Source organism: Pimephales promelas, chromosome 7 (assembly GCF_988280905.1).
Source record: "Pimephales promelas chromosome 7, fPimPro1.hap1.1, whole genome shotgun sequence".
Taxonomy (NCBI): Eukaryota; Metazoa; Chordata; class Actinopteri; order Cypriniformes; family Leuciscidae; genus Pimephales; species Pimephales promelas.
In genome coordinates this window covers 33,413,269-33,701,626 of record NC_142775.1, presented here as the reverse complement: position 1 = coordinate 33,701,626, position 288,358 = coordinate 33,413,269, and the positions used below count along the sequence as shown (strand labels likewise).

The 288,358-nt window shown below is 37.8% G+C and overlaps 5 protein-coding genes across 7 annotated transcripts; 2 read left to right on the top strand and 3 right to left on the bottom strand.

Annotated features, from left to right (window-relative positions):
• The first annotated feature begins 59,656 nt into the window (after window positions 1-59,656).
• Window positions 59,657-180,340, top strand: epha3 (eph receptor A3). 2 transcript variants are annotated; one of them, XM_039683307.2, is made up of 18 exons: window positions 59,657-59,852; window positions 68,365-68,429; window positions 77,102-77,759; window positions 124,439-124,594; window positions 130,158-130,493; window positions 137,370-137,494; window positions 146,297-146,459; window positions 148,659-148,761; window positions 149,254-149,318; window positions 151,499-151,624; window positions 154,014-154,199; window positions 158,384-158,445; window positions 161,512-161,721; window positions 165,382-165,531; window positions 167,471-167,664; window positions 173,344-173,499; window positions 177,039-177,131; window positions 180,233-180,340. In XM_039683307.2, exons 1-17 carry the CDS (start codon window positions 59,768-59,770, stop codon window positions 177,112-177,114), a joined length of 2,916 nt encoding a protein of 971 aa, XP_039539241.2. In that variant the 5' UTR covers window positions 59,657-59,767; the 3' UTR covers window positions 177,115-177,131; window positions 180,233-180,340. The 2 variants fall into 2 exon arrangements, with proteins under 2 accessions (XP_039539241.2, XP_039539240.2); XM_039683306.2 differs by lacking the exon at window positions 177,039-177,131.
• An 80,974-nt stretch (window positions 180,341-261,314) lies between these two features.
• On the bottom strand, window positions 261,315-267,090 carry stx19 (syntaxin 19). The gene is made up of 2 exons (XM_039683673.2): window positions 266,093-267,090; window positions 261,315-263,951 (listed from the first exon to the last, which is right to left on the bottom strand). Exon 2 carries the CDS (start codon window positions 263,864-263,866, stop codon window positions 262,982-262,984), a length of 885 nt encoding a protein of 294 aa, XP_039539607.2. The 5' UTR covers window positions 263,867-263,951; window positions 266,093-267,090; the 3' UTR covers window positions 261,315-262,981.
• An 85-nt stretch (window positions 267,091-267,175) lies between these two features.
• Window positions 267,176-270,967, bottom strand: rsph1 (radial spoke head component 1). Of its 2 annotated transcripts, XM_039683674.2 has the most exons (8): window positions 270,719-270,966; window positions 270,528-270,641; window positions 270,329-270,434; window positions 270,102-270,192; window positions 269,799-269,934; window positions 269,167-269,238; window positions 268,628-268,739; window positions 267,176-267,748 (listed from the first exon to the last, which is right to left on the bottom strand). In XM_039683674.2, the coding sequence occupies exons 1-8, from the start codon at window positions 270,767-270,769 to the stop codon at window positions 267,726-267,728; spliced, it is 705 nt and encodes a 234-aa protein (XP_039539608.2). In that variant the 5' UTR covers window positions 270,770-270,966; the 3' UTR covers window positions 267,176-267,725. The 2 variants fall into 2 exon arrangements, with proteins under 2 accessions (XP_039539608.2, XP_088989490.1); XM_089133364.1 differs by lacking the exon at window positions 267,176-267,748 and having other exon boundaries at window positions 267,755-268,739; window positions 270,719-270,967.
• Window positions 270,968-271,399: 432 nt separating this feature from the next.
• Window positions 271,400-275,116, top strand: cln5 (CLN5 lysosomal BMP synthase). Its single transcript, XM_039683373.2, has 4 exons — window positions 271,400-271,608; window positions 272,299-272,473; window positions 272,544-272,769; window positions 274,194-275,116. Exons 1-4 carry the CDS (start codon window positions 271,508-271,510, stop codon window positions 274,676-274,678), a joined length of 987 nt encoding a protein of 328 aa, XP_039539307.2. The 5' UTR covers window positions 271,400-271,507; the 3' UTR covers window positions 274,679-275,116.
• Window positions 275,117-278,817: 3,701 nt separating this feature from the next.
• fbxl3a (F-box and leucine rich repeat protein 3a) lies at window positions 278,818-286,587 on the bottom strand. The gene is made up of 5 exons (XM_039683577.2): window positions 286,320-286,587; window positions 285,434-285,815; window positions 282,417-282,539; window positions 282,158-282,329; window positions 278,818-279,606 (listed from the first exon to the last, which is right to left on the bottom strand). The coding sequence occupies exons 1-5, from the start codon at window positions 286,337-286,339 to the stop codon at window positions 278,966-278,968; spliced, it is 1,338 nt and encodes a 445-aa protein (XP_039539511.1). The 5' UTR covers window positions 286,340-286,587; the 3' UTR covers window positions 278,818-278,965.
• Between the last annotated feature and the right edge of the window lie 1,771 nt (window positions 286,588-288,358).

Sequence of the window (288,358 nt, the reverse complement as noted above, 5' to 3'; positions counted from 1 at the left end):
ATGAAATAGTAATTTTGGTCACACTTTAGTATAGTTGTCTTTAAAGGGATAGTTCACTTTGAAATTAATTTTTGATATGTTTTAGCTTACCTCAAGGGCATCCAAGATGTAAGTGTCTTTGTTTCCACAGTAGTTTCAATTTTGATATTTTTAGGTCAAACCGTTGTTGTCTATCAGTCATATAATAGAGATTTACGGGACCCACCTCAAAGAGCATGCACAGAGAAGTCAAAATTAAACATGATTTAATGACTTGTGAATGTAAGTACACATTGATGGCCTAAGACACGAAACGAGCGGTTTGTGTGAGAAATCGAACAGTATTTATATCGTTTTTACCTCATGTAACCACAGCCACGTCCAACTGATCTGACGGCATGGGTGCTTCGGTCTGCGCATTGCGCGGGTACGTCACTCATTGTTTACACAGAGATTTCAAAAGTTTTACCTTTCACTGTGAAGTCCCAATGTTGCTTTTCTTTTACCAAAACCAATAAAATAAATTTGACTTTAACAAACTCTTCCTATACAGTCACATGCAAAGCATGCTGGGAGCTGAATTCCCTGGATAGCATTTTGTTTCACTTGTAAGCAAGTGGAATTAAAGTTTAGTAAAAGCAAGACTTTTAATTCCAAATCTAAGTGGTTTACTTGCATCTAGTTAACTTTAATTGAAGGTTGAGGTTGACTTCTTAGACCATTAGCTAACCATGATAACCAAGTTTTAGGGAAATTCATTCATTACTTTGAGGCAACGTTCAATTAATTATCTGGAGACAATTAATTTGAGGCAAAATGTACTCAAACTCGTACCCAACTTGGTCAATTTACAGTGTAGTCTTCAAGGAGAAAAGCTGTTTAGTCTATAGCCCTCCCTCTGAAACCCTGCATATCTAACTTCCGAAAGCTTGTCCAGCTATTAAGACAAGAATCAGGAAGATCATTACAGAGCACTAATCGCTCCAGTAAGTCTAACTGAGGAATTTGCCCCACAAATACATAATCTTCTAGCAGCTTTTAAAGCCTTTTTGTCACATGACAAAGATTGAGCGATGAATGCATCAACACAAACAACTCAAACAAAACAGATTTTGTGGTAATTAAAATATCAATGAAAACAAGAAACATTTTGCAGCATAATAGAAATGTGATGGAGCATGACATTATTCTCGGTGGAGATTTCCTCTCATATTAGACTTTTCACTTTAATTTCACTCCATGCAGTTAATGAACCCCTCTGAATGACTTCCGAAGTTTCTCCAGGGGAAATATATCTGCATAATGTGGACACTTTGCAGTTTCCTTGTGTGTTATCAAAGAATTTGTATGTCGCATCCTGAGATTTTATCACGATGAGAAAATTGTTGCTTCTGTAGCCGATGAAAAGAGAGAGGTTCTTCACTGTAATCTACTCAATCAGTTACTGTTGATGATCAGGAAGGCTTATGTTCTTTCAAATGCTCCAACCCCCCCTTACCAAGCAGAGTCTGAAGTGGGAATCTGCTTAATTTAAGTGCCTCAGTGACTTTAAGAGTGAATACATCTCTCTGTCCTCAAAATTATTTTTACATTGACTTATGAGTGACCTCAGAATTTGCATTTAACACCCTCCAGAATATTGAAACAGCATATTAAATAGCGGGGAGAGAGATAGAAAGAAATTCTGCCCCCACCTTACCGCATCGCCAAACAGATCTCACCCTCAAGAAGATTTAAACCAATTGGTATTTTGTAGAAAAAAAAAATACATGTAATGTATTTTTAATTTATACTAAGCAATTCAGAATGTTTGAGTATATGTTTTGTTTTCTGAGTATATATTCCCACTGTTCAAATTCATTAATGCCCCCCATACTTTTCACACTTTACTCACGGTAACTGTTAACTGCAAACATTGGCCAAAGACCAGGGGTGCTAAGATGTTTTACTCAAAATATAATTTTGTGGTGGATAAAAAAGTTTCTTGGAAACCGTAGGCATGAGCGAACAGATTCAGTATGGTGTGTTATTGCAATTCTTTCAATCTTACCCATTCTTAGACATAAGGAATTTGTCCTCTCCACAACCTATATAATTATTGTGGTTGATATTTATGTAACTTCCTTCTTATAATTCTTTCAAGAGACTCTCTTAGACCGACTAAGTTTTTGCCAGCGTTTTATCATCAGCTATCCAGATAGCTTCATTATCCAGATAGCTTCAGATAGTTGAAATGAAGCTATCTGGATAGCTGATGATAAAACGCTGGCAAAAACTTAGTCGGTCCAAGAGAGTCTCTTGAAAGAATTATAAGAAAGAAGTTACATAAATATCAACCTCAATAATGAAGCTATCTGGATAGTGAATCTGAAGCTATAGTTATATACATTCTTAGTTATATACATTCTTGACTAATTCGTCCTTCAATCTAATTGGTCACCAGAATTAGAAAAGTTCTGATATAAAGTAAATGTGACTTTTCATTGTTTGTAATATCACTCCACTTGTTTGTGCCTACAGTCTCCGCATTAAAGGCACACTATGTATGTTTTCCAAACAAAGGCATATATAGCTTAATGACGCCTTGATTTCGCGGAATCATTGGAGTTGTTGTCTTCACCTCTACAGGTGAAGGGTCGATGAATGTATCCAAACAGTTGCTTACCTGTCTAATCAAACACAAAACATAGGCTATTAAAGTGTCTTTGGTGTTTCCATGCTATCTACAAAATAAAACAAGAAATCGAGGGTGAAACGGCTATGATGTAATTGAAAGGCGATGCACAGGCACGCCCTGTTTCCTGGATAAAACTGCTTATTTATCTGGATTTAAACATTCTTAGAAACATTCTGGATAATTTAAGTATAAAAATCAACAAAAAAATATAACATTGTTCAAGTGGTTTTTGGATATTTTGATCCAAAAATCATACACGGTGTGCCTTTAATTTAGTGGGACATTTTCAGACTCTTTCTGCATTTTATATTGTTATGGTAGAAGGTGACGACAAGGGATTAGCTTGTCAAGAGTGAGTCGTTCATTCAATAGATTTGTTTAAAATGCATATTCATTCAGAAAGTACTAATTTTAGTTATGAGAGTAACTTATAGCTACTAAATCATTCGCTCAACCAGTTAGTTTAAAGACTCTGCTTCATTTAGGAAAGAAAAACGAAAACGAAATTCTTGATATCGTGACACTAAATAATTTAATCGTGACACTGAATCATTGAATCGTGATACCGTGACACTGACTCATTCGACTCAAAACATAACAGCACTGTGTTGTTGGTGTTGTAAAACTTGCAAAGATTCTGCTGTGGCTTTGTCTTGTCTAAACTTTTTCATTGGATGATCAGACTGGCAATTGTGTCTAAAATTACTCTATATTTTTATTTATTGAACTAGTACTCTCTAGGCACTTCAGGGAGAACAAGAGAATCCGGCATTGTTTGTGATCTTAACCTTATTGTCTTTGTGAGAAAAAAAGATGAAAAGTTTTCACATAAAAAAATCAGACACATCAGAGAAAGTTTCAGCCACAGGGTTTAAAACAGAGTCGACAGTGGGAAATAAAACTGTTGGTCTATGGTGATTTTTGGAGACAATTTCTACTTTGATTTGGCAGACTTAACCACTTTCTGGAAAACACGTAGAGATTCTCTTAAAATATCAAACAACACATGCAGGCGGTCATTTAGCCATTTGCATTCTGCTCGTCTACACAACACTTTAATAAATGATTATTGATTTATTTTATTTTTTATAGGATAATTATTTTCAAATGTTTTAAGATTGGCATTTGTTTGTGTTTCTATTTAAAACAAAATGTAAACACATCAAATTTATTATTTATTTATTTTACGTTGTTCATTCTCTCTTTGTCTCCTATTATTTTAGAAATTTGGATATAGTTAGTCTGGACTTAAATCCTGGATAATATTGGTTGTTAATTGTAATGATGAGGTTTAGCCATGGCAGTCTTCTACCCTCTCATGTGCATCTGTGTTTAATGTCATGGGGTCAAATTTAAACTCAGGGTGCAGTATTGTTGGTCTCAGGGTATTTGTCATGGTCCCAGGATTCATCAGTTGTAAATAGAAGGTAAAATCATCTCTCTCCTCAACCTGGTCCTGATTTATGTGTTTGTGTACATGTGTGACACATGATATGGGTGCATGCCCTCTACCCTCTCTCACGCACTATGAGAACCACTCTCTGGACAGGACAGTGGAAAGCACTTTGACCTTTCAATAAAGGAAACTGCTTTAGAGCAGATGAAGTCCCGTTGTTGGATGCTGAAAATTTGGAGCTGTTGTTTTTCTGTATGCTCTTTTAAAATTGCTTTCCTCTGAAATGACATTGCAGTATCAAGTTGGGTTGAAGGGGTCACTGAAAACATCCAATGTTGACACACGGTTCTGCCGTAACCTTAGCAGCCTGGTCTAAGTGAGGCCGACGACTTTTCTGGGATCGCTGGCAGCTAGTGTCCTATCTAATATTCATCACTGTTGCAAAACCTGGCCTTTGCCGTGTGAGAGGAAATATTGATTCCACTGCTGAGCGGGCTGGCATTGAGGTGGCATTCTGAAATGAGCAAACAAAACTAGTGGAACAGCACTGATTTTTTTTTTTTTCTTAGATGAGCCACAGTGATATGAAATCAAAAAGGGCAGGCCCTGTATCTCAACGTCAAACCTGGGAAGCATTCTGCATGGGAGGAAAATAGCTTGTTGCCTTGTGGGAGAAGCCCTGGCCACTCAAGCAAGTAAGGCGACCAATAAACGGAAGTAAAGTTCAGGCGGCACTCCAGGGTACGTCTAGAGTTTCCACCATATTGTTTCCTGACTGACACTGAAAGGCAAATCAGAGTTTAGGAACAGCTGTCAGCACTCTTCTGTAGGGTGGATAGGTGGACACTAAGCAGTAAAATATGTGTTTTTTCTGACAACTTATCTGCAAGAACATAACAAGGCGCTCCCATTTATTTAATTCGGAACTTCCATTAGCGCAAGAAACCAACCCAGGTTTATTCAACCCGATCTCACGGGAATTCTTATGTATTTTATGAGGTGGCTAATGCATAGAAATTCATATGACCTTACTTAATTCGTATGATTTTTACGAGTTGTACAATTCGTATGAATTCGTACAAATGACCCTGACCCCGCTCCTAAATCTCACCCATCGCTGGGGTTTAGCCTCCTCGTTCTTAGTCGTACGAATTGGAGAAACATGCCTGCAGTGACATTTCTGCTAAATATTACGCTGCTTCTTGCAAGTTTCACGACCCTTTCAAACTGAAAAATCAGTTTTAACCAAAACCTGTGAACCAGGCTATGATTTATTACATTGATTGTTGCACATACTTTGTAAATCAGCAAATGCTGATGCATGTAAATAAGTCTATTTATGGATAAAATTTTCCTGTATCTCATAACACAGTCTCATCCCAAGACATCATACAACTGACGCTTTTGACCATACCTCAACATCCGCTGTTTTAGGGTACCCTTTAACGTCAGTTAGGTGACGGGGTAGGTTTAGGTCTGGGGTAGGGTTAGGATTAGATAACCGACGTTTAAGGGTACCCTAAAATGGCGGATGTTGACGTATGGTCAAAAGCGTCAGTTGTATGACGTATTGGGATGAGACTACGCTGTATCTTAGCCTGTGTTGCAGGAAACATTTTGACAATCTAATTAATACTTTCCCCTGCGTCTACCTTCACAGTAAGTCAGGATTTTATATATATCTATATATCTATATATATATATATATATATATATATATACTTGGTTGTTTAACTGGCAATGCACTGAACTTGCATAAAAATTCTGTCTGCTCCTGGGTCGCACTTGATTGGTTCCACAGCAGTTTGCAATTTTTGGCTTGCCTTGAATGTAAACTCAGAACATGTTAGATGTCCAAAGTGGTAGTGTGGTTTCCTTCAAATATGTTCTGTAAATGCGAAACACTCCCGGTTCACTTTATTTTCATTGTTGAATAATTTTGAAATTCATTTGGCAGCCACAGTTTGCTATAAAAAAATGAAAGTCATACAGCTACGTTGGATGTATGTAGTTCACAATATCACAATAGATAGCACAGTGAATGTATACAATGTTTATATGGTTGCCTACGAATGGGACGCAACATTTTATTCAAACATTTTTTGGCTATTGACTGGCTTCGATACATTTAACTTAAATAATACGTGTCTGAGTTGGAGCCTAAGAATCATTGTAAATTATTTAAATTATAGAAATTGATTTAAACTAACAGAGTGTGTCTGCTTCCCAGACAAGACTAGGAAAACTGTTCTAGAGTTTACACGCTCAATTGGAAAAGGATCTACGGCATGCAGTCGATTTTGATATTTTAGGTATTATCAACTGGCCAGAATTTTGACATCGCAAAACGACGTGAAGGACTATAATGCATTAAGAGCTCGCTCAAGAACTGGGGAACTAAACCATTTAGCGCTCTGTAAGTAGCCAACGCATTGTCATGCTAGGGCGTCATCTAACTGACACTTTTGACCATACGTCTAAATCCGATGCATATGGCAACCTTTAACGTCAGTTAGATGACGCTCATTCTAGTCACTTAACTGACGCCTTGGGAAGCATTTGGACATGCTTCAATATCTGACGCTTTAGGCGCCCTTTAGCGTCAGTTAAATGACGCCCTAGGATCGCGTGTACCCTACCCCCACCCCACACCTAAACCTAACCGCGTCCTCTAACTGACGCTTTCCTTTAGCGTCAGTTAGATGACGGCGTAGGATCGCGTCATGTAAGTGACGCTAAAGGGCGCCTAAAACGTCAAATATTGAAGCAAATATTGAAGGGCGCCTAAAACGTCAAATATTGAAGCATGGTCAAAGGTGACGCCTTGGGGTGAGAATGCGTTGCATATTGACGCTAAAGGGTGCCATGTGCGTTGGATGTTGACGCATGGTCAAAAGCGCCTTAGATGACGCCTTGGGATGAGAATGGGCTGAAGTAGCACATGAAGACCTTTATAGACCCAGCACATTGACTTTTGGTTGAACTAATCGACCCCTTGTAATCTGTAATTAGTGCCCTTAAAGAATGCTAGGGACCCTGCTTACTTTTGTGATTCAAAAGTCATAGAATCTTATGAACAGCCAATATTCAATAATTTGAAATCCCAGTAGAACCCCAAAATAAGAATTTAGAAAATCATAGCTTTTCTTTCTTTCTTGGTCAGTATAATTTTGTACACCCTTTTGAGGGAATGCTGATAAGCATACATTTGAATAATCAGTGATTAGAGATGGTTCTCTGATTTCATGCACATTTAAGTTGAGTCGGAATTAATACAGCGTTAAACTAACCTGCTAGAAGAGAAATTGTATGTCCGTGTGTTTTAGAGGGACATGAAGTCATTGCTGTTACCCTCCCAAAGCCTTGTGAGAAGGCCAGGACTGGGGTGAGGACACGTTGCCAGGCCGTCCCCTTTGAAAGGTCTTTAATTAATAGGCTCATTACCTTTCAATCTAGCCTTGCTTTCCCTCAGCAGGAGCAGAAAGAGACTTGCCTGCATAAAGAATACAGCCCCTGGACTGTTAGCAATGGTTCACTGATGGTGTGCAATTGATGTTGCTGTAAGCAAGAGCACAAACAAAGAGAGAGGCTGCAGTGGTGCAGCGGGCCTCCTCCTGCTTGAGCCAATCCCAAGAAGCCACTGAAAGACCATTATCTCTTCATCTTCATGGCGCAGGCGGTGTCAAGCCCTGTTGATGAGATGCAAGTCTATCAGCATGCAGGACACAAGGGAAATTATACCACCCAGATGATGCTTAAAGACAAGGACCTGAAAATTGTGTGTGTGTGGGGGAGGCTCCTCTTGCAAACATTATTATTTTTTTTATCTTAAAGATCTCTGAGGAAAAGCTTCATTACTAGCCAGATTGTTTGCGGTTATTTATGAGGTTGTGTACCGGTTTTCTTCAATTTATCATTATATGCTTTTAAAGTTTGATTAGTCTGCTCTGTGTGATTGTCCTGTTTTAATCAGTGCAAAACCATGTTGACCTTGTCGACAAGCAGATTAATCAATTCGGAATAAATTGAGGCAGGCAAGCTCAATGTTTAAATGACGGCCTACTCAGTGGTGAAACAGATGATTTTGTTAAATGTGTTGATTTATGTGTAAAATTGGTCAAATATAATTGTTATGACTTCCTAAAATTGTCTGTAACAGGGTTCTGTTGTTATGGGAAGAAGAGGCGGGAACCCAACCCGCGAAGATTCGAGAAGTTTAATAATAAAATAAACAAATAAAAAAAATTCAAGTAAAGCCAGCAGCCCCTCACGAACGACTGCTGGCCACAGAAACAAAACATAAAATAAGGCCTGTTCCTCCCTCGATCTGCAAAACAGCGTTGGCATTGGTTTACTTTCTTGATCAAATTGAACAATAACGTCATATACATGAAAAATACATTTACAAAATTAGTACATGTACAAATTCAGGTCCAAAATGTTTGTACGCGTTTGTCGTACACACGAAATATCATAACTAAGTGGCTATAAAGCCAGCCCTGGCATTCGATAAAACTAAAACATTACGTCTGAAATTATACATGCAAATATTTTCAAATTATTAAGTCTTAGCCTACTTACGTACATGTTGTGGCCCAACAAATGCTGCCTCTGGTTTTAAAGTTGGAACTGCTTCATGTTTTATTAACATGAATCCGGCATTGAATTCGTGGAGATTGTGGAAGCTGTCTTCCGTTAAATGCACAGCACAGAGAACTAAATTACTATTAAATTGCGATTGTAATTTTCATGAACATAATCAAACATAAATTGTATCCATTGTTGACGAACTACAACGTCCGTGGGAAGCCGAACACAGAAGACATGACAGCTGGGTGAAGTCGCAGAAATATGGCCATGCTCTTTTTTGCATACTCCAGAGGGAGGGTTGATGCAAATGTGTGGGTTAGTTACGTATAAAACCCGTTGTAGTCCCATTCGAGGCGTTTTTGTAGGCATTAAACTTCCTGATTTTTAAAAGACGATATCTCTGCTTACATTAGACTTTCAGCGCTCCAACTACTGTTCATGCACCAACTGCAATATTACACACTATTTAAAATGAAAAAAAGTGAAATCTCAATCAACCACCCCTTTAAAGGGTTAAATACTAGAAGATGTAGATAAGTGCTCTTAATTATTTTTACTCAAACCTTAGATTGACCCTAAAACCACCCACTTTCTAACTGTCTTCCCGCTGGATTCAGAAGGCAAGGGAACTAATTGTTGGGCTTGTTCCGACCACCCCCACTCGATAAAGACAGACAGCCTGCAGATCCTGAGGGACCATTGGCCAATTCATGGGCTGATGGATTGTTAAGCTTTCTCACCAGACATTTTTATTGGTGCGTCTTTTACTGAAAAGGACACAATCGTGCTCGAGCAGGGTTCTGAGAGACATTGTCCACATTCAGACTGCATTGTGCTTGTTCGTGCGTGAACGTATCCAACACGACTCACTTTGAAGAGTCAACAAAGATTGTGTTTCGCATCGGATGCATCTGACCTCTATTTGCCTGCCGTTGCTGTTGGTTTGAAATGAATCATCGAAGTGAAAACTGAAGTAATATTTGCTACTATTCAGAAAACTAAATGAAAATGCTTAAGGGATTCATAACCATTAGCAAGAGAATATAGTGCAATTCAGATGAGTTCACTTGAGACGTGTGTGGAAGGTAAACAAAGACAAAGTCTGTGCTTGAATATCCACAATAGTGTAATCTCTCTCTGAAACTAGCTAGAATTTTACTGTAAATGAGTGAACAGCTCTTGGAGGGCCAGATCCAGTTGAATAGCTGAATGGGATAGCCTAATTAGCTTTGCACAGTAGAGACAATTAATTTTGTCTTTGATACTTCAGTGGTGCTATTGATGTTCTAAACTAAAGAAATAGCATCACAAGCCGAATATTCTGTATTTATAAGGATCCACCATCTATACACAAGGAAAGAGTTTGATGTGAACATGTTAATAATTCCAATGTGTCACATTTCCTCAGGCGAGTAAAACAGTGCTCTTGTCCTTAGTATATTGGAAGATGGTTTATTGAGGTCAACACAATATGTCAAATATGTTTAGGATCATGGGCAGTTATTTTGCGCCTTTTCTGACTCAACTCTTAAAAAAAATGGGGGTTCATTGGGGTTCTATATATGAAGCATAGGGTTCTTTACTCAACTCCAAAGAACCTTTTATGCTAAAAAAGGTTCTAAAATGACAAGAAAGAACCCTTTTGGCACAAAGGTGCTTTATAGGCTATTATTCATTCATATATATTACATTAAATAATTGTTTATTTAACTGTTGTAGTAACTTAATATCACATTTTAATCATGCTGATTTTTGGAGGAGAAAAACTGAAATGGCACTCTTCGTGTGATATTGATTAACTCTACCCAATCTCACGACCAATTCGTATGAATTCGTACGAGTGATTCAAAAGTGGCTAATTTGTACTAATTCATACGAACTCACTCGTACGAATTTGTACGATTTGTCTAAACCCACGTGACGGTTATGTTTAGGGGCGGGGTCAGGGGTAGGTCATTCGTACGAATTCATACGAATTGGCTAATTCGTAAAATATGTACGATTTAGCAAAACCGTACTAATTCGTACGAGTGAGGTCGTACGAATTGTTACGAATTAGCCACCTCGTAAAATTCGTACGAATTCCCGTGAGATCGGGTTGATTAACTACATAAAATTATATAAATATATACTTTTTTGAACCCCCATATCTTGAATTGTGTGATCATTCACATGCATTCATAAATACATTTTAGGATCTTGATCTTTGTCAATAATATGAAATATTTAATCAGGAAAGGACAAAAAATAATAATGAATGAACCCAAAAGGTTCCATATAGAACGTTTTTCCTGGTTACAAAGAACTCTGAAGAGTTCATATTATTGAACCCTTAAAAAGGGTTCTGTATAGAACCTTTTCTTTTGTGTGCATATGTGTTTTTTAATAGCAGTTACAGTTAAAAGGGGAATTTTTTAAAGAATGAAGCAATCAAATCAGTGAAGTTCAAACAGTTAAGAACAACAATCTTCACGTCATATTTCAGCTTTCGCCAACTGACATTTCAAAGAACATATACAGTAGATGATTGATTATCAAAGCCCTGGCGTGAGAGACCATCTCTCCTTAATATTGTAATTATTACGAGTTGTTCCACACTCAAAGCTGTTGTATAATTTCAGAAGTCTTGAATATAACACAATGGTCACATGGACCAATTGAATTGTTCATTTATAGCACTTTTTGTGATTTTGCAGCTTGCAAGCCCAGTTTCATTAAATGAAAAGACATTTACCTAATAATTCAGCCTTTGTGTACATGGAAAGACCTCCGGGTTTGGAACAACACTGTTATGAACTGCTCCGAGACTGGGAGATGTAGATCCAAATGCAGCTTTATTAAGAATAGTCGTACAGGCAGGGTCGAGAATTGGCAGACAGGACAATGGAGAATAAACAAAGGGAATCCAAGAAACAGGCAGAGGTCAGGGCAGGCAGCAATAATCAGAATCCAAGAACAATCCAAAAATCAAAAACCAGAAAACAAACACGGAAAACGCTCAGAAATGCAGACACACAGTACAACAGGACTTCGCAGGGATTGAACAAATGAACCAGGTATATATAGACAGACAAACAGGATGATACACAGGTGAATGCTATCAGAGAACGAGGTACAGGTGAGTGTGATCAGTGAAGATGAGTCCGAGCAATGAGTTATGGGAAATGTAGTCTGAGAGTGATACAAGACTAATCTGGAGTGCCTTCTGGTGGGTATCAAGGGCACTCCAGCTGGTGACCGTTACATAGCCCCCCCTTTAAGGAGCGGATTCCAGACGCTCCTCAAAATGTCCAGGAGGGAGGTGGAGCAGAGGCAGACCTGGGGGCGGGATGGAGGGCCAGGCCCGTGGAGCGGAAGAGGACCTGGAGACTGCGGCGGAGCTGGCTGTGGAGGCGACCAGGTCGGAGCAGGCTGTGGAGGTGGCCAGGGCGGAGCTGGCTGTGCGGGAGGCCAAGGCAGTGGAGACCCCTTGGGTGGCCACGGCGCCGAAGACCCCTCGGGCGGCCACGGCGGCGAAGACCCCTCGGGCGGCCACGGCGGCGAAGACCCCTCGGGCGGCCACGGCGGCGAAGACCTCTCAGGACCAGACACCGGCTCAGGAACAGACACTACAACAGAAATGGTCACAAGGACAGATACAGACACAGAAACAAACACTGGATCGGCCATCTTGTCCGGAGACACTGGATCGGCCATCTTGTCCGGAGACACTGGATCGGCCATCTTGTCCGGAGACACTGGATCGGCCATCTTGTCCGGAGACACTGGATCGGCCTTCTTGTCCGGAGACACTGGATCGGCCTTCTTGTCCGGAGACACTGGATCGGCCTTCTTGTCCGGAGACACTGGATCGGAGGTGGCCATCTTGTCCTTAAACAGTGGCTTGGAGGCGGTGACGTGAACAGTCTCTAAATTGGCAGAAGTAACATGAACAGTCTCTGAATATGCCTTCTTCTCTATAGACACTGGCTTGGAAGCGGCCATCTTATCCGTAGACACTGGCTCGGAGGCGGCCATCTTGTGCGTAGACACTGGCTCGGAGGCGGCCATCTTGTGCGTAGACACTGGCTCGGAGGCGGCCATCTTGTGCGTAGACACTGGCTCGGAGGCGGCCATCTTGTCCGTAGACACTGGCTCGGAGGCGGCCATCTTGTCCGTAGACACTGGCTCGGAGACGTGAAGCGTCTCTGGCTCGGCAGAAGTGACGTGAACAGGCTCAGACTCGGCAGGGCTGACATGGAACTCAGGCTGGGCTGTCTCGGCGGGACGAGACTCTGGCTGGGCTGTCTCGGCGGGACGAGACTCTGGCTGGGCTGTCTCGGCGGGACGTGACTCTGGCTGGGCTGTCTCGGCGGGACGAGACTCTGGCTGGGCTGTCTCGGCGGGACGAGACTCTGGCTGGGCTGTCTCGGCGGGACGTGACTCTGGCTGGGCTGTCTCGGCGGGACGAGACTCTGGCTGGGCTGTCTCGGCGGGACGAGACTCTGGCTGGGCTGTCTCGGCGGGACGAGACTCTGGCTGGGCTGTCTCGGCGGGACGAGACTCTGGCTGGGCTGTCTCGGCGGGACGAGACTCTGGCTGGGCTGTCTCGGCGGGACGAGACTCTGGCTGGGCTGTCTCGGCGGGACGAGACTCTGGCTGGGCGGAAGTGACGTGAAGCGTCTCTGGCTCGGCAGAAATGACTTGAAGCGTCTCTGGCTCGGCAGAAGTGACGTGAAACGTCTCTGGCTCGGCAGAAGTGACTTGAAGCATCTCTGGCTCGGCAGAAGTGACGTGAAGCGTCTCTGGCTCGGCAGAGGTGACGTGAAGCGTCTCTGGCTCGGCAGAAGTGACTGGCTGGACGGTCTGGACGGTCTCTGGCTGGACGGTCTGGACGGTCTCTGGCTGGACGGTCTGGACGGTCTCTGGCTGGACGGGCTGGACGGTCTCTGGCTGGACGGGCTGGACGGTTTTTCGCTGGACTGTCTGGACGGTCTTGGGCTGAACGGTCTGGACGGTCTCTGGCTGGACGGTCTGGACGGTCTCTCGCTGGACGGTCTTCTTGGCCCTCCGAACTGACATCAGTGGCAGCTGTGTCACAGTGGACATCAGTCCTGGACACCCATAAACGGATGCCATGGCTGGCTTGACGGCTGAAGTAACGAGAAGATTCTCAGGCAGTGCGGTTGTGATAACCTCCTCCTCCACCTTCCCTACGGTGAAGGTGGATCCACAAAACTCCAGGACAAAGTCAATATACTGTGCCAGGGTCCAGCTGGGGTCTTCCTCTGGTAAATTTATCCTAATGTCCTGGTCTAGTCCACTCCAGAAACAATCTTTCATCATTGAATCATCGCCGGGAACAAGATGACTATAAAAAAGAAACTCCTCCACATACTCCTCAATGATGCGATTGAACTGATAAATACTACACAATTCTCTCAGCGGGTCCTGAATGGTACCTGTTAGACTCATGTTGGTCGACAGTGCTGCTGGATCTCAGTGTGGCGAAGTCTTCTGTTTTGAACTGCTCCGAGACTGGGAGATGTAGATCCAAATGCAGCTTTATTAAGAATAGTCGTACAGGTAGGGTCGAGAATTGGCAGACAGGACAATGGAGAATAAACAAAGGGAATCCAAGAAACAGGCAGAGGTCAGGGCAGGCAGCAATAATCAGAATCCAAGAACAATCCAAAAATCAAAAACCAGAAAACAAACACGGAAAACGCTCAGAAATGCAGACACACAGTACAACAGGACTTCGCAGGGATTGAACAAATGAACCAGGTATATATAGACAGACAAACAGGATGATACACAGGTGAATGCTATCAGAGAACGAGGTACAGGTGAGTGTGATCAGTGAAGATGAGTCCGAGCAATGAGTTATGGGAAATGTAGTCTGAGAGTGATACAAGACTAATCTGGAGTGCCTTCTGGTGGGTATCAAGGGCACTCCAGCTGGTGACCGTTACAAACACGAGGGAAAGTAATGATCCCTTTTTATAACATGATTGAGTGGACTGTGTAGTTAATTTATTGAATCGTAAGAATTGCTACTATTATTTTTAAATATTATTATTTAAACAGGGAACATTTCTTATTCTTTAGAGGCATTTAGATGATATATGTATCATTTCAGTATCTATTGGCATTTAAATGTGTATTTTTAGCTGAATGGAGGTAAATGAAATCTTTGCATCTGACATTTTGCACCTCGGGGGGAAATGCCTGTGGTATTTTGTGGTGTACCTTCTTAGCAGGTATGAAAATCCTTCAGATGTTGAATATTTTAATGAGCTGCTTCACTAATGGGGATATCAGTATATTTCAAAATGGAAAATTAAGAAATGAGCTATGTTAACACCAACAAAACTAACTCATTATATATGCATTTTATATAAACTTTAAAAGAGCGAGAAAGGTGTGTTTATGAAATATTTTATTTAAGATTATGTTTTACAATTTGCAAACATGTAATCTCTCTGTCCTGTCTGTTTGGGGGATGGACATTGCTAAGTTAGACCTTATTTATTGCATCGCACTTTATTCATGCTTTAGGTAATTGTTTTATTTGTGTATTATTCATCATGCAACAATACTTAATAATAAACATTTCCATATGAATGATAAGAACTTCGCCTCTGCTCTTATGAATGTTTTTAATCATAACTAAATAAGCCTTCTTCTTGGTCAGTGTTTGCATATTTTATTCTGTAACCTACTTTTTTCAAAAGATGGTAGTGTTAAGGCCTGTTCACACCGGAACGAATTTCGCACGCACACATTCATATAGTTTCTTACAGATAATAATATCAAGACGATTGTTGCTTTTTTTTTTTACTTCCCGAATGTGACATTCTGTCAGCAAGAATCTGCCTTTTTTGAATACTGTCAGTTTAAGTGCAATGAAAACAAGCCACCCCCCTCAAGCCCAAAATCGCTAACCGATATCGCTAACCTTAAGCTGGAACGTCTCATTTTATTAACTTGAAGTGTCACGTTAAGTGGAAAAAACGACTCTCGCTCAAGCCCTGTTTACTCAGTCAGTGTCTCGCAGCGACATGGATCTCCATCCATCATTTTCACACCACAGACATTAAACAATCTAGCACACTGTTTAAACTGAAATATACATGCAGTCACTCATAGGAGGAGTTTTAAATGATTAATTAGTCATTGAGAGAACTTCTGTGACCTCATAGCTGGCTACGGCCATAAATCAATGCAATTTATTTGGGGGTAATGCCCCAGACAACGCCCTAGGTAACTGCTTATCACCTTTGCCTGTATCTAACATTGCTGTTTATTCGAGTCTAAATGTACTAAGGTTTATGTGGGGTATGTTAAATCCAACAGTAATCATTGCATGAGCCAGTTTTTAAGACCACAAATACTTTTCTTAATATTTTAAATGACATCATCAAAACATTATTTAGATCCATGGTTCCTGTCTCCTACCAGCTTATTTTTCAAATAACACCATAAAAGATTCATAAAAGTATTCTATAGGACTTACACATTATATTTCAAGTCGACTTGGGCCATACTGTAAATATCTTGGAATGGCTATATATATATATATATATATATATACGTATATGAAGAGTTCAGATGCAAAAGCCTCTAAATGCCATTTGAAATTTTCTTCTTTAATGATGATTTTTATCAAACTTGTATATTTAAGTTCAGTAATTTCACTTAAATAATAATTAATAGGTAATCATCATTGCCATTTAAGTGAAATCACTGAACTTAAATATACAAGCTTGATAAAAATGATCATTTTAGAAGAAAATTTCAAATGGCACTTAGAGGCTTTTGCATCTGAACTCTTCATATATATATATATATATATATATATATATATATATATATATATATATATTTTTATATATATATATATAATACATAATAATATATAAAAAGCAGTATCTTTTTTTTAAAAGTATGTGCTTATTTTTGTATTTAGATGCACTTTTCCTTTAAGGTATACCACATTTGTCCATTGTTATTGTGTATAGATTTTGTGTCTCAGTCCATTAGGAGCTAAACACCTTATCCCTGATTCAGCTTTGATGAATCATTGCTAGACAAACAAGGAACATGAATCTCAGGATGGTAATCTGAACATTAAAGGATAATTCAGCAGGAAAAAAACAATAAAAAAAACAATGGAGTGGTAGAAAGAACAAAAGAGGTGTTTTGATGAAATGAACAGCCTCAATCTCCAACAAAGTCCTTCAAATCTCAAGAACCTGAGCTTGACGTGAAGTAAAGCAGTAAATAAAAGACTATTGTTGGAGTGATCCTCCCTCAATAAAGCCTAATAGAAAGGCTGGCGTACGTTTATGCCGGGGTTTACTGTGAGCCGTAAAACATTGAGCAGGGTGCTGTAAACGTAGAGTAATGAGATGGGTGAAAAATGGCTCTTCCTCAAAGAGACACATCTGGATAGGAAGGGGAATCTGAGCACTGTTACACCTTGACGTCTGAGCTGATATTCAAAGACTAATATGGCAACTCAATTATCTGCCCGACCCCTCATTAGTTCCCTATGCCCTGCGTGGAGTTACAGACGCTGGTTTTAGCGGCATTATCCTCACGCACCTGCTCTCTGGGGAGCTGTTTGAGCAACTCGGCCCCGGCACTCGAATTCTCTGTCGCCTTTCATTACTCACCCCTATTATATCCAAATCCCCACCCACAGTGGGTAACTGGCAAGCCTGATCACCGTGACGATTTGTTTTCACTGGCAGCCCAGGGTGGGGGCCACTGCTCTTTTTTTCCAAAGAGACTCCGATGAAGACCTGAGATGAAACACTCTTACACACAGCTGTCAGAGCTGTATAGGGACAGTGGAAAAATGGTGCCGCTTGGTTGTTTTTTTGTTGCTGCTAAAGTTTGAGTGCACAATAAATAAGCCTTTATTTCCCCGGTATCCCAGAGTATGAATATTAATACATGTCTTTTGCTATTAATCCACATGTTTGGAGTCAGTAAGCTATTATTAAAAATTCTGAATAATTTGAAAAGTTTCACTCAGAATTGAGACTGATAGTAGCAAACTAGAAGGAAAACAAATGATTTGTTATAGCTCGGCTTCAATGAAGCATATAGGATGGTGTGAAAGAGAAGGGTTGATGCTTGTTTTCCTGCAGTTCCCTATAGAGTTCTCTATGATGCAGGCTGCCCCAGTCTTTTCCCCAGGCAAGGGACTATGAAAGAAGATCACGCCAGGATGGCCACTGTGTTAGATACTATACAAGGGATGTTTCAATTCCCCTGTTTTAGCTTCTGTCAATCCAGTAGGTTGCAAGACATGAGTTCAGGGGTAACTTCTTCTATTGGGATTGGAGTTGGTTACAAGGTCAGTGGTTCTCAATGTGTGACTCCAACTATTAAACAATCAACTATTTTTGATGGTTAAAGCATTTGAATTTGTACAGTCTCATTTGTACATTTTTGTATGATCTGACTACGTCAGTGGGTTTAGGGATGGACCCTCATTTCCTAAAAATCACATCATACTAATACGAAATCACTATGAAATAATAACTTTGTCTCATGAGATCGGGTGCGAGAAAAACAATTCTAAGTGTGGTAGTTTAGGGTCCAATTCTCACTAACTAGTTTATTAGCATGCACCTTACTAGAACATTGGCTGTTTATTAGTAAAGCACATATTAATGACTTAATCTACATCACCATATTCTACATCCCTTAGTCCTACCCAGTGCCTAAATTTAGCAACTACCTTACTAATAAACAGTAATTTGAACGTTAATGGCGAAAGTCATTGTCAATAGGGAAAACTGGACTGTATCACTCTTAGAAGAAAAGGTTCTATATAGAAGCTTAAAAGGTTCTATCAGCGCTATGTATTTGGAACCCCTAAAAGGTTCTATACACTCTTAAAAAATGGTTCCTCTGAGTTCTATATAGAACCCTGGGGTTCCGTACTTGGCCAATAGAACCTTTTACCAAAAAAATGGTTCTATATAGAGGGATGGAACCATTTCTGGATCTAAATAGAACCATTTCTTCTAAGAGTGTATTCTAAAGTGTGACCCTAAATAGAACGCAGTTTACCATATGATCATGTACCAGCTTTGTATCTAAGCTTTCTTTCCATGCTTGTTTCTACAAAACAACAGCAACATGAGCGTGCCGCTAAATGTGACAAAGTTGTCAATGTCTGTCACCATAGTTACTATGGCAGTACGAGCGGAAACCAGGGATAACGCGGATATTACGTCATTGACAGGCTACAATGACCAGGGACAAGCCATTATTTCAAATTGGAATTTCTCTGAAATTAAAAATATTTGGGCTTTTTGGGATATTGTAAATACACAACTGAAGGAAATTTATCACACTATGCAAGTGATTTTTGGATATTTTATTACACAAATCGTACTTATTGTACCTTTAAGACAAAATCTGTTAAGACCCACTCTACACATTAATTCTATAGATGTATCCTGTAGGTGTATAGTTACTAGTTAATGCTATAAGACCTAGCTAGGTTTAGCGCGCTTGCAGCTAAGTTGAGTGATGTAATCATCATGCAATGTCTGGTCTCCTTTATTACTTATGTTATGTGAGCACTTGTGAAGAGAGTGTCTTCAGAGTGTTGATTAAGGACGGTGGGTGGTGGTCTGAGAGAGGGAGAGTGAGAAAGAGTGTGTGTGAAGGGAAGAGAGAGAGGTGATGAAGATGAAGGGCTTGGCAGGGGAGTAGTGGGTGATTCTACAGCTCACAGGCTTGACGATTCCACGGACAAATACAATGCAAATAGGATTTTACACCATGTTGTCAGGCAAAGCTTGGAGCTCCAATCTGGCGAGACCACAGTGGGAACTGGAGGCTAACAATAGCAAACAGTGTTTCACACATAAAGAACCGTATGTTGAGCCAAAGTGAGCGGGCAAGCAAGTTCATAGAAACTGCTGTGAACTTCTCTGTCGAGTTTCACCCAATAAAGAAAACCACTTTTCATGTGTTTACACAAGCTGAACTAGATGTTTGGGGAAAATTAGGTGCAAAAAACATTATGATGTTATGAGATGAAACATTAATAGACTGTGGTTCAAAACTAATGAAGTGCATTGTTGTCTACAAAGACAACTTAACTGAACAAGATCTTAAAGTGACTGATTTAGACACTTAGCGCATAGGTAGCAATTGTGTCATCACACAACTAGTGTTCCTCACATGAAGCACAAGGAAGAATTGTTTTACATTTGATGTGAAAGTATAGTTTGCCATTGGCATGTTGCTAAGCAAAACCGCATAAAATGGTTGGCACACACAAATACTGGGTAAAGTTATTTTAAACACAACTGTTGTTTTAGTGAATTATAAATGAATTAAATCTATAAATTATTATAAAATATACAAAACAGGTAATTTCAGCAACACAATCATCTAGTATTTTTTTAACCTTTACCATCTCTGCAAGAACTTACAACAGAGTTCAGGTTTTAAGCTATAGAAAACCATGAGATAGCCTACTTCCATCTGATTTCTGTCAGGAAATTAATTAAGGTCTCCAACTGTCAGTCAAATCCTACATTACATGCCTATGTGCCCAAACAAATATTATGACTGGATTATATTATTGTTGTTGCAGAGAAGCAATGGAAGTCGGTCTCATTATATGTGACCGTTTTGTATGAAAAAACATAGGGTAAAAATGTCTAAAAAAAAACTGTAAGCTACCAGATGGATTATATAGAAATAATCTTTCCCACTTTATAAATTCAATTCAGTTCAATTTACATTTATTTGTTTAGCACTTTTTACAATACATATCGTTTTAAAGCAGCTTTACAGAAAATGCATGTTTCTACATTACAATTTAGAGTGATCTGTTATCAGAGGTGACTGTGTCCAAGTTATATATTTCAGAAATGTACATAAAGAGTGCGGGAAACTCAAACGCCAACCAGAGAGGACTTTACTTTTAAACGGTGCTATTTGTGAGAGGTCTGGTGTCGCTGTTTGGTTATTGGTGAACCAATATGAGACATCAGACTCTCTTGGGACCTATACACACTTCATTCATAAGGGAGAAAAAGTAACTCAACTTGATGTGGTCAGTGAGGCAAATTAGATTTTGAGTGTGTTGTTTATGAAATTAAATTCCTCACTATCATCAACTATCATTGTAAAGAAGTAACAATGCAGTCTGTTTAGTATCATAATTTGTCAAGTTGTTGTAAGCAGCCACAAATAGTACAAAAATGTCACACTATAAATAAAAACATTCTCCAGTAACTCTTGTTGTTGGCAAAAATTGGGATCATCGTAGCACTTTCTAACTCTTCTCGCATGTTAACAAATCAAACCTGTAAAAAACAGAAGAATCTTGTTGAATCCAACTCCAAGCCACAGACTTTTGACTGAGTTAATCACAGAGCCAGTCATCCATTAGTTACAGCTCTTGCTCAATAGAATGAACAGCCACAGAACGCAGAATCACTTCTGCTGCTTGGGGCGACCCAAATTACAAACAGATTTATATCAGGATACAGGGTTGGTCGTGCAGAAAAAGACCCTGGACTCTTGGTGTGGAGTTTTGTTGTCATAATGGACCATTAAACGGGGTTAAACACTGGAATGTGCGTTGCCTAAACAAACTGCCCAACATTTACGACTCCATGCGATTTGCATAATCAAGGGTTGCTGGTGCTACACAGTGAGTGTAAAAATAATTAGAAAATAATCCTGTTGACATTTCTCCAATATTTAATAGCCACACTAGGATAGTTCATTTTAAAAGGAGGAATCTCACAGGAAACAAATCTCAAAAACACGCTCGTACATCCCAGCTATTTCCCCTTCAACAGAAAAGAGATACAAATGAGTGCAAATGGAGACTTTCAGTATGTGGCATTCCTGTAGAATTTGAGAAGAAATCTCAATCTCAATCAGTTTTTCCAATCAAAAACTCTCAAAACTTGAATGTTTAAAGCATATTTCTTATCAAATTCTTCCAATAGCAAATTATGTGGGATATTATGTGCACAGTAGTGTACTATACTCTAACTATGACTGTTGTCTCATTTGTCTCTAACAAGTGTGAAACAAAGGTCTCGCAAACGTCTCACAAACGTGAAACGCAACATTACTCTGATTATTTCTATTATGATTTTTTTTTTTTTTTTTTAAGGTGAGAACATTGATACTTATAGACTCACTGGTATGGCTTGCTTTCTTTTGTGGAACAGAAAATAAGATATTTTAAAGAATGTTTTAGAAGTTTTTTGTCCATATAATTAAATAATTTGGTGGTCCATGGAAAAAAGTCAGTCATTCAGATTTAAAGTTAGGTAAACTATTCCTTTAAATGAAACTCAGAACTCAATTGTATTATTAAGCCTCAAGTATACTTAGCTTTTTATGTTTATGCTAGAGTATGCGTACAATGTGCAGTATTTAAAATTCATTATCATCATAGTATGTGCATACTGTACCCACACTAGCAAAGTACATATGGTGAGACAGAACAACATCAAACTTAAGTGTAGCCTACTTTGGGCTTATAAGGCTCATTAGACTGATTTTAAAATGAACAACCTCCTTCTGATTTTTCTTTTTCAATTCAACTTTTAATTTTAAAGGCAGAGGTCTCTTTGTAAGGCCGCTAAGGTAATCAGTTCCTGCCAAAGCAAACTAGACAGCCAAATAACTATTTCTCAGACAACAAGCAGAACTGCTGTGAATGACCCACAATACGTAAATTCTGCTTCATTAAAACACCCATCTCTTTAAAAAACAACAAGAGGTAAAACCCATTACTTGACCCTCTGTGTGACTAAGATAGTCCAGCCCAGCACAGCCCATCTACCCTCTCTTGGGACTGGCCCTATTTTCAATGTGAGGAAAGAGAGAGAGAGAAAAAAAAAACTAAGCTTGATGTAGCACAAAATGGACCCCAGAGAATCTCAAACCAGTCTGCATTTAACAAAAACAAACAATTCCTTGAGGCTTGATCTTAAGGTTTGTGAAGGTTGCAGCAGATGGGAGTTAGAAAAGGAGGGTGGTAAGTTTTAAAGGTGCTTGTTCATTAGCTAAATTAAGATGGAGGTCTGGAGGTGACAGTTCAGTAGTCAGTAGATGGTGGGTGGCTCGTGTGTGCTCAAGTGCGATTATTAAAAAGACATGGCTGCCCCTGCCCTGCTTGTACGGTTCTCAACAGTCTGGGCTTCCCCATAGCTCAGGCTCATTGATACCCTTGTGCTTTGTAGTACGTAAGAAAGAGTGCAGTATAACATGTTCATTGAATTCTGTAAGTGTGGAAAGCAGGACCTAACCCAGAGGATCAGCTATAATGCCCTTTTCAACTGAACGTAACCTGTTTGTCTCTGAATGTGGCATGAAATTGCTTTAACTTTTTCTTTGACAATGTCACGTTGAGGTTAGGTTATGCTGATCAACCTTTAACATTACCGAATTCACTTCTTGAAATTCACTTGTACTGTATGGTCTCAAATGTGAGCTTTTGGAAAGCTTTGCTCTTATGCATTTAAATGCACTAGAGATTGAATAAACAGGCTCTTGTTGGGGTGCATTGGTGGTGAACTGTTTAGACTATAGATGTACGGGCATCTGTCCAGTTCATAGCCACTGAGCCGTACCATGCAGTTCAATAGAGACATGTCCAACCACAACTATCTTAGCCCTTGACTACCAAGCCTGTTGAACTCCTCACCCACCCCTTTAAAGGACATTCAATTCTTTCATTAGATAAATAATAGCATGCCTTGACCACCATTTTGTAGGTCAGCTTGCAGGGCTTTTGTGTGGGCTTTTTTGTGCATGTTAAATAACGAAGGGAACCACCTCTATTTAAAGCTGTGAGCATAGGACTAAACACTTCCCTTTTTGAATATGAAACGGCTGTATCCGGTGGGCTATATTAAGCTGTTACTGAGCATCTAAATTGGCCCCTATTTTTCAGAACGGCTTTTGTGACAAGGGGCTTTCCGTATCACAAGTAAAAAATCGACTGAAATGAGATGTAAATCCGACAATTCTTTGGCAATGTGCGTTGTAAGGTTGTATTAGGACCAAAATGCTGCAACATTACTCTGATATACAGACAATGGTGGTAACAAAGTTGTTCATATAAGGCTATTGTCAGATGCTGGCAGGGAAGGAAATCAGCGAAAGTGCCTGAACAATGGGGGAAGGCTGCAGAATGTTGGTTAGACAGACAAAAAGAGACCTATGAGTTGGCAAAGGAGGGAAACCTAAGGTGAGAGACAGAGAGAGCAAGAGCAAGCGAGAGAGAGAGAGAAGAGGGACCTTTGGAGAGGGGCTTGGTAAATCCTTAAGCTCCATTGTACCCTTAAAACAATTATTACTTAGAGCTTGGATTTGCATTTGTAATAGAGTTCAGGCTCCTGTTTGTGAAAGCCTTTGGTTGGGTCTGACCCTGTAGTTCAGCCCCACGTTGACTCACTGTGTATTGCCCCAGCCCCATCCTGCCACAACCCACAGTGCTATCATGGGAAAATTCAGCAACTTGAGGGAGCTTTTGGAAGGCATGGGCTGGAATGAAAAGCTCAAGGCAGCCGCAGTGGTATTTAGTAGGGGAAATTACTTGGGTGTACAATGGAACCCACTGCTGTTAATTACTGCTAACAAGGCTCTCCTAAAAAAAAACTAAAAAAAACGGTGTGACACATGGGCTTGAAGAGAGAAAGGAAATGAATATAATACATACAAGTGAGCCTTAAACCTCTCAAAAGCCCTGTCCTGTTCAGCCTTTGGTCAAACTTCGTTCTCATTTTAGTCTCTGAAGGCTTTGCCGAAGTCAGGAGACACGTCTTTCTGGATTTGCTTCTGTGAACTAAAACATCTAAGAGCTATGGGTGGTATTATGGGTGAAATGCTATCCAATTAGCATGTTCGGCCGTTCTGTTATTATTTCACTCAGAATGAATCTAAAGGAAATATGAGCCAAGAATAAGTTATGCATTTCCCATATCGTGGGATTCTTGAGGTTGAAATCGGTTACACATGTAGTTGCTAAATAGTGTATCCCACTGTTGTTCTCACAATTAGATTGGATTTCAGCCTCAGGAGGAATGATCAGGCCATGCTCAAAATCTGTCAGGCGTTAAGTAAACAGCACTCACTGACTGCCTTGTAGTTGTCATTCAAATATTGACTTATACAATCCAGGGGAGGGGGAAACCAGTGTCTGACTGGTTACTAGCATGATTCAGCGACTGGTACTGTAGATGTCCTAACCACAACAGCTTGCTAAAAGAAACAAGAAGCTGTTTTTCACTTGATGTTCATGCTTTTTTTGGATTGTTGTCGGGATGCTGTTTGCATTGTCTCCCATGAGGGAGACATACAGTGGTAGATACTATTAGTACTGTTATAGACCACTTTGATGGTAATGGAAAATCCTATTTTATTCTAATTTCAAACAGTTACATTTAAAAGGATGTGCCTATACTGTAGTGGCGTTGTTAGCCTTCAACCCCTTTAGCTTAGCCTGGCATGCCAGACCTACATCAAGATGTTAGGTCTGGGAACTCATCATTGACAGGGCTCAATCTGAGGGGCGGGATATATGGTTTTCTTTCAAATTCTCTCGGCACGCAATTGGATAGTGCTACAACCAATCAGAGCAACAAAGAAGGTAACGGCTGAATCCCATGCGTTTTCCCACCAGCTGAGCAAGATGATATATTAATCGTTTACCGTATCCAGTCAGCAAAACTCCAAACACATCTTTTGTTTTGTTTTTTAAAATGACTCCAGTGTCGTTCTTTGTTCTGGTTTCAAAGAAAAGCTTAAGTTCAAATCATCCAGAGTAGCGGTCAAAGCCGAATGGAAAGATAGCTGTTCACCAGCAGCAGCCATTCTTTGTTTTCAACCGTCGCAACTCTGTCGTCATTATATGAAGCCCACCCGTCGACTCTATACATGATGTGATTGGCCTGACCAGAGTTTGGTTTTTCCAGCTAAAACGTCTATGGAGAGTTGTTAGACCACACTGGCTACGAAATAATTTTTGCTGCCGCTAGGGTGCGTCTAGATTTCTAGGCTACCTTTAGCTATGACTGTATGTCAAATTTACATCTGATAGCCTTATGTGTCTTCTTGATGATGATAAAATATCATGCACACGCATTTTTAGAAAAACTATTTATTTTAAGCGAATTCTTTAATGTAATATTTCCACTAGATGAAATGACATGTAATTTTGACTTGTGATGTAATCTAGTTGGTCTCAAATGGCACTTTTCCTCCACCAGTACCAGCTCGACTCGACTCGCCGAAGCTCTCGCTGGATCCTCTCTTTGGCAACCAAACAAAGGAAAGTCTGCAACTCCTCTTTTGACCACGGTGTATTCTTCCGAGTTGCCATAATAATTTTGGTAAGTTTAGTAACTATCTCTGGCCAAACTATTTAAAAATGGTAGGGTTATTCTGGATACTCCATCTGGCATGTGCAATTACGATGCAGCGAATGGTGATGATTCTCTCTGACTAATCAGCAGTCGGCATTGTTTTCACGTCACATTTTAGTATCGGCCAAGCTTGCCTTTGCTCGCTCAGAACCTCGCTGGTGGTGATACAAAAACAAAATACATGAAAGCAGGTAAAGGTACAACTTTTACACAGTGGAAAACCAAACAAAGGCGAACCGAGTCGAGTCGCGCTGGTACCGTGTAGTGGAAAAGCAGCAATTGTGATGCATCAGTACTCAGGACCCGAACTATATGTTCTATTACCGGTATTCCTTATACAATTTAATACATTCTGATAAATTACCTTTGACCCAAAGCGAAACAAAATGTCACACAGACATTAATACTGTTATAATTAAGAATTATTGTTTTAAAATTAATTATTCTAGAATTGGGGAAATTAAGAGAGTGCCACACTGTCATTCTCCTGCAAACCCAACCGTTTAAGTCTGGATATTTTCCAGGGAATCTTTTAATTACATTGAGTGAATTGAACTGTGCTGCGTGGGCAAGATAAATAACACACAGCACAGGCAGTATATGAAACAATTAAACTAATCTATATATTTAATTAAAATAACACATCTGGGAATGATTGTTAGTAATAGACAAGTGCCTCACAAATCGAAGTGTTTAACACAATCACTTCAAAAAGCTTGCTCATAAAGCATTCCAATAGACAAATGGGACAGTCTCGTGGGCCTGATTTAAACACATTACTTCACTAGGTGAAAGCACTTTTATTTAGAGCATTCACATGCAGGCCCTTTTGTCATGAGTATTTATGAGTCTGGATGCACACTGCACTAAAACGTTCTCATGATTTAATACTAAAAGTAAAACTCTTGTCAAATTAGTTTTATTTTATCCTCACTCTCATCTCAAGTTAGAAAAGCAACAAAGCATTTTTATAGAACGTTGTGAATGATGTAGCTCTGGTCATTTACAGTATATAAGCACTGATGCTGATAATAATAATAATAATCAAATGTTCACCTAACATGTTTGTTCTTCCTGAAACCTATTTCTGTTGGACAGGCCCTTTTAGTCGCCTGAGTAGAAACAGACTGCACAACTGAGACAAGCTAAACAAAATAATTTATTAATCATCATTTAATGCAGAGCAGTTCATTTCTTTATTACATTTTTTTATAGTATTTTGGTAGACCCTTTGAGAGTGCTTCATTTTACACAGTACCTCCCAATAATTTCTCATAATTGTGTTGCAAAAGTGTTTAATAATGTGTAAAATTCATTACATTTTTTTTATAAATAAAAAAACCCTGTAAATTCCAAATATTTAGTCCAACTGCCTCATTCTACCAAATGCATCATTGTTTAATCGGGTTAGTTATCTAGAGATATTACTGTATGTGTTTTATTGATTTTTTTCTTAGTACACTGTACAAAACGATTTTAGTTTAAAAAATAAACAAAAATAAAATAATAAAAAAATGTTTTTTGTAGTTTTTGGTCTTTTTTCAAGTAAAATATCAAAACAAATGTAAGACTCAAAACTGTGTATATGCATACACAGACATGTTCATACACTTGTAGTTTATATTTATTTTGCTTCTTAGTAAATTGATCTTTTACAGATTATTACTGAAAAACAATAAAAAAATCCAGAAGATACAAACACTTCCATTTAAATAATAATAAAAAAAAAAGTCAATGGATAAACCCTAGCTCAATTGTTGTCCGTTCACTTCTGCAGACAATTCTTTCTGATCTGCATAGCAGCAACATCAAAACTATGGAGACCCGCATACAACTCACAGGAAATATTTCTGTGCACCCTATGGGGTCTTGTTTTGATGAAACTTTCAAGGAGTATCATGCTGCATTGCAATTCCCCACCTTATACTACGCCCTAAAAGTATGCACTCTTTTTGTGAAGAAAAAGTAGATACTTTTGAGTGTGTAGCAGAAGAAACAAACTTTGGGACACACTATCACGTCATACATTTGCATTTTTAAGGGTTGCTCTCTGTCGCATCCTGACATTGTAAACTGGTCTGTCAGTCATCTTGTCAAAGACAAAATCCTCCATTTCATTTCCTACCATATCAGAGAGAAATGCAGAAGCACGTTGATCTGCAGTCGTGGGTCTGTCATGCAGAGAACTCTCCTCATATTAATGAATAATGATTCATTTAAAAGTTAATGGCCAAACGAATCTTTATAAAAGTCCACATTGTTATTATAGATTAAATATATTTTTTATCAGGTTAAACTTTGATTAGTCACTCTAAACCTCTCACCATCGGTCGTTCATCCGCCATGTTTTGTATTTTTTAACACTTTTTACATGTGTTTGTAGTTCCTCCTCTAAAGCATAATGGGTTGTGGGCGATATTAGCCTTGAGTGTGTACTGATCCACATTTTCGAAAATCCAGCGGAAATACAGTAGTCGGCATACCCTTTTCAACATACTATACTTTGGGACACACTTGTTTTAATCTCAAATACAATTTAGGATGGATTGTATGGACATTAAGATGCAGGGTTAGTCTACAATAAAATTACATTAACAGCAGTCGCACAAAGCCTTGGTTTGTGAGGTGTGCAGGAAGGACACTTTTGTCTGCAGACGCCCACAGCAGAGCATGTAAATGATTCCCCATACTACGCTTTGACTGAAGTGCATACAGAGGCCCAAGGTGAGTTACCGCTAAGTGTCTGAGGGCAGACAAACCCCTCAAACTATTATTGCAAGGGCCGACTCTGACTGCATTTTCTCAGGGAGCCGATGTCCACCGAATGAAAGAGCAATTTGTGCCATCTGTGGAGAACTGGACATGTGTTTCCCATTCTCCAGGCCTTTTGAGCCAGTCAGAGACTGCATTAACATAAAAGAGAAGGTACGACTGTTCTACTATTTAGCCCCAATCCTCTCAGGTTGACGAGAGAAGGCAGGCTCCTAAATGATCGAATTTATTATTATTTAAATCTTATTTACTTTCCGTAGAGTGCATCAGAATGAGGGAGTGCGCGGCAGCTCCCGGGTGTCTGGCAATCGCACCGAGGGTCTCGTTAACCTCGGGTCTGATGATTCCCTCCCTCGTTTTCTTAAACACACTCCTACAGAAGCATACCACAAAGTGGCGACCTAATGGTCCAGTTCCTGACTTAGCCATCCATGTACGGGTACCACAGGAAGTAAGTGAAATGGTTCTGGGCACATGCAGAGGCCCTGAAATGTGTAAAACTAAAACCTAGTCGGACACGAACACTTTTATCCTTGTTCTCGCCACAGACCTGCTTTAACTCTTAATTGCATGCTTTCAGCATGTGATATTGATGCTAAAGCAAATTTGCTTTGGCTAAAGATCAAGTTCAGAATTAATGGATGTTGCAGAAGTTTATTAATGAACATTTATGGGAACATTTACAATGATTTGTCTTTCAGAATGATGGGATAATGGGAAAACATTAGCATCGTTTAAAGCCAAGTTAGCTTTATCCATAGTTTACTGGAATAGTTCACTCTGAAATGAAAACCTTGTCATTATTTATTCAGCTTTATGCCATTTTAAGCTCATATCCTGTTATTTTTGTCAGTCGAACACAAAAGGACAATTTTTTCAATCTAAATTTCACAGATGTACGGCAACTGCTCATGGTGAACACAGCTGTCAAGCTCCAAAAAGGACAAGAAGTCCATTTGCCTTGCACTATATTCCAAGTTGTCTGAAGCCATGGTTTGACATTGATGCAAAATGCATTTTGTTGTAGCTGAATGTTACAGACGAGTTTGTATATGCAGCTATATATAGATGATAATTGTGCTCTTTCAAGCATTTTAGCTCGACAGATTTGGTCACCACAAACTGCCGTGATATGGAAGACAACAGTGTCTTTGTTACACGTTACAACAGTAAATGATTGCACACTGCTAACCCTAAAGCAAACCCTAACCCTACAGTAAACTGTTTTAAGTAATTGAATAATTAATATTATTTAAATCTTAAATGAATACTGTAATTACACTGTGACAAACAACTGCATTCATTGGAGCAAAAAACAAACAACAAAAACATCAACTACATTAAATAAAATATAATGTAGACATTTTTGGACATGATGTAAAAAAAAAAAACTTTATATAGACATTTTTTAAAAGTACTAAAAATGAAAAAAAAAAACATACTAAAACTTTAACTAAAATTAAAATAAAAACTGAAAATACGAAAACCAATTAGAAATATTAATATCAATGATACTTAGTCATTCATTCATTCGTCCTTTTAACAGTTACATATAGTTTTATCTTTTCCCAAACAACAGTAAAAGTAGGCTATTACTTTTTACTAAATTATTCAGTGCAATATTTGGACCTACTTCATATTCAGTCTTTACTGTACTGACACTTGAATTAAAGGGGTCATGAACTGGCTTTTTATTTTTTATATGTATTGTTGTCTGAGGTCAACTTATGACTTTCGCCTGGTTTTTACATTAAAAAACATTAAAATGAATGAGTAATAGGCTATTTTTTTAGTTTTGAGACCAGCTCAAAAACGCTGGGTTTTTATGGGCATTTTGCATTGAAGACTTGGAAGTAAACGCCCACTGCTGTGAGTGGACAACAGTTTTGCATATTATAATGAGTTTCACTCTCAATTCGGTTTGTCAACACAAGGTAGGAAGGCCTATGTTATTTAGCTATGCGTGTAATGCATGAATTGGCGGGCGGGGCTAAACCGGCCGTGTTGAAGTAGGCGTCGATCTTCTTCTGCGGGGGTGGTGTTTTATCCTCTTTGACATCATAGTTCCCCACTTTGAAAAAACGTGTCGTTTGCTGAGCCTGGTGTCAATAAAAGCTTTTATTGGACTAACAAGGACGTTTTCAGTTCTGAAACTTAGGATATTCTTATAATATGAGGACCTATTAGATGTCAAAAGCTCAAGGAAAATTTGGTTTCTCAGTTCATCACCCCTTTAATACTTTTATAGAATGCCCATACACTGGGTTGAAAATGATGGGTTGTTTCAACCCAAATTTGGGTCCAGAATGTTGGGTTAAAAATGTAATTAAAAAAATTACAGTTGAGAGTGAAAGTTGAAGTTGGGTTCAAACTTTAAATTAAATTTTTAACCCAACATTTGGGTTTGTCCACATTTGACCCAAATTTGGGTTGAAACAACCCAGCATCTTTAGAGTGTATATTGTGTACATGTATGTTTTAAAGTTGTACTTTAAAAAAAACTGATGCATCTGTAAATGCATCTACAATTAAGTGTGACCCAATATTTTTACTATTTTACCAATGTGGGGTTTTCTTTAAAACTGCTCTGTGTGTGTGTGTGTGTGTGTGTGTGTGTATCAGGCCGCCAGTAAGAGGGAGAACCGGCTCCTCACTGTGCCAGTCAGTGCCCTCTCCTGGACAACCTGTGGCAAACGGGCAGGAGCGAGTCAGAACCGAGCCGCACTATACTAAAGAGAGACTCAGGCGCTTTAGTGTAAACCCCACTAACATGGACTGAAGGTAGTCACTTCTCTTCTTCCTTTGTCAGTGCTACCCACCTATGTGCTTCTTCTCAAACGAAAACCACACTTCAAGTAAAGTAAACTTGAGCAGGCAGAAGTGCTAAAGTCATTTAAACAAGAGAACAACAATAATGTACTATTCAAAATACATTCAGTTTAAAAGCAAACCTCGCAAGACTTGACAGAAGTAAAACGAAAAAAAATCCTTTTGCATAATGTCAAAGATGAACAACCTTGGTCAGAAGTCATTACCATATGCAGCAGTGAATTTCACCTTCACAGCTCCGCAGAGGAAGTTAGCGTTCAGTCAGATCACCTCTCTGGCGGAAGCACTTACGCTGTGTGCCTGCCAGCTAACAAGACAGTAGGAATAAATGAGCCTTTTGTCAGAGAGTAATGAATAGAATTTTTTGCAGTTTGATTAAATCATAATGTGTTTCGTAATGAATCTTCTCCCCCAATTCCATTATTCTGTGTGTTATCAGTGCTAAATATAGCTGTGTGATAGATTCATTTTTCCCTCTGCTTTACTCTGAGGTGATTCTTTTATGCATGTGTCAGGTATATTTAACCACACAGAGAACCATCCAGATGCAGAGCTAAGAAGGTCTACATCTGAAACATTGTCACATGCAGAGTACAAATCCATACAGAGGGAAATATTATCTGTTATGGTAAAATTGTTCTATTTACAGTCTCCTTAAAAAAAAATATTCAGAAATCACCATTGTGTGTTTCATTTTCAAAGAGGTATGTTTTGTTTAATTATGTTTTTGTTTCTATAGTTACACAGTTCTCCTTGTTTGTTGCCTTAAGCATGTATAGAAGTACTCCTTGTTTTTCCATTCCTTTGTCCGTTCTCATTCAGGAATTCGTACGAATTTAACGCAGTGGCTAATTCGTAACAATTCATACGACCTCACTCGAATGAAGTAGTAAGATTTTGCTAAATCGTACATATTTTACAAATTGGCCAATTCGTGTGAATTCGTACGAATGACCTACCCCTGACCCCGCCCCTAAACCTAACCATCACGTGGGTTTAGACAAATCGTACGAATTCGTACATGTGAGGTCGTACGAATTAGTACAAATTAGCCACTTTTTAATCACTCGTACGAATTCGTACGAATTGGCCGTGAGATAGTAGTTTTCTCCTGTTTAGCTTCAAGATATCTCCTAAGTGCTTATTATTCTAATTAAAGACTTTATTTGTGGAACTGTTGTGCGATTTCTGTAAAGCACAGTTTTGTTAAAGCTATTTGGGTTTCAGTATACAGGCATGCAACATTTTCGGTCAGAATTAATTTATTTATTCATTTATTTGAGAAGAAAAAACTTTTATTCAGCCAGGATGCATTACATTTATTTGTGTTAGTAAATCCATTTACAATTAAAGATATGTTTTTCAAATAAATGCTTGAACTCAACTCTATGCTTGTTCAACAAAGAATCCTGGAAAAAAAGTTTCTTTGAAAATTAAAAGTTACTATTCAAATTGCTGGATTGGAAAGTTATCGTAAGTACAAAACATTAAAGAAGGATTTCATGTTTGTTTTGATAATTTAGTAATCGGGCAATTAGCAATTTGATGTTAATCCTGTATTGTCTGCCGTGGATACGTGTCTGCTAAATGAATAAATATATGTGTAGGGGTATATTTAAATTGCATACTTAATTCTTTTTTGGGACGTTTGAAGTTTCTGATATTTTAAATTACATTGTCACAATTTCTAAACCAGAACCTCATCATTATTGGCCTGTTATCAGCAGTGCAGTGCTTGAGAAGTGACTGTCTGCTTTCCCGTGATGTGAAGGCCCACTTGCCAGTGATACCGTCAGGACGTTTGTAGTTTTCTCACGTCCCTCACTTCCACATTCCGAGAGGCTCTCTGGAGACTCTGATCTCCAACCAACCACCCTCCCCACTCAACCCCCACTTTCCAGCCCACACCTGCTGTTTCCCCGGCAACAGAGCAGGTGCTCCCTTGGTGTGGCCGGGTCGTCTCCCTTGACAGCCGGCCCTCCCAATCTGTATCAGCCTCAAAAACAACAACAGATTGGCCACACAGCCTCTGCACATCAGCAGAGCCAACCCAATGTCAGATCGTTTAAACAACTGGACAAAGTGAGAACCAATGTCACCTACATACATGTGCACAGCAGGAAACTTTTTATCTGTCATTTAATTATTCATTACCTTAGCAGAGAGGTTCTCAGGGATGTTATTTAGGTGGTGTTTTACATACAGCCTACTGTACATCTGACCGATCCCATGATATATATTCTGAGAACAGACTTTTTCCAAGGATAAGGTGTTTGGTTCTGGACTGTACTTTTAAAACTTAAGGTTCTTTTATAGGCATCTATGATTCAGTGAAGATCAGATTTTTTAAATAAAACTTCACAGTAAAAAAGAAAAGGTTCCCTGCAACCAAAATGGTTATTATATTACTATGAAAACCCACCTCTTAGAACCTTAATTTTCCACATGGTAGATGTTCCTTTCCATGTTTATTCTTGTTTTTTATTTTGTTAAAATATTGTCCTGTTCTAACCTTGCATGCCCAGAAATAAATCCAAAGGAGACCTGCTGTTAGTTCAGAAGGGGTCACTGGTGGCCTGTAGTGTAATGAGAAACAATAGCAATTTAACATACAAAAGTGTTGCGCAAAGATTATAAATACATAATACACCTTCTGTATTAGCAAGTTTTATTGGGTTATTGGCCTATTTCAGATACAGTGCAATAAACAGCAAATGGGTGAACAATGAATTGTTTTTAAATGTAAGTGTAGTGTAAATAGAAATGCTCTGCTTCAGTCACAGCTTTCAGAGTATGCTTATTTATTATCATTACTATTATCTGTATATAGACCATTAAGATTCAATGAGCCCAACTTACATTCAGAGAAACAAATAATATGTCTGAATAATAAGACATTTATTAATGCTTAGAGACAGAATGATTACTTTGCACTGTTCCAAAATATTATGTAAGCAGCATTGTAAAGCATCATAGGTGTGCTACATTCATTTAGGAGCTAATGGATCTCACGCACATTTGTTTTTTAAAGTCAAACTTAATTTAGATTCTAAAAATGTGTTCCTCATGATGTGAAATTACTAAATAACAGTGAGACGTAGTCAACACACTTCAATGGCAATTTGTAACAAAACTTATGTTTTGGCGAATTGGTGGTTAATTTGAATGAATTTGTAAACTTGTAATTTTTTTTACTTTCAATTTGTACTTTCAACTTGTCCCACTGACATTTAGGGGTTAGGATGTTGTTGGGAGTGGACCTTTATGCTTGCCTTTTTTCTAAAAATCATACATTCCTGTACGAATCACATTATAGAAGATGTACGAAATCAACACCTTGTGAAATAGGTCAGGCTGGACATGGTATAACAGCCAAAAATGTCCGCCAAGAACACATTTGCATAAACCAATAGCAGATATTGCTTTTTTGAAAGCAACGAATACTTTTATTCAACAAGGAAAAATATAGACAAAATATTCCTATTTGGGGAATATTTGAGCTCAGGAAAAAAAAAAAAAAAAAAACATACCATGTTACCTAAAATGTGATGTGATTTTTATGTTTATTAGAGTATCACATTGTTAGCTTAGCAACATTCTAACGACAAACACTTTTAAACTCAATTGTAAGATGAATCTCATGAGAATTTTACCTTTAGGAGTGTATGCATTCTGTGACTCTGTGTTGCTTTATATGTGAAGTGTTTCATATCAGTGACATATCAAGTTCCATGACAGTTAGCAGGCTTTGAAAGTAAATGCTTACGTACAGTGGGCAGTAGACAGCAATTCAGCTCTCTAGGTTTTGGAACAGATCCTTTGTCCTGGGGTCCTTGTCTCTCTCAATATTAAAGAATGTAAATGGAGCCAGTGTTTTCACTGAGGTGAGTGTGGGTCAGCAAGACCATAACCAGCTGGATGCACTGGGAAGATTTGTGCATGAACCTTAAGGGGCATCCTATTGCAAGGTCATCGTGAGGTTATTACCCTAATATGGGATGGAGTCACACCAGCAGCATGTTTTTTTTTACAAGGCCAAATGAGATCAGGGGACCTGGGGCCATCATCTGGCCCCACTGTTGTGATAGGCAGCATGTTTGTTCCCTCAGGAGCATGGAAGCTTTTCTCTGGGGTCTCCTATCTGAGTATGACCGGGACTGGGGTCAAGCCCTGTGATAAGGGCATTTCTTTCCCTCCTCAGGGGTCAGAGGAAGTCTGGAGATTGAGATATTCTACATTGGCCAGTCATATGCAGGTGCCTGTTCGTAATAAGACCAAACATTCATCATTTGCTGTTTGCTTTTTGCCTTCAGCAAGTAAAGTCTGCAATAGATAAGTGTGTTTGTCCAGTCTTGGGTTTAGACAATGAGATTTACATAATACATTCTGGCAGTGATCAGAATATATAGGGTCAATGACAAAATTCTCAGTGCTTCGACTAGATCTAATAAATCATTTGATCTTACTTTAACATGACAGGTTACGTGATGAATGTTTGTTCAATTTATGAAGGTTTGCAGGACTTAAATGTCTGGATGGTGTAACTGTCTGGTCTGAAGAATGTAATATGTAATAAAATATGTACAACCAACATACCAGAAGCATTCCAGGTGTAAGAATTTCTTTTTCTCTAAAAATGTCACATGGTTATACAAAGTGTTCATACCACTTGACACGTTTGGAGTCACGAAACCACATTTTTATGGAGCCCCTAAGGTGATAATGATGTCAAAATTATGAATTGGGAGGGGAAATTAATATTATTATTCAAAAACTTTTTGTGAGAATTCAATAGGTTTGCAAGTGTACGTAAACCGTCCGAGTTTTTGTTGAAAATGGTTTACTTTAAAATAGCTTTTTCTTCACTATTGAACATCCTTTTTATTGTCATGAACCTATTAGTTTTGCATTGGGAAAGACTCACCAAACATAATTTTGACTTTGAATTTAGCACTTCATGACTGCATTGAAGTGGGTTGAATGGTGCTGTAAATAATCACATAGAGCTACACTTTGGCTCTCATTTCTTCAATACTTGCTGTGTCTGAATTATTCATTGGTCCTATTTCAATACTCTCCTTCCTGCTATATTCTAAGATATAGTCACCATAATGTTATGTAGTGTGGTGTTTCTACACAGACTGAGTTCCTCCCCTCTATTAAGACTCTCCAAAACAAGAATATTTTTGCTTCTTGGAAAGCTGCACTTTATTTTGGCACTTTTGTGTATTTTTTACTACAGTTATTTACAGAAGTGAAAGCACAAGTTCGATTTGGTAGGCCAAACAGATGTACAAAGTGTCTGTCAGGAAGTATTTCCCTCCCCTCAGGACTTAATTAATAGAAAGTGTGGTGTTAGAGAGAAAGAGATAAACAGAGAAACAGCGAGCGAAAGAGGGAAAGGTGAGGTTAGGAGATGCACAGCGCTGACAGACAGGAGAGCGAATTAGTGAGTAAAGTGAGAAATATGCAGAGTGATGGAGGAGAAAGTGTGTGTGTCTGTGTGAAAAAGAGGTGAGAGGACGACAGCTGAAGGTAATGATGAACTAAACTAGAAAAGGGAGATGAGAGGATGAGATGAAATGGGTACTTAGGTGTGGTGGCTGACAAGGCAGACAATCGGGGCTGAAGAATTCTCATTCTGATGATATGAATACAGTGAATACTTAATACAGGGCAGTCGCCCTGTCTCATGTGCAGAAAAAACACCCCCAAAGCATGATGCCACCACCCACATGCTTCACAGGGATGGTATTCTTGGTATGGTACTCATCAGTGGTGTGCGGGGATTGATCCGAAATGAGCGGGTGCCTGCGGTCACCCGCGGTTACCCGCAGTTACGGGTCATCCAAAAATGTTTTTAATGATATTCGGGTCGCGGTCGGTCGGGTCGTTTGAAAAAAGATGCCAATTAAACATTTGCGTATAGTACTAGACACAATTTTTGATGAAATATACAGCCCTACACATTATTGGCTGAATAACTGGCACGAAGATAACACACAAGCTCAGTCTAAACAGTTCTCGGTTCTATACTGGTGATTCGAGAACCGCTGTCCCTGTGCGTTCGGTATACGCAGTATCAGCTGCTCGTGCTCATCAGTTCTCTCAACAGTGGCACATGTCTCGGTTCAGTGAACTGTTGGAGTTACTGGAGTAAAATATAATTCAGGATATTGATTTATTTCGATTCGTAGGCGACTGTCAGGCATGTCGGAAAGTAACTTTAGTAACTTCTGGATCAGCACTGACGCAAGACGCGAACTGTTTCGAACGATTCAGTGTACTGGTTCGACCGGTTCACCAAAAAGAACCGGTTCAAAAGAACGATTCGTTCACGAACCGGCCATGTCTACGATCACTACAGTCTGCAGAGAGATGGAGGCGGCAAGAGTAAAGGTGAAGACTGGGTTGTGGAAATACACTCCGTAAATACACAAATAGAAAGAGTAAAAGTGTGGGAGACATTTGCTGAAATAATGAAAGATGATGACCAAAGTGCTGGCTTTGCCTTTGTTATGTGTAGGCCTACGTCTTCTTGCGATGCTGTGTTGTTACACGTCTATGGCCCAATAACGCTCCGATGAACATTTACTAAAAAATGTGGTCAGGAAGCGGGTCGGGTACAATATATTTTTTTACTTTTTTTGCGGTCCGAGTTGCGGGCGGGTAGCTGAAAACGTTGGTCGGTTGCGGGTTGTTTATACATTGACCCGCGCATCACTGGTACTCATCATTCTTCTTCCTCCAAACACGGTTAGTGGAATTATGACCAAAAAGTTCTCATCTGACCACATGACTTTCTCCCAAGACTCCTCTGGATCATCAAAATGGTCATTGGCAAACTTAAGACGGGCCTTGACATGTGCTGGTTTAAGCAGGGGAACAGAGATTGTGTCAACTCTCCCCTGTGAAGGCTTCATCGACACGACAGCCGTCGGCACTGATCCTCAACAAAGCCGTCTCCATACCGGCGTGACTCCGATCTTCAACCAGATGGAACGAATAATATTCTGATTGCTCCAAACCAATCTGACTTCTGACCTATAATGCTGCCTGAATCATAATCATACCCTGTTTGTTCAATGGCCAGAGGCGAAGCTCAAATATATATATAAAAAAACGGTGTATTTTCTTTCCAGCCATGTTGACTATAAACTGTGGTTCTATAAGTTCTGTGTGAAGATTATTCAAAACACTTCCACAGAAAAGTCATGGTTCAGATTGAACAATATGTGGACAGAGAAATAAATGACAAGACTCCCCATTTGGGTTGAACTATTCTACAAATCACTGAATACACATTCCAGTCCAGCCACCCCAGATTTTAAAATGCTTACAACAGACATCACAACCTTAGCTTACCTCGCAGCTTTTGGCTGTCAATTATATAATGCTCAGCTCCCCATAGAGACTGAATTAGAAATGCCGCTCTTCCTCTGCTTACTCTTTGGATCCATATGTAGATCATCTTCATTGTGTCTTCCCTATCTACATGAATTTTAGTCTTACCTTCTCTAGAGCTGTGGCGCCAGTTCTCGTTTATGTTTCTCCTGCCAGTCATTAACAAATCACATCTATAAAGGTCATGAAAAGAGTCAAATAATCCTTGTGGAGCTTTGAACTCTGACCCCTGAATTAAATGATCAGTTTTAAACTGGAATGAATATGACAGTAGGGTTAAATACAGTGGTGTTGATAATTCTTTGTGACAAGTTCCATGACCCTAACTGACATATATTTAATGGTTGTCTGTTCTCATCCCTGCTCTTAATTTTCAACCCCTTTCTTTGTTTCTAACATTAAACGCCTAATGGCTCTTTTTCAGTGCAGTTTTGATCGTTGCCTTCTCGTTGCATCCAACAATCTGACCATTTTGAAGGATGTCAATCTAACATGTTAATTTGTTGATATTAATTTCATGTAGTTAAATTAATTGAATGATTAAATTAAGTGGTCATTAATTGTATTCTATAAGCAATATTTAAAAATTTCCTATCATTTCAGTAATTTGAGCTTGATGTTTTTGGAAGGCGATAAACAGTGCAGCTACAGTTGCTACCACAGGGTGTGTACTTAAATGAAAAAAAAAAAATAAATCAAACTTTTTTTTTTAAATTTAGACAGCAAGACATAAGCCTCCTTGTGTCCTCCACCAAAATTGGACGGTTGAAGACTGGACAAATATTGTCTTGTCTGATGAGTCTCAATTTCTGTTGAGACATTCAGATGGTAGAGTCAGAATTTGGTGTAAACAGAAGTAGAACATGGATCCATCATGCCTTGTTACCACTGTGCAGGCAGGTCGTGGTGGTGTAATGCTGTGGGGGTCACACTTCGGGCCTCTTAGTGCCAATTGGGCATCGTTTAAATGCTACTGCCTACTTAAACATTGTTTCTGACCATGTCCATCCCTTTATGGCCACCATGTACCCATCCTCTGATGGCTACTTCCAGCAGGATAATGCACCATGTCACAAAGCTTGAATCATTTCAAATTGGTTTTTTGAACATGACAATGAGTTCACTGTACTAAAATGGCCCCCAGTCACCAGATCTCAACCCAACAGAGCATCAGAACGGGAGCTCTGATGCTATCCTATCAATATGGGCCAACATTTCTAAAGAATGCTTTCAGCATCTTGTTGAATTAAGGCAATTTGTTCGATCAATTTAATTGATTAAGTTTGCATTAAGATTGCATCATTTACAGTAGTAGACATTCAACAGGGTGAAAGACATTTTCACTACTATCATCAGCCTAAACTTTAGCACTCTTTCCTCTAACAAGGATAAGTACTGAAGAAAATGCAAATGACATGAAGGATCTACTTTAAGACATCAACATGCCAGGATTTCAAAAAATCCTGCATATTTCCAGACTCCAATAAGTTCAGCAGGATAACCTTGAAGTCCTCATGGATTGCATTAAAGTGCACAAAACCATGTAGCACAAGTCACAGTCTCCACAAACAATAGTCAGGTCTGCTTGAAGCTATTATGTGGTTCCGTGCATTATGCACGTCTGAACTTGATTCATTGAAATTGTATTGAAATGATGGCATGGTAGTTCTAAATGCACATTTTAACTCTAATGAGAAACAAATGTCCATTTGCTCCTATAGGGATAGAGTGAGCAAACATAGCTCCCCTGAGAGCAGGGTGAAGTTTCTGCAGTGTCAGGGGCAACGTGTCCTTTGCCGAAACGCTGAAGTCAATTATCTTCAGGCAAGTTACATGAATAATGGATAACAATCCCAAAATAAGAAAACCTGGGACTAGTGTGACCAGAATCATATGGACATATGGACATCTACATATTCATTTTGTAAACATCTTACAGAGATATGAAAAAATGTGAATTTAATCGGATGCACATCACCAATACACTACAGGTATAGGTACAGTTTTCACAAGCTTAAACACATCCTGCACAGCCAAAGACATCCTTTTAGTGCATGTTTGCATAACCTAGCAATTACACAAAATGCATCCTGTGTGAACAGCCTCTAATGAGCATCAACAACACAGTGCCGGTGTTGATGGCGGTTTACTAAAAATTGCCAGATGATATGCCTCTGGTTGCTAATATTACTTTAGTCAAAATAAATGCAACACCAAATAGGGTAAAATGTTACCATCCATGTTTCTTGTTTACAGCTGCAAGACAGCATAAGTGTCAGCATGTAAAGCTCTTCTATTCCACAAACACGTAACAATTTACGTGATTACTATACAAACAACTTTCAATTCTCAAAGTCTGAAACATGGTCAAGTTCCCACTATTAAGACACTAAAGGTACCTCTTCCTGTTGCTTTAGCATTGAACTAGAAACTCATATATCATTTTGACACACACAGACATATATATATATATATATTGATATTAGGGTATGATTTTAAAAAGCACAATAATTACAAAAACATTACACTATTTAGACATCATGAGCACCCAATCTGACTCCTACTGTTAAACATAACCATTTCTCAGAATAAACAATTAAAACATAGGATATGACAGGTGGATATAATTAGTCACAATATTTTATTCAGAAATTAGAAATATTCCATGTTTTCCATGGCCAAGTGATTTCTTTGTGTGAAGAAAGTGCCCGAAAACTTCAGTAGTGCCCGAATCTTCAAAAATTGCCACCTTCAGCAAATTAAAACCTTAAATATTGTTTTACTATGTATATATATATTAATTTGCTGAAGGTGGTAATTTTTGAAGATTTGTTTTCATGCTTAAAAATATATGTACTCAAACAATTTATATATGTACTAAACAGACATTTTAGCCAAAATTATACATAGACACATAAAGCAAGCAATTGAAAACAAAGAAATTCAAAATTTGTTGATATTTCGACTCCCAGCTATATCTTTGGTGTTTTACCAGTGAGATGCAAGGTGCTTGACCATGTTTCACTGTTCATTGGGTGTGAGACCAGGTTGCAACTATGTGCATTACTTAACTTTGTGTCTGTACAGGCTCCTCCTCCCTCTATCCCAACTTCAATCTGAAGTTTCTAACACCCATTAAGTGGTCTCGACAGCAGGTTTAATGGAGAAAGCTGTTAGTCTGCCTGTGCCTACTGAGTGCACTGGTGTGGCCTAAGATTGCCTTAAATACATCACCCAGTCACTGCACACATTGGACTAATTGCTGTATTGGTCACCTAATCATTTGCAAGTCTCTTCGACCACGGTTAATCGCATGGACTGAGAGACTGAACTAATTATCTGTTCAATGTTTTCCCAACATTGGCGAGTAAATTGGCGGCAGTTGAACTCCTGCAGTTCACTGCCAAATGCAAACATGTAGACTGACCCAGTAACTACGGAGGCTAACGATCGAGCTTAGCGGCTCTAACCCCCAACCCCAACTCATACATCAGCAGCAATTTACTTTATAACCAGTTCAATATGACTGACACTTTGGCCTGCATTTTTTTGCTTGTTAAGGTATTAAGATGTTGACGGCTAATTGGAAAGTGGTTGCGGTTTCATACAATGTAGAAGATTAGTAATGATTCTCGTAATTATACAATGCATTTTTTCAAATGGAGGTGCACAGTCAGAGTATTTGACCCGTATGATGTAGTATAACATGCAGATATGTTGGTTTAATTCTCAGTTAATTAACTCTGACATGTGCTAGCTATTATGTTTTTTGCAGAATGAGAATCCAGATTTATCAGACATAATCCAGGAGTGTAATCAATCAAAATAGAGGGGTCCCCCCCACACACACTTACCTTGCATGAGAATATCTACTTAAACTATAACTTAGCCTGTACTCTTTCCAACGCAAGGTTTTCTGAGCTAGACCGAACATTGTATTTATCTCATTACATACACAAGTTTGGAATCATTAAGATTTATTATTGTCACCAAAGGTTGAATTTATTTAACAATATGCTGATTTAGTGCTCAAGCAGTGGTGTGTATTAAAGTAAGGTAGGCACACTAAATTGTAGCGGGGAACCCCTCCTGAATATTTTTTTTATTATTATTTTAATGGTCTTTTTGGTCACTTTTAGACGGAAGGCAAACGACACATTCAGCATGGCAATATAAGTATAATTTCACTTACCTATTCTATTACTTGAAACAAAAATCCATCTTTCTGTCATTTAAATGGCCGAGTTAATTAAATTAAATTCACTAAGCACTTGGCTGTTTAGTGAAACTAATTATTGCAGCCTATATCTAACTCTAGAGTGTTCCTTCATTATTAATTTGTGGATGCTGTTCAAATGACAATTTGGTAATTTTGTTGACAATCAATATTCAGTGGGCCCTATTTTAACAATTTAAAACGCAAGTGTTAAGCGCAAAGTGCAAGTAACTTTGTGGGCGGATCTCGGCACTGTTGCTATTTTTCCGGCGGGATAAATGACTCTTGCACTCGACGAAAATATAAAAGGGGTTGGTCTGAAGTAGCTTCATTATTCATAGGTGTGATTTGGGTGTAACGGGAAACAAACCAATAAGAGCGTCATACCACATTCCCTTTAAGAGCATGATGAGCACGCTTGTTCCATGGCGCATTACTATTATAACAGCGCATTTACCAGGCACGCTTCAGAATCAGTTCACAGCCGAGGAGATCGATGTTCTTCTCAGGGCTGTGAAAGAAAGAGAAGTGACATTGGGAATGGGACAAACCCACCCAAATTAGCTTCGGTTAAACATGCATATAATAATTTGGGTTAATGTGTCAACTTTATGCATATTCTTCCCTCGTGTTTTAATGTTTTTCCTTATAATAATGTATCATTTGCAAAAAGTAAAATGCATGTATAGATAAGAGAATCATATACAGTGTATGCGCATTGTTCACACTCTGTATAATGGCCAAGCATGTGCAACGCGCCACTGACTTTAGACTAGTTTTTTTTTTTTTTTTTTTTTTCTGGTGGTGCAATTGTTTTCTGGAGCTGCAAAATAGCACCAGGGATTGTTTTGCGCTGAACCACCCAGGGAGTGCAAGTTTATTTCCTAGTTTGCCGGTGTGCGTCTGTGGACGCTTTGAACGGGTGCAAAATACAAATGATACATGCGTCAGTGTGCAAAGTCAATTGCGCCGGGAGCAAGATAGGGCCCAATATCTCTTCTCTACATAATCAAGGTAATTATTACTAAGCGGCAACATTCTAATCTGAAAAATGAAGCCTACCCAGAAGTGCGAAAAACTGCAATACATCTAAAATCCGCTAGAGGGAGGTCCCAAAAGGGAGCAAATATCCATAGACGTTTTCATAGCATACATTTATATGTTTACAGTTTGGTCCCATGGACTTTTATTGTATTTTTCGATAGGTTTCGAGTGCCTGACAACTGTGAGGGGGGTGATTTTTTTTCTAACTCGTTAGTTTAGATCATAATTAAATATAAAATGTATGACAAATAAGGGCGGTTAACTTTGATTGACGGCTGCGCCACGTGGAATTTGACATCTCGGCCATGATCTGACACAACACATCATACCACCTCTGTATCCTTTCTGAGCATTTGTATTTTGTATTTCCCAAGATTTTCCAGTATGGCGCCGCCCATACCCCCCATAAACAACCCCAAACTCATTCTTCATAGAGTCTATGGGTGACGTCACAGACGCTATGTCCATATTTTTTACAGTCTGTGGTTACATTCCCAGAACTAGCAGCTCAAACTAATTTCACATATTTCACATCTCTACGATGATTGGTTGGCATACCATGGAAGACTGGTACCATGGAAAAATACTAAGCAAAACTGTTTTCAGATTGATAATAATAAAAAATGTTTCTTGAGCACCAAATCAGCATATTAGAATGATATCTGAAGGATCATGTGACACTGAAGACTGGAGCAGTGATGCTGAAAATTCAGCAGGAAATATAAAAATAGTTAAAATCAAAATCTATCACAGAAATGCACGCACATACAGAGTGAGAGACTTAATTTCCTGTGAGCCTTGTAAACAGCCGTGGTTTGGCGACTGGATTTTCGAGTGATAACAAGGCCACAGAGAAGTTGTTAGAGCTGCACGGTTTTGTGACAGTCACGCCAGGCCCTATATGCATCTGTCACAGATGTCCGGAGCATGCTCACACGGCTCTGCTTTGAGTTATTACGGAGATTTGCGCTGTGGGACATTAAAGCCTTATAATGGGAGGTTTGTGATAAAATGCCCTCGGCACCTCCACTTGTCTCTTGCCTGGGTACAGCCGTTTGAAAAAGGAGCTTTTCTCTGGCCTCTCCACAGTCACTCCTCCCCTGTGAAATTTTTAAGCTTAGAGTGCAATAAAAGGGTTATTACATGCTGAAACGCATAACCGAGCCTCTCCGCTCTATTCATGACGGGGGCCGATGCAGCACAGTTGAACTCTGCTCTACTGGTTATTCTGAACAAGAACCACCTACTTTGACAGGAAGAGACTGTTTGAATGACATATAAAGAGACCAACCAACTTTGGTTTAGTTTTTGTTTTCCGGTTTATGGTGTTTATTTGATGTAGTTGACACTACATAATGGACAGCATTAGAATAAGCAGAAATACAAAGTAGTCACTTTTTGTTTATTTTTCCATTTTTCCTTAACTACCCATATGAAATATCACTTGAACATTTCTGTGACTGTATGAGGCTCTTTTTTTCTTCAAATGATTTTCTTCAGGTTTTGACAGGTTAATATTGTTCAAAAATGTGGGGTCAGTAAATTGTTCATTCTTTTTTGTTTTTGTTTTAAAGAAATGAATACTTTTATTCAACAATGATTCATTGTTGTAAGATTACAAAAGATTTATATTATAAATAAAAGCTGTTCTTTTGAACTTTCTATTCATCAAATATCACATTTTTAACAAAAATATTAAGCAGCACAACTGTTTTCAAAATTGATAATGATAATGATAAATTACTATAAGGTTCATTAGTTAATAATAGTTAATGTATTTTCTAACATTATCTAATCTTGAGCTATACATTTGTTACAGTATTAATTAATAATTAATTTTTTGTTAATGTTAGTTAATAAAAATAGATCATATAAATTACTGTGTGATGGATTTGGAATAAGGCACAAGCCTGCGAGCAAAATAAATAAATAAAGAGCGCAATGGCACGCTTACAGGTTAGCAAATTAATAGCGTGTTGTGCAAGCAACGATTTAGATTGAAGCTACCGATGTCAGGTTAAGATGTGAAGGTGAGAAAGTTATTTATATCAGTATAAACAACAGGGACTGATAGTAAATAATGATTCAAAAAACAGAAAGCAGACGCAGATCAACTCAACAGCAGGCAGACAGGAGCAATCCTGTGAAAAGTGAATAAAGTAAAAAGACACCATAAAGTGTAACTAAAAGCCTTTTTTTTCCAGGTGGATTGGTATACTGAGAAAGTTGAGTAAGAAACCAGCCAATCTGATTGGCAATATGCATCAGCCAGCCAGTTAATGAACTGTGTGTGGCCCATAGGTGTGCTAAATGTCTGAGACTAGTGTTTTAAGCCAATGCACAACTATCATCACTGGCTTAGGGCAATAGTTCATATACAATGAAATATTAATATTATCCTGCGTTTTATCACAAAAAGAGACGGTAAAACAAACAATCGGTTGTCACTGTCTCCGACTAAATGTAGCTTTGCATTCAATCACTCAGTGTATTGTTTCACGTATTCATGTATATGAGAAACACGTTATATTGAGCTGCCAATTTTGAATAATGCAAAGGGTCTGTGTTTGTTCTACGATAGATCCATACCTTTCTATGGCTCTTTTCATGCGGCAGGAGCCACTCAGGCTGCCAGATTGTAAGTGAACCAAAACAAACTGAGGTGATAATGAAAAACTCTGACCTTGGGTTCCATAGAGGTATCTGGGTTTTGATTTGGTGATTTCCTGTTCATCTTTGGCTGTGTGAGAGGTGTGGAGTGTCTGACTTTGGCACAGGCCGGGTGTGCTTCTCATTAGTGGTGTTGAGGAGCGGTGGATGAGTGCCATCATAGACAGACGCTAATGGAAAGACCCATGCGTGTCATCAGGCTTAGCAATATTCTCTCGGCAGCATGTATAAATAGAAACAGGCAGATGTGATTTGTTTACTTTGTACACAAATGTTTTTTTTTTCTAAACATACTTTGCTGTGCAGCATTATACGCAATTGCTTACATTGTGTTACATGGAGAAAGTGCACTTTCAAATACTTTAGGTGTTTTTTAAAGTAATTTTGTAATTTTTTGTCTTTGAAATATATATATATATATATATATGACACACATTGTGTATATATATACGATATATATATATATATATATATATATATATATGTGTCATTTGCATTTGTTGTGATGAAGCAATTTAATTATTTTTTTTTATTAATTAACTGATTAACTTAAAATGTAATATCAAATTACACCCTTCAGTTAAAATTAAAATCAAGTTCTTTTCATGTGCTTTATATTAGTCAGAACATAAAAATAAGTGTATTTCTTTAAAGCATGACAACATAATATTAAAACATGACGTACTACAAAGTGTACTTAAAATCTCTTCAATGGCCCTTTATTTCTATATCTTTAAGCACACTTCTTTTCCACAAGGGTAAAATCATATGAGCAGTATGATAAAAGGGGTCATGACGAGAAATCAAATTTGTCTTGATCTTTTGACATATAAGAGGTCTTTGTACCATTAAAACACCCTAGAAATCTCATAGCTTAAAATGTCTTCCTCGTTATAAACAATGCATTTATTAAATCAAGCTCCAAAAATGGCTTGTTTTGATACTGCGGGATCTGTAATGTCACTTGAGAAAATACATTTACATACAGTATGCCTGCCTCCTGAGCAAGACATTGACATCATCACATCATAGGCCCCGCCCACTAGAATTAATTGGCTTAACGGCTGACATTTGCCTACTCTTGATGTGAGTGTCATGTCAAAGCAAAGAAAAACCATTATAATCACAGATGCTGTCTACACTAGATACAATACTGATATGCATTCAGTTTCTGATATACTCCAAATTGCTTGTGTCAAAAACAGGACAAATGGAAGAGTGAAAGAACGTTTGGTATATGTATATACGTTGTATATATGATAAATGTTGTCATATTCCAACATTATAATACAGGATAAAAAATAATTTAATATTCAAGTATATTTCTGGGTACTCTTTCATACTGTATTCAGATTTAAAGTCACTCAAATCGTTTAAATTCTCGGTGAAATGGCGTTCACTGAAACAATTTCGGACCTTGAATTCACCAGAGAACGACGTGCATGATTTACACTGCGTTTCATTTCCGAACTCTCTTGGTGACTGTTGCCGCCAGACTTGTCACTGACATCTGAGGTGTCCTGAAATAGACTAAGGAAAAATTGTGTGAGGGCTGAAATGAGACATGATGACTGGTGTCGCTTTGAACTTGGTGAGGTATATTCTCTAACATAAACTGGATTCTTGCGTGCGCTGTATGGCAGATTCTGGGCAAAGTGGTTTGGCAGGACGAGAGCTTCTGCCATTGGCGGCACACCCAGGTTCTCACTTCATCCATTCTGACTAGCCAGCTAGCATTATACACGCATCATTTGCCCCCAGCGCATCCCATACGGCCGCAGGACAAGAGAATAGAAAGACAAAAGAGCAAATCCTGCTGCAAGGTCTCTACCGTGGCAACTTTTAATCATGTGTCATTGGCAAGCACTCTGTGTAGGGCTTTATTTTGTGGTGAAATGTCTTGATGGAGGTAGGGAGCATTAGGGAAACAGTGCAAGAGTTTGACAGTGCCTGAGGTGCGTGCTTGAGAGCTTGCGTGCAATTGTCTGAATGCGTGCAGTCTGAATGAAAGAGCTGAGTTGGATCATTAAACCGTCCCGTTTCAAACCATCCTATTTACTACTATAAGCCAGGATAAGACTCCTATTTAAGCTCAGTCAGACACACCTTGAAATAACACACCCTGACATGTAACCTCAGGTCAGGGAAAACAGACTTGAAGCTATTATTTCCCCATTCATTTAGCATTTTCTCCATTAACAGGCAGTCAAAAAATATTATATTATATTATATTATATTATATTATATTATATTATATTATATTATATTATATTATAGAGCTCAAGTGATTGGCTCTAAAACTTTATTTTCATTTTGCTCATTTTTATTATGATTACATATATGTCTAAATATTATTAGTTTAACATCATAGTTTATATAGCATTTATGAGTATTCCTAAAATGAATCATGTTACAGTATATGTGTAAGTAAGACTCCAGACTCCATGGGACGTTTTTAAAAATAAATTTGTCACACCCTAGGACTATTTAAAATGATCCAGTGATTTTAAATTTAAAAAACCATGAAAAACATGAACAAAATGATAACCAGTTATGGAACTATACACTTATGCATTCATATAAATTCCATTACTTTTAAATATGTATTCAAATTCTTATTATCAATAAATGCTTCTTTGAATAGTCAGGTTTTGTCTCTTATTTAAAATATCAAATGCTTGACTATTTTTGACAAAGATTTATGACAAACATTCTAACCATCACAGCAAGTCTTGGAAAACAAATTAGTTGTAAGTCTTGTTGCTGACCTTTAGCCATGTCAATACTTCTCCGCTCCAAGAGAAGAAATGTCAAGGTGAAGCCCTAGGACTTCAGAACTTCCTGGTTCTCTGTTGTGTTGTATTTGCAGGCCATGCGGGCAATTACTTCAGCCTCCCACGAGCGGAGGCGAGGGGCAGTATTCTAATGTGCTAGTGAAGATAAATACTAGTAATCTCCTCCCTGTCGAAATGCATTGCTGTTGACTGGCCAGGGTGCTTTAATGTTTGCTCAACAGCCTTCTGCAGGGAAGCAAATCCACAATGCCTGGAGACCCTGATATACCATACGTACACAAACACGAAATGATGTCTGGTTATTAGCAGAATGGCTCAGCATATCAGCTGCGGTTCTCAAACTCATAAAGATATAGGAACGGTTTAGCACTTGGTCTCCATATAAAACCTGTTTTCCATTTTTCTTCAGTTGTGGGATTGTCACGACTCACGTCTCAAGTTTTTTTTTTTTGTCAGTTGAAGTTGGCATGTCTTTTATTTTGTACATTGTCAAAATAATGGTTAATTTCTAGTGTCATGCGACTCCATCTTTTTCTCATGTCCTCATAAGAGCCCAACTAAAACAAACACTGATCATCATAATGGTGATTTCAAACGAACCATTCAATAACCATCAACACCTAAACCTCTGTTAATTCTCTATAAGAACTTTTGAAGATATAAATCAGAAATTAAGTCAAACTGGTTAATAATAAGTGCCAATTCAAATGCTGCATCCTTCTAAGGACTCAAACTTCAAACACCACACCTTCGAAATGCCACAAAGTGTCAGACTGAGCGTTATTAAATGGGTCGGTCCTATACAGGACTGTTCTTGTTACCTAGCAAATGTGACAGCTGCCATTGATGAGTGACTATAGCCAAACTTTATAGCCTTTAAAATACAATCACAGATGAGATGACCATAGATATTACAGCTAAATGTTTTTATTTGAACATATTTTATGAATGCTTGTTTCCAAACCTAAAAAGAGCCCAATGGAATGCTTGGGTTTGCTATGGGATGTTCCTGTTAGCGGGTGATGTCTTTAGTGGTTTTCTCAGACAGCAACCCCACATTTGGCATTTCTGGCCTCATTAAAGTGCTCTGTCACTGGCGTTGGGGTATGGAGAAGGGGCTGCCACTGTAAGACACCCCCAGTCAAGCCCAGCCAAAAGAGCAGTGCAAGACAGCTGTAATTACGCTGTATTCGGTTAATTACCCCCTAAAACCCACATCTTTAGCGGAGGTCTCCTTGAATATGCAGATGCCGCTCTGTTGTAATTAACTCTGCTTTGTAGGTTTTCAAGGGCTTCTCTTTTCTTGGCCTTTGATCGAGAGGAGTATATCCTGCTATATTTAGAGAGAACTCGAAGGCTTCTCGCTGAAAAAAATACAAATCGCTGAGCTTTGCTGTCATCAGCACAAGTTTAAGGTGTTTTGTGAATCTGTGTTGTGTTTCAGCGCGCTAATGCACTCACCCACTCGTCTAGTTTGATAAATGCGAGTGGTTTTAAATTGGCAACCTATAATCATACACCTGACAGCCACTCATTATTCGTTGATACGATTACTTTCAAATGAGCACAAATTATCATTTGCTTGAAAAATTGTTTTGGCGTGAGTGGGAGAAAAAGCTTTTAATTTGTGTGTTGTGTGTATGTGTGTAAAAATGCAGGTATATTTAGTTCATTCTTTTCATAATGTACCATTTTATTTTTCAGTGAGATATTTATTTTAATTATAGTCATCCTAAAAAGTACTTAGACCCTGATACTTGAGTCACTCTGATCTGAATGTAATTCCATTTAATTTAAAATATAGATATGACAATCTAAATTTATAAATAAATAAAGATTTTTTAATAAAAAATGTATAAATAAAAATAAATAACAAAATAACTACATATACATAAGAACACACATGATATTTGCACAATATGTTAATATATATATATATATATATATATATATATATATATATATATATATATTCAAATACTGCATTTAATGATTAAACAAAAATAAAAATAAAAAATATTAATGTTCTACATTTGACAAACACAAAGTGTTGCAATACTTTAAACACATTTAATTTTGTTAAATTCTTTACTTGCAAAAAGTGTGTATCCTTTTCACTAATAAATTTGGAGCAACTACCAAATTAGTGTTGTGTAAATGTCCAGAATTATATTTTATGTTATTTGTAATATTTTATATGAAGTAATGTAAACAAATTATATGTATCATTTTTTTAACTCTTTATATGCCATTTAAATTCACTTTTGATTCATATTTGTGTGCGTGTATTATTACTCAGCCATCTATTATCTAAAGCAATAGCAGCATGTGTGTTAATGTGTGCTCAATAATGTGAGCCTGCACGCTTGCTTGTCCTTGTTTTGCTCTTTCTTTACAGCAGTGTAGATCTCTGCCATTTGAGTTGTGAAAGTTGTGAACCTCCAGTCAGAATCCTGCCAGATTAGATTTTGTGTCAGGGCCGTAAGCCTAATTATGGGAGCAATTACACTTAGCTCTAAATGTGAAGTATTGACACAACTAATTGCTTCCGAGAGGTCTCTGTTTTCCTAATAATGTACCTCCAAAGGGGTCTGGCATAAGCCTATTTTATTTTCAATGAAAATACATATTACAGAGTCAATGAGTGCTTAATTTTCTTGTGAATTGGCACCAGCGCAAAATTTGCTCGGCAGATTCTGCGAGTTTGGATTGTGCGCTAATAACGCAATTGTCAGAGAGAAATCATTGTAGTATAACTGAAGCCTGTCATCTGCAAAGACTGCCTTGTATCAGTTTTTCCCATCTCTGTTTTATGCTATTGCAGCTGCATAGCTGCGATTCATTCAGCTGCAATTAAAGGCCGTGATTAATGAACTCACGAGGGCAAACTCTCTGACTTTGAGCAGAGGCCGATCGTGTGTGTGTGTGGCGTGTGTGATGCAAGCTTGTCTTGATGCAGTATCGTAACACTAGGTCTGTGGTATAGGGCCCCCCTGCTTTACAGTCTAGACTACACAAATGTGTTCACTGAACAGAGCCCTAATAAGCCAGAGACCAATATCGTGCTATTAGACAAAGTGCTCATATACATCTTTTGCACACATGAGGCCTGTGCTATATCATATACCCCACTGTGATTAATCTAGAGCGTGTTTTATTTTAGGCCATTTTTCAAACACAATACAGCATTATAATTCCCAATGTTGTGCTTGCATTAGTCCTCGATGGGTAATTTGTCAGTTCCTAAGATGTATGACATGCACATATCCAGGCTTTTAAAAGTTAATGAACTGTGAAAAAATAATACTAGATTATTATTGGTCATTTACTGTGGCTTTATAAAGTTTATAAATGTTTTATGGAACATAAAAGATGATATTTTGAGAAAAGTCTTTCTTTCTTTTTTCTCCTACAGTTCACAATGGAAGTCATTGGTCATCAAAACTGTTTGGTTACGAACATGGTTACGAAGACAGAATGTCATCCAGGTTCATTTCTTCCTTCATTCCTTCCTTCCTTCATTCATTCATTCCTTCCTTCCTTCCTTCCTTCCTTCCTTCCTTCCTTCCTTCCTTCCTTCCTTCCTTCCTTCCTTCCTTCCTTCCTTCCTTCCTTCCTTCCTTCCTTCCTTCCTTCCTTTCTGGTAACCGCCAGAAAGAAAAAAAAAACAGAAAGAAAAGAAAGAAAGTCATCCAGGTTTGGTCCTTCTTTCCTTCCTTCCTTCTTTCCTTCCTTCCTTTATTCCTTCCTTACTTCCTTCACTCCTTCCTTCCTTCTGTTAACCACCAGAAAGAAAAAAAACAGAAATAAAAGAAAGAAAATAATCCAGGTTTGGTCTTTCTTTCCTTCCTTCCTTCCTTCCTTCCTTCCTTCCTTCCTTCCTTCCTTCCTTCCTTCCTTCCTTCCTTCCTTCTTTCTTTCTTTCTTTCTTTCTTTCTTTCTTTCTTTCTTTCTTCCTTCCTTCCTTCCTTCCTTCCTTCCTTCCTTCCTTCTGTAAACCACCAGAAAGAAAGAAAAAAACAGAAAGAAAAGACAGAAAGTCATCCAGGTTTGGTCCTTCCTTCCTTCCTTCCTTCCTTCCTTCCTTCCTTCTGTTAACCGCCAGAAAGAAAAAAAACAGAAGGAAAAGAAAGAAAGTCATCCAGATTTGGTCCTTCCTTCCTTCTTTCCTTCCTTCCTTCCTTCCTTCCTTCCTTCCTTCCTTCCTTCCTTCCTTCCTTACTTCCTTCACTCCTTCCTTCCTTCTGTTAACCACCAGAAAAAAAAAAAACAGAAATAAAAGAAAGAAAATAATCCAGGTTTGGTCTTTCTTTCCTCCCTTCCTTCCTTCCTTCCTTCCTTCCTTCTTTCCTTCCTTCTGTAAACCACCAGAAAGAAAGAAAAAAACAGAAAGAAAAGACAGAAAGTCATCCAGGTTTGGTCCTTCCTTCCCTCCCTCCTTCCTTCCTTCCTTCCTTTTGTAAACCACCAGAAAGAAAGAAAAAAAAACAGAAAGAAAAGACAGAAAGTCATCCAGGTTTGGTCTGTCCTTCCTTCCTTCCTTCCTTCCTTCCTTCCTTCCTTCCTTCCTTCCTTCCTTCCTTCTGTTAACCACCAGAAAGAAAAAAGTCACCATGTTTAGGAATAAAATGTTGTATAGAATCAGGCGAGTTATACATGAACAAACTCGAGTTTGGTGTATGTAAATGCTACTGGTGTGGATGAGAAAAACATTCATGTTGAGAAAACGGCCTTAAAAGGTATGGGAATTGAAATCTACATACACAAATAGATATGGTGCAATAAAATAGACTGTATTTTGGATGTTTTCTTTTCAACTTATCTGAAACAACACATTATGAAAAGCCAAATAGCCCAAAATGGTGTATGGAAAAATCAACAATGATTTTGCACTTAGCGTCTTGCCTTAAACTCAAGTGTCCTATTATAAAGCTGAAGAAACTGCATGCTTCATAAGTGATGACCCATTTCATGTGTACTTTTTGAACTATTTGTGCATTCATCTGAAGCTATGCAATGACCCAAATCCCTGCAGTTCAATTTTGATGAATAATGTGTACTCAGCTATTTGCAAGGCTGTAGCCATAGCTCGCTGCGACTTGCCAATAGCATTTGTGGAAAGAATGCTAAACAAAGCATTACAACTCTGGGTATCATAATGCATGAATAATATATCAATTTCAACACAAATTGTATAAATAATCCTCATTCGCATGTATATAAAGCCACCATAAACACATATGTGGAGGCAATATATACTGGCCGCACATTTGCATTTTAGATTCATTATCCTACTCATTAAATTCAGTGGTGTATCTAACAAGTATGCAGCACAGATGATTCATGGTATGCAATAGCAAACTGCCCAAATAGGAAACTCATCCTCTGTGAAATGAGAGATAGGTGCGGCCTGAGGGAAAATCTTCAGCCGACCAATTGCAATGCAACTGTTATGTTGGCTGGCAAGACAGAGGTGCCATTCCAAACTCTGATTGGCATGATCCAGGAGCAGATGGTGGAGGGACGGCATCCAAAACTGGCACCCAGAACACAACATGGCTCTTCAACAAAAACAGCAAAGTTGTTAAAGTGCAAGACAAAAGAAAGGCTTTACGGAGAACTGGAAAACTCTACAACTCAGACTCATGCTGGGCTGCTTCTTTGTTAGACATTGGCAGAATTGCAATTGATTACAGAATGTTTTTTATATTATACAAAAAAAAAATTATGATATTAAAAACAATGATAAGAAATTAATTTTGACGTATTTGTGTGAATTCATTTGATGAGAAAATTAGAGGCAGTATTATCTTATGAAGTGGTGTCGGGTTTTCCCGTTTAAGTTTTTTCGACTGTGATGAGATCAGCAAAAAGTATTGCGTTTAACTTTCACACGCTATAATAAGGGCCACACATCGAGGCAGCGCATGCCTCAGACAAAACCTCAATGGCACTGGGAAAACCAAATGTTGTTTCTCTGTTTTTAATCGCTACTTCAGTTGATTTGTCTCTTTGTTTTGCCATTCTATCCACTAAATCATGCTCCAGACGTATTTACTTGTTAAACATACTGTTAAATCTGGGATTTGCTTCATCATGTTTGCACTTTTGTAGTGGGAATGGGATTGAATTTACAAATGCTTCATCTGTAGAAACGTATATCCCTTTAGACTGTCTGGGCTTTAACTCAGGTTTGATGTAGAGTTGAAACTTCATACTCAAGACAGAGAGTCGGTGAGACAATGGCTTTAAATGATGTGTTTTTATCCTGCCAAATTATTTGACAGCTTCTGGGGAAGAAAAAAGAAACACTGAATGAAATGACTGAGTAGAGCCCAACGCTGTAAGAAACAAAATGAAAAGTGTATCCTCAATTGACAGGAAAGGGCTTCCCATCCTGCCATTAAATATTGTAGCCTATTTGTATTTTGCATAGTTTTTCTCTGTAGCTGCAGGGATATATACTAATATAGAAACATCTGCTTTCTCTGTTTTTGTAAAAGTGAAGAATGTTGTTCTTCCTCTCAATGTATTTAAGTCGCATTGGAACGTTAAATCAATACTCAGACTTGATTGCGGTGACAGAGAGTTTTCCAAAAAAGATCCAAAAGTGCAGCTAAGGAACCAAAAAAATGCCTGTACTATAAAAGCGTTTACATTAGTCCGACAGCTTATATCATATCCAGTGTGGAAAAGGGGCCAGTGGGGGAAAAAAATAATGAAATACAAGTTAACAACAGGAGAAAGTAATATAATTGTCAGCAATTGAAATCACAGTTCTTGTATATACATTTTCCACTTTCTAATCTAATTTTATTCCTTTTAAAGTATTAAATTGCTCTGAAAAATAAATGTAATAAAATCATTTTTCACCACAAGTACGGGCAGGCAAGGATTAAATATTTCTGAGCCAGATTGGAAGAGCTAGGGAAAAAACAGATTTAATATTATAGTTTTATTTCATTTTTATTTTTTTGCTTGTAAAAACATTCAGACATTAAGCATCCATTGATCCAACACTATCTCACGACCAATTCGTACGAATTCGACGCATGATTAAAAAGTGGCTAATTCGTACTAATTCGTACGACCTCACTCGTACTAATTCGTACGATTTGTCTAAACCCACGTGATGGTTAAGTTTAGGGGCGGGGTAAGGGGTAGGTCATTCGTATGAATTCATATGAATTGGCCAATTCGTAAAATATGTACGATTTAGCAAAATCGTATTAATTCGTACGAGTGAGGTCGTATGAATTGTTACGAATTAGCCACTTTTTAATCATTCGTCGAATTCGTACGACTTGGTCGTGAGATCGGGTTGATTGATCATGATGTTAAATTGGATTAAACTTTTGGGCCCAGTTTGTCAATAAAGACAATTGTACATTGTTACAAACAAAAGCAGTATATGCTGTCATATTGCCATGAAGAGTCTCTATTTCTTTCAAGCAAATATTATTTCCCTACATATTCATGTTTTACAGGGCATGCTTAATTATTTGCAGTGTAAGGTAAGGCTTTTTATTTAAAGCTGACTATTACTATTTTAAAAACAGCGAGACTAAGCAACAGTAGAGCTGTTCTGCAAACTTCTCATTTCCCAAACAATTTATTCGATTTTTTTTTTATTTTGTTGTTTTGAAGTTATTTTATTATTTAATTATATTCCTGTTATTTTACTGAAGAAAAGTACAATTTAAAATTGACTAAAATTAACTTATTAGTATTAAAATAAAACTTGCATTAATAAAAAAAATTATAAATATTAATTAATAATAAATATTATACCTAAATGCAAACATTTTGGTTTTAAATGAATTTATTAACATCCAATATCAAGAAACATATTTCAACAATTATGTCCCCATATTCAAATGGAGAAATCTCCCCAGTCTAGTCACCTCCTGTTAGGGTTTTCATTGAAACACAAGTGATGTTTACTTCCTTTCTAAGTGTCTCTTGAAAGTTGTTCCAGTCGGTTGTATATATGATGCCTGTCCAGGCTCGATCAGCCTCTACAGGCCGGCTCTCCACCCAACAGCTGTTTTAAAGGCCTGCTATAACAGCAAGTAAACGTAGAGTTTTTGTACGGGAAAAAATAATGAATACAGACAGTGAATGTTTGAAAGATATTTGCTGAGAGTGCAGTATTGTAATCATAAAAATAATCCGGGAATTAAATGTAAAAAAAAAAAAAAATGAATTTACAGGATTAAAGAGTATTTACAATAAATGTCTGGTCAGAAATTTACCATGAAATAAATGGTGGATGCTGGGTCATTTTCTTACAAATGACTGTGAATCAGCAGCAGAATGATGCTGACAGGACATCACAGTAATTTACTGTAATTTCACATTATAATGTTGTCTTCAACCATGACACTGTAATAAATGTATTCTTTACCACTATAATTGTTAATTGTTTTTCAGTTACAGTGTAACTTTGAAATATGTGACATCATCTTGTAAACATAACCTAATGATATACAGACATCAATAGCCTACTTGATATACAAAACACAACAAATAATAATAATGATAATACAAACCATTAACCACCATTACAACAACAACAACAACAACAAAAAGACTGCTAAAGGTGAAGCAAAAATAAGTTTAAATCAACAAGAATCAATAAACCACACTGCATGCTGGGTACCTTCATAGTACACTGTAATGCAGTATAATGTTGTTTGTTTACAGTAAATTGTGTTTTCCAAAGTAACCCTATAAAACAACATTTTTAGTGCAATTAAGATACAAGAAAAGTCCTACTGTGAAATTACTGTGAAAGTAATGCAATTATTAACCTGTAATTTACTGTAATTGCATGCTAAACTGTTTAACAGTGCAGAATAAACAGAATTGACAGAAGTGTTTATATGTTACGGTCCATGTTGTTGTCTTACAATACATATTTTCATCATTGTTGTATAACATTCCATCAATTTAACTTTTTATAAAATATACTAAATATGATGTACAGTATTTACAGTATTTGCAGTTACAGTCAGGCTTCTTGAACAAGAAAAGATGTAGAGAGGGACTTTCCCACTTTCTTTGGGAATTTATTGGATGGTTGGATCATTGCGGGTTACAGTTTATGGCATCTCATGTGAGTGGAGTGTTGTCTCGCCCTCGTGCCCGTCAACACGTCATCAGAGGAGATATATATTTTTTGAAAAAAAAATTATGAGGGCACATTAATTAAAGAATAAAAATACTAAATTTCAGATAGGTTGTTTATTATTTGCAATATTCCATTAAAAAAAATAGCACGATGACTTGTATTGCCAATGTCAGTAGGCTATAGATTGTGTGTATAATACTAACAAAATGTATTTGCAATCAGCTCAATAAAATATGTTCAATATATATGTTTTTATTTGTATATTCAGTTCTCATGTAGTACACTGCAGTGTAAGTTTGTGACCATAACATTCATTTGCCCATACTTCTTCGAGTTGTTACAGCTCAGGCTTTGAGCTGATGTGATGTGACAAATATATTATGTAGAGCTTTATTTTTGTTTTATTTTTCGTAGCTTTTTGTATTTTTTAAGGCAAACGAAGTGCACAAATTCCACAGTGTGACATATAGTAACTTGAATTTGATGAGCTGCTGATGCCTGATGTGTTTTTGTCTCCTCTTCAATTTCCGAGAGATGACATGACCTCTGTTGAACCTGTGGGTCTAATAAACGGCTCTGTCTGGCGTGTATAGGACCCAGCGAAAAAGGGAAGCTCCCGGTGAGAACTGGAGAGAGAGAGAGAGAGAGAGAGAGAGAGAGAGAGAGAGAGAGAGAGAGAGAGAGAGAGAGAGAGAGAGAGAGAGACTCCTCCTCGTCTCCACTGTCAAACTTGACATCAGCCTCTGAGCCGAGAATGGTAACTTGTGTCGGAACAGAAGCCCTCACATGAGTGGCATGCTTCACGGAGTTATGTACCTTGTTTTACCCCCTGAACTGCTATCATGGATTTCAAAACATTAATACTTTTCCTTTTTCTCTTCACGTTTATTTCCAGAGCAGAATTCATTATTCATCCGCCCAATGAAGGTAAGATAACGTCTGGAGTGAGGGACATATACCTTCATCTTGCTCAACTGTAGCGTGACTGTCCTAACAATATTGTCAGTTGATTTGAGCTCGTTCATTCAGGGTTGTTAAATCTGCGTAGCGTTAGCAGAGGAAATGAAATTCAAGTGAAATAGTTACCTGCCTTTTACCTCCGATGCTCATCCAATAGGCTAAGCCGCGGCGAATTTGATCATATTGGCTAATCGCTCGCTTATTCAGTTTATGTCAAACCCGCTGCTTCAAATGAACAACCGATTTGTTCTGGGAATCAATAATATCACAGTTGCGCGCGAGACGCATTGACTTGATTTCGCGAGAAATCGCTAGAAAGGGATCGCTGCGAATCAAACTTTGAGTGTTGTTTATTATTGTTTGTAAGGGTCACAGCTGGATATACGATATGAACATATTTTGAAACGATCGATCGGTTGGGAAAGCAAGAACGCGCACCGGCTGAGCGCGAAATTCAGTCCGAAAATCTGCCGACCATACAGCATAATCTTCATATGGGCTGTTGCCTGTGTTTAAAGACTCTTTGTGCAGTTTGTGTATTTGCACTGTCTTGATAATTAAGAAATTGCTTTAAATATTTTGTATTTTTGCTGTATAGGCTAAATGATAGCTAGCCTGCCATGCGCTGCAAGTTTGTGCGCCGAGTTTATTACACTTGCGCTTTTGTTGTAGCCTACCTAATAGCCAAATTAAATGCTTCAACTTGCTGAATAGCTAATACTGAATTCCAAAATGCACCATTTGGACAAGCAGAGATTTACGTCGTAAACAGGTGGCTATTTGTCACATAGGCCTATTTAGATGTTCTGCGTTTTATTTATTTATTTTATTTATTGACATAAAGCACACGTTGAGGTTGGCTACTTAAAGCATATTTTGAAATAAAGCTGCTTACAGTGGAGGGTATGAATAGCCCAAATATATACATCTGAGTTTATTACCGACATTATTTAAAACCTAATGGCAATTGTCTTAAGTTAATCACACGAGTTATTAACTAAAACCTATTGGCACATATGCTGCCAGATTTATTTTTATTTTTCAATCGCATATGGCATATTGAATAATCTGTATAACTACACTATAGGCGTACAATAATGAGATTTCAAATAAAGTGAACAATCAAAATAACGGTATAGGCTAAATTAGGCCTTCTGCAAAGTAGACTATAATAACTTAGAATCTAGCCTATTAATATTCGGAGCCAGCAAAGTTATAGGGACAGTAGCAGCACTCACATTTTTCACAAAACACTTAGGAATACTATTTCTAAGACAACGTGTTTGTATTTTGACATCTAAACGTCCTTTATGAAACACTTGAATAAGCGGCGCAGTCGAGATATAGAAATATGCCCAAACAAAGATGTTGTATGCTATTTTATAAGGCCTATATTTGATTGAAAAACATGTGCATTCTGTTTGCATGTAGGCTATCCCCTCATATCCATAACTGTTTAGTTCACACAGTGTTTAAAATTGTGTCCCGCTCAAGTTTTTGCAGTCGTTCGGGAGGGGAAAAATTACGTGTATTGCCCTAATTGCAAAAGTTTCCGTGTTGTCGCATATTCATTATAGGCCTATATATATATATATATATATATATATATATATATATATATATATATATATATATATACACACACACACACACACACACACACACACACACACACACAAATAGGCTATAGTTGGTAATCTCCAAAGTTTCATTTGTTCTTTTGGCCTAATTAGAAAATGAGAGACAGATTTTCGCTAATCGTATTCAATTTTGACGCGATATGACGCATGATATGGATTGATTCGTTTGGTGAAATAGCCTATGGCTTTTCATGTTTAAGATTAAATATTCAGGCCCATTTGGTATTATTGAGTTTTGAATTCATATGTGTGTATGGGAGTTTAGAATCTGATCTGTGTAGAAAAGATGAGAAAATAAATGCTGTCAACTCAAGGTGATCTTCCTGATGTTGGAAGCTTAGCTGTCTGTTCTGTGTAAGAGAGGGGCTTTTCTCTCTTATTGTGATTTATGGGCTGTGAATTACCTTTTGCTCAAATAGTATGTAATGGGACGTGTTTTTCACCAGAGAGTGTCAGTATAGAGCCGCGGCTATTGATATCATTTGGAGCAAAGTGCTTTTTTACCTCTTGAAGTCGCTTAATCAGCTCAAGTGTAATGTTTATAATCTCTTAATATGAATTTAATGATCAATAAAAGGTCTGTTTTTTATTATTAACATATATGCCTATATAAATATTAAATAAAATATTAAAAGTGTTAAACGTCAAGGCCATGATGGCCTATAGGGCAATCGCCGTTAACATCCCGAGATGAATATTCATTAACGAGCATTCAGGTAAAAAAAAAAATAAATAGACTCATAAATCCTTTTAGAGGTTATATGTGATTCAAAAGTTATATCGATGCGAAGAGAGACTAAATTAATATATTTCCATTTATTTTTCCCAGGAAATAGCCCAAACTAAAGTTTGCAACGTTTTCATCTTTATTTATTTTTTTATTCATGTTAAATGGGACACTTTTTCCAATCTTTATTTAATTTGAATAATATTTAATCACAGGCTAACTCTCCTTGGTAAACAAATCCCATAGCCTAACTGTTGACCTGACACTTATTGAGTGTTCTTCTTCTTGAGCTTAAATGGGCCGATTTACTACATGACCGTGGACTTTCACCCTAAACACCAGCTCGTAAAATAAATAATAATAATGGGATAATAGAAACTTTAAAGGTAGCCTAAGTTTTTATTACATTAAATTAATTTTAATAACCAAAACATTATAAAATGTACCGCATCGCGACCTCGTTTGTGTCGGGTCCAGTGTGTAATTAGCATATTTGTCGTTAGAGATGGAAGATAAAATAATTTATTTATTTTTTTTCTTTTTACCTACTAAGCAGAATAAAACATTAACATAATTTTTAAACAGCCATAGCTGATGGTTTTTATTGACGATTGGAAAGTAGTGGGGCAATTTAACAGACAAGTAGGCTACTTAAAAAAACACAACAACTATAAAACAATACCTGCATATAATGATAATGATAATAATAACAATAACAATAATAATAGTATTAAAAAGTTGACTGACCAATTGACCTCTGTAATTTTTTTAATGTGCGATATTTTCTGGTATAGGTCTTTCTATTGATTATCACAGTGATAGTCTAAAACTATTCTATTATTTATTTATTTATTTTTTAATTTTGTCTTCTTCTATTGGCTGTTTGAAAACAACAAGTATCCACTTGAGGCCTACTTACACTGTCCTGTCTATAGATGCAGATATCATGCAATCTCCCATTTAGTTTAATTTAATATTGCTCAGGACACAGTGTTTCTATTAAAAAATAAAATCAATTTATTTTATTTATTTGTTTATTGTCTCATTTTTCAAATTCTAAGCATAAATTAAATATTTAAGCATAAATTAAATATTTGAAAATATCCACATTTGACTTTATTGGTTTAAGTTTTATTTAACAAACATTGGCAATTGTATTCATTAATAACATTGAGTTTAATGCCAGCTTAAATATATATACATATATATAACACATGAGAGAGAGAGAGAAAAAAAACATGGAATTTATTTTTTGAAGGGGATCTGGGCAAACTGCCTAGTGAAACATACATCTGTGTAAAGAAGCAAATTAATTTTTCTGCCATTTAGCTTGACCTTTGTAAGTCAAGCTTGTGGTGGGTAAACTTACAGTCTACTGTAATGCATATCGCCTATTCTACCGTCAGTACACTTACGGCAGACAGTTTTCCGAGCATGCGGGATTACAGCTAACAGTTGACCACATCCTTATAGGATGATTTCAACGAAAATAACAAAGGTCTCATTGAAATATCTCAGGAAATCTTCACAAAGCCGATCAGCTCCAAAATAAAGCATCTGCCAAAAACCTAAATACAGATGTAAACGAATCATACAACACAATTCCGTTACTAGGGTTTCCATTTTCTAACTTGTGGCTAAAATGGCGCAGTGCTCTCCGCTCGCTCAGACTACGTGATGGCAGCACCACGACATGGTGTGGTGTGATGTCATGGTGCACTAGTTTCCAGCCGGGACGTCTAATGTTTTGTGAGTGACGTTACTTTTCGGATGTGTGGAGATTTGCTTACACATATGAACGCATCAATACCCCTACAGTTTCATTCAATATTACAGTAATGTGCATGGTCATGCTGATGTGTTTTGGACGAAGCTGGTGTGCAAAATAAGCTGTGGTGATTCAGAGGGGCTGAGGCAGACACCCTGAGACTCGACTGAATTATTCATAGTGTAGAGGTTAATACTTCATTGCCATCTTGCAACCATGGGCGGAACCTTCGATCAAGCCCAAGCCCTGTAATTTGCTATTGTTTTCCATTTTGTTTATTTTTGATAGTTAAGTTAGGGAAATGAAGTGCCAGATGTTGTGATAACATCCCTTACGAGCATTGACCTCTCGGAGAGTTATTTGCGATGCACTTGTGGGGTTCGCCGTGACCCTTGGGGTGTCTGTGGAGGTACACCAGCTGCACGAGAGGATCTAGTGTGGGTGAGAAAAGGGATCATTGGAGCAGCAGTGGGTATTTTGGACACACATTGAAGCCTGTCGTGCTTACTCGAAAATAATCCCCAAGTCCGACCATGTGTCTTATACACCCACAGTCAGATTTTAATAAAGCCAGGCATCGAGTCCTCTGCTCTCCGAGGTGTTCAGACACCAGACTCTCATCTTAATTCAATAACAGATTTAATGAACTACCTGAGAGGTGAAGAGGACGCAGAGAAGAGAAGGCAGTGTGCCATTCACGGGCCATATGTTCTTGTGCAAACCTCATTCAGATCGTAATCGACAGCATGTTCACTGATATGTTTTAGGTTAGTGGCAATATTCGGAGATCTCTCCATCCCTTTCGCTTAAACACAGAAAAAATCTTATGTGCCGATATATAGCAATTGTAAAAGGGCAGTTTGAACCACACAAAAATATTCACAAACAAGATGTCAAAGAAATGACATCTAGTTTTATTTTTTGACTAATATATATATGTATGTGTGTGTGAGTGTATAAATGTTAATTTTATTGTATTTTTAGTTTAGTTTCACTAGTTAATTTTAACGGTCCTGCCGTGTGACAAATTAAAAGTACAAATATTCAGTGTAGTTTTCAATGCGATGTCATAAAAGCTGCTTAGTATTTAAACAATGTGAGACTTTTGCTTAAACATGTAAAACACTGTAAAAATGATTTGCTATAAGACTTTTTTTCCTTCGTCAAACCAACTTAAATGATTAATGTGGTTCAGATAACAATATGTTGTGTGTACCAACCTCCTTCAACGTAACTAAACATTTTAATTTCAATGACTTCAATATTTTAAGGCAACCAACTTACTTTTTAAGTTAAACCAACACTATTTTCTTTAACAGTGTGGATTTTCACAACATGAAATTTCAACTTATCTATAGTATTTCATGTCAAAAATGTTTTTATCTATTTAATCAATAGATTGATGGGTAAAAGTAATAGGGCAGTTTTAATACTGATTCCTTGTCTTCTTTGTATATATATTTCACATGAGCTGTTCTTGATAGTTTGTGAATGAAACATTACCAATGTCTCCATTGTCAGCACTGTTAATGTATTCGATCAGTGTGCCATGTGCTGATGAAAGAAAAACAATAGCTAGTAGTGCAGGGATGATACATTAGAGAGACACCCCTTGGCGGCCTGTGGTTGGAATCCTAGATTATTGTCTGACTCCTGTATTGATTTACCTATTTTGTCTGGTGTGGTTGGTTGGATGAAATGGCCGTTGAATCAGCTGTTCATAATTAGCCCTTTGTTTTGTGCTTAGACGCGTTGCTTGACGCTACGGTTCTTGTGGAGGGGTTGGGAATGACGTTGGCTGTGATTTCCTTCTCTTACAGCTGCAGAATTTGCCTCATCCATGTAGCTATCTAATTTTATGGTCTCAAATTTCCCTGGTCGGCTCAATTTGAGATGCCGGCTCGGCTCATTGAGAAATTTAAATTGGAAGCAACGGAGCTGGATGCGAGCTGCCATTATCTGACATAAGCAGATAGCTTTATTACTCTTAATAGGGATCATCGACAGTATGAGAACAGCCAGCTGTTTGGCCAGCACTCAGGTGCGGTGCCGGTTTGTGCTGGAATTTGATAATGGGGTCTCCAACAGACTCTCCTCAGAGCCCCTGAAATATACCTGTCAGAATTATGGAAGCACCTGACTGATGTAATTTTTTTTTATTTTTTTTTTATTTTTTTGTGATCCAAAAAAATGAATTAAAACATATTATTAAAGACTTGAAATTAGTTTTATAGATACACCGAAAAATAGAAATTGTCCCAGTGTAATTTATTTACAAAACTAAAATGTTAAATTAAATTAATGGAATTTAATTTAATTTAATTTAATTTAATTTAATTTAATTTAATTTAATTTAATTTAATTTAATTTAATTTAATTTAATTTAATTTAATTGTATTTAATTTAATTTCTTTTGTTTTGTTTTTTTCAAAAATGGATTACTTAAAAAACGTTATTACTCTACGACCTGTATGACATCGTCAACCAATGTGGTTAAATGACAAATTTGAAAGTCATGACTATAGTTGATTTCTTCAACAATGCATCGTACTATAGTAGTTAAGCAACGAGTTACGTCATTGTATGGAAAAACGCACCAGAAAATAAAGGTAAACAATGGAAATTCTCCAGCATAAATGTGAACTACAACACTTTTTAAAGGCATCTCATTCTCCACCATAAAGGTCATTGAGTAAATGTCCAGAGTGTTCAGAGCTGAAATCTAACCCCAAAAAATAAAGAGATTCAAAAAAAATTATACATACATTTTTTGGCCACTACCAAATTTCCAGAAGTAAATTTATTTTTTTAGTTTTTATTATTTTTAAATTTATTTCAGAATAGTAAAGTCATCAATTGTGAGATAAAAAAAAGATTTAAAAAAAAATTAAAAATTTGCATATAGACTTTGTAAGGTGTACTGTCTCTGACTCTGACTCAAGCTTTGTGATAATAATATTGTGGTAAATAAAGGTTTATGTCATCCATGTCATATGTCCATTTGTGATTTGGCTGGATGTCTCCTTGCCATCGCTGTAGGGAGAGTGAGTGACACAGCTATTAGTCGAGGCCGTAGACGCCATGCTGAGTGCCCACATGTCATCTGGGATCATGCGTTAACTGTACTCCGACGGAGGCTTTTGTTCTTTTCCTTTGTGCCCGTAGAAGCCTTGCTCAATCAAACAGGAGTCGTTGTTACGAGAGCAGGAGACACTGAGATATCCAGAGCTTGTCACGACCTTCTCTGCTGCAGCACACCATGCCGGCAGCCATACGTTTTAAATAATGCAGAAATATTTCCTCTCTTTGTCGTCTCCCATTGTTTTATTTTTCCTTCTCTTTTGTGTTTTTTTTTTTTTTTAGTGCTGGGCAACGATTAATTTTTTTGGTCAATATGCAATGTATATTTAAGAAATATTTTCATGTATATACTGCATATATATATATATATATATATATATATATATATATATATATATATATATATATATATATTTAATTTATATTATATATATAAAAAAATCAAAAAATCTCAAATATACACATGCGTGTGTGTATATTTATATATTCAAAATAATTATGCACATTACACACATATAATAGCCGTGTAAACGCAAATGTAAAGGCAAGCTTTTATTTTGGATGTGATTAATCGCGATTAGTCGTTGCCCTGCACTAGTTAAAAAAAAATCTTTTATTGTTGTTTCTATAATTTTAAATTAATTGGATTTGATAATGTGTTTAATAAAAATGAAAATGTCTACAAAAACAGAAATAAATATTACAGACTAAACATTGTCCTAATAAAACAATGACATGAATTTTTATTTTGCATGAATGAGAAAAAAACCCAGTAATAAGTCAAATATGAATTGAAAATAAAGGATATGTCCTTTTATTTATTAAGTGATAGTAAAAAAAAGAAAAGGAATCATGCTCACATGTGGTGAGCAACAACCTCTTATCAACATATCGGAATCCATTCGGCTTGTCAGATGAAAGAAAGCATTTTTGATTTATTTTCCTTAACGATGCCTATCACTGTGACACACACAAGATCAGCGTTTGGTCAGACATTAAAGACCCCGTGCACGGGGTAACAAGGCTAACTTTTCTCCGTCCAGTTAAAGCTAGTGCAGCGTACTGAAAAATGTTGTTTTGAAGGATGAGTCCACTGACTCCATTGTTTGTTTAATTGGATTGTGGCACAAGAGCAACACAGCTGAGTAAATACTGTGTTGATCGGGACGCTGCACACTGAGAGCTGTATCCCGCTCCGAGTGGGGGTGAAACCGGATCTAAAAAGAGATAACTGCTCATTTGTTTCTCTCCCCTTCTCTACAGTTAACCTGTTGGACTCCAAAGCAAGTCAAGGGGAACTGGGCTGGATATCATCGCCATCCCATGGGGTGAGTGTTGCAGACATAATCCATATTTTTTAGTGGAAAAGAAGAGAACAGAGATTTCATGCTTTGAGGATGTTGTTGGGGAGCCAAAACAATGCACATAGTTTTTTTTTTTTTTGGAAACTATAAGGCTTACACTATAATTAAGTAGATTTTAAAGGATGAAATTAGAATTCAATTAATATAAATCATTCGGTAAAATTTTACAATAAGGTTAGTTAATGTATTAACTAACATGACAATGAGTGAAATATTTGTTACTGTATTAGTTCATCTTTGTTAACTTAATACAAATACAGCTGTTCAATGTTAGTTCAGTGTTAACAACACAACCTTTGATTTTAATAATTTATTAGTAAATGTTGAAATTAATATTAATAATTAATGCTGTAGAAGTTTTGTTCACTCTTAGTTCATGTTAACTAAGGTAGTTAACTAATGAACCTTATTGTAAAGTGTTACCAATCATTCTAATATGCTGAGGTGCTGTTCAAAAATCATATTATTATCAATGTTGAGTTTTTGCCGATTAATAAGTTTCAGAGATCATGATACACAACCATTCAAAAGTTTAGCTAAGTAGTTTAGATCAATTAAAAGTCAATTCATACTTTTATTCAGCAAGGATGCATTCAATTGATCAAAAATGACTAAAGATGTATGTTACACAACATTTCTATTTCAAATAAATGCTGAACTTTCCATTCATCAAAATATCTTGAAAAGAAATCTATCATGATAATAAACCATTTAAAAAAATTGAGCACACATAATAATTATAATGTAACGCTAGCATATACGAACGATTTCAGTGTGACAAAATGTTGACCAGCAATACAGTACCGATAACATATATCATAAACATATAAGCCCAAAGGTATGTTTTTCATGTCAGTGTAGAACAACTCTTGGTTCTTTATTTTTGTCGTCAAAACCTCAAGGTCACAACTTCCGATAATAACCCTGTTTATTTGTCGAGTTGTACAGGTATTGGTCTCAAGGGCTACTCAGACCAAATCATTCTTTCAACTTTATTATGTGTTAAAATGACTTGTTGGCAGTTGCTAAAGGTAATCCAGTAATTTGTTCCATATAGCTGCCAAACCTAGTTTCCCCTCGTTCTTTTTTACTGTTGGCACAGTAAAATGTGAAGCTTTCCTTTCTTAGATGCAAGGGAGAAGAAAAGCGTACAAGTAAAGAAAAAGAAAAACATGAAGCAAAAAACAAAAAAAAAGCTCTTGAAAAAAAAAAAGTGCTTTTTAATGTAAGAGAGCATTTATGGAAAATTGAGTAATTGCACTAATTTGCTAGATTAATTTCTAAACGTTCATAAGTTCAACAGAGAAAGCGTCATTAATCTTTACAATAGCCATAAAGGTGATTTAGGATGAAAAAAAATATCCCTCGCAGATATGTGCCGAATGCTCTGGGATTTATTAAGTCGACGTGTAAGCCATTGTCACGACTGCAGCGAAGATCAGGTTCTCAAGGTGAATTAACTCTAATTACTCAGGACTTCTCCCTAGTTTGGAGCGATAAGCATTTTGCCCCTGAAAGCAATGCCCTCAAAAATGAGTTGAAATAACGTGGCGCTGCAGTGCTGACACTGACGGATGGGCCGCCCGCCTTCTGCCAGTGTAAGCACAAATCGGCCCGGTTAAAGCAAATTAAGAGCTAAGCCCATCGGACGCTCAGATAAGGCCCGTAAATATAAATGGGCCCTGAACAAAGCTCTTTAAACATGCAGCGCTGTTTAGTATGGCCTTTCCAAATTGCATCAGGCCTCAGCCTGGGATTCATTACCACCGGCAGTCGGATTACTCGGTCTGCCCGTATGAAGCTGCTGCGATCTGTTGCGTTGCTTTGAGGACCCTGCGCAATTGTTATTGGAGTTGTTAAAAGCATCTTTGCTGTGACGTCTGTGGAGACACCGATTAGAGCTTGACTGGTGGTTGTAGTTCTGGGGTTTGGAATGCCTTGTTTCTCCTCTGGAACAGAAAGAGAAGTGCAAATGATTCTTGAACACCGCCTTGGCCTGGCATTGGCATTGTTTTTAATTCCATTTAAGATTTTGAATGAATCGTCTCTCGCTGAGGGAGTATCGGGGGCTGTACTGGATAGTTGGCCTGGCCAATACACTGTAAAAAAATATATATTTTCACGATTTGTAATCACAACAATTTTTAAATTGTCAAATCAACTTAAATAATTTATGTACTTCAGACAACATACATTTTGAGTTCCTGATGGTTAAATCAATCTCCTTCATTGTATTAACTCAATTTGTCCATTTCAATGAACTTAAAATTTTAAGGCAACCAGGTTACTTCATTTTTTAAGTTAAACCAACTATTTTTTTTTTTTTTACAGAGAGCTGCAAAATAGATTGACTGAATGGTTTTCATTGGTTAGTGTAGCAGAACTAGTTTTTGAAATTCTTATGTACTATTGTCTTTTTATTACTAACTAATTGCAGTCGTAATACATGATTATACAGCCAATACGTTTTAAATAATGCAGACATATTTCCTCTCAGTCATCTCCCATTGTTTTATTTTTCCTTCTCTTTTGTGTTTTATTAGTGCTGGGCAATACATGACACAGATTTGAATATGATAATCTTGTATAAAAAAATGCGAGAACTAAAAAAGTATGTTATGTTGAAAATGTGCCATCAACAAAATGAAGAGCATTAAATATTATACCAGGGTTGTAAAGAAACTGCTTTTTTAAGTTAAATAATACAAAATTTACTATCATCTAATTACAAGTATATCATTTTTTAGATCTGATTATATAATCCAGATTACATATTATCAGTTACTATCCAGCAATGTATATATGATTTGATCGATTTGTCCAAATTAATATATTATGCTACACACACACACACAGACATTAAATGTTATTTTTCTATTTTATTTAGAATTTAATGCAAAGAAAACATTATTTAGAAAATTATTAATTTCTTTGTTTGAACCATATTTTGCATCTGAGCAAAAAAATATAAGTAAATAAATAAATATAAACTACACATTGTGCACGTTAACATCCCTTCATAACATTCTTCCTCGTCTTATTTTGGTCTCTAAAAATCTGCAGTAGAAGCTCCAGATCTCAAGCATCGTAGCATAATCAACTGAGACAAATTCAGTGCAGCAAACCCACACTTTTCATTATGCATTGGGTAAGTCACACTCTGCCAGTGCCCGCAGCGAAAGACAATATTTCCAACATGATGCTGAAACTCATTTAGTTCCCCCGCCCTGAACAGAAAGTGTGAAAGGTCTCCAGCTGTACAAAGTGCAAAGAAAACCCCCTCTATAAAGGTGGATTAGCACGTCATATGGCCACAGCGGGCGAGCAGGCAGCACACAATGTGTTATGGTAAAAGCTGTGATGAAAAGGTATTGACTGATCACGTACAGTTGTTGCTGTGCAGGAAATCCTAGATGGTGAAGCACTTGTCATTTCTAGTGTTTCCTGCTATATTGTGGGAATAGGAAGGTCACGGATAAACAAAAGTCTTTTTTCGTTTATTCGTGTCTTAAATTTAGTTAGGTGTTTGCAATATAATGTGTATGTAAGTTTATGGTTCTTGAACAGCGTTGGGTAAACTGCTTTGAAACTGTAGATTCTTAAGATACCTACACATAAATTAAGGTCATTTAGTAAGCTAGTAGTTAGCTACACAACAAGCAATCTTCGAAAGTAGCTAATTACACTAAAGATAGTTTACAGTACATTCAGTGTTCTTTCTTTCTTTCTTTCTTTCTTTCTTTCTCTTTCTAGATGTGTCTATAATATTGTCTATAATATGTTTAATTATACTGAATGTAATGTACTTCAAATCACTGTATTTGCATGTATAATATTACTAAAATCCCACTTTAGATACTTAAAGAGAGGACACATTCACGACTTTAATGACACTCATGTTTCTTAACACACTTAAGTAGACATTTATACAAGTGTGCTCAGTAATAATGTTAAATTAAAGATTGTACACTTTAAATCATTGTTTTAATCTTTTCTTGCATGTGCTTTAAAGAAGTGACTAACACTTAGCACATGGAAGTACTTATAATTTTAACAGTACTTTGTTATTCAATATTTCATTTAAAGTCGGAATGTATTTTATAGGTTAATATATTATACATAGAAATGGCATAACAGTATTTTTTTTTATTTACCATTCATCCTTGTCATTAAATATGGCAGTGTACTTTAACCATATTTTAAAGACAATAGAAGTATGAAAGTCCTACCTAAGTGGGTCAAAAAAGCACTCAAAGTCTAACCAATAGTTTTTAATATGAATTTAAACAATAATATAATTTAATATAATTGCATGCAATTAAGTGTTCAGAACTTTTCCATTCAGTTTTCACTTGTATATTCTTTTAAATTATATTATTCAAGTATAAAGTAGTTGCTGAAGTGTACTTCTTTTTCACTATATAGGAACTAGAGCAGTATTTGCCAGATAACAGTTTACGGTAGCATTTTATTTTACAGTCAGGTGCCACATACATACTATGTGCTTATTATAGTGATTACAATAACTGGATAATAACAAGATTCTAATACTAAACCTATACCCCTAAACCTAACCTTAAACTATGTAGTTACCTGATATTTCCCAGTATTTTCTAAGGCAAGTACACTGTAAGTACCCATTTTGCTAAAAAGATGCAAAATGATTTTTATACACACAAAGTTTCAAACTATTTATGTGTATAGGGGAAAATATTGTGTATTTGATTATTAAATATTTTTTCAATACACTAACACAAAACAGTAATCTATTTTTTTTGTGATTTTTTTTATCGATACTTGTTGGGGAAAAATTAGCTTGTTACAAGAAAAACTACACTTTTGAATGTAGTTAGGTTACTGTTAAACTACTGAAAATTGAAAATTGTTCCCTAACACTACTATTAAAGAAAGAAAATAAATGTTAAATTCATTTAAATGGTTTCCAATTCCAAAAAAAAAGTGTGTTACAAATAAATAACAAAAGCTAGCATTAGCTTGCAGCCAAATCATGCCACTTACAATTTAATGTCACTCCAGCTTGAAATGATGTGTTTTCATAGTGGATATCACGCACTCACTGCACAAGTTGTGTCGATTAGTACAAATGTGTATTTTTACAGCAAGCAATTTCCTTCACTACATATCCTGTGTACCCATAAGCATATCCTCTATTGCCTCAACGGCATCCCAGCGCTCAGACCGGTTTTGTCCATTATAGTGAAGAGAGCGGGATTTGATCTAGAGAAACTGTGCGCACCTATTCAGGAAATGTGCATGTGATAGCAGCAAAAGGCAGCAGTATATCTCAGTCTTCGCTAACTAATGCAATTCCATTGTAATATGAGCGAGGAGGATTATCATTTTATTAAATATCTGTCTGAAACATAAGCTCTGCTCCACTTTGTCCACAAATGCCAGGGAATCTATTAGTTTAAAGTACCAGTTGGCCTGTGTACACACACTGAGTGTACACATGGGGAAGTTGGGCCGCAGCCCTGTCAAATGTACCAACTGCTGATTTCCTCGTTTCTCTGCTGCTTTCCTTGCTGGAGGGGGATTATATTGTAAAGTGATATTCGGAGAAACCCAAAGTCATCTTCAGTCTGCCCGTTGAGTGTTAAGTTGCAAAGCGCAGGGCTGACGTCTCCTGCTGTGGAGAAGGAAATAAAGATTGGTGTCCAATCGTAGCCTGGCGCTCTCCGAGAAATCAATGCAGCCTTTAGAAGCTGCTGTCCGTAAAAGAGATATCCAGGCAAGGCTTTTACAGTTTCCCCCTCTCTATAAGCGAGTGTTATGCATTATAAAGTACAGTTATTTGAAGGAGATTGGCTTGTGCTGGTAATGATGTCATTCATGGCAGCAGACAGTCCACACTATATTCTCAAGTGTGTGTGATTTACACATCGTATATGATGTTTCATTTATTTTGGCAGTCACGGTTTCAGTACAGTCATTCTTTATACAGTTTGATAATGCGACACAGCCGAGGCACCTGGACTTCATTTGGAGCATCAGCTATGCTGGTGAACACCGGTTGGCTCAGCAAATAACCCTGAGACAAATGACCAGCTGAAATTTCCATTGATTTATTTCAATTTGCATCATATTTGTTCACTTCACAACTTCATAAACACAATATCAGAAGCAGATTCCATTGTTCTAGCATCATAACGCCTCATTTAGATCCTGCCTTAAAGCCAGGCCCGCAAATTTCGGAATCGGGATATTCATAAAGTAATACTCCATTCATTTTCGTCAGATCGGTCTTTCGGTAAAAAGTGCTTTCTATGTGAATATATATATATATTAAACTGTTGACTGTAAACGATGATTTGATGCTCAAGAAAGATTTCTCATTAGTATCATTGTTGAAAAACAGTTATTTACATTTTTATTTCAGGATTCGTTGATGAATAGAAAGTTCAAAAGAACATAATTTATCTAAATTAGAAAGCTTTTGTAACCTTAAACACTACTGTTCAAATATGCTTTAAGACAAACCTTGTGTATATACATATAGAGGGAATGCATTGACGTCACTTTCCCGCCGGAACAACCCTCCTCAGCCTGACTGAGTGGCAAAAGATCTGCTGCGTGACTGGATTTAATAGGGGAAACTGCGAAAATGCGACTAAAACGAACAATTTTATCAATTTAAACTAAATGTTGGACTCAATATAGTGTTCCTTACAACTTACTAAAGATCCAGTGATCCATGGATATTGACATGCAGCCAGGAATCGAGTTGCCTGACATTTATGTTGGCCTGATTTCGACACCGGGGAAATAAAAGCAATATAGACCTAAACATAAAGCAAATTTGCCTGTGAACACTTTATATAAATACAATATAGGTAGGCCTAAATCCGGCTGATCACTTATCTGTGCTATATATAGCCTTTATATCGTCCAGCCCTAAAAATGTATTTATTTATTTATTTTTTTGGTCAGCGTTTATTAAAAAAACATCTAATAATGCCGAATATACAATGATAAATATTTAATTGATGAGTTGTTAATATACATAACAATACAAAATATATGGGTATGGTTTTACACTAAATTCGGCATATTGACACATGATGATAATGACAAATCCACCTTTCGCTGACTGGAGTCCAGTTATTTAAGTGATTTGCTGCGATCCATTTGCACCTCTTTCTATAGCAGTCTGTAAAAATATACCTCTGATTTTTTGTCAAATCTTGTCGTACGGTCAATCGCAAAGCTCTTTCCCACTTTATTTATGTTTGTTTTTCGCGGCATTCACGCTGAAAACAAAAACAGCCGCTCAGTCTTTTTGCCACTCACTGCGAGTAACTGCAGGCACTCTGGCTGACGGTGACGTCACGCGCATACCCTCTATAGGTGCATTTCAGAAATTTGTTTTCCACATAGCATTAAAGGAGAACTCCGGCGAACAATGAACCTTTGGTCTAATAAAACATCGGTACCTTACCTAGTCAATCGTTCTCTGAGTTTTGTTTTCATGATAATCGAATGTAAAGAGTTTTATCTCTAAAAACTGTTTAGCGTATAATGCTAGTAATGGGGGCATTGACTAAGTAAAAAGAAATCGCTAGTTTATACCACTAACAAGGCTCAAAATAGCCCCACACTAACGCAGTAACATAATGAGGCTCCATACATGCAAAACGAAGCATTGAGAACTTTGTAAGTGTTCAGACCGTTTAATAAGAAGATACTTTATGAAGACAGTTCACTTCACATATACAGACAGGAGCCATCTTAAAAAATAGTCTCGATAAGTTGATCCCCGAACGCCGTTTATACAGTTCAGAAGTTCGCTGAACTTCATAGAGTTCAGATCACTCACCACGACGTTCGTGGTTTGACTTATCGAGACTTTTTAAGATGGCTACTGTCTTCATAAAGTATCTTCTTATTAAACGGTCTAAAGTTCTCCTTTAATTCTGAAATATCCCACAATTTGCTTTAAAATATGTGGTTGGAATTCCAGCTGTCAATGAGTTCAGTCAGTTTACTTTTCTTCCAAAATAAAGGCTGTGTATCTAACAATGTGACCCAAAACGGTACATAAAAATCTTGAGGTCTGAAAAAACTCAACTTTTTTGGGTGTTTCATTAAGCACCCTCACAGTTGAAACACAAATAGGCAATTCTTCAGGCTCAGGGCACACTTGTTTGGCCTGGTAATGAACAGCTCGCAGCCACTCCAGAGGCCTTGTCTCACTCAGCCAAGGGCTTTTATAAACTTCAGCTTGACAGAGAGCCATATACTACCCCATTATTGTAATAGAAAACACTGCCTCTCAGTTCATCATTTATTCTGCTTTGTGTACGTTAAACCCCAAGACTTCTGGCCGCATTGTGACTCCGGACACCCCAAGTGACAAAACAAAATGATTTGTCAAGGTCGCCTTACAAGGGAGAGTGCTCAGAGTGGAAGGCCTCGTTAATTACGCCCCACATTAATTATACGAGCAGGGGAGATATCAACTTGAAACGATTCATTATTCAAAATGTGTTTGAGAAATAAATAAGCCCGCTGTTCAGGTGTTTTACATTTGTCTCGCTTCCGCTGAAATGTAGGAGTACAGTAGCCGTTCGCTTTCCTCGGAACAGATTTGATTAACTTCTTTCTCGTTTTTGCAGTGGGAGGAAATTAGCGGTGTGGATGAGCACTACACACCCATCCGGACCTTCCAGGTGTGCAACGTGATGGAGTACAGCCAGAACAACTGGTTGAGGACCAACTGGATTCCTCGTAATTCCGCGCAGAAGATCTATGTGGAGCTGAAGTTTACCCTGAGAGACTGCAACAGCATTCCCATGGTCCTGACCTGCAAAGAGACGTTCAACTTACACTACCTGGAGACGGACGAAGACCAGGGAAGTAAGTTCCGTGAGCACCAGTTCTCCAAAATAGACACCATCGCCGCCGACGAGAGCTTCACTCAGATGGACCTAGGCGACCGCATCCTGAAGTTGAACACCGAGGTGCGTGAGGTGGGACCCATGACTAAGAAGGGCTTTTACCTGGCTTTCCAGGACGTGGGAGCATGCGTGGCCCTGGTTTCGGTGCGGGTGTACTTTAAAAAATGCCCCTTTACAGTGAGGAACCTGGCCATGTTTCCTGACACGGTGCCCACGGACTCTCAGTCGCTGGTGGAGGTTAGGGGCTCCTGCGTCAACAATTCCAGGGAGGAGGACCCACCAAAAATGTACTGCAGCACTGATGGAGAGTGGCTGGTGCCTATTGGGAAATGCCTGTGCAACATAGGTTACGAGGAGCGGGGAGTCACATGCCAAGGTAGAGTTTTTCTCTCACATGCACACTTTTCCCTTTTTCATTTCACGGCCCATTTTCTTCCTTTCATCAGCGTAATGTACTAGCACCAGCTCTGTAGACAGCAGCTCTAAATAGGACAACTGAGTGTGTCCCTGGAAGACCATTCATTTGTTTATGCTGCTCATTGTCTGTAATGGCGAAGCATTTGGAAATGTTTCTAAACTCCATGGTGAGTTGAGTATCTGTCCCGCACTCTGAGTGCAAATGGATTTTTCCCAGATATGGACACACCTCTGATCTGTCAGACATGCTCTGGAGAGAGGAATATGAGAGTTCTGTGTAACCGAGGACAGAGAAGATCTGTGGTGCAGACCCCCTTAAAAGGCAGCTTGAAGCAGTTAAGCTTGTGAAATACTTCTCTGCATCACCTCATCAGACACACAAATAGATGGACGTTAGTCATTGAAGATGGATAAGTGTGTGTGTGTGTTTGATGTAAAGCATGTGAGACTTCCACTGTGAAATTTCTATACTCTAAAGACACCAATTCTCGTCATATACCCATATTTAAACATTCTAAACTAATGAAAAGAGAATATCTTGGCAATCTGTCTTTGTCTCGCATTAGATTCATAGGATCAGAATGAGTTGTAGTGCTAGAGTTTGGGTTTAGATGTAAATGCCGTTTGTGCAAAAATGGGTACAACAACTTGTCACTGGGGCAGTATCCACTTAGAGGTACCTTATTTATCCTTAAACGGTTCAAAGTAGTACTTTAAAGAGACGCATATTACTATTGTAAGTGACTAATATGCACCTTTAGGGGTAGATGAGGTACAGCGTTGTCCTCTCGAAGGGTACTGCCCCTGTGACAAGCTGTTGTACTCCTAATGGTTCAGATTGTGGACACTGTGTTTTATATCAAGTTAACTTTAAAAGAAGTTCAATTTAAAAACTAAGACCCCTACGTTTGATCTATTTGAATCCAAGAATATGTCCTGAATGGTGCAGTTTGCCTTTTCTGAACCACTATGGCTGGTCCTTTTACACTATTTGCATCATTAACATTGTTAATGCCCCTGTGAATTTACCACCTAAATTTAATACGTGCACAAAACCACATTTGCGTTTGTCTGAACCAGATGCATTGAAAGAATGCAGAGCTGCTCTCAAACCTTTTTTTTTTTTTCAGAGAGAAGTAATCATGAGAAATAACCAGGAACATGCTCTGGAATGGGAATGCGATCATAGCGATTCATTTCCATAAATTATGCTGTTATTGCGCATTATACCAATTATGAACTCTACTACTTTTTTTCATAGACCACCTTTTCAACTGGACACCCAAGTTTGACAATCTTTTTTCATGCCTAAAAGCTTTTAGTTTGAAAGTGCCCTAAGAACATTTTGTCTGGTGTGTATACACATGTGAGTTTTGCTGTGGTTCAGGGAGCTGATAATAGATTGGCTGGCAGCTGGTTTGAGCACTGCAGTCCTGCCTATGGTTTTATTTGAGTTACGCCGTCTCCCAGGAGAAATCACTTTTGCTCTTCCTAAAATGCCTCTGTAGTCCAGAACTACTCAGAGATGTTTGAGATTTTCCCCATGTTCTCTGTCCAAATGTACTCTTGATGTGAGTGTATCCCTGATTGTCAGCTTGTGTCTGTGTTTGTGTGTATTTATGTGTCTGTTATGGAATACTATATGTGGAACAGCTGCAAAATGGGTCATGAGGGTCTTTACATCAAGATGCATCTGTGGCATGCCATAGGCGAAGTGATGAGGAAAACAAGACCACACCACAGTTTTCCCTGCTCTAAAAACGACAATGCTGTTGTTACTGAGATTGTATTAAGCATAGCAATGATAGGCTAAATTTGACCTCTTGTTCTAGTATTGTTATTGGCCCGTGTAGTCGGAGGAAAGCGGTTAAATCATTAAGGATCTGTGACCTCTGACCTAGTGCTTTAAGTTTAGGGATGACATCCTTCCCTGACATTTCATCACTGATTATCATCACACTCTGCTTGTAATAATTGCACTTTAAATGTGTTAAATGGCTAATTAAACTGCAGATAAATGAACATAATTCGAATGTGGTTATTTTGATTGACAGTCAGATAAAATGTCAAATATATACATATATATTTATTGTATTTATCAACTGATGACTAGATTTGAGAATCGAACTTTTTCGAAAGTTCCTCATTAATATGCGTAAGCAGACAATATTTCTTTCCTAATCCCTTACTCATCAAAATGATTTATATGAAACACATGTGATTTTGGCGTTTCTCGTTTTACCCCTTGAGTGGAATGAAACGTGGGATCAGCCAAAACACGATGAAACTGAATACAAATGCTGATGTCTGAGGCCTGACCATACATTTCAAATAGTTGTGCATGGTCATGCATTTTTGCTGGCTAGTTTTCTTGCCTGTGGTTTGGCAGGAGAAATGCAGGACTGATGCCTCATGAAGGTGACTGCTCCATACAATTTATCAATCCAAACACCCATTTGTGGTGTGTAGAACCAGACGCCTGTCAAGTGATTCAGTGTGTCTCTAGGATGTAAATGATAATGACAGGGCAATGGTAGGGCTTTGATAAGCACATAAGTGAATGAGTGGATGAATAAACAAGTGATGTAATGAAAGAGTAAATGAGATGAATGAGCGAATGATTTGAATGAGTGATTGAAAGAATGAGTGAGCCATGATTGTTTTTATTAACTAAATCTAAAACTATTAAAAGTAATTTTGTAATTTGGAATATACTGTTACCTTGGCGTCTAACTAAAAGAAGCACTACAAATTACTTACTGGAAATAAATCATATCCTGATTTATAATAATGATATGAATAATGATATTCTGATTAATATTATACATAATACTAATCAAAATTACAGAAGCACACAACAAAATACTTAACTAATATACTTAACTGATGACTGATAATTACATTAAAACGGAAATATAAAAATGAAAGTGAACGCAAAATATTAATGAAAACTATATAAGGAAATAAATAATATAATATATGATTGGTTGGTTGGTTGGTTTATTGATCGATGGATTGATTAATTGAATCGGTGAGCGACTGAATGATTGAGTGAATAAATAGGTGACGAGTGAATGTGTGAGTGAGTGAGTGATAGATCAAATGAATGTGATGTCATAGAATAAATCTCAGCATCATTTTGTGTACTTAACAAGTAGATTTTTATTTTATTTTTATCTCGTCAATAAATCTCTACTCTTCCTCCTCCTGATCACCCTTTAATGGAAGTCATCATGTCGACAAGCTTTGCATTAAGTGCATGATTCACCATGCCCTTCTGTTTTCTGAAGAGTTGTGTGAATGTTTGGATGTATTTGACAATCTCTTATTAGTTTCAGTGCAGCCTAATGGACACTAATAAGGGCTTATATTACCAGAGTGTGACAGCTGCTGCGTCGTACACTCATGTGCAAGAAAGGGTCTAAGTCACAAATCTCTTGGCAGGCCCGCTGTGCTAACGGATTGATTACGGCAGAGAGCCCGAGTGTGACTCTGACAGAGATATTTTGAGGTGTGCAGACTTCCATTTCAACACTTCAAGTGTGGATGAGTCATATAGCGGGTTTTAATGCTTTGTTGAGGGAGTCCCTCTTAAATAATTAATAGCTTTTTTGTCTTTGTGGAGTACAAACACTGCATCCGGTTTCCTGGGGAATGACCTTTGAAATGTTTGGACTGAGAAGTTTTACTTGAGATGCAAAAGAGTTAACATTTTGAGTGTTGGATTCAGTATCTGAACTGGATAGCTCATATAGCACACAATTTATCTTAGAAAATAAAAAGGATTATTTTAATGTTTAATATTTTTAAAATAAATAAAGACAAAACAATACAACTGGAATCGCAATCTGATTATCACAAAGTGTGATTAGCTTAGTGTCATTATCAAATCTGGGATTTAATTAAATAACATGTGCTGTGTTTCAGAGTGAAGCATGGCACTGTGTTCATTTAGTACAGCCGTTTTGCAATTAGATTTTAAAATAAAACTTTATTGGCACGATAATAATAAATAAATTCATTCATTCATTCAGCTCAAACTGTTTTCTCATTTTTTCATTTATTCAAATATATTAGTAAAACTATTTGTGAGTAAACATTGCTGTTTATTCCTATGTATTGTTATTTTGGTTCATATGAATAAAAATTATTAAAATGTAAAAATTGTTCATTTATTAGAAAACATGGTTAGATTATGTTTAGATTATTTTTTCTATGGTTCCTTTGAAGTAGTTGGCTAATGAGATTTAGGAATTGGATTGTGAAGGCTTAAAAAAATTATGAAGTTTTTAGTACTATATTCTGCCTATAGCTGTAAAAGGAAGTGAGAACCTTAATATGCCTGTAATATTTTTTTAAAGGGATTTGCTTTCTGAATTCAAATGAACCGTTTCTCTAAATCACACACAAATGCATGTGCACATGTGGGTGTGAGCTTGTGTGAATGAGTGTGATTTTGTGCGTTAATATGTGTGAACTTGTGGAGAGAAGTGATATATTTCCAACAGATGAAACGAAGGTTACTTTAATTATCAGCATCGGTAGAGCCTTAGACCTTGGGGTGATTCTTAAGTGGATTTTCTCATGTTCATTATCGCCAACAGAATGACTCCACAGTAACGGTGTCAGCCCTCAGAGTGTAGAAATATTGCACCACACAAAACCATGCGCTATTATTCACATATTCTTCGTCCACCTTTTGCCGTATGGCTGCTGCATTGCACTGTTTAGTTAAATTAGTCCAGGATTGGAAATTACAACTCATTATGATAATGAAATGGAGCGAGTCAGTGGTTTAAAATCTGTGTGAAATTCCTCTAACCATAATTTGATCTTAAAACAGCAAATAAATGGAGTATTTGAGCCGGATGTCTGTCTGTTTTGCGAAGCTTCCCATGTTCGCAGCTGCCACGGGGCTCCTTTGAGAGTGGCAATGGTTTACATTCCGGCTGGATTTACCAAGATATACAATCCCTGTGCTCGCTATCCCTGATTAGTTATCAGATCTTATTAATGCGGCGGCAGAAAGTGCAATGGGTTATTTTAACAAGCCCTTAAAGCTGGATGGAAACCTCTGAGCCAAAAGCTGGATTTAATACAGCCTAACAGAGTCTATTCTTGGTTTTCAGGCAGATTTGGGGGCTGATCTGGTTTAGTGATGCATCACCTCAAATTAGCTGTGCTTCTGTCCTGATGTAGGTGTCCCTCACTTTTGAAAAGAATAATTATGCTACAAACCCAAAATCCCACCAGTTTAGCAATGTACAATGTTATAATTTTTCACAACTAGTCAATCCATGAAGAAGTAGTTCACTTTTAAAAAAACTTTTGCCGACAATTTACTCACCCCAATGTCATCCAAGATGTCCACGTCTTTCTTTCTTCAGTCGAAAAGAAATTAAGGTTTTTGATGAAAACATTCCAGGATTTTCTCCATTTAATGGACTTCAATGGGAAACAAATGGTTCAAGGTCTAAATGAGAGTTTCAGTGCAGCTTCAAAGGACGTAAAACGACACCAGACGATGAATAAGGGTCTTATCTAGGACCCTTCGAGTTATGACTCAAAAAAAGATTTGTTCATTTTGATGAACGAGTTTGAACAGGAGAGTCACGAACGCTCATCACAGAACAGAGATAGGTGAGCATTTGTGCTTATAAAACTTAAACTTTTTTATTTATTTTTGAAATGACCGATCGTTTCGCTAGATAAGACCCGTATTCATCGTCTGGTGTCGTTTATACCCCTGTGAAGCTGCACTGAAACGGTCATTTGGACCTTGAACCGTTTGGTTCCCATTGAAGTCCATTATTATATGGAGAAAATCCTGGAATGTTTTAATCTAAAACCTTAATTTCTTGGACATCTTCTTGGATGACATGGGGGTGAGTAAATTATCAGTTTTTTTTTTTTAAAGTGAACTACTTTAAGTACAGTCACATTAGAATCTGACCATTTAAATTGACATTGGAATATCAGTCTTGAAATCTCTAAAGTTCACCAAGGCTGCATTTATTTAATCAAAAATACAGTAAAAATAGTAATATTGTGAAATATTATTACATTTTAAAATAACTGTTTTCTATCAAAACGATATTTTCAGCATTATTACAGCAGTCTTTAGTGTCATATGATCTTCGGAAATCATTCTAATACTCTGTTTTGCTTCTCAAGACATCTCTTATTATTATCGACGTAAAAAAAAAGTGAAACAATTGTTTTTTAGGATTACATGAGGAAGAAAAAGTTCAAAAGTACAGCTTTTATTTGAAATAGAAATCCTTTGTAACATTATACATGGTTTTATTGTAACTTTGGGTCAGTTAACGTGTCATTTCTAAATAAAGCATTCATTTCTTTTAAAAATAGACCAAAAACTCAGAATGGGATTTCACCTATACAACATAGTCAAGTTTAGGCTTAGAACAAGTGTTTGCTTCTACATCAGTTTTATTCATCTTGAAATGCACTGTAGAAGATGGTGGGTTCGTTACAAAGGCGCTTTGATGACTGTAGCGGCGGATGCTTTAAAGGGAATGCATTTATAGACGGTTTGCTTCATTGAACAGTATTTCAAAAACCAAACCGCTCTCGCTGAGGTTGTGTTGTTTGTGTGTTCTGAGTGGTGAGTTTCCTTTTGAGTCAGTAGTGGTGATAATGAGGCTGAGTTTTGCAATACCCAAAACATGAGGCTCAGTTGGGGAACGTGTTCGCTTGCCCGGCTTTGTTTCAAATCGCAGCAGCAGGACAGCTCATTAATTTTATGCACTGATTGCTAAGCCTGAAAGTCCCTAAGGAGCTTTCAGTCAGTTAGGATAGTTTGTGCTCACCTCGATGGACAATTAAAAACACTCCTGAAAAAGCTTAATACAGCAGTGAGGCCTCCTTTAAGGGTCGTGCTCTCTCACTCAAGCAGATGATGGGACTTTAATAGATCTTCATCTGTGCAGATTTTTCATTTCGTTGCACAATTAGTACACCATAATTGTAAGCAGTTTGAATATAACGGCAGGACAGGGAGTCCAGAGTGTTGTTTTTTCCACCTCTGGATTCTGACCGATTCACCATAAGTGGGTTGAAATAGTGTTCCGTCGTCTTGGTGGATGATTGTCCTGGCTTGTGGATCAAAGGCTGTATTTGCATGCCTGTCGAGCGATCCAATACCACGTGTTTTACATAACTCTGAAATCTTTCTCTGAATGTGATTTTGAGATCCCCACTCACCACCCTGTCATCCGCACCAGTTCTCCCGAAATAATGGCTATTGTAGGTTGCATTGGCCAGGGGTGCGTTTCCCGAAAGCATCGTTAGCCAACTATGGTCGGAAGTTCCGTCGTCATCAGCATAGTTCAACGAGTCGGTTTTTCCCGAAACATTCGTTCCAACGAACATTCGCAAACAGCATCGCAAATTTGTGTGGTTTGAACGATAGCTCTCGACCTGTGGTTAGAGGCATAGTTACTATATTGCATCACATTTGGACGTAATAAATCCTTATCTTGAGCAAAATAAGCGAGCTGACATTCAGTACAACCCGTGCCTTTTATTTTAGAATTCATACAAATGGAATTTACGTCTTTTAGTTTTTCAAAATATTTAAAGTACTGATTTTGAAGAGTGCGCATGTGCGGACGTGCTCTACTATGTAAGAACGAGCCAAATATTGAGTCTGGTAATAAAGCAAAATTACAGAGAATAATCTAAAATGGTCCTCAGATGACATGTCTGTAATTTATATGTGAAAAAAATCTAGCGTTAATTGGATCTCAAACAATTTCATTAAAACTAGTTATTACTTCACCATGTGCAAAACCAACGATACTTTGCGACAATGGGTTTCGGGAAACAGTCGTGACTAGCTAGTTGATTTCTCCAACGATGCATCGTACTATGGTAGTGAAGCAGAGAACTACGTCGTTGGACGGGAAACGCACCCCTGATCTCCCCTACTTGCAATTAGAAAACGTGTTCCTAATGTGCTGCTTTTTGGCTCATTTCTTTTGGGTGTTTGTTGGGGCATTGGCAGTAATGAGTGGACAAAATGGGGCTTCAGACATGACCTGGATTTGCTCATGCATCAGAAAATGCACTGCACACTGCACATAATCGTTGGGACTGACATAATAAAGTCCCAGAAATCTCAATTTGATCAAGTCAAGTCACTTTTATTTATGTTGTGCTTTTTATAATACAGATAGTTTCAAAGCAGCTTTTCAGTGATAACAGGGAAATAATGCAACAAAGTTTGTTTCTAGAGGAAAAAAGCGCCACAGTCCAGCTTAAGTAAGTTCAGTGATGGTTCATTGTTGTTGTAAAAAAGTTATTAATTCAGTTCATTTATATATTGCCGCTCTGGAGAAAACCGTGATGTCATCGTCCAGCTCAGTTCAGTTCTCACATAATGGTGTCAATGCAGGCAGATAAGTAATATTGTTGAATATTGTTGAATATGAATTGTCCCCTTAGTAACAGCCCCTTTTTCTGGGAAGAAGAGAAGGGTTTTTGGGCATCTTTGTTAATTGAAATAACACAGTTTATCCTTATGCGCTATACGTTCATTTAAAACACTTTGGGTCATTCGAATGGGTGTGTAGTGTTCATTATGTAACCTGGGCATTTTCTTCATACGCAACTCTTGGGAATGTGTCCTTGATATTGTCTCCTTTAGAAACAGGAGGGCAGTGGTTTGTGCTATAATTCACTATGACAGAGTGTCAGACCCACTAGATAAGCATAGGGAAAAGTAGGTGACTCAGAAGCATGTCGATCTGTTTAGTGAGGGAAGCCCAATGAACCAAGTTATTTGGAGAACTTAAAGTAACTCAGAGAATCTATGTAACAGTAGCAGAAAAGAGATTTGTTTTATCCTTTAAAATAAGATGACTAATAAGACTTGTACTTGGGTTTTTTTGTGGTTTCACCTGGTCTGGTAATCGTTTAACACCTTTGCAGGACAGACTGGCTTTTCGCACACATGACCGAAGCTTTATTCTTAAGAGCGCTGTCATTTTCAGGTTTGCTGCGGGCCTTTCATACTGGAATTATCCTGTGTAAACTAGGGCCAGGTCCCAGATGGAAGCTATTATTGTACCTCTGACTCATTGCATTTGGTTTTTCTATCATTTTCAAGCGAGGGGACACTCACTCCCTGAGTATTTTTCTAGCTGGTTTTCCAACGAATATGTGACCCCAAAGCATTTTCCACCATAAAGTCTCAGTCTTGACATTTTCCATGGCCAAATGATGTGAGATTACTTCGGGATGTGCTTGCAACATATAAACCATGAGAGGTAACTTATCCAAATGGTCAAGACAAGAAAAAAAAAGCAGTTCAGCTGACAGCAGATGGTAGTAAAACATGGGATAAACTAGGGGTGGGCATTGGGCAATATGTACAAAATCTTATTTCACAATATAAGAAAATATTACAAAATTATTTCATGATAATAGTATACATCACATTTATTTTTAATTAATAATGAGAACAAAGAAAATTACAAACAATTGGACAAATATAATAGAACAAAGTGAGGTAAAGTTTTCAGTTTTAAAATTAATTAAGATATACTGAAGAATTTGAATAATCAAATGCTTAGTTTTCACTGTGAATTACATAGAAATTGATTTTTATTAAAGATAAGACTTTTTTTAATGATTTTCAGTGTGTCATTATTGTTTGATTAACAATAATGACACAGATGGGAGAAGGTATATTAGGCTGCTGTCACTTTAAGACCTACCACGGGTCTAATATACTGTCTAATATGCTGTCACGGGTCTAATATACTGATGATATATTTACCCATTTGTTTACATTCACTTGAGACATAACTGACTGTGATATTTTTATTTTTTTTTAATACGATTTTGTTGTAAATTTAAATTTGAAAGTTGAAATTTGTTATCTGATCACGTAATTTGCGTTACTTGTAATGCATTACCCCCAATTCTGCATACCATGATTCAAAAGAAATAGAAAAATCTCTAACGATAGACACTTTAGGTAGTCACCCCAATATATCGTCATATATCATCATATGGCCCAGTCCTAGTATAAATGCTATTTATTATTCCAGGTCAATAGTGCTGTCCGTATAATCCAATTCTGAAACCAAAAATGTGTTGTTACAGTGCAAAAAGTCAATTAATCCTGCAAACAAATTAATTCAGCAGTGAGTTATTTGTTTAGTCTTCCAGCTGCATTTTTCCTGATGCATCCGAGTAAACACCCAAGGAGATATTTGACTTTTGCAAATCCCATCATTCCACTTTCTACAACAAAAACTAATTAAATCTCAGAAACCCCTGTAGCAATAATACTGTTTCCACCAAACATCAGCAGAGCAGGAATCTTGTGGGAAAGCAGCCGTCTAAATAACCTGCGTGGGTTTACAGATGATGCGGTTGTATTGAAGACACCATTCTGAAGTCCTAACCCAAGAATTAATTAAAACGAAGAAAGCCACAAATCACAATGCCCAAGACGAGTTCTACAGTGCCAGAGTCTTTTCAGGGCGTCAGAGCTTGTTTGCTTTTCCAACTGTTCCTTTATGGCCTCACCTTCCCAAAGCGCCGGAGTAAGAGGCAGTCGGAAGGGGAAGAGGACTCTTTCTAAAGCAGACCCAGTGCTTTTCACTTCAAAGTTGGTTTCTGCAAGCCCTGGAATGCAGGCCCCAGGCGGCAGATAGGGCTGTTTATGCGGCATGGACCCCCAATGGTGGATGGGACACGGACTGGAAGGGGGTGTGACTGTGATCGATGAGCGTGGTGCTGGCCTGACAGCAGGACAAGGCCTTTCTGACAACCACTGTTCCAGGCCTGCTTCGGACTGAGAAGCCCCCTCTCCCTCTCTCTCTCTCTCTCTTCCCACACAGGGGGAAGCTCACCATTCACAAGGACAAACACAATGGAAGCCTCTCTGAGTGTTGCGTGTCTGTTTTTCTGAAATCATACTTGGATTTTGACAGCACTGTTATTAATGAGTTCCTGACGAAGGCTATGCTCCTTTATTGCTCTCACATGTTTCAGGAAAGCACCCACATGTTTCTTGTGGTTTTTGTCATGTTTTCTTGAAAAAAAAAGAAGCCTCTTCAAAAGTTTGAGGTCAGAAATGTTTGTTTTTTTTTATTGAAGGAAATTAATCTTTCAAAAGTTGATGTAAAAACATTTATAATATTACAAAAGATTTCAAAGATTTTTTTGTTATTTTGAACTTCCTATTCGTCATAGAATCCTGAAAACGAATAAAAAATATTAAGCATTGATAATACTAATAATTACGAAAGAGGATTAGGGCCAAGCAATAATAAAAAAAAATAAAACCATCTCGAGATTAAAGTAATTAGAGAGTTTTTTTCTCGAAACACAACGACTTTATTCTCAATATTTAATGAGTTTATTCTTAAGATTATATTTCGACTTTTTTTTCTCAAAATTTAACGAGTTTAATCTGGCATTATAATGAATTTAATCTCGATATTTAATGAGTTTATTCTCAAGATTGTATTTCGACTTTTTTTCTCGAAATTTAACGAGTTTAATCTCGCATTATAATGACTTTAATCTCAAGATGGTTTTATTTTTTTATTATTGCTTGGCCCTAATCCTCTTCTGTAAATAATAATAATAATAAATATTATGCTTTCTTTGTATATATATATATATATATATATATATATATATATATATATATATATAATTTATTTGAGCAAACACGTTTACTTAAGAAGCAAAATTGAAATAATAAGACTTACTAAATAAATTTCTAGAAAATATTGTAGTTAATTACAACAAACTAGCAAGTTACATTGAATTAAACATGACATCTTTAAGTAGAAAGACTAAAATATATCTATATTTTTTTAACGTATTTATATTTCATTTTGAAACTGAAAAATATTGTTTTGTGTGTCTATATATATATATATATATATATATATAGGCCTTATATTGCATGTCAGTGGCTCATGCGATCCGTCCAATCCGATTGCGAGGAACCTTGCCAGCCATACAGCGAGGGCAAATACAAGTGGGCCATTCTTTAAATTCTCATGCTGTCACATCCTCTGACACTTCTTCTGGAGAGAAGTTTATTTTAAAACAATCCGAGGCTACGCTGGTATTTCTAAGTCAGACCTTGTGTTCGCTCGGTCATTCATGTCACTGAGCTCCCATAGCGGAGCACTCGGAAGAGCGCGCTAAAGTCCTTGACAGTGCTCTTTGAAGTTAGATGTGGGTTTGCTTTGTTTGTGTTCGAGTGCTTCATTTTAATCACAGCGCTGGGCAATGAGACCTCAGAATGTCTGCCGGGGATTCATTTGTGTGGCGCCTCAGCAGCGTTGTCGATTCGGTCAGATCATTATAGTTAACCAGAGAAGAGAGGGCAAATGTGATGCACATGACAGCGTAACCTTTGTCTCTCATTAGGCCTTAAAGTGCACTTCTATTTACACCGCAGACATTTACAGTACTATTACACTCTTTATATCCTCCTGAGCCAGACTGTTTCTTTCAGCGGAACTGTTTCTGGCAATTATCCTGCACCGTAATCACTTTATATACATTGTTTATGCTTTAGGTACTAAAAGTGCTTAATACTACACCTGCATTGTCCTGCACATGTTTGTTGCTTTTGTAAATGAGCCCATGCAGCAGTATCCCATGGGTCTCCACATGCTTTTTTTTTTTTTTTTTTTTTTTAGTTATCCTGGCAAGGGCAATGGTATTGTCTGAATAATGGAGGGACACAATATAAAACTTATCTGCTTTGCACATGAATATTTGTTATGTGATGTTCACCTGGTAGTATTGGAAAGAATACGCCTTTGTGTAAAGTTCACAGATTTCTGCATAATTGTAACATTTTTTTGTACTAAGCAGATTTAATGGTTGCATATTTTTGCCAAGCAAAATGAAACTTTTAAATTATAGTAATTATCTCCCAAATATTAAGGAAGACATCTCCCCTCCCAGTTGTATTGGTTGCTACATCATTGCCTCCTGGGATAGCCTCTGGTGTCCATGTGATGAAGTGGGCAAGCTGTTCCCCACCCCTCTCCCTGCAAGGAAGAGGCAGGCATCCAACAGCCAGAGTTTCCCAAAATACTTGATCCTCAATAAAGCTGTATTTCCAAAGGAAATACACAATTTTGTGCAAAACTTGATATGCCATGATACCAATGTTTTTCCATGCAGTTGCTAAGGTGCTATGGCACATTGTTATGTGATTTCTAGGATGTTCCAGCTTCTTACATGGTCTCATTTGTTTACATTAGCTAATGCATTAGTTAACATGAACTAACAGTGAGCAATATATTTTTACAGCATCTAGTAACCTTTGTAAATGTTTGTTAAAAATACAGCTGTTCATTTTTTGTTCATGTTACAGTAGTACAGTTAACAAAGTCTCATCCCAAAAAGTCATATAACTGACGTCTTGGGACGTCTTTTGACCATACGTAAATATACGCCTTTTTAGGGCCCCCTTAAACGTCGGTAGATGGCGATCCCGGGCCGTCATACAACCGGGCACTTTACCTTCAACGTCAGTTAGGTGACGGGTTAGGTTTAGGGTTAGGTTTACTGTAGGTATGGGGTAGAGTTAGGATCCCATAACCTCATCTACCGACGTTTAAGGGGGCCCTAAAAAGGCGAATATTGACGTATGGTCAAAAGACGTCCCAAGACGTAACGTTTTGGGACGTCTTTTGACCATACGTCAATATTGTGTATGGTCAAATCTTGTCCTGCACCACACTCTGTTATCTCGCGGGTCAGTGTAGAATCCCTAAATATGACTCTCCTTTATTTTAAAATTAAAATATTAAAAATTCCTTTTCAGTCGAAAAAAAATTAAGGTTTTTGAGAAAGCATTCCAGGATTTTTCGCCAGTAGACTTCAACGGGAACCAATGTTTAGGGCCCTTTGAAGCTGCATTGAAACTGCAATTTGGACCTTCAAACCGTTGGACTCCATTGAAGTCCACTATATGAAGAAGAATTCTGGAATGTTTTTCCTCAAAAACCTTCATTTCTTTTCGACTGAAGAAAGAAACACATGCATATCTTGGATGACATGGGGTGAGTCAATTATCAGGAAATTTTAAGTGAACTAATCCTTTAAGTCATCTTTTTTTATATATATATATCAGCATGTCTTTCCTTGACCAGCCACAAAAATGCCACACACGTTACACAAAAAGTTAAATTAGGAGTTCTTTTCAAATCCCAGTGACCCAATGAAATGCACACAGATGGCATTCACAGATATCTCTGACCTTGCCTAAAGGGCATACCAGTTGAATCTACAGTATGCTGATTACAGTTAATGTACCTCTATCGCACAAGTTTGGACACAAGTTTGTCCAATGAGGTGAAGCTGTCCAAAATGCCCTCCACCAGCCCTGAAAAGCATTCGTTTCAGGACAAACATGGCAAAGATGAGAAATGCAGGAGGAAACCAGGTCCATAGTTCACACAGGATAGTTATGCGTCGCCCCCACCAGCTGGAGAAGTAGAGAGGTCGACATCTGAGAGACAAACACACACACACTTCCTTTTACACTGTAGTGTGGATCAGTCTGGTGAGTCCATGCATCATTCCAGAGAGACCACAATTTCTGCACCCTCAGCTTATTAAAGCATTTCAAGCTCCAGTGCACTTGTACTGCTCTCCAACCTTTGAGTCTGCTCTCCACCTTGAATGCCAAGCATAACACTGGATATTCCAGAGCAGCAGTGCGTGGAGGCTACAATAGCCACCCGGAAAAAAACCTTGTGCTCTTAGGCTTAGAATGATGAAAGCCGGGAGCGTGAATCTGAGCCGAGATTCAACAGAGAGACTTTTTTTCATTAAAGATGTTCAGTGGCGATGCTATCAGGAGGTAAAGCTGTAAAAGTACAGCCCCGAGGCGTCATTTTGCTCTTTAATTTATCCAGCACATCTGAACTTGTAATCCATCTGTTGCGGAAAGCTCCAAACATCACGGACCGCTCTTTGATGCCTCTGCCACTTAAAGAGGGGACAAAAGAGAAGACCTTTAAAGGTTGTGGGATGCCTTTGAGATGTGCATTGACCTTTCAGGAAGCCACTGTCTGTGAGCCGTGTCTTTAAACACATACGGGCGGTGCTCGGGACTGTGGAGAGTGACTCCAAATGCCACAGAGACCAGTCCACTAAGATTAATATACCCATCATGGAAAATTGACCGAGGACATTTCCAGGCTTGGTTTCCTTTTAATCTCCAGACTTTTTGTTCCGCTAAGATTGTTACTGTTGAGGTATTTGTCAAGGAATGAAACAGAACCCATAGAGGGTTCGGTGACTGTTTTTCAAGGGGTTATGATCTACCTATACTGGATTCCTGAGCCGTCTTGGTAGAGTTTTACAGGGTTCCCATGATTTGCATCCCACTTTGACAGAAAAAAATCTGTCCAAGTCAATTGCAAAATGAAGAATCTTGGATTGCATTGTTTTAGATGCCATTTAGGGGAATGTTTATTCAATGACAACAATAAATAGCTAAATATAATTCTGCTTATACAATTGTTAGTTTCAGTCCAGCATTTATTAAGTCCAACAGCATTTTGACTTTTCACTGATTGTGTCAATCAACTTGTTTGTCCAGACATGTTTTCAGCCTGTATATTAGTGATTGGGAGTCTTTAGTGACTCTTTCTCTGGGTTACATTATTACGGCATTATTCACTCATCCGAATTGTTTAAAAAAAAACGATGATTCATTTAGAAACTGTCTTTGACTCATTCACTCAACTGATTTATTCGGTAACTAAACAAGTGACTATCTTTATGAATGAGTCATTGCATAATCTATTAAACAGATTCAGTCATAAATGCTGACTGATTCAGGAACTAAATAAGCAAATGTCTTTATTATTGAGTCATTTGAATTATTCACTCAACCAATTTGTTCAAAAACGCTTTTTAAAACCAAGTTGTTAAAACCAAGGCATTATGTCATTTATTTAACAAATTCATTCAGAAATGCTGATTCAGTCAGGAACAAAGCAAGTGATTGATTTAAATGATTCTTTCAAAACACAGATTCATTTACGAAAAAACAAAACAAGTGCCTGTCTTCATGAGTGAGTTATTGATTTATTGCTTCAATAGTCATTCAAAAATGCTTATTCATTTGAAACACAGCTTCAGTGTTTCCAATTAAATTCAAATGTATTTGTATCGCACTTTTCACAATACATATTTTTTCAAAGCAGCTTTACAGAAAGTGCATTTCAGAAATGCACAGTACATAGAAAAATACAGTTAGTTAATCATGTATTAATTTAGGGCATAACATATCACCGGCGTCGAGTTGTTTCTTCACAGGCGTTAGTTATAGTGTATTTTCATTGACTGAGTAAAAACTAAGTAACTGTCTCTGAAATGTATTGGTTACTCAATTATAAGTTTTTGTTTATTGAACTGTTACTGTATATAAAAGCAATTTCATGCACTGGCTGGCTCCTTGTTAAAATTTTTCTTTCTCTTGACTGACAGTGTGGATCTTTAATCATCACCACTGAAATCTGTTGAACTGATGAGATGCACATTTTATCCGTCTTTAACTTTCCTTGATTCTCTGGGCTTGCCAGTGGAATGCCAGCCCAGTTGCCAAAGGCCACTCACCGAGACAGTGTTACACTATTAAACCATAAAGACTGTGCTCATTTATTGTGTTCCTTAGTGATAATAATGCCAAAGAAAAGACTCACTCCCAGAGCAGGGCAATAAAAGCATGACATCAGAACCTCTTCATTTCCCAGTAAAAAGACTCGCAGCGTTTACACAGCTGAATCCGACTTGTGTTATAGAGAGTTGTATCTATTAAACAAGTAATAGTCATGTTTAATTGTGCATTATATCGGTGTTTTGACACTCACCATACATTAAGACTTATCAGAACAGTCAGATGAATGACTGGAGGCCGCAACAGCGTAGTACAATGACTCTAATAAGAAATGGAAAACAGATTATGAGGTATGCACTATTAACAATTTTCAGACAGTAGTTTTTTTCTTCTTCACAATTTAGAAAGTAATAACATTTTGTGATGGCAGACATAGCCAAAACCAAATTAAATTGCTCAAAGTTTCCTTTCAGAACTCAGGAGACTTGCATTGTCCATTTGCAGACTTTTTAATCTCACTTCTGTCTTGGAGAAACCATTGAGATATTAATTAATGCGATTTTTCTTTCGTCTGGGTATTGACGTCAGCATTAACAGCCTGCCATGTTTAATGAGGACAGACCTATGAATGCATTGATTTACATTTAAATAGATATGACTGCTTGTTAAGTGTCATTTGCATGTAGTTATTAATATGCAAATGAGTAATCTCATAGTGATAACTGATCACACTGCATATGATTGTTGAACTTTAAGTGTTAATCACAGTATCATACATAAAACATGCAGGTTTTTAGATCTTTTAATACCTTTATGCAAACTTGAACTTGTTTAGTCTGACACATATGTTGTGTTTCCCGTTGTTTCCCACGGTGGCATTGCAAGTATATGTTTTTGACACACACCAGCTCTGTGCAACCGTCACTAAAGGAATACTAATCTTGTATAATTGTTTGCTCAGTGTAAATTACAGCTGAGATTTATAGAACAATGTGCAAATGGAAATTGCATGCTGTGGATCAATGGTAATTAATGCACCATAGTGTAGAGCATCAGAAAATTGTCTCCAGGTGTATGAATAATCGGCATGTTATTACTCATCACTTTAATTGGGCTAATTATGATTGCTGCTGTATTTAGGATAAATCAATGCCAGAGGAGGTCTCGAAATACATTAAGAGAGCTGAGGAAAGTTCATCCAAAGCCAATATTTTTGCCAAGTGAGGTCCATGCCAACAAATAGACGCCATTTATCATCATGGCCCACTCTTATACCAGTTGAGCCGTAGGGTCAGTGAATCTGCGTCAGGCTCTATTTATGACTCCGTGAAAGCCATTTACATGGATGTTCATTATGCATATTACATGTAAGCATTGGTTGGCCAAAAAAAAACAAAAAACATCCAGATTGAGGCTATATCGTTTTGTCCTGCTGGATGTAATGTGTGGACGCCAAATATCTGCATGGCACAAAGGCTCTCCAGGCAGAGTTATGGGGCCCACTGGCTCTCTGACATGGTTTTTGCAATCCTGCACCAGTGAGAGTGGTCATGGGCTTTGCAGGGCTCATTGTCCAAGCCACAGCAGTGAGCGAGGAGAGGTGGAACAGAGCGAAATACCATGTGTGTGCCCAGTAGGGGGACATTCCTCCAATCCTACGATTTCCTCATCACATTCGTCCTCTGGAAGCCCCACTGTAATTGCATTGTTCTGGGCCTTAGCCCCCTAACAACCCCCCTAATCAGAAGCATGTCGACTCCACCACCCATGTTACATTGTGAAAGAACAGAAATGTTGTGGATCCATCAATGTATCAATAATTCCTCTCCACATAACACCTCTGAAATGATTGTTATGCGGGGCCAGATGGAAACTACAGGGAACAGGAGAATAATGCAGAATGGATTATTAAAATACCAATAAAACCCAGTAACAAAACATTAAAATCAATTCTGTAGCAAATTGGAAGCCAGTGCAAACAAAGTGAAACCGGAGTAATCACCAGTTACTATTTACAGACGGGAAAGAGATGCTTGATTAATACCCACATAAAGGGAATTGCAGTAAGCATTGTAGTACAGTTTTTGGTCATGGAGTATTGCAGAATTTATTATAGATTATGTATCCATGCACATCTCTGTGCTCTCATAGTCACTAAAAAAACACCAACTTATTAACACAAAAATTACTGAAAATCTGTCACAGGAAAATGCTACTTTTTTTTTACAATGGTGGCAATTGCGTATGAATTCACTGTGAATTGTAAGGTCACAAGGTACAAGATGTTAGGTCTGGGGACTCACAATTGGCATACCTCAATCCGAGGGGCGGGATAAAAGGTTGTCTTTCAATATCCCTCTGCACGCCATAGGATAGCGCTAACCAACCAGAGCAACGAATGGCTGAGCGAGTCCCATGCGTTTTCCCTCCAGCAGAGCTATTGATATATTAAACTTTTGCCGTATACGGTCGTCAAAACTCCGAACATATCTTCCTTTTTAAGAATGACTTAAGTGATGTTCTCTTAACTCCAAGTCACCCAGAGTCGCAGCCAAAGCCGAATCGAAAGGCCGCTGTTCGCCAGCAGGATCTCGTTTGTTTTCAAGTAGTAGGGAAATCACCTATGGAAACCGTCACAACTCTGCCGCCATTGTGTTAAGCCCGCCCACCAACTCTATACACGATGTGATTGGCCTGACCAGAGTTTGGTTTTTCCAGTTGCTAGAGTTGCTAGAACACACTGGCGGCAAAATTATTTTTGCTGCCGCTAGGGTGCGTCTAGATTTCTAGGCTACGAAAATGTGTGATTTTTAAAAAAAATAAATAAATAAGCATGAAGGACCAAGGGTCGTCTTTGGTATTTGTTTAGTGTTCATTTGTACAGTTATCTCTCATAATAATCCAAAATATGGTAGTTCGGTTAATGATTCACTGGTATAGGGACCAATTAGAAGGCAATTGTTCCCTTGTTAGTTTCTCATCTAACGTTAAGTATGTACTTATGCAAATGGGATATATTTCACCAGAAACAGGGTACTATTTGTAATTCAGTAAAGTGAGTTGAAGCAATGGTAGTTTATGGACGGAATAGTTTTGCAAGGCATATTAATAGAATATACAGTATGTATTTTTAAATATACCATAATACTTTTCTGTAATGTCAGTTTATAACACACTAAGAAAATAATATCTTAGTCTGCAATCATCAGCTGTGTGAAAAAAGAAGGAATTTTCCTAACAAAACTGCCTTTCAGGCATCCTAATGGCCATTTCTTCAGCATTTCGTTCGCTTTCTTCCTTCAACACACATGTGGGAAAGACAGCGTGTGTGCATGTGTATATGTTGGCATGTATGTGTCACGCTGTGTGCTCGCCACAGTGTGGTCCGACAGCATCTCTGTGTGTGCTGCAGCAGAGCCTTCAGAAGATCGATGGGAGGCTTATGGGGAGGGTCGCTGTCAGCTTGTCTGCTGTCTGTTCCTCAGCGCCAGCCAATCCAAGTGGCCCAGTCCTGACAAGCCCTGTTTGAGTGTGCATCGATCAGGCTGTGGTAGAGGGGCCCGCCGAAGGGATTGTTTTTCACAGTAAAGTGTGTTCTAATCTCCCCTCTGATGTCTTAAGAGATCTATCAGTGTAACTAATAGTGAGCTGCTAAAGGCCAGAGACCAAGGCTGCTCCCTCGATAGGCCTCCATCTATAAAATCTCCCTCGCTTCTCGACTTTACAAACCTCACACACTCACACCAAATGGTTGGTTATCAGATGAGTTAAAGGAATGGATTGGGCTCTGTTTAAGCTCTATTTGATCGCATTTGTGGTCAATTATTACAGAAATTAGGTTTTAGTGGCACCCCGTTTTTTTTGTACATGTAGGTCTGATGTACAAAAATACGTTGAAGAAATGAGTAGAGTTATGTGTCTAGAATACAGTACACTATACATTACCCTGAATATCTTTCAAAGATTTCATGCGGGTTATTATTCATTCCGCAAAAGCACTTATTGTTCAAACTCGTTCATTTGTAACCACAATATTGTTTCTTGGCAGACTGGTCAATGCCAATTAAACATGGCTTTCATTAATGTCTTGATTAATGTCAGTGCACAGTGCACTGAGAAGAACTGAAAAGTGTCAGTGCATTTTTTCCGTTTTACAGAAAGAGCCATGATGTATTGTAGCAGCGAAGATTAAGCCATTGTTTCCCACTCAATCCAAGTTTATGCCGACGTCTCAAAACTTCCCACAAAATGATTCTTTATCTAAAGTTGTGTTCTGCTGTATGAGCGTTTCTTCGGGTAGCAAGAACCCTGAGGATACGGGAAGAGACAGAAAGAGAAATTTAGAGTCTAGGTAGGTTGTGAGATTGAATCTGGGAGATGTGTGAGTTTATAACAGTAATTTAGCGAGACTGTCTTGAGGTGTGATGTATTATCTCTGCACTACAAGGTGGTTAGATTGAAGGGTGAGCACAAAAAATCTGAACACTGGGTGTAGTGATAAGAGGCATAGCCTCATGTCCCCTTTTATATTAAAAATCCAGATCAAATTTAGCAACAACTAAAGTCTAAAGTTTTTTTTTTTTTTTGTGGTTTTGGTTCTCTTACTTCTGTTTCAAAACTCATTGAGTGCGTTTACATGCAGCATCATAATGCGATTATAATGAGATTTTGGCAACATTTCGATTTAACTTTACCTCATGTAAACAAGCAATACTTCAATCAAACTAATGTGATTAAGATCATAATTGGAGTAACCATATTCGCATTAAACTATGCCAATTGTAATCGCAATAAACAGCATGTAAACACCTTAATCGCATTATTACTGCTCTGACCAAAGTGCTCAGACGTTAACGGATGCCGTTTTTCAAGTTTTCTTTTCTAATGAATTCATAAGCCTACATGGCTTGTCCTACTGTCAGATGCATGTGCTGTTTAATGCATTTGAGACGCTTTGCACAATGGTAACACTTATAGGGTCCAATTCTCACTATTAACTAATTGCTTATTAGCATTTACATAGGATATTGGCTGTTTATTAGTAGTACCAAATTCCTACTCAATACCTAAATGTAACAACTACCTTACTTACTATTAACAAACAGTAATTAATAGTTTGAGACAAAAGTTGTTGTTAATAGTTAGGTAATATTGAGAATTGGACCCTAATCTCAAAATCATTTTGCAGTTGTATACTTACTTGTAAATGTAACAAATTTACGCAAGTATTAACATTTTGAATAAAGGATTATCCTGACAGCAAGAGTCTACATTTAACTTTGCAGGCTTTAATGAGCAAGTGCCGGCACAAGTATGTGTTTCAAATAGACAAGAATTGATTATAACGAGAGCCCAATAATTCTAACGTTATTCTGAAAAGTTTTGCTAACATATTTTGCATTCAAAAGTGTAAACACCTCAAATCTCTTCCCCCATTTTACAACAGTAAAATTGCAGTTTTTAAGGCAGACATAGTTTGCTCAGTAAACTAATTTCAAGACCTTTTAACTTTGAAAATCAGGGGTTTTGAAATGAGACAAAAACCATGGAACCCTCTCTGACCACATTGCAAAGTTCGACTCTTCATGTAAAGTACTCAGTTGGTGAGAGAACTGCCAGAGAACTGTGTCAGGATATCTCAGTGACTCCAAGGAGACAAAATCACATGAGACCATGCGTATCAGCATCAGGTGATGAACCAGGCGAGTAATCAATCCTGTGGAGGAGGACCCGGAGCAGAACACTCTTTCTGACCTTTCTCTCAGGTAATTGCCCCCCTGACTGGCGCAAACAGTCTGATAATTGCCCCTCTCCTTGTATAAAGATGGGGTTTTGTGTAAAATGTCAGCCCTCCTCAAGCATTCTCTTTCTTGGTGCGCTCAAGATATCGAAGGACGACCCAGAGGAGCTCGCTCGTCTCAGAGACGGTCCCTTGGTGTTTGGCTCATTTCAAAACCTCTGCATTTTTTCCCCCCTCTTCTCTCCCTGTCAAAGCGCAGGCATCAAGCAACTCGCCGCATTCACATTTAATCTCTGACAAAGCCTGAGGTTGTTTGCAAGCACTTGTGCTTTTCAGAAAAAGGTTTATTCTAGACTCATAAATTCTACCGCTCTGCTGTGTCATCAGAAAATATCCGTGGCTCAGGAACCGAGCCGCAGCAGGGCATTTTATGTAACACACTGTTAACAAACAGAAGAGCGTAGCGTGAGCACCTTTCAGTGCGAGTTGGGTATTTACGAAGAAAGAGAGGGGCATTCTCAACAGCTGTCTGAGGCTAGGTAAGAAGAGACTCTTGATGTTTCGGTGCCGTCCTGCCATGGTGTCTGTGGATCACCTGCGGTGGCGCGTCTCCTCCGACCCTGACAGCCTCACAGCGTAGCTCCTTGCAGAGGTCCTCTGATTTATGGTTGCTCTGCTCCCTGTACCGAGCCTGCACGGCGCAGCCCCTGGTGAGAGAGCCTTTCCCCTAGAGTGGCCCCCTCAGAGAGACGAATGGGGACTGGCTGGCAGGCAAGTCTTAACAAATGTGCGGACACCCTGCGGAGTGGCTCGACACAGAAGATTGATTTGTGGGCCCCTCTGCCCAGGCTGGAACGGGGCACCTGCTGGAGAAATCTAAATAGCATTCTCGCTCTGTTAGCTGCCCGTAACGGCATGGGCGTCAGACCCCTTCCTGACCCTCGCAGGAGCTGCTGATCGCTGAAGAACCTGATCTTTCCTCCGGATATTTTATATTCAGGCAGCCAAGGCCTCCTAAGGGGCATTCATGCTTACAACTTCATGATGAGTAAGTGACTAATCATCACTGCAAGAATCTGTATCAATGGCTACAACGTTTACACGCACAACTGTTTCAATCGGACTAAATTAATTCCGATTGATGAATCCGAACGTAGAGTTTACATGAACGCTAAACAAGTGATCGGGTTGATGTGCTTCAAATCGGAATAGATTTTTTTTGACATGCGCACACTGCATGACTATACCGAGTTTCCCGCTGTTTGCGCATGCTAACTATTCTCCTACATTGGTTCTTTATTTGTTTTAAACAGCAGACTTAATATTTATCCATTTGTGGTCGCAATTTGGAGTAAATGAGCATATGAACCCTTGTGCCGTTCTACTTATGTTTATCACACTGTAAAAAGGCCCCTCCCCGCGCCCAAAACCAGTCGTCTGTGGATGAGAATCCAAAACAAGGACTGGAGGGACATTTCCTTCTCCACTTCACAGACGCAGAGTGAAAGGAGAATTTTAGAATGATGGGACACTCATTTATATGACACTTTATTCAACAGGAAGAACAGCTCGTTCAGAGTGTCATACGTCGTCCTTTCAGTTTTCAATCGATCAAGTGTTTACGTATTCTCTCGATCGGATTAGAAAAAGAATAAACCACCCCTGCAGAGTTCAGTTCCAACCTCGGTTAAACACACCTGAAGCTAATCAAGGTCTTCAGGACGACTAGAAACTTTCAGCCAAGTATTTGTGGGGCAGGTTGCTGCTGGACGTCGGGCCTCCAGGAAGAGGATTGGACACCCTGCTGTAGAAATATGAAATTCTGTAAGACTTGAGGCTCGTTCCAGCAACTATCCAACTATTAGGTTACAATTTGTTCTACATAGTAAGTATTGCACTTTAAAATTAAATTCGGGCTCACTGTCCTTCTTCGCACAGAACCACACCTAAAACTTTTACACTATCCCCTTTTCTGCCTTGCAAGCATTGGTATTTCCTTAAGGAAAGGCAAATTTAGTTTTATTAATGATTTGGTCAGAACATTGGGTGTGGGTTACAAGGGTCTCCAGGTCATTTGGAAGCTAAATGGGTTCTTGATAATGATCTCCAGTAAATGAATGATCACTCATCTGCTATTTGAATAGCTTCATGTTTGGGCTGGAACAGCAGGTGTGAAGTAAGCGGGAAGGTGACCAAGGGGACTGGCCATATGGTTACAATGAAAAGCTGTGGTTTGGCAAGGACTTTCTAGAAATTCAACAGATTCTAGCGCAGTGGTTGACATCCTCTAACCGAGCATTACTTTAGTTCCCTTGATAAAGTTACTGAACATACACTGGCCAAGCAAGACTTCAGCTGTGTAAATAAATTGCGAAAAAAAAAAATTACATGTCACTGTTTGTAAGAACGGGTATTAATCAAGGCTATGATGCATAAAACTGGGATTTGTGAGATCACATTTACACATTTTTGGCTATTAAAGATATACTGTCATCATTTACTCAGCCTCGTGACCTTCCAAACTGTATGACTTTCAGAGCCTGACAGCTATCATCCCTGTTAACTTTCATGATATATATATATATATATATATATAAGATCACTGTGCCTTTAATAATGATCTTAGGTCTGAGAATCCTGATATTTTGTTTCCTTTGCATGGAATGCTGATATATTTTTGGTCAGGAGCTGGTGAAAGAGGAAGTGAGCTGTCCTCACTTGGAGCCCAGTGTTGTTTTATGAAGTGTTGGAGATGACCTATTTTAGCACTCTTGAAAGGAGGACACTTATTCCTCACACATGCTGGTCATCCGTGCAGGCTTTTGTTTAGAGTGCTCTCTTCTCCATTACCTAGCACACAAGAAAACGCGTTCTGCTCCAAAACCTAATGAATGCCTAGGAATGGTCCCCATTGCGAAGACTGTTCCGAAAGGCAATTATGACAATAACATTAATTACGCTGCCTCCTAAGGTAGATTTAGCCACAATCTAAGGCATTCTTACATGCATCCTTTGTGAAGAAGGCAATCCTATAATGCACTGTGAGTTTGTGATATTGTCCCATCCCATAAAAAAAAAAAAAAAAAAATCCAATATGATGGAGGGTGCTGGAAAAATGTTTATTATACTTACCAATATTTCATTCACATTTTATTGTATGGTGTATTCATGCTTATTGTACTCTTGCATTGCTAGCTTAGCAACATGTTAATGGCCCACTGAAGTGTCTTGGAACACTCAGCTTTGTATGATCCATTGATGTCATTTCCATTTAAACAGGAAACAAACATGAATGGCCAATAGCTTTTAGTTTACCTCACAGAATGTAAGTCGTACTTGACAGCACCATGGAAGCCAGTTACTCGTGTAACTGTATTTAAATAGGGAAAACGTGGAGGTGTTTGGTCACTTCTCTGCTTGGACCATATTGATTGAACTGGGCTAGTTAAGTGCGCCAGAGCGATTGAGTGCACGCACTGAGACGACAGATGTAAGTATCAACTTAGTTAAGGGAATAACATAGTTTAATATGAAAAAACGGTGGAGTATCCCTTTAAAGCTAACATATTCAAAAGCTAAAAAACTTACATTTTGATTTCAGGGGGCCTTTAACATCAGACTCTATTGGAATGAGTTGCATCTTATATAAAGTGTGGGCAGACTTCCATAGAGGGCTCCAAATTAGTCACTTTGGAAGTTAGGATGGCGTCTTAAAAAGACAAATGTCTACATAGACAATAGTGGGAATGAAGCCAAAAAGCGTATGCACTTTCACACGGATCCCATATGGATGTATTCATTGATGACGTGGGTGGAGTAACAGCATAAGCATTTGAATATTTTCTTCGGCCCATTAGATTTCTAGGCGTTTCGTGCTTTTTTTTTTTATCACCCGAGAAGGAGAATCGCGATGGGGGAAGAAAGGGGGCTACGCTGAGCAGATAGCAAATCTGCCACCTGAATTTGTATGTTCTGTCAGCGTCACGGAGGTGGGCATGTGGAACACCTCCTTGTTGTCGTCTGTTGGCAGCTAGTCCTCCCACACAGGGACACAATAGAGAGATAGACAGTAATTCTTCTGCGGACGGATCCCTGTGTCGGCCATGGTTATCGCACTTGAGCTCTGCACGGAAGCGCGTCCTCTCCACAATAGCCAGAGGGAGGTCATTTGGATTAGAATAGGAGGTTTTATGGCTGGTGTTGGGCACTGCTCCTCTGTGAAAATAATACCTCTGTTATCAGTCATGCCTGTGGCTGACAGTCAGCGTACATTAAAAGTGGCCAGCACAATCCCTGAACCCTTGGCTGACCTGCCATCTCTTTGTCCGCGGTGGAGATTTATCAGTGGCAGCTGATTCCGTGTGGTCCTGCAGCTCCAGAGGAATGGACGGTCCTAAGGGCCCCCCGAAAAAGAGGCGGCCATAAACCTGCCACAATAGGGGATTAGGTGGTGGCCGATGCAGGGCTCCCATTGTGCTGGCTTCTGTAGCAGAGCAGTACATTCAGTACAATGGCACCAAGGAAGAGGGATGGCTCCGACTGGAGGACTCGCATTCTGCGAGGCTTTGAAAATTATGCTAATAGGCTTAGTTGTTTCAAAGCTACTTTCTCTCTTTTTCTTCCCTCTTTCTTCTTCTCCTGCTCTCAATTTGCTAAAGACATCATGGTGGCTTATTGAGACGTGTCAGGGGATTTCGGTGAAATGATGTCCTAAAATTACTGGCTGACCCAGTCACATATAGCGCCTTAGCGAGAAAGATGCAGGAACATTATTGCATACGTTTTGCAGTATATTAGAGCGAAATCCATGCAATATATTTACATAATAATAACTTGTGGCTTACTTTTTTAAAAAATCAAACAGCAGAAACAGCAATCTAATAAAATACATCAATGTGCAATAAATAGTTACCATGAGTTGTTAAATGCAAATGCGGAAATGGCTATAACAAGAGCCAATAGGAATTCGATTGCTGAGACAACTTGTTTGTGGGTAGTCTATTTGGTGCCTGATTAGAAATGATGAAAATATACCATGTATTTATAGTCTTAAAATTGCAAAGTTGCATGTAATTGCATACCAAAGCTTAAATTTATTAAATTAAACGCATCTAATTCTTTGTGTTTTCAGTTAACCATCCATTTGCTAGCTAAAAGCCTTAAAAGTTAGCTTAGCCTGCTAACTTAGCATAGCGCTAAGATTAGTGATTAAGTACTTTTGATTACCATACCATACCAACTTTATTTGTTTAGCACTTTACAACAACCTAAGTTGACCAAAGTGCTGTACAGAAAACATAAACATACAATTAAAAACCCTACATTCATCATTAGTAACAAAAAAATCATGGAGTCGACATCTTGCTAGGTGTCAAAAGCCAAAGAGAAAAGATGGGTTTTAAGAAGTTTTTTAAAAACAGGTAAAGAAGAGGCCTGTTTAACATGCAAAGGCAGATCATTCCATAGTTTCGGGGCAGACACGGCAAAGGCACGGTCCCCTCTGAGCTTACGCTTAGTTTTAGGCACAGTCAGGAGCAGTTGATCATCTGACCTGAGAGCGCGAACGGGTTTATACGAGTGAAGAAGCTCAGAGAGGTATGGCGGGGCAAGGCCATTTAATGATTTAAAAGTAAATAACAGAATTTTAAAATGGATCCTAAATTGAATAGGCAGCCAGTGTAGTGAAGCTAAAATCGGGGAAATGTGCTCTCTAAATGTGATTAGCTAAAAGATACCACAAAACTATGTTTTTGATCAGGCATTGAGGAAGAGGGATATAAGATCCTACGAGAGGATTAGATCATGTCACCGAAACGGTCCTTATTTTAACCCTCCTGTTATCCTCAAATCTGATAACACTTTTTACCCTCTGGGGTCAATTTGACCCCAGTAATTTAAACCTCCACAATATGTTTATTTTTTTTACAAAGGTTTGTCTCAGTTAATTTATGTCTTTGTTGATTACTTAAGTAACATTTTAAGTTGACATCCACCCACCACCCCCCTCCCCACCCCACCTAACCCCACCTAACCCCTTATACATCCAGAATACCCATTGCACGACTATGGACAAATTTACAAATCAACATAAAATCTTACTGATTTGACCTAAAATTGGAAAAGTATAAATACATCTGGGGTTTTATTTGTTTTATAATGTTTCTAAGTATAGATTTATGCAATCTATGACATTTGGAAAGAAAAACTATTTATTTTATCAAGGATAGTAACACGAGTTATGTTTGGGGTCAATCTCACAAAAATTTTGTTTTCTCCTCCCCCATGGCATGGGAAACATCAAATTTCTCACAAAAATGATGTTTTCCCCTCCCCAATACACAGGAAAGAATTATTAGTTATCTTGAGAATTATGTCACATGTCATGTGAACTACTAGTAGTTCTCGCAATATTACAGATATGGTTATGTTTGGTTAGAGCCCTAAAACAGAGGGACGTTTTTTGAAAATGATATTGAATATGTAAAATTACAATGAACATTATAAATTCAAATTATAACATGTTATAATGACCTCAATATAACAACCAAAACAAATGTGTGTGAAATTTTAATATTTCTTCTGTTTTATTATACAACTAAAAGAGCCTGGGGTCAAATTGACCCCAAGGAACACCGATGCTACAAAATTTGTACAGGACTTTGAAAAAAATATTAGCAGGTTAATTTTATGTTTACAGAGTTGTCCCCATTAAATTAGGAAAAGTCATTAAATTTGAAGCAAAAAAAAAAAAAAAAATTATGTTATTACAGACGTTAAACATTGAATGGGGTCAAATTGACCCCAAGGATAAGAGGAGGGTTAATAGCGTGTTTCTGTATGACTGTGTTCACTGTGTATTTGTTTATGTTTCCAGATTTCAGGAACTGTTTAATGGCCCCTACATACTCATGCATGTTGCCATCCGCAGTTGCTATTGGGGGCCCCAGCTGTTCCCTGCGTTAGTTTATAGTCTGTACACATGCATCCAGCTGTGAACATGGAGCTTAGCTTTTCTTCAAACACAGCACACACTGACCTTAAATGCTGACAAGAACACTGATGTAGAGTTTAGCCTTGGAAACAACAGTCCTTGCAAAGGAGGTCCATCACCAAGAGTTCAATAAATCTGTGGTCCTATTGCATCTCTATAACATATACTGTCCAAGCAGTGCACCAAAACAGAATATATCGAATCTGTGGAGTCTTTTCTTTCTTTCTTTCATTTTTTTTTTCAGTGCTGACTTTGAGGAGCAAGAAAAGTTTGTTGAGAGAATATCCAATATGTAACTTTTAAGGGTTGCAACTTTTTTGTACGACAAATTATGTTGTTTATCCTTTAAAAAAATCTCATCCTGTCATTTTTATTTCATAGATTTAATGACTGTCAGGGTTGTTGCTGGTAGCAGAAGACGAGGACACAGGAATAGCAGTATATTTGATTTATTTACAAACTTAACTTAACCTGGAGAACAAAACTCCAGGACTTCAGAAAACAACCATACAATGACGACGATCAGCAAACACTGAGGCTTAAATGAACAGGGAATTATGAGATAATTAACTGAACACAGGTGAAAGGATTTACTAATTAAACAGAGCGGGGAAACACTAACAGGACTAAACCAAAAGTCACAATGACAGGGGGGAACAAGATCTCAAAACAGAACTAAAACACACTGACACGTGACAATGACTAACATGAACATGGTATTTGTATTTAGTAACATTGTTAATGTTAGTCAATTAAAGGTAATGCATTAGTTAATAAAAATGTTCATTAGTTTGCATTGCATTAATGTTAACGGATACAACTTTTAATCTTAAAAATGAATTGGAAATACATTGATATTAACATGAGCTAATACAGCCCGTTCTCATCCTTTAGCGTCACATAGAACGCTATATGACAAAACGGCGCTATACTACGCACATGGCACCATTTATCGTTAATATTCACACGAATCCAAGGCGTCATAAATCCTTTTGCGTAATATGAGACTACCCTACCCTACCCCATACCTAAACCTAACCATCACAGCACGTGTTATATTAACGATAACGAGTGCCATGTGCGTAGTATAGTGCCGTTTTGTCATATAGCGTTCTATATGACGCTAAAGGATGAGTATGCGTTGGCTAATACTAATAGATTATGTAAAAGTATTGTCCGTTGTTAGTTCATGTTAACTAATGTATGATTATTGATTATTAATGGAAACAAATTGTAAAGTGTTGCCACAAATAATAATAACCCAGATAGCAAAGTGACATTGAATCAACGTGGAAATATGACATCGAAACAACGTTGATCTGACATTGTTTTGCTCATCGAATTAACGTTGAACCAACGTCAGACGCGTCATTCTTTCAAAACTAACGGAAAATCAACTTGAAATCAACGCGTTGTTTCAACGTTATGAAAGCAAACCAATTTTCGATTTCATTTAGCTTTGAAGAATGCCGCGTCTGACGTTGGTTCAACGTTAATTCGATGAGCAAAATCAACGTTGTTTCAATGTCATGAGAGACGTCGTTTCCACGTTGATTCAATGTCAGTTTGCTGAATATTCACCATCATCATTACTATTATAAGTATTATTATATTGTTATTGTTATTATACAAAACAGAGCATTTTCAATTGCACGAATAAAATTATGAGAATTTTTTTTTTTAAATGATAAGATTTTCTTCTTTTTTTATATAGGTTGTCTTATTCAAAGACTTGCAACCCTAACTCTAAGACTGAAACAAAATCAGCACTGAATATAATAATAATAATAATTTATTGCTAAATTATATTTCTAATTGTTAATGCTCATTAATGCATTAACGAATGTCAATTAGATCTTACTATAAAGTGTTAACAAATTAGTACAGGTATACACACTTTTTAGTACAGTCAGTAATACAGCCAGAGTTTTCTTCCACTTCTGAGTTGTACGTTTCTCACTCGGGATCTGTTCTAATTAGCGTTTGGTGGCTGGATTCAGATTCATTTTCAGAGGTGCTTTCAGCCTCAATGAAAGGCAAGACGAGGGATCGAGCCTGAAGAGCTCGCATGAGATGGTACATTAATGCAGATGAGCATGTGTGTTTGCGTACGCTTGTGTGTCCATCCTGTGGCAGAGCTGCCGGCTGCCGTGACAGTGTGTAAATAGGAATTGTTGCCTAACTGTTATGAAGGAGATGACAGAGGCAGATCCAAATGCAACAATTTATTCAAATCTAAGACTTTGTCAAAGATAAAGAATCAGCATCAACAGTTTCAGGGTTAAACAAAGGCGTGTCGATAACCAGGCTGAAGATCAAGGGCGGGCTGCAGGCAAACGAAATCCAGAAACAGGCAGAGGGTCACTAGGCAGGCTGCAGAAAATCACAGAGATCCACCCAGGCAAGAGTCAAGACAGATAGGCAAGGAAAACCAGGAATGCTCAGGCATGCACACAACAGTGAAACAATCCTTCACCACCAGACACCAGGTTAACAAGCCAGATATAGGTTAACTAATCAGAGTTGAATCAGAACAGGTGATAGTCAATCAGCAATCAATCAGCAGCAGTCCTACATACTAGGAAGCAATTATATGAGTCCCTAAACATGCAAAAGGAGGCATTGAAACTGGAGTAAGGATATTCCAAAAGGGCTGGCTACCGTAACATAGCCCCCACCCAAAGGAGCGGCTTCCAGACGCTCCAAACTAAACCCCTCCTTCCCAGGGAGGGTCAGGCAATTCAGGAAGCCAGGGAGGATCAAGCAGTTCGGGGATCCCCAACAGAGCCGGACGGACACAGAGACAAGGTGACACCGTGGGTCCGGAGGGCCAAGGCGGAGCGGAAGGCACATGGGACCGAGGCGGAGGACAGGATCCGGAAGACTGTGGTGGAGCCAGGGTGACGGCTGACCAATGCAGAAACAGTAGGACGAGTGAGCCTGGCAAAGCTGGTGGGCTGACAGGACATGACGGAGCTGAGGGAACTATGGGCCTAGGTAAAGCCGAAGGCTTGAAAGACCAAGGTGGAGTCTGAGGCTCAGGGGACAGAGGCGAAGGTGGGGGGTCCACAGGCAAGGGTAAAGCGGAGGACTGGACATACTTAGGCAAGTACACAGTGACACAGGTGGGCAGCTGAGGATGAGCAGAGGGGTGGACAAGGCTCAACAGCGGCAGAACAGGAGAGCAAGATGAGTCCAATAGAGGCAAGAGAGGGAGAGTAGGTGGGAACGCCAAAAGCTCACCATTGGCAGTGCAGGATCCATTCAACTCAGCTGAGCTGGTTTCATTCGACTTAACTGGGCTGAATTCATTCCATTTAGCAAGGCCAGATTCGTCAGACTCGGAAGGGCTTGACTCAATAGACTCGGAAGGGCTTGACTCAGTAGACTCGGAAGGGCCTGACTCAGTAGACTCGGAAGGGCCTGACTCAGTAGACTCGGAAGGGCCTGACTCAGTAGACTCGGAAGGGCCTGACTCAGTAGACTCGGAAGGGCCTGACTCAGTAGACTCGGAAGGGCCTGACTCAGTAGACTCGGAAGGGCCTGACTCAGTAGACTCGGAAGGGCCTGACTCAGTAGACTCGGAAGGGCCTGACTCAGTAGACTCGGAAGGGCCTGACTCAGTAGACTCGGAAGGGCCTGACTCAGTAGACTCGGAAGGGCCTGACTCAGTAGACTCGGAAGGGCCTGACTCAGTAGACTCGGAAGGGCCTGACTCAGTAGACTCGGAAGGGCCTGACTCAGTAGACTCGGAAGGGCCTGACTCAGTAGACTCGGAAGGGCCTGACTCAGTAGACTCGGAAGGGCTTGACTCAGTAGACTCGGAAGGGCTTGACTCAGTAGACTCGGAAGGGCCTGACTCAGTAGACTCGGAAGGGCTGACCTCGTTGCGCTCAGACTCAGGTTCGGCAGGCAAAACATCTGCAATCTCTGATTTGGCAGGCATAATTTCTACTGTCTTTGATTCAGCGGGCGCTATTTGGGGCGCGGACTTGACAAGACTCACGTGGACAACAGGCACAACAGCTGCGGTGCAGAGAGCAGAGTCGAAGGATCTGGCACGAGGCATGGTCTTTCTGGTTGATCGCACTGATATCAGGTGAGGGTCTATTATGCTGGATATCGTCAGATAAAGTCTAGTGACTGATTTGGTGGGGCTTACGTGAAGTGCAGGCTCAACAGGACCGGTGCAGAGAGCGGATTCGAGAGATCCGGCGCAAGCCATTTTCCGGACAGTGTCACCATGAAGAGCTGGCTGCACAGGCATGACGAAACGTGAAGGCTTGACTGGTCTCATGCGATGCACTTGTTTCTCCCCTTCCTCACTCTCCTGGACGTCATCAAACATTGCTTGAAAGTGCTGCATGAATACCTCAAATGAGGGGAAGGCGGATCCATCCATTTTCCAGACCGAGACGAGCCAATCCAATGCGCAGCCAGAGAGCAGCGAACAAACAAAGGCGATTTTATTGGCATCAGTAGGATAAAGCGAACGCTGCTGGGCTAAATACAGAGAGCATCTGAAAACAAAGTCTTTGCATTTACCAGGATCTCCAGTGAACTTTTCGGGGAAAGCAAGGTGAGGGCTCGTACTTTCAATAGTCAGAGGCTCAGAATCGTGTGCTGGTGCAGGAGATGCTGACGCTGGAGATGAAGCCACAGCTGACTTTTTCAGAGACTGAACAGCCCTGAGCAGTTCCTCCGTTACTGAGGTCAGTCGAGACAGCTGGAATTGATGCGTGGCGAGCAGGGAAGCTTGAGCAGTGACTGCACCAGACAGAGTAGACATTGTTGCTGGATCTTCATTTGGTGAAGGATTCTGTTATGAAGGAGATGACAGAGGCAGATCCAAATGCAACAATTTATTCAAATCTAAGACTTTGTCAAAGATAAAGAATCAGCATCAACAGTTTCAGGGTTAAACAAAGGCGTGTCGATAACCAGGCTGAAGATCAAGGGCGGGCTGCAGGCAAACGAAATCCAGAAACAGGCAGAGGGTCACTAGGCAGGCTGCAGAAAATCACAGAGATCCACCCAGGCAAGAGTCAAGACAGATAGGCAAGGAAAACCAGGAATGCTCAGGCATGCACACAACAGTGAAACAATCCTTCACCACCAGACACCAGGTTAACAAGCCAGATATAGGTTAACTAATCAGAGTTGAATCAGAACAGGTGATAGTCAATCAGCAATCAATCAGCAGCAGTCCTACATACTAGGAAGCAATTATATGAGTCCCTAAACATGCAAAAGGAGGCATTGAAACTGGAGTAAGGATATTCCAAAAGGGCTGGCTACCGTAACACTAACAAAGATGTCACAAGAAGCAGAGAGTGAGAGACTCCAGGAAAGTATGCAGCCACCTCTCCTTTAATAGAGCGGTGAGACACAACGTTGTCATCCGTAGCGACAGGATTATGCCACCGAACAGGAATGACATGCTTTTTTTTGAATGAGATGGAGCTGCATCTCTATCCCACTTCGCAGACGAGGAGATGCTTCGAAATCCTTCGTTTGCTGGCTCTCTAATTATGAAGTATGCCTGTTAGATTGTACAGGGCTCTCTCAATGAGTGACCCGCTCTGCTCTGAGTCATTACTGAATCATAATTAGAGCACTTTTAGCGCGAGCACAATATTATGATTCTCTTTGGCAGATTTACAAAGAGGGATCAACCACAGAGGTCTGTAATTCATTTATTAGGATCTTTAAAGGCAAATGCATTACCCAATGTGGTCATTTGCTGTGTGATAATTGTATTAAAATGGCGTCGCCGTTTCTCATTCCCCGCAAAGCTATTCATTAGCCTTGCCGAGTACATTTGTAACATATCACAGTGCGTCAATGGTGTTTTGAACACCGAGGAACTAGCGAATATCACTAAGATACAGTAATGTTTGAGCAAAATGTTTATTGTTACCCTTGATGCAGTGCATTCATCGCAGCCAGAACTAATCAAAAAGAATCCCCGAGAAAAAAAAAAAAAAATTACAAATTCACTCTGTTAGCTTGCCAGCGGATACATTTGGGAGCTGCCGAGCTGGCGCTTTCAACGACACTAATTCATATCAGCTTTCTCAGGCCTCTGTTGGTGTTTGTGCTGGTAACTACAAGGTAATGTTTCTGGAGTGGAGGCTCATTCATTTCAAAAGGCTTTTAAAGAGGCTCCTCACATCGGAGCTTCACTTTGGGAAATGTGCGGGCTAATTAAGCGGTCTGATCTCAAGTTGATTTGAATGAGAAAGCCCCGCTGATGAGCGGATCGGGAAGGTGCGGGCACACTGGAGGCATTATAGCCGTGCTCCAAAAGCAGGGTGGAAACACATGTTTGGAACTGTAAACAGTCCCAGAAGCGCGGCACGCATTACAATGCTAATATCCATCTTCAGTGTGATGGGCTCCAGTGGGGGCTGCGCCTCTGCCATTCCTAACGCAGAAGAATAGCTGTCCCACAAGGATGCCTGATCAAATCTAATTTTACCCGGAGCTGGGGTGGGAGAGTGAGAGGAGACGCGAAGAGGAGAGTAGGAGGGGGGTGAGAGTCCCTCTGACCTTGTGGAATGGAAGGGGTGGTGGGAGCGAGTCTATGGAACCAGGAAATCATTTGTTTAGTCAACACTCTCAACTACTCGCTCTGTTTACCGCTGGCACCATCGAAGTGGAGCGAAACCTTCACTGACCTTTCCTTTCACACTGAGAGAGCTGATGGAGAGCCTGGCTCCCTCTCCACAACACATTTATCCACTTTGTGAACTGGAGAGAGTTTTTCCAATTATTGGTTCCCAGAATGTTCTGGGAATGTTAGAATTGGGTTCTCAGAATGTTCCCAGAACAGAGTTTTTTTTTTTTTTTTTTTGGTAGGCTCCACATGTTGGTTCTGCAATATATTATGCTCAGATTTTAACAGTCAGCTTAATCTGTTCACTCACAGTGAATGTCTTGAAAACTGTCAAGATCATTTTTTTTTTTTTACTAGTACAGTATTTATTATCAATGTTTTGAATTAGATATTAGTTTTGATATTAATTTGATATTATAATGTGCTTTTGCCGTTTTTGATATTTTTTATATATATATTTCAAAAAGTAAATATTTAGTAATATAAAAATATTAAATTATTATTAAATGTTATTACATTTTTTTTTATATAACTAAATATATCTTAAACTTAATCCAGTTAGATGCCAAGGCAGCATTTCTAATTTTCTAATATTTATTGTTTACTTTATTTCAGCTTTATTTCAATTACCAAAAAATAGGTTTAGCTATCTTTATGCAAAAAAAAAAATATATCATAAATAAATTATATATATACTATATATATATTAAAAATTAATATATTTTTAATAATTTTTTTTTAATTATATATTTTAAAAAATAACTAATATATTTTTAATTTATATAAAATTAATTATATATATATATATAACTATATATATATATATATATATATATATATATATATATATATATATATAGTATTTTAAATTATTAAAATATAAATACAATTATTATAAATAAAAAGGTTTGGGGCTGAAATGTGCCTGTTTGTATGTAAAATCTAGGTTATGAAATTAAGTCTGTTTAGAACGATTGTTGTTAAATGCAAAAGCTGAACAAAAAGCATGCAGATGATGATGTGACATTGGTGTCCTTGGCCACATATGTGTTCTTGAGTCATTTTTTATATAAAAAGGCCCATAAAACGGGGTGTTTTGGTGGTATCATTGGTGTTGTTTACAAGGCAGTGTGTATTGATTCAAGGAGAGGTGGCCTCAATCTCCTCTGAGAGCGCCATTGTAGAGGTTCCAGGACAAACAGAGGAGCGCTGATCACATTTCAGGCCTCTCTGAGTGCTACAGCTGAGCTCTCCTAAGTGCCCGCGGTTACAAATGGACCACTGAGTGAAGAGAGCTTGCTTATGCGAACACAATTCAGACTCACATGTGAATCTGTGATTTATGAACGTGTGTTTAATTGTGCATTTGTGCTGAGGAATTTGTTTGTGTATTCCTCTGTGTGTTTATCCTCAACACATGATCACATGTAACTTGTTAGCGCGTTTAGAAGACGTATAAACTTTGAAACTTTATTTAGTCCGTTGTGGCTTGAAACTTTCGGACCGCAAACTGGATTTGTCATGCCATGTGAATATGCTTAGAGAGGCAGTGTCAGAGCTCTGGCTGTGCAGGAGTGCCAGGCACGCATTGATCAAGGTCAAAGGTCATTATTTGAATGGAGAGCTTTAGAGGTATCAGTGTTGGCAGTGATTGAATTAGCAGCAGAAATGAAACCCATGCATGCACTTTAATTGGGTTTGGGGCTTTTCCTATGTTGCTCACTTAGTGGTTCTCAACTCAACATGTAGCTAGTAATAACCTTCATTTTAAACTGTATACATAAAACTCTTCTGGAAATGAATGACGCTCTGCTCTCCGAGTAGAATGGGACAAAAACATCTTCAGATCTGTGATGAGACAACTGGATTGCACTTTAATTAAACATGATTTTTATTTGTGCTGTTGCATAAATATTCAATGTTAAGGATGCACTTGAAAATGGATTAATAATTGATTACATAAATAAATCTATTTGATGTAAGTTTTACATTTAAATCTAATGTATAGTAAATTCATTTGTTACAGTTATATAAGGCTTATGAACATGTCACTGAGGAAAAAAACTTGAAATTTAAATAAATTTAATAAATTATTATATATATAAATATATAATATGTTATAATTATTTCAGTAGTTATGCAGTATGTTTTAAATACTTTGAATATTTGAAAAACTTTCATCTGTCATAATCATTTGTAAAGGTCAGTAAGTTGTCAAGTGGCATATAGAATAACTTTATGATATTCATGATTATAATTTTTACCTGAAAAATATGTTGGAAAACACTATTATTATAATTACTACTATGGAACGTTACTTTTAAAACGTATGAATTACAATTTTGTGTCAGTCCTTAAAAAGTATTTAACAAAAATAACTTCTCTGAGAACCTCTGATAATTTTTATTTAATCTGTAAGAAAGGTATTTTGTTAAATGTTACTAACTAAATTTAAAAGATTTCCCCCTTTGTATAGTCTTAATTTTAGACTTTTACATCAGAAATGTTGTAAGTGATAATAACGGGAATGAAATTTTGACCTTTGAGGACTCTGTTCTCGTCTCCCCAGAGGAAGGACATCTACTGTGGGCTTTTCTTTTGAGAGCCAGTGAGTCAGATACAGTTTCAGAGGCAATTAGTTTGAACAGGGGGTGCTGAATGAATGCATTTGTTCCTTGTATCCTCTCCCTCACTGCCAGCTAGTGTATAAAAGACACTACCGTAAGTGAATCTAGCCAGCACTTACCGTCATGTCATCACATTATGCTTCTATTGATTGATAGGATCCTGTTTAGTCACAAAAAGGACTGTCCTTATATCATATCACCAGTTACCCATGACATAGTCTTTTCAGCTTTCTATCCTGTAGCATTTTACAACATGTAGTAGAACATTTTTTTTATTATTATTGTATTTCATCACATAGGAAAATTGTATTTCTCTGAGGTTCTTTCATCATTCAAATCATTAAAGTGAGATATCAATTTTGTTTCACTGAAGCCTTAGTCTCTGACGTTTCTACATTGAATAAAAAGAATTATGGACATTTTAAAATATACAAATATTTGAGATAAACTGTTGGCAGACAACAAAAAAATAAATACATTTTCTTATTGAACACAAATATTTTCTTTCTTAAATCAAGTTACATTTACTTAAGAAGCTAAATTAAATTAGTAAGTCTTATTTTCTGAAAGTTAGTTCCAGTTATATTTCCACTTGAGCTTGGTTTGGCATGATTACAAACCATTTTCGGCCCATAATTCTCTGCACTGTTTGCTCACTGAACCGCTGTTAGAATGCATGTAGTGATATCGACACTCAGGATTGGTCACTTGTCTGTTGCATGGCTTCAAGTTTCTCTTGCTGTGTACCAATTCAGAGGCTGCATCCTTCAAAGGCCGCCAAGTTTGGATCAAGCATTGTTAAATGAGACGGCCTTGCCAACAGAGGACTGATCTTGTCGCCTAGCACCCCTGACAGCTGATGTTGATGAGCGGCAGTAACGTTTGTACCAACCCGGTCTCATCCCAAGACGTCATATAACTGACGTTTTGGGACGTCTTTTGACCATACGTCAATATTCGCCTTTTTAGGGCCCCCTTAAACGTCGGTAGATGAGGTTATGGGATCCTAACTCTACCCCAGACCTAAACCTAACCCTAAACCTAACCCGTCACCTAACAGACGTTAAAGGTAAAGCGTCAGTTGTATGACGGCCCGGGATCGCCATCTACCGACGTTTAAGGGGGCCCTAAAAAGGCGGATATTGACGTATGGTCAAAATATGCCCCAAGACGTCAGTTATATGACTTTTTGGGATGAGACTGTGTTATTTGTACTGGACTTTTTTTGAAAATTATAATCCTGTCTAAATATGTTCACCTTGGTCCATTTCTGTAAATAATAAAGAGTATAAACTTGCATATTATTAAGAAATGTCAACGTTTGAACCACAGGAGATGAAACTGATCAGGAATATTATTAATAAAGCAATCTTTAGTGGCAGAAGTGATAGATCTAACATAGTTGTAAGATGGAGTCGACTTTTCAGGCTTGGCTACATGGAGTTTACACCAGACTAGACAATGATCTGAGATGTCATCGCTCTGCTGTAGAGTTTCAACAGCATCAACATGTAGTCCGTCTGAAAGTATTAGATGAGTAGGTCCTGACACGTGTTGTCTAATTCCAATAGAGTTCAGAATGTCTTTAAATGGCAATCCCAATGTGTCTTTTTCATTATCTACATGTATATTAAAATCACAAACAATTAAGACTTTATATCTGCAGTCAGTACTAACTCTGATAGAAAGTCAGCAAATTATTTGATAAAGTCTGTATGGCGCCCTGGTGGCCTGTAAACAGTAGCCAGCACAAATCTCAGACATGATTTATCATTGTTATATTAAGCACCAAGACTTCAAAATAATTCTATTTGAAACTAGATGTCTTAGTAATTGTGAAGATTCTACTATAAATTACAGCAACACCTCCCCCTTTGCCTTTCAGACGAGGCTTATGTATGATATATGTTTATCAATAACAGTAATCTTGGGGGGTGGACTCATTTAAAGTTTTCTGTCAGACACAGTACATCTAGGTTATAATCTGTTATCATATCATTAGCAATAAGTGCTTTTGAAGTAAGGGATCGAATATTCAGCAACCCGAGCTTCATCATTTGATATTTGTTGAACACTAATTCAATTTTTTAGGAGTTTTTTGTATGTCCTAATTCGGGGAACAGACAGACTCTATGATAAGGATTTATCTGACCTCTGTGACGTGAGACAGCCAGAAGACGGTCAATTTAGTCAGTCTGTCTCCGTCCTGACCTGAGCCCCAGATTGTCATGTTTGAGCTCTAAGACTATGTGCCATATTGCTAGAGAGAAGAACAACACCATCCCAGGAGGCAGTTTTGTAGTACTCGAGACTCGGACTCGTCTCGGACTCGGTCTCGAGACCATATTTTAATGGTCTTGGTCTTGTCATGGACTCGTGTCCATTTGGACTCGGAATTGACTCGTACTCGAACATTTTTTTTTTAGGACTCGGAATTATTCCCGAGTCCACTCGAGTTCAATTAAAAATATTTTTCATGATTATTAATGTATGTTAATAAAATATTTCTTTAAATTGATTGACACGCCCAGTGATTGGTGATTTTCTAGTGCGCAACTGCGCATGACAAATTGTAATAAAATTTAACACCACCTACTATGTGGCCTTTTTACCCTAAACTGATCATATTTTTTAAACTCTAAGTAAATTCAGTAAAAAAAAAAAAAAAAAAGGATTTCTCCAAGTAAATAAAAGTAAATTAGGTAATCAACCCTCACTGGTCTCGGTCTCGACTCGGACTCGACCGTCTCTGGTCTCGGACTCGACTTGGACTCGACTCTCTATGGACTCGGTCTTGACTCGGACTCGACTCTCTCTGGTCTCGGTGTCGACTCGGACTCGAGTGAAGTGGTCTCGACTACAACACTGCCAGGAGGGATGAATACCATCTCTTTTCAACAGGTCAGGTCTGCCCCAAAAAACTTTTCCAATTGTCTATGAATTCTATATTATTTTGCGGATACCACTTAGACAGCCAGCCATTGAATGAGGACAGTCTAAAAGTGTAATCTAGCAATTTTCTCTCGCTAGATTCCAAAAAAAAAAAAAAAAATCATGTTGTCACCAACTCACAATGAATTCTGGGATAGGGTAGACCATGAAGGATTCATCTGTTGTCTCCTTCATTTCCCGGGGAAAAAAAGACTTATTTCGAGCCAGCATTTGAAGGACACTTCAAATTGGAACAGCCTTCGTTTTTCGCGATTGGTTTTCCAATCCGGCCTTCAAAGGGTGCAGCCTCTGAATTGGTACACAGTTTTTGGAGCTGGTCATGCTTGCTGTAAGCTCTTGCAACGACTTCAGGATTCACGCATTTGTAATGAATTCAAAAGAGCTCTGTTATCAGCCCCACAGTGGAAAATGAAACCAAATCCATAACGGCTGGGCCAGATCGGCACAGAATGAATTCTGCAGAATGGAACAATTAAAGGGATAGTTCTCCAAAAATGAAAAGTCTGTCATCATTTACTAACCCCCAAAATGTTTCAAACATGTATGAATTTCAATCTTCTGCTGAAAACAAAATATGATATTTTGAAGAATATCAGTAGCCAAAGAATGAATGGGCCCCATTGACTTCAAAAATAATTTTCTTTACTATGGAAGTCAAGGGGTGCTGTCAACTGTTTGGTTACCCATATTCTTAAAAAAAAATACCTTCTTATGTTTTCAGCAAAAGAAAGAAACTAAATATTTGGAACAACTTGAGCATGAGTAAATGATTACAAAATTTTAATTTTGGGGTTTAAATCATTTTAAACTTTTTGTCCCGTTGAAAATTGTGTCCCATTTGCTTTTCGTTTTACTGCTATAGCTATTGATTTCTCTATCCCTTGCTAAGGTTTCTTTCACAGTTCTGTTGATTTGACTCGAGCGCCCCACCATCAAACATCATCGAGATAGCGAAGAAAAGATAGACAAAGTAATAAGATCATCTCTCATATCCTTATTAAGAGTCGCTCTTGGGAGAGCATGTGTGTGTTCTTGTTAAGAGCAAGTGCGAATAGGAGCGTGTGCTGGGAGGCCTGGATGAGAAATCACCTCTGTAGCGATCTCACTCCCTTCTCGAGCCTGTTAGCCCGGGAGTGAGCCCCAACGTCTCCTCGCACCACACGTGTAATCAATAACAGCCCCCGAGCTCACACACACAAAGCGCTTCCACCTCAGCACGTCGTGTTAGACACACAAACGTATATATCATCCCACACTCAGCGCTCCCCTGTACATCTGAGGCGTTTGGATTACATGGAGGAAGTGCAGGCACAGCTTTGGGTAATGTCATTCATAGCCTTTCACGAATGAGAGTTTGGAGAGATGAGAGGAAGGTGTCATCGAGAGCCATTGGTTTCCCTGGCTTCTATTAAAGAGCTGTCAGGTTATAGCTCTCGTGACGGAAAGTGGGGCACCTTTCTCTCCATCATCACCTGCTTCGCTGACCCAGAAGAGACTCTTTGTCTTGCATCTCCTTTGTTTATTTTTGGCTAGTGTAATTTATTTCTATTTATAAGTAACTCTCATTGCTTGTCAAGGGCGTCGCAAAATCAAGGCTGATTGGAAGAAAATACATTTTTCTTGTCTGACCAACCACATAAGAAAGAAAATCACAATTGAGATCTTAAAGTGTTTTTCCTAGAGAACAAATGGAAATGTTTTCCTTATAACATACTTTCCTGAAGAAAAAAAAAAAAACGGTAATCTGAAAAATGTCTCGGACTGTGCTCAGATTTGTCAGCTCAAGTCTGCAATAAAAATTCTGAACATGAACTCTCATCAGTGTCCTCCAGGACCAAATTATGCTTGCCATAAGGTACATGATTTCACTGTATGTCAACACTTCTCTCAATTAGGTCGATTGTAATTCTCACGAGTGTTAATTTGGTATTATTATTATACTATTATATAACAATTTGTAATAGTTTTAGCTTTAGTTTTAGTTACTAATGAGAACCCTTCTCACAAGGATTTTTTTTTTCAGTCTCCTGAGGTAAAAATAAGTATTAGCACTAAGAAAATAAATCAATTTTACTCTAATTGAAATAAAATACATTTAAAATACTATGAAACAAGTTAACTGTACCATGTATAAACATAATTATTCAAATTATAATAGTTAAACTAGTTCTTAAAGTACTTTACATTAAACCAACATAAGAAAATGTATTAAACCTTAGTTATTTAATAAAACTATTCAAAATGAAGTAGGACTGACAAAATAAAACAAATTAAATTTACCTTAGTAGAGTAATTAAATTAAGCTGGAATGGCATGAGAAGATTTAGTTTAGATCATTTCAAATTAAATCTACATCAATTTGACCAAACCCAACTAAATTGTGTGATAATGACTTTCAATTAAATTGTGTTTAAAAAAAATTAAGGGTAATTAAGTCATTTTCTGAGTGTCTGAAAACACCAACCCTAAGCAATAAAATGTTCCTCTGTGGTCTTCAGATCTCTTCTGACCACACAGGTGTGTTTTTATCACGCTCAGGACTATTCATTTTCTAATTTGCAGAAGTAAAAGTATGTCAGATTAGATTCCCTGTAACAAATGCTATTAAGAGCACCTGATCTTGTTTTTCTTCACCAGACTTATTTTGTGCAGTCCCTAATGGAGTGCCTCTGAGGAGAAACAGGTTAATGTAAACCTGCGTTCTCATGCATCACAGGTACTCTCCATGCCATCTTCTGCTCACGCTGTGCATAAGAAACCCTCTCATGAGAATCTACAGGCATGTAGGTGCATGGGAATGTTGACTGTGAGATAATAAACATGATAAACTTAAATATTGGAAGTGAATGCATGCATCCCACCCAAGAAAGCCTTTATTAAATGGTATGATGATCTTCTGCTGTATTCCCAGGGAAGAACCTGACCTTGCTGCTTCTATAATAATAAAACCCTATTGTTTTTTCTCGCCCTGAAGTAGAATTCAATTGATTCTAGCTAGACGGTGCTGACTTGAAGCTTTGGTTCAGTAACTGTATCAGGTATTGAACCTGCAACAACAAGGGAGTGGAATACAGATGTGTGTGAGCTCTAGTAATTAGCCAGCTCATCATGATTTTCCCTCTTCATTATGGGTAATGGAATGGGATTCTCATGAATACGGATGGATGAGCTGATGAGATACACTTTAATAGCAGAGATTTTTTTTTTCATTATAAAGAGGTGTATTTGCATAATTCATGAAACAGCTACTGAATGTGACATTAAAAGAAGACTTTAAAAGTATTTTTAAACATACTTTATCACATATCTATGACTTTAGCCTTTCAAATGTTCTCCTCCCTGAGGAAAAAGGTTTTTCGATTATATTTCAGTCTTTGAACTTTAAACATACAAATGTTCCTCTAAAAATTCCTCAGAATTTTTTTTATAGTTATCTTTATACTAATCATTATAGTCATGTTGTTTTGAAAAATGTGTTCCATATCCGAGAAAGGCAGAGACTAATCGACACTGTTTTACAGCACGCTTGGATTGGATCGATCTTTCATATTGACAGGTCTTGTTTTACTGTGCACCATAGAAAGAGCGCTGGAAAATCATCATTCATCAACCACGATCTTATTACTTGTTACTTACAATGTTATTATAAATATGATTATGTTTTATTGGTACATTTACACGTGTAAGCAGTCTTTTTGTTCAGTAAAAGACTTGTTTGGAGAGCTTTTTTTTTTTTTTTTTTTTTGGACTTTTGATTAAAAGGATGTCAGCATCGTTCCAAATGCCTTAACTTTTGATTGCTTTGAAATATAAACACAAAATTTGGCCCAATTGCATGATTGTGAACAAGCCCAAACTTGATTTTATGACCTGTCATATATACTTTCTAATAGTCACCATGCCAAGTATGAATAATAACAAAATACTGTAGATTAATAAATTGCATAAATTGTTCTGGGGTTTTCTCAGCAGTGTAAAATATGAACCTCCAAACGTGATTAAAATCATTTATTTAATTATTTATTTTAAAAATTTGAAAGGTTTCCTATCAAATAAGACTATGAACTTGAAGTTATAAGCCAATACTTTTAAGTATGACGCTTAGATGTAAAATCATATATACATATATATATGCCTTCTGGGTGTAAGGGCTAATAAATAATAAGAAATGTTTCTTGAAATTAGAAATGGATTAAATGACACTGAACACTGGAGTAATGGCTGTAATCTTAACATAGAAAACAATTACAATAATATTTTACAATATTACTGCTTTTACTGTAATTATGGTCAAATAAATGCAAATTCTGTAAGCATAAGATACTTATTAAAAAAAAAAAATACCTGAACAGTATTTTACAGTCATGAGGGTGATATAATTTCCTGTTTCTGTTTGTTCTTTTCTAAGAATTTATTGGCGTATTGTTGATTATTACAGTTATATCACCCTGAAACTTCATTGAATACCTAAATAATAATAATAACAATAACAATTAACCATAATTGTGTATTCAAGTCATTTTTTTGTATAAAAGCATGTTATGCATTTCTGAATGCATTTCATAAACTACATCTGAACAAATATCATAAAGTATGGAGCAATACAGTGAATATGAATGGCGCAGCTTTCAATTTTTGTCAGGAAAAGTGCTTGACTTCATATTGAGACTTCAGACGTTGATATCTTGGCAAATCTCTATCTTCTATTAAATCTCTTGAGGAGACACTTGTAAGAACTAAGAAGCAATCTCCATTTGCTCTTCATTTAATCTTGTTGCTGTCTAGAAACAATATTTCTTTCCTATGAGGTCATAACGTTCGCTCGCATATGCGTGTGGCCGACCGTACGCACATCTCAGCGCTGTTGGTACAGCTATTAGTTTGTTTAAGTTCACCCAGATGATTAAATGTCTTTCCATTGTGTCCGCCGATGCATATGGTCATGTGAAATGATTCGCTCCATTAAAAGTGGCAGCAAAGTAAATGGGGTAATGAATGGTCCTGTTGGCTAGAGTCTCCCAGCATCCTAATTTGTCTTTCCTCCTGTTGTTGTCTCCACAGCCTGCCGGCCCGGCTTTTATAAGGCCTCCTCAGGGAACGTCAAGTGCTCCAAGTGTCCTCCACACAGCTACACACACCAGGAGGGCTCCGTCCACTGCGGATGCGAGAAAAACTACTTCCGCGCAGAAGAGGATCCCGCCTCTATGGCCTGCTCCCGTATGTGTTGCTAAACTACTGAAGTACATTTTCTCCACTTTCCATAGTTTAAACTTTGCATTTGCAACTTTGTCTGTGGTACTTTCTTCTGTGAAACATTAAAAAAAAAAAGATTTTATAAACTTTTGCTAGTTTCAGCCTGACGCAGTTATCATTTTCACGTCCGGCGCCGCGTTGTTTAAATAGCAAATGCATTTGCGCCCATCTCTGCATCCATGGGTGTGCTGGTCTGAAAATAAGGTGTGTTCATGCGCATTGTAAATACACGTTGCTATTTTGAGGCAACCGAAATAGACTGCGCTATTGCGCTATAGACGAATCCGGCGAAACTACCGGAAGTAAGCGGGCGCCATTACTGAGCTGTTGCTGGGTTGCGTTGCGCCATTGCCTCCTATTGTTTTAGTTGCAACTTGCGTCCACTGGAATAAACAGCCCGCGATTTACGACTGTCACTAATGTTACAACGTTATCCCTTGTATAATGTCGAGTGGGTAAACAGTTTCCGTTATAAATTGTTTCAATGGTGGCAGTAAAATTTCAATTTTGAAGAGAAAACACTGAATACCCCGGGTCGAGTGCCCCTGTCTGGTGCCGTACGGTTTACAGATTTCCTGGGCGAGTACAAGACGTGGACATTCGCGTATAATAACAATTATTTCATGACATAACTAAAAAAAATATAATAAATATGTGATATATTGATCAGCAAAATCTCCTCTCTTGCTATTTTTTCTATTTAATTAACATGCTATGGTCATTAAATGGCTTTCCTGAGCTAAATGTAACGTTATGTAACATAATTGTTTTCCTGCTGTTATATTGACCTCTTTCCATGGTTTAAAAACACTAATTGGTCGATATTATCTATACTTTCTAGCTGTAATGTTACCTTACCCTTGCCTGTTGCAATGTAAAAATGAGATAAATAATGGACACAAATGAAAAACATGAATTTGTTTATTTGATTTGATTTCATTCATTTATTTATTTATTGTTGCCAAATGGACAGATCTTTTTATAGTTTCCTCGTTAGCAAACGTTAGCCTAGCTAGCTTGCCAAGCTATTTTCATAAATAACGTTAATCTGTAAGATCGTTTGTACCTTCATCTGTTCTGTGGAGGCCACTGCAGTCACAGATCAAACCAAAAAGTCATTCTGCCTGGCTGTAGCTGTCATCGAGGGTGAGTTCGCGTTATCACCGACGTTTGTTTACATACCGGTGCATATGTCATGCCTTTGTAACAGCTCAGTAATGGCGTCGCCACAAGATGGCAGCCTACACAGAACGCTCGTCGGATTCGTCTATAGACTGCGCTAACCTGGTCTAAAGTCAGTGGTGCAATAGAGTGCCGAAGTGATGACATCACTTTGTAGGACAACTCGGAAGTTAGCGGCACATGGCTTCCCTTGATCGAAAAGCTATCCATTTTCCCCTTCGATTTTTGGAAAATCGCAAAAAATAAGATTTGTGTTTAACTAAGAGTAATAATCTTTACAAGTTAATCCAAAATGTATACATTTTGAAGACTATATAAAGTTCTATAAAAACACAACCAGACACAATAAAGTTTCAAAAACCACAAGCAGGTTATAACTGTGTGTCCTATGTCATAGATCAAAACGTCCTTATTTCACAGACCTTATTTCAGGCGATTTAGCAAAAACCCATAGACTTTAGAGCGAGGGAACCGGGATTGCTAAAATGCTAACTCACTTCCGCGTTTTGCCTACAGAGTGACGTCGTAACAAATACAGCACTCTATATTTGTTTTGTTATTTAAATTAAGTGATGTGCACCTATAGGCGGGTCCACAACTCGCGTACACTTTTTCATGTTTTGGCAGACTATCCTTTTAGATATAAAACGGCAAATAACAACATATCCACAAACATTTACAAGTTACGGTTATTGTACAGATAACTATTTATGTTCCTGTTCGCCACAGAGCCCTCAGAAGCACCGGAGCTTTTTGAAGGATGGTGTTTGTTCAAGGATTGATGAATTTGTGTTTGCTCATTCTGACAAAGCTTCCGATACCCCCTCTGCGGCCTTCAAGCCATCCTACCGAGAATAGTCCGTGTTTGCTTATTTTTTTACCATTTCAGCCGACGGGCCTCCTTGGGTTTGCTCACCGGAGCAAGCTAACCCATTCTCTTTTATGGAGAAGCAGGCAGATGGTAGACAGATGCATGCAGCGACTGCCAAGCATTCCAAAACACATTATCCATAAATCATTGCATTCCTATCAGTGCTGATTCATATCACATATAACCACCAAGAGCCTTATTGAATTCTGCGGCCAAGTTTAATCGGGTGTATCTTACGTGACATCCGAAGTAGTCAGCACGTTGGATCATGCCACACTCATGTGAGTCGCATTTTATTTAGGCTGTCAGAAGCAATACTGAGTCTTCATTTCCACTAAGCACTCATTGCCAATGTTAGTTTAAGACTTTGATGGGTACAGTGAGGGGGAGAACGCTTGAACAGAGTGTACGTCTTTAATTCCTCCACTTCATATTGTCATAGCCCTCGAGTTTATACATTTATCTTGATAGAATCTGCTCGGATGCAGGCAGTGGAACAGATACGCTTTAAGTGCAGCTCTGAGAGCGGAACTGCAATTAAAAGAAGACGACGCACGATAATATCTGCGATAATTGCGGAAGGTCATTTTGAGTTCTTCAGAGATGTTTTTTTTTCTTTTCTCACTGTTTTGCGTGAATTATTCAGGTCATGGCTGCATTATACGCATAGCTAGTTGCTCCTTGAATTATTGCTTTGTAAAATTTGCAGTTTATGTTGCATTCTACACCGTGTCAGTGAAGGTCGGCATTTAATCACTGTTGAACGTTTCAAAGGCATACATATTTATGCCTGTTTTTAGTACGTATAAATGGACTTGTTTATTTCTGCCTGTCTCCTTTTTTTTATGACCTCATAAAGGCGATATTCTGCTGCGTAAATCCTTGACGTGAGGAAAATGTCAACACCGGATGTGTTATATAATTGTACCACTTATCAAAATAGATGCAAACATCACAGAGAATGTCATGTTATGGTGGTGATTGTTGAGGTCCACTTTAATATGAAGGCTGTAGTCACACTTCTGTGGGCTTCTTGTCAGACTGAACTGTCTGTGTTATGGATGGCTTACCCTGGCACCGCTAACAGGAGAACCAGTCTGTTAACATTACCTGCTCACTGTGATTTCTATTAAATGTCAGGTTCAAAGAACGCCTTGCTCTGGCAAAGATGTTACCTAGTGACATATAACTACTTTTTCCTCCTTCCTATAAAAAGAGACTTTATTTTATGTAAGGCATTTTTTTTATATCAGCACTGGCACAGAAAACCTCCTTTTTATGATACTATTTTTTTTTATAGAAAGGAAAGATCAGGGATGAGAGATACTTTAAAATAGGAAACTGAATTGCTCAGCCAAATATGAAAATGGAGCATCATTTACTCCTTATTTAGATTTTATTTTATTTACGGTATATTATATTGCCATAAATTATTTGTAATAGTTTTAATCAATAACCACATTGCTATTCTTTGTCAAATGAAAGTTCACTGTAGAAAACAATTCCGTTTATTTATATAACAAAAAAACAAACAAACAAAAAAAAAAACAGCAGCTGTAGTTGCCAGAAATTTACAGTAAAAAATGTTAGCAACATTTTAAGTTATATATATATATATATATATATATTTATATATATATATATATATATGTATCATTCTGATGTTAAATTGACATATTGAAGTAATATCTGTTTTGTACTATTCTGGTGCAATACACTGACAACCAAGCTGCTTTTCCACAAGCTGAGCAAACGGTTACTGGTAATTTACTGTAAAAATGTATGGTTAGATCACAGTTATTCACCGTATATAGTTCGTAAACTTAACAGTTTTTCACCATTGCATTTTACAGTTAAAATAACGGTAATCTTTTACATAAAAAAAAAGAAAAACGTTTTTTTTTTCTTTTTTTTTTTTTTCAACAAACTTAAAAAGGATTAGTATTAAAAAGGTGTGTGGTGGGGGGCCATAATATGGGCGTAGAGTATGGGGCTTTCAAATCAAAAAGGTTGAGAACCACTGGTTTTTAAGACTTATGTGATATACTCTCTGCCTTTGGAGAAAACAAGACCAGACTGATAGTTAAGACGTTTAGTTCAAGTTTCCCTCCACAAGAGCTGGCAAATATGATTATAATTTATAAAATTACATTTTGAGTGAATTATTCCTTAAGGATTTTTTGCTCTTCTTTCTAAAAGTGCTTTTAAAAAGGCCAGTGTGGTGAATCCTGTATATGACCTTGAAGCTAAATGTCTGATTTATTGTCATGTCAGAATCAAGCGAAAGCAACAGGGAGTGTTCTGGAATGTTCCGGCAGTGAATTTGTGGGAGAGATTCCTTTGTGTAATGTTCTATTTCTTAATGTAGTATCAAATCCTACCTCTCTCCCACTTTCCTTCTCAGACAAAATGTCTGTCAAAATGATTCTCAGGTTCAAGAGGCAGGAAACCTTCTCTGAGCTTCGGGGCTTCAGTGTGTGAATCCATGTCAGATCAAACCAACCAAACACAAACATTACGCTCTTCATTTCTTCACTTACCACCCTCTTTAAGGCAGATCTAGGAGGAAATGTATGTAATAGTACCCAGAGGTCAGGTATTCAATTCTTGAAACATTCAAAAATTATTATTTATTACAATCTGTCTTTGAACTGGTGTCCATCTTGTATCTGAGACTTCACTCTCATACTGTAGAAGTCGTCACTTATTCAAATAACAGCTTGATGTCTAGGCCTGCTATTTCAATCAGTATCAGTGCTGGCTTCACTTCATACCCATTTCTTTTTATCGAGACAATCTTTAAAGGTAATATAACAATCCGTTGAGGACACTTCTGAACTCCAGAGTAATTTCTAGAGGCGTTGCCAACATTTTAACAAGGGGAAGGACATGCCTGCCTAAATTCCGTATCCATCCATAACTGATGACTTTAACGATTAAACCCACACTTTTTAAAGTAAACGTACTTCCCCAGAGGGATGTTTTATTGCTCTTTCATAGCTTGTGAGATTTAATGGAGTTCTCAGTTGTGTTTTATTTAAGTATAAACTTTGTCCCAGATCTTACTCCTATCATCCCTTAGCAAAAAAGAAACTTAGACTATTTTTCACATAAATAATTCAGTAAATGTAAATCTTGAAATAATAGTTTGAGTTCATATTGATACAATTTCGATGTCTCCATTTCCTCTCCATTTAAAGTCATCATGAATCTGCGATGGTTTTTGCTTCCCTGTTGTGACATATATCCAAGTAAAGCGGCTGCTCGAACAGGATAAAACATTGCGCTGAGCTTTATTTTGGCCATCGGAAATGGATTGGATTGTTGCGGATCATCATTGCATTAGGTTCATTAGGTAACATTACTTAACGTATTAACAAACATGAACTAACCATGAGCAATACATGTGTTACTGTGTTTGTTAATCTTTGTTGTACTATATTTTTTATATTATATCACATGTTCTTTTCACAGGACCTCCATCTGCCCCACGCAATGTGATCTCAGCCATTAATGAGACGTCAGTGATTCTGGACTGGATCTGGCCGGCTGACAGCGGAGGCAGGAAGGATGTGATATTTAACGTAGTCTGTAAGCGATGTTGGCCGGGCCCCAGACAGTGTGAACCCTGCAGAGGGGCTGTGCGCTTCCTGCCCCGTGCCTTCGGCCTCACTAACACGACAGTAACCGTGACTGACCTTCTGGCACACACCAATTACACGTTTGAGATTGAGGCCCAAAACGCAGTGTCCTCCCAGGCCCCCACGATCCGCCATTATGCTGCGGTCACCATCACTACCAACCAAGCAGGTGAGTCCGTCATCCTAGCTGATCCTATTGTTAACCCTCCTATTATCCTTGGGGTCAATTTGACCCCATTCAATGTTTAACGTCTGTAAAAACATAATTTTATTTATTTTTTTGCTTCAAATTTAATGACTTTTCCTAATTTAATGGGGACAACTAAACATAAAATTAACTAGTAAACATAAAATTAACCTGCTAATATTTTTTCAAAGTCCTGTACAAATTTTGTTACATCGGTGTTCCTTGGGGTCAATTTGATCCCAGGCTCTTTTAAATGTATAATAAAACAGAAGAAATATTAAAATTTCACATACATTTGTTTTGGTTGTTATATTGAGGTCATTATAACATGTTATAATTTGAATTTATAATGTTCATTGTATTTTTACATATTCAATATCATTTTCAAAAAACCAAACATAACCATCTGTAGTATTGCGAGAATTACTAGTAGTTCACATGACATGTGACATAATTTCTCAAGAAAACTAATAATTCTTTCCTGTGTATTTGGGAGGGGAAAACATCATTTTTGTGAGAAATTTGATGTTTCCCGTGCCATGGGGGAGGAGAAAACATATTTTTTGTGAGATTGACCCCAAACATAACTCGTGTTACTATCCTTGATATAATAAATAGTTTTTCTTTCCAAATGTCATAGATTACATAAATCTATACTTAGAAATATTATAAAACAAATAAAACACCAGATGTATTATACTTTTCCAATTTTAGGTCAAATCATAAAGATTTTATGTTGATTTGTAAATTTGGCCATAGTCGTGCAATGGGTATTCTGGATGTATAAGGGGTTAGGTGGGGTGGGGAGGGGAGGGCGGTGGTGGGTGGATGTCAACTTAAAACGTTACTAAAGTAGTCAACAAAGACATAAATTAACTGAGACAAACCTTTGTAAAAAAAAAAATAAACATATTGTAGAGGTTTAAATTACTGGGGTCAAATTGACCCCAGAGGGTAAAAAAGTGTTATCAGATTTGAGGGTAACAGGAGGGTTAAAGGAATAGTTTAACGCCACAAATACGTCTGTCAACTATTCACGTTCATGTTGTTCTGAAATATTACTAACACAATATTCTCAAGAACATACACTTCAATCAAACCCATGTCTTAAAAGAAAAAAAATGTCTTCAAAGATTTCCATTGATTGCGCGAGATGTTTTAATGGTCCCCTAAGATTGATTGAGACGTGTGCACAAGACAATTCAATTTCCTCTCGGCGATGTGCAACAAAGCTCAAAATTCCATTTGGAAGGAAGAAAAGAAGCATTTAATGCCTCCGCAAGTCAATTGCTCATCCCGCGCTATCGCAGTTGCATATCATTTTGCAGGTGCTGGCCTCTAGTACAGCTGACTGAAGGTCACGACTCCTCGGGTTACTAAAGCAGAGGGATGCTGAACGACAGGCCATCTGCCTCTCATTCCACGCACGCTTCCTTTGTGAAGACTAGTGTTTCTGTTCTCTAGCCCTGTGGGGCTGAGGCCACTGTCAGTTCAGTGCTGTCTGTGGAGTGATAGGTACAGGTTCTGCCGGATGATTTAGAGTAGGCTTTGGTCCACAGCTTACAGGCTTTGGGCTCTGGTGTCATGAAATAGTAGGCAGAAGACTGCTTGGACTACTAGAGGTTCAAAGGCTAGGGATTGATAGTTTTGCACCCTTTTACCAGTGGGAGCAGTTGACTTTGCCCGAGACCTCATAAAATCCTTACTGTCATTGTGAGAGGACTGCGATTTCACTCAGTAGATCTTTCATCTTCTGTCATAGAGCAGATGCTGATTTATCTGTGAGGAAAGGCATCTTCTTTCAGAATGATACAGCACCACTGGCCTAAATGTATTGACTATCAACTCCATCATCAACCCTCAAGTCATTTAACATTCATGTTTTCCTCAATATTTGTGGGTTATTCCTGGCAGTGCCTTTGCAATTCGGTAACTTTTGAGAATAAATATAAGCCTGTGTTATAATTTGAAATGATTTTCATAAAAGAGTATTCCAGACATTCAGACTTTAACCACAGTAAATCATTAAAACCTATTAAATGTTAATGATTTAAGAAAATGAGGAATGAATTACTAAAAAATGCATACTCTTATTCTGCAATGACAACATAAAATTGATCAAATGAGACAGTAAGAACATTTATGATGTTATAAAAGATGTATCTCACAGGAATCAATAAAAACATTATCTCTATGAATAAGGGTTTTGTTTGAAACATTTCAATTAGAGAAGGGGAAAACTGAAATAACTATATTACTAATATGAATACATTATTTATATAAATTAACATGTTTTTTCCTTTTAGGATTTATTGCATAGCACCTGAAAAAAAAATATGAGACTGTGTGTGTTTGTGTGTGTGCGCATCCATGTGTGTTGCTAGGTCACAGCTTAAGGTTTTTCTTTTTCAGACAAGGATTTCAGGTGACAGGTTGATGGGAAGTAAATATGGACTTAGCACTTATCTCTCCCAGTCCTTCAGTGATGTCTCTGAGAAACATTTTTATAAACTTTAAATTGCATTCTTTTTATGTTTTTGTCATTTGTTGTCAGTCATTGCCTGTTGTTTTCTATGGACGTATTACTCTCTAATAGGGTGTAACAATATATTGTGTCACAATATATCGCTATGCAAAAATACATTAAAGGGGCTATGTGTAGGTTTTTACTTCAAAAAAATCTTTAAGATACAGTCTTCATGACATTTATGAGCCAACCATAATGTAATAGAAAGAATGACACCTTGACTGTCCACCACGGTTGCCTCTATCAGTCTGTAGGCTCAAATGTGTGTGAAGGATTCGGGTCCGAATTGGTGCGTCATGTGCGTTCTCGTCAATTTGGGCTTACATCCTTACGGCAGCCATTAGTAAGCAGCAGTAGTGTTTCAAATGGACTCTGCAAACGGAAAGAAGCAACTAGCCTCCAGTCAATCCAGACACTCACAGAAACTCCTCTTAAGTTTAAAAAAAAAAAAAAAAAAGCCTTATCTAGTCCGGCCAACGAGCGTGCGAGCGTCTCGGTTTAGCGTCTCGGTTTAGCGTCTCATCCGAAGGACGGTTATATGAATGTGACATTGTGATAAAATGTGATATAAGATTAGATGAATGTGATATTTTTAGTTTGGACCTGAAATCGCTGAAACAACCTTTAATATGTATCGTTGATAGTGACAATATGTATTGTGTATCACCCAAAATTAACAGTTCTGTGTGAGAAAAAAAATTAGTTTACAGAGTTTCAGTGTCAGTACACTACTATATATAATGTTGAATAAAATTTCTAATAATGCAAGGGGTCCCTTATAATGCCAAATGCCTTATGTTACAAGTAAAAAGTGGCCTACATGATTTTAAATATATCTAGTCAGTGACAGAGTGCAAGCATATTTGTCTAAAATAATTCTGTATTTTCAGCTTCATAATCATGAATATTTTTATTTTGGTGTCACTGTGCATTACTTGGTGTCGCTATTGTCCCGTGCATTGAGTTACCTGCACCAAGGATGTATTCATTGACATCCACAATGTAATATCAAATTGAGCATATTTATCAACAGCACATTTTCCGTTAACCTTTTACCATGTGCCTTGGAGTATCGAAATAATATTGTATTGTGATGCAGATCGAATCGTGACATGAGGGTCTCGTTACACCCCTACTCTCTGACAATTTATTAATCTCATCGGACATACACACTCCTACTCTCAATTCTCACTTGCTTTCAATGGACACAGTACAAAGTAGCATAGTTTAGGCACTCTAGTTTAATGGTATTCATTTCCGAGCAAAGAGACTTTCTGTTTTTTATTTTTTTTGACCTCAATTTTTTAGTTCAGACTGTTTCAGAAACCTAACCCAGGAAGACCGTGACCCCTCTCTTTTCTTCTTGCTCTCAGACAAGTAATCCAGCTTACTTTACTGTCCTATAAAACACAGCCAGAACAAGGAGATGGATGTGTGAACGGCCAATCGGGCCTGCAGAGAACACATTTACGAGGGGCTCAGAGGGTTGTCAGCGCAGCCCAATCCATCTAAACAGAGCCAGCATGTGCTCCGCAGCCCAAGGGAGACAGAACACGTAAGCTGCCCTCCATGTGAGGACGGTGCTCTCTGCTTGGCTCTCAACCTCATCAGAGCTGTAAAACATTTGTGTTGAGACCTGACAGTTCTGGCTTCTTAATAGGCTGCTTCACCCGACCTCTCAATCGTGCCAGGGCAGAGAGAGATTTTCAGGAGAGCAACAAGAGCATCCAACCTAACTTTTGGTAATACCAAGTTTCATACTACTATGCCAAAAAGTTCATTTTGGACTCCCTTGTATGGAGTAAACTGTAGAAAAAATAGACTTTTATATATAGTCCTGTGGGTGAAAATGCCTTGTTGATGGTATCAGAGGAGAATGGGCCGAATGATTCAAGCTGATAGAAGAGCAACTTTGACTGAAATAACCACTCGTTACAACCGAGGTATGCAGCAAAGCGTTTGTGAAGCCACAGCACACACAACCTTGAGGTAGATGGGCTACAACAGCAGAAGACCCCACCAGGTACCACTCATGTCCACTACAAATAGGAAAAAGAGGCTATAATTTGCAAGAGATCACCAAAATTGGACAGTTGAAGACTGGAAAAAATGTTTCCTGGTCTGATGAGTCTCGATTTCTGTTGAGACATTCAGATGGCAGAGTCAGAATTGGATACATATATAACCATATTTGCTCTTTATGTCACTTTCATTTAGAGGAACCAATGTTTTTTCTTTGATTTTAAGACAAAGTCAGTCTGTTCACACTGTGAACGCTGAGAAAGATACACAGTGTCAAATGAGCCTGCTGTCCAGACATTATAAATCATAGCGTCCATAAACTGTGGCCACTAAAACTTCAATAATACCTCCCCTATCAGAGTGCAGTTGGGAAGAGAGTTGTGTAGGGGGGGCTGCAAACTGAAACAGACTGTGCCCATCTGGATTCATTAACAAAGAGAAATAGACGGGGGGAAATGAGTTCCAAGGGAAAAGAAGCATTTCAAGACTGTATAATCACAATCAAGGAAAGCTTGAACATTTGAAAGAACAACATGTTTTTTCCTGTGGTCTAATAAAATTAAAACACAGGCAAGTCAGATGCCTCAGTGGCCTCATTGCTGCCTCGCAATTACAGAGCTGTAAACTTGAAAAAAGAACACGAGTGCCAGGCTGGAGGAAACCACGGCCAAACTCTGACTTGAATTACGATCACAGATTGTGACCATGTGAAGTGCCAGAGTTGAAAGAGCCATAGCTTTTGAGTCGTACGCCAGCAGCACGATTATAGATGTGCAAAATATAATAGTAATAATAATAATTAGTGGGTTATAAGAACGACTACAGTAGATGACTAATCTGCCTCAAGGATTACCCTGAATAATTATGCTACAGTAGTTTACCCTGATCAGATTCTTATAGACGGTGTTTCTGTGAGAAAACCGCAAGTTTTGAGACAGGTTTGTTCGAGCTAAAACATCATATTGCCTCTTAAAAATGCAACGCTCATTTTGCTTGTGGGTCCCGACTCCCTAGAATAGTGTAAAAAAGTAGTCGTCACCTTTATTTATATATAGCGCTTCTTTAACACTTGTTTCAAAGCAGCTTTACAGCTTTATTGTTCAATTTCGCAGTGTCATAGTTCAGTTCCGTTATAAAGATCATCAGTTAATAAATCTATAGAGCAGTTCTGCAGAAATCAGTGATGTCAGAGGTGACAATGGCAAGGATCCCAAACTCTATCAGGTGACAGAATAAAGAAAAAAGAGAGAAACCAGGCTCAGGCAGGGACCAGTTCTCCTCTGGCCAATGACCAAACACAGTCTCTTTAGGAATCAGGCTGCATCACAAGTCAGAATGTAGATTGGGTAGCATATAAATATTCAACCACTTCCAGTCGTGTTAAAACTGTGTAAAAACTGTTCAAATAAATACATAAATAAATAAACCACTCAACATTTTTTTTTCTCCTTTTTGCCAGATTTACTAAATTAGTGTGCGAGCGCAATCCTATAAAAGTGCCAATAGGAGTGGAAAGACTTGCGCATGATCTATTATTGATTTACTAACGGCACGCAATTAAAAAAACACTGACACAACCTGATCATTTCCATGATGACCAACACAATCTACCAAGAGCAGTGCAAATTCACATCTGGTTTAAGACATGCTTTTTTGGGGCATTAAATAATGACGCAAATACCAGAAAATTGACTAGCGCAAACATCACATTACATGACTCATTGAAATTCCCATTAATTTTCCATCTGAAAGGTAAACTCCTACAAATGCATATGCAATAAGATCAGCCACAAAAATAACTGTCCACGCCTTTTCAGCGTTAATGTTTCACTGTCGTTAGTAATTCCCGACATTCGTTTTTTTTTTTTAAACCAAAAGAGGGTTTCTGCTGCATTTTGATTGTAACACTTTTTATCAAATAACTGCATCACAAACTTGTTATACATCATCATATTTGGGACCCTCTGCATAAAAAATTAAAAATAAAATTAAAAAAAACACTGAAGCTCATAAGCCATGCCTCCAACTTTGAGGTATTCACTTGACATAACAGTGGCCGTTGTTTGCAGGGACCAGCCGTTTGCATTAATTTGTCTTTCAGTCCTCCAACTTTCCCAACTTTGAAACAGGCCCCCAGTGGAGAGCAAACTCGATTAGGTCCACAGGAACCAGTTCACAGGATGCAAATTGTTGAATGAAAATGTCAGCTGAACTTCCTGTGACCTTATGGCTTTATGTGCTTGTAATACAGAGTGGAAACAGCTAATCCTCTTTCGATTTTGTGTGTTCCTTTCCCTCTCTCTCCGCAGCTCCATCTGCAGTGACAGTCATCAGGAAGGACCGAACATCAAGAAACAGCATCTCACTGTCTTGGATGGAGCCAGAGAGACCCAATGGGATCATTTTGGACTACGAGGTCAAATACTATGAGAAGGTGGGGGCAGTTTAATTTCGACTCGCTGTGGGCACTCACTGCATTAACGTTTTAATTTGAAGTCATCATGTTCTTTTATTTGGCCTCATTAGGAATCTTGGTCCAGAGTACACACCCATATATCTGGGAGCATTTCGAGTCATTAGTGTAGGTGGATTCATTTGATTGTTTGAGGTGAAATAGATTCTTTTTGTTCTGCTGAGAGACGTTTTCCTGAAATCAAATGTTTAACCAGGTACTAATGTTCTCAAAATATTCGGACAGACCCTTCAGCCACTTGAAGAGAATCACCCACCTGTTCGCTGTTCACTATGAAAACTCTTTTAGAACACTATGAACCAGTGGTGAGAGGGCCTCGATGAAATCGGGTGGACCTCTCGAATTACATCATTTTACAATAAATTGGATACAAGTAATTTGACAATTAAAGCCGTATTTGCACGGGATAAGTCAACCCGATCTCATGGGAATTCGTACGAATTTTACAAGGTGGCTAATTCGTAACAATTCGTACGACCTCACTCGTACGAATTTGCTAAATCGTACATATTTCACGAATTAGCCAATTCGTATGAATTCGTACGAATGACCTACCCCTGACCCCTCCCCTAAACATAACAGCCACGTGGGTTTAGACAAATCGTACAAATTCGTACGAGTGAGGTCGTATAAATTAGTACGAATTAGCCACTTTTGAATCACTCGTACAAATTGGTCGTGAGATAGGATAGGATAAGTATTACCTGGTGACCTCTAGTCATTTGTAATAGTTGGGGAGGTTGTCTGTGATCTTAATCCTGTGCGAATCGGCCATGTTTGTAATTTGTAAAAATTCCTCTGCAAATGACCTACCAAATTTCGCCGAACACCGAGGTCCTGTGATAATTTAAGTCCCATGCGAATCTGACTTTCCTGTGCGACTTTTTATCCATCTTTCGCGAAGAATGGAGTCTGCGTTGGAGTGTTTGATAGTATTTTGGGTGTTGGGTCATATCGCTAATCACCACAACCATACAATTTGCAGAAAGAGAAAACTGAAAACCAGGAACATTCTTTTGTTTATGATAGATCATACAGCTAGACCTATAACGACAAGACATTTCCAAGCAATAGCCTATTGATATCATATCCAGGAGATAAGTCAGTAAATTCGAGTAAAATCACAGGTTTCGCTTATCTTGTGCGAATGTGGCACATAAAATTCAAATTCAAAATTTCAATTCAAAATCAACAAATATGAACATGCAGATGGATTTTATTTATTTTTGACTATCTATTTAGTTTTGTTTCCAGAACGCAATATCCTATCTGAGTCTGCCTTCTGCACCAATTTTCTTTCAGTCTGTGTGGGAAGTGCTGTAAAGGAAACATTGCTTAGTCCTCACTGACCAGGTCAGTTCATTTTAAGCCTTCTTAACAATCTGTGAAAGTGCCAGATGATCTCAGCTTTGGTCTTGTAACACTGATCTAAACACCACCTGCCCATTAAAGCCCTTGTGGGATACAAGCCCTACTTGCCCATCTTAAAGAAAAAAAAAAAAACCTTAACACAACCTCTCCTGTCACAACCCACCCTGGTCGGTCCTTTCGCTGGTTTCCTGCAGATGCCATAGTGAGCCGTAGACTTGATCGAGGGTTATTGTTGTAGCGCTGCTCTGTTAGGGTCAGTTTTCAGAGGACTCTTTCATGCTGTCAGATCCTGTGATGTCTTCTGCCCCAAGGTGAAGTGGGTAACGTCTCCTTCGTTATAAAGAAAGCGCGACTCTGGGTTTGGAACTTAACTGGGCCCTGACATTGCGGGAGACTCCTATCCCGAACTGGCAGGGGATCTGAGGGTGTGAAAGAAAGCCCTAGAACAGTCTCCAATGGCAACCCTCCAGGATTCTTGCCGCAGAAAAAACATTCCATAGCTTTGTGGATAAATGGCTCGACTGTATGACCACACAGAGACGCACAGAATGAAATCGTAGACAGGATTTGGTTGTCTCCAAGACGTGGTTCATCTTCATCATGACAAAAAGGTCTTACAAGTTCAAAATTGAAAGCTCATGCCAATATTGTAGACAAGCAGCTCATTTGAGTGTGTGCTTTCCACTGCCCAAATACTAGGGCTGAGTGATATACTGTAGCAAAAAGGGAAATTATATCTAGATATTTATCAGCCTTCTGACGATTTGTAATATAGCTTATTTACTTTGAGGTGGCTTATTTCAAATGAATTTCAATATATTGTTTCAACCCAATAGTCATTGTGGCCAAATTATAAGACAGTTAAAATACATTTTTAAAAGATGGCTTTAAGATTTTATGTTTAATTATTTATTTAAAATTGTATGTGTTGACACACGTTTACTGAATAGATGCAGTTTAAACGGATTCATGAAAACACATGCTTTTTATGAAACTTAATGGCCCAAAAATTTACATAATAGTTGCTTCATTTTAGATTCCTGCATAATAATTGCTGAATAAACTTCAAATGTTTGGGGGTGGTAAGATTTGATTTATTTATTTATTGTATTTAAGTCTCTGATGCTCACCAAGGCTGCATATATTAGATATAAATATAGTAATATTGTGAAATACTACATATAAAAACTGTTTTCTATTTTAATATATTTAAAAATGTAAATTATTTCTGTGAAAGCAAAGCTGATTTTTCAGCAGCCATTACTCCAGTCTTAAATGTCAACCGATCTAGCCAGTCTAATGCTGAAACATTCATCTTATTATTAATATGTTGATTTTTTTTTTAATTTTTGTGGAAACTGTGATCAACGTTCAAATAGTCAGCATTAATTTGAAATAAAAAAATATTTTGTTGCAATATAAAACTCACTTCTGATCAATTTGATGTGTCCTTGCTGAATAAAAGTTGTTGTTGTTTTTTTTCAATCTGACTTAATGTGAACTTTTGAACGATACTATATTGTGAATATTGAAAATATCCCCCAGTCATTATGAAAGGATATCTTACAGTGAGAATTACTTGTTAAGTTATTTTGACAGGGCTCTCAGAATTAACGGGGAATTTATTTCCAAACAGGGTTTATTATTACAGCCTCAGATTTACCGTATAAGCATAAGCACTGAACAAAAATCAACCGTTATGTAACCTAAGCTTCAGCAGAATGAGCTAATAAGTTAGCCATAGAAACAGTTTTAATCGCTTCAAGAAAGTTAGGCCTGCATGTTTCACGTGGAAACTTTATGAGTTGACCTTTTGAGGATAGCAGCTCAACTCTCTTGAGCCGAGTTACACACTCAGAATGTGTTCATGCATTTACATTGAATCCAAATATGCTGATATTAGTTTTCCATCTGCTGGTGAAAAAGGAGTGTTTGTTAGATTCATTGGACCCTGTGCTTCCTAGTGAGGACCTTTGTTATGTGTCTTTCTGTGAGATCAGTGAGGCCCAGAGATCTCTGCCTGTGGAAATGTGTTTGCTTGGCCCTAATCCCCTTATTTGCAAGATACATTTGATATTACACTCGGGGGCTCCTGAAATCCTCCATGTCTCATTTGACCCTGGGTGGCACAGTGTTCCCCGTTCACAATAAAATCTAGTCCTTCTCTCCATTGAATGCTGTTAATTACACAACCTTGTGAGGCATTGCTTCATCAGGCATAGCTGGAGTCGCCCAAATCCTACACAACTGGTGCTGCCATGTGGAAAAGCCAGGGACACCCTCGGTAAGACCCTCGGTGCCCCTTGATCTAGGCTGGCAGAGGATAACAAGCCACCTTCACCCTCACAAAACACACACTGAGAAGGAAAGGGGGCCCCAAATCGTCTTACCGGATTCACTGACACACTGGCCGCAGACTTGAACATATAAACCTCATAAAAGAGAGCCAGATTCGCTAAGTGACTTTTCAAAGAAAAATGTGGCATCAACGGGCAGAGTTCAAAAACACCATGATGTTTACACTGCATAATGTTGTATAGCGCAAAATCAAACAAACTGCGCTTAATGGATTTTCAAAAAGGCATCGGGATGCATGGTAACCGGAGTGATGCAGCTCCTGTGAGAAAGCAAGAGGTCCAATCCGGAGGTCCACGAGGCCCATGTTGCTTCACTTAAAATAAATCTCTTTTTGATTATATGCCAGGGGGACATACTCTGCTCTTTTGTGTGTATATATCAAATGAACAAAGCTACGAAAGAGGAAAGAGCCTTACAATTCAAGCATCTCTAAATACTTGAGCGCTCTGGCTCATGTTTCCCTGACGTTACAGCATCCTGGTCGCTCTCGTCTTTTTGGGAACACTCACAGATCTGCGTTTCCAATGTTCTCCGTGCAAGTGAAATGGTGCACACTGCACCATTTTTTTTTTTTTTTGGTCCGTTTATCGTATTGATCTCGCAGTGTATTTGAGAATGTTTATTTCTCGTCAAACTTAGATGGAAGGAGTGCTTTGGAAAAGCCATTTTATATTTACAGAATTTAGAGGAGAGGAAGGCTGTGAGCCCAGATTGCAATATTTAGACTGTCAAAGTAGAACATGACAAGCATATTAAATTCCACCAATAGCGCACTTGTCGAAAAGTAACAATTGCACGCCTTGTCAAACCCCGGAGCTGGGAGGTGGCTGAGGCGGACCTAGGACATATGGTAAGAATATATTTTTTGCAGCGAAAATTTAGACACACCTGTATGTGATTTCCAGCTGATCACATGGTGTCGTGAGCAGTGAACGGTGACACCCTGTGAAAAGATTTATGACTCGAACGGGGACGCATACAATATGACACAAGGTATTGGTTTCGTCTTCCGTGGCAGAGTGAATTTATATTCGAGGCCTCCTCAAACCATAAAAGCTGATGCGCTCCATTTGTGGCTTTGCATTCAAAGTTCAAAGATTAGAACTGGTTTCTGTGCTGCGTTCGGAAAAGAAGCAGGAATGATTGTCGTCAGATCCAGATCAAATGTGATGTTTGCATTAGTCACTGGGTTTCCACTAGAGTCCCGCTACATCATATGGATGTTTCTTTCCATCATGGGTTTTGTCAGTAGACGTCCTACCGCATTTATAAAACTGCTAGATATACAGATGAAAATCACTTTTTACAAACAATTGTCCACTGGTGACACTCACAGGCTCTTCGGGGATCCCAAAAAAGAGCTGTTTTGGATTAGTTCTTCATTCAAAAAGTACTGTGAGAGGAGCCGAAATACCAAAATATTGCATCTGGGGCTGTATTATACAAACTTCCTATCTTAATTCTTTGCTTAAGATTTAAAAAGGTCTATTTCCATCCTGAAATTGCCACGGTTGCTAAACAGATAGGATTTAGAGTTGGGATGTTCCTGTAATATCAACATTATCACGTCGCAAATGTCCAAAGCTCAGCCGCGCTGACAGATGTATAAAGGACAAGGACAAGACCATCTATGATCTAACTCCACCATCGCTATACTGGCTCTTTGTGAAAAGACATGGGAATAAAAAACAAAACATGCATCCTGATGAAATATGGCTTTTCATTTGTTTTGAATGTTCTAAGGAACATGTTCAAACTAAACTGGCGGTCTGGTTTTGATTTGTATAAGTCTGGTCAATGTCAAATATTATTACTTATGTGGTGAAATGTGTATTTAAGTTGTTAGGACACATATTGTGCATGCATATTTGTTTCCTTTATTTTTTGCTTATTATATTTCTTAAGGTTTTAGAAATGTTAAATACATTTGGAGGTCATGATTTCAACATTTTAGCCAAATTGTTTGAGTGACTTGGTCTGATGTAATTTTTGTGTGTGTGTATATATATATATATATATACAACGCATTCTCACCCCAAGGCGTCACCTTTGACCATGCTTCAATATTTGACGTTTTAGGCGGCATTTAGCGTCACTTACATGACGCGATCCTACGGCGTCATCTAACTGACGCTAAAGGAAAGCATCTGTTAGAGGACGCGGTTAGGTTTAGGTGTGGGGTGGGGGTAGGGTACACGCGATCCTAGGGCGTCATCTAACTGACGCTAAAGGGCGCCTAAAGCGTCAGATATTGAAGCATGTCCAAATGCTTCCCAAAGCGTCAGTTAAGTGACGCCTTGGGGGTGAGAATAGGCTGATATATATGAAGAGTTCAGATGCAAAAGCCTCTTAATGCCATTTGAAATTTTCTTCTAAAATGACCATTTTTATCAAGCTTGTATATTTAAGTTCAGTAATTTCACTTAAATAACAATTAATAGGTAATCTTCATTGCCATTTAAGTGAAATTACTGAACTTAAATATACAAGCTTGATAAAAAATTATCATTTTAGAAGAAAATTTCAAATGGCGCTTAGAGGCTTTTGCATCTGAACTCTTCATATATATATATATGGTTTAAAATTACTATGTAAAAATCCACATATAATGTAATATAATGTACATATAATTCCACAATTATTTACAGTATATGACAACATTCTATTAACATTAATAATTTCTCAAAATCAAAACACTTCATTACTGTCTCTTATGTTCACTGAGGCTGCATTTGTTTGATCAAAATTGTAAACATTATAATATTGTGAAATATTATAAATGCATAATTTATCTTACATCCTTCATAAATCAATCTAATATGCTGATTTGGTGCTCCATAAACATTTGATTTTTTTATTGTTCAAAATGTTCAATAATGATATTTTTTTCAATAATAATAATGTTCAATAATAATAATTTTGTATTATAATTAATGTTCAAAATGGTTGTGTTTCTTAATATTTTTTAAAATCTTTTATAACAATGCAAAAGTATTTAATGTCACATTTGATCAATTGGTAGTGTAATCCATTTAACATCTGTTTTAGCATTTTAAAAGCCTTGTTTCTTTTCTATTTGCTCACATTGTTATAAATGTGGCTATTATTGCTGTTTTATTTGTTTCTGATAAGCAGAGGATATTCAAAGAAATCCAGCGTATGTAACTGTACACCACATCTCTCATCTATAGTGACGTCTGACAATTATGGTCCATACCTTGGCGCATTATGAATCCTATTAGCATGTGTAGTCTAGACATGAAACCCAATAGAGCTTGATCTGTTACATGTTTACCGACCCTCGAAAAGATGCTCTCAAATCTCATTTGCCGTTAATTACTTCAGCCTGGGGAAATTTAATATCTACAGTGTGGACGAGTGAGCTGTTCTTAGAGGTCAACGATAGAGCAAAACGCAAATGAACTTTTGAAGTTTTGCCATAGCTAAGGCTGAAGACTGATAAGTTACATGGATGAATGTGCTGGATAATGCCGGCAAATGAGTGATCTCTCTGTTTGTGGGATGTTTTGCCCCTTTTTCTAAACTCCTACAATATACAACTGAAACCTCCGCTCTTTCTCATTCCACTCCTGCCTCTTTTTCCAGTCAGAGAAACATCTGGAAACAATGGTTTGAAAGCAAAGACGCCCCATAAATCAGTTGGGTTTTTTTTTCTCTTTTTGCTTGTAGAGAGGATCAGCGTACCACAGAAATCTTTAGGAAAGCCATAAAAATGTGAACCGAAGGTGGCAGTATATTAAGATGAGCTGGCACTGTCCCAGATAGCCTTAGATGCTCCCGATGGGCATGCGTTTTCCCGTCTAGAAACATCCCTTTCCTGTCCGCTCGTATGGTCATATGGTCTTTGTATGTCTCTAATGCTCATTATTACTGTTTAAGACAAGGCTTTGCGTAAGTGGCCTTGAGTTGCTCTTAAGTCCCTATAAGGCAAGTCAATTTATATTAGTAACAGTCCCAGGCAGCTGTTTTTAGGGTAGGTGACATGCCTCTACTAGAATAGGAAATTATTATTTAAAAAAATATATATATTCTTCAGCTTCAATCAAAATAAAATTACGACAACTTAATCAATTCAAATCCCGTTGGATAAAAACTAGTCCCAGCCCACATTTTCTTATTCAACATTTTTATTCAGCAAGGGATCAAAGGTGACAGTAAAGACATTGATAAAGTTATAAAAGTTTTCTATTAAAAATGAATAGTGTTCTTTTTAACTTTCTGTTCATGAAATAATCCTAAAAAGAATGTATCATGGTTTTCACACACAAAATATTAAGCAGCACAACATTAAAAATGAAAATAAATATTTCTTAAGCACTAAATCGGCATTTTAAAATATTTTTTTTGAATGAGCATGTGACTGACTGGAGTAATGGTTGCTGAAAATTCAGCTTTATATATTACATTTTAATAGACAGTCATTTTAATAAACAGTCATTTTAAATTGCAATAATATTTCACAATTTTTACTCTAAACTATAAAGACAATTGAGTTATGACCTCCTAAAATTGTTCACTCAGAAATTAGTAGTGAATTTCAGAAAGCAATGGCAAGTAATACATTGATTTTTTAAGTATGACTGAAATAGTATTGTATTCTCGCAAAATATACTCAATCTTTTTTTTTTTCATTTACAACTTAAAATTTTTTTTTTTAAAACGTTTTGATTTTTGATAAAACAAATACAGCCTTGGTGAGCATAGAGGCTTCTATAAAAAAAAAATAAAAAAAAAAATAAAAAACACCTTACTGACCCTAAACATCTGACCAGTGATGTATATGGGATTATAATGCAAATTATGTTGTGAAAAGCACTTTTCTTAGTGCTAAAGATATTATACATTATAATCACCAAGAAATTGATTAAATATCCATTGATCAAAAGATTCAAAGGTTCAAAATCACCATTAACCTCGTTCATTTATATTGCAGGCAAAAGATGCTCAGATGTTTATGCTCTGCTGAAACTAATGCAACTCCTTTCTGTGTTCTTCTTGGTTTATTTCCTACAGCAGGAACAAGAAACCAGTTACACCATCCTGAGGTCGAAGGGCACAAATGTCACACTGAACGGCCTAAAACCCGACACCACGTACCTGCTGCAAATCAGAGCGCGCACCGCTGCTGGTTACGGCGGGACCAGTCGCAAGTTTGAGTTTGAGACCAGCCCAGACTGTAAGCATTTACTTACTTTCTATCATGCTGTTCTCTATTTACAGTCACATTCCCCCAGTCACCACGCCGGATCTATGCGATCCATTCACAGCTGTGCAGAACAATATAGACAATAGTCACAATTCTCTTGGTTTCTCATCTCACACACCGTCTAGCAAGTCATTCACACAGTAAACCACTTGGTTAAAACGACACATGCTGTATCTTTTGTCCTGTGATGGCTGGCAGCTGTTGTCTGAAACACTATTGTAAACCCTATATTGTAGAGCAGCATTGCTGAAGGCCTTTTTATCTAATGAAACATTTATAGGAAATCAATGCACACTCATGTAATGAAATGATACTGTGAGTGGCTCTCCACAGGTTTCTGGGCATGATCACAGATCTATAGGCGCCTCTACAGATGTAGTAGCGAAATATACACCGTGGCACAACTGAGATCATAACTCATGCAGAAAAGGTCTGAATATGGAATTATGTGTCTCAGTCACTAGATATTCAATAATGAAAGAGATAAATGTGTACATTTTTTGTGTTAAATATTCATTAGTTGAAAATGAGTAGCATCATAAATGTTAAATGATTTGTAGAAGTTTATGTCTCGATATTGATTCATTAATTAATCTGATAACTCGATTATTTAGTACTGGGTTTAAAAAGCTGCGGATTTAAAAAGGAACAAGGTTCCTTTTCCTGTAGGACCAATTTTGGATTAATTTGTTCCTTATGTTCAGAGGTATTGATTTACATCAGCTTGCAAACTCCTGCTGCTTCCACTCTCTTGATTTTTGTGAAAAATGATTTTTTTCTTTGTCATCACACTCAATAGATGTCAACACCATCCAATAAAAAAACAATAACTGTAATCTCATGTCACATGTTTATCATAAATATTTACAATCTTGCATTTAAATTTGTTAAAGGATGGATTCAGAATACAGGATTGTTTCAAACTTACTGTCATTTCCTGAAGGAAAACAGACGGTGTTTATGGAGCTAACAAAATAACTGTATTTAATTTTTCACTTGACACATGTATATAAATGCAGAAACAGTTTTGTTTTTCTGTTGTTTTACTGTAGCTACATCTACTACAAATGTGGAAAATTACCTAAAAAAAATTGCACACAAAAATATGCACACAATTGCTTCACAATATATATATATATATATATATATATATATATATATATATATATATCACAATATATATATATATATATATATATATATATAAATCACCAGAGTTTGTGTGACCCTGTTAAACTTATATATAAAAATATTATATATTAATATATATATATATATATATATATATATATATATATATATACTGAATGCTTACTTAATTGCATATTAATTGCTATTAAATGATTACATGCAATTAAATGCTAGTTGAAATTTAGTATATCTTTATATGTAATTTCATAATTACTTTTAATGTTGAAATATGGTTAAAGTGTAATGCTTAATGCTCTGGTGTGTGTTTCCCAAAAGCGTTGTTAGCCAACGGTTGCAAGTTCTGTCGTTAAAAAGGCCTTCACTCAGTGTTTCCAGAAAACATAGTTCTAACAAACATTCACAAACAGCGTTGCAAAGTTGTGTGGTTGGAACGACAGGTCTCGACCTGTGGTTAGAAGCTTCGTTTTTTTTTTTTTTTGCATGACGTGGAAACAACATCCTTATCTTGAGAAAAATAAGCAAGCTGAAACTCAGTACATTTTTTTTTTAATTTAGAATCAGTTTTAAAAAGTGTACATAATTGTTTTTAAATTGTTAAAAAAACATGAAAGTGTACTTTAAGTATACACTTAAGCATTTCATTTCATCAATATTGTATTATCTGCACGTGCAGTTTATAAAAAACATATATATATATATATATATATATACAGTGTATACTTTTAAGATTTGAAATACCCTGCAAGTGCACATTCTATACAATTAAACTCATTTCTGATTCCTCAAGGGTATATAGACTATCTTTTTGATTTTTTAAGTATTCAGTTATGATCTGAGGACAGGGGGTTTAAGGGTCAGTGGCAGATAATGTCATTATTTTGATCAAAAAAAGAAAACAATCTAATTAAATTTTACATTTGACCTTTGAGCAGCAAAGAAAGCCCTTGAAAAGCTGCATAATCTGTCCAATGTGTACATAAAAACCTGCCTTTCTCTCTCTCTCTCTTTCTCCCCCAGCCTTTTCCATCTCCAGTGAGAACAGTCAGGTGGTGCTGATCGCTATCTCCTCCGCTGTGGCCATCATCCTCCTCACTGTAGTGCTCTACATTGTGATTAGCAGGTCTGTCTGTCACTCAAACCACAGTCACGCAGGGCTTTAAGTGTGCCCATCTTGAAGCTGTCACTTTGCTGTCTCAAGTCTCTCCCCAGGACCCTTGATTCCCCCCCCCTCTTTAAATATGAAGTATGAAAATGTGTGCCCCTTCATGTGTGCCCCTAGTTGTAGACGATTCACTTGGCAGAAGCTTTGTTTTTTTGTTTTTTTTTGTTCCCCTGCCCCTGCTTTGCCGAATGTAACGGGCACCCTGAGAGTCAAGTGTCATGTCATGCAGAGGAGCTGATTTTGGCAGACTGCACCGCACTGAATCTATGGCTTATTATAAGACCCCAGAATACTGTCATGCCTCATAGCAAAGCAAAACAGTCAAGTTGTTACTGGCTCTGACTTTAGTCTGTTCAGGTTTTAGTTTCTTTGTACATCGTTTAGAGAAGAAAAATGTTCCAATTAAAGCTGTTAAGAATAATTAACGCTTTTCATCACTTTAATTGACAGATTGTGTAGATACAGCAAGTCCAAACATCCAGATGAAAAGAGGCTGCCCTTTGGCAACGGCCACTGTGAGTATATATATCTTATATACTGTATATCTACTCTTCGGTCTTGCAAGTATTCAGGATCTTTCCAGGCATTTAATACCCATTCCTTAAAAATATAGTAAACATAAAAATAAAGTTTTGCTGTGGTATTTATTTTTAAATGTCAGACAGCCCACAAAAACCCAGTAACGATGAAGGTTTTTAATAATATCCTTTGCTCCCGCGTTACAGCAAGCCAATTGTCCACATGCTACCATTTTTCACACTGGCAGAGGTATAAGGAAGGAGATTTAATGGAGGCCCACACTATTTCTCTTAGATTAACCTGCACAAGCTGCCCTGTAGGACTATAGCTTAGGTAACTGATTAGGTCATCCATAATAGAGCTATCCATCTTGAAACCCAGCAAATTACCTTTCTTGACAACCTTAGCTTCCTATCGTTTAGATTCAAATCAACAACCTCTGTGACGGAATTTGCTATTTTTTCCACTCGACCTCCCATGCACAAGCATCAGTATTTTTACAGTGCAAAGTTAGGCTTTTTTCTAACATCCTAACCCACCTTGTCAAACTTCTGCAATTAATTTAGCCTGAATTGATAAACATAAAAACAAAATGTTGAAGATAATTGCAGTCTTAAAGTCACCATAATCTCATTAGGCCCCATTTTAATGATCTAAGCGCGTGGTCTAAAGCGCACGACGCAAGTGAACTTAAGTCTGAATCCACTTTTGTTAGTTTAACGATGGGAAAAATGGTCGGTGCACCCAGCATATGGTCTAATTGTCCCTATTCTCTTAATGTGTAATGGATGTGTTTTGGGCAAAACGTGCAATAACGAGTCTGATCTCACATTCCCTTTAAAAGCCAATTGCGTTCGCACCATTTCGGATTCGCTATTTACATGGTGCAATTTGCAAGTGGAAAAACTGAACGCTTCTCCAGAAAGCTCACAGATCTGCTCGAGCACGCAACCAAACCATCTACGGGACAAAGTGTGAAGTGCATTGTGGACTCGCCTATGGCACATATTACTAACGCGCTCTTTAAATAACAAAAAAAATAAAAAATACTGTGCCATTGACTTTAGACCAGGTTTTTGTTGGTCAAGAGTACAGTCTAATTCAGTTGCCTCAAAATAGCAACACGCCAAACACCTCGTTTTCAGACCAGCACGCCAATGGGTGCACAGATGGGCGCAAATGCATTTGCTATTTAAACAACGTGGCGCCGGACGTGAAAATGATAACTGCGTTGGGCTGAAACTAGCAAAAAACACTTGCGTCTCGTCTAGCACTGCATTGCACTGGGTGTATGGTAGGGTCATATCTTTGTATGTATGTAAAAACATCTCTTTTCAGATCATGTGTGCACAAAAATGACAATAACCCAATTAATTCCTGATGAAAAAAAAAATCTGCCCTACCTTTTTTCTCATCCGAGAAGCTGTTTCACTCAAATATGTCACATCACAGAAGAAAAGACGATCACAATTTCCGTTTCAGGTCAACTTTAAGGTGTGGTTGCATTTTATCGTTGTTTTGCGACATTTCACAAGCAAAATCCAGTCATTTGAATTTCGGCTGATCTGGTAGCAAAGAAATTTGTTTACTCAAATTTTGCATCTGGTTGAACTTTGGTGAGACACAAATTCGCAGTGCCAACCAACAGCAAGCCTCTTGGTTCCGCAGTGACTGCTGTATGGGCAGAGATTCGTAACTTGGAAACAAAGCAAAACTAAAGAGAGAAACTCATTTTAGCACATATAACAGTAACACTACACTTTATAAAATGGTCAGAGGCTTTTAGAAAGCCGTTATTTAGAGTTAGTTTTATTGTTATTATTTCTGCACCGTTCACCGTATGTTGTTACATCTGGTCCGGCATTCTTTCAGCTGCGAAATTTCGCTTAGCAAAGGTAAAAGTGATGTGCTGCTGATTTGTTTTGGGTTGTCTTGTGAGCTTTATAATTATTTAATATGATAATTGGAAAACCCCATGAATAGGAACCCTATACCTATTCAACTAAATAGTTGTCTTTACACTGTAAAAAAAAATGCTTTCACGTTGTTTGTTGATACTCTCATGCAGTGAACAGGTGAAAAAGGCAATAAACAACAACAATAAAGCTACACAAAACTGGGACAGTAACCCCCTGCCTCATAAACACTGGCATTATTATTGTTTTGTTTTTTTTAGTGAGACTGCCTGGCATCAAGACCTATGTGGACCCACACACTTATGAAGACCCGAGTCAAGCCGTGCACGAATTCGCCAAGGAACTGGAAGCGTCTTGTATCGCCATAGACAAAGTCGTTGGGGCAGGTATGCGGCGTCATCACTCACTCTTTGGTGCAATGAAACAAAGTTGTTCCACTTGTAACAAACATGGCAGGTGGTGTAAATGAGAATCATTTAGCACCACAGTTGGAGGTGTGTGGCTTTGAGATGGGGAAAGGGTCCCTCCCAGTGCTCATCCTCACTGCCTCAATGCCTTTAATAGACTGCCTGCTGCCGGAGCAGAGGAGCATGGGTAAGCAGAGCACACCTCCGGCTGGGATATTATATTTCACCCCCCACAGCTCTCTCTCTCTCTCTCCCCGCATCCCTGATGTCTTAAACAGCAAAGCACATATCAAGATAATGCCTTGTGATTCATGGCTCTATAGACAATGCAGCAGAGCCCAGCAAATAAAGGAACCGTTGACTTTTGATGCACCACCGTACCGTCGGCATACAAACATCAGGGCTTACGCACTACAAATAAGCACGTTCCCTGGTTCAAATGTCACTTCTGCATTTTGCAGCTTTCATACACTTTGGCAAGTGATACAAAGGTGAAAACTGGAAAATGATCTTTTAGCGTTGAGTTTGGGAGATCTTCATTCATCTGCAAAGCTTATCAGAGCAATCACTGCTGAGGATTAAGCCAGGTTGATATTTAAGATGGTCAACATCATCTGAGCGCTAGCCAAGTCCAATGTAGCGGTTGTTTAGACAGCTTGCAATTATTCCCGCTAACTTTTTCCAGACATCAATCCTGGATTTCACCCATCTCTTTAAACTTGCATGGGAAATAAAGTAATTGCACATCGAATTCTGCAAACAGGACATGGCCCTGGCTTGGATGTCTAGGTGGTGACATCATTTTTACCCAAATGTCCATCCAAGTCTCTGTCAGCATCGTCCATTGTGGAGATCTGATCCCCTGCTGAGGACTTTGAAGTTTGCCTTACACCTGCGTACGTGCCCTAGAAATCAATTTAAAGGGTTAGTTCACCCAACGCTGAAAATTCTGTCATTAATTACTCACCCTCATCTAGTTCCAAACCCGTAAGACTTTTGTTCATCTTCAGAATACAAATGAAGATCTTCTTGATGAGATCTGAGAGCTGTCTTTCCGTCCATTGACAGCTACGCATATACCACTTTTGATGCTTCAAAAAGTTCATAAAGAGATCGTAAAACTAATCCATTTAAATGGAGCAGTTTAGTCCAAAATGAAAAGATTGAATTAAGGCTTTTATTCCCATAAAACTATTCATCAACTTACATATCAGTTGTGGTAAACGGAAGCTCAAGAATGTTCACGTGACGTGAACCAATGAGGTAATTCTCATGTTACGCAGCACGTTTGAGCTTCAGCAAGAACTAATGATGTTTGTTTTCACTGATCAATGTTTAAATGTGAATAAAAGCATAAATTCAATCTGTTTATCATATAAAGCGATCAAGTCTCTTTAGAAAATTTGGACTAAAACGCTCAATTCATATTGAGTTTTTACAATCTCTTTGTGAATTTTTTGAAGTGTCAAAGTGGTAGTTGCGTAGCTGTCAATGGAGGGGCCGAAAGCTCTCAGATCTCATCAAAAAGATCTTCATTTATGAAGACGATCAAAGGTCTAAAGGGTTTGGAACGACATGAGGGTGAGTAAATAATGACCAAATTTTCATTATTAGGTGAACTATGCCTTTAAGACTAGGATCATCATTATGCTCCACCTTAAAAAAAATACTGACTAGTCATAATTGTCCTAAACGCAAAGGCTGATATGCAGTGAAAAAAGCAATATTGTGAAATATTATCATAATTTAAAATGACTTTTCTATTTTAATATATTATAAAGCGTACTTTATGTATGAGATGGCAAGGCTACATTTTCAGCATTATTACTCTTCGGTGTCACAAGATCCTTCACAAATATTTGAAGGGTAGTATAAACCAATGAAGGATCTGAATTGCACTCTAAAAATGCTGGGTTGTATTAACCCAACTTTGGGTCAAATATGGACAAACCCAAACGTTGGATTAAAAATGACCCAATGGCTGGGTTTGTCCATATTTGACCCAAAGTTGGGTTAAAACAACCTAGCAGTGTATAGTTTGAAAACATATTTTTACAGAAAATATGCACAAATAATGTAAAACACATTGCTCCTTTTTAATAATCTAAAATAAAAAAATGGCATGGATATCAATGTTATTAGATTCCTGCTCATTTCATTCCAACCCACATAAAAAAACACGCGTTATGAGAATATTGTACCGTAAATGTTTTTCCAATTTTCCCACAGATAATGTTTTGTTTCTTAGACAGACAGAGCTTAGATGTAATTTTTAGCATGAATTAGCATGAATGCAGTTTAATTAGAAGAGAAATCAGTGCTTCTCCTGTCAGCTTTCATTTTCCCTAAAATAAGCATCTCTCACCAGGGGAGTTTGGAGAGGTGTGCAGTGGCCGACTGAAGCTCCCGTCTAAGAAGGAGATCTGTGTGGCCATCAAGACCCTCAAAGCCGGATACACAGAGAAACAAAGACGGGACTTCCTCAGTGAAGCGAGCATCATGGGACAGTTTGACCACCCCAACATCATCAGGCTGGAAGGTGTGGTCACACGAAGTAAGTAACATTCCACTCACTGATTAAACACATTCAGTGCGCCCACCTGTTTACAATTTATTTTTAATACTTCAGTTCTAATACTTCTCCATTTCAAAAGAAGAAAGATGAATGATTTAGGTGATTTATTTATTTATTTTGCTGCTGTATCCTTATGAAAAGCATGCAAGCGTGTGCTGTACAGTGAGTTGAATATGTTCGGAAGTTTCATTTATCACGTTTAGATGTAAGTTCGGAGCTCGTCCTTTTGGGAGTATCTCATATAAAACATTAGCTGTTTCCAGTTATGGAATATTAGTGAATGTCATGAAGTTGGCAAATCCATTGCACAGAAAGCCACTGTTTTATTGACCTCTTTCTTATAACGTTGGGCCAATGTCCAGCACGAGAGACAATTCACACAGGGCTGTAAATCACCTGTGGTTGTAAATCTCCCTAGATCAGTCTTTATTATGTAGCATGATCAAAGCGAAATTCTCTAATCCATTCCACAATCCTCTTCAGGGACTCATAGGTGAAAATGGGGAGGAAAAAAAAGAAATTGTTCGCACTTTACCTTATCTAACTTCAAACAGACAGCTTGAGGGTGCAAGCCTTCGAAGTGTATTCCATTGACGGAAAGCACAGATGACGTCTTCATTATATTTTCGGCATGATGTGCGTAGCCTGATTTTTGTGCGCAGCCTGATTTTTCTGGGACATTTTGGCCACATCAACCTAGAATAGTACTGCATATTAAAATTATTTAGGAAAGTATTTTACCCTAAAAAAGGTATACCATAAAAACAATTGATGTTTCAGTTTATTTAAATAGGGCATTTTGCAATATATGTTGTTCAAAAGCATGTTGAAGTAAAAAAAAATTTTTTTTGTTATATGTTACATTTTAAATATAAAAAGTAAATTAAAATCAGATGTTTCATTTTAGTCTTTATACTTGTTTTTCATTCAGGCAAACATTTTAGTCAGTAGTGAAAAACATTCTTTTCCCGGACAGTTTTGTTTCAATCTATCTTCAGTAGTATTCTGAAAGGAATGCCACAGTTTCCTTTCATGTCCATAATTCCTCATAAAATGAGGATTATGTTGGTTGAGTAAATCTTACTGTGCTCATGCTTCAGACTTTTTGACTGTAAATAATGGGAAACTTCATTGTAAATGACTGTCAAATGTGGCTGTTGCTGGTAAGAAACCAGGCTTTGTAGTGTGTGTGTTTAGGGAGGTGGTGCACATTGCGTGTGTTTGAAAGTAAGTCTGGGGTGCCGGGTTTGGGCCGTGGGGCCGGAGGAGGTTGGCAAGTGTCTTCTGTAGCTTCTGACGTGATGTGATTTATTAACTCTGCCCTGTTAATTCTTAATAATCCAGAGACTTTCACACCCCATTTAACCTGCTGATTTTGGCCCTGCGTAAGGCAAAATATTTGTGGAGCGGCAATTGCTGCTTCACAGAGAGACGGAGGGGCCGGGATACTGATTACGAGCGGGATTTCAGGATCAAAAGTTTACTGGATAGATGTGTGGTTTAAAGAGGAGGGATTTCTTTGCTATCAGAAACCATAAAACAACTTAACTGGTCCAGACTGGTCCATTACAGTTTGTGTAATGTTTTATCTGTGTGCATAAAACACTGAAAGTTATGGAAGCTTGTGTCCGCCACAGAATAAAACATTTTAAAAGATAATTGCAACTTTTTTTTTATCTCACAATTGCGAGTTTGTATCATGCAATTCGTACTTTATATTAATGAAAAGTCAGAATTGTGTGATATAAACTCGCAATTGCTTGTTATAAAGTCCGAATTTTGAGATATAATCTTACAATTCTGACTTTTTTAAGTTTATATCCTAGAATTATCACTTTATAACTTTATATCACAAAGAAAAAAGTCGCAATTGTGAGAAAAAAAGTCGCAATTACATTTTTCATTTTCTATTCTGTGGCGGAAACAAACTTAAGAAAGCATTACGCGGTATAAAAAAAACTGAATTTATTTCTTATTTTTTAATAAGACTTTATTCTTGTATTCAGATTTATAAAGAATATTAAGTTAATTTTACTTACCTTATTAACAAATACATTTTAACTAGGTCTGTCAAACAATTAATCGCGATTAATCGCATCCAAAATAAAAGTTTGTGTTTACATACAGTAATATATGTGGGTGCACTTAATTATTTTGTATATATATACACATGCATGTATATTTAAGAAAAAATATTATTTATACATAAAATATTTCTATTTACATATAATATAATTTTTAGATACATTTTAGATAAATCTATACACAGTATATACATGAAAATATTTTTTAAAAATATACAAGCATTTAAGTGTATTTACATATAAAATAATTATACACAGTGCACCCACATATATTATGTAAACACAAACTTTTATTTTGGATGCGATTAATCGCGATTAATCGTTTGACAGCCCTGATTTTAACATATGAAATAAAGTTGCAATAGTCTAATTTTTATGACGCAAATACTCATAAAAGGCTGCTAGATGTGAGCAAGACTGTTATAGTCATGAGTTGTGCAGGGTTGCTCTTCTCCACTCATTTTAATTACACACATTTCATAAATTCCATTCATCACAGTGCTGGGCTGTCAGCTGTCGAGACGCTGGGAGGAGAAAAAGACTAAATTATCATTTCTGCACATACATATCATGACAACACAGGCTGGTCATAAGGCTATTATTGATATAAAGTCGTTTTATGTACAGGCTTTGAAATAAAGCACAGATAAAGTGCAGATGATAAAACCGGTGATATACGAGCAGCAGGACAGAGAAAATAAAGCTGTCAGACAGTGACAGTTGACCTTGTGGTCTGTCCAAGTTCAGGCCAAGACTCTTTTCATCCTGCAGGAAACTCTCATTTACCTGAAGTCCCAGTAAGTCATGGTTATGATTGGTGACCTTGTGGTGTCAGAGGTGTCATGTGAAGAGGTGCACCTCTGCTCCGACAACTCTGCTCTTGTTATGGGCTTCAGACAATAATGTGCTGAAAACCTGGTGTGTAGCCAACAACCTGTTCACCCTCTCAAACTCTGTGGAAAAGATTCATATGCTTAACCCAGAGCCTTTTATAACAGCCACGTGTAGCGATGAGCACTGTAGAGGGAATCTCAAGAAACCTGACTCGTCCAGGTCACATTTCAGCCCAAAATCAAATAAAACAAATTAGTTGTTTTTAAATATAATATAACAAAGCCTACTAAGATTTTCTGTTATTTTTTTTTTTACCATTTTGGTACCATTGTGAAATTACCATTAAATATCAATGCTGATTTTTCATTACGGTAATTAAAAAATACTGTAACAGAATATATTTATCAGCAAAAATCAAAAGCGGCAAACCAAATACTACCAATGACAAAGCAAGCAATCTTCTGATATATATATATATATATATATAATCTCCAAATGGCTACATCAATGCATACCACTTTATGGGTTTTAAGCTATTTTAATTATATATAATTATTTTATTTGACTTTATTTAAAAATATGGTTCTTTTGAACGTTCTATACATCAAAGAGTTCTGAAACAAAATATATTTTTAATAATAATAATAATTGGGCAGCAAATCAGCATGTTGGAATGATTTCTGAATGATCATGAAGACATGGAGTAATGATGCTGAACATTAAGCTTTACATCACAGGAATAAATTACACTTTAAAACATATTAGATTAAGTTATTTGAAATCATAAGATGCAGTTATATTAAATGATGATATTTCACAACATTACTGTTTTTACTGTATTGTTGATCAAATAACTAGCCTCAGTGAACATAAGAGACTTATCGACCCCAAAATTTTGAACAGTAGTGTATTTTGTACAGTAATTTGCATAATTGTCTTGACAGGTTTCATGACCAGTCCATTCTTAAATCTCTTCAGTGTCATCATTGAAATAACTTTGAAAATTGTTATGCTAAGCATATACATCTAAAGGTCAAACGTATCCATGCCTTTGAATGTATTATTTTTTTTTTCTTGAGAATTTCTGTCTTTGAAGATGTTTTCTTTTGTCCAACATAAGCTCATTAGTTTGCAAATTGGGCAATTTAACCTTCCAAAAGAAATGACAGCATTGCAGAAAAGCACAGCTCAATTTTGCCACATCTTTTCTCGATTAGACTAAGTCTGAATGCTCTCTCTCCTCAGGTAAACCCGTGATGATAGTGACCGAGTACATGGAGAACGGTTCCTTGGATGGCTTCCTGCGAGTGAGTGTGACACACTGAGCACATTTAATGAGACTCCATTATGTATGATCAGAAGAAAAGCACAGAGGGCTCATCCTAAAATCATTTAAAAACCCATCTGCGCCTCAGCCTCTCCTGCGTTCTCTCAGTACCTGCTTATCGCAGCATGCCTTCAATTCTCCCAAGCTCTCTTAACATTTTATTCTCATTTGTACAAATAGACACAAATTGCTCTCCGCTGCCTCACCTATGTCTCTATTTGCTGCGGAAAGATTCAGAGTTTTTTTTTTTTTTTTGCCTTTGTGTTTAACATCCCCCAAATTCATCACTTTGGTATTCGTAGCCGAGGCACAGGCCTCTTTAAATAGACACTCACACTACCTGTGTTTCAAGTGCTTTGTAGTGTCTGAATTTCACTTGAGCCTATATGCACAATGGCCTCATTCTCTCACACAGAACAGACCAGGCTTGTGTTCAGAAGAAACACTCATAGAGAACGTGGATTTGCTTGCGATCGGACTGGGTGGGGGGGACTGGCTCGCCGCCTGCCAACCCATCCGTGCCAGTTAAACAGACTGGGCATGCTCTGTCCTTCAGATGACTTCCTCTTAGCCCATCGCTCGCACTGCGAAAATAAACAAGCAAACAACAGGCTGTGGGATGGCCCATCTGAAAAGTGCTGATAAATGCGCTAATGAGATCATTAAATGGGCCAGCTTAACCTTTGGCTGTGGCCATACTGCCTTGGCTCTAATACACCTGACATATGAATTTATCAGCCTTGTGTCATTTTTCAACAGTTTACCACCAGCCATGGTTTATTGTGCCAGACAATCTGCTATTTGTAGAACAAAATGAACACAGCAGAATTTGAATCATTGGATGGAGCTTGTACTCGTAAAAATAACTGAAAATTGAGGACTAATTCATTGGGTGTAACCATTTATTTAGAGGTTCAATGCAGAGTTTCTAAATGTTTAGACTTGGGCTCTACAATGAATGGGGATGAACTAGAAAAAAAACGTGGACACTAACTGAAATGAGTATGCAAAGGCAGATTATTAAAACAACCTGAGCAAACAAGACATGGAATTAGCAGGACCTATATGAACTCGTTCCTCGTGTGTCTGCACAGGATCCCACTCCTACAAATAAGAGAAAAGTTGCAGTGTTCTGCAGCAATTTCCTGCGCACTGCAGCCTGGCCTGCACTCTATCAAAGAGATCTGTCATCCTCCCTCCAACACGCTTCCTCGCCACTGCTCATGTCACTATTATTAGCAAGCCTTTGAACCTCTCTGAGCTCCTTTCTCTTCCAGGTGGTCCAGGGGTTTATTTTAATCCAAACTTAGTTTGTATGCAGTACATAAACACTCGCATAGAAAGCAAGTGAAAACAGAGTGGACAGAGACAAGGAATGAAGGGAAGAACAAAAACTCACATTGAGAAAGAAGAGAAATAGATCAAACAATAATAAAGGATTTGACATTGTTTACTCCTCATGCCGTTCCAGACCTGTTTGATTTTCTTTGTTCTGTGGAACACAAAAGTGAAAACTGAATGAGGACTGGAGCTTCAAAACTGAATCCAAATCATAAACGTTGTGCATGTGACCCATGCAGTATAGTTCAAATCTTTTGAAATAATAAGCTTTAGCTTTTTGTGAGAAGAATATATTTTGGATGCGATTAATCGCAATTAATCATTTTGGATAATTTTATTTTGGATGCGATTAATCGCAATTAATCGTCTGACAGCCCTTATATATATACAGTATATATATATATATATATATATATATATATATATATATATATTAGGGCTGTTAGGGCTGTCAAACGATTAATTGCGATTAATCACATCCAAAATAAAAGTTTGTGTTTACATAATATTTGTGGGTGCACTGTGTATTTTGTGGGTGCACTGTGGGTGCACTGTAATTATTTTATACAGAGAGATACACACACATGCTTGTACTGTATATATTTAAGAAATATTTTCATCTATATACTGTATATAGATTTATATATATATATATATATATATATATATATAATTTATATAATTTATAAATATAAATATTTTATATATAAATAATATTTTTTACGAATCGCGATCGCGATTAATCGTTTGACAGCCCTAATATTTAAATATATATATATATATATATATATATATATATATATTGGACTACTAAAAATAGCTAAAACTAAATAAACTAAAACTAAAAACTGACATTAATATTAACTACACAATTGTTTTACAAAAACAAATTGATAAAAACTGCAAAATGACTAAAAAATTTAACTAAAATTAAAATACAAAAAAAATCTAATTCAAAATATTTTATATGACAAAAAATATAGTAGTATATTAATGATAGTAAAATGTCACTGATTTCGTATTTATTGTAACTGCCAGGAAAATATTGACCAGACCATTCTTTAAAATTTCACCTTTTATGTCTTACGGAAGAAATAAAGTCATACCGGTTTGGACATTACATGTAGATGAGTGAAAACCTTTTTGGAAATATTTCTTTAAAACTGCAGTTTGCCTCTCTTTGGTATAGAAAGCCATTTCTCCAGAGCTCCCTGACAAATCAATGCTATCTCACTCATCCGGCCAGTCTCTCCCTCTCCTACTGAAGCGCTTCCTCCCATGGTGTTTATCTCCAAGTCCTGAGCATATCATTCTTCGTATAAAAGGCCTATTCACACGCAGCAGTGTAAACACTGCGAGCCTGCCAGTGGGCTTCACTTCAGATATGCAGTCAGCGATGTGTTCGTGTGTACATCCTATTTATATTCTTCAACAAGTTGCAGCACTGTGGATAAAACCAGCAAAGACAGTCAAGCGCTCATATTTATTAAGTCAAGGATCTGCTACTCTCAGCAAAACCATTTCACGAGTCGTGAGATGGAGTTAGCTCATGACAGATGTCTTTGGAAAAGTCAGGCAGTGTTTTGAGATATGAGTCATCAATGTTCCATTGTGTTTTATAACCCATAGCATGACTTTGACTTCTGTTTATACAGTTGATATAAAACACCTTATTTGACTTTTCCCTTCTTCCCGTCTCTGTCAGAAACACGACGCCCAGTTCACAGTGATTCAGCTGGTGGGCATGCTACGTGGCATCGCATCTGGTATGAAGTATCTGTCGGATATGGGCTATGTGCACAGAGACTTGGCCGCTCGCAACATCCTGGTCAACAGCAATCTAGTGTGTAAAGTGTCAGACTTCGGCTTGTCCAGAGTGCTGGAGGACGACCCAGAAGCTGCCTACACTACAAGAGTAAGTCACACTCACTAAATTTTGTAGTCAGTTCAGCAGTGAAATTCAACAATAAGCAATAACAAATGCTACCTCATTAAATGACATTTTTTTGGAAGTTGAAATATACTCCAGTTGCCTTTTTTGACTAAAACGATATGTCAATATGAACTTATTTTCACCTTATACTACAGAGTTGTTGAATTCATGAATCTGATTGGTTGTCGGACATTCTAATGTGTGCAGTTATTTTCTTGGAAATACACAGTTACTAAAGCAGTTCCGGGCAGGACTTGACCGCATTACATGTCCATATTTAGTTATTTCAGTTCCTTACAGCCTACAACAGCAAAAACTAAAACCGACAATGACACTGACCAATCAAATAACTAAATAGGATGAAAACCACAAATTTATTCCGTGTTTTTATTTTTTGCCACAAAATGTAGTTTTGTTATGTACAAAACATTCCCTCTTTCTCCTGCTTTCTCTCACACTCAAACACACACAGTATCACAGTGATTTCAAATTGATCTGAGAGGATTGAGAGATGCTCTATAAACCGTACACTGCCTTTCAAAAGTGAGAGAGGATGGGTGGATGGATGGATGTTACAGTAGATTTGGGAAAGGAGTGTTTTTAAGTGCTTTATTAGCAAGCCCTAACCCAATCTTCTCTCAGCCGTGATTAGACCCAGACAGAATCTACTCTGAATATGTGGAACGATTTTAAACAAAGTAAAATGTGTTAAACAGAGTTGAGAGAAATTCACTCTTTTTGTGGCTGAAAAGCATTACCATGAGGAACAAGGCATGTGTAGAACTTTATGTAAATTATGGGCATCCCAATTCTGCAGAGCACATTCTGTGTGGGCCAGGCCATGGTTGACCAACGTAGCTCAATGTCTCCTCTCAGCCAGCATGTCTGAACATTATTCCCTGGGATTAATAACCATATTTGTCACTCTCATCCTTAAGAGCAGCATTCATCATCAGAAGAGATAACTAATGCATACATACACTTAGAGTCGGGCATAAATCTACAGCATGTGAGGCTTAAAGAGATATTGCTGCTTAAATTACCAATACAAGTGTCACCTAACATAAGTGTTACACTGATATATAGCATATGCTGGGGAGGGGATGTCCAACATGTTGTTAGTTAGATAAACCCAAATTGCTTGGGTTGTACTTGTGCTAGTCAGACAGCCAATGTAAATGTATCTTTTCACCGTTACAACTAGACCCCCTACTGAATCATTGTGCGGCTATGAGAACCTCAAACCCACAAGAATGCTGGAAACTTTCACTTTCTACCTTTTATTAAACCAAAAGGATACATTGTGTCACATTTTACATTCATTAGCTGTGATCTTGCAGGGACTGTTTGTACGCACTCAATGGGGTGGCCTGTGCACAAGTGGGTTTATTTTTTAAAGGCCTTGTGTTTGGAGAATGTGGGGTAGGAATTGTGTGACTTGGCCAGGTTTCTGGTTGGCTTTGGCTCTACCCTGTTCTCTCTCAGTCTACCTCCTTCATGAAGGTTGAGTGTAGAGTTACCTCAGCAGCCGAGCTGGAAAAATACAAAGCAGGTCCTCAGAGAAAGTGGACCTGAGCACATGAAAAAAGCCCAGCCAGCGTTCAGAGCTGAAGACAGGATCGATGAAGGTGGTGGTCTACCACAAACCATGAGCAAAGATAGAACAGTTCAGTGAAAAAAAAAAAGGTGTAGAAACAATTTTCACGATCACGAAGAAACAGCAAGTATAACTGTCTGATATGGGTTATGTGCAAGAGGTACTTAACATCAAGAGGTATACAGCAGTTTTTACCACTGTTCTATGACAGTTTTCAGCATCCCCATTAGGTGGTAATATGTACATTTTAGGTGCCAATACATTTTAGGTGCTCTGCTCATATGTCCATTTCAGGAGCTAATATGTCCATTTTAGGTTGTAATATGTACATTTTAGGTGCTAATAAGTACATGTTAATATGTACATTTTAGGTGTCAATATGTACATTTTAGGTGATCATATGTCCATTTTAGGTGGTGTACATTTTAGGTTCTAATATGTCCATTTCATGAGATAATATGTCCATTTCGGGTGCTAATATGTACATTTCAGGTGCTAATATGTACATTTCAGATGCTAATATGTACAAAAGTGTACCTTTTGAAAAGGTACAGCCCCAGTGACAACTTTTGTACCTTTTTTTCTGAGAGTGTATCCCAAGCCTGGGATGGGGGAGTACTCTGGGTTTGGGCCAGTTTCTGAGCTCGGAGCCCTCCCAAATACACATATCCTTTACCCAACTTAATTAAATGTAAGTGTGCCCTTGTGAATATTTTGAGGAGACAAATGTGGGCGATCCAGAGTCTCCAGCTAAGATGATGATGATGAGATCTCTGCTAAAACTTTAAAGGAGACCATTGTGAGAGAGTTCGAATTTTCGGTCTCAAGAAAAAAAGCGTAAAAAGCAGGACTCTTGATGCTAATGTTTCCTCATTTATGTCTAGCAAAATCATTTATGATGTGAAAGAGATCACTTTTTTTCTTTGCTCTGGCCGGGTAGCTTAAATTTCATTCATCCACGGCATTGCAGTCAAATGGTATGCATTGTCATTTTTTACGTCATTTAGAGTAGACAGTGTTTTGCTGCACAGTGATTTAATAGAGAAAATCATGACCTATATTTACATGCATACAAACATTTTGCCACCAGAATAGTAAGCATGTGGCCCAATTTTTGTAACCTTGTGTACTTTGCACATGCGCATTAAATTGTTTTGCTCTAATCAGTTGCAACACTGGTCCTGGCTGTTGTTTCACAGTAGAAAAACTAAACTAAAGAGATGGAACAACAACACCAACAAAGCATGCATTGACAAGCACTTTTGTGAGGGGGTTATGAGAATACAAAGCCATTTTTATTTGGTCATATATTCTGGAGAAAAAAATACACTAGAAAAAGAACTTTCTAGAGCACATGTATCGACCTCCTGCGTTCATGTAGCGATTTCAACTTGAGTATACTTTGAAGCGCTACGCATGTTGTACAGTCAATCCCATTTCAAACACGATCAAATCTTAATAGTACCCTAGAGCTTATTTCAAATGCTCATTCATTAGATGCATAGCCTGGTGAAAACTAGATCATTCTCAGTTGTAACTGAGTTATAGTCTGGCAAAGCGTCATAGACAAATCATTTCCAGAGGGGCGTCACCAACGGACGTCGCGGATAGACCTAAAACCAATCAGAGCGATGAAGGAGATGACGTATGCAGAGCGGTGGAGAAACATCTCCGTGTGTTGTTTTTTGCTCATTTTTTAATTGTGTAAAGCCCGACCCAATGTTTCTGATTGGTGCCTCGATTTCGACGGATTGGAAATGGGCTTGAATGAGCTCTTTGCCAGACTAACTTTCAGAGCAAATCTAAATTTGCCGGAAGTTGTTTGGGTTTTCCCAGGCTATTAGATGCATGGAACTCTCAAAAATCCCCTTTCTACCAGCTCTGACACTTTACATATGTGCTGTTTTAAACACAGATGCATACAGATTACATGATTTGGCATATGAACGTTAGAGTACATGCTTGTTATTCTAAAATATGTGTTTGGATATTGTCACAGATGGCAGATGACATTTCCTTGACAGATGGATTTTGTCTGTTCATAGGGTGGCAAGATTCCAATCCGATGGACCGCACCAGAGGCCATCGCCTATCGTAAGTTTACCTCGGCCAGTGACGTATGGAGCTATGGGATTGTCCTATGGGAGGTCATGTCTTATGGAGAAAGACCTTATTGGGAGATGTCCAATCAGGACGTGAGTAGAGCAGCTGTCAACAAAGCAATCCAATGTCTTTCATGCCAAAGTAGATCAGTGTGGCATATGTTCAATGTTTGATTTGATTTAAAGAGTCTTACACAAAAAAATACAGAATAAGAGGCTATTCACACAGAACATGGATATATTAACTTAAGGGGTCCTCAGGTACAACGGGGCAAAGAAAAATTAGCTTTTCACGACTCTTGCAGAAAGAATATATGTTTTTATTGAACATTAAAATGGAGTAACAGATTCTGTGTGGAAATAAATCATGAAAGTGCTATAAATCATATAAATGTATGGGTCTTTTCAGGTAAAGACTTCATGACCACTCCTCAAGCCCCAGTTGGCCCACTTTGGACCAAGGTATTCGGCGTGCCAAAAACCCCTGGCCATTAGTCCCGATGATTTTACATCTAAGAAGTGCGGCTGACAAAAAAAAAAAAAAAAACCTTGGGAACCCCTGATTTAGGGAATGTTTACAGAAAAACAGTGAAATAGACTGCAAAAAAACGTGCTCTGTGTGAACAGCCATTAAGCGTTTGATATTATTGAGTTGGGGGTGAGTAAATAATGACAAAATTTTCCTTAATGGGTGAAAAATATAATTAAACCAGCAAGATTGTCCTTGATCAACCAGCAACCAAGCTACTTTTGCTGTTTAACAGCATGGCTAGACCATTCATGCTGTTCTAAACTGCTCTTATTAAGTAAAAAAAAAAAAAAAGAGGAAAACTCAGCTTCACAAGGACATAAAACCAAACACACATTAAGCAGCCAATGGTGAAAACGAGAGAAATGCTATAGGTTTTACAGAGAGTTTAGAACAAGAGTCATGTGTGGAATTGTGGTTAATGTGTAGTAGTCTGTTATGCAATCGTGTTGTGTTGATAATGTTATTAGTTCTTTAGCACTGACCCTGCGCAGTGGCCTAATTGTAGCAGTTCAGTAACTTCACCCTGAGCAAATAAGACCCTGAGAGTTTATTTGAACTGGATTGTGGCAGTTCCGATGATAAAGTGATGAAAAGCAAAAGGGAGTCACAGTTCTGGGGCTGCTGATTTTGTGTTGTTGCATGGACGGATATGCTTTGTTTTTGTTTTATCGTACTGGATTGTGACAGGCGGGAAGAGGAATAAATATGCCCTGACTTAGGTGCTCAAAAGACAGGAAATTGAAGAAAATAGTTCAGCAAATTACAGTACCTCATCTTTTGAAGGAAATAGTTCCCCAAAAAATGGAAATTTTGACATCATTTACTCACCCGCTGTATGTGCTTTTCGATAGGAGTGAGGAGATGTTAAGGTACGGTCACATTTACCAATGTACGGCAAATTTTCATGGGTGAAATCCAATCATTTTTAATGGGAATTCATGAAAACAGGAATTTCACATGAGGGCAGAAGATTTCCCCATGGAGATTTTGCAATGGGGTCAGATGTGTCACTTTGACCAACCAAAAGTAACTTCTGTGTGAGCAATAGTATATCATACATTGATATACTATTGGCAATAGACAAATCTCAAAGTTGACAAAATTTCACCAACATTTTGCTAATGTGACCATACAACACTATCTCACGACCAATTCGTACGAATTTGACGCATGATTAAAAAGTGTCTAATTCGTACTAATTCATACGACCTCACTCATACTAATTCGTACGATTTGTCTAAACCCACGTGATGGTTAGGTTTAGGGGCGGGGTAAGGGGTAGGTCATTCGTACGAATTCATACGAATTGGTCAATTCGTAAAATATGTACGATTTAGCTAAATTGTATTAATTCGTACGAGTGAGGTCATATGAATTGTTACGAATTAGCCACTTTTTAATCATTCGTCGAATTCGTACGACTTGGTCGTGAGATCGGGTTGGACCACACCTTCAGACAAAATGAGCTTCAGCTTGACGATGTTTTCGTGTGTGCCTCAGGTGATAAAAGCGGTGGATGAGGGCTATCGTCTTCCCCCGCCCATGGAATGCCCTGCTACCCTTTACCAGCTAATGCTGGACTGCTGGCAGAAGGACCGAAACAACCGGCCCAAATTTGAGCAGATCGTCAGCATCCTGGATAAGCTCATCCGCAACCCCAGCAGTCTTAAAATCACGGCCAGCACTGCGTCCAGGTACGTCGCTGTTCTCGTACCCAAGAGGACTGCTTTTAGACCGAGTTCTAGATGCTTGTTCTGATCTATTGCTCTTTCTTCTGCTTTGTCACGCTCAGATCAACTTCTCATGATCCCTAATGTGAGGAAATGTTTCTCTCTTCCTCTTGAACTCTAATTCGTGTCTTCCCCTCAGGTCTAGAATTTTCACACACAGCTGGTCACTTACAGTTATGATTAAGATACAACCTCAATATTTTCTACAGATTATTTTTCTAGACAAAATCAGTTTATTTATGGAGCCAGTTTGCAGAAACAGTCCTCAGACAGGCAGTGTTTGTGATAAACATTTGCTGACATCCTGTTTCTCCAGTATAATGTTATTTAAAGTATTAAACACAACATGGCTAAAAGTATATACAGTAGACTTCTGGGTAATGGGTTTGGTAAGAGCCCCTGATTGGTTGCACGTGACATTCTAGATTTGTCTTTGTGATAATAGTTTGGGAAAGATTATTTTTCTCTTCCAGCATGACAATACCCTTGGTGAGATCTATTTTGTAATGGTTTGACGCTTTCTGGTGTGGAAAAACGTGATTATCCTTCACAAAGTCCAGAATTGAAATTAAAATATTGCACTGATATTTAAATTCTTATTTATCGTAATAAGCTGCTAATTTATTTTCATGTTTCATGGCCTGTAAATATTAGTGTATAAAAAATTGTGTAAAATATTAAAAGCTAACACACTAATAGTTTAAAAAAGTTAGGCATCACAACATTATAATGTATAGTTTGTTAAATGAAAATATTTTGAGATTGGCTAAAGATTACTTTGTTATAAAATCACAGTGTTATCAAATTATTAGTTTTAAATATTGATTTGAAATCAAAATGTAAAAATGGTAATCTAAAAATTAGAACACACACTCACATACACAAATTGTTTTATGTATATTGTATTTTTAGGTTGCCTATTGTACATCTGGCCCAGGACTGCAGATGAAAACTAGCCTTTTGGCTAACTCTGGCATATTTTGACTTGTCATGTTAATATGCACTGTCCTTGTAATAAATAAACAAACAAATACTGTATATTTTACAAGTAATTTTTTTTTTAGATTTAGATTTTTTTTCGATGAAAAAAATTGAATATAATTATACTATATTAAATCTGTGTATTTTTATGCCAAACTTAAACTTTTATATAGCCATTGTTTTAATCCATTTTAAATATATATTCACTAAAAAGTCTTTAACCTAAAAAAAAAGTAGAAGACTCTAGTTTTCCTCTCTTTATTACAATAAGACCAGAGGGTTCGTCCGGCACGAGTGTGGACGTAAGTGCTATAACCAGGAGCTTTAATATTATGAAGTATGTAACAGTGACTAATGGTTTCTTAAGAAAGTGAAAATGGGTCCCAGGGAGTTTGCATGTAATTTTCCTGATTGGCTTTTAACATGGCCGTTTGGGGGACCAGCATTGGGCCCAGGTGATTTATGACTCTCTGAGCGAGACACACTCTGAGGTTCCTCTGCCGCCGGTCTGAAGCCACAGCTGCGTCCAAGCCCTTGCACCTCATTTATCCACATGCCCTGCATGCTAATGGGGCGGCACTCCTGCTATTCTCATGGATGGACCTTAGACATTAAGGCCAGACCACTTTAAGCTGGAAAGATGGCGTGCAGATGCTCGGATGTAAAATGTTGGCACTCTTAGGACAAGAGTAGGTGCACAATCTCAGAGCCTCCTCACAGCAAGAGATTCATTTTTGTCCGTGACGAAGCTACCCAGATGTTTCTCTGTGAGGAACATCCTCCTCCCTTTCCTATCCCCAGAGAACTTTAAAAACATGATACTAAGCATCCTCGGTTATTTAGAGGTCACTACACCAGAGGGGAGAGAGGAAAGCAAAAGAAAAGAGAGGCTGAGTGTTTACCTCTCTTTTTCCCCACCCTCTGGCCTGTTGTGCTCCTGTCGAGTGACGGCTCAGATCTCTGACGCCAGCACCTGATGCGTCCAAATGCAGTGGGTTTATGCCAGAGTTTAAGCTATCACTTCTATACCCAACAACAAAGACTTTTCTCCTCGTCAACTGCTTCTTTCTTTTTCACCTTGTGGGTTTTAGTGAGAATGTAGCTAAACATCACAAACAAACAACAGAGGACTGGACATCTCTTGAGCTGTGTCTGAAACCGCTCACTCGTTCACTCATTCACTAATCCCTATATAGTGTATGGCATTTGAGTGCACTATCTGCAAGGAGTGAACGAGATGAAGTGAGTGAATTCGGACGCTGACGTTTACACTGTGCGTAGGAGAGTTGGAGCTGTCGCAGAAAAGGCTTCGTCACGCGTACTGATAAAACTCCTTTTATCTTACATTACCTACTTTATAAAATAATATTAGCAACAATAACAATCATAATGACTTTATTTTGTAATTATACCTCCGTGCCAGCTTTGTAGTTTCATCGACTGAAATTGTACATTAACTCTCACGTTCACAGATGACGTGTCGTCGAGCGCCCTCCGGCGACCGTTATTATGTTCAAAACAACGATTAACGGATATTTTTCAAATCCTCCACTGGATGTAATGTTTCATGCGCGCTCAGTTCTCTCCGCATTGGATTGTGGGAAATAGGGCTTCAGGAAGTGTACATCGAATGTACACTTGAATTCAGAGAGGATTGTGGGTAAAAGTAGTGAATGAATGTAGGGAATGATGTCGTTCACTCAGAATTCGGACACCACTACAAAATGGCCGACACCCGATATAGTGCACTATATAGTGGATAGGGAGCGATTTCAGACACAGCTTTGGTTATCAGTATGGTCCTTTAGAGATTTAAATCATTTTTTTCCTCTAGATTATATTGTCAAATCTCTACTTTCTTCCACCATGATGGCCATTATAAATAAGATGTACAAATTATTTATCATACTAATGTAATGGTGCGTTCACACAGGACGCGAATAGCACGTCAGGCGTGAGTGATTTTAATGTTAAGTCAATGCAAAGACACGTTACATGCGTAAAAAAATCCTGCGGCGTGAATGAGGCGTAGAGCGTGCCGCGGTAGACGCGAATACGCCTCGTTCAAGCGAACTGAGCGTCTGTCGCATTAACCGCGATTGATTTAGTTAGTGCTATTTGTGCATTTATGCGTTTGACGCGAATTCGCACCTGCCGCCTGAATCTGAACTTTTGGCGTCAATTCACGCCGGGTTAACCAATCAGGAGCCTAGCTGCTTGCTCACGTGGTGAAGTATCTGGATGCTTCAATAAATTATTTTGTGATGATCCCCACGCCGCTGTTCTGCTCTCCAGAGCAAATACAGAGTGTGACGCGCGTAAATTCCGCTTCAAACTTTTGTTTTACATGCGTCAATTTCGCTCTTGATGCGCGAATGGATTCAAAGTGTTCAAGCGTATAACTAGACGCGGTAGGCGAGAATTTGACGCGCTATTCACGTCTGGTGTGAACACACAGTAAAGGATTAGCTCACTTCACGTGGATTTTTTTCTGATAATTTACTCATCCCCACGTCATCCAAGAAATTAATATTAATTAAGTCTCTTCAGTCATAAATAAATTAAGTTTTTTAAGAAATTATGATTTTATCTAGTGAAATGTTGGGTCATTTTCTAAAATAAATAAAAATGTGTACAATTTTTAACCACAAATGCTCATCCTGCACTAACTCTGCGAAGTGTGCCACACATTACGTCATCACGTTGAAAGGTCATGCGTGACCTATGGTGGAAGTACAGACCTAGAGTTTTATATTATAAATATTTATTTATCCAATTTACCATTTTAAATATCTATTCACTAAAGGGTGTTTAGCCTAAAAAAGATAGAAGACTCGTTTTCCTCTCTTTATTATAATAAGACTCCATTGACCAGAGGGTTCGTCCGGCAAAAAAAATGATGATTTATTTATTTACTTTGCTTTTTTGTTTTAAATTTAAACTTGTGCTATAACATAGATAATAATTTTGTTTTCTCTGACCCTTAGTTTTAAACTGACCAATCAACTAGCAATCATTAGAGCATTAGTAGACTATCTGCTTAATATCTGCTAACACTTTATTTTGATGCTCCACCAAGAGACATTCTACTGTATTCACTTTAAGAAACATTGCAACTAGTCTTATTCTAACTTTACTTTAAACTTTCTCTCACTTTCAAAAAAAAATCAGATATATTCAACAAATCTTAATTGGGCATCAAAACCTGCAGTGTTAATGCAGCCTAAGACAAAATGTCAAAAACACCCTTTGCTTGTGAAATTAGATACAGTACTGTTGTGTTTGATGTTGAGTCCAAAGTTATCTTTGCCGGCCCATCCTTTAAATAACAGCCTTTTTATAAAGTTCCATCGCAGGTTCATAAAACAATCAGCACATATATGTACTTCTCAAACTGTGACCGTCAGACTAAAATCAGACATTGTTAAAAATAAACTTTATCCACTCTTTCCCGACATTAGGAAATGGTTTCTGAAGATCCTGTGCACATCAGTGCAGTCTTGCAGACAGCTCGATTCAATGAGCTGTGTCAGCACTTACTGATCCCCTTTGCCAAGTTACTTGGATCCATTCAGCATTCTTTTCTAGTCAACTCAGCGTACATTATTCTTTTATTTTCATCACACAGTAATGGAACACTGGGAACATATGGATCTGAGTGGAGTTCCTGGTATTCTAATTTGTTTATTTTTGCATGACTGTAAACTGCAGTTCCCACAGGGATTGTGGTCTCCTTTCCGTCTGTTCCCCTGGTTCTGATCAGGTGCTCTTGGCCTTGAATTGTGGATTTCAGATGCTTTGACATCACATACATTTTGAGAGTTTTACCTGAATTAACAAAGACAAGAGCATTTCTTATTTATTTTTTTTTTCTTATTCTTATTTTTATTCACTTTCCCAACGTGATCAGGAATTGTTTTCATAATGTTGTCTGGTTACATTATAAAATGTCCACACAGTATTTGCCCATAAAAGGATTACCGTACATGCTAATAACTCTAAAAGTATTGTGTTTGTTTGAGAAGATAATTATACTGCAATAATAAATATTTTCGTGTAGGCTTATAAAGGTTTTGGTTAATGAGTTAGCCTTTTACCCAATCAACAATGGAAACAAACATAGGTATGCGAATAATGGGAAGTCATCAGAAACAGAGATGTCTGTGTATTCGAATAAACATTCCTAAATGTATTGGTTTCTTCCTGGGGAATGCTTGCCATAACACAGATGGAGAGAATCAGTCCCGCTTCTCTGCAGGTATTTCCTTATGGAGACCTTGAAGGCAAAGCTTGCATATCGGATTTGAAGGCCTTTGTGTTTACCCTGTGCTTGCACTTTTATAAGCTTGTTTTCTCCATAAATGACATTTGTCAAACGTGATGGGAATTGCAGACGACCACAACTTCAGTGCTGAATTTTTTTTCTGAGTCAGCAAGTTAGAGGAACAGTCGTGGGGTGTGTTCTCATAAAAAGCTGTTGTGCATCAGCTCTGCAAATGTGCGCTTCGTAAGGGTGATGTTTATCATTTCTTTCGGGCTGCTTAGCCAAATACTTTCCAATACCATTTATTGATGCCACTGGTGCAGAAATTACACGATTAATCTTAAATAATTTACAATACAACTAACAGTACTTGCTCTATGTTTTTCGTCTCTTCCCAGACCGGTTAATCTGCTTCTGGACAGAACCAGCACTGACATCACTTCCTTTCACACGATGGGTGATTGGCTGGAGAGTGCAAGGACGTTGCCCTGTAAAGATGCGTTCACTGGTGTCAGCTACAGCTCCTGTGATACACTGGCCAAAACCTCAGCAGAGTAAGAGCCTTTCAGGTTTTTTTGTGTTATAAAACTAAAATATGCGCTGCCAGTCAAAAGTTTGGACTGATTACGATTTTTGAAAGGAGTCTGAAGTTATGCTCATAAGGCTGCATTTATTTGATTATAAATAAAGTAAAAAGTCAAGTCACCTTCGTTTATAAAGCGCTTTTAACAGTGGATTGTTTCAAAGCAGCTTTACAGTTATAAAGGAAAATATTATAAACTGTAATATTGTGAAATATTATTACCAATGATTTAAAACAACTGCTTTAAATTTTAATATATTTTCAAATTTACATAAAATGTTCCAGTCTTCAGTGTTACATGATCCTTTAGAAATCATTCTAATATGCTGATTTGGTTAAATTGGATTTAATTATTATTGGTACTCAATTATTAATAGTTATTGTTATTATGAATGTCGAAACTTAGCCCAACCTTTTGAATTGTAGTATATCCATAAAGTGTCCACGTTTCCATAAAAATAATAAGTGCAATAACTTTTCATAATTGACTTTTTGACAATAATAAGATATGTTTCTTGTACACCAAATCACTGGAATATTACATTTTAAAATATATTTAAATACATATATATATATTTTTAATTGTAAAAACATTTCACATTGCTTTTACTTGAGCATAAGAGACTAAAACAATAAAAATCTTACCAATCAGAAACTTTTTACTGGTAGTGTTTATAGTCCTTCTTTTATATTCATTATCCGAGTTTTTACGATGCATCCTGTTTTTTTTTTTTTTTTAGTCCAATGCAACAGACAAGAGATATAATTTAAGATTAATAGTGTAAAATAGCCTAAAACCGTTGTCGAAGATGATGCCAAATTTATTTACAGATCAGTTTCCAGTAAATGAAGCCCAGCTTTAATCGTTTAATGGTGCCAATAACATTTGTTATTAATCTCAAATGACAGTGCTTTTTAATGTTTTCTTCTATGACAATGACTGCTATCCTCCCATAAACGTCATATTGGACAATCTCAGCTGAGTCAAAACAAAGTTCTAATAATAAAAGAGCCTGTGTGGATCCATGATGTGGATCTGAGGCTTTATGAGAAATGCTTTGTAGATGTTGAATGTTGAATGCCCTGGCCTGGTTAGCATCTCCTGAGACCACATTTCAATTCAAATGACGAGGCATTTGACAATGTAAATAATTTGACATTCATAACTTCAAAATGATCAAAGACCCGGTCTTGGAACAGTGGCAGTGCTGTGCTGCACGGTGTACCCTCAGGACCAAACATCTAAACACTGAGCAGTCTGTAATTGTTTGCTTGTCTTTATATTTTGTTCAGATGTCAGCGTAAATAATCACATGCAAAATAGCGGCCCTCATCCATGACCCAGATTGGGTTATTTAACATGCAGTTTGTTTGGCCTTATGAAGTGAGTGAACACCACCACTCTTTGGTCTGACCACAGAATCGTGTGTGTTATCATTTTTCTGTATTTTAAAGTAAATTGCTCATTCAAATTTCTGAACTGCTGAAAAGACCAGGATCACCATTATATGTTCTGGATTCTATTTAACCACAGTTGACTACACTAATCTTCCCCAAATCATCTTCATCAGTGAGACCATGCAAGATCAATCAGCTTCACTAAGTTTTGCTAATAATCAGCAACCATCACTAAGCAGCACAAACCAGTACAACTGCTAAACTACACCATAATAAACCAATACTAATCTGGCTAACAGCTGCACCAAATTAGGTAATCTCTCTCTCTCTTTTTTTTTTTTTTTTTTTTATAGACTGTCTGCATAATTTCTTCTAACACTTTATTTTCCTGGTCCCATAACTAACATTCTACTGATTAGTAGCTTATATATATATATATATATATATATATATATATATACACACACACAAACCCTTATAACTTAACAGTAATACTCTAATGAGAGTTAGTTGATATATGGTTTCAAATTATATGTAGTTCCAAAATTACTTTTAGCTAGTCAAATGTCTAAAGTGGACTATCAAAATAAAGTGTAATTAGTATTAGACCGCATGAACCATCAGCATCAAATTTGCATCCAACAACATAATCCAGCGACCAAGTCACACCAGCATTAACCACCACCCATAAGTACTAACCATACAAATCAACACTAACAAGTACACGAGTACTAAGGACTACACCAATTTGAGAGTGTTAGGCGAAGCTGTGGTCTTAAAGATCAGCGTTTTCATCCCCCCAAAAAATTGCTTCAAAAATTTGTTCAAACTCAATAAGGCCTAAAAACTGATGTTGCAGTGTAAAGGGTCTATCAGGAACACGAAGAATCACATGAGAGATATAATTATTGATGATTTATTCACTTATTACGTTACCTTGGTTGTGCATCTCTGTATTTTCGTGTTGATGAGGCCATAGTTAGTTTACCAGATGTTTGGTCTCTTTTTGCAATTTTATGTTAAATTTAAAAGAACGTTATGCTTTTTAATCTATCATTGAAAGTTTTACCTTATTTAGCTCAAGTTACATTAGACTAGACAAATATGAATGTATATGGCTGGCAGCATTCAATGGTTATACCTTCTTGTGTTTTGGTTTTTAAAAATATAGTTAATGGTAACACTTTTTTCATATTGCACTAAATATGTTGTAAATTGTAATTTAAAAGAAAGTTCTACAGAAGGACAAGTGTGCTATTAGGTTTTTATATATTTTATATATATATATATATATATATATATATATATATTGAGGATACTTTCTGTTTGCTTTTTATAAACTTATCAGAGAGATGAAGCCTACTTCAAAAGAAAAACTATATATATATAATATATATATATATATATTAAACTAGTAGTTTACTAAGAGTCGCTTCAAAGTTTAACGAATATAGTTCACAGTATAGTTGCATACTCAGCACACATGCCGCATTTGAATTAAAAATAAATCGAATGTTCAAGTTACATTTTGTTTTTCATGTTTTCTTGCACTTGAATGGATGAATTCACCCAAAATTATATATTAAAATGCACATATAGGCAAGTATTCCTGTGAAACATAGTCAGTTACGTCACAAGTGAACGTAAACAGTTAAAAAAACGTGTGTGTAAAAATGATGTTGGATACGTGCAGCTCAACACTTACAAATATACTACAAGCGCATTGATTTACTAGATAAAGTATACTTGAAAATTACTTGAAAAGTTTACTTTACTTACAGTATACTTCTTTTTTGTAAGGGATGTTTTAAAACCAGGATGATTTGATCAAACTTATGTCTGATTCCTCCAGCAGTAGGCCTAGAGATGTTTTACAGCTGTTATAATGGTATAGCAGAAACTCCTTGAATTCGGCTGTTTTTTTTCCTTGATTTTAATTTGTGCTACATGACATGCCTGCCCAAAGAATTACTAAATTAGTTAAAGTTTTGTCTGACAGAAATGTTGCAGGCCTGTCTTGACTGACATTGTGAGCATTTGTCTGGCTGATGTCAGTGCATTAGCAGTACCTTGACGATAAACAGCCGATCTAAAGCTTTATTTTGCCCATAGAATCTGTCTGACTGAAGTCAGACCAGCAGCCACGTGCCCTGAGTGGGAGCCGTCCATGGGAATTACAACACTTTAAAGCTTATAGACTGGATGGTGGGTTTTGGTCATAGCTTTTCTATTGCTGGCTGCTCCCTAAAGCTTTTGTTTGCACTAATGTCCACTTCGGGACTAAATCGCTGCTGCACTTTGTAGAAGTGTTTCTAACAGAACTTGGTGTGCATAGCCTAACCTAGGTCGTGACATAAACTCGCTTGCACTAATATGCTGTAATGATGTTTACTGCAGCTTTTGCATCCCCTGATCTGACAATACTAAGAATTGAATGTCTGTTCGGTAACACTTTCTATGAAGTCCATGTTTATAATGAATTATAGCCTCATTTATACTTAAGTATTACTATTCTATAAATATATTTTTAAAGATTCATTAAGACCTATACTGCTTTATAAGAACAGTTATAGTTACATTTATATAATTTGAATAACTACTTAAAAGTCATGCATTTGCATTTTCAATGTGCATTCTCATAATCCGTTAAAAGCCGGGTTATAAATGATCAAATATAAAATAGTTCCAGAGACACTTGTTTGCTGTACCAATTAGCTATCAATTATGTATTTAATGTTTGTATTAGGTCATTAATGTTAATTTGATTTGTTTAAATCGTTATCTTCTCAGCATGGTATTCGTTATTTGGAATTATACTTAAAAAAAATATTGTTGCAGTGTTTTGCGAGTATGTTACATTAAAAAAGATTTTAAAAAATCAAATGTTTGTATTAATCATTTCTTTCTTTTCTTCATCATTTTATTATATTAATTATTGTCCATTAGTTACATTTACAAGTAAAAAAAAAAAAAAAAATTCAATTATCCATTAGTTACATTTACTGTTTTCACCTTACTTAAATCCATCAATAATGCATTTATTAGTTTAGAGGTTAGTAACTGTATTATCACTCACAATAAATTTTTATAAGAACACAACACGGCAATAATAACAATATATTCTCTTATTTGACTGAAATAAGTCTGAATTACTAAAAAGTCATGGTAGCTAATGTTATAACATTATAGCAATGCAGGCTGCATCTTTATAAATACATTCATGGAACCATACGGCTGACTAATTAATTCTTATGAATCAGTGTATAATGGATTATGAACATGAGCATTGAAAAAGCAAATGCATGACTTATAAGTAATTATAAAAAATAATATAAATGTAACTAGCCTTATAACGCAGTCTTGATGAGTCTTTATAAATATATTAATAAAATAGTAATACTTACTTATAAATAAGTATAAATGGAGATATAATTCTTTATAAGCGTGGTCTTCATAGAAAGTGTTACTGTTTGTTCTTTTGCAAAAGGTCCTGTACTTGATCTCATGAAATTGATTGGTTTGTCACATTTTTACAGTGCAATCTGATCTAATGGGAAAACGTGACTTGAAAAACCTGAATAGCTGCAGTTTCCAGAGGTGAAATGTCCATTGAGTGGAATTACATATCGATGTTATTGTTAATGTTAACAAGCATATCACCAAATATGTTCTAGTGACTTTAAATCAGTTAGTAGCAACTACATGAATAAATGTTTTAATTAAATGTAATTATAAAGGCCTACCCAAAGTTCAACCTGAGAATAGACCACTGCATTTTTTGATGCATTTAAACCAGTAATAGCGCACATGGGATATTCTGTCCATTTCCTGAGAATCAAACCCATGAACTCATAAGCAGGAATCAAACCCATGAACTCATGACACAGAGCCATTCATTGGCCATTTTGAGCGTCAATCAGAAAGTTATAGCAACCAACCGGAATATAGACGTCCTTTGCGCTGGCTGATTCCGGAAAAACATACAATGTAAACTTTCGTTCCAACCAATAAATTAGTTCCAAGGAAATGGAAGAGAAGCTAATAATCACCATTACTGAGTTTCCTACAGGTTTTTTATCATTTATGACATGGCGTTGTTTGCTTATAGAGCACAACTTTTATTAGAAATATTTACGAAAGCTCGTTTTAAAGCAGGAATGCAATTCATTTGCTCACGGTGACACTGATTTGACCGCAAATAATAATAGCTAACTATTATTTTTTTTCCCGACCAAATGTGACCAAAAAAGTTTTTTCAATGGATTGCTTGTTTTTTTTTCTTTTTCTGTTTATTACATTTCATGTTGTGACACTTCTATTCTCCCTGCAATGTCAAAGCGTCAACAAGCTTCCCCGTACTTTTTGACAAGCGTCCTTGAAAGGGCGGCCAGAGCTTCTTTGACGCTCAAGTAGGCGGTGGTGTGTGTTATGGTACCTGTGTAATGGTGAGGGTAAACCACTCTTTTATTGCCACTTCTGGACATTTCACCTGTAAACACAACACATTCTCATACCAAGACGTCATCTGACTGACGCTTTTGACCATACGTCAACATCCGAAGTTTTTTAACGTCAGTTAAATGACGATCCTAGGGCGTCATCTAACTGATGCTTTACCTTTAGCGTCAGTTAGATGCTGCGTAGGTTTAGGTCTGGGGTAGGGTTAGGATTAGATAGCGTCATATAACTGACGTTAAAGGGTGCCCTAAAACGTCGGATATTGACGTACGGTCAAAAGGGTCAGTTAGATGACGTATTGGGATGAGAACGGGCTGGTAAACAACCATGGCTTACGTTGTTTAAGCCCTCATGTAGATTCACGTTTTCCCTACGAGACCAGGTAGGATATTTTGCGCACGGGATGAACTCATCCATATGGTAAGTCTGGAGAGTCTATTCACGATTGTAAATAATGCAAGCTTCTGTCAGCTGTTGCATGGATCTCATTAAATGAAAAATGGCGTTCTTTTTCCCCCTCGGGGGTAACCCTGACAGTGCTGTTCCTTTCAAATTACAGTAGAAATAACCAACTCAGAAAATGTAGCAGCTTCTCCAATTTCTCATCACTGGAAGCTGTAAATCAGCCCTTTCTTAAGTTATAACACAAAGTCTGTCACGAATCCAGAGGGCAGCTCCTCGACTTATTGTATGCATGGTGTCCGCCTGGAATACTTTGTCCTGCATGACTGACATATGCAGTCTGAGGCAGAGCGACGCTGCGGGCTTGTCATTAATGTCAACATATGTCAAACCGTGAGAGCTATAGTACCCACACTCACTGTCTCTCTCTCCGCTCTGACACACAGGGACTTCAAGAAAGTCGGTGTGACGATCGTGGGACCTCAGAAGAAGATCGTGAGCAGCCTAACAACACTTGAAACACACTCAAAGAACGGTCCAGTTCCTGTGTAAAATTCAAAAAAAAAAAAAAAAACGAGTGACGGAAAGGAAAGATACTTATACGAGATTGATGCTGCTTTGGCTTTAACAGACCGGAAATAGACATTTAAATGAAAAGAGGAAGTGGAACTACAATTCTCGAACACATGTGCAAAGCAGAACAACCTTCCTGGAGAATGATCAAGTCTTCCCGGGGCACGAGGTGCAAAGACGAGGAGCGAATCTCGTAGCGATTAACATGTCGCGTTATCGCGATGATGAACGCGGGCCTCGTGTTTAGGAGTCTACGGTCATGCTACATGGCTCTTATAGACAAAAGACTCCTAGAGGGATGGAAGCCGGTCCGCTCCGAGTGGATTTAGTGAAAAATTCTTCACATGTGGAAAGGGGAGCATTAAAAAGCCTTCAGGAAAACACTTTGCAAAAGCATCCGTCTTCCTTTTGGAAGGTACTGTAGCACTTCAGAGAGGCAATAGTTTTTGGTGGTTTTGGGCCACTTGTGGAAAAGCCCCCTTTAATTCTTCTGAAGAAAAGCAGGAGAAGTACAGCTGGTTACTGTTAGGGAAATCTGGTAATGCTTGTTAGGATCTGACACATTTGGCTATATATTTGATAATAAACCATTTATCTGCAAGTGCAGAGAGCCATTCTCGAGAATCAGGGATGGAGTGGAGTAGAGGCGTTGGGTAAACTTGCCATTTAAAAGGTTTATTTGTTAATGTACATGACATACGTTTGTTTGTACCACTGTGTTCAGATGATACATGAATTCATTATCAAATAATAAAAAGAAAAAAACTGTTTACTAGAATCAGTAACCATCAGTAAATCATAATGTACCCAAACATTTTTATGGTTGCATCACATGACGCAGCAGCGTGTTGATCTCACAAGTCTCAGATGTCAATGAGGAACATGGGCTATGTTCGAAATAAAATACTGCCTGTTTAATAGGTGAAACAAAAGGGTTTTGCAAGAAGATTAAAGTAATATTGTGACATAACCGTCCTCATCAATCTGCTTGCTTAATTCAACCACAACCAGTTAACATTTCGAGAATTTGTAATCCAAATATGTGTAACATTGTATTTGAAACTACATTCTGGCAACACCAACTCTTCACAATCCAATCAACTCCCTACTGATTAAAGGTCCCCTGACATGGGTTTTTTGTATAATTTATAATGTTTCCTGGGTTGCCCTTATAATGTTAGTATGTTTTTTAGATCAAAAATAATCATAATTTAGAAATAAAAGGCATTTTAACCACCCACTGCTGTGATTGGCTGACATGCTTGCATATGAAATAGCTACATATTACATGTGAAACTCTCTTGAATACGTTTTACTACAGCTATTATACGTTTTTACTATTACAGATATCGAGATTACTGATTCGTGAGTCCCGGCCCTCGTTGTTTTCTTGTTGAATATCCTGGAAATCGGTTTATGGGAGTTGAATGAGTTGTGAATTGTGCTTCACATTGAGTTTAACATTTGGCAGCCAATCAAATAATGAGTCAAGAAAGACAATTAAATGTCATGTGATTTATAATTTTTTTTTCAAACCACTTAAAGGGATAGTTCATCCAAAATTAATATTCTGACATCATGTATTCAACCTCATGTTGTTCCAAACCTGGGGTGCGTTTCCCGAAAGCATCGTTAGCCAACTATGGTCGCAAGTTCCGTCGTTATCAGCATAGTTCAACGAGTTGGTGTTTCCCGAAACAATCGTTCCAACGAACATTCGGAAAAGCATCGCAAAGTTGTGTGGTTTGAACGACAGCTCTCGACCTGTGGTTAGAGGCATCGTTTCTATATTGCAACACATTTGGACGTAATAAATCCTTATCTTTAGCAAAATAAGCCAGCTGACATTCAGTACAACCCGTGCCTTTTATTGAGAATACATACAAATGTAATTTACGTCTTTTAGTTTGTCATAAGATTTAAAGTACCATGTTTGAAGAGTGCGCATGTGCGAACGTGCTCTACTATGTAAGAACGAGCCAAATATTGAGTCTGGTAATAAAGCAAAATAACTAAGAACATTTAGAAATAGTCCTCAGATGACATGTCTATAATTTTTATTAAAAAATCTAGCGTTAATTGGATCTCAAACAGTTTCATTAATAGTAGTTATAGTCCACCACGCGCGAAACCAACGTGGTTAAACGATACTCTGCGACAATGGGTTTCGGGAAACAGTCGTGACTAGCTAGTTGATTTCTCCAACGATGCATCATACTATGGTAGTGAGGTAGTGAACTATGTCGTTGTACGGGAAATGCACCCCTGTATGACTATATGATTTTTCGGTGGAAAATGAAAGGAAGATACATGGAGAATATTTTCAATGAGCAGCAAAAAAAATGGTTACAAACATTTTTCAAAGTATCTTCTTTTGTGTTCTGCTGATGAAAGAAAGTCATACAGGTTTATAATGACATGAGGGTGAGTAAATGCTGACAGAATTTCCATTTTTTTTGGGGGGGGGGGGTGAACTCGCAAACTCACTGGTCAGCTCTATCAGTCACCTGTCATGACATGACCAATGAAATCTGAGGGGCGAAGTTTGAGCTGGTTTGTGGAAAAGAATAGTGCAAACTTCCAGCAATGTGTCACACCAGAAATTAATGATTAAATCAAGCTTGTTGCAATGGATATAGCATTGTGTGCAGTGTACTCTGTTAGTACATATCATCTGGATATTCCATGAATACAGAACATGTGCCTTCTGTGCACACTACGAGTTTGTACACTGTATACTTAGTAAGAGTAGTATGGTAGTGTACTATTCCGAACATAGCCATGCTCTGCATCAGTGACGTTCATTTCGAGATCAGGGGCCTCATTTATAAAATGTTGCTAAATTTGATCTTATGATAATTTCTCACATTGCTATGGCTATTCTGAATGGACAGCGGCCATCTGATGATGAACACTCGGGATTCACAACTCTCATCTTCACAATAGGTTCCTGATCATTTATTAATTTGAGACTGGATATTGCCATTAGGCTTAGTACACTTCTAAGTGTCTCAACATTTTCAAATCATCATCTGAATATTTTCTTAAGACAGTCTGGCCATGTACTGCACTACCTTATGAAGGAACAATCCATGTTTCCTCTACGCCCCTTTGATTCTGCCTGTAAATGTTGCTTTACCCCTGCTGTTAGCATGTGAACCGGACCTGTGATGATAGCAGTGGTGACTCGTCTAGAGGTACTATCATTTACCTGGCCATCTCTGTACAAATGTCTGTATGTATGTATAAAAGAATGAACAAGATATCTGTACAACCTTTACAGAATTCCATTGTATTATATTTTGCTATTTTGTATTGTATTTGTTTTTTACATAAAAACAATTATAATGACTTCTTATTTATTTCTTAACAACAAACCACCATACCATACACAGTGCAGATTTTCTTTCTTCAGTAAGCCTTCAGTAAGTTAAGACACGGTTATGTTGCAACCTTATCAGTGTACCATGTGTTTTATTTGTTGAAGATGTTTTGAAGAGCAATAATGTTTTGCGTCCTGTTCCCCTTCTTTAGATTGATGTGTGTGCGTGTGTATGTGTGTGAGTGTGTAGATGGCCTTGTCTACTAATGTAAAATGATTTGTAGTGGAAACATTTATATTTTTATAATAAACATTCTCAAGATATTTTCTAAAGAATGAATCCTAAGCAGAAAGTGTCACTTTGGTGCTTGTTTTGTGCATGCACGCACACAGGTTTGTTTTGCTATACCATAGGCGTGATGGTTTTTATACTGGTCAAACTGTATTTCTATCCTCCTACACTAACTCCCCTAAACCTACCCATCACAGAAAACTTTATGCATTTTTATATTTTTAATAAAACACTGTTTTGTATGTTTTTAAAGACATTTGAAAAATGAAGACAGGAAATGTTTATTGAAAGATATGACAGCATGAAATTGAAGCACAGAAAATGTTCAGTTTAGCAGTGAAAATTTTTAATTTAAATGAATTTTGATAGATTTTTTTTAAATGTACGGCCCAAATATTTGATAAAAATATTCATATAAACTGTTTTCTATTTGAATATATTTTAAAATGTCCTTTATTCCTGTGATGGTAAATCTGAATTTTCGGCAGCTATTGCTCCAGTCTTCAGTGTCATATGATCCTTCAAATATCTCAATATATTCTGATTTGCAGTTATTATCAATTATTATTACTCAATTATTAATAATGGTTCTTATTATTATCAATGTTGGAATGTAAAAAAACATGATTTTTTTAAATGATAGTTTGATGAATAGAAAGTTCAAAAGAACAGCATTTATTTAAAATGTAAATCTTTTGTAACATTATCTTTACTGTCACTTTTGATTAATTTAATGTATCCTTGCTGAATAAAAGTATTAATTTCGGTCTTTAAAGAATCGTACCTCAAACTTTTGAATGGCTGTGGTTTTGAAAAAATTGTTGAAAACATTTTCAACATTAATAATAATAAATAATGTGTCCTGAGCAGCAAATCATATTAGAATGATATCTGAAGAATCATGTGACACTGAAGACTGCAGTAAAGATGCTTGAAAATATAGTTGTGCGGTCATAGTGAGCATAAGAGACCTTTTTTCAAAAACATTAAAAATGTTAATTATTCCAAACTTTTGACGGGTATATATTTTACTTTATGTTTATCTGGTGAAAACGACATAACATTTAATTTCTCAGACGTTTGCACATTTTAAACTAGATAAATGGATTTTAAACATATTTTTTCATATTCATTACCTCTTTATTTATCACTGACCCTATAATAGTTGTTTGTTCAAGGTGGGTGGTGCATCAGCAGGTGTTCATTTACGCTCCGTGCACCACAGAGATGACCTTAATAAATCTATTAGCCCCCCACTGTATGGTGCATGTGTCCAGCCATCTGAGTGCAGAGCATCTAAAGAGCAGCCATGTGGGACTCCCTGAGGCCTATAAGAGTGTGTTTCAGTCTTATCTGAGCCGAGCAGAATCTGTGACCCAGATCAGACTGCCTGCCAGAGTCCTCCTTAACACCTGCAGAGAGGATTCACATGCATCGCCCCAAAACATAGCAGGATATCGAGCAGATATTCACTCTGTTAAGCTTTTGATGAAGAGCGTGCACAAATGTATTTACGGAGAAAAATAGGACTTAACAATGAAAGGATATTGCATAGGGGTCTATGTGTTGGTTTCTATTTTAGTTTCTTTCTTTTTTTCTTTATTGTAAGTCAAATTCAATTTATAAAGGCCATTACAGTTTTTCTCAATCGCTTTAGAATATTTCTCAACTCAAACAGTAAGTGCATTTCTCAAAACAATTACAATTCGTACAAATAGCAAAACACCATGGATTCCCTGCAAAAGCCAGTCTCTTGCTCAAAATCCTTAGTGCGTCAAGTAAATATATGTGTCAATGAACATGCCAGTGCCATCAGAATCTTGTGTCATTGTGTATGGATAAGACAGTCAAATTGCTTAGCCATGTTGTCAATATAACAGTGTACTCTGGAGGGATGTTCTGATATAAACTATGGCTAAAGTTTTGATGACAGTTATTGTAAATTGTAGGTTACACCTTAGTGTATGTAAGAGTTTTAATGCAAGAGTCTGGACAAGATTCACATTTACGCTTTTACTGTTTGTACTGTAATTTGTTGACAGACCATGTCATTCTCACGACCAATTCGTACGAGTGATTAAAAAGTGGCAAATTCATACTAATTCATACGACCTCACTCGTACGAATTCGTACGATTTGTCTAAACCCACGTGATGGGTAGGTTTAGGGGCGGAGTCAGGGGTAGGCCATTCGTACGAATTCATTCGAATTGGCCAATTCGTAAAATATGTACGATTTAGCAAAAATCTTACTAATTCGTTCAAGTGAGGTCGTACGAATTGTTACGAATTAACCACCTCGTAAAATTCGTGCGAATACCCGTGAGATCGGAAAACAACAAAAAAACTAAAGTAGAAATGTGAACAGGACAGATTTAGAAAAAAAAGTCTAATGGAAATCTATAGAAATATGCTTGATCATGACAACTTGTGGACAACCATTTTGCATGTAAAGACTTATGCTATGAACTAATGCCTAAATGTTATGTGGGGGGTGAGACTATTCAACATTATAATACATTTTGATCAACATGAGTAATTGATAATGTAGGATACAGAAGAGAATTGTACTAATTTAAATCATTTGCATGGATGTACCAAAGCATTGCAACTTATTCAAAGAATAATTGATGTGTACAAGTGACACAATGATTGAACAGGTTTTGAGAAATTCAATTCTGATCTGAGATGTACCAAAGCGACTGAGAAAACCTGTAATAAATGTTTCCTGAGCATCAAATCAGCATATCAGAACGAATGTTGAATGATCATGTGACGAGTAATGATGCAGAAATGAAATACATTTTAAATGATAACAGTTTTTGTAACTGTATTTTTTAGTAAATAAATGCAGTGTTGTTTAACATAAAAAACTTTTTTACTGGCCCCAAACTTTTTAAAATGAAATCAACATGAATTCAAAGATTTAATCAACAAATTGCAAAACTCAATTTATCAACAGTATATGAAACCAACATGAACACAAAGATTTAAATCGCAAAACTCATTTTAAAATAGATTTTGTCAAGATGTCCCCATTGACCCATACCCACGACATACTGTAGCTGTCATTTCTTTCCTTTTGAAAGAAATCTTTTCCTGGGCATCAGATTATTATTAACAGTCGACGGTCGGAGGCACTATCTAATTAGTGGGATTTAATTGCTCTCCAAGTTTTCTGTCTTACCACTGTTCCATTCCAAACAAACTAAAATAACTTGCAAATCACCAAGATATTTGGCAAACACTGTACCCATTGACAGCCATGAAGACAGGATTTAATTAGAGGATGTAATTTTTGCCCTCTGTCAGCGGTAAGACTCCTGTAGTTTTCAGTGTGCAATTAAAAAAAACAGCGTTTTCCTTCTCTTATTAGTCTCCCACTCATGGGCTTGTTTGTTGGAACGGAGGCCTGTTTTAACAAAGGAGACATTATTTGGAATAGACTTTAGTATTTAAAGTGAGTTTTTTGGAAAGTATTGCCGCAACATACGAAAAAAAAAAAATCCCCGCAGTAAATCTGACAATGAAGAAGAGTGTTTGGGAAAAGTGGCAACACTTTTTGGCAAAGCGAAGGTGACGCACAAAAGAAGGTTTATGTAGTTTTAGGATTGCACATATGGTTAGCAGCTCCACTAGTTTGCAAGGCTTCTGTTCTCAGAACATATGGATAGTCTAAGAAGGCCATCTCAGTCGATAAACCATTTCATACCCTTAAAGATATAGTTAGGCGGGTAATTTATTGTGCTCTTTTAATGCAACATATCTTTAGAATTCCAAGGCAGTTCCCAGGATGAATGATGCAGGCTCTGCTCTACCTAGAGAGCTTGAGAAGGAGCAGATGTGCCTGATGTTCGCAGCCACAGGAAGAGTGGGCCGTTGGTTCAGAGGGAATGAATCCAGTATGTGGGATGCTGCTCAATTTGTTCAGCAGGTGATCTACTGCCGCTCTGCTCCAGAAGGACCCGTGTGGGTTGAGGATAATGAAATGAAATGTAAAGCAGACGAGCAGGTATAAGCATCGAGTCAAAGGCTTCGACTCGCTGTATCTTTCCCACATAAGTATAACGAGGCCACAGGAGTGCTGTGTGTGATAGTATGGCCAGACAGGGTTGAACTGCATTACTCATGTGAGATTGCTCTTTTATGTGGTCCTCGGATACAGAGCTGTGATTCCTGAGAGGACTGTTAGCGAATCAGGAATTCAGGTTCAAAAGGCAGAAACCTCTATATAGTAAAAATGCTACTTCTTTGCTTTTGTTAATAAAATAATTATTACAAGTTTATCAGCATGAGTAAAAAACATGAGTTTTTTTTTTTTTTTTTAGAATTGGACATCACTGAATGTATGGCCTTGTTTACTCTATATGTGTTTTGGTCGATCGGATCACGAGACAGACCAGGAAGACACATTCCCGTTTAAACCTGTATTTAGCATCGTCCACTTGATCCGATCGACCAAAACGGATCAAGGATATTTTCTATATTTTTACAGAATAATGTCAACTCTGTTGCCAGACCTTTTACAGGATTTTTATTTTATTATTATTATATTTTTTTTACAGTGTATCTAAAACAATAGTGGATTTAACATAGAAAATAATATGGATATAATATGTCAAATAAAAATGTATGTTTTTAATGTAACCTCTCTTTAAACACTTTGGTCAGCTCAAGAATAATTTATTTAATTTGTTTATTTCAAACAATCCACTGGTGCAACAAAGCACCAGTGTGGACTGCACAGCACATCATAGAGTTCAACTCTAATGATTACAGTCTGATTTCATAGCTGGCTTCATTCCAGCAGGGTTGTGTGAGTAGGTCATAATAATCCCATGCTATGGTAAGTTACAGTTCAAAGTGGTGAAATTTCAGAAGGTTTTGGTTGTCTTTGTCATGAATTTCAAAACAAATTGCAAAAGAGTCCACTGTCCTCAACAGTGTGGTTACAAGTACGGGGGATTAGGGGCACTCCACCGAGACAAAGTAGGTGGCAAGACTTTGAAGTCAAACAACCTCTAAACTTCCACTCATGTGCAACGGATCAGATGACGAGAATGACAAACAAGACAGCTGAGTTTTCTTGAAAAAAAAAAACGCAAGCTCTTTCAAAAGCCTCCAGCTGTTTGCAGCTGTAGCACAAAGCAGAACAGCACCTTGCAAAGCCATAAGCAGCCTTTCTTTTGGCAGTCCCGGCCCTGATCGAGCGTCGTCCACATAGGTCACTTCCTGGAAAGGGTCTTGGGTCAGTGATAAAGTTGGCATGTCATGTGTTTATCGTTTACTCGTTTTTCTGTCCTCAAAGAAACTAGGATTCAAGAAGAAAAATGTAGTGCAACTGCTTCAGTAGATGGAAAAGTATTTAAAAGTATTTATATTTTGTTTTTTTAGTAAAATATTTTAAACATTCTGATAAAAAGTTACATTTACTTGAGAACCAAATGGATAATAATTAAATAATAAATAATAACTGTGTAGGATAAAGGCATGTTAATACCAAGGAGGAGAACTACAGTATAATGATTACAATGAGATATACGTTTTAAATAATATGGACATCAAAACCACGACTATAATGATAACAGTACAAAGGAATAATATCATTTTCAGCTGATGAACAATAAAATCCTTGACAGAAAATTCTGCTTTAAGGAGTTTAAAGAGCATTTAAAGTGGGAGACGACAGAACTGCAACATGCGCTTATTATAAACAGAATATTATTGTGCATTGGTGTAAACCTTAACACAGATATAGTATCATAATAATTATCGTTCATTGTGAATATATACTGTATCTGAGTTCATTTAACCTCATTTGCAAGTTATGTTTTTGTTTTAAGCATTGTATTTATGTTTCAAAAGGAAAAAAAAAAAACCTTGCAAATGAAATCAGAAAAACAATCCCTCAAACCATGTTCATTTTAATCCTAATTGTGGACAAATGTGGGCACAGAGGACTCAGTTGTGATCCTAACTTTTATTTATTATAAATGTTATATCACTGTCTTCGATAAAGTTTTGTCTATCCATTTATGGTGTTTTTTTTTTATTTTTGGGGGCATTTTTGAAATTATTTACTTCAAAAAGTACCATATTTTCTATGTAAATTATGCTTATTTTTATGTTTTATTTTTTTTACATTTTTTAACTATATTAAAATATCATTCCAATAAATTCTTAGAGCTAAAACCTAAAGATGAAATGATTTTGCTGTTACCTGGTGTCTTATTTTGACTTATTTTAGAATGCTCTAAATTACAGTTTTTCCCATTCATTTCTATGTCCATTTTTGACCCAAACACAAGATTTTTTTTTAACATTGTAGAATTGAGTCAAAAATATTGTATGTGTTCAGGAGGCAAAATTAGAAAAAGTAGCCAAGTCTTGTACCGCTCTGATCAAGGGAAGTATTTTTTAAAAATAAATCAAAACTATTTTACCCACATTTGTCCAGTACGGTTTTAGGGTTAACTGAATTCACAACATTCACTAAATACACGTCTCTTGCTTCTAAGCTGATCTTGTTTTAAGGATATTTTAACTGCAATCATGCTGATGCCGTTTTGTCGTCTGTTAAAAAAATGAATCGGCAACATGCAAATGAAAGCAAAGACAACTAAAAAGACAATTAAAATGTCGGTTGGTGTCGAGAATGAGTGAAAGCAGGGCCTCGGGGCCAGAGCGCTGCCCTAACAGTGTTTCATCACACACACTGCGTGCGCTGGAGAAGATGTGCGCTGTGTGTGCCAGAACGGATGATGTCTGAGACATACATCGAGGAGGGAGTCTCTGTGGTGCTGTGGCTGGACTGGCTCGTCAATCTCACCGGAACCAGGGGAAAAGTCAATGTCACTCCAAGTAGGAAACAGGTCGGGGGATTAAACACGCTTCTCTGTTCTTGTCTGGTTAACAAATGATCTGTCCGATGCGCAGGGGAAATTATCATCACAAATGCTCAACAATGAGGTTTTTCCACTTACTGCCGAGGAAAGAATCTTTTCTCTCCATCTCTGTTTCATGCAAATATCTAGGTAATGAATATTACCCTGTGACATTCTACTACTCAATTAATATTACATTTTTGGGAAGCATATTTATCACTCTGATGGATTTTTTTTTTTTTTGTCTTGCACCACAAGAAAATGTGAATCCTTGATGTAATCAAATGATCATTTGTGTGAAAGTCAGAATTGTATATTTTGCTTGGCTGGTTAGCATGGCCCACAGTCCCTGCTGGTGGAGGCAGTAACTGCATCATTCTGAATTTTTATTTTAAAGCAGTATATTTTGACTTAACTTGTATACATGCATATATATACAGATTATATTATATACATACTTGTTCAATCAACAAAATTCAGTCCTGAAAGTATCTGTATATATAGACCCCTTTTGCGCCGACGTCACAGTTACGTCACGGCACTAGCTGGAGGCAAAACAAAGTGAAAACTGGAGGCGGTCAATGCAAACCAGCACAGATTCGGCTACATAATAAGGAGCTTAAATAATTGTTACTATTATTAAATGTCATCTTGTTGTGTTGTTTGGTGCAAGAATTGATGAAAAATGAATATGCTGTATCTGGAACTTTTATTTCTAGAAAATATTCACATCATTAAAATCGCACTGTAATGTCACTCATTACATTGTCGTGGTCTCAGCGCTGGCTCGGCAGAACTGCGGATCGTACACACAAGTCTTGTACAGGACCATGTAGGCATCTAAAGATTTATATGCCCTCAGTTTCTCTTTACGATCGGTTTCTCTATAAGGTAGGTGTTGAAGTCAGGCCACTCAACCGAGGTAACGTACGTTAATCCTGTCAGATCGTCCATGCATTGAGTGAGCGTGTAGGCGGCTACAGGTCGGCCAATCTGGTTCTGTCCGTTAAAAATATCTTTTGGAAATAACAATCGCGGTCCTGGACACTGAGTGACCTTACACATTAAGATAATATCGGATTTTCTCCAGTCATTGTTAAAAAACAAGCTAACAATCCTTGCTAACTAGCGTTAGTGAAGCGGCCAGAACGATCTTTCTGCCTCCACCTAAGCTCCGCCCACAAAAAAACGTCACCATGTTTACCAACTGTAAAAGGGTCTATATATATATATATATATATATATATATATGCACAGATACTTTCAGGACTGAATTTTGTTGATAAACATGAATATGCACACTTGTTTCTCACAGACGAATCAAAATTTATTTTAAAAACGAATTTGAATTTAATTTAATCTATTAAAGTACTGGTTATTCTCAAACTCTGTTCTCAAACTCTGTTTTTTTTTCCTGTAGTTCATGTACAATTTGAAATTGCAAAGAATTTCCTGTTTTTGTAATTAAGAAAAGGGGAAAAGTAGTAATAACATGATAATAACATGGTAATAACATGGTAACGATAGACTTAGCATTCACGCATTAATGAGAGGTTATTCATCAGATACAATATGCTTTAAGCTGTCAAACCAGACCTGGGAAATGAAAAGATTGGATGCAAATTTCGAATGCATTATGAGGGTTTATCAAATTGCCATTTTTCCGTGTCTGCTTCCTTTCACACCAAAGCGCAGTATGAAGTTGTCATGTTGTTTTTTTCAGAAGTACCCATGAGCCAAGATAGCAGCAAACAGGTTGTGTGCCTCAGGCAGGAGAAAAATGAAAATGATTTAAGCAGATGTTTTTATTCTTATTTATTTATTTATTCATTCATTTTCCTATTCATATCTTAAAGATTTGCCAGATGATCCTGTGATTGATTGTGCTGAATCGTCTGAAGTGGGCAAACTGAAAACCACTCAAGCACACTTAGTCATTTCCAAACATTTGCCACAGAGATGAAGAACAGACGTCTTCATTTCCATGGTCCAGAGCCGGCATCCTTTCCCATTTTGGAGAATTAGCTCGGGTCCATTACATCACTGCTGTTTTGCAATATGCATGTTGACATGAACTAATTATGAAACCCTAATCTGTACATCCCACAACAATACATCATCGCGAGGGTTTTAAGTGGGACAGATATTGAATGAATGTGTAATTACATTTGTCCTGAGTTGTCTTCAGAGTGAGGCTAATAAGTACAGAGGGCAACAGCTGGGTCTGTGATGTCTATCGCAAAAGCACAGCCTCCATCTTCACAATGATAATTGATTTCAGATAAAGGATGAGTGATTCAAAGAGGCTGCTCATCACACAATAGCCAAGCCCGTGCCACAGCTCGAACTCGTCTATGGGCGAGATATTCCTGATTATGACATTTCATTGGCGCCGGAAAAGCTACTGCAGTTCAGGCTTTACAATTGGCCACCCGTCCAAAGCTCCCACTCTCTGATCTCATATTGGAGATATATTTCATACAGTGCTGCCACAGATCAAAAGCAGTTAACTGAACCCTATAGAAGATTTACTGGCTTCTAACAATCATCATCTTTCCCCTTTGACTTTTATGGTATGGACTAGAGGCTGGTGAGAGAGTGGCCTTTCGCTGACTGATCCTTCAAAACTTCCCCGCTGACCCCGAGTGTGACACTTGGAGGTGCGACTGCAGTGATCCGTAGCTCTTGACTGTTCGACGCATATTACTATCCCTTTAAGCCTGATATTAATTATCTGGACTATTCAAGCGTCTAGACTTTTGAGTTTAGACATTTTGGGTGGTGGTTGATCTTTGTTGCAGCATGTTTGTCCTGCCACTTTATAATTCTTTTATTGTAAAAGGGTATGTTGAAATACGTCCTCCAAACCGTGCTTAAAATGCAGACACAGATACATAGTAGTTGTAAAAATTCATGTGGCTTCATGTGGTAAGAATTAAGATAACAGGTTTTAAGTCCCAGCAACCCTACAGAGAATAAATGGTCTGAAGATTGGATGAACTTGGAGATAAATGTGTGTGTGTGTGTTTCTATATTTTTTTTTAAGTGAATTGAATCTACCACATTTATATAAGGATAGTCACCAATTTCAACATTTATAAAAGTTGTGAAAATGTAAAAAAAAAAATGTAAAAAGTAAAATATATTAAAACAATATGTTTTAAAATATTGTACTTTTTACATTGTTTTTACAGTTTCACAACTTTTATAAATGTTGAAATTATATATATATATATATATATATACACACACCATAAATAAATGAATAATAACAAAATAATAATAAAATTAATTAATTAATTTTAAATAAATAAACAAACAGATATTTTGAATAGGGGATAAATGAATAAATATAAAATCTGAATCGTTATTTTATACTAATAATAATATCTAATACATTTATTGATCACATTATTTTTCCTCACAGTTTAAACATATAGTCTTAAAACATATAGCTGCTTTTATATTGTATTTTACATTGTATATTGAATTTGATTGTGGTAATGCCACAGACATTGCACACTTCACTTTCAAGACTGATTTGATTAAGTTTTGGCATGATCTTCAACTGCACAATTGTCTAATGGAATGTAAATTGAAATACATGTTTGTTTCTCAGAAAAATGCTACAGTGTGTTGGGTTGTATTTCAGTGAGGTAAACTGTGCTGAGCAGGTCAGGCTGCGGTACTGCGGGCCAGTTGACCAGGCAACATCTGGACACCAGGGGGACGGGATGGACGAGGCTCCCCGTGGAGAGCAGTGGCCAGCAAACAAAGACACTACAGAGATGCCTGGAAGCTGCATGCTGGGAGGAGAGCCCACAAGAGCAGAGCCATTAACCAGCCTGAGGAGAGCAGAGGGAATCAGCTGTATGCGGGACATAACTCACGTGTAAAACAACACAGAGCTGTGACTGTTTTGACCTAAGGGTTCATTACATTCACTGAAGAACTGCTACAACGGTGAGGCTTCCAAATCCACTCGTCTTGAGGAATGCAGTTGTTTTTGTGTTTTAATTCAATTCCTTTCATTAGCTTGTCTTGCCTCTCCCCGCATGTGCAGTGTGTTTCCATGCTCTTCATGACCAATCCTTTCCGCCTTGCACCATGAAATCCGGCCCAGCCTTAAACATAGCAATTCCTTGGGAATTTTGAAACCCTAATCTCACTGCTGGACTGATTTCAAATCAGGCTTTTCATATCTGGTCAAGACAGTGTACTTCCAAGATGACATTATTAAAGGGGTGACGGAACTGAGAAATCAAATTTTCCTTGACATCTAAGAGGTCATCATATTATAAGAATATCCTGAAAGTTTCCGAACTGAAAACGTCCTTGTTAGTCCAATAAAAGCTTTTATTGACACCAGCCCCAGCAAACGACTCGTTTTCAAAGTGGGGAACTATGACGTCAAAGAGGATAAAAAAAACCACCCCCGCAGAAGAAGATCAACGCCTACTTCAACACGGCCGGTTTAGCCCCGCCCACCGATTCCATTAACAACAAAAAAATCGTATTCTCTCTCTCTCTCTCTCTCTCTCTTGATGAATGCACGGTAAAAAGGGAGGCATGCTACTTTCATAACATTTTGGCCTGCAGGAGGTCAAGGTTATTGTATTTTATGAACACTTTAAAAAGTGATCAGTTCACTTAACTTTAAAAAAGTGAGGAAACAATTTGCCTTGAAATTATAAAGTAAATAAACTTAATCCGCAATTGAAAAAAAAAATAAGTTATGTGAACTTGACGATTACAGAATTACGTTTATTTACTTGGGCAATGGGTTTCCTCACTTTTTTTTTTAAGTTGTCACTTTTTACAGTAACCTTAAAAAAACTAATTTGTTTATGCTTCATATTTATAATACATGCAAAATATATTTAGCCTCTTTCTCATATCTCACAGATTTAAAAAAAAAAAAAATTGGGGGGGGGGGGGGCAAATTTTGTTGATACACATGATATGCAAAGTGTTGAGACACAGTTGCTTTATTTATCTCATGGGAAAGTGAGAAATGATTTCATGTTTGCTTCTTAGATGAAACAGATGTTGTGGCGATAACAAACTCTTTCATGAATCACAAACCACTTATTATGCTATTGTTCATTAAGTGTAACATGTTTCTCCAATTAGGCGCTGTCACAACAGGGTTTGTTCACTCGGAGTGCACTGCCAGACAAAAGCCTCCCGTCGGGAAGAGAGAGCGTGTTTTTCATGGATTCTGCATTGTTGATCCCCAGCACGAAGGTAAAGCTATTTATTCCCCTCTTAATTATGCCTGACATTTACAATTACTGACCATTTGGATTCTGGCTGTGACTCTTTCACTAATGCTTTGGATGGTCAAACACTGTTAGGAGTGCTTAGATCACAGAGGGCTTTATGGGGACAGTGTGCACAGACTAAAAACCTTTACAAGCATGTTGTGACATGTTGCCAAACCTTCTCAATTTTTGATTAATGCCATAAGCAGACCACTGCTTGGGTTTTGTAATTGGCTTACTAAAATATAGATGTTGCCATGATGAACCCCGTTGTAAATACAGATATCTTTACCAGGCTCTCAGCTCTTTGGAGGCAACCACAAACGAGAAGGGAAAAGATGAGCTGCATGGGTAAGATGAGAGTGGTGAATGGAAACAGGATTTGTTTTTTGGGGTCAGAAACTGCAGCAATTAGATTAACCTGTCTCATCTGAAGTGAGATGTCTCACTCTGATCTCAGTTTCAGACGTATTTCTTGTGGCAGGCCCTTTCAAACAAGCATGCCATGCTTCCCTTTGAAAGGAGGTATGACTATACAGTTGTAATTATGTGATGGTCCAGTAACACTTTTGCAAACGTTAACGGAGATAACCTACCCAGTCAGCTAAAACATTCAATTTTTGTCTTTCAGTTGTAGAAATGACCTTTAATGCAGCTTTACCATTGACAATCCACATTGTATAAGATTTTCATCAAGAACAGTGAGCCCCAAAAGCACTATGAAGATCTAGCCAGGAATCTCCTATTTTTATTGAACTGTTTATTTTATATACACTGTTAATTCCTTTTATCATTAGTTTTTAGACCATACTGTTGATTTAGAAGGCTTGTTGTTTCCCCCCCAAAAAAATAAAAATAAAAATGGTAATTGCGATCTCAAAATCCTGGCCGTAAAAAACACCACAAAATAAAAATAAATAAAAAAGTGCTTGTAACATCTTTTTATCTTTACCTTCTCACAATTCTGAGTTTATATATTACAATTCTGAGGGAAAAAAAATCTGAATTGTGAAATGTAAATATGAAAAAAGTCAGAATTGCTTGATAAAAAGTCACAATTGGAAAAGTACCTTTTCATTTTTCAATTCTGTGGCAGAAAGCTTCCATATTAATTATATATGCATGTCATTCAGAACATTTTTTTTAACAATTTTATAATGGCAAATGTGTTTGTTAATGAGTGTTTCTTCAACTATCACATTCATGTGTTGATTTCTAAACAAATATTTGTTTCTTTTTGTTATATAAAAAATTTAAACTGGAATCATTTTAATATATCTTCATCATTGAATTTTCACAGTCAAATGCCGTTCATTTTTAACATTAGACTTTCAATCTTTCAAAATCCAAAATAAAATAGCTCAACTTTTTTTAAGATTAACAAAAAAAATGTTTTTATTTAATGCTTGAAAATAATTCATAGTAATTTTCAAACAAGCTGCTGTTATAACATAATTTCTAGCATGATTAACAATAGCAGAAGAGCTGAAATATGAGACATATGAAGAAAATATGTAAAATGTTGTCACATATCCATTCAAGGTGTAATATATTGTCAAATTATGCAAAAGTTGTGAAAATATTATTTGTGTGTATGTGGGATATGGTAGTACAAGACAAAGAAATCGGCTAATTTATTCCAAAAATGGTTCAAATGTGATTTCCTCCACTGTGAAAAAGGAGTTGTGATTTCAGATGAGGTGGAAATGGTGAGAATGACATAATGACATATTTATCTTGTGATAAATCTTTGTAAATTGTTGAACATTGATAGTGGACAAAATAAATAAAACTAGTGAGACAGTGAAAAATGTGTTTTAAAAGAGTTTTAATTTCTCAAAGTCCACCAGACCAAAAATGCCCATATAAAAATTAATATATTCAAACAGCTTTATCATTTTTAGAAAATATCTGAGTATTTGTATTCAAGATTTGAATTCTAATACTTAATTCTCCAAATAGTCAAAGTTTGTTCCTCATCATAGAAGTTGTATTTGGACAAAAAGAAGCTGGTTTGTTATTATCCAATCGCATCTGTAGATGTTCCTCATCTGGAAGTGGCTTTTATTTGCAAAGCATTATGAGTCCAATGTGTGGTTCAAATACATCTGAGCAAGCTGATAATACTGAATCCTTATTGAAATCAGGAGTGCAACCAGCGTTTTTGAGGCCTCACTCATGCAAGATGTAAACAAGTCAAATGGTCTGCACAGCAGGTATTGACACCATAATCATACCCTTGCTTGGTCAGTTCCGTTTAGAGCGCAACCAATCGGAAAACTTGCTATAACAGTTGAAAGTTCTCTGCATATGGAATCCTTTTGTTTACAGTGGTTTGCAAAGCATTCTGCTCATGTCTGGAAGCTAATATGATGGGATGTTTAGGTGTTTGAAATAGTGTTACCTGGATAGTCCTTTATTGTAATACTTGGTCTTTTTAGAGATCAAGTACCCTTGTGAAAAGAAGTAGCCAACACTTTAGCATACTTTTAAAAAGACTAGGCCTGCATGCGTATCACGGACAAGAATTTTACCTTAAAAGGATCACCTTGAGAGCAAACTGAATCAAAAATTGACGCACCTCTTGATGGAAATAACATCACAACATTTATTTCCATCAGGAAATGCATCTATTGTTGGTCAAGATCAAGTATTGACAATGCAAGAGTTAAGCAAGCACTCTGTAAAGTCTAAGGCACATCCATAAGACTTTCAATGAATTTAAGGCCTCAGAGGCCCTTTTTACACCTGGTATAAGATGCCTTGTGGTCGAACGGATCCCAAGTAGACACATTCCCGTTTACACCTAGTGTTTGAATCTGTCTCTTTTGTTTACTTTCAACCTCTTATATATCCTGATTTTTTCAAGGGGAGGGTCTATGGGCGGGTAAATGTATGAATGTATATATGTAAAATAAGCTTGTGCAATTTACATATGAATATGCCCCGGGATGCCGGAAAAACATACAGAGAGAAGCAGCTTTCGCTTCTGCACTGAAAGCTTCAAGATCTCCGGACGCTGTGAGTGCCTGTTATAAATCAGGAATGGTTAAGAGAACATCGGTACGTTTTTCATCTTCAAACCAATCTTGGGGCTCCAGCCAACAAAGTTTAAATCCTGTCTGGCCATCGCGCTTCCCATAATGTTTACGCCTTAGGCGTAGGCGGAGAGTAGACAGTCTTTTGTGGCTGTTTGAACATTGAATGCGTTTTCGACTTCCTCTGGAAATGGTCAAAAGTAGTCAATCTCAAAACATTTAAGACCCCGTTTACACCAATATTTAGCATCGTTCACTTGTGATCTGATCGACCAAAACGCATCTTAAATACCAGGTGTAAACAGGACTCAGAGGTGCCAATTCATGTGTGAAAATAAATCTTCATGCTTCCTCCCAACCGTTCTTTCACAATTTGAACATGATGAATCTTGACATTGTCATCCTGGAATATGGCCATGATCGGTCTTCCTACATGATCGTTTAAGAAATGAAAAGCTACACACTCCATCTATTAGGTTGTTGCCAAACATATAACATGGCGTGCTAAAAATAATAGTAATCACTCACTGCAAAAATGATCCAATAATAGACTCTGAATCATTTGCCTATTTAAGTCCAAACAGTGACTTTTTTGGGCTGGGCAGTGTAATTAAAATTGATATTAAATGCAGTTAGCCTAACTTTAGAGTGCTTTTTGGTCCACTTTTGGTAAATAATTATTTTAATTATTTATAATCATTTAATTATTTATTCACTGCTGGCAAAATTGGCCTTCAATTAAACTTGGCTGCATTTGAGGTAGAAAGCCTAAGGAAAAAGAGTCCTACCTGACCAGAGAAAACAGAGTAAAGGGACTTTTTGTCTTCTCTTTTTTCAAAAAAATAAAACTTAAGGCACTGGGCATGTTGTGGTCCAAAGCCATTCCCATTCTGCTCCTATAGTGCATTGGTGCCCGCCCCTTTTTTCAGCAACAGTGGTTCCGGAAGTGTTTTTTTAATTCATTTTTCCCATTTGGGTTTTTAAATAGTCTTTGTTGAAGTGTTTCGCCATGAGCTCAAACTTTGATTTGAGGCAAAAAAAAGTTTTCGAAAATCGGACAAAAAGTCACAACAAAACTGCGTACCTGAAGGCTTTAGTGAGGGAAAAAACTACAATCCCATGAAGCATTGCTAACAGCATAATCAAAATATAAAAATATGATATAAAAATACTAATTTACTAGGGGTGTAACGGTACATGTATTCGTATTGAACCGTTTCGGTTCGAGGCTTCCGGTTCGGTACACATTCAAACCGAACGATTGCTTGGACCATTTTTCCTGCCGGCAAAATTCGTGCTGACGCGGCCAACACAACGTTGCGCAACATCAAATGGCAAACGTAATGAAAGCAGAACGAAACTGCGCTACTCGTTATGTGCTTCACGGATCGTTTATCAGTTCGGACCAGCAACATCTGTGCAGCGCGAGCCGATCTCGATCAAGCAACACTGTTACTACACAGCGCTAAGAGATCCGGTAAAGAAAACATTTGAATTCGCCACTGAGGTAATAACATCGCTGCGAGATCTAGTGAGAAGCATTCACATTTCTCCATTATGAACCGTAGATCTTTATTAGATCAAACAGCGCTGTCATGGAAACCAGGAGAAACATTGTGCCGTGAATGAACTAGTATTACTTTCGTCCACAGACCAGCAACATTCACCATGGATTTAATATAGTAACACTAACTGGAACCAGTTTGGCTGGAATTGTGAAATGCTTTTAAGTACTTCACACATCTTTTTCCAGCCCTTCAAAATTCAAATATTATATAAATAAATATATATTTAAATGTTATTTTTAATGTGATGACCAAAATATTATTTGTTCATCCTTCAAAGATGACCCCCATTTATAAACCTGAAAGTTTCAAGATCTAGGAAAACTCACACTTATTTAAAAATATTTTTTCTTTAAACAAATAGGAAATTTCTCTGGCATTTCTTTCTTTTTGCTGTATCGAAAACGTACCGAACCGTGACTTTAAAACGTCTCTGGTTACGTATGTAACCCTGGTTCCCTGAAGGGAACGAGACGCTGCGTGTAAACGCCGTGGGAACGCCTCTGCGTGACGAGTCATGAAGCACGTATGAAATCTGTCCAATGGCGAGACGGAACGTCATAGGCGGGGTGACGTATCGACCAGGAAACTATAAAGCATCCCCGAAACACAAGCGCAACAGCTTCTGATAGGACTGAAGCAAGCGCTCACGGGCATGCTGGGAGTATGGCATAGACACGCAGCGCCTCGTTCCCTTCAGGGAACCAGGGTTACATACGTAACCAGAGACGTTCCCATTCAGGGAACTTCGAGCTGCGTGTAAACGCCGTGGGAACGCTAATACCAACGCCGCCATGCGAGCAGGTGTCCGTTGTATGAAATCAGGCACATATTTAGACGAAAGCACCTGCGCCCCTGGAGCGGAGCTACCATACCCCTGGTTGAGTGAGCCCAGACAGCCAAAGGAGAAGGCTGACCGGCGGACTCATATGCAAATGAGATGGCCTCGACCACTCACTTACTCAACCTCTGCTCAGATGCGGGACAACCTTTCTTCGGAGGTCCAAAACAAACAGATAACTGTTCAGGCTTTCTCCACAGGGCAGCTCTGTGGACATAAGCATCTAGAGCCCTCAGAGGGCAGAGCAGATTAGTTTCTCTTGGTCTGACCTCACAATACCACGAAGAAAAAGAATTACCAATGGGTATCTCCCGTGAAAAGCTCCACTCAAAGGGACGTGGTAAGCAGATAGGCCACCACATACACCTTTAGTGTGGAGTGGGATAACCCTGTGGAGAAATGCCCCAAAGGAATTCCAGCACCGCCACACCGGGCAGTTAACTGGGTCCAACTGGTGTTCTCCCCACCAAGAGGTGAAACATTGCCACCTCAAGGCATATAATCTCCTCGTGGACGGAGCTCTGGATTGGAGGATGGTCTCCACGACCTCAGTCGAGAGACCCGATTCTATGAGCTGGGCCCCCTCAGAGGCCAAGCCACAACCTCCATAGATCTGGGCGGGGGTGAAGTATCGACCCGCATCCATACTCGGGCCGGCCAACGCGGGGCTACTAACAGTAGAAAGACCCCGACTCGGTGAACCCTCTCCAGAACTCCTGGGAGCAGAGCAATCGGGGGAAATGCGTACAGGGGTGACCTCGGCCACTCCTGTACCATCACATCCAACCCCAGAGGGGCTGGTGGATACAGAGAAACCACAGCCTGCAGTGTCTCAGTCCCTGGATTCAAATAGGCCTACCTCGGTATGACCGAAATGACTCCATAGGAGCTCCACCACCTCGGGGTGGAGTCTCCACTCCCCGGGCCTCGGCCCCTGCCTCGACAGGATGTCTGCTCCCCGATTTAAATATCCTGGGATATATAATCGCCAAAGAAGAAGCTTCCCCTGGGCCCACAGAAGGATCTGGCGCTAGCCTGAATAATGGACATGAGCGCAGACCCCCTTGATGGTCTATAAAAAGACCCCCGATGTGCTGTCTGACCGGACAAGAACATGGTGACCCCTCAGGTCTGGGAGAAAGTCCACAGACCCCGGGCTGAGCGACCACTCATGATCGCCCCCAGCCCGTGAGGGAGGTGTATATCGTTAGCTTCTTTGGAACAATGAAGTAACGGCTGTAATACCCCAACTCTCTGTCGGGGGGAAGAACTCGTTCTATCGCCCCCTTCAGTAACAGAGCTTTCACCTCTTGTTCCATGACCAGAGCCTGCTCGGGGGATACCACTGTAGGCAAAATCCCCCGAAAACGAGGCGGACGTGACCTGAACTGGATCGCGTACCCGCGTTCGATAGTCTGCAGGACCCATCGAGATATATTTGGAAGACTTTCCCATTCTGCCAGAAATTCCACTAAGGGTACCAGTCTCTCGAGACTGGCCTCTGGAGTAATTATAGAGACAGAAACAGTGCCCTGTGACCGCGCACAGGCAGGGTTTAACGACTGTTCTGTATCGCTCCTCGGAGCAAACGAGCTTCCCTCGGGAAACCACTCGCTAGGACCGTCTGCGCCCACCCTCACAGGCAGGTTCAGCAGAACGGGTCCCTGCAGACCCCCCTGGTGGTTTATGTAAGAGACCACAGACATGTTGTCTGACCGGACAAGAACATGATGATCTCTGAGGTCTGGGAGAAAGTGTTTCAGAGCCTGAAACACCGCCATCATCTCTAGACAATTTATATGCCATCGGAGATGATGGTCTTGCCACAACCCGCGGGCCGAGCGACCACTCATGATCGCTCCCCAGCCCGTGAGAGAGGCATCCGTCGTCACCGATACCCGGCGACACGGGGCTCCCAGCGCAGGTCCCAGGGACAGGAACCAAGGTTCTTTCCACATAGCCAGGGCACGGAGACCACGTCGCGTGACCTTGATCTTGCGGAGCGGCTTTCCCCTCGGGGAGAACCCCTTGGTCCTGAGCCACCACTGTAGTGGTCTCATGTACAGCAGGCCGCACGGTAACACGTTGGATGCTGCTGCCATCAGACCCAGAATTCTCTGGAATTCCTTTACAGTGAGTGACTGGCCTAGCTTCACTTGCTTGACAGTCGAGATAATCGAGGCTATACAAGCCGGCGACAGACGTGCCTGCATCGTCGTCGAATCCCATACCACGCCTAGAAAAGTGGTCCGCTGAACTGGCGAAAGCACACTCTTCTTAGCGTTGAGTCTCAACCCCAACCTTCTGATGTGGGCGAGGACGGCATCTCGATGCCGAATCGCCTGATGCTCTGATTGAGCCAGAATCAACCAATCGTCGATGTAATTTAAAATGCGAATGCCCTGGAGACGCAGCGGGCCAAGGCCGCGTCCATGCATTTCGTGAAGGTTCGAGGACATAACGCTAGACCCGATATTGGTACGCTTCGCCCCAAAAAGCGAACCTCAGGAACTTCCGATGTTGCGGAAGGATGGAGATATGGAAGTACGCGTCTTTTTTTTTTTTTTTTTAGGTCTATCGTGACAAACCAGTCCTCGGACCTGATCTGTGACACGATCTGCTTGAGAGTCAGCATTTAGAACTTGAGCTCCCTACTGACCGATTTAAGAGGCGCAGGTCTAAAATCGGACGCAGCCGCCCATCCTTCTTTGGAACAATGAAGTACCGGCTGTAATACCCCAGCTCTCTGTCGGGAGGAAGAACTCGTTCTATCGCCCCCTTCAGTAGCAGAGCTTTCACTTCTTGTTCCATAACCAGAGCCTGCTCGGGGGTCACCACTGTGGGCAAAACCCCCCCGGAAACGAGGTGGACGCGACCTGAACTGGATCGCGTACCCGCGTTCGATAGTCTGCAGGACCCAACGAGATATATTTGGAAGACTTCCCCATTCTACCAGAAATTCTACTAAGGGTACCAGTCTCTCGAGACTGGCCTCTGGAGTAGTTTTTAAAAACAGAAACAGCGCCCTGTGACCGCGCACAGGCAGGGTTTAACGACCGTTCTGTATCGCTCCTCGGAGCAAACGAGCGTCCCTCGGGAAATCGCTCGCTGGGACCGTCTGCACCCCCCATTACAGGCAGGGTTGGCAGAACGAACCCCTGAGGGCACCGAGAGAGAGCGGGCGCCGGATTCAGCGGCGAACACCTCTGTCTCACGGTGGGGACCACCCTCAGTAGCCTGACACCAGTGGCGTCAGGACTTCTTCGACGAAGCCTTCCTGGCGACAATAACCGTCCTCAGATCGGTTCTATCCCGGGAAGACCTCGCCTGAGAACGCCGCGTCTCAGCCCAGTTTTGCTGGGGAGGAGCCCGAGACGCGACGCTCTCTCGACGGGCGGGGCTGCTCTCGCCCAGCAGCCCCCGAAGGATGAGTACGGAGGGGGAGACATTTCTGGAGCGCCGCTGCCTGTTTTTTTCGGTCGACAGCGGCGCATCCAGGAGAAACGCTTTATCTTTCTCCTTCATATTAGCCAGATTTAGCCACAGATGTCTCTCCGTGGCCACCAGGGCTGCCATAGAGCGGCCGACTGATCTGGCCGTCTCCTTGGTGGCACGGAGAGAAATATCTGCCGCCTGACGCAGTATCTCATTAATCACGTCAGTGCCGACGACCTCCCCCTCACTCATATCTCCTAGACCCAGCAATATTAGCGTACATAGAGGTCTGGTGTGTCAAAATTCTAGCTGACACTGGTTTGTTCCACGATCTACACACCTCGGTGTGTAGATCGGGGAAGAAGGGCAAACACCGGCATGGAGGTAGTGAGTGTGATATTAAAAATCTCTCATCCATTTTACTCTCTCGACTCTTGTTTCTCAACTGGCCATTCAATGGTTAATTTTTCCACAGCCCGAGTCAAAAACCTCCATTTTTTTATTTTTATTTTTTCTTCCTACATTCGCGGGAGACTGGGATGGCAAACGAGCTTCCCTCGCTCTCCACTGAGTCCATAGACTCTGCATCCACACTTTCAACATCCAGCTCCTCAGAACTGGATAATTGAAGTGATGGCGCCTCAGCCCGGGCAGGAAAACCGCAACGCGGACCCCCGCAGCGAGAACTGAGGCACTGGATCTACCAGGTAAGGGCAGAGAAAGGGCGGGGCCCGTCTCAATCCCCGCTGATAGATCCATCTGCGATCCCCACGACGCAAGCCTTCGCTGTGCCTCGGCAGCAGCGGGACCCGAGCCGCGGGGAGCGCGCACCGAACCACTCTCCTCGAAGAGTGCCCGGCGGGAGCGAAGTGTCTTCATGGGCAGACACTCGCAGTGCTCACAGCCGGCCCCCTCGAGAGCCGACTGAGCATGCTGCACTCCCAAACAAACAACACACAGATCGTGTGTATACCCACCCGTGATGAAGCGAGGGCAGGGATGAACACACTTTCTGAAATTCTGCTGTTGTTTGCTCGCCATATCAATATATATAAATATACAATATTAGACAGACAGACAAAATTCATACATAGAGCGCTTGTGAAGACTCAGAAGCTGTTGCGCTTGTGTTTCGGGGATGCTTTATAGTTTCCTGGTCGATACATCACCCCGCCTATGACGTTCCGTCTCGCCATTGGACAGATTTCATACGTGCTTCATGACTCGTCACGCAGAGGCGTTCCCACGGCGTTTACACGCAGCTCGAAGTTCCCTGAATGGGAACCGAGGTACGTACCGAACCGTGATTTTTGTGTACCGTTACACCCCTATAATTTACAAATGTTGATTATGTGAATAAAAACAATATACACTAAATAAACTTTCTGTACAGCATCATGGATAATGTAGGTTTTTCACCAGGAATTACACATATAAACACGATTATTCGGCAGAAGCAAGTACAATGGATTAATTAACAACATTGTAGCAGGTTTATCAAGTTATCATTCAAAATAATTTTCCTAATGGAGAAAATTACTGGAGTTGTTACTTCCTGAACCCAACTGTTGCATTGAACGAGGGTCCGCAATCTTACCGAAGATGTAGTCACACCACCTAGTGTAAGAGGTGTTGTGGATCACACTTGTGACAGAAGGCAGTCACAAATGTAAATGCCGATCTCATGCACCTGAGACCCTGCAGTGCTAAATTATTTCAGGATGAGAGACGAGAAAAGATATGTGGCTGCTAACAAGCTCCCAACCAAATCAACAGAGCGATTTTTCAAAGAATTACTGCACTTTAAAATAAAGTGGCAAATTGTGTCCCACAGTACTTTCAAATAACCAATATATTCTCTAATCACTTTTAGATATGGGCTTAAAACTAAATTGCTGAACATGTAAATGCAAGTTTGGTTCCGTTCCCTATGCAGATGGTTTCCTATCATTTTTAAGCCATCAGCCTGCAGATGCCTTTTCAATTTAGACTGAGCTGACTTTGATGTAGGGCACAGTTTTACCTTAGGAACTTGCAGTTTACTTTCAGCTGAAAGACTGATTGCAGTGTGGTAAGTCACTTTGCTTGAAAAAAAAAAAAACTCTGGTCAAGTCAATGAAGGCTTCCATTGGTCCATATGTTTCTAAATGGTTCATAGAGTGCTTCTGGACGTCTTGCATAAAATTAATCAAAGACACTGAAATAATGCATGAGGCTTATTTGTATCCTGGGACAATATTTTCTACAAATTAGGCCGAGGTCTGTTTTCTTTGGTCACACCTAAGGAAACAGAACAGTTCCAACTCTCTCCTTAAATTATGTTTTCCTACCAAGTTTGAAAACAGACGTCCCCTGAGATTGTCTAACAAATAACTTACATTTCAATTTAGAGCATTAATATCCAAAATGAGAATTTATCCAACTTTAAATGTCAGTGACATCAATGGACAAATGATAAATCTGTTCCTGTTTCTTTGAGCATGTTTGCTCTGGAATTAAAATCCAGAATGACAATAATTAGCCCAATTCTACAGGATATGGAAAGATTGCAGAAATAAAAGGAAAAAGGCTTGTGTAAACCATATCTGTCATGTGGGTGGGTATGGCTTACGATCAGAGATAAATTAGTGGAATACAGTACAGAACCCAATCTTGGGGGATTGCAGACTGTAACCATAATGCCACGAGGAAAGGGTAACATGTGTGTGGAATGATTGCCTTGCTGAAAGCGAAAATAAACATTATGTGCCTACAAGGTTATATGCCTCTACAAATGCTTTACAACTTAGTACTCCGAATTTTTCACTAAGATTTGTGTTTTTGGTCATTCATTAGATATCCACAAATCTTTATGCATCTGTTAGAAGCATTTTCTTTCAGAAAAAAAAGCATTAGTGGTGAAGAGCAGAACAAAGAGTCTTGAAACCAAGTCATTGAGCTACAGGAGTGAAATCGATAGCTGTGTCCCAATCAGGGGAGGCATCCTTTGAAGGCCGCGTCCTTAGAAGTGCCCGGCCGACGCGGCCTTGGGAGGACGCACCGAGACTCATTTAAAGGGGTGAGTATAGCCGATTGTGTCACCGCGGCACAACGAAGGCTCTCCCAATTTGAAGGTCCTTTGAAGGATCCTTCAATATGTGGCCTGAAAATGCGTCCTTCTTTCCCTGTGAATACAGGATACATCAGAAGGATCCTTCGCGGCCTTGCCTACACCAGAAGTGGGAGACGTCCATAAAAACCAAGCGTTTTTCAGCTAGGCTCAAAACTAGAGTACAAAATAGCCTATTACTTATTCATTTTGATGTTTTTGCATGCAAAAACCAAGCGAACGTCATAAGTTGACCTCAGACAACAATATAGTAAAATTTAAAAAGCCAGTTCATGACCCCTTTAAAGTCCATTATTTAAATAATAAGTGCTCTTTTTATAAGTATGGTAAAATCTACCACTTCTTTTTCACAAGAGTTATATAGTATGACCACCAGACACCTGAAGGAACATTAGAAGTAAAAAACTTAAATTTAACTTGCTCCAAAAAAAAAAAACAGTTACAGGCAAATGTGTTTCAACACCCCCTGGTCAACCCTAATGCATGCAACCTGACTTTGATATCTTATCCAGCTGCTACTTGTGTTGGATTGACCTTCATGTCAGTCAGAACAATGGAGTGGAGCTGCACCTGAACTCATGAGAGATCTTGAACAGAGCTTTCATTCACCAACATCAAATGGAACAGGTGTTTCTGACTGAGATGGATTGGCATTGTTTGTGGATGAACACTTTCATGAACAGACAAATCCGGCGAACAATCTGATGTCTATAGAGAGTACTGACATCAAAAGAAGGACCAATGGTCTATATTAGAGTGCTGCACTGCAATCTGTTCCTCATAAGACAACCAGTATAAGCCACCGTCATTTAGCTAATAACATCAGTGGATTTAGTTGAGCAGCAATATGACAGCAATACAATGTAATTCAGCCAGTTAAACAAGAACAGCATTGCTGGACTGTCGCCAGTAGCGGCTTGCTGCATCTTTCTTCTAAATGAGTTTCTGTCTATAGGTAGGTAGGTACACTGTATTGATCCCATGTGGGAAATTGAACTGCGTTAGCAGCAATGTTCGCGCATAGAACAATAAAAACAGGAACAGACGATAGACTATGATATAAACCTTATAAAAAACACACACACACACACATATGTATATATATATATATATATATATATATATACATACGGTACATGTCATAAATAAACAAATTTAACCCAAAAGTAAAACATTTATAAAGGTAGATTTATTTAAATATATACGGTATATATTGTATAAGACCAAAACAGTGCCAAAAAAACAGTAATTATTGCACACATTTGTTTGTGTTGATAAAGACAAAACAGAATGAAATACAAGTAAATTATTGCACATTTATGTCTGACGTTGAATTTACTACTATTACAGGTTTTTTTTTTCTGAATTGATAAAATTCAGCGCTCCCGACGATTTATCCCTGCAGGGCTGCCAACTCTCACACATTCAGCTTGAGACTCAAGCTTGAGACTTTCAGACAGGACGCAGAATATGCGCACGACGCGCAGGGATGTTTTGTTGCTCCGTCGACCTGCATCGACCACGCCGTGGTTAAAGTTCAAAATAGTTAAACTTTTTATTTGTAAAATGGCAAATCGCGTTGTATCTGAAGGGGAACGTTGAACCAAGCGGCCTGCGTCGCGCATTCCGCGTCCTGTCTGAAAGGCGCTTAACGCATTTGGCACTTTTCACACGCTCTCCCACAGAGGAAAAATCACAGAGCAAAGAGGACACCGACACCGACAGACTAGACAGAGTAGGTTACTTTTGATAGGAAAGTTGTTATTGCTAAATTGATAAAGTTATTGATAAATCAGCTCTTAGGTTCTGATCACAGATCGTTGCTCCTCAGTTCAAGTAAACCGATCATGTTACTTTAGTTTTTATTTAAAGAGACAGTACAACTTACCGAAAGGTATTTACTTAACCATAATAACGATCAATGAGTGTTTTCAAACACGGAAAGAGGTCAGTAACACTGCAGGAGAACAGTTGTGTCACACAACGTTACATTTACCTCAGGAAAGCCATTTAATGACCAGCACATTAGTTGACTAGAAAAAAATAGCAAGGAGTATTTTGCTAAATATTATATTTAATTTCTCTCTGTATGTTTACAGCATTATGTGAGAGATTTTTTTTTTTCTTGAGAAACATTAACAGACTCGGGCCTACCTAATTTATCAAAATGAGTCAATATTGAATTAAGACTGAAATCAAATCCATGAATTTAATTAAATAATACAAATAATACAAATTGTCCCATATAAACATTGTAACATGTTGTCACTAAACTTTAAACAATTTGGTTTAGTTACCATATGTTTTGAAAATCACAATTACACATTGTGATGCAAGTTGAGGTTTTTTTAGAGACCCAGAATGCATCTATTTTTCTTGAGCATTAAAATATAATTTCATTAAAATATTGTGATAATACCGTATACCGTGATAAAAGCTCAATCAATTAACCGCAGCATGAAAATTTGATACCGGCACATGCCTAGATGCGACCAAACCACTTACTGTAATACAAGTCAGTTCAGAGTTCAGTACTGACTCAAAATGTTGCACTGAATGTTGATACCAACAATAGATGGAAACAATATAAGAGGGAGAGGAGGAAGAGTATGAAGAAGAGGAGGTGGACGAAGAGGAAGAGGAGGAGGACGAGAAAGAGCAAGGTGTGGAGAATGTTGCCAAGGCTTGATCTGGCTTTAGGGTTTTTCCCTTTGCCTGCAGTCCTCAGGCCGGACCAACATGAAGACATGATCCTGAAGCAAATTATATCTCTCTTACTGACTTTGATTTTGTGTTTAAGGTTTTGAGAAAGTGAGTGATGGTTTCAAGAAATGTGTTTTAGCAATTATAAGTACAGCTATGAGATAGGTGGAGGGACCTAGTTCCTGGGGTGAAGGGTTAATGATACCTCGGCACAAGATAGCATAAGTCTCACAGCAGTAGGCAGACAGTAAATGGCCTCCTGTATCGGGGTATGACCTTCCGTCCTTCTCATTCCAGTAGGCTAAGCATGTCATGGAGGGGGTGTGAGGTATCGTTCGTGATGGCCAGCAGTTTGGACGTTATTCTACTCTCTGCAACCGCCTCAATCATGTCCAGATCCATTTCAATGACAAAGGTTTCCTTCTTAAGCTTATTTTGCATCACCAGCTTACAGACTTGAAGGACCTGAGTCTTCTTAAGAAGTTGTATCAGCTCTGGCCCTTTCTTTAGATCAATTTTAGACCTCTATGTTCTTTGTCCAGTCAAGTATATCATGTGGATCCCAAGATACCGATATGAGTTCACTTTCAGTAAAAATGCTCACAAGATGTAAATAATAATTATTATACTCTGGGATTGTGTGTGAACATACTGCAAACTCGTTTAAAATTAAGTATAATTTTCTGAATAAGAAATTCTTATTCAAGCCATTTAACAAGTCATATATTCCAATAAAAAACTGACTGTTTGCAGCTGCCAAGTAACCTTGCAACTAGGCTCATTAATATAGACTGTACGGTCACAGGTGCGCATTTATCTGCGTTGTATGCCCTTGAACTCGGGTAATTCAAACAAAATGAATAGTTGGAGTTATCAGTCTTATAAAAACTAGTTTTAACTGCACCTGTAATGGAGCTGCAAAGTTACAACTCCTAAATTTCACTTTAAAAATATCCCAGATTTTTGGCAAACCATTCATTTCAAAGGACACCATCCAAAAACATTAAGTATTATTTTCATTTGGAATCATCTGAAGGATTCAGGACAAGGTTGAATTCCACTCTTAAGATACAGATCGAGTCTGGCCCATTCATTTTTCACTGTAATCTAGCCTTTTTTCTTAATTTTAAGCCACAACTCTTAATGAAAAATGTCTGTGCTGCACTCTCTTTTTCACCTGGCAGTATGCAGCCATGATACCCACTCACAACGCACCAACCTGAGCAGCACATCCGCCGAGATGACTAAGTATTCCCTCCATTAGTGGCCGAGGATCAGTCCCAGCCTTTTAAAATACAGTTGTGGGCCCTCTCATCAGTCAGCAGGGGCCATTTTAAAGCCTGGCATTTACACAGCGCCTGAGTGATTCATCACAAAGACAAAGCACTGCTGTACTACTGTAAATGATTGTTTCCCTTAAGATAAAAACTACTAGGGATTATGCAGTGCTTTATGGATGTTTTCCACAAACAACTGGCTGCATAATAAAGGGCTCTGAAATTGGGCTCACGGATCAACCCAACAGTTCACGGTGGGTTAGCAGCCGATTGGAATCATGGGATATGTCAGTGTTTAAGGTAATGCTGAGATTTTATGCAAGTGATGACAGCAAACAGGGAAAACCCCAATGAAGATGACAGGATAAATCATGTTACTGTGTTTTTTTTTTTTGGCTCAGATGAAGCCGCACCCAACAAACTAATTAAATGTGTTCTCAAAAGAAGAAAGAAACGAATGAAAAACAGGCATTCCTCTGGATGACTAGCTTGGTTGACTCAATTAAAGATTAGTTTGTTATTATTTCATAGCAAATCCTAAATTCATTCCGTGAAACGACTCCAAAATCAGTCACAGGGTTCTGACAGTGTAATATGGGAACGTTCCATAAGGACTGTTGCTCTGAGGCCACTGTAACCACTTCAGTTGGTCCGAACACTAACAGTCATACAGCATGATCCCAAGGCATTCACACGCTCCAGGGCAATCTCTTCTGGATGGCGTTCTTCTCACACAACACTTTGATTCAGGATGTTGACAGATCACCCTGGTTCCCTGACACAAATTGGTTTAATTGGTTAGAAGTCAAGTGGTGGTAGAGGGTCAGCTCAGCACTGCGGGATTGTGGGGGATGTTGTGGGTAAACAAAAGAGGGGACTACCACTGGGGAGGTCAACTGGATTCTGACACTTTCGCCCACATATAGCAAGACCTGAAAGCTGCATGTCATCTGATGGATTCTTCAACCTATTCATCCTGACAGAAATCCAAATCTTCTGCTTTTTTTGTATTAACTCACCGTCTATCACTTCAGTTATAGATACTCATATGTTTGCATATCAGATTCAGAAATAACATTATTTATTTAGTTGCAACTGCAAGTCAACTTTAGCATACTTTTAAAAAGAATACTTATTAACTAAACTGCATTAACTTAATTGGGTGAAACTTTTATTCTTAGGTGATGTAGTTATGTAGTTGCACATACCTACTACACTACTGCATAATTACCAGTAACTAAACCAAACCTAACCTTATAGTAAGTACATGTAGTTCATTCATATTACATATTTGTCTAATTACACTGTAACAACTGTATATTTTAAATGAAATATTAAAAAAACATGCTCTTGTTAAAATTATAACCAAGTAATTTACACATGCTTTACTATGCTAGTCAACAAATAAACGTAAATATTGGTTTAAACTTAAATTTACTTTAAGGTAAAACTTTTATTTTATCCTACTTCGCATGAACATACTATGTACTTATTGTTACGTAACCCTGAACCTAAACCCTAACTTTACCCATAGTTACCATACACTAAAAGTGCATGTACAATAAAATAAAGCACAAACACCCAAATGTGTTCCTTAAGTACTTAAGAGAGTTCTTTAAGTACATTTAAATGTCCTTTTATTTCATTAACATCCACAAGTGCAGTTTTTCAAAAAATAAATAAATGCACATTTAATACAATGGAATGCACTGAAGACGTGAGTGTGTGGCAAAACTCTGGGGTGAAAAGTGTAAACATTAATCAAGCATAAAGCAAACAGACATGATGGGATTTTTTATTGTGCCCATGATTGTGCATTCTTTTCCATTTTGTGTTGGTCTAAATGACTTAAGAGAGTAGTCAATGGGCCACTGGCCTTCACAGTTACAGTGGCTACGAACATGGCCCACACTGAAGGGAAATGCATGGTGGGTGGTATTTCATGCTGGGCTACGTTTCAATAAGTCACGCCAAGCCGCTGTGGATTTTTGGCCCCGGTGGCATTTATCAGAATCGTTGTAGTTGTTAATGTATTCCATAAAGTTAGGTTAGTTCCTTCCCTTGCTATGCTCAAATTTATTTGGTGACAGTGTGACAGGTGAGATAGTTCAAGAAGATGATCTTCAGTGTGAGCCATAGGAAGTATTGAAACAGGAGGTGAGCTGTGTGAAAATGATCAATACAAGATTTGCTTTTTTGACAGCATCTGTGATATGCTGTCAATTACCACAGAAAATATTTTGACACGCACCTCAGTTCTTTATTTAATAATAATTCAGTGTACAGTAAGGAACTTACCATTAGGTCACGAAAAATGTCAAACAAACATTTTTTTTTTAAGGTTGTAAAGTGAGATTGTTAGGTGGCAGGTAGCGTTTACTGTACTGTAACTGTTTACGGTTTACTGATGTTATGGTCATGACACAAGCTAAAAGACTGAATAACACAATCCACTTTTATTAATCAATGCAAAAATTGCCTGTCCAATTAAAGTCCAATTCTTTTCTTATCTCACAATTCTGTCTTAATAACACGCAAATGTGACTTTATTTCACACAATTCTGAGATAAAAAGTTAGAATTGCGAGATGTAAACACAAATGTGAGGAAAAAAAGTCAGAGATGTGAGATAAAAATTTGCAATTACCTTTTTTTATTTTTTATTCTGTGGTAGAAACAAGCTTTCATAGCTATTACCTTTTTGGTTCTTAGTGATTTTTATAAACTTAAGGTCTCAAAAAGGTATTTTCTGTAGGTTTCATAGATAGGGATGTTTTTAGCCTTTAAAGGGGGTTATTATTCTGGATTTGTTGTTATCACCCACTGCAGTTGTGTAGCATGAGTTGTGTAACGTGCAAATATGGCCACAATACAGAAGACGATACAATGTGATCTATATAAGATACCTGTCCATTCCGTAATCAAGGCTCACCAACACACTTCTTTCTTATTTCATGTACATGTATGTGCGAATAATTTTAATATAAACAGGATAACTTACAAGAACGTATCCGAGTTTGTCTATGAAATTGCAATACATCTACTGCAGTTAATCACCCTAATATTCTACAGTTACTGCACAATGTTCATAATTCTTAATATTCAAGACAGTCCTATACTTAAGTTTTGGGATATGCTTCATTATGTATGTAAGCTACTGTGTCTAAAGGGGCTAAATAAATGCCCCTGTCCAAATATTCAGCCATGCTATTGTGAGATGGTAATAACTGTTGTTGAGTTTTATGGAGCGTATTGCAATAGAAGTTTCCAGATAGAGAGAGGGGATCCAAGCCATGAGCTTGATGGATTAGACTGAAGGTTGAACAATGATAGTGGGAAGCAGTGTGAGAGGAGATAAAAGCCTCTATGGAACGGTGATAGTTTTCTGTTCATTGACTAGTACTGCCATTGCACATAGCTGTCACAAAACACATACCATTGGCAGTGAAGTGACATTTTTATAGATTATCTTCATAGGCATGTTATATGTTGTTGTTATTCATCTCAATGACATTTGCTCAGCTGGATGTACTATAATTTAAAATCTTTACTCATGGGTTAGCCTATACACATTTGTTTTTTGAGCCAATCAATTAAACCGTAAATGCCATGTGACTAAATGTGTTGGGAACCACTAGAAAATCGGGTTCAAGTAAACCCTGCTATAAAGATACATTTATGATCTAATATTGAGATCAAGCTCATACATGTGATTTTTCCATTAACAAGTTCCACACAGCTAACCCATGTACATCTGTCGTCTATAATTAACCCTCTGATGGTCCTCGGTCACTTTTGACCGAATAATTTTCTGTTTTGAATTTTAAAAAATTCACAGCTTCATCGGAAGGTTATGATACTTGGTGACTTTTCTGGCATTTGGTATGTGAATGCAAAAAAATATTGAGGTCATGATCCGAGCATGCTAAGTGGTCGTAAAAAAAATAGTCACACTCGTGGTCTTCGGTCAAAAATGACCGACCCATAGGAAATGAATGGGAAATTTACGAAAAACACAAAAATTCTCTGTATTTTTGTCTCTACAATCTGCAAATTAGCCACGATTCTTAAAGGAAGTTCACCGCAGTAAAGGGGTGACACTCTACAACATCAAGAGTGCAAAAAATTCCAACACAGTCTCATGAAAGTCATTTCTCGTGGCATTTATCCGCCAAAAATGTTTTTTGCGTGCATATGCTACGCACTAAAAAACCCTGGGGTAGGTTTAGGGGGGAGGGGGGTGGGGAGTTTGTGCGTATTATACGCCATGAAGTGCGTATCATATGCACCCGAAAAATGCATACCATATACACGCAAAAACTGTTTTTGGTGTATAAATGGCACGAGAAATGACATTCGTGCTATAGATACAAACTTTCATGAGATTGGGCTCAAAAATTCACACCCACCCACACACACACACACACACAAACACACTTTTATACACATACACACCAATGAATTCAGATTACAAAAAATCTGTTTTGAATTTTTAAAAATCACAGCTTCATTGGAATGTTACGAAACTTGGAGAAATTTAAAAACACGTAAAAATTGAGTTCATGATCCGAGCATGCTAAGTGGTCGTAAAAAAATTTGATTACAGTTTTGGTTTTCGGTCAACAATGACCCCCATAGGAAATGAATGGCAAATTGACAAAAACACAAAAATTCACATTTTTTTCACATTTTTTAAAACAAAAAAATCATTTTTGAGATTTTTTCAAATATATATTCAAATCCTCCAAAAAAAAAGTAAAAGTGTTCATAAACATCTGGGGAACTCACATGCCTCTCCATAGAGAGCTATGCCATCTAGTGGTTACACCATGTTTCTACGCTGTTTCTCTATACTGTAACCAATTTTTTTTTTTTCTGAAGGCCTAGACTCTATATTAAACTAAAATACTGCATTAATAATTATATATATATATATATTTCCATGTCAAAAATAGACTATAAATATTGCATAAATATTAATAAATTCAATCAAAATGTCTCAAAATACTAAATTAAAAATAATCAATATTAAAGAACAAAAATTAATTACATTGTTTTTTTTCTGGGATTGAGGAAGTGTCATTTGTAGGTGTCCGGTCACTTCTGACCGGGAAGGCCCAGGACGTGACTCCTAAACGAATACTATCAGACGGTTAAGGTCATTTAAATGGAATGTTTTTAACCTGTTTTACCCTCTTCAGAAATCAGTTCTACGTTTTTGTTGACTGTTTTTCAACTTCTGAGGCCAAATGACTGATGAAACAACTTCTCACAGTTCAACTACATACAAATTTATGTGAACAAAAAAAATCCCTTTTCAGATTCATAGAAGCTGTTTTGATGTATTGTAGATGATATCATCAAGGGCAGTCATGTCATGATATTTCTGCTTTTACTTATCAGTGTCAGGCAAAATCCCTTTAATACCATCAGAGCTGTTATTCTGAGTGATTTAGTTCACACATGATTTCCATTTGGAAATCAGATAAGCACACTATCATAACAATATTGTATGTTTTGAGTTGGTCATGGGTTCGGTAATGACTTGAGGGAAGCCAGAGACTTCTGCAGTCATAGAAGGAATTCAATTTATGGTGGATGGCCGCTGTGAAGATGCAGAAAGAGACACGTCAAATAACGCATTCTTATCTTAATAGGATTAAACATTAATTTCCCATTATTCCCTCAAAGACTGAATTGGCAAATCAAACTCCTATGAATTTTAATCAAAGCTCTCAATGCTGTAATCCAGGCCATTGCGTAACCAACGCATTTTATTTATGGCCACAAGGCCATAAATACACAAGGAGGTTGGAACAGAAATGAGATGGTTTCCTCATAAAGTATATTATAATACAGACTGACGGAAAAAAAAGAAATAGAGGCTTAAAGGCATATGTAAGATTTTTAGATTAAGATCCACTAAAACAATTTTGCATATTTTGTTGACTTGTGTACACATCATCCCAAATGTTTCCAACAATGTTTAAATCCAGAGAAATCAGCTATTTTAACCAGTGTAACTGAAGAAGCAACCTCTTTGTTTCTGACCAGGTTTTTATGTAAATATGCACACTACCAAAAGTTTGGAAATGGTAAGATTTAGAATTTTGTAAAAACAGATTTTTTAATACAGTAAGAACTGTAAAATTCTGAAGTGTTATTACAACTTAAAATAAAATTATCTATTTTAATATTTTTTAAACTGCAATTTATTCCTGTGATCAAAGCTGAATCTTTAGCATCAATACTCCAGTTTTTAGTGTCACAATATCCTTCAGAAATCTTTCTAATACACTGTTTTTCTGCTCAATAAACATTTCTTATTATCAGTGTTTTCCTGCTTCATTTCTTGGAAATTGTGGAACTGTCACGTTCCCAATGAAGACAGGCGATGAAAACAACTAAATGTGATTGTGACCAAGAGTGAAGTCAGGGATACAACTATATAGTTAACTAAACAAGTTAATTAATAGAACACAGCTGGAACAAATTAACTAGTAATGACGTGACCATGGTAACTAAAGAGTGGCGGGATATCAAACAAAGGTATGACTTAAAGAAATACAAACTAAAAGTCCTTGAACTGAATAAAACTGAACATAAATTTTTTAAAGGATACTTTAATGAACTGAAAATTCAAAAGGCCAGCATTTATTTAAATATATATATATATATATATATTTTTTTTTTCCATGTCAAAAATAGACTATAAATATTGTATATATATATATAGACCCCAAAACAAAAAAAAGACGTGTAAAGATTATTAAAACAGAAAATGACCGACAGAAAATGCCCAGAAATATATTGAGGTTCAACCTACTGCATAACATAAGTGAATTATGACAATGTCTTACTCCAGAAATATTAGATAAATCCTGATCCTGACATTCCTAGTCAATGTATAAAATGCAATGTCCGACCGACAGAAAATGCCCAGAAATATATTGAGGTTCAACCTTCTGCATAACATAAGTGAATTATGACAATGTCTTACTCCAGAAATATTAGATAAATCCTGATCCTGAAATTCCTAGTCAATGTATAAAATGCAATGTCTGGAAATTAAAGAAAACAGAGTTAAAGAACAAGATGGTTTTCACAGACACATCATGATTAGGGCAAGAGAGAAAATCAAGTTCGCAGGATGTCTTAAAAACAGCAGTTGAATCTGTCTTTGTCATATATCATCAAACAGAGTCATTAGGGTTACTGTGCTGCAATGAATCTGCTCAGAGCAGCTGTCCGATTCATATCTACTTTAACAGTAACAGTACATTTACTGCTGCATTCACAGATGCCCGTACAGTAAATTACTGAGCCTCCAAAGAGGAGGCCAGCCATCTTGGAGCGTAACTCTATGAGGCTGTACCCTCTCCTGAGTTCAGCTAATGCTCACACCAGTAAATCTGTCAGCTGATGGTTTTCCAAGACACCAACAATGGGGCGGTCGGAAAAGGGAGGGAGGGACCCAGAGGTTCAAAGGTTGGCCCTGAAGGCCCTGAGATTCTGCACATATGATGTGATAGATCTGGCCGCAAGGTTGTAAATAGCCGGCAGACCAAGGACTGGGACACTGGGAGGTATTACTTTGTACATTAACATCCTGAAACACGAGCCATTGCGCTGTTTTACAACTTTTTCTCTTCACAGTCCATTTTATAGCTGTGACTACACATTTTAAATATATTTGCAAGAGACAAGTCAAGCCCACCCAAAAAGATGTTTATGCTTCACCTTTTTTCTAATCAATCTGATAGTCACTATTATTCTTTGAAAACAGATGTACAGTAAGTCAAATCATCCGTGTTTGATTTCCTTGGTAATGTTTTTTTAGATTGTAAAGTCAATTTAGAACATTTGGGGGGAAAATAGTTTGTACTAAAAAATGATACAGAAGCTAATGTGAACACAGTGAATGCAGTTCAGTTTTCTAGAAAATATGAGATCAGTTGAAGCTTTCTACAATAAAATATTGTTGTGTAACGATGCAAAATTATATAATTGACTGTCCCAAGCATTCTGCAGAATAATGATTTGTTGCTTGTTAAAAGTTTCGCTACGCTTTCAAAGTGAAATATCCAAGGAGCATGTTAGCTTTTATCTGAAACAGATAAATGTGAATCTGCCAATGTTTTTATTGTTTGTTGTTGCATGTGTCGTGGCAGTTTGGAAATGAAATATCCCGAGAATGCCACTAAACCCTAAGCCCTCAATCCTAAATACTAAATCCTAAACCTAACCAATAGTGTTAACAAAAGCAATCGCATTTTAGTCCTTCATCTTTTATTGTGACTAGTGTTTCAAGGGACTTGTTCCTGTGATGCTGTACCAGATGAGCTACCGAGAGAGTCACATTAGGAAAATAATGATCTCTCTCTTTTTATATAGAAGATTACATAAACAGAGAATATTTATTTTAGTTTTAAATAAGATCATTTAAAAGTACAAACTTATAAACCTATATTGCTCATGCCTGGGTGAATAGTATTCACTGAGTTTTGTTTTAGTTTAGAGACGTGCTCTATAGAAAACGTTCATGGAGACGGAGAGGCAGAATGCACACCATGTTTATTTTCTTTATTTCACAAAAGCACAATATTTTATTTCGATTGTAGGTGGGAACATAAAAAGGTAGAAATTTAACATTTTATTTTTACATAATAACCTTTTATGACCAGAAATGATGGAGTACTTTAAGTCTATTTTTCTGCTGTGTGAAAAAAATCTGTCAAAATGCGCTGACGCGTTTGCCGACCCCAGAGGTTTAGAGTCAGAATGAAATGGATGTTGCAATTGTGTTTTCTTCCCTAATGTGACATATATCCAATTTAAAAGGCTTCTTGAACAAGAAAAGGGCGGGACTTGATTTTGTCCATCAAGATCATTGTTGTTTGCTATAGTCTCAGGATGTCCTGACCTTCACAGAAAAACATGTCATTAGAAGAGAAGAGATGTTGCTGGAAGAGGGAGGGGAAGTTATTTTTATTAAAGATTATGAGTGCACAAAAATAAATAAAAAAAATGTAATTAATTTAATTTAATTAAATTGTGCACAGATAAATTATTTTGAATGCTGAAATATTCCATTTAAAAAAAAAAAGAATTGTCAATTTTGATTGCATTGTGACTTTAATACATCAGAAAAGTCATACATGTTGAGCTGGTTAGGTGATGCAAACGTCAAAATGTATTAGTTTACAATTCATGAATTGTGGTAAAAGTGTTTTGAGGTCATGGAAGTACAAAAACATTTTAAGTCTTTATTAATTGATAATCTGCCCCTGTAATCACAATTTGTGTGAAAAGGAATAAAAATTGTTGGTGTTTTCCCTCATGTCATTAGTGTTCATGTCAGGGAACTGCAGTGAATTATATGAATATGCATGTTTTAGAAAAAAATGTTGGTAGAGGCATGTTTTGCAGTGAGCCAAAACACCTAGCTATTGCCTTTTTACATACAATGGCTGTGTTAGTTTCATGTTGCTTAAATCAGTCCCTGTCTTCAAATCAAGATTTGCCATCCATGTATCTTGCAGCTAGCCGTGTAATAATACAGTTAATGTGTGTACTCAGCCAGTCATTATCACAAAATAACCCCCTTCAAAGTGGTGCCAAAGTTCTCAACTTGGCATTAAGTGTGTATTCTGCAATAATGACCAGTTCGTAATTTCAAAGTCAGCAGACCTGAGCGTCACTGCATTGTGAAAAACTGAAATCAAACTCCATTGCTACAGTAAATGCTCAATTCTTACAGCTTTTTTTTTTTTTCTCACACCATTGCTATTAAGTATGCTCTCTAATACAACACAAGCCCTGGGTGTGAATGTGAAGGGACTGTGTTAATTAAACTGTGTTTTTATGGTTACAGATCCACATGAATATAGAGGCAGGTGAAAACAGGCTATCTGAGCTGAGAAGATCACAGGCCTCCAGGACGGGCACGTCTGCATGGTGAGGTAAGTGAAAATAGCTTTTCTTCTCATCAGAGGCTTCATTCAAGGTCGGTCAAGCGAGAAGAAGCTTAGAGGGGCCTGTGTAATGCTTGTCTTTTTTTATATTTTAACTCGCACTTTTCAAAGCACAAAGAATATGGCTTCTTTTTTTTCATTACAGTATCTGTATCTACTTGAAAAGGCATGGATTATTAAGACATATTGCATACTTAAAATGATTGATTAAATATGTTATACTTTAATTTGCTTAATACCACATGTTTAATGTTAGATATTATAGAAATAAAGTAGGATTGATAAAAACAGAGGGAGCATGTCATAAATTCATTTCTATATAATAGTTTTTGAAAGAATCACAGTCTGTGTATAATTCCTGGCATTCATATCTATTTAATATGTGATAACAGATTATTCAGATGAATGTATTTGAAAGCCTGTTTTCCACAAGGAAATCTGAGAGATCTGCCATGCTCATGGAAACGTCTAAAGCTGCAAAAAGGGTCCATTCAATACATTTAAGGGCCCGTCTAAAATAAAAATGTACACATTTTTTGTAATTTATTTTTTTCTACCGTTAAAACATCAGTAAGGGCAGTAAGATTTTTAAATGTTTTTGAAAGAAATCTCTCACAGTGCGCTCTCTAGGCTGCATTTATTTGACAAAATACAGTAAAATATGATTATTTTGTGACTGTTTTCTATTTTAATATTTATGTCAAAGCCGATTTTTCAGCAGGTTTATCAGTGTCAAATGATCCTTCAGAAATTATTCTCATATGCTGATTTGCTGCTCAATGAACAATTATCAATGTTGAAAACAGTTGTGGTGCTTACTGTAATATTTTTTTGTGGAAACTGTGACACCTTTTTTCATGATGAATAAAAGCCTCTATTAGAAATATGAATCATCATAAGACTTTAAAAATGTCTTCACTGTCACTTTTGATACATTTTAAGGGTTCTTATACTGAATAAATGTATTCATTTATTTCCAAAAATATCTTAATGACCCCCAAATTTTAAACAGCAATAGGCCTATATGTTGCTTGTAACTTTTAATTGGTCGTCAATGGAGATGATGAAGACAATTTTTGCATGAAAATGGTAGTTACGGTCTCTTCTAGCAGAGGTTAACTGGACCATGCTAACCAGCCCAACCTTGACCCCATTGTTTTACAAACTACTATATGTTGGCACTACTATCACAGTTCTGTTCAGTGTCATTTTCATGGACTTTTTCCGGACAAGTTTCAGCATAGCGGTTGGTTTTGTTTGTTTGTCTTGTTTTGTATTACCTTCTGAGTCGATTATTAAAGACATTATACCTGATCTTCATCTTCATTGTATTTCCAGCAACCATTGGTGACACTTAAATTATTGCTTAACTCATGTGAACAGCTGAGTAAATATCAAAGACAATCCACCAGGCTGAATTTGGATTCGCATGAACCTGCAAGAAAGAAACCGGTTTGCTCTTTTGCAGTTTAACACATCTCACATGTAAGATGCATTGACATTGTCCCAGCCTGTCCACACTAGAAACCTGTGATTCTCAGAGGCATCTCCCCTTCATCAGCTGTTCTTAGGGCAAGCTATGTGAATATAAGCTCTACCAGAAGGCCTACTGAATATTAATTGGCTGTACGGCAGATGGTTCTCAATAGGGAGCAGGGTCTGCCCTGTGTCTGTCAGACCTCCAGGACCCACAAATGCATGTAAAACAAACAGCTTAATTGCATGCGAAAGGCTACTGAGTAGGGTTATTCTCCTCAGAAGGGCACAAGGACAGAGTTACAGCGCTGTTTGAACAACATTGATTGCTAATGTGTCCTGTTCGGACTTGTGTTGCTCGTTAGCAACATGGGCTGATTTGAAATGTGAAGCTAAGCTAATAAAGGCTATGTTTAGAAGAGCATGCTACTAACACAGCAATATGTCGTACATATATGGAAGGCTGAGAATTAGAGCACTTATTACAGAAATAGCATACTTTGAAAACAGTAGTTCAATGTGCTTTGACATTTCAGTCAAAATACGTCTTTAAATCATCTCAAACATAATGATTTTAAATGTATTTTAATGTAAAACTTGACATTTGACATTATTACAAAGACTGAAGTACTTTTTTTAAATACACATATACTAATAGACCCCTTTTCAGTTGGTAAACATGGTGATGTTTTTTTGTGGGCGGAGCTTAGGTGGAGCCAGAACGATCCCATATACATTTTCTATGTTAGATGCCTACAACCATGTGATGAATGGTTACGTACAAGACTTATGGTAACGTTACATTGTGCAGTACTGCTAGCCATTGCCAAAGCCCAGCCTGATCTCATGTACGAATTCGTACGAATTTGTACGAATTTTACGAGGTGGCTAATTCGTAACAATTCATACGACCTCACTCGTACGAATTAGTACGATTTTGCTAAATCGTACATATTTTACGAATTGGCCAATTCATATGAATTCGTACGAATTACCTACCCCTTACCCCGCCCCTAAACCTATCCATCACGTGGGTTTAGACAAATCATATGAATTCGTACGAATTGGTCGTGAGATAGGGTAGCAAGGCCAGAAGACGACAATGTAAAGAGTGACACTACATTAATTATGTAAATATTTTCTAGAAATACAATTTTTTTTATGTATTAAAATTATATTAATGAACTATGTAATTGATTATTCTTCTTACCAGGTTCTTCAAAATGTCTATCACAATATATCACAACAATGTGATGATTCACAAATAAAAATAATTTAGAAAACATTATGCAATAAAATTTCAAATTGAAGCCTGTAGGCGAGTCTTGCACCAAACAACACAACAAGATGACATTTAATAATAATAATAATAATAATAATAATAATAATTTAAGCTCCTTGTTTTGCCTCCAGCTAGTGCCGTGACATAATTGTGACGTTGGCACAAAAGGGGTCTATACTTAATGAAATACATAACAAATGTGCATTCAATACAATTAAGTATCTTGTTCACAAGGTATGGTAAACCGAGTACTGTATATACCATAGTGCAATGCACTTGATCTGACCCAGTATTTCCAATGTAATACATTAACTAAATCATGTAATATCAGAATTTGAACTTTTTTTATTGACTTGATGGACAGACTGCCAAGATACCCTTACTCCACATTGAGCAGTACATTTCTGTGTATTCCAGGCAAACATTGCAGTGACATTTTACCAGACATGCAGTGAAAACAATTTACTATGTGGGTTCTGACAAATACAACCTTGATTTTTACAATCACAATGTGTGTGTGTGTGTGTGTGTGTGTGTGTGTGTGTGTGTGTGTGTGTCCACAACAGAGTAGAGAACTTAGAAAACATTTGTAGAGTCTCTTCAAAAACACCTATCATATTGCCTGAATGTTGTTCATGTCTACAATGACTGCACAGAGATAATAAACTTGACAGTAATGGATTGTAATACTGATTACTTCTCTCAGGGAACATCTGTCAGACACTTCTAATATCTATGCAATGTTTTCTCTGCATGAAGAGCTTGTTGATATGGGTTGACTTAGAGAAGCCACCTGAGTTCAGTGAAATTGCTTAGGTCATTTTATTCAAAACTCGGTATACCATACTGAAATATATTCTGAATCTAAAAATCAAACACTATCAAAGCAATTAGAAGTAGCTGAACACCTACACAAGTGTTTTAATTTCATTACCCTACAAAAGGGGACAGCTTCAACATCTCTTCTCGTTCAGTTTAATACATTTGTCTATTATTTAATCTAACTGATCATAATTGTTAATCATTGAATCATTCTATCTATTCTTTTCATATTAATTCTACACGTGTGTGGGTGTGCGTGTTAAAGTGATTCAATCAAGAGTAGTGAGTGATTTTCTGTTTTTCTTTTGTTGTTTGATTCATATTAATGGCATTTGCAGCAAAAGGTACTGTGTATGCCGCCGATTTCACTTTAATAAACATGCAACAGATGAACAGCTGAGAAACTGAGCGATCTATTCATCAAGCCAACATGCAAACTATTGCAAAACAAAGTGAAAGTAAGAACACCAAATCATCTTCAATAAAAATAGAGAAACTAAATGATCTTGCCAGGGCTGTTGCCGCTCTCTCCTATTACTGTCTTTGATTTTTGAAATTAGCTGATGATCAATAAAATGCAGCTTGTATCTGTTGCTTTCGGTGATGAGAACTCCATTAAATGAGCATATATCGCGAGAAGATGAGATTTTTGTAACACATTTATGTGAACAGGACAGGTGTCAATGGAATCGTTTTGCTAAATCAGATCTGATCAGTAAAAACGCATGAAATGACCAGGTGTAAACAGGCCCTAAGACTAGTCTTACAAGTTAGACATTCATTCGATTTTTTTAAGACTGTTCATAGCTTTTTTAAATATGTTTCAAAAAAATTTTGATTTGCCTAATTTGATACTGTAAAGTAAGGCTGACTGCTCCTTACTAACTGCAACTGGGTCATACTAGACCTTAAGACACTGGCTTAGCATAATGGCAATGTACAACCGGCCCCAGGTGCTTTTGGTTAGATGGGTCTCAAAAAGTCTCATACGTCTTTGAAATGTTTTATCCACCAAAATTGTCACTTGCACTTGTTTGAGCTTGTTGTGTTTAGCCCATTGCGTTTAGATAAAAATTAAAAAAGAAAAAAAACAGATGGTGCCCCAAAACAAAAAAGCCATTTTCTCATCATCCATCTGAGAAACAACACCTACAGCCTATTTACACCTCTACATGAGGATGCCTGTCCTACTCTGTGTGTGCGTGTGAATATTTGTGTTTTGGAGAAAACACAAGATTCTTTGTGCTTTTCTGTGGTTCATTGTTCACATCCCTGCCAAATTCAAAAGAAAAGGCCAATAGGACAATGACTCAATAATAAAACAAATGTAGACAGTTAATTGCAAATGGATATAACGCCAAAAAAGTTACTTCTAAGTAAATGTCTCAAATCATTTGTTTGTAGATTCCACAATTGTTTTAATATTCTAATGCAATGCAATTAACTATTGCCATAATAGTATGATTTCAGATTATACTAATTATTTTTTTTCTCTTTTTTGTCAACACATACTCCATTCATTCTGTTTTTTTCTGTTTTATATTTGAGGCAGCGGCCTTGCTGGTACAAGTGTCCTGACAGAGCAGGCTGTAGTTTACTTTCACCTTGAGTGAGCAGACACCGCCAGAGTCCAGATGGCCTCAGACAGAGTGTGAAGAAGACAAAGACGGAGCTGAGAGTGAGAGAAAGTACGAAAAAAATAAGAATGTGACATCCCATTCACCTTTCAGCCATCCATGTTACAGCTCATCACTCATAGGCCCATTGTTGACATTACTTTGAATGTATTATTCTACTAAACAGATAGTCCGCCAGTTCACATGATCCTTCATGTAAATGGCATGCTGATAAGGTGAGACTATCTTCTTCTACAAACATCCTAGACTGGGGACACAGTGTCCTTTGACAAATAACCAAAAACAAAAAGGTTTATACGTCCCCGCGCACTAATTTGTTTGACTAAGATAAAGTAAAAACCTACAGGACCATTTAACAACATCCCATAACCATCACAATCACAGCATTATAGAGTGGTATTACATAAATAGCATGAAATTTGATGAGGTTAAATGTTTCATTCGCCTCATTGTGTGTGGGACAAGAAAGAAAGGCTCTCAGCTGATTGTTTGATGACCTCCATCGGTTGACCACGCTTATTAAGGTTGTGTTTGCTGCCTGGAGCGAACAGACTGTTTTTAAAATAAGCAAATTCCTTCGAAGTTTGGTATTATGGTGTAGACCCCCAAATCATCACCATCTCCCTCGCTGCATGTCTGTTTTGTCTTGAGGCAAACAAATAGACATAGGTTAATTATGTTTCTCAAGGGAGAAGGTCGTTTTTGGGAAAGCATGAGTATAAAATATCATAATGTCTAAAAAAGAACCCCGAAATTTGAAGCCCTATCGGTAGCAGTTCATAATCAGCCCTAGAATGCAGTGACCCAAATACCGAAGCAACCAGCCCTCATGCGTATTTTGTCTTACGACGAATGAGAGAGTAGTAACAGCCACTTCATGTCCTCCCCCTGTTGGCAACTGTTACCATTGGATAGCACTTGTTTTCGCCAATTGATCATGTTTTGTCGGGTCGTGGAATGTCTTCAAAATATTCAAAATACTATAATCTGGTGATTGATCGCATTGGTCAGCATCTGTCGGTGCTGTGTGAATTGGCCTTTATATGTTTACATCAGTTTAATCAATTATATGTAGAAATGAGCTGCAGGGATTTAATCTCGACCACAACTTTCCTGAGGTGACGGAAGTTATAACCCTGTAAATATAATAAATCATTTAAAAAAAAAAAAAAATTTTGCTCTCAATAAAGAAAAGCAAAATGAGCATCTCCACACATAGTGAAGTTATACAGCATTCCTAAATTAAATCAGTGCTTTTTCACAAACTTTTTGAGTGAATTATTCAATGACTCATAAAAGATGTTATCTACCTACTACCATAATTATGCAACCTGCAGAACAAGACATGGAAAAATCTTATTCAATGCACAGACTGACAGCCTAACTGGAAATATGCAAACACAGAGGTATACAAATATACAGACAAATATACCATACACAGAAGGCAGCGCTATACTGCTAATCTCTTTCTATAGGACTATGGAATTGTCAATCATCAGTCAATAAAGCGGTTTTTATTCCAGCCTTTGCATCTCATTCTACTCTTACTATGTTGGGCTTGACTGAGACCTGGATCCGTCCAGAAGCAACCCCTGCTTCTCTATACAGTATAACAACTTCACTTTCTCTCACACCCTTCGCCAGTCGGGGTGGGGGTACGGCTCTTCTCATTTCTAACAATTGGAAATTCTCAACCCTCCCTTCTCTGTGCAATAACAACTCATTTGAATATCATGCTCTTACACTTACAACTCCCATTAAGATACATAGTGTAGTCATATATCGTCCCCCCAGGTCACCTGGAAAGCTTTGTAAAGGAGCTGGATGAGCTCTTGTCCTCTTTCCCTGAGGATGGCATCCCACTTGTAGTCTTTGCCGACTTCAACATTCATCGTAGAGAAGCCGTATGCAACAGACTTCATCTCTCTCCTAGCCTCCTTCGATCTAACGGCTCATCACAACAGGTACTCACAAGTCAGGCAACCAAATGGACCTGGTCACAGCTGCATCACAGACAACATTTTGGTGACATTTCAGACCATTTCTTCATTACTTTTAATATACAACTCACTACCCATGCACCACCAACTCCCTTACCAGTTACTTTCAGGCGAAACCTGTGAAATCTTTCCTCTGCTGTGTCATCTTCCCTTCCCTAACCCTTGCATTTTTCATCTCAGGATGTGATACTGCAATGGATACTTACTTTATGCTCAATTCTAACCTCTTCTTTAGAGGATATCCGCCCTCTCTCCTCCAGGCCAGAATGTGCTACTACTTCCAACCCCTGGTTATCTGAAGTGCTTCGTGAAGCACCGGAATGAACTCATGGCAGCGGAGAGGAAATGGCGCAAATTTACATTTATTCATTTAGCTGACACTGACACGTTTATCCAAAGCGACTTACAATTGCTATATGTCAGAGTTTGCACGCCTCTGGAGCAAAGGGGTTAAGTGTCTTGCTCAGGGACACATTGGTGTCTCACAGTCACCCATCAGATTTTGTCAAAAAATTACTAAATGTAAAAAAAGGAAACAAGTAATTTTGCTTTTGGACCTAACATCAGTCTTATTTGTGTTTGTCCAATCAAATTTAAGGATTGGGGCTAACTAATTTGGAAAATTTTATTCACAATCAGATTAAATTTACAATCATTTTAAATATAGTAATTTGAATAAGCCACACAACACAAGCTTAACAGATCTTGATTATCACACTGAAAAATTACTATGAAATGGCAGGAAAAAATAAAAATAAATGTCCATTTTTTTTGTATAAAGTCTGAAAGTATTTTCTTACTCCAATAATCCAGTAATGTTATTTCCAACTTTGAAAAATAATTTCTAATATAACAATAATTTTTATAATATATTATATTATATATATATAAATTTATATATATATATATATATATATATATATATATATATAATATTATAATAATAGAAAAATAATTTCTAAAATAACTTGGATGAATCATGAACTTTGCACATGTGCACATGATGCCATGTTACAATCAAAACCTTTGTATTTTAAACTCATACACATTTTAGGTGGCATTACATTTGAAAGTACTTTAGAAAAGTTCAAAGAAATAATTCGTAGCAGGTAAAAGTTTATCACAGTTAGAGATGTTGAAATAAAACACTACCTTCCTGCAGTTGCTAGATAAATGGATGTCACACTTATCATTTGCATTTACTAACTGTATCTTTGTCTCCCTTGGTCTACTGGGGTGGTCTGGAAACAGGACAGTTAAACAAGATAAAGAGGGAGGGAGGACTGCTCTTCATTAAAGCAAAACATTGACCATATCCATGACATTCTTTCAAAAAATTATCTTAAATATCTTAGGGCTGCAGTTAAAATACACATCTGTATGTTTAAATCTCCCTGCAAGAAAAAAAAACGGACTATAATTGGAGCTCGATCATTCAGCATACTGAAACACTTTTCACACAGGTACTATAATGCAGGAGTGGATTATCAAGGAGAGGAGGTCCCCTCTGCTCCTGGTGGGGGTGATGACGGGGGCTGTTGAAAGATTGATGTCAGTGCTGGTAATGAATCAGCCATTATCTGTGAAACTGGGATGTCCTTGAACTCTAAGGTTTGCCATATGTTGTAAAGGACAGAGGGTTTGCAGAAAGGTGAGCACCTTAATCAGTGTGGTTTCCTTGGCTCAAAACAGGTCAGTGAGACCTTGGTTTGGTGGGACAAAGAAACCCCTTGGGCTCAGTTTGTGGGTACAGTAGTTGGTTCAGTGAGGTTAACGTATAAGCGTTGTTTACACCATACCAACTCAAATGGTTTTATTTAGTTTTATTGTCACATGGCTACATTTGTTAGAAGCAATTTCTTTATAAATCTATCCATCCGTCCGTCCATCCGTCCATCCATCCATCCATCCATCCATCCATCCATCCATCCATCCTTTATGTAAAATATTTTTATTATTATTATTTATGTTAAAAAAAACATGTATTTACTGTACTTGTTTCCTAGGTTCATATGAACTATGAATTAACTGATATTTCATTTTACAGTCTATGGATATTCCCAGTCCTTCAGTTTCTGATCGGATTAGTCAGGGTAAATTGAGTAAAAAAATAGGCAGAGTAAAACTATTTTTTTAAATATAATTATAGTATATTATTATTATTGCATACATTTTATTATTTTATTATTTATTTACATTTTATTTATTTAATATACAATTAATACATTTAATTTGTACAGAACTATTTTCATAGGCGCCACATCAAAAAATATTATTTTAATGTGTGTAAGTTGTGTAATATTTGTGTATATAAAAGTAAGAATGGAAAATAATAGACCAGAAATATAATGACAAAAATGTTTAAATATAGCCTATATATAAATTAATGTATATATGTGACACAAAAAAGGCTGTTTATTATTTTGGCCGGTAAAAAAAAATATGCTTGGCTGGTGGATTTTTCCATCTACCAGTCCCTGTGGCAGGTGAGCCAAAAAGTTTATTTCGGACCCCCACAGCACACACGAGCATGGCACAGCGGCCAAAAACACACGCACACGAGCATGGCACAGCGGCCAAAAACACACGTACACGTACACGAGCATGGCACAGCGGTCAAAACACACGCACATGAGCATGGCACAGGGGCCAAAAACACACGCACACGAGCATGGCACAGCGGCCAAAAACACACGTACACGTACACGAGCATGGCACAGCGGTCAAAACACACGCACACGAGCATGGCACAGGGGCCAAAAACACACGCACACGAGCATGGCACAGCGGCCAAAAACACACGTACACGTACACGAGCATGGCACAGCGGTCAAAACACACGCACACGAGCATGGCACAGGGGCCAAAAACACACGCACACGAGCATGGCACAGCGGCCAAAAACACACGTACACGAGCATGGCACGGCGGCCAAAAACACAGGCACACGAGCATGGCACAGCGGCCAAAAACACACTAAAATATATAAAAATATAATCCGCACCGGATTATAAGTAGCACCTTCAACGAATGACCTATTTTAGAACATTTTTTCGCCTTATAGTGCGGAAAATACGGGTATGATAAAAAGAAGCATGACCTACCTTGTTAAATCACCAGCCGTTGCATCAGCGCGCTGTTCTCTTTCAATGATGCAATCCGTGTCCAAAGAAACCAGAGTCTCTTTTTCAATTGCCATCAACATAAAGGCTTCAAGATGCTCCTCCACTGTGCTCCTTAATCGATTCTTGATGAATTTTGGCGTGGAAAAGCTTCGCTAACACGCAACTTGTGTCACAGACAGAGTTAACAGAAACTTGTATCCAAGTCCGATTAGATGGAAGTCAGTGAGCAGGTTATAGGCTACATTTGCAGGACATAATAACAACAGATGGGACATTGTCTGCAAGATTGGCAGGTTTTCATCTCTGCTCATCATCTCCATCCTCAGTACTCATCTTGGTCAGATAACTTACTCTTCGCGCACAGACAGCTTGTCCCAGTGCGTAGCCAGGCTAAGTAGGCTAGTTCACCCTGTAAGGCCGCAGGAGTTGCTCTGTGTGTGTCTGATCAGTTTGGCGCTCAGGGCATTGAGTGCGCCTGCAGGTACACCGTTACATTTCAAGTCATTGAAATTCTGGGGATCAAGCAGGGCAAAATCTCTGTAGCCTATAGTTCTCTGTTTTTAGCAAAACGTCAGTAAATACTTTCAATGATGGTATCCAGAACGACATTGTGCACTTGTACCTCATTGCTGTCAGCATCTGATATGGTTGTGTCATCACATAACTCGCCTGGCATCTTTTTTGTCTTCTTTGGTCTCCGGTTTGGCACCTCCGCGTCTCACACACATTTAATTCTCCATTGGCACATTGCACAATGCGTCTGTTGCTGTCTTTACCCCCTTAAAATCCCTTGCATATTTTTTTCAGATTGTCTTGTGTGCTTGAGACAAAGCGATGGGCCGTGAGCAAATCCATTCCACTAGTTTGCAAATAGGCCTACTTGGAAAGTGGAGTTGTTTGTCGGAAGATGCGTAAAAACGTCTGGACAGTGAGGATGGTTTGGTATTTCAGCAGAGCCTCTGCATAACCGTCGGCCTTCGCAAGCACAGTCGGCTTCATGTTGTCTTTCTCGCTCAGCGAAAGGGGCTTGAGTGCAACAACAAGATCAATATAAAGACATCATTCTGGATCCCCAAACTTCCCAAATACTTTTGTAAGCGCAGGGTCTTTGGCCCACCATCTGGTTTCAACCCTGATTAGGCGGAGCACTCCACCTGAGAAGCTTCGTTTAGCCGTAGTCACGTGACGTAGGTGTTGTGAATCACGCTTTGGATCAACTGCTGTGTCCCAATTCGCATTATCCGTCCTAAATAGTATTCGAAAATAGAATTAGTGCGTCCCAAACCGTAATAGCTATGTTAAAATGAGTGTTTCAAAAAATACCTGGTCTATTTTTTCCGGTCAGAATCCGGAGTGGAGTAAAAAATGTTTAAAAAAAAATAATAATAAAATAAAATAAAATAAAAACTACAGACACGGAGAACGCGCGAGTCCCACGGTTATTGAGAGGTTTAGATAAAGAGGTTTGAGTGATCAATTATCACCATCTAAACTAACGAATATTAATTTATTCAATGTTCTCCACATTAAATATTGCATCTGCAGCAGCATTGTGAACTTTTGTAAGCATACGTTTAGCCATTACTTTTTAAATGCATCATTATATTCAAATTGAAAAACATGAGGAAAGTATCTGCATGAAAGACCCATGACTGGCAGATAAACGTGCTCCGATACGGTATGAAATCAAATTAGATTGAATGGAGGATTTTAACTGTGTCAAGATGATTGACATGGCAGTTTATAGTGACAGGATGCACGCAGCACGCGACAGAGATAAAGATGACGTGATAGTGTGTCCCAAAGCTTAATTGCCTATATAGCTACTCATATTTGCTACACACTCAAAAGTAGGCTATGTACTTTTTCTTCACAAAATAATCTACTGTAGTCAGATTGACCGTGCTAATGGTTGCTGTGTAGCCATTAAACATGAACTATGGTCTTGTCTAACTTAAAAAAAACTTTGTTCCTTCTATCAAACTAAACTTGGAAAGAATTTGCCAAAGAATTAACAGTCACAGACTGAGTACTGGTCAAACTAAAAAAAAAAATTAAATAAAAGTCTAAATTCCCCCCTGCTTAACAACAAAGAACACCTCTGGGGACATGTTCAGATGCCACAGAGGTACAGGACATAAAACTGACAAGCAAACTAATTATCTCCAAAATTACAACATCTTAATGTCCATGCTCATAAGACAGCTATGCTCATTAGTCAGGGAAGGAGGCCATTAAATTTGTTGTGAACACAGGCAGCTGCGAGGGGATATAATCACGCTTGGCATAGAGATGTTCCTCTCTCAGCTGCAGGAAACAATAGAGGAGGTGAAGAGTGCAGTTGTGAGAGAAATACCACAGTGCTGGGGTAATTTACTGGAATCGTGGCCAGACTTATTTGATTACAACACCTTGCTAATGACATCTGTCATTCTTGTTTTTTGCTTTAAGAATCATGTTTAATTTGGACTTCTCTGTGTATGCTCTTTGAGGTGAACCCAGGGTGGACCCATAAACCTCCATTATATGACTGACAAACAAGAAGGGTTTGACCTAAAAATATCAAAATTGAAAATACTGTGGAAACAAAGACACCTACATCTTGGATGACCTTGAGATAAGCTAAAACATATCAAAAATAATTTCAAAGTGAACTATCCCTTTAAAATAAAGTGTAACCATACAGTCATAAAAGTGTACCAATATATATTTAAGAGGCTATTTAATTTATTTTTAAAAATATAAATATATTTTACGTTTGTATTATTAGTTTTAATTAAGTACTGCACACAAATGCACATTCATTACAATTAAGCACACTTCTTTTTGACATTGGCATTGCTGCATCAGACTTTAGATTGCAGGATAATCTGCTGGAAATATAAGCATGCAGTATGTTAACATTATTTGACCACATGTATCAGATGTGGCCCGGATCTTGGCCGACACTATGTTGCCGTCTGGGAAGGATCGGTTTGAAAAAGTTCAAAAGTTATGAGCATTTTATTTTTTCATCTTGGCGCTACCCCAACACACTCATGTGGTTTGGTGACAATAACATTAAGTATCATTTCAATATGCTAAAATTTCTTTTCCTGTTTGGCCTCTTAGCCATCAAATTGAAGACACCTCAAGAAAAAATAAGGTTTTTTTTTTTTTGGAAATCAATTCAAAATAAAAGACACTATAGTGCAAATTTGTTCTGTTGATGGCACTGGAGTATTAAAGTTGATTTGAAATATTTTCCCAGTCTATAGGCATTAGACATCAAACCAGAGGAAATGGAAGAATAAGAAGAAACTTAACAGATTGAATATTTGCCATATGTTACACTCACTAAATAGACAACTACAATGACACAGTCAGGTGGGTCCAATAAGATAAACATTTCATGAGATTTCAGAGGGTGGTATTGAACTTCACTATTGACACTTTTATAATAAAAGGTCTACTCTACATTTATGAAAACACAGTACCTGAGGAACAGAGGCACAGTGTTCCTTCCTCCCACTTTCTTTTCCTTTTTCTACTTTTTTCCTCACCTCGGATTCAGCTTAATCCTGACGTTTGCGTTCGTCTATATTTGACATCACACAGGATCCAGATTGAGGACTAATCTTCCATCCGATGTGAGCAGAGCTTTAATCGGGGGGCCAGTAATGGAAGTCACGCAGGCTTACCTTTCTTTAGATTGTACGAGACAAGTCACCGCTATTCCCCTCCAGAGAGTTCGGGCTACACTTTAAATATGAGATGTCTGAGCTGTAAATCCCACACGAATGACACACTGCTGTTTGTAGTTATCACAATGTGATAAAGGACAACGGTTGCACACAGTACATTGATAATAAAGCTTGCTGTAATTCCACAGATAACGATTATTATTGTGACTCACATTTTTGTACAATTCACAGATCAAACGTGTCATTTTTTTCAAGTTCTTTCTATTCGTTCTTTTTTTCCATGGATGGATGGATGGGTGGATGGGTGGATGGATTGGTGGGTGCATGAGTGGGTGGATGGATGAATGGATGGTTGGATGGATGAATGGATGGTTGGATGGATGGATGGATGGATGGATGAATGGATGGGTGCATGGATGGATGGATGGGTGAGTGGGTGGATGGATGGGTGAATGTGCGGATGGATGGATAGATGAGCGAGTGGATGGATGGGTGGATGTGCGGATGTGCGGATGGATAGATGAGCGAGTGGAGGGATGGGGATGGATGGATGACTGGGTGGATGCATTTGTGAGTGGGTGGATGGATGGGTGGATGTGCGAGTGGATGAGGGGATGGATGGATGGATGAGCGGGTGGATGCATGGGTCGGTGGATGGATGGATGAGTGACCTAACAGTCAGACAACATTACAGAGTTCAAACAACAACATTTTGGCTGTTTCCGGCTGCATGTTTCACCTTCCTGTTCATGCAATATTGTTGCTTAATATATAAGCCCAACATTTGCATATTTTCTAAAAAAAAAACAAAAAACATTCAGACTAGTGATACTCTAGTTTTAGTGTTCGGGAATGAAACATGTAAATGATTTAATATCACTGTACAACAAAGAAAATTTTGACAGGTACTCTGTGCTCAACCTTTTTTTTTAAATAAAAATAAAGTGAGGCATTCTAAGATGAAAGCAATCATGAGACTGGATATCAGGTGGCTTCACACACAATACGTTGTTATGTTACAGACGGTGATGTATTTCCTGTAACAAAAGTATCCGACCTACATTTTATCCAGTGGATTCGAATTATTCAGGTCTGCTAATGTAGCCTCACTCAAAGTGGTAATCTAAAATTATATCTCCATAAAGAGGCTATTTGACAAAATCAGAATGGTCGGTGACCACCAAACGCATTCCCTGAGTCTTATTAATTTCCTCATCAAAATCCCGTCTAGACATATGACCCCTGCTGAATTCTATTTCAGAAAAGCAAAATGACACTATTACTGGTAGAGAAAACCAGGGTAAGAGGTTCTAGTGCTAGCAAAAGAAAGAAATAAAAATCAAAGAGATGAGTGGAGAAATTATTCAATTCTTCTTTTCAAAGGGGCGAGACAGTCAACTGTTTACCTTTGCTGGTGGAGGAGAGGTTTCTTTGATGCAGTAATGAATAGATATGGTGTGAGCTCAAGGCTCAAGGCGATTTCATTGAAAAAACGCATATCATTCTTATTCTTTCTTACCCAAGACTATTAATTTCACATGCAGACCTTTCAGCAAAAAATAGTGCCCAATTCAAGAGCACAGAATTGGGGGAGGAATAAATGAGATACAATGTCAAGGTAGTAATTACCATGGAATTTCAAAAACAATTTTCCTTCACACAAAACAGAAAACCATAAAACAGCTGCCATGAAGGCTTTAATAGCATATGTCTAAAGATATCATGAATTCAATGAAAACATTCAATACCGTTTAAAAAGAATTTGAGCAGTTTTCTTTTAATTCAAAAGAATTAAAGCAGTTTCAAAATAATTTGTAACTTTTTTGTGTTTTTTTTTTATTTATTTATCTAAAATTAATAAAACTCAATCGAGCTTAATAGCTGCTCTCACTCTGATCTGCTTTTTATTTTGATGTGGCTGTTCTGAATGACAGATCCAACCTCTTCGGTTACTCTCATGCTATTAGATCACCCTCTATTGGCCAAGTGCAGAAACTTTGTTTCCATGTTGTCTCCTATAGAGCTCTAAAATAAAAGAAATGAAAATAAAGTGTGTGTTTTTTCATCAATAGTAAGAGTCAGCACAGATCTTCCCTTCAAGGCGCTTTAAACAAACTGTTGTATCAGTTATATTTATCGGGTTATATTTGGTCAGTTTTATCACACATTAAAGTGTTTTGTATAAAACAATTCATTGTTCTATTTGGAAGAGCCACCTTAGGCTACAAGCTGTTGTAAAACAGCCACGACTTTTCAGCATTCTCAGGATTTTTATTTAAATCCACTTTTAATGCTAAGCATTTTCAAAAAGAAATATTCATTTAACAAAATTATTTTTTCCACATTAATGATGCTGTGTTTCCCATTTGGTCACACTTTATATTTAAGCACATTGAAAAAGGTTAGGTACAATGTAGTTATTGTGTTCGTGTTGTATTGCAAACACTTTTCTGCTACTGAGGTAAAGTTAGGACATGTTTGGTGGGATGGTTAAGGGTGGATTAAGGTGTAAGGGAATAAGGGCCAAAACTATAATTAGATCTAATTACAGAAATGAATTAAATTTTAGTACATGAAGTTAAAGATGCCTGATATAAAGTGTGGCCTCACAATCTTTATAAACGTAAAGTAATGTTTGAGAAGTGTTTTGTTTTTTCTCCTTCAACTTGACTGAATAAAATGCAATCCAAATAATCACTTTTATGACATATTTGACAATGGACGTTTTTCTTATTCACCAAATTGCCCTCAAATGATTGGATTGGAAAGGATTGTCAAACAATTGGTAATATTGTCCGTGCTAATAGCCTTGTGGGCATTGATTTTTCTTGGCCAATACTTCAGATACTCTCCTAAAACTTAATAAAAGGATACATAAAATGAGCAGGATAGGGCTTTCTTTTTTTCTGGTGAGTAGCATCAGTCTGTCTCCTGGCTCACTCCTCCATTTGCTGCTTTGCTGTGCCATCACTGTCAGCAGCTTTGTCTCTCCTGCATCTTTCTTTCCCAGCAAAGGGAAAGGCAAAGCCCCACCTCCTAACCTTGCTTCCACTCATGCATGTCCATCAGTGACATCAGCTAAAGCATCTGCGCTCAGGCCTGCCTCTAGAGGCCCCCGCAGTTCTGGCCCCGGCATGGGGAAACTGGTGCATGTTCATTGCACTTGCGATACCAGGGGACGCTGACCTTGCACTGCCACATCCTCCAATGTTCTGACAATGTGACAAACACACTGACTTTCCCCCTTTGCAATATTATTATTGGGACACTGGGAATATTGTAAATGCCACAACATGAAATCTAACGTTAATCTAAACAGATATAATTCATCTCAAAATATGTAATCAGAGTTATAGATGAAATGCAATATTCATGCTGGCATCATTTATTCCTTGTAAGTGTGCTTAACAATCATTAATTAAACAAAACAAAAATTTGGTAACACATTAGTAAATGCTTTAATTAGCAAGCTAACATAATGCAGCCCATTCTCACTCCCAAGGCGTCACTTAACTGACGCCTTGGGAAGCATTTGGACATGCTTCAATATCTGACGCTTTAGGCGCCCTTTAGCGTCAGTTAGATGACGCCCTAGGATCGCGTGTACCCTACAATGAGCATGACATTTTTACAGCATTTATTAATCTTTGTTAATGTTATTTAAAAAGTGTTCATTGTTTGTTATATTAGTTCATAGTATACTAATGTTAACAAATACAATCAATCATTTGTAGATAAATGTTGAAATTAACATTAACTATTTTTTTTAAATGCTGTAGAAGTATAGTTCATGTTAACCCTCTGGCGTCTGAGGTGTTTTTGGGGTCCTTGAGATGTTCTGACATGCCCTGACATTTGTGCTTTTTTCAGTTATTAACTATAATGTTAAGAACTGAAACCTTATAGTCAATTGTTACCATTGTTTTTACAAATATTGTGGTTTTTATTTAATAAAAAAATGTATAAAAAAAAATTGAATGCAAAAACATCATACCATAAAATGTCTATGCAAAACGTGGTGCATATTTTCCTTTCTCTATTTCCGATATGTAAAACGTATCCATCCAATCCGTCATATTTCATTGCTTGCTAGATATAAATGAACTAATAGTTTGAAGAAAAAAAAAGAAAAAAAAAAGGAGTATCAGGTCATTGACACAGATGTGCCAAACTATTGTATGTTTCTCTAATGAGTATGACATGCCAAAATGTTGAACCTGGAAGCTTTAATTGATTTTTTTAATCATAAGAACTGTGGAGATCTTTAAAGCGCTGGAGCAAAACTTGCCAATTGAATAGGTTTCATCATGGAAAAGATCTTCCTTACAGCTTAAACCTAATGAAATAGGTTTGATTGTGCTCTTGTTTTCCACACTCGAAAGCCAGACATTTACCTCATTGTCCTGTTGCATGAGAAGAAAATGATTGTTTTCCCACTTTCCATTTTTCAACCTGGACCCTACCTACAGTATTTGCAGTTTGATGTTCAGCTTTGGGGCAGATGCATCTGGCTGACCTTGCTGGAACACTCACGGCTGCACTGGACTCATGAGGTGTGAGGTGAACCGTGGGGAGCAGGTGGCTGAGGAGATTTAAGAAAGATGTGTGTTCTGGGTGCAGCACAGCCCCCAACCCCCAGCAATTAATCTGCCATAATAACATTGATCTCATGCTGCTAATCACGGATTGCACTCACCCATTAAGGAGAAGGTCATCTTCCTTTGCTTTCGCCTGCCACTTTCTTCGACGATAGAATGGCAAAACTTCTTGCTTCCTCAAAATGGTGGTCATCAATTTTGTTTTGTTTGCTTTTTGTTGTTTTTCATGCAGTCCAGAAAGAATTCGTGTGTTCTTTCATTTTTCCCTGATAATGAAAAGTTAAACTATTGTCTGATGAAAAGTAAAACTATTGTCTGAAAAACAATATTTTTTTCAGTAGGCCTTATTTTTGTCATGACTCGACTGTAGTAATCTTATGATGATGGAGGAGTTTAATATTTAATCATAGTCCTTAATCATATATCTAACTGGGAACACACATGAATTCAACTGTGGGAACACCGGGAACACCTCATGGCATCCAACAGAGGAAGGGTGGGGGCTCTGGAGGTTGGTGCAAAGCTGGAGACAGATGAAAACTGGGTGAAGCTGGCAGATGGAAATACCATGGCAGAGATGATGGAGGGAGGAGGTTGTGGAGGAAAGAGCCAGCTGAAAACCCAGAGCAAAACCAGGACAAAGGCCAAACCAGCCAAACCAATGGTGGGAGGTGTCAGGGTGGAGCCAGAAACCTGGCCAACAGTGATGGAGCCAGGAGAGATGGAGATCCGGGTGTAACCAAGGTGACGAAGGGACCGGGCGACACAGTAGGGCCTGAAGGCTAAGACGAAGCAGGCCAAGGTGATAGCAGCTGAGGTGGAGCAAGGGGGCCAGAGGAATAAGGCCAGAGCCAGAGGGAAGGAGGAGCCCAACAGAGCAGCCCGTTCTCATCCCAAGACGTCATCTAACTGACGCTTCTGACCATACGTCAACATCCGACATTTTAGGATACCCTTTAACGTCAGTTAGATGACGCTTTCTAATCCTAACCCTACCCCACACCTAAACCTACCCGCGTCAGTTAGATGACGCCTTAGGATCGTCATCTCACTGACGTTAAAGGGTACCCTAAAACGTTGGATGTTGACATATGGTTAAAAGCGTCAGTCAGATGAAGTCTTGGGATGAGAATGTGTTGAACAGAGCCAAAGGTATGTAGGGAACCACAGCCGAAGGCCTGGAAGTCCATGGTGCAGGCAGAGCGACTACTGACCAAGGTGGAGACTGAGGGATGAGGGAGCCTGTTAAAGGCGTAAGGATGGCAGTCCCAGGTCGAGCTGAGGGGGCGAGGAGCCAAAGTGAAGCCAACTGGTCAATTGGCCAAGGTGGAGTAACAGGCTCGGTGCCCCGAGGTGGAGCCCGGGGATCCACGCAACAAGGCAGAGCTGAAGACCGGAAGGCACAAGGTTGATTCAAGCAGCAAAGCAGAGCCACCAAAGGAGAAGCCGAAGGACCGAAGTGAGCCAGCGAAGTCGAGACCGGTGGACTGGAAAGTTTAGGCAGGAGAGGGAGGCTGAGTGGGACCAACAATGACGAAGGAGACTTGGAGCTGGGCTGGACCAGGGGTTACAGGAGACTTTGGGGAAAAAAATCCTTTCCAGTTCCTCAAACAATTGTTTGGAGACTAGGCAACGGAACGGACTGTGTTCTCGGCTCTCGCACCTGGCGAAGAAGAAAACTCACATGAACTTCATTGGTTATTGCATGTTTTGTCAGTGTGGCTGATTTGCATGTAAGGAAGTGAATGAGATTTGAGATCAAGGGAAGTTTCCTATGCAACCCTGATAATTACATCCTTATAAGACTTCCTTAAGCCCAGTAATTTCAGACCACTGATCAAAGACAACAATGGGCTTGAGGTCAAAGTGAGGTGGCAAAAGAAAAAGCACTTGCTGATGTACAATGCATAAACATTCCAATATTTTTTTTGTTTGTTTTTTTGATTTGTACAGCTGCGTGTGTTTCTGAAAGGGCTGGTATGACATCACGTATGCACAAACAATCAATGTACAGTGGCACTTCTAAGTTCTCTTGAACGGATTCTCAGTTGCAGATTTTAATCTACCGATTTTGGCAGGGATGCCTGCCTAATTGGATGGCTCTTGCTCCTCGAATGACTCCACTGGAATGATATATGGATTGGAAATGGTAATCCGGTATTATGTATGAGTAAGTGAAAGCTTCACTCTGAAATAATGCTGGTAATTTATTGTACTTTCCTTTTGTTACAACAGTGCACTTTATTTCCACTTCACCAGTGGGAGGTTTTGTGCATGTGTGAAAGAGTGTGGGATTTAAATAACTGCCTGTTTTTTCCCCCTCGTTTATGATTTTTTTTGTGTTTAATATTTTCAGCAAGGAGGTGGCCAGCCGAGAGTCCTTGATGACATTGCCTACAGCACTCTCGCAATTACCCATTTGTATGCGTCCATGTGTGAGTGTACATCACTTGCAACAAGCTGCACCCACCTGCCTTCCCCCCAGAACAGCAAGGGCACGGCTCACATTTGCTTATTGAGTTATAGGGCATTGGTGTGAGAGCATAATGGAATTTTCATTGACTTGATTTATTCCAGGTATGATCTGTCATGAAGAAGAGGGTCATGGGACAAAGTCACTAACAAGCGACAGATAAAGGTCTGATGGCGAGACAGACTGAAGCACAGAAACTGACAGCTTGGACATGGCCTCAAATAAATAAAATATTTACAAATATAGTAAATAAAAAATTCAAACAAATAAAATATTTAAAATGGTCCTAATCTAAAAAAAAATATTACTTACCCTTGTGAAAAAGTACATTTTAGAATACTTTCGTGTATTGTTGTGTAATTTATATGCGAAAATAAAAATGTTGTAAAATTCCAATTTTTACGAATTTTACAAGGTGGCTAATTCGTAACAATTCGTACGACCTCACTCGTACGAATTAGTGCGATTTTGCTAAATCGTACATATTTTACGAATTAGCCAATTCGTATGAATTCGTACGAATGACCTACTCTTGTTCCCGCCTCTAAACATAACCGTCACGTGGGTTTAGACAAATCGTACAAATTCGTACAAGTGAGGGCGTATGATTTAGTACGAATTAGCCACTTTTGGATCACTCGTACGAATTGTTCGTGAGATAGGGTAGGTTTTTCACGTGCATTTGATACTTAGTTCATTTGCGTGTAATACACACGCACCCCACATCTAACCAAACGTATAATACACACGCACCCCACCCCACACCTAAACCTACCCTAACCAACCAATGCGTATAATATGCACATAAAACTCACTTTAGCGTATAAATTACACGACAATACACATGCGTGCTATAAAGACGCATTTAGTGTGATCGGGTTGAAATAATATACTTTAAAAGAATACACTTATGTCATATATTGTCTATGTTTGCTTTCGTTGACAAATAAAATCACGTTTTGATGCATTTGGAACCACCACTCTTATCCTTGCCTGACCACATTGCTGGAGCCTACCCATCATCTCTGTCCCAAGGCAGGGTAACACCCTGAATAGGTGGCCAGTCAATCACAGAGTAACAGTGATTCAAACCATAAATAAATCAAATGCCAGATAAGTCTGAGACAAAAAGTGGAGAATGTCTGTATCTCTGCACTAGAGATGACTGTGTCTGCAGTCCCCAGTGATCCACACAGATCACATATCTCCAGTGCATTGTTCAACACTCTGATCATCCTGCACCTGCTCGGGAAACTCGACTTTTATGAAACACGTAGTTCTGTCTTTGAATTTAATTGAAATGCAGTGACATCTGGTTGCAATATGAGGAGAGGAACATGCTATTCAATACATCTAACCTTGCTTAATTTATGACATACAAACATTGTGTTCGAAAGTCATGGGTCCCGTTTGTTGGTCATCCATCAATAAAGAATTTGGAAATGTCAAAAAGATCCTTACGCCAAAAACATGACACTTTATGCATGCTTCCTGTCAAACACACTTTTTTATTGTTCCTGTGCATTTTTCTTTTTCTTTCTAGAGCACAGCTTTCTCTGCTTTCTGTTGACTGTCATGCTGATAAATAAAAGGAATCGACCTCAGATGTACAATACGTTGCCCAAGACTGGAGAGTGATCGGCTCTCAGGTTTCGGAAAGAATAGAATTGTGTGGCAAACCATCTGTCAGTAAACAAGTTATTCTGAAGCATGATAAATTTAGTAAGGAGGTTTGTAAACAGCAGTAATGGGATTTTAAACTGCAAAAGAGTTCTTGCCCAGCCTCCGTGACCCCTGCTATTAGACTGCCTCACTTTAGGTGTGAGGGCATTATTTGGATAGACTGGTGATGTATGGGCCTTCAGTGTCATTTTCATGTTGTGGCAAATGATAAAGTGGACCAGCCTTTGGTCCAGGTCATTTCATTACATTCTCAGCTGTTGACTGAAGGTCTAAAGTACGCACTGTAAAAAAAAATGTTTGTAATTTGAACAGTAAACTTCTGTAAAAAAGCAACGGAAAAGACATGTTAATTGCTTAACAGTGTGTACTAATAGCTCTAATGGGATCTTTCTTGTTTTACTGTTAAATGTACAGATTTTGGAAGTACACTGTAAAAAAAACTTACTGTTGCATTTAGCATAACTTACTGCAAAAAATGTGGTAGCAATTTTGTTTTACATCATTGAACACCAATACAGCAAGTACTGATCACGATCATGGTAACGTCAAATGAAACAATAAATCATCAACATCTAAACCTCTGTTAATTCTCAAACAGAACTGTAAATGTCTGACAGAAATAAAGTCAGTGGTTAGTAATAACTAAAGCTGGTACGGCTGTTTGTGGAGTTGTTTAATCCTCATCTAATGAGATCTTCACAGATCTTCTTTTCTCTTCAGTGGATTTCATCTGAGGATGTGGCTGAAGTCAGTTATAGTTCTTGTTGTTTCTCTAAATTAACATTCCCAGAATTCCCATTTAACATTGGTGTTATTTCATTTAAAAAATTATGTTTCTTTTTAGTTTTAGTTACATTTGGGGTTTATATTATATTATATTGTTTAATGAATGTGTATGGCATTATGTGGAGTCTTGAGTGTGTCACCATGATGGTGTTTTGTATTTATGTGTTTGACACTGTGCAATAATATTTGTCAGGTAATGAAATATGAGGGTTGTCCCATAAAAACTAAAAGATTGCTATTGTATTGTAATGGTAAATTACTGGGAACCACTTCCTGATATTTTGTTTATCTTTTTATTTTTTGCCGTAAATTTAAGTCCAAAGTAAGGTTGCTACAATATTTTTTTACAGTAAAATAATGGCATCCAACCTTTCTTACCATAAATTTCGCAGGTTTTCTTAACATTGTGTTTTTTTTTTTTCTTTTTTTTTTTTTGCCTGTAAATTTAAGTCCCTTAAATAAAACATAAAAGGTTGCCACCATATTTTTTTTTTACGGTAAAATACTGTTTTTTTTTTTTGTTTTTTTTTACAGTGCACAATTCATAATTCTTCAGTGGCACACACCGGCACTTCATCCTCAATGACCCATTTACATTCAAACGCTCGGATTATGGCTTCCATTCATCAAGGATAGCATTGAAAAATGTCCTCACATTTATGCCATTCTCACAATTAAATTAGCTTGGAAGTCTTACAAAACAGGCCAATTACATAGTTATGAAATACCTGTATACCAGTTATGAAACCCTGCAGAGTAGCTGATGAAATCAAAACTGGTCCAGCTCAGTGCAACAACTTCCTCAGCACCACCTGTCTAGATCTGCTGTTTTTTTTTTCTTTCTACATAACCTTTCTGCAGCTGCATGCATCCAAATCCCTGTAAATCTAGTTTGCCAAGATTAAACTTACATCTTATGTTATGCATAGTTTAAATTGGTTACATTTTGGCACAACACAACACCAGAAATATTTGAGAATACGTGTAGTTTTCTATCAGAACTGTAATGATAACTGTAAAGCGACATTCAAAATAGTATAGTCTATCTTTAAAAAACATCAGGCCACATATTATTTAAGAAGAAAGGCATTATGAAGTTTTTACAAATTTAGTTTTACTAGTTTTCCACCCTCAGCATAGATGTGGTTTTCTGCTCACACCATGAGCCCTGCTACAGTCATGAGCTTATGGAATGATAATTGAATTCATTTTATATTTAGACTAAATGACAGAGTTTGGTGGTATTTTTTTTTTACGGGTTGTAGTTTATATTTGACCTCCCTTATATATCACTGTCAGATCGTTGGAAAAATATACTTATAATAAAACAGTCATAGGAATATGCAAACATGTTTTTAAGCTATCAACATTCACATGATATATATCCATGATTCATGTGACATGTTCTCTATGAGCTCCGATGTGTTATTGGTAATCAATGTGTTACTGTTGAGAAATGAATTTAGTTCAGCATCTGTTACCACGTTTGCACCGTTTGGCTTAGTCACTCATACCAAGGAAGTGAGCATGCTGAGTTATACTTTTTACACGGCTGGAAAAAAATGATTGGCGCAAAACGGCTCCACATGAATTCTCCGTAGTTCCTCTCCTGTTAATAGAAGAGTTGTTGTGAGGAGATATGCATCATTCATATGACATAATGAGGTCATAACCAAGTCCAGATTATCCACAGGAACACAAACATTTAGCTGTAAAGCCTGGAAATTTTGGAAATGTTGGGTTTATTTCAGCTCTCCCTTTTCTTATGATGACAGTCATGGCTTTGAGAAATGGTTTGCTTATGCTTTTTCCTCACTGTTTGAGTGATTCCACTGGTCAACCAGCATGATCCCAATCCCAGTCTACATGAAAGCACTCCAGTCAGCCCGGTGGGCCGGCAATGGACAAGAGAATGACTCAATCATGATTCAGAGCCACAGTTTAAGTCATTTTCTGAAGTCTCAATTCAAATCCAGACTGCTTGATGCCCATCCAGTCAGTGTATTTTGCTCAAAATATCTATATAAGGTAATGCAGACCGCAATGATACCATTCTGTGTCATCTCATCTCTTTTCACATCTAAAAAGAAATAATGAGATGTAAATTGTTTTTTTTTTTTTTTTTTTTTTGTAGTGCACTTTAGGTGCTTTGATTTCCCATGGCTTGACTATTATTAATACTAACAGAATTATTATTATTTACTATTATTGTTGTAAAGGCCCCATATAAGACTGCCTTGCAAAGATTTTACAATGCCTTCATCATTCATGAATGTGACAGCGCTATTTAATATTATACATATTAAATGAAATCAATCCTCGCAAAACAAAAGGAGTAATGTTCCAATAATAAAAAAATAGTAATACATTTCAATTACAGAATACTATACAATGCATAATTTGAGATATGCTGGTGCTGGAAATGCCATTATTGTGGAAATGTTACATCAACATCATTTAAATTAACATCACAGATGGACATTGTAGCTGACCATCACAGTGTGGGTTTTGTGTCTTGTTACTTGTTCTTGTCTGTCATGTGATTCCCTGTTTGTCATGTGTCATTTGTTAATTGTCGATCATTGTTCACAGGTGTTCCTTGTCTTGTAATTAGTGTATTTAATGTTGCGTTCCAGGCCGATTTTTGAGCGCGTAAATCATGACTTCAAACCTTGACTCACGACTTTGTAGCGTTCCAGGTCAGTCACGCTAAACTACCTGAGCATAATACACATACATATTGTTTTAGACACATAACATTCTAATACATAAGTCGTGTATGTATTATTATATTATTATTAAAGCTACAATACCTAAGATTTTATGCCGCTAGAGGGCGCTACATTCAAAACAACAACAACGGCTTTGCTTGATGACGCCGTGGAGGAACGCGGAATGATGGGAACTGTTGTTTTCAACGCCACAGTGGATAAATCATAGACAGTATACATCAGTCAGACGGGAATCGAAAATTAGTTGTCATGGATGAGGTAAAGTTCGATTTCTATAACTGTTGCGTTTAATGACATGCTTGTTTTTCATTAAACTGAAATAACCGCAAGAAAAGTAAGGTTTAAAAGTAAATTAGTTATCACAGATGTTAGGGGAGAGCCGGGACGGTTGAAACACTTTAACCGTCGTTTTCTAAGATACAGCCAACAGTTCACTTTCCGAGAAGTATTCGCGGTGAATATGACCTTATGATTTTCCACATCATATGCATCGACAACAAGACATTCTAACAATAATACTAATTGTTTTGCATGGTTTACTGACATGAAATTTGAATACAGAACACTCTCCATTTAGGAAATGCCACACCGATGTTGAGCTGGTTTTATTTCTCTTGTCTCAAATTCTTCTTGGGTCGTTTGGTTGACCCGTTCGTTGACGTTTGTGTTTGTGAGACTTTTCTTTGTAGACAGAACCAGGTGCAATCGCTAAAGAATAATTGTGGTCCATTCCCAACGCAAATGCGCGAAACAAGCTGACGTTTGTTGCTTGATAGACGCTAACGCACAACTACAACTTCCGCATTTGTCCAGGACTATACGATTTTCTCGCGATTTAAACATTGTTTGAAACATTTTGAATATTGTAAGTTATCAGCTTAACTAAATATATAACACTGGCCTTGTGATTTTGGGATATTTTAATGCAAAAATCTTAGGTATTCCACCTTTAATATGACTGCAACGTTGTATTGTCCTAAAGTGTATTCTCGCCGGCTGCCATTGTTGTTTTGTATGGTTTCACGAGATATGTGACGTCAGAGGTCGTAACTGGGAGTACATCGATCTAGTACGAGTTCACGGGTGGGAAGTCACGGGTTTGACTGCCGTTCCAGTGCACTTTCACGGGTATAAGGTTGGAAAAACACGGATTACAGATGCCTTGCCATGCCCTTGTTTTATGTTTGTTTATGTTCTGATCGCGTCATCTAACTGACGCTAAAGGTGAAGCGCCAGTTGGATGACGCCCTAGGATCGTCATCTAACAGACATTAAAGGGTACCCTAAAACGTTGGATGTTGACGTATGGTCAAAAGCATCAGTCAGATAACGTCTTGGGATGAGAATGTGTTGTTCTGATAGTAAAGTTTGTGTTTGGGTCCTCACCAGCTTGCCTCTAGTGGTTGATTTTATTACACTGACAAAGTTTTTGAGTTTCTTCTTAAAAAGTCCACGAAAGAGTCGAAAGAACCCATAAGCGAAGAAACAGCCATATCTGAAACAAATGTACCACTAATCTTGCCGGCTGTAATACGTACATTAAACAGACTCACATTTTAAGCTGACAATGACATCATAATGCTGATGAAATGCATGAAACTGTAATGAAATGTGCAGCCATTTCCTAATACAATGAGGGTTTGGAAAGTCCATGTTATGTGGGAGATGATTGCTTATCACCCCCTGCCAAAAATGTAGATGATATTATAATTTGAAACCGGATGAAATGGATTTTCAGGTGAGCGTTGTCAGAGGGTTTAATGTAATGCATTAACTGGATTGAAAATAGGCACAGAATAGCAGTAAATGTATTGTACAGCCTTTGTGATGAATGGTTTAGATTTTAGATTTAAAACTAAAAACCTTTCTCAGTGTGCCTCCCAAAATATCACAACTAAGAAATCAGCTTCAGTGAGGTTTGCTTGATGGATAAACACAATCAAACAAGACCGTAATATCAAACTTTGTTATGCTGCAATTTTAGAGAGAATTCAACCTTTTTACAAGGTCCAAGGATTTTCTCATCGTTAGCTGTTATCTTAATGAGGAGGGATTTTAACTTTGTGTGTGAGCGACTTTTCACAGTTCAGGAGAGCCGCCGTCCCAGAGACATTCGGAGAGAAATGAGAGAGGCTTTAAAAGGCATCGCTGGATGTTAAAGATTTTATGGATGCTTTTATTCACTTGTAACTCCTCATTCTCCTGTCACAGTAAATAAACACAAGGCTATTTCACACATTCAAAACTTGCAAGAAGACTGAGAGTATATGAAAGTTAGTCGTCAACAGTTAAACACATACATTCACATTGGTGGAAGCATAATGTAATCTTTTAGTGCTCTTATTGAAACTAGAAAACAAAATGACTTGCTTTAAATTCTGATACGCCATGTTCAAAGCCACTATAAAATGAGAAGAAGAAAAAAATCCAACCCGACATTGCCCCACCCAATGGTGTAAATTTCAAAATATTGGCTATTAAATGAAAATGGTTCATATTTGAAATTTATATTTCATGCAATTACTGAACTCTGGCAGTGGATATTTATAATTGGGATTTAGTGATAGATGATATTTACACTTAGTGAAAATAGCATATTTTCTTTGAGATATGCTGTTTACACCAGGGGAAAATAGTGATAGATTCTATGTAAAAAGCGAATTGCATTTACTTGAAGAAAAAAAAAAACTACTCTGTTTTTCTGAATTAATGAGTCAATTATCTTAGAATTACAAGATAATGTTTCACGGAAAAAAAGTTTTTGCTCTGTTTTTCTGAATTAATGACTTCCCAAAAATGATGAGTAACTCATTAATTCAGAAAAACAGTGAAAAACAAATTGTCAAGAAAAATATATGTCATAATTCTGAGATAATTAACTCCTTAATTCAGAAAAACAGAGTACATTTTGTTTCCTCAAAGTAGTAAAGCAGTATTTTCTTAGCACTTCTACGTGTAATAGCAGTATTATATTTATAAATAGTGGCAGATAGTATTTGCACCCCACAGTGTTGTTGTACATTAAATGGTATAATAACATAGAGTGTAAATGATTGTTAAAATTAATAAATATTTGCCTCCTTATTGGGACAATAAAGCCCTCCCGACACCTTTACCCCAAAACTGATTAACACTTTATTATTAAACACATGTTAGACACTTTATTTCCACTTAACAAATATTTTCTTCATTTTTAATGAACATAAATCCCTTTTATGGAAGCCACTGAATAATACAAATAATAATAATTGTGACTTTTTATCTCAAAAACGTTTTGTGCAATTCTGACTTTGTATCTTATTCCCCCTAATTCTGAGGAAAAAATATTTTTATTCAGTGGGGCGGAAACAAGCTTCCACACCTTTCCGATCTGATATGTAATGGAAAAAGGGAGAAGAGCAAGATTTGCAAAAGGCGGATTCAAACACAAAAATATATAAATTTGCGTTAAAATGTCCTGCCACACACTTTACCCCTACACTATTGCTATCAAGCCATGCAGCGTCTTCTATAATTGTGTCATTCCCAACCAGACGTCAGTGGGAATTAGTGTAAATGGCCTCTGCCAACAAGCCGGGATATTTGCACTTAGTGTAAACACTCTGAAAATGGGCACATTATTGCAAAGTGCACTTTTTAAAAGTGTGTTAAACAGTCATGCAAAGTGTAATCTCTTTAAATACACTCAAGTGTCCTATTTCATTATCATTATTAGTTTAAAAAAATAATAACACAAAAAAATGCACGTTTTATTAAACACACTTATTTTTTCTTACAATTGGCTGGCTTACTGCATAAGCTTGTATTGCAGAACATATTAAACAGTTTTGAATTTTTTTTGTTTGCTTTTTTCTGAGTATGAACATGAATTTCAGTAACTAACTAAACATGTTTGATATCTTTTTTAATGCTATATGGGAAGCAAACAGAAGTAGATCAAGTAAAACATATGGTTTCTCTTGATTTTTATTCCAATGAGCTACATTTACTTAACCCCCAAAATAAAATCAGCCCAAAAATAAACTCAAAACAGCAGCATGAGTTCACATTTTCAAAGCCCTGGTGCTTTTTCAGACAGCTAATAAGCATGGGAACCAGTTAAAACACAAACGCAGACTGAATTTGACCACACTCCACGAAGAGCGCAGTCATCTCTATTGTGACCTAAATTAACAGTAAAACATTCCCTTGTGCATTTAGCCATTAAGAGTGGAGAAAAGCCAGAAGTTTGTGCGAAGCAGCCAAGCACTGCCAGACCAAACAGCACAAACTCTAAATTAGCTTTACGTGACTGAGGCTCATATCAGGAAGAATAATTTATAGGGCCATAAATAAGTAATTGCGTTGAGTTAGAATGATTCAAGTTTGATACGCAACATTGTATAATATTTGGACACATGCTGGTGGCAGATCGATGTTTGGGTGGACGCTGTGGGCAAACACATGTCAGTAAGGGTGGTCAGCGTAAAAGATGTCCGTCAGATTTTTTAGGACTACAGGAACAGACCAGACCAAAACCAGCCTTCACATTAGACACCAAATTAATCCTCCGGCTCTCTGGCTTTTATTTTTGTGTCTTTTCTTCTTAAGATCTCCCCAACCCTGAAGAATTTGTCCCACACTGTACGGCACACACACACACGCGCATACACTCCGTCCCTCTCACTGCTGTCTTTATTCTAATCTTCTATGCAACATCTTTTGTGTTTAGATATGTCTGTATATAGATTGATATGTTTTTCATTTTATAGCAGGGATACACTTCTAGCAGAATTATATATATATATATATTATATGCAAAAAAAACAACAACTAAACTCATCAGTGTAATTATGTTTAGCAGTTATGGCCCTCAGGACAGTCATAATGTGGATAGTTTAAGGACTATTTTATGTATTTTATGATAAATTGGGGAACTGTGGTGTGTGAAATTTAAGCAGTATCCTCATGTGTAATTCAACTCCTGTAATTGACTCCTTTTTTTTCTTTTTAATCTGAACAAATCTGATCAAACTGTTCTTCAATAATAATTATATTACGTTTTATACCAGTTACTCTAATTTGTATGCAAGTTTAACCTTTTTTTTTTAAATTATTTCCATTTCTCTAAATGTTGAATTAATATTATTATAATATGATTATTTTATACAATATTGTGTGTACAGTTGTGTTCAAATGTGGGATTTTGGGATTGTTACATATGTTACATGTACTTAGTAATAACAGTAAATTATTCATAATTACATGCAGTTAACCCTCAACAAGAGTTACCCTAACTCTATAGTAAGTACATCTTGTTAATATATATAATTACACTGTAACAATGGGACCTTAAATAACCCGGGATTTTTTTATTTTTATTTTTATCAGCAGAAATGGGAGCCAGTACAACAAGTACTACATGCTGTATAAATACATATTTAAATAAAAAATTTTTTTCATATTACAGTAATGAGATTTTAACATTTGGGAATTTAGAGAAGGGGCTGTTTAATTATCTAGAAATTATGTCACGATGCAAAATAATCCTAAAAATACATCTAATTATATTTAAGATAATATCTTTTCTTATTTCCTTCTTATTTTCTGTGCTTTGATCATATGAAACTAAGAATTCAAATATGAAAATATGTTAAAACAATATGTTAACAATATGTTAAGCATGTTAAATATACTGAGGACATCCCCATGTTAAAATGTTATTTGAAAGTTTTTTTTTTTTTTTTGCGATCTTTAACCTCTTCGCTGTAAATATCAATACATGAAAGCTGTCTGTATACAAACTTTAAAATCATTTGAGGAAGAATGTGGCTGATATAGAAAAACAGCTGTTGGTATGTTAAAGTGTCTGGCAATATTTATGAGTGTTACTCAAATAAGAAATTCAAGAAGTACAACTGTGGCAGCTGTGACATCAAAATGTCACAGCCACGGTACTCTTCAGCCGGCACCTTGGAATTCACGAGTATCGTTTTCACTTTGGACGCCAGGATCCATCTCTCTCCCAAACCAGGACTGACAGAACAGCACCCGAGTGCCTCGGACTGCCATGGGACTGCATGGGGCAGCTTGGGAAAAGAGATGTGGCACTTTAGCAGATCCTGAGTTTTGGGGGCAGGTGCTGAGATGTCCCGCAGTGTGAGTAAACGAACAGGTCTAAGAACAGCAAGGGGTGGAGTGAGAGTAATATCCATGTGCGTTAGACCTGTTATAGCGCAGATAACAAGGCATTCTCTTGGATTATTTTTTCCATCTGTTTCCAGGAAAGCAGATTACAGGTTGTATCGCATTCAGAATAGACTTTTTTTAAATCTAAATTTCTAGAGGATTCCATCAGACAAAGAATGTCTGTAAATGCTGAATTTGTGGGATATTATGAATGGACAGGCTCTCCAGCTGGAGTGCCCTTGACAGATACCAGCGGGCACTCCACATCAGACTATTGTCATTCCCTCCCAAACTACATCTCCCATTATCACATTCACCTGTGTCTCATTATCTTGTTTAGCCCACTTTAGTCCAATAGTAGTTTTTCTAATTTATGTGACAGGGTAGATATGTCATTAATGTCTGTCAAACATGATTCTTCTGAAACAAAATGTCACATGTGACAAAATGTTCTTTGTGGCATAGATTCAACAAGGTGCTGGAAACATTCGTCATTTCGGTCCATATTGACATGACAACACGCAGTTGCCGCAGAATTGAATCTCCCATTTCACAAAATCAGTACTAAAGTACCCAAAGCATTTTTCAGCTGTAATTAAACAGAAGAAAACCACACAGTCCATATTCTTACTTATACAAGGAGATTTACAAAGTTTTGGGGTTTTCGGCAGTGCAAGTCTCTAAGTTCTTGGTGTGACGTGACAAACGTCCCTTGAGCTTTGACAGTCCTATCAAAATCTGCCGATTCCTCATTCAAATTCCTAATGCTCTCCTACACCTAGAGAGTTGTCAAATTGTACCGTCAGTTCAATATTTCCACTGTCTTCCCAGTTTGTCAGTGTGGCAGAGATCTGAGGTCTCACTGAGCAAACCCCACTGAAGCCACGCTCCTCACCACCAATCACAAACCTTCAGATTCATGAAAGCCTCTTCTCCTGGCGACCAAATGTCTGATGTTCACTTCACCACAATATTTCTCCTGATTGTTTTCCCAAAACTCCTGCTATCCAGTATCCACTGAAGGCATTTCATAACGGATAGCTGTCACCTTCCCGAATCTCCAGTTCCAGCAAAGCTCACTTCCAGACCAAATTTATTTGGTTACTTGGTTTAAATACTATTCATTTGGGATTATTTGAAATCGCATTATCTAGTAAATGACGTATTCTAAATAAAATGTCTTCGCCATATGGTTTAGGGTTGAATCAATTTCCTGATTATCATTTTTCACTCTCATTTTTTTTTTTTTGGTGCCATCCTATTAAGCTCACAGTGAAGGTAATAAGTCACGGATCTTTCTCTTCTCTCAACTCTTTGATTTTTTTATCCTCCCTAATACGCAAGTGGAGCAATTTCTATGGAAATTGAGTTTTTCTTAGTCAGAGAATTCTAAATTACAAGGGTTGTGTTAACACTTTTTTTTATCACCATCAATATTTTATGTTAAAACTTACATAAGAATAATATATATATTTAAGGAGAAGTGAATATTTTAGGTGCTATACTTTAGCATACTTTTAAACAGATTACTTATAACAGAGACAGAAAACATACTTAAAATAAATATAATTAAGTGCGAGGAATAAGGTATAGAACTTTATAATGTGTATATGTAATTAATGGCATATATTTCTATTCTCTTTGAAATACGGTTAAAGTAGCTGCCCGAAAGACAAACATTTATTGCAAACAAACAAAAAAAATAAAATACGTTAATGTCATTTCTATTGAAACTTGTGTCATGTATTTAAATATATTTGTAATTACAATGATGTTGTAATTTAGTACATTGAAGTTAAATTAAATTAACCTTAATTGTAGTGAAAATGATAATCAAATACTTGCATGTGCTTATTAAAACATGTGATTATTAAAACACGATGACTTAATTTGGCTTTATTTTTAAGTGCACTTAAACATAAGTATGCTAAGAAACAGTCATGGAAATGTACACTTCTTAAAATCACTTAAGCGGCCTTTTATTTCAGTATTATATCATCAGCCTTCTGCAAGTAGTTTTTTGAAATATACTTTTAAGATTTGAAGTATTAAGGTTGAACCATCACTCTTCGTCACTTCAGTTTAAAATCTCATAACTGGCCTTTTTATTTCCTGAAAAGTGATTTCTAGAAAACACTTTAGAGCATTGTGGGAAAACCATCACCTGAGTGACATTTACTAAGTGATCCACCACTAAACCCACTCCTTACCGAGAGCGAGTCCATCCCCGGAGCCCTGTTCATCTAATGAGGCAGCAAAATAAAGAAGTATTTGGGAAGTCTAGCCCTCCAAATCTTTACGGTTCAGAGGAAGAGTGTCACCAGTGGCGGGGAATTAGATGAGCCAGCTGGGGCTGGGGTGGCTCCTATTGAGAGCAAGTGTTTCCTGAGGCAGTGAAAGACTCTTCCAGGTACACTGCAGTCTGCCCAGCTGATGAACCACATCGGGACCCGGTGCTTCCAGCCAAAATATTACAGACCGGGACATGGGAACAAAGAGCTCTATTCACTCGATTCTGAAGCGGTCAGGTTGTGAAAGTTTATTAAACCACTTTTAAAAACTGAATCACTGATGTAATTCACTGTTAAGGATGAGCAAATTTACTTTTGACCTTTTCTGCTTCCCACTTGGTTTTATATCAATGCCTCAAGATAATGTTATTACGTATTACACGTGTAATGTATACTTTACATCACAGTATGGGTCAATTCATTGTTATAATTGGCCTGAAAAAACAACTGGCCAGTTTCTTTTTCTTTTTTTCACAACTGTGCACATTCGTCTTTTCCAGCAAATCTTTCTTTTTTCATTTTTCATTTTCTAAATGTGTTTGTTTAACGGTGACCTCTGGAACAGAGGTGTTTATTGTTCTCTTGAAAGAATTAATAGGATGTAGTTTCATCCTTACGAAGCACAAACTCTCTGAAGATTTCCGTTGGGATTGTGCAAGCAAAAAAAAAACAAAAAAAAAACTGCTGAGTTTTCTCCACACACTGCCGCTAATACAATTCTAGCAGTTATTCAATTGGACAAATAGCATGATATAGCCGGGGTGTGTAATCTTTATGAGTGTATCATATCATACAGCTATCAGTTTAGATGAACTTTTTAAAGCTGAGTGAAAATGTCAATGCAGCCAAATCTAAAGTTGTATCGATAAAATAATTAATCAAACAGGATCAGATTGTCATTATTTTATATAATAAATAAAAAAATAGCCTTTTATATGACAAAATAGTAATATAATATAATGTAATGTAATATAATATAATATGAACTTCACTTTCACTTTTATTTATTTATCATAGACAGAATATCTCACTAACATGTGTAATGACAGAATTTTACTTTTGGTGGAGATTTAAGACCAATAGGATTTTATGAGTTTTTATGCTCTTGAACAATTTTTACAGATGCACGTTTTTCATCTGACAGTGGCGTAAGATAATTGAATTGTGACATGTTATGTTTCATTGTTTTTATATCTGCTTGCCTGCATGTCCTAATTCTAGTCTGTGTCAGTTTCATTCAGTTCACTGGTTTTTCGTTAATTAGCTCATTAGTTCCTCATCCCTGTTCAGTTCAGTTCAGTTCTTTGTCCTGTCTCGTCAGAGGATGTGTTTGCCTTTTCTCCCATTCCATGGATTTATTAAAGACTGTGATTCTGAATTATCCTTCCTTGTGAGCTCATTTATATAGCATAATATAGGCTAATATAGGCCTAATGTAAAGTGTCATTATTAAATATTAGAACAGTCCAAAAATATTATAACACTGATGTTTTTTTAGCGTTTGCTGTGTTTTCACTAGTGAGCATCTGATTACTAAACTATTAGGCTACTCAAAATACTAAGCTGAAACTCAATGTATAAGGATATATATATATATATATATATATATATATATATATATATATATATAAAAATATTATGTCTTGTTGTTTGTAGAATGTTAAATGACAGCTGATTAAAATCCACCTCTAAGTAGGCTTGCTAAAACAAGAACATGCATTGCTTTAATGGACATTTAGCATACAGCTAACGTTATATTCCCTAATACAGTCGTATAAATTGTAAGCTAGATGTTCATTAGAAGAAATGTTCAGATATAATTGTGCCAATAGCCTATTCTGGCTTTGTGGTAATTGTTCACTAGTTCCTCACATAGGTCATATAGAACACAAAACACAAACATGTACACGCATTTCCAAAACTCACCGATTATTTCACACAGAAGCAAACATTTTCAGGACTTTTCCAGATGAAACTCGTTGTCTTTCGCTGTATCAGTTGACGTTCAGTGAAGCAAACTCTTCTGTTGTACAGTAGCACCATCTAGTGTCAGTCCCCATGCAGTGAAGATTGAAAAAAAAAAGAGTTAAAATAGTAAGTGTAATGAAAACAAACCACCCCTTTGAATTATTGAACTATGTAACTATATTGAACTATGAATTATATGAACTGTATAATACTCTGAACTCTGAAGCTGATATGGCCAGTAGCTAGTGGTTCTGGCTTCGTTTGGTGCCCTGTAGGCAAAATCAGACCCTGATATACAAATAGACTAAAGAAAATTATGTTAAAACAAAATACCTATTTAGGCCTAACTTGAGATCTTGCTGTTGAAAATCAGCTTGAAAATGCTATTGGCTACTTGCTATCTCAGATAAGCTTTTCTGGGCCCATGGAGAAGAGAATTATAGAGCAAGAGCCTTGCAACCAGGTATCACGACAAGACGTGAAATAATCACCTTGGTCCACTTTGGAAAACGTGTAGATGTCACGGTTTAACCCCCTCAAACGTGAAACTTAAAATCCCCGTGAACCGGAAGTTGCAAACGACTTTTCTCCAGTGTTGTGACGTATTTCGGAGAGAAACGGAATACTAAATGAGGCAAAATAGTGGGCGTGGCTTTTTTTCTAACTAGCACCTGATTGGATCTAGAACGCAAGTTTACACACGCTGTCAATCAATGCTCGCTCGGCGCTCGCAAACACACAGCAGCTGTCAGTTGGAGGGGTGTGGTTATGGATGAAGCCTACGTCATCGGGCAAGGTCCTCCAATGCAGAGGGGAGGGGCATTTTCAAACTTTGATTAAAGATTACGAAGCCAAAAAATTTTTTTGTGTGGATTGACTTGCATGTATGAATTGTTCACCACAAAACGATCAATTTAGGCAAACAAAGTAAGTATGGTCAATTTTGATTTCATAGGGACTTTAAATGTTTGCGTTAACACGTTCCAGGTGGAGAGATACCCGGATGTTGACCTATTATACACGCAATCGCCTCTGCCATAACAAACCGAGAAACCGATTTTGTTTTATTGAAATGTTCTATTATTTAAAATGCAAAAAACATGTATTATTTTCAAGGTGAAAATGATTCATTTGCCCTGATCCACGCCGAAAAAACGTCAAAATGTCACGTTTTTAATGAAGTAGCCTAATGAGTAAAATGTCTATTTTTGAATGAATTCTGTACTATATCATTATTCTGTAGGCCTATTATATCTTTTTTTCCGAATGAATTCTTTTCACCTTGAAAATAATAAATGTTTTTTTTTTTTTTTTGCATTTTAAATAACAGAACATTTCGCAGTGATCGTCAATAAAACAAAATTCCATTTTTCTTGGTTTAATTAAAAACCAATAGGTCGTTATGGCAGAGGCGATTGCGTGTAGAATAGGTCAACATCCAGGTATCTCTCCACTGGAAGGTGTTAACGCAACGTGTTAGTTTCACGTTTGAGGGGGTTAAACCGTGACATCTACACTTTTTCCAAAGTGGACCAACGTGATTATTTCACGTCTTGTCGTGATACCGGGTTGACTCTGAATAGCCTCATGGAACGTGTGACATCTGCGCGAGCAGGTGTGAGGAAGTAGGCCTATGCAAATGCATACATTGGTGGGACATCTTCTCATTGGGAGTCTTCCACAGAATATGTAGGCCTACATATTTTTAAAATATTTAGACCACTTCTATTGCTGATTGGTATCAGGATGTGGAGAGAGTTTCCTCCAGTATAACAAAAAGTGTTTGTGAAACACTCTGCTTATGTTCCTGACTGTAAGGACATCCTACTATGACTGTATCCAATTAGTGTCCCTTTAACTCGTGCATCTCGTTGTATGCAACTTGAAATTAAATGAAATAAAATAATGCATTTTTGAAAAATGTATTCGAAGTAAGAAACCCAGAATCGTGTTTAATTTGTACAAATATTCAGATGTATGTTATTGGAATATTGACACATTTATTTACTTATTTCAAAAATTTGAATATTAGGATTGAAGCAGTGAAAATTTCATGGTAACCTCAAATCTTCAAATATGTAATCATCAAAAACTTTCTACAGTCATAAATATGACAGAACTGAGCATGACTAGTAGGCCTAATATTTCATCAGATTAAAATAGCTCTTTGTGCATTCAATTAAAAAATTGCTATAAAATGAAAAAGGAAAGAAAGAGACATGCAAATTAATTAGTGAAAAGGAATGCAAAACTTTTCATATTCTTCTCAATTATCTGACTAAACACGGTGGCATTTTCTGCTTCTATTGCATTTATTAATAATGTTCTTCTCTTTCAATTTCTGTGCAACACGTTATCCTCTGAAAATGTAGACACACCCAGATACTAGAAATTGTACCGACACCTGATACCTGCTCTGTTGACTCACCAACATATCTTCATTATTCACCTCATCATGAGCCCAACCAGTTTCATTCCAATCAGCTCCAGAGTAACGGCTACTGAGCAAATATTAGACTGTGCATGGTATCACATTGCATAGATATTTCAAAACAGCATCTTGTATTTTATTCTTATTTTTCAAAGAACTATCTCAAAATAAATCCATGTAATAGCCTACATTATTTGAAACACAGTTTCTAAAAAATTGTGTGTCCAGGAAAGGTGCATTCACATCACATTAGAGTAATTCCATGGGCAAAACTTGACTTGAACGTATGACTCCCTATATAGTGGGCTATACAGTGAGCTCGCCATTTTGTAGTGCTGTCCGAATGTAGGCCAGTGATGATACCCTATATATAGTCCACTCAATGTATCCCAGAATGCATTTTGAAAAGTAGTTTACAACCAGAAAATGTAGACGGGCTCTGGTACAACTGATGGTCACTAACCAAAGCCCTAGCTACATACCATCATGCATTGCGCTGATCGTTAAAAAGACGGATGGGCGACAGCAAAGAAGTAATCAACGGCGCCGAGAGACAATCTTAGTGTCCGAAAGTGGTGTTTCTATGCTGGTGAGCTCACTATATAGTGCTCTACTCCCTACCCCCTATATAGGGAGTAGAGAGTAGTAGTTTGCAGTGTTGTAGTCGAGACCACTTCACTCGAGTCCGAGTCGACACCGAGACCAGAGAGAGTCAAGACCGAGTCCATAGAGAGTCGAGTCCGAGACCAGAGACGGTCGAGTCCGAGTCGAGACCGAGACCAGTGAGGGTTGATTACCTAATTTACTTTTATTTACTTAGAGAAATCCTTTTTTTTTTTTTTTACTTAATTTACTTAGAGTTTAAAAAATATGATGAGTTTAGGGTAAAAAGGCCACATAGGTGGTGTTAAAAGTAATTTTATTACAATTTGTCATGCGCAGTTGCGCACTAGAAAATCACCAATCACTGGGCGTGTCAATCAATTTAATGAAATATTTTATTAACATACATTAATAATCATGAAATATATTTTTAATTGAACTCGAGTGGACTCGGGAATAATTCCGAGTCCTAAAAAAAAAATGTTCGAGTACGAGTCAATTCCGAGTCCAAATGGACACGAGTCCATGACAAGACCAAGACCATTAAAATATGGTCTCGAGACCGAGTCCGAGTCTCGAGTACTACAACACTGTTAGTTTGAGTGGAGATTTCGGACACAGCCTGCGTTATTTGCATGAGGAAATCTTTGGTGTCATGCAAAATTTCAGATTGCGTGGACATTCCTATTGGGATTACTTTATTTAGCTCAACGATTCTAATGTGACTGCAACTTTAGACGTTGACTTGCACAAATCTTTCAGTATTGTTTGAAGATTATAGGACGAGTTTGCTAGTCTTATATAGCTATGTTAGCTAGGCTAGGTAGAGATTTGATCAATCTAAAGCATACAAATGACCTATAATACTGGTGTGGCTTTTTCCACAATAATTAAATACAAAATAAATGTATCCTTGACTACACCTTACATAATGTGATATAACAAGACATAATAACATCTTGTGAAATCTTTATATAACCACTTGTGTTGCATGTCAACACCCCAGCTAAGTCTTCATCACTATACGGAGCCTTCCTTTTTTTAAATAAAGTCTAAAAGTGCTTTGTGCCTTTGCTTTTTAAGTTTTCATCAGCCAGAGGTCAATGTTTGCCATTGTATTCTTCCCTTGGAGAAACTTTGGCTCTGTTTATTTTGCCAGCCGCTATCTGAAACAAGGACAGCAGCAACAGCAAAGTCTTCTGAGAGGGTTCTTCTTCTTGTATCTGGCAGCCATTGAGAACTTCTCCTTTGAGTCTGATACATAGTCTTGTGTCTTCTCCACATTGGCTTGTATGTTCTCGATCTGGTGCCCTTGCTCTTCCACCAGCATGAACACATCTAGAAAAAGATCTCTCAGGTCCTTCATGTTGCTTTCCAGGTTCAGGAGCTCTTTGTGGCGTTGCTCTATCTCTGAGAGCTGGGCACGGGTGATCTTTGCATCGACTAAGACGTTCTCATTGAAGACCTCCCACTTGCCCTGCTCGATCATGTCATCCACCTCCTCTTCGGACACCTCGCGACCCGATACCTCCAGCTGCCGGATGATAAACTGCTTGCATTTGTCCTGCTTGGCCAGGATCGCGTCATTGTGTTGTCGCATTACTTTTTGGAACTGGCGGAAAAGGGCCGCGTGTTGGGCCCTCTGGATTCGGGACGTGGCGTCATCCGGGCCCAGCTCGGCCTCGGTTCGCTTGGCCTGCTTGGAAAGAGCATCTAGCTTTTTATTCAGGCTCTCGGCCAACAACTTGATGTCTCGCGTCATGTTACTCTCCTTTTTCATGATGCTGAGGCGCCTGATTGTGGCCATGAAGTTTCTCTGCTGCTGGCCAAACTTATTGACTTCAGAGTTCAGCTCCTCGATGCCGTCACGGATGTTCTGCGCCTCCTTCAGAAAGTGTTCCAGGACGGGCTCCTCCTCAAAGATCACGGCCTGCAGGCCTATCAGCGAGGACGGGTCCATGTCCTCCTCCTTGTTGAAGGCGTTGTTGTCCAGCATCTTATCGCTGGCCTTCATCCGCTGACGCAACTCCTCCAAGCGGTCCTTCATGACTGACCTTGATGGGGAGCAGGTCAGATATGCTCTTAGATTTGAGAGTTGAATGTGTGTAAAATGTTCCCCTGCTTCTCATACCCTGTAAATATCCACAGAAGGCATTTTTAGTCACTTTATCAATAAACAACAAAGCAGAATTAAAACATTATGATTTAAAATGTACTTGAGAAGTTTATAGCCTTGTAAAAGTTTTGATACCCGATAAGCAAACTCTAAAAATGTAAGTATTTTTTTTTTTTTTACATAAAATCAAATATATTAATTTTCGATCTAATTTTTTACAAGACCGTGTCCCCTTAGGGGCTCTGTACAACAATTAAATAATGACAGTTTAATTTTTGTATACTGCAATTTTTCTTAATTTTTGCATTTTTTACTTTATGAATTATACAAATATTTAGAAATTATTTATCTGTGTGTGTGAGTGTTAATGTACTATTTTATTTATATAATATCATAATATTTATTAACATTTTGAATAAGCTTTTTTATTTTTACATTTTCACTTTTGATTTTGTTGTGCTTTGTCATTTTTGTTAGCATTTTCTATTATTTCATTTCAGTTTTAGTTTGTAATTGTAGCATTTCTAATTTTCGGTTACGCTTTAAGTTTTGATTGAATATGTATATTTTATCTTATTTTAGCTTTATTTCAATTAATAAAAGCGATTCTTAATATAGATTTAGTTTTAGTTAATAACAACCCTGGTGTTCGATCATGTGTTTTTGTAATAAAATTACAGACATCCTGTTGGCACTGAGTTATATTTGCCATAAGTAAAGGTCACATTTTTGTCAGATGTTTTTGCATGCATTGTGCCTTCAGCTGCAGCTCTCGTGTCAAAGAAAGGATTAAAGGAAGGCCTTGATTCCAAACCTGTGCGGTTTTCCCAGTCCACATATCACCGCTGCACATTCATCACAATCACTGTAATTTATAATGTCTGTTCTGACACTGTACAGAACATGATACATGAGCATTCACAGGAGTTTGCTTCTAAATAACTCACTGGCTGGCTGGCTTGCTTTACGAAAAGTAAGAGGCATGACTGCTGATGTTTTTATCCTTGGTCTAGCCTGCTGGACTGTGGTTTTGGAAAGTGAGCTTAATGCCAAGGGTTGGGTATATCGAACTTGTCTGAGGAAAGTAAAAACGGAGCACTCCAAATCACCGGCTATCCGGTTACTAGGGATTTCACACAGGGAAGAGAACAGCCCAAGCTCCTTAGGGAGAAAGCTTATGAATATAAGAGTGGCTTTTGTTTTCTGCAGGACATTAATTCTACTGCTCAGAACTTACGAACATTCTCTAATCCAGTCTTCAGCTTATGTTTGTTTACTGAATTTTCTGTATTGGATCAAAGGTGCCTCTTTATTTGTTTATTAGAGTCTCTTTGCTTTTTGTAAGAACAGTTTATGTTATACAAGATAATATGTTGATATACGTTCCCACTCTGGTCTAACCTCTCCTTTTTGGAAATCAATAATGAATAATATAATGAAAGTCCAAGACTACTGTAGCTGTCAAAGTAAGGTTTTTCAGGAGGATATCTCCAGGTATAGGTTTATTTTTTTTTTTTAATTCAAAGTCTGTATAGATGCATATATTGAAGCTATTGAACATTTCCACCTTTATTTCCCACGAAACAATTGTGTATAATTTAGCCTTCAGCGAATAATAGAATATTTAATTGTAATTTTTAACTGTTTTATTCAACAATAAAATTAAAGTTAATGTATTTTAAATGTACTAAATTGCAAGTTAATCTACATTAGTTTATTTCAGTATACCACAAATTTTCCATATTTCAAAGACAATAGGTGTAATTAATATATATAAAATATAATATATATATACATATATAAACATACATATATATATATATATATATATATATATATAAAAGACAATGGTTATTGTTCAAAAGTCATGTATAACTTTGATGAATGGTTTTGATCCACTTCGAATGTTTACTACTGTGTGTCTATATATATATATATATATATATATATACAGTATATGTGTGTGTGTGTGTGTGTGTATAATGATATATATATATATATATATATATATATATATATATATATATATATATATTTTAAATGAAATCTATTCCATATTGAGATCTTCCATTGACCTAGAGATGGCTGAAAATGTTATATAAGAATATTTTATCTGTATTTGAATATCATAGTTGGAGCAAATAAAGAGAAAAATACCTGTTATTGCTTTTAATCCCTGGAAAGTTGAATATTGCTTCATTTCAATTTGCCCAGCTTTTTTATCAACACTTTATCTGGCCACGGACTTGTACAGTAGGATGTAAGCCGGACCTGTTGAAGCGTTCAGGAAGTCCTTGGTATTCATCAGAGGGAATTGCAGCTCCCAGGAAGACAAATATGTGCTAGTGCGAGTTTTCCCTCTGCTCCACTCGTGTCAGTTATGTCTCTCAAAGAAAAAAAAAAATACACACACACACACACACAGACTCCTGGGAAATCTGGTCAAGCCAGTTTAAAGCCACACCCCCAGTCACAGTTGGAAGTCTGTTTGCCCAATGGAGGGTGAAGCTTGTTCGGCAGAAGGAGTGTGGATGACGTGATTTGGAAAGGCATTGAAAGAACACGTGCAGTGGACCAATCGTTTCCCTCACCCTTGGCACCCTCTATTGTGTTTAAGGCAACAATGAGATCAGGAAGCTGCTTGACACAGTCTTGAAATCCTGAATTACATAAACATGTGCCTGTTCCAAAGCCCTATCTATGTCCTTATTTTCATCACAATAAGGGATAGTATAAATATAAAAAATGTCATTGGCTGGTTTCGTTGCTACATCATGTTATGGAAGAATGAGGATTGGCAAACCATTTAAACCTATTTATATGTTTCAAAGACAGTAATGGATATGGCCTATAAATGTATTTAAACATGTAAAGATAGAGTGATTAGTTAATTGGGTTAAGAGAGATGTATTTCAGAACTGATTCGTGATCAGTTCAACTGAATGACTCTAACAATGGTTTGTGTTTGTCCCCAGGCTGGTGCAGGAAACCGAGCTAAGAGGAAGAAGTGTGTGACTGAAGATACTGCAGCAAGTGTCAACTTTTTTAATCATTAGTAATTGTTGAATAAGCTATGCATTAATTTCCGATAAAAGAAAACAAACAAACATTTGAATTACATTAATAGAATCCAATGAGAATCACCACCCGAAAAGGATGAAAAAATAAATAAACAGGTATATCTATTCTGAGACATTATGATATATAAACTTAACAAAAAAAAGTTAAATCTTTTTTTAGGATACTGTATTTTAAAGATCATTTTGATTCAGATTTTTTTGTCAAGACATTATGTCTACATCAGTTTTAGACCCTTATTGAATCTCTGATGATTAAACGGTTTAGAAATATGTGCAAAAGAGGTGCTCCTCGAACATGCTTTAGATTGGGAAAGTTTAGTAACAGATTAGTTACAGGCCACATTTACTCAATTAAACACAAAATAATGAAGGGCGCAGACATTCGCTTTATTTTGTTTTAATGAATAAAAAACTTCAAAATTGTTTTTTGATTCAACACTACATTGAAAGGTCATTTTTGGCTTGTTTATTGCGCCCTCTGCTGTTTTTGAAATTACAACACTTTTCAGTTATCAGGGCCTCCAAAAATATATTTTGCAGTAATGCTATACAACAATGTCCCATTAGTTAATGGATTAACTAACAATAACTAGCAATGCACAATGCACGTGTTACAATATTTTTAATTATCCTCAAGATGAGAAGTGACAGATATATTCAGGTATAAATTATCTAAAGGTCCTCTTTTTCTTATCTTTTGGGTGTCTTTCTCATTCTTCCACCACAGCTTGATCTACAACGAACATACACAGACACTTCAACTTACTGAATTTATGACTCAAAGATGTTTTTCGAAATGTCTAAAATGGTAAAATAGCAGTATATAGATTTAAATTAGGATGGACTCTTTCATTTCTTACATTTACATATTTATGAATATTATAATAGGTCAATAACATTAAAAAAATCTTAAAGATGAGAGAAGGTGACTACAAATGCTAATAAATGACACGCATTACAGCATTAAGGGCCATTCACACCAAGGACGATTGACAATAAAGATAGTTACTAAAAAAATCATTCTAAATATAAAAGAATAGCAGTCCACACCACAACTACAATGATAATGGCACAGAGAAATATAGTTGGGATCACTTTCAGAACACTTCTTTTTCAGATGATGAATGACAAAAACATTGACAGCTAAAGATTAGAATAAACAGAACAATAGCCATTCTCCTCTGACCTCTGGCATCAACAAGGCATTTTCGCCCACAGAACTGCTGCTCACTGGATATTTTCTCTATTTCGGGCCATTCTCTGTAAACCCTAGAGTGAAAATCCCAGTAGATCAGCAGTTTCTGTATTACTCAGACCAGTTCGTCTGGCACCAACAACCATGTTCAAAGTCACTTAAAGGTGCAGTAAACAATCTCTGAGAAATGCTATCGAAAGTGAATTATCAGCAGTAAGGGGTGTGTCCATTTATAAAGGGGGAGGTGCCTGTGTTGCATAGTATTCATGCATTTGGGGGCGGAGCTATCAGGATAGGGGTGAGATCCTTTGGGGTAGGGGTGTGTTTGTTTTGGTGATTTCAAATATCAACAGCTTGGTGTGAATGGTCATTTACTCTGTTATGATGTTTTATATTTAGAACTGGATGCGGATGTACCTGACGGGGCAGAATTCTCATTGGCCCAAACAGAAAACCCAGTAAGTGCCTTGGGTTTCCACTTCAAGGTGGTGGTTAAAGCAGGGTCATCTTCCTCAGCATCTCCTTTATCCTGCAGTCAAAAAGATTAATTATGATTTGGCTTCACACACAAATTCATTCAATATAGGCCTATTCTTATAGGTAGGGTACAACAGAGCTAAAATTAATAATTGTATTTTGAGGGGAGAAAATAAAAACCTAAATTCAAGCCCTGTTTTTTTTTTTTTTTTTTTACACAAACAGACTTCAAGGCTGTCCCTTCCTTATTGGTTTCTTCATCTGGTGCCGGTTTGAGTTTCAGTTCTCATTCAATACAAAATAAGCACACTTCTTTTTCACAAGGGTATTTAAAACAACTCTCTTAACAAGCCAAACTACTACAAAACAGTGGTAAGACTGAGAACAAAGACAATTTCTGCTGATTTATGTGATCATGATAGCTGAAATACATTCTGATGATATTTAAAGACATCCTGTAAAACATTAAATAGACATACCGGATCTTTCTGGAGGTACTCTCCATGCTGCTCGCACCCAATGTCAAACACATACTTCCCTGGACCAGAGGGCTAGAAAATAAGAAGACAATAATTCATACGAAATAAGTGATCACTGTGTGAGAGAAGTGCATATATCTTGTTATATTAATGTTAGAGTTTAGAGTTTAGTTTAGTTCTAACCCTGATCGAACTCACCTAGTAGCACCTCATTGCAATACATGAGATCCAGGGGCGGAGTAGGGTAGGTTTAGGAGTGGGTTTAGGTATTAGGGGGTGGAGCTGGGTAGGTTTAGGTAAAGTAAGGTGGGAGGAGTTGGATCTGGATCCAACTCCTCCCTGTGGATTTCATGTTCTGCAGTGAGGACCATCTCTACCTATCTGCAATTTTCCTGTACCCTTGATCAGCTTGTTCAGGTGTTTTACTGTAAAAGCTTTACTGTGAAACCTTTTTGAGTCCATTCATTTTGCTATTCTTTTCTTACTATACAGATAGTTGCATTTTATTATTGAATGTAGTACAGTTTGTCTCCCCATCCCCTGCTGTCCACAACCCAATTAGAACAGATTGCCATTTAAGCCATTTTCTACTACCCACCAGCTCAGAACCATAAATGCAGAGTATTACTTACATTATTATTGACAAAGTTGCCCTTATATCTGTGGTTGAGATGGATGAGCTCCCCGACTGACTCCATTTTACCCATGATCCATCTGCCCATGTACTGAGAACCGGAGTCATGATATGTGTATGTACCCTGCCCATGTCTAAGAGGGGAAAAAGACAGACAATCAGATACTTTTATTAATAAGCATGGTTTGCCATTCATTTTTAGTTGAACTGAAGATGTTAGGAATACTGTTACAACTGATATTAATAGTTTCGACAGGTTACTGGATGAGATTAGTGGAAAAGAGCGCTGCGTTTCAACTACCTTTGATGTTGCAGCCATTCACCGTCATATGTGTCTCCGTTAGGGTATGTGTAAAAACCATGACCCTGCTTATGGTCATTCACCCAGCTTCCTGAGGAAGAGGAAGAAATATCACACGTGAAGACTGTATAGTTAGAAGTCCGAGACAAGGGTAAAAAAGTTGATTAGTTTGTCATTTGAAATACTAGTGCTGCTAATCAAAATTTTTTTTAAAAAGGTAGATTTACCTTCATATTTGGAGCCATCTGGGTAATAAAATATGCCTTGTCCATGTTTTAAATTCATGTACCATTCTCCAATGTATCTGGCCCCATTCTTGAACTTATATGTCCCCTGATATATAAAGACAACACAAGGTTTATCAAATCTTTCCTTTGTTTATGAGAACAAAAACTGCATAATAACAGTGTTTGTGAGCGACATGACCTGGCCACATCTCTTGCCGTTTTCATATGTTCCTTGGTAAGTGTCTCCATTAGGCAGGACAGCTTTGCCCTGTCCGTGTCTCTCTCCAGCTTCATTTCTGTCTCCCTCATACTCCTTCAACACAGAGCGATTACTGTCATCTCTACTGTGAACACACTGCGAACTGAGTATAAACTGTGACAAAGACTCACCCCTTGAGAGCCTTGCTCGTCGTCAAACTCTTCAGAGCCAACGTCTGTCATGATAAACTTGAGTTTAATAAATAGATAAGAGGGAACAACCCCAAAAGAAAAAGCTTCAGTTCAAGGCTGTTTACTGTTACCATAGCAATGCCGCTTGAGAGAAGACACATGCGCAATGTATGCAAAGTCTCTCGGACAACGACGCAGAAATATAAATTAAAACCGACGCGTAGCATACACACTGCGCGCGCACGCACGCACACACGCACACAGACACACACACACAGACACACGCGCGCGCGCGCGCGCGCACACACGCACACATTTATAAAGCGAGTGTTCTAAAAATAATGTATTATAAATACCATTATTTATGTGTTAAAATTAGCACTATTCGTCAAAAAATTGGACACACTACTGGAATTATTTTTTGTTGTTGTTAAAAACCATTTTACCTAACGTTATGCTAAGTGCTTTAATTTAGATTTGTAGACAAAAGTAAATTGTGCTTGTATCAATGGGGTTAAAAAACATCATTAACTGAGTTGAGACGGTGTCTGTTTGATTTCAGTGAATGTTTTTATTTTAATTTTTGTTGTGAACAAAATGTAGTTCATTTTGAGAATTTAGTATTATTATTTAGAGCGTGACTTTTATTTTGACATGTATTAGCTCCTAAAAAAAACTCGTGACTGACCAGTTAGCCCGTCATATGATCAGTGTTCTCTGAAACAAGGATGTGAGACAAAACAGCAACAGCTGCAAGAAAGTCAGCACACTCGTATTTTTGGTGCTGAGATGAATTCCCTTCACTTCATTCACGCGGTTCTTCACTGCTGGACAGTGGGTCTGGTCGTTTCTAGGGTCAGTGGGAAGCAGGTCTGGCCAGTGCCTTACCAGTAAGTTGCAGCTACTGTACACTTCAGCTCAATTACATTGCGAGCACCAAGGACTAAACGTGTTTATATCAGTTCGTCTTCAGTCTGTTTTTTTCTTTCTTTCTTGTGGGAATTAATGTCAAGAGGTAGATAATAAACTGGTATTATTATTGTCATGTTCAATGACGAGATGCTATTGGCATGGTTAATTCCAGTTAGGACCTCAGGATATTAAAATATTGTGATTAACGTATATTTAAATGTATGATTTCTTAGTCAAGTCACCTTTATTTATATAGATCTTATTATAAAATACAGATTGTTTCAAAGCAGCTTACAGTGAGTTCATGTTGGCTGTACAGCAGCTCTACAAGAAAACAGTGTCATTGTTCAGCTGAAGTCTGTTCAGTGTTGATTCAGTTCTGTTGTAAAGATCAATTATTAAATTAATGTTCTGCTGAAAACAGTGGTCATCATCGTCCAGCTCAGTTTAGGTCTCATCCAATAGTGTCAGTGCAGTCGAACCAATAATATCGTTAAATATTGAGGGTGCCCAACTTAGAACGCAAGAGGCTTAAATTAGATGTAAGCACTTATATTTCCAGTGACTTCAAATAAACTACTTCACAATTTTATGCTCATGAATATGAATTAATTACATAATGTATTTGCTGAAAAGCAGAAGTAACACAATTTCATATCAATTTCTAGGCGACTTGACAGACGTCCAGATGTTGATCCCTTCTGCCAGGCTTTATACCCGTTCTGTCCCACTGGAGATCCAGATGGTCGGATACCTGTCATGGGAGACTCGGACGTCATCTCAGTGTTCAGACTTCAGACTCCTGTGTGGGAGTTCAAATATGGTGACCTCTTGGGAAAGTTTGTAAGTGAATAGCAGGCTCTTTTCTTTAAGAGTGTATTCATCTGAGTCTAATCAAGAGTTTTCACCTCAGCATGTCATGCACGACGCCATTGGCTTTGGAAGCGCAAAAACTGGGAGAAACTTCACTATGGAGTGGTATGAGCTGTTTCAGCTGGGGAATTGCACTTTTCCTCATGAAAGAGAGGGTGTGAGTGCGCCGTTCTGGTGTAACCAGGGAGCGGCGTGCTTTTATGACGGCATAGACGACTTACACTGGAAGCAGAATGGGACTTTGGAGAAAATAGGAGAGATTTCAGGTAACTTTGTAAAATCTATAATATTTTAAAAATCTAATCTATTAAAAAGTTTGGGAACTTCACTGTTTTTAATGCTTTTGCTCATATGCTCATCAAGCCTGCAGTTATTAAAAAAAAAATACAGAACAAAAACTGTAATATTGTGTATTATTATTATAATTTTAAATAATTGTGTTCTATTGTAATACATTTTTATTGTACTTTACTGAATTTTTTATTGTACTTTTTTTCCATCAGCCATTACCTCATTTGTCAGTGTCACATGAACCATCAGAAATCATGCTGATTCGATACTCTGTTATTAAAAAATGTTGGAAACGGTTGTTAAACAGCACAACTGTTTCCAACATTGATAATAAATCCGATCACATGAGAATTATTTCTTAAGGCTCAAGTGAGTAATGATCACTGAAGTAATGGTTGAGGAAACTAGTGCCTCGAGACAGTAACTCGTGGCCTCGAGACGGTAACTAGTGGCCTCAGAGACGGTAACTAGTGGCCTCGAGACGGTAACTAGTGGCCTCAGAGACGGTAACTAGTGGCCTCAGAGACGGTAACTAGTGGCCTCGAGACGGTAACTAGTGGCCTTAGAGACGGTAACTAGTGGCCTTAGAGACAGTAACTCGTGGCCTCGAGACAGTAACTCGTGGCCTCGAGACAGTAACTCGTGGCCTTAGAGACAGTAACTAGTGGCCTCGAGACAGTAACTCGTGGCCTCGAGACAGTAACTAGTGGCCTTAGAGACAGTAACTAGTGGCCTCGAGACAGTAACTCGTGGCCTCGAGACAGTAACTCGTGGCCTTAGAGACAGTAACTAGTGGCCTCGAGACAGTAACTCGTGGCCTCGAGACAGTAACTAGTGGCCTTAGAGACAGTAACTAGTGGCCTTAGAGACAGTTAGAGACAGTAACTAGTGGCCTTAGAGACAGTAACTAGTGGCCTCGAGACAGTAACTCGTGGCCTCGAGACAGTAACTCGTGGCCTTAGAGACAGTAACTCGTGGCCTCGAGACAGTAACTAGTGGCCTTAGAGACAGTAACTAGTGGCCTCGAGATAGTAACTAGTGTGACATTAAATTGTGGCCTCTAGATAGTAACTCGCAGACACCAGATAGTAACTTGTGGCCTCGAGACAGTAACTCGTGGCCTTAGAGACAGTAGCTAGTGGCCTCGAGACAGTAATTAGTGTGACACAGTAACTAGTGTGACATTAAATTGTGGTGGCCTCCAGATAGTAACTCTTGGCCTCCACATAGTAGCAGAATAATAAAATATTGTTTAAAACAGAAACTATCATAAACAATTATATTGAATTATATTATATCAACAAATATTGAAGCAGCCTGAAGCTCTCGCACCATCCCCATCGCCACGTGTTTTCTGTTTCGTCTGGATTTGATTCTTTTCTTATTTGTGTTTTGTTAGGTGAGATGTTTAATGAGTTGGCTCTGTGGGTTCAGAAGGACAATGAAACGGGTGTGTATTACGAGACATGGACGGTAAAGTCAGACCCTGGTGCCAACGCCACAACATGGTTTGAGTCCTACGACTGTTCTCAGTTTGTGCACCGCACGTATAAGAAATTACTGGAGCTGGGTGCCCAACTGTTGAGCAAGACTCCAACCAACTACACAAAGATCTATCTGTACAGCGGAGAGCCTCTCTATCTGGGAGATGACACCATCTTTCAACAGTCTTCTCTGAAAGATCTTGCCACAGACATTAAGAAGTTCTATCACTCGTTTCGCTCTCACCAGTCAGTGATCGAAATGATTATGAGCCTGTTGGAGGCTTATGAAAAGACAGTCCTCGAGAAGACCTTCTATTTCTACTTCAACTCTGAATATTGGAAGCTGCCGATGAAATATCCATTTTTACAAATAACCTATGAGGAGATTTCTTTTCCATAATGAACATTTTTTTAATACTACATAAAATTATTTTTCCTACTTATTTTCCATACTATCAGATAAGTGTTAATTTGTACTAATGCATGGAAAACACATTTATGAACATTGTTGCCTTCTGTAAAACATTCGCAAAGTGTGCACAAATGTTTATTTGCTTTTATTTATTTCAACAAAAAACAATTTTATAATCATGTTTTTACAACACAGGAAATGTAATATTAGCAATACAAGCAATATGCTCACTTGCTTCAGAAAAATGAAATACATGAGCACTTGGTTTGATGCTGTTAATGGCTTTGAGTTGATGTAATGCTCTTTAGCTTGCACTTTCAAAAAGTCATGTCTAGCAAAAAGCTTTGTGTTTTAACGGTAAGATATGCACTGACTAAAGCCTTGCTTTGTTATTTTAGTGATATAACTAAATTGTATGCGAACTACCGTGTTGTAGATTCTGTTCTGTTCATTTTCAAGAATGTTTTGCTATCAAATGCAGGAATCTTAGTTTTCACGTAGATGCTACATTTACAAAAGCCAATACAGCCTTTAATTCTGGATAATTAGTTAAACTTACATGCTACTGACTTTTTATAAATTATTTAGTACATGGAGCCTCTCACTCAATGTAAAACTATCAGTATAAGCAGATTAATACAAAAAAAGCATATCAATAATTTACACTGATGATCAACTAATCACATCACATCACTCATCTGAAAGAGATCAGCACAGAAACACTTTGAACCTCCACAGAAGTATACATTAGTATTTCTATTTATATCAAAAACACAGCATTTTATATACAGACACACGGAGCTTCCTTCTTAAAGGAAAAAGTTTTCACTGCTTCACTCCAATACTGAATCATATTGAACTGAATGGAAGAGCACATGTTAATGCAGCCATCCAGAAAAAAGAAATCATTCTTTATCTGCTTGTATCCCATTCAGTTTTTCATTGCACAACATTCTTCATGCAATCCAATAGAAACCAATCAACGGTTCATTCTATCTCTAAAATTCTATTACCATCTCTTTCCAAAATTTGAGAACACAAGTGTTCTGTGAGCCAAACAGTGATCCTTTCATTCCCATCCTCTCTGACCAACTCCAACATACCTTAAAAATAATGTTTTCGACATCTTCCCTGCTAACCCAAAACATGAGCGACTGTTTCTTTTCTACTTGCTTAAACCAAACAAAATAAATATTTCCATTTGGTATGAATAAGGTGCATATTATTCACTATACATTTTTGTACAAAAGCACTGTAATACCAAATCTATGTATTAATAGACACAAATCACACAACATACAGTTCTTTATCTACATAAACCAAATCAGCACTTATTGTATGTACACTTCTTTCAGCCTTGAGCTTGTGTTGGTGAACTTATTAGTGAATGGAAACCGCTCTCACTGAAGTCTTATGGCATTTCCTGCCACTAGGAGGCGCTGCTAAAGAGTGCTAGTGAGAGCTGGTTCAACTAAGTACACAAACCGTAATCAAAATGGGATTATGGCCTGAGCCGCTGGGATAGGCGCCTACATTCCTGTCACCCTACATTGATTGGGCAAGCACTTTAGGAAATGGATGGTTGGATAAAGCTTATGCATGTATACTAAATACACTGTTTGTGCTCTAGTGGATGAATGATTTATTTACATGAGATCCACCCTTTACAGTTTGAGCCACTGAAAACAGCCACAGATACATAGCAGGAAAAGTGAAGCGGAGAAATAGATGAGCACATGACTAGAATCTGATCTCAATTATACAACTTTCAGTTTCATTTCTAAATGAACATCTCCCACCCACAACACATTTAGCAATATAATCTGAAAATGTAACGTATATACATAGTATGATGTGTACAGTGATGCTCTATTTAGTTAGCAAATGTTACAAAAATATATTTTTGCAAATAACCTCAATTTTTGTGTTGTTGTATGTGACCCAAAATACCTAAAATTGTCATGCAGAGGAAAATATATATATTTTAAGAGATAATGTATATCATGGAACTAAGTTGTTGTAGTGTCTTTATGCTGATTACAAATATAACATTACTGTAGAGAGAATCTAATGGGATTAACAAATCAAATAACTTATTAAAAGGATGGGAAAAAAACACTTAACTGTCATTTAAATATTGTTACAATGATACAAATCTTAATGATGCTAAAATGGGCTTCTTCATTTCTTTTTGATGCAAAATATATAAAAAATATAATTTTACATTATTTCTTTTCATTTTAGAGTTAAATATGACCTCAATGAGCTGTAAATTCACCACAACCCGCCATTAAAGGGATATTTCCCACAAAAATGAAAACCATCACCCTCATGACCTTCCAAACATTTTTATTCTGTGGAACATATGCACATTTAAAAAAATGTCTGTGTGCAGTTTTTTTTTTTTTTTTTTTTTTAATTTTATCAATGTCAATGGTCACCAAAACTGTTGGGTAACCAACATTCTTCAAAATATCTTTTTTTATGTCCCACAGATGAAAAAGGTTTGACATGAGGGTAAGTAAATGGCAGAATCCCTTTAACACAACAGTCCACATTAAAGGGATAGTTCACTTTGAAATTAATTGTTTTAACTTGTATGTTTTAGCTTACCTCAAGGGCATCCAAGATGTAGGTGTCTTTGTTTCCACAGCATTTTCAATTTTGACATTATTTGGTCAACCCGTTGTTGTCTGTCAGTCCTAATGCAGTTACCTCAAAGAGCATGCACAGAGAAGTCAAAATTAAACATGATTTAATGACTCGTGAATGTAAGTAGCTACACACTGATTGCCAAAGACACAAAACGAGCGGTTTGTGTGAGAAAACGAACAGTATTTATATAGTTTTTACCTCTTGTTAACAGCCGTCGAACTCATCTGAACCAGATGTCCAACTGAACCGAACTGAACAGTCTCCAGACGTTACGCCGGAAGTGATCTCTCGAACATCTACGTCACGCATTGTTTACACGGAGATTTCGGAAGTTTCACCTTTCACTAAACACATTTCGATATATCGAAATCGTCTTCCATTGCGATTTCCCGTATATCTAAATATGTTTAGTGAAAGGTAAAACTTCCGAAATCTCCGTGTAAACAATGCGTGACTTAGACGCGCGAGAGATCACTTCCGGCGTAATGTCTGGAGACGGTTCAGTTTCGTTCAGTTCGGTTCAGTTGGACATCTGATTCAGATCAGTTCGACGGCTGTTAACAAGAGTTAAAAACTATAAACACTGTTCGTTTTCTCACCCAAACCCCTCGTTTCGTGTCTTAGGCCATAAGTGTGTACCTAACCCTTGTGTGGTGTTCATAATTTTGTTATTCAGGCAGTGTTCGTGGGTCTGGCAGACCCGCTGCATTTTGGGGTTTTTAATTCAACACAAGAATCAAACAATTTCATACTCAACAGGTGTTTGAAATACTCAACAGATGTTTCCTTCATCCCAATTACAAGCAATACAAACAGCATATATGGTTAATATTTTCTCTTTACCTTTTTGTTAGATCACATTCAAGAATTAATGGCAGAGGGTAAAATGTGCGGGACTGGTAGAGCAGGCGGTGGGCGTGCATGAATTTTGCAGCAATGTTGTGACCTTTTGTGGGAATGTCAGGTGCAGAAACAAAATTCCCACTCACACACACACAATGACAGTAGGAGGACAGAGTAAAGGTACACAGGACCTACATTTCCACACTTTTATTAACCTCGGGACCCAAACATCTTGTGTGTGATGTAAATGTGAAGGGGGGGTGTACAGTGTGTTTTAATTGAAAATGTGTTCTGATATATATATTATTCACATAAAATGAGCCAAGGCCAATGAGTCTGAGTTTGAAAAAATAATTAATCGTATCATTTTTCTTTTGATAAAAAATGAAAACGGGTCCAACAGACCCGAACACCATACAAGGGTTAAATTCACGAGTCATTAAATCATGTTTAATTTTGACTTCTCTGTGCATGCTCTTTGAGGTGGACCCCCTAAAACTGCATTATAGGACTGACCGACAACAACGCTTTGACCAAAAAATGTCAAAATTGAAAATGCTGTGAAAACAAAGACACCTACTTCTTGGATGCCCTTGAGGTAAGCTAAAACATATCAAAAATTAATTTCAAAGTGAACTATCCCTTTAATAATGTGAAAGGGAATTTACATATCAAATCAAATCTATGTACAAACCTTGGGAATTAACTGAAGACCACATAAAAAGCCCATATTATCAAAGGCTTAGGAGTACTTTTCAATGCACTTTTGAATGCATTTCACCAGGTGGGCATCATATCTGGAAACCAAACCCGACCCAGGTGCTTGGACACTTCCCAGTGGATCTCATCCAGGCTGTATTTGTGGTCTGGGATGAGCACCTCCTCCATGATGGACAGCTGAGAGAGGCGACGGCCGCACATCTTCACGAACTCCACGAAAGCACCGCAGGAGACCTCGCACTCGCCCAGACCGATGGCCGACAGGTGCTGGCAGCGCTCAGCGATGCGAATCAGCTCCTCGTCCAGCGGCCGGAGCCCGTTGGCACACACCACCAGCTCCACCAGACGGGGGCAGTTCATGCCCACGCGGCCCAGAACCTCTTTGCTGACCGAGCGGCCGAAGTACAGGTGCGTGACGGGGATCTCGTCGCGGAAGAAGGGCCCGAACTCGTCCTCGTACAGGAAGAAGTACATGACCAGGCTGAAGTTGGGCGAGTGGCGCAGCATGGCGTCCCAGCTGCTCTTCTTGATGGTGTGGAACTGCTGACCGGGGTTCTCACTCACCACGTCTATGCGAAGGTGCTCGAGGTGCACGTGTTTCTCTGAGGAAAGCGCCAGGAGGAGATCGTCGCTCAGTAAGTGATAGTTCAGAGCCAGTTCTCTCAAACCGTGACACTGATCAGCAACACACAGAATACCTGCAACAACAGAAGATGGATGGCTTTCATTGGCACAACTCACTACAAATAATACAGCCTGACTCACGTGACTCTAAGGTGAAAAAAAGAAACAAATATTCTTAGATGGCTTATGATTTCTCATCAACGATTCTGAAAATCGGAATTCTGAATTTTTATTCCACATATGCATGAACAAAGCATTTGAAGTGTTCAGATGCAAAAGCCTCTAAATGCCATTTGAAATTTTCTTCTTTAATGATGATTTTTATCAAACTTGTATATTTAAGTTCAGTAATTTCACTTAAATAATAATTAATAGGTAATTATCATTGCCATTTAAGTGAAATCACTGAACTTAAATATACAAGCTTCATTAAAATTATCATTCTAGAAGAAAATTTCAAATGGCACTTAGAGGCTTTTGCATCTGAACTCTTCATTTGGAAGAATATGGGTAACCAAGCCAAAGTTGATGGATCCCTAATATTTTTTCCCCTACTATGGAAGTCAATGGCATCCATCAACTGTTTGGTACCAATATTCTTCAAAATATCATCCTTTGCTTTCAGCAGATGACAGAAACTCTTACAACTTAAGGGTGTGAGTAAATGATGACAGAAAAATTGATATTAAATGGATATTAAATTCTAATTACTTAAATAGTTGACCTAAAATCAGAATTCTCATATAATTTGTGGTTGCAAACCAATGATTCTTCGTCATTCACATTTGTCTTTGAACTGCTCTTTTATAATAGAATGAAAGTGAAATTCGTCAGTTTAAAACTTGTTAGCACTTGTTCCCCCATTTACTTTTACCATATGGAGAAATCAGTTGATACTGTTTCAACTTTTGGCAATAATGGTGGAGAGAAAGAGAAAGGTTTGCAATGAAATAAGGCAGATTATAAGTCACAGAATTGTAATATTAGGGTGAACAATCACTTTAAACCTCACTTATGAGAACAAACATCATGAAAAGATTATTTTTTTAATCATACTGAAGTGTATGAAAGTATCTTTCCCCAATAGGAGTTAAACGGGCCTGTAAGAAATCTTTACACTATCACTAGTCCCATCAGTCAAGCCAACAAGACTGAAAACATTGGTGTGCATCTATTTCAATAATTACGGTAGTCTTTATGAGGAGCACAAAGGTGGCACTTTGTTTTATTCATTTTTTTTTCCATTGGGTTGGAAAGCCAGTCTCATGGGCGTGTCAATAAGCCATAAACATAAGTTATCATATTCTACCTGTACACACCTTGTTTATTAGCAGCATGTGACTAAACAATGAATGCTAGAAATACACGTGTTTGTTTCTGTACCTTTTCTATTAAAATACAATACTTTACACTACTTTTAAAACAATTGGGGCTGGCAAGACTTTCTTTTATGCTTTTAAAAGTCTCTTCTGCTCAACAAGGCTGCATTTATTTGAACAAAAATACAGTAAAAACAATAATATTGATTACAATTTAAAACAATATTTGAATATATTTTAAAATGTAATTTATTCCTGTGATGGCAAAGATATTATTCAAGTCATATGACCCTTCAGAAATCATTTTAATATGCAGATTTTCTGCTCAAGAAACATTTATCATTAATAATGTTGAAAACAGTTGTGTTTCTTAATATTATTGTGAAACTATGGTATATTATATACTATATATATATATATATATATATATATATATATATATATAGACTATACATATTTTGTAACATCAAATATTAAAAACATCTTTACTTTCGCTTTTGATCAATTTCATGTGTAATTTCTGAATAAAATTTGTATTATTATTTTGTCATTCTTACTGAACCCAAACTTTTGAACACTAGTGCAAGTAGTTTGTTTCACATTTGATTACTTTAGTATTTATTCTGAATGTTTACTTAATACTGCTTTTAGATGCCAGTCTCTGTTTACTTTATTTCTAGTGATGCTATCTATTGCTCATAGTTTAAGTGTTGCAAACATGCCAACATTTTGAATTTACTTAAAAATATTTATACATGCTATATTTTAATTGAATTTGTTACCACTGATATTAATATTTTGCTTTTTAAATAAAAGAGTGTGTTCACCCTATTGAAACTGGTGATGAGTATTTCATGGACTTGCTAGTAATGGGTTATGCATGAACGATTGGGTCGTTCATTGTGTCTGTCACGTGACAAATGAACGAAAAAGACTTAGAAGGTAAATTAAATATTTATGTTTCCGGTAAATTATCTTTGGCTGCATTATAATGATTTCTTAATTCAAAATATGATCAAGATTACGTAGGTGGATGTGTTCGGGGAATTTGGCTGTCAAAAGCATGTAAAGGCACTTAAATTAACGAAACAACTCATTTTGAAGAACGAGATCGAACAAGAGAGTCAGTAAAATGATCCGAACTTCCCTTAACTAAAACAGAGATTCTCAACTCAGGCCCTTAAGATCCAATTTTCAAACATGAACAAGCTGATCCAAGTTGTCAGGATTACTAAAACATAAAAGTTTGAGCTAATCTCAGCAAGAAAGTTGAGAACCCACAGTCCATCAATAACACGTGTCATACCTGCAGGAGACACATGAGGGCAGCTGCTCATCTTCAACAGCTTGAGTGTGTCACTGTTGTTGGCCACCAGGACCTTGAGCGAAGGATCATCCACTGGGGTGTCATCAATTTTAAGAGACGAAAGAGACTTGGAGTTGACGAACACCACGGTTAGTGCAGAGATGAAGTGGGACTGAAAAGAGGAAACAATAAAACATCAGGAAACATCCAGCCCATCGTCCTAACACAAGACTCAGCCATATAACGCATGTCCTGATACCTTGGGAAGCTCCATGAAGCTCGGTCGAGCAGTGGAGATCAGTCCAAGAGTCTTCAGAGAGCAGTTCACCAGCTGAGACAGGATATCACACGCAGCCTCCGCTGATTCTGTGCTGCTGTCCACCTGTGCAAACACAACACAAACCCTTTAGTCAAGTCACCTTAATTTATGTAGAGCTTTCTTACAAGACAGATCGTCTCAAAGCAGCTTTACAACGATAAGAGGAAAATAATGAAGAAATTCCAGAAGAAAATAGCATCACAGTCCAGCTTAAATGGGTCATATAAATGTCATTTTCATTTGATTCTAAGTTAATTTGATTCTTTAGGGTCTGATTGAAAAGTTTGTAATATACTTTCATTAAAATTTCTCTAAAATTCTCATTAGTATTGTAAGAAAACACTCATTTAACCTGGTCAAAAACACCTCTGTTCTCAGTACGCCGTTTCAGTGCATATGCCTTTAAATGATAATAAGCTTCGCTGACTCCGCCCCTCTGTTCTGCAGGCTTTTTAACTTTTACCGTCTATGGTTTTGACACAACGCACGTTCTCCACAGAACAAGAGCTAGCTAGCTTAGCTTCCAAAAAAACATGGGTGACACCATGTGTACATTCTGTGAGAGAGATCCCACCCTCTATGTGTGGGTTGAGAACATGCCACATGTTTTCTACAAATACAAAGCTTAATACTAAATCCTGAAGTATACCTTTATTATTTATGTGAATGAAAGTTTAAATTAAATCTGTTCATCATATAAATCAGAAGACTTGAGATTAAACAGCTCGATTTATGGATTAGTTATACAATGTATATGAACTTTTTGAAGCCTCAGATCTTTGGTGGAATGGACTTTCAATGGAGGAACAGAAATCTCTCAGAAATCGATTTTCCATCTCTAATAGGTTTGTAATGATTTGGTAATGATTTTTATTTTTTTAGTTAACTGTCCCTTTAAAGGGTTAGTTCACTCAAATATTAAATTTCTGTCATTGCAAACCTGTGTTTATTCTTCGGAACATGATATTTTGAAGAAGGTTGCAAACAGTTTCGGTTCCCACTGACAAAAATACACAATGGAGGTCAATGGGAGCAATAAAACTGTTTGGTTACCAACATTCTTTAAAATATCATTTGTGTTTAGTAAAACAAAGAAAGTCAGACAGGTTTGGAATGACATGAGGGTGGGTAAATATTTCATACTATCCCTTTAAGGCCAGCATGATTTGTGAGCTGTAATGTTTAAAGCAGTAACCATGTGCCTCTCGATCACAAGTTCAGTATGGTGTACTGCAAGGCTCAGTACTAGGACCGCTGCAATTCACGCTGTACATGCTGCCATTAGGAGATATCATTAGGAAAAATGGATTTAGCTTTCACTGTTATGCCAATGATACTCAGCTCTAAATCTAACGGAACTTACCAATTCACAAAATTAACGGAATGCATTGCTGATATAAAAAAAATGGATGACTAGAAATTTCCTACTATTAAATTCTGAAGAAAAAAAAAAGAGATTCTGATTATTGGACAAAAAACGTCCACACGGAATAACCTAGAATACACTTGATGGCTTCGTTGTCGGTTAGGAACCAGGGTGTGCTCTTTGATGCCAATCTTTCTTTTGAAAGTCACGCGTCTAGTATCTGTTAAACCGCATTTTTCTATCTTAAAAATATTTCTAAATTACACCATATGCTCTCATTGACTAATGCGGAACAATTAGTTCATGCGTTTATGACATCAAGACTAGATTATGTAATGCTCTACTGGGTGGTTGCCCTGCACGCTTAATAAACAAACTACAGCTAGTTCAAAACGCAGCAGCTCGAGTTCTTACTAAAACCAGGAAATATGACCAGATTAGCCCGGTTCTGTCAACACTGCATTGGCTGCCAATTAAACATCGTATATATATTTTAAAATATTGTTGATTACCTACAAAGCACTAAATGGTTTAGCTCTGCAGTAGCTTTTAACGCATTATGGTCCTTCACGTCTATTGCGATCTCGAAATTCCGGCCAGTTGATAATACCTAGAATATCAAAATCGACTGCTGGTGGTAGATCATTTTCCTATTTAGCACCAAAACTGTGGAATATTCTTCCTACCATTGTCCGGGAAGCAGACACAATCTGTCAGTTCAAAGCTCGATTAAAAACACATCTCTTTGCACCCCTAGCATACACATAATACATTATAAACTTCTATAATTCAATGTTACGCTGCATATATTAGGTCAGCCAGAACTGGGAACACTTCCCTTAAATCCTGATCCCTTGTTACATCATAAGAAGAATGGCATCTACGCTAATTTGAGTGTCTTTGTTTATCCCGAGGTTTTCCCGCAGCCTGCCAGATCCAGGCCCTATCCAGATCTGACGAGGAGCTTAGCCTGGACCCGATGACGATGACACCGCACTGCTGAAGTGCCAACTAGCCTCTCCCTATGGAGGATCACATTCCCACTCTACAGATAAAGCGTTGTGAATTTCGTTTCGCATACCTACCCCGTAGTTATAAAATAAAACAAAATTCTGTATCAAATGTATTGTCAAGTTGTTTGTTCAGGCATGGTTTTGTAGGGAATAAAAAACCGGCGCACATATATTCAAACGCACATAACTATAGTCTGTTTAGAGACATTCACATTCATTTTTACCTTACAGTTACTGTAAATCCAGCATCTAGTTCATAAACGCCAGAGGAGAACTGGCCCCCGACTGAGTTTTTTTTTCCTTTTCTCCATTGGGTCACCTGATGGAGTTTTAGGACACCTTTAGGTCACTTGATGGAGTTTTTCGGTTCCTTGCCACTGTTGCCTTTGGCTTGCTCAGTTGGGGATATTCAAATTAATTAACCAATCAGTAATACCCTTGATCAGCTCTACCAAACGTAGATGTTTTTCCACTGAGAAACAACATTGTTATTATATTTTGATTGATACTGTGAAGCTACTTTGATGCAATCTATATTGTGAAAAGTGCTATATAAATATACTTGACTTGACTCTCACCTTGAAGCTGACGTACTGTAAATGATTGGAGTGCCTCTTTATTATCTGCTTGATCAGGTCAGGATGTGTGGCCTTCAGGTAAGAGCTGGCAGGCTGATTGAGCTCAAACTCGAAGCACCTCCACAGCTCGGGCATGTGGAAGGCCTGGTTCCAGCTGCGGCAGACCTGCGAGGCGAAGGCACGGTCCAGGAGCGGCAGGTACTGAAAGATGTGAAGCAGGATCTCCTGGGGCAGTCGAGTCCAGTGGGACATCTGGTCTCCGGGGTCCTCGTCGGGCTGTTTGACCCTCTTGCAGGAAACTGTCGGCCCAGCGCAGGATGAGGTGCTGCTGTCGTCTCGCTCTCTGCTCGATCTCCTCTTCATTCTTGGGGGCCTGAGAGAACTGTGAAGCATGAGAAGTGAAGTATAAACACCCGAGTGAAAATACACACAAAGAGAAGAGAACCATAATTATTTGAAAATAACGTACATCCTAAAACCATTATTAGACTATATCGATATATGTGTATGTGTCATACAATGTGTGTCATGGGCATTCTATACATACACACACACATATATATATATATATATATATATATATATATATATACACAAACATACTTCCATACAACATGTCATATATTCATTTTATATTCTATATTATGACATATTCTATATATAAAACGTGTCATTTTTTAGTTGACACGTTTAAATGGCTCTGAATTTTCCTAAAAACAAGTGCAAGTCATTTCGGCTCAACACACGTCTCAATTACATGGCAGGGATATTATCCATTATCAAAAACATAATCAGCCTGTTCTGAACACACTAACGTTACACATATGAAGCCAGGGATCTAGTTAGATTAAGCCACCAACCGCCATACTGTGAATCCCGTGTTTACCTGTTTTGTGTATTGCTCATGATATCTCCGTTCAGATCGCTCGCAAACAGCGAAAAACAAACAAAATCCTGATAACTCGCGAGAATGTCAACCCGGACCGGAGCCTGAACGCATCAGAATAGAGCAGAACGCACGCATTTGAAGCGAATGAGCGCAGAATTATGAAGTTATCTCGTTTTTTCGGGAGTCTGAGTGCGTATGTCTCGACGATATTTCTGGTTGACCTACTTCTGTTCTGTACCGCGGGAGATTTCAGCGTCTCCGCCTCCTCTCAACGCTGAAAATGGCGATGTTGTAACTTGTTGTCGAGTGTGAGAGAGAATAGCATTGGGCGGCGCGGCTGCTGTGCTGTAGTCAAACAGTTCTTCCTTTAGGGGGCGCACGGCGGCCCAGAAAGATGAACAACCCACCCCCGCTGACTGTCGAGCCAGCGGAGAAAAGTGACACGTACCACGTGACAATAACAAAAACGCCGACTACACCATTATACTTTTATAGACTCTGAAAAAAAGGTTGCTAATATTTTTGTTGTTATATTATATTGTTTACTACCCTATATTCAAACGTTGTTGATAATTCCAATGTTAGACTATTTTTTTAAACATACTACTTTTTTTTTTGTTTTTACATTTAAAGTCCCCATGAAATCAAAATTGAACCTATTTTCTTTGTTAGCGCATATTACTAGTCTTGTGGTGAACAATTAATCCGTGCAAGTAAAAATATATTTAAAAAATGTTTTACCTTCGTAATCTTTAATCAAAATCTGAAAAGTTACTTCCGGTCTGGAACGGTTTCTTTTTCTGATGACGTAGGTTTCACAGTTTGGGTGGGGAAACGCTTAACCACTCCCCTCAAACCGTTAGTTTGCTATGAGCGAGAGATGGAGAGGAGGAGCGCTAGAGTCAAACCCTGCCCTCTGTTCAATATTCCGTTTCACTTGGAAATACGTCACAGCACTGGAGAAAAGTCGTTTGCAACTTCCGGTTCACGGGGACTTTAAGACTACAGTTTGAAAATCACCTCACCAGTGTGCCAGTTCATACTTAAAAATAACTAGCTCAAAGTTCAGTTCACACAGATGATAATGAACTAGTTCATGTTAATAATTCATTTTTTTTAAATGAACTAAGTTCACATGTCTAAAAATGAACCAGTTCACGTTCATTTGTTAAATTCTTTTTAATTAAGCCACTATCTACTCAATATAACCTCTTTACAATCCATTACCAGCTGCAAATCACTGCCACTTCAAAACTAATCAAAATTATTTTACCAATAAACAAGATACAATTATTATAGCTAGGGGAAAAATAATGTTGAGATAAGATATTTACCCCTTAAATAATGTGTAATCATGATATGTAAAAATTTGAAAATACAAGGTGCAGTCAAGGTAGGCTATACTGTTCAGCGAATCTTTTATTTAGCCAACATGAACCAAATTTCCCAGGACTTAAAAAAGGTATATTCAGGTTCATGGGAAACGATCAGTCTACTGACAAAAATCCAGAATATTCTGAACGGCAGTAACTAAACCAGACCAAAGTAGTCAAGTACTGTAGTGTCAAATTAGCTTGCGCTTACCCCTGCTCAATGTGCATTACTCAACCAACACATTTTCACACCTTCAAACAGAGAGTAAACGACGAAAATGCAATTTACATTCATTTATAATAAACCACTTGTAATACACTTGTATATTTCCTCGCTATCTGTCTCTACAGTCCCACTCCTGGTTAGACACTCCTCTAACCTCAAGATCGCTGCTTCCACTTCTGAACGGACGGACGGATTTTGCATGCATTGATGCATTTCTTGCATCTTTTTCAGATACAGCACAGGTACCACACAGAGCCGACGGCAAACTGCTCTGACGTGGCATATTTATGATTAACCTACATTTACACAACAAAATCTTATACAACCTCGCAAGTATTTCAGGAAATCATATCTTTAGACGAACATCATCGGAAACGACGCTCATATTTCATGAATGAATAAGATGTGGAAAAAAGCACTCGACACTCCTTTTGTAA

Excerpts from the sequence above, each read along its gene's own strand:
- fbxl3a (XM_039683577.2), bottom strand. The coding sequence starts at position 286,339 with ATGAGCAATACACAAAACAG. Across the intron at positions 285,816-286,319 it reads ATGAGCAATACACAAAACAG|TTCTCTCAGGCCCCCAAGAA; the intron begins GTAAACACGGGA and ends CATGCTTCACAG. Across the intron at positions 279,607-282,157 it reads CCCTCATGTGTCTCCTGCAG|GTATTCTGTGTGTTGCTGAT; the intron begins GTATGACACGTG and ends CTGTTGTTGCAG.
- rsph1 (XM_089133364.1), bottom strand. The coding sequence starts at position 270,769 with ATGACAGACGTTGGCTCTGAAGAGTTTGACGACGAGCAAGGCTCTCAA. Across the intron at positions 270,193-270,328 it reads AGATGGCTCCAAATATGAAG|GAAGCTGGGTGAATGACCAT; the intron begins GTAAATCTACCT and ends CCTCTTCCTCAG. Across the intron at positions 269,935-270,101 it reads GAATGGCTGCAACATCAAAG|ACATGGGCAGGGTACATACA; the intron begins GTAGTTGAAACG and ends TTCCCCTCTTAG.
- stx19 (XM_039683673.2), bottom strand. The coding sequence starts at position 263,866 with ATGAAGGACCGCTTGGAGGAGTTGCGTCAGCGGATGAAGGCCAGCGAT.
- cln5 (XM_039683373.2), top strand. The coding sequence starts at position 271,508 with ATGAATTCCCTTCACTTCATTCACGCGGTTCTTCACTGCTGGACAGTG. Across the intron at positions 272,474-272,543 it reads GTGACCTCTTGGGAAAGTTT|CATGTCATGCACGACGCCAT; the intron begins GTAAGTGAATAG and ends TTTTCACCTCAG. Across the intron at positions 272,770-274,193 it reads GAAAATAGGAGAGATTTCAG|GTGAGATGTTTAATGAGTTG; the intron begins GTAACTTTGTAA and ends GTGTTTTGTTAG.
- epha3 (XM_039683306.2), top strand. The coding sequence starts at position 59,768 with ATGGATTTCAAAACATTAATACTTTTCCTTTTTCTCTTCACGTTTATT. Across the intron at positions 68,430-77,101 it reads TATCATCGCCATCCCATGGG|TGGGAGGAAATTAGCGGTGT; the intron begins GTGAGTGTTGCA and ends TCGTTTTTGCAG. Across the intron at positions 161,722-165,381 it reads AAGCTGCCTACACTACAAGA|GGTGGCAAGATTCCAATCCG; the intron begins GTAAGTCACACT and ends GTCTGTTCATAG.